A 269102-nucleotide genomic window follows, 5' to 3' on the forward strand; every position below is an offset into this window, starting at 1 on the left:
GTGCATGGTCCTCCCCACTAGCTACACCAGAGTGGTATGTTTGTTACAATCAATGAGCCTACACTGACACATCATTATCACCCAAAGTCCATAGTTTATACTAGGTTCAATCTGGGTGTGTTGCATTCTGTGGGTTTGGACAAACACACAATGGCATGTATCCATCATCATAGTATCACACAGAGTAGTTTCCATGCCCTAAAATTATCCTTTCTGTGTTCCACACAGATAAATTCTATTTTTCAAAAAAAAAAAAAAATCAAAGTATGAAGTATCTCCTATTTGATGTTTATATGCCACTCATCTATTGGGAAATTTCTTTTTTGTCAAATCTTTAACTTTGAAAGGTTTGAAGAAGGGCATTAGCTACCCTAGTTGCTAGAATAAGTGGTGGTGAGATACCCCCAATCAGAAGTTTGAAGTATGTTGCCAACATCACCAGGGGTGGAAATCTAGGTGCCAGTCATTAGTGGAAGCTCAGGCACCAAGGTCCTGCTGGTCTACCAGATCTGCTCAATTCTAAGAAAAATGGCCTGGAGCCCTCAGTGCCCCACCTGACACCTGACACTTGAAATTCTACCACTGGAGCTTCCTTCCAAGCAATGGGTGTCCCAGGCCCCACCTTCAGAAGCTTCTCTGGCAGCACATTTGACTGGTGGCTCTGAAGAGATGGAAGAGGAGGCAGCACCTGAGGGGGCAAAGGGATGGGGGCCAGCAACACACCCAGTACACCTTGGAGCAGTGTCCAGATTCAATTCTCCTTGGGCACAGGTGAAAATAGGCCAAGTAGAAGGTATGGCAATGGCAGATCACAATGTATTACCTAGTGGGCATATGTGACATTGGAAGGCAGAAAGTCTGAGCTCATATATTGGCTCCAATTCCACTGCCATTTAGCGACTAGATTTTCAGCAGGCTGCTCTACTTCTTTTTTTTTTTTTTTTTAATTTTTTTATTTTTTAATATATGAAATTTACTGTCAAATTGGTTTCCATACAACACCCAGTGCTCATCCCAAAAGGTGCCCTCCTCAATACCCATCACCCACCCTGCCCTCCCTCCCACCCCCCATCAACCCTCAGTTTGTTCTCAGTCAGGCTGCTCTACTTCTCCAAGCCTTGGTGCCTTAACTGCAAAAGGGAATAGTCAGAAGGCCATAGCTTGTTGTGGAAATGTACAAACCAGTGTGTATAAAGATCCTTTCACCATGATATGTGTTTTCTTTTAATGAATGTTAATAAAGCAACCCTATTTCCAGGTGTGTGAGATAAATGTAGATAAGCACCTTAGGACAGAGACATCAGATTTTAATTTTTTGATATAAAATAAGAAAGGAAGGAAATAAAATAAGGAAAGAAAGAAGAGAGGGAAGAAGAGAGGGAGGGAGAAGGGAAGGAAGAAAGAAATGAAGAAAAGAAAGGGGGGAAGAAAGGAGGGAAGTAGGAAATAAGACCCAAAGCAAAAGTGGTCATGTGTTTTTGACAGCACTGATGGGTTTTCAACTATTCCCTCAGTTTTTAGGTTGAGGCAATCCCAAGGAACATTATTTTCTAGTATCAAAACTCCACTACAGGCTATAGTTAAGAAGTAGAATAAAAAGAAAAAAATCTTCATCAAGGCTCATAAACTTGTTCACAGCAGAATTACATTATATCATGGCTTAGCAATTTCAGAATTTCCTAATATGTGGCCTCGCTTCAAAGGACATGGTGACACTTCATCAAAACATGAATTCATCATTTCCTCAATGTGGCCTCTTTTCATTGGTTGACAAAGAATTTTTTTCCAAGCAACAGTTTGTCAGGCACATTTTATGAGCCTTACCACACAAGAACAAAGCCACCAAAACCATGCCCAGCTGTGTTGTTCACCTGTCCACGTCCCATGCCTAGAACCATCGTTCTCCATCTTTAGGGTTGCTCCAGAGTCACCTGGAGGGCTTAAGAGGACACAGACACCGGGCCCCACTCCCAAAGCCTCTCTGCTCCTGCAGATCTTGGGGCCGGGGGGGGGGGGGGGGGGTCGGGGGGGCGGGGCCTGAGAGTTTGTGTTTCTCACAGGTTTCCCTGGGGATGCTGATGCTGTTCATCTGGAGGCTACATCTGACATCCACTGGCCGAAAGGAACACTCGGTACAAACCAGGTCCTCGATATGTGCTGTCTGCATGAAAAGGCAGTGTCTCAGACTGCGTTTCTGCCAGTGAAGGGTGAAGAAAGCTTCGTGTTTTGGGTTGCAGTGCAACATTTCTGAATGACTAAAAGAAGAACAATAGTAGCCAAAGACTTTCAATTCCTCCTGTCTTCCCCTCCCACAGTGTTAGGCCCTGTGTACTTACCCAGAATTGTCAGCCTATTGTTCTGTTTCTACTACCAAGGCCTAGTTCCACAAGAAGGTCTTATGGATCTTCTTGGCCAACTTTGCATTCAATTTGGATCTTAGGCAAGTTTCCAAGTTTTCTAAGGATGAAGAGACTGAGGCAGTCACCTGAGCTTTTCAGACTCACCCAAAAGCTACACTAAGAACTAGTGGCTCACAGCTTGTGATGGGATTATCTTCCCCCGGATAGAGAGTCGACTGCCCCACAGTGTCCTGCTGCCCATCGGTTACACACAAGTCTGGCTACCTGATGAGTCCAAGTAGGCCCCCTCCTTTTCTGATGAAACACAGGGCACCCCTTTTAGGTCTATGAGTGATAGAAATCCAACCATAATATTCCTCTGGTGATAAGATAGAGCCACCATGTCTCAACCTGACCAGGCAAGAAGAAAGCTGTTTCATCTCTCAAGATATGTTAATATGAAGCATATTGCCCCCAGTCACTGAGCCAGACCGCTTCCAGTGAGGAAACAGCATGGAACTATTGATTTTCCAAGCTCTTACAAGCAGCAAAGGGCACCAGGCAGATGCTGAATACAGGAGTGTTTTTTTGGTTGATTGCTATGTTTAAACGTCTCCTTTGAACCTGGGTTCAATCCTGTGGTGGCTTTCAAGGAGCAAATCTTTGACATTCTAAACAGAGCCTGAAAGCCTTTAATGATAAGGAGAAATAAGCGTAAGTTTGATAGTAAGTCAGAGAATTGATCCTACAAGCAGGCCAGGGGAAAATACTTGCAGGGGCTTAGGGAGATAAGAGGGAAGGAAGGAGAAAAAGAAATGCCTTATTGGAGTATGCCGTGTAAAATTACCATATTTGTGGGTAAAAAGTGGTGCAATATTGACAATTTCATGCGGTTCAACCAAACAGATAAGAGACGTGCTCTCCTATTTCCCATCCAGCACATACAATTTCCCTTCCCAGAGCCTGGCCAGTTCCACCTCCAGCTGCTTCCTTACAGCCGTGCAACTACTGCCTCAGGGGAGCAGAAACAGGAGGTGTAAAGGCCCTGGATCAACTAACTCAGGGCAAAAGGAAGGGGCAACATGTGTTAACTCCAAGCACCATTTGGTTTCTTCTTTGGTCTCTGAAAAAATGAACTGTTGTAAATACCTCTTTGGGTTAAGCTCAAGCAGCAAATGGCATTTTCTGAGATGAACTAACTCAAAACCAGTCATGAGTTGCATGAGAAAAAGTGTCCTTCACGGAAGAAAACCTAAAACTTTCATATTCAGTAAATAAGTACATTGCATCAGTGAAGTTAATATTCTACAACCGTAATGGCGTAACAAGGTAAAGAGACATAAAATGTGGGATGGGAATATTTAGAGCATTATTCTTCTTATGGAGATCAGGAGTTAGGATCCTACTCCATGACCAGCTTTGTGCCCTTTGAAATTCATTTCACTTCCCTGAGCCTCAGATCCCTCCCTCATCAAGTCAAAGGAGAAGACTGGATTCAGATAATCTAATACTACCCCTTAATCCCCTTCCCCCCACACCCAGCGGTTATAGTCTATGACCTCTTGGAGCTACGCCATGACTGTCCTGAAAGACAATAGTAAATAATGAGCAGGTGCATGTAGGGGTGGACAAGAAAGGTGTAAATGACCACAAAGCTCCCCATTTAATTCATATCATTCAAAATAATTAATTCCAACTTCAATGAAGGAAACTTGTAAACTTCCAGTTTGAGATGCAGGACTTATTTAAGAAGAACAAAGACAAAAGGCAGTCATCCCCATTAGGTTGACATATGTCCACCACATATGTCCAATGTTTGCCTGTCAGTTTGTTTTAAGGATAGTCGTTCTAACTTGGTACAGCAGAACATAATAGATAAAGAGCAGAGATCAGGGGCTTTAGCTGATGGAATGAACTGATACAAAGGATAAACTTATACATTATGAAAACTTTTCCTTTCAAGCTTTAATAACTTAGGTCTTGGATATGATGGAATTCATCTCTTATTGGCAATGGAAAGCAAATACATTACACTTCAAAGCTGTTTAGAAATTGAGGTCAGAATGTGATAGCAACAATGTCAAAGTTGTAGACTCAGTCCCTATATGACCACACACTGTTGATGGCACAAGGTGGGGTCTGGGCCTCCCTGTTGTGTTCACCACTGTATAGCTAGTACCCTCAACATACATTTGTTGAATTAATGTACAAGATTGTACACAAAACACATGAATCTCCAAAACTTTAGAAATAAGATAACTTGAGGGGCTAGCAGAGTTGAAGTCTTTCTGAACTATGACAAGAAAATTCAACTTAAATGGCATTTATAGATTGTTTCTATGCCATTTTCAAACTAAAGTTTTACAATTAAAAAAAATGTGCAATGGTTCAAACTAGATCCTATGTTTAAAATATGCTTGTGAGAAATTTTGAAAAAAAATGACTAGCCCATATTCATTTTTTACTGCCTTGTCCCAAAGTATGCAAATAATAAAATTAATGATTAATGTGAGAAGAAAACATGTAGTATCTGTACTGAATATCCTTTTAGTGTTTGTTTTGAACCTATTTTTAACACCAAGTACTGATAAGTTTGGGGCTTTTCTAATTCTAAGATCTTTGACCAAAAATAGAAACCAGCTGAGGACAGAAGGCTCTAAACTTGTCCTGCTTAGAAAAAGTACCGCAGAAGGTATTTTTGCCCTGCCTATGAAAGAAAAGGAACCCTGATAATTCTTAGAATTTAGAGACAACTAACCAATTGTTTTCTGTAATTAGCAGACAGCTGTTTGAGAAAGATTACCCCAGGACATTTGAATATCCCAAAGGAAATTTAAGAGCTGAAGAATTGCAAGCTTTACAAATCTATAGTACTGAAAGTCTAAAGATTCTTTGTTTAAAACACTGTAAGAAAATGAGGGAGAAAAACAGTATTTTTAATTTGAGATTTGCATCCAAGTGCATGTATTCTTTTAAATCCTGCTCTACATTGTACTTTAGAAGGAATTCAAATATTTTTTTACATGCCAATATGAGTAAACATTATGCTTTTAATGTTAGCAAGCAAATAAATTTCGATTAAGAAAAAAATTAACTAAATGGGAAAATGCTCTATATTCTATCACTTCAGTCAGCCACTACTATGGGAAGCCCCCTCTTTGGACCACAGAGCTTAGCATAGGAACCCCCATTCATAGGCATCAACACGCACAGGAAAATAAAGGTTTCCCTTGAGCGTGTTTCATAAAACCAGGAATGATGAGAAATGTCTCAAGTGCTGTCAACATGGCTTTGAAATTTCCCATCTAAATTTTTAGTCTTCTTGGCTAAGTAGACAAGCCACAATTCTCAAGGCAAGCATAAAATAGGATTCAAATAAACATCTACTGAGTTTCCAGTTTTAAAATTTACCTAATATTTGTTGAATGTTTATTATATACAAGGGACCTGCTGAACATTTGCAGGGCAACAAAGATGACCAAGACATAGATCTTGATTTTCAGGGAAGTTACAAACTACCAGAGAAGAAAAACATGTCTGCACAAATAATATCAAACACACAAGTATTTTCTTTAAGGGGAAATATGCAGGTGTTCAAAACCATCTTCTCAGTGTTCAGAAGATGGCTTTGACAAGAGTGAGGGATGAAACATGAAGAAGCTATCATTTAAGCTGGATCTTGACACATTGGAGGGCATTAATAGAAAGGATTAACAGAAAGGAGCAATGACACAAAGTAATGGAGTTTATTGGTTAAACGTGAAAATCACAGATCTGCAGCCCATGGCCAAATCCAGCCAACAGATGTGTTTTCTTTGGCTTGAGCAAGGTTTTTTTTGTTGTGTTTTTTTTTTTTTAACTGAACCAGTTGCCAACATTTTAAAATTGAGATTCCACATAAAAATCTGGATTTTGCAGCTTCTCTTGAAAAAATTAGAAGATGTTAACATTGGGTTCACATACTAACAGGAGTCAACCCAAGCTCTGTCACAGTTCGTCTGTGCACCATGAGCCCCACTCAGTCCTGTGAGCCCCCCATGGGAGATTGCCTGTGACTCCTGATTTAAAGTAAGAGTGTGGTCAGACCAGTGGTATGCTGGTGAGTGTTTAACGAGACTTTCTAAGGAAAAAAAAAGTCCTGAGTATAGCATTTGCCATCTTCTGTGGTATACTCTCACCATGGCCAATTTCAAGCTATCCACATTTTGTCACTGAACGTGGAACTGGGAAGAGATGTACCCAGTGAGCACTCACAAGCCAGTAAAAACCAGCCCCAGCATTTCGCAGTGTCACACAGACCTGAGTTCAAAGTCAGGGTCTCCTGGGGAAGTTTCTTACCTCTCCAAGCAACAGTTGCCTGGCTCGCAGGACTATTGTGAGGTTTAAATAGCTCCCCAGGCCTGTCTACCAATTCAGCAGCTCACAGTGTGGCCAGCCTCATGTGCAATCCCAGTCCTGAGTTGTTTATGTCACACTGGATCTTTTATTTCTGGAATTCATATTTTGCTCTTTTTCTAAAATTCTATTATTGTAAAACCATATCTTGTTTTTGCCTTATGTGAGGTCATTACTTCTGTCACCTCCTTGAGCAAGATGCTCCAGGTGGCCTGTTGTTTGTCCTGTTCAGGTGGGAGATCTCTCAGTGCTGCCTCTGCATACTCTGTTCCACTGAGGGCTTGTTTTCTCTGCAGTTGGAAGTTTCTCATGAGGGATCATCTTCAGGAGGAGTTTGCGGAAGAACTGTCACCTTGGCTACCACCAGCAATGTGGGTCTAGTGAACATTTGATATTAATTTATGGGCTTGGGGTCCCAAAGTGCATGAGTAAATGGGACCCCCAACGCTACATGGACAGCCTGGGGTTTGAATTTTAGCAGAAGATTCTCTTTCTTCCTCAACCTTGAATGGACAACCCTTCCTTGCAACAGCATTGAACTGGGGAGTAGAATTTTTCTCCTGTGGTGCATCTCTAAACTTAGAGATCCCTGGCTATGTGCAGAGGGCTCACTTCCAGCTCCTCACATGCCTGGACTGAAGGCCTTCACCTGTACATGGTGTTCTCAGTTCCAATCCTTTCTGACCCTGGATTTAGCTCCTGCTCGCCGCTCTGGCTTTGCTTCTGGCACCCAGGATTTCCCTTTCTGAATTTTGAGTTTACTTTGAATTTTTGTGTTAAATTTGTTATACTTGGGTAGCAGGAAGGGCCTGTTAACTACCTGTCTTTGAAGAGTAAAGGAGAGGGGCACCTGGGTGGCTCAGTTGGTTAAGTGTCTGACTTCAGGTCAGGTCATGATCTCATGGTTCATGAGTTTGAGCCCCGTGTCGGTCTCTATGCTGACAGCTCAGAGCCTCGAGCCTGCTTCAGATTCTGTGTCTCCCTCTCTTTCTGCCCATGCTCTGATAGCACTCTGTCTCTGTCTCTCAAAAAGTGAATAAACGTTAAAAATATATGTATATTTTGAAGACTGAAGGAGATAGTGCAAGCTGAGTAAGTACCTAGGACAGCTCCTGGCACACACTAGGTGCTCCACAAATGGCGATTACCCTCCGCGGAGACGGGAAAGTCTCCAGCAGCGTCTAGCTGTGGGAACACAGGGCCGTGAAGAAAGGTCCCAAGGATGAGACTGAAAAGTGGGTTTCATCCAGATCCTGAGAGTTGAGGGAGGCCAGGATCAGACTATAGCATGGCCTGTGTCTGAACTATGAATCCAGACTATAGCCTCAGACAAGAAGGCACAGTGAAGAATTTTGAACGGAGAAGATGAGAGTCCTGCTTTTAGAATTCAATTCTGGAAGCAGAACCAAGAATATTAATTAGGAGCAGATGAGATTCCTGCTTTTAGAATTCAATTCTGGAAGAAGAACCAAGATGATTAATTAGGAGTGTCTTGCCACAGTGAAAGGAAGGGGCCATGGGAATCTGAGTGGGAGGCTAGGTATGGGATGAAAATGAGGGACAAGATGTAGGAGATGTAGGATCAGTACGTTCTGAAGCCTGACTTAGCTGTGGACCGTTATCAGGAGCACGTACATGTAGGAGCACACAAGAGAGAGGACATTGAGGATTTGTTTAATCATATTTTGGCTAAAGTCCAATCAATAGATGAAAACAGGAGGCTGGTGAGGAAGCTAATGGCACCTTGTGCTCACTGTGGACTTAGCTTAAGGGGCAGGCCCACCAGGCAGGAGCCCTTCCATTGGCCTCTCTAGATCTATCCTCCACCCTTTTCCAACCTGTTGTGTGCCCTGCAGGCTGACCTGCTGCAACACCCTCAGATTACCTACCCTTATGGTTCCTGGTGCGTTTGGGTAGCAAGGAGCCCCAGCAGTATCTAGAGGGAGGAAGGACAGTGAGCCTTGGCATTTATTCACTCTTTCTCCCCATAAAGTCATTCAGTCTGTCTGTACCCCACAACTGGAGCCTCCTGTCAAGCAGGCCCTCTTGTTAGCCCTCTGCAGCTTCTGGTCCCAACTTCATCTATTCAGCTCTCTGTTGTTAGGCTCAGGTCCTGCACAGTCCCTTGTGGTTTCCCTACAAGGGGCCCAAATCTTTGTAAAGAGTCCCTTTTAAGTGTTTCAAGCTCGAAAGAGCCATGAAAATCATTTTGACCAGTTTCTGAACTTTACTGAAGAGGAAATTGGAGCCAACAATCATGATTAGCTCAAAGCAGGGCTGTGGCAAAGGAGGAACCAGGTAGAACACAGGATCCCCGAATCTCCATCCAGAGGTATCCTTCTGACCTGTAAGTCCTGGACTCCATGATGGTGGCATCATCCTCCCAAAGCCAGAGGTGAGCCCATCATATGTACACCTACACCCATGCAGACATGCACACAAATACACACACATAAAAGCAGACACACACACAGAGATAGATAAACACACACAGAGAATGGCACACATATACAGAGACACAGAGATACACACACACACACACACTCTCTCTCTCTCTCTCTCTCTCTCACATTGTTATGCAGGCACAATCAGGTTCAAGAGGTTATAAAAAGCCTTCTTGGGAAACTAAGATGGGAGCACCACAAGGAGTTTGTAGGAAAGGAGAGCAGAAGTTGTAAAGAAGACATCCAGATGGCCAACAGGCACATGAAAAGATGCTCAACGTTGCTCCTCATCAGGGAAATACCACAAAACCACACTCAGATATCACCTCACACCAATCAGAGTGGCCAAAATGAACAAATCAGGAGACTATAGATGCTGGAGAGGATGTGGAGAAACGGGAACCCTCTTGCACTGTTGGTGGGAATGCAAATTGGTGCAGCCACTCTGGAAAACAGTGTGGAGGTTCCTCAGAAAATTAAAAATAGACCTACCCTATGACCCAGCAATAGCACTGCTAGGAATTTGCCCAAGGGATACAGGAGTGCTGATGCATAGGGGCACTTGTACCCCAATGTTTATAGCAGCACTCTCAACAATAGTCAAATTATGGAAAGAGCCTAAATGTCCATCAACTGATGAATGGATAAAGAAATTGTGGTTTATATACACAATGGAGTACTACATGGCAATGAGAAAGAACGAAATATGGCCCTTTGTAGCAACATGGATGGAACTGGAGAGTGTGATGTTAAGTGAAATAAGCCATACAGAGAAAGACAGATACCATATGGTTTCACTCTTATGTGGATCCTGAGAAACTTAACAGAAACCCATGGAGGAGGGGAAGGAAAAAAAAAAGAGGTTAGAGTGGGAGAGAGCCAAAGCATAAGAGACTCTTAAAAACTGAGAACAAACTGAGGGTTGATGGGGGGGTGGGAGGGAGGGGAGGGTGGGTGATGGGTATTGAGGAGGGCACCTTTTGGGATGAGCACTGGGTGTTGTATGGAAACCAATTTGACAATAAACTTCATATATTGAAAAAAAAGAAATAATTGTTAACAGTAAGTGGTAAAAAAAATAAATGTATGTGGTACTGGAGTAGTAATCACTACTCCACACATTAAAAAAAAAAAAAAAAAAAAAGAAGTTGTACCATTTGCCACCCTGGTAGTGGAGATGGCTAGGGACCCACCACAGCCAGGCTCAGGCCTCTCTTTGCACCCACTGGTCACGTCACCTCCTCCATTTGCTTGCTTCCCACAGTCACTGGGAGTGAGCACAGGGCCCAGTGGATATGATAAACATGCTTTCCAAGTCCCAAATAAGGCCAGCGCAGACCCATGGAGCAGCTTCCAGACTCAAAAGGCAGCATAAGAGACATAGTTTGAGCACTGCTTTGCCAAGACTTCTGGCTATCTCAGTGGTTTATGGGGGAACAATAATAAAATATGGGATTCTAAGATTATACTAAAAAATTCAGGACCTGCTGGAGGCAGGGGCAGTTAGAAGAGGGAAAGGAGTCATGAAAACAAGGCTAGGAGAGTCCTACTCTTTCATTTTATAAATCTTTTTTTAGTTAACTTATTTATCTGAGAGAGAGAGAGAGATAGCACAAGCAGGGGAGGGGCAGAGAGAGAGGGGGAGAGAGAATCCCAAGGAAGCTGTCAGTCTCACAATCCCATACTGTCAGGGTTTGAACTCATGAACCATGAGATCATGACCTAAGCCGAAACCAAGAGTTGGACGCTTAACAAGTTGAGCCACCCAGGCGCCCCAGCCTACTTTTTAATCTTAGAGACAGTTGTGTGGATAACTGTGTTTTATTACACAACCTCCCCAGGGCTGACTGTCCAGAAAATGCTGCCATCAGAATTTGTGGTCGACCCACATTCCTTCCAGCATCCTGAGCATCCAAGATCTGACTGCACATGGGAAATCCTAGCCACCTAAACAGCATCCCAAGAATTTGTTGGTGGTGGTGTTGATTTCTTATCAGTATGCAAAGCACTTAATTCTTTTATTTTAAATTCCACTATAATTAACATACAGTGTTAAACTAGTTCAGGTGTACAGTACAGTGATTCAACAATTCTATACATTACTCAGTGCCCATCAAGGAATATCCCAGAACTTGATGGAAATTTTATTTTTGGAACTTAAAACATATACAAAGCAAGATTTATATTCTATGGCTAAAATCAAGAACACAAGAACCAATGGGTATTGGCGAGGGTGTGGAGAAAGGGGAACCTCCTTGCACTGTTGGTGGGAATGCAAACTGCTGCAGCCACTCTGGAAAACAGTGTGGGGTTTCCTCAGAAAGTTAAAAATAGAACTACCCTATACGACCCAGCAATTGCACTACTAGGTATCCACCCAAAGATACAAAAATATTAATTCAAAGGGATACACACACCCTAATGTTTATAGCAGCAGCATTATAAACAATAGCCAAATTACGGAAACAGCCCAAGTGTCAGACTGGCGAGTGAATAAAGGAGATGTGGTATGAATATAGGTATATTTATCCTTCTTCCCCTATATGTATATTACTCAGCCTTAAAGAAGAATGAAATCTTGCCATTTGCAGCGACATGGATGGAGCTAGAGAGTATAATGCTAAGCAAAATAAGTCTTTCAGAGAAAGACAAATACCATATAATTTCACTCATATATGGAACTTAAGAAACAAAACAAACAAGCAAAGAGAGAAACAAAGAGAAAGAGAGAGGCAAACCAAGAAACAGACTCTTAACTATAGAGGACAAACTGAAGGTTACCAGAGGGCAGGGGGTGAGGGATGGGTGAAATAGGTGATGGGAATTAAGGAGTGCTCTCGTGTGATGAGCCCTGGGTGATGTACGGAAGTGTTGAATCACTGTATTGTACATCTGAAACTAATACACTGTGTGTTAACTATCTGGAATTTAAATAAAGCCTTTTTTTTTTAAGATTTACATTCTATACACACTTGGATAGATGCCCTTCCTTGATGCCCAATATCCCTCACTGTTGTGACCAGCTATATCCAGGTGACTTCTTGATTTCCCTAGAAGCAGACCCAGAGACAGCACTCAAGCAGAGGCACTGGAACTCTGATAGGTACAGCAGGGACAAGGGAAGCCAGTAAAGGGTGTGCCATCAGGCCAGCTGCTAGAGTGGGTGACTGAAGGTTAAGCCTGCAGGCAGCCCTAAGACAGGGCAGCCCATGCCTTAGAGTCATCCTTGGAGGGGCAGGTATTTGTGGTATTTCTGCACTACTCCCTAGAGTCACTGCTGAGGGTCGGCCCCAGGGTGTATTCATTCTTCGGCACTTTTTGTGGGCCACAGGGAGGCTGCATGGCTTGATGTAACTAGGGGACAAGGGAAATGAGTTTCAGAGGGAGAGTGTCTAGTACACAGGATACTAGCAAATCCATACGTTGGCACATAGCCAGCAAAAAATCGCTGTTGAATGCTTCTTGAGGGCAAGAGCTGAATCTTTTACATCTTTGACCTCCCAGCTAAGAGAGACCACTGTACCTATGGTTTCCATATTGTCCAAGCAGGCATATTTTCACCCTTGCTGGAGGTCATGGGTCACCACAGGGAGAAAGGAAGGATGACACAAACCAAAGCCACCAGAAACTTCCTGCCAAAAGGGACTTATTCTTTTCAAGTTCTCATTACTGAAAACTTTCATTTCATGTCACTTCAAACCTTTCAGTTCATAGCAGTGTTCTGAAAATAAATAAATGAAATGAAAGTCAAACCATTTGAATAGATTGCAAATCATCTTCACATACATATTTTGGATGTGGATCACAGACAATACTCTCAAATAAAGTGCTAGACTTTAAACACAGCTTCAATCACAATACTGACAAATGTTTGGCTCAAAAGAAATGTCTTGATCAGTGGTTACAAAAATCATGTTTCCCCCAGCCTTCCTGAAGGAAAAGACAGAGCAAGAGAAGATGGCATTGATCAAATGGAAAGAAAACCATAAAAGATGGTGACACAGAGGGGACAGCAGAGCTCCCATTGGCCCTGACTGGTCTTGAGAGAGCACTGATGCTCTGATGGAAGTGCCCATTTGTGTTGAAAAGTTATTGTTCAATAGCATTTTATGACCTCACAGCTTTTTAACAAGAGGAACTTTACCAAGGAAGTTTCCTTCAAAGTTTCTTTATGAAGTGAGCAAGTGAGTTCACTATTTCTCCTCTAAGATGTTTTCTTGTCATCTTTCATATATTTAAAAGAAAAAAGAGTAAGAGCATAAACAGTTGAGTCAGTTTCCTAGAGAACAATTTTAAAGAGAGGAAGAGATGGAGAGAGAGAGAAATTACTTCTGAGGCCAGGAATCTTCCCTGAGGTTGGTCATCCCAGGACTAAGATCCTGTAACACCTCACAGTCCATGACAGGCGTCTCAGCTTTTCCACAGCTCTTGTTGTGGGAACTAATTATTATTTTCTCTCATTGAAGTTCTTTCTGGGAAGTTATTTGAAAACCAGTAGTGTTGTCTTAGAATTAAAGGAACTCCAACTCTTATATCAGGAAATTGAAGTCACTTTGATGTCACCACACAAAAAATCAGGCACAATGAAGCACTGTCATGTCAGGCGTGACCATTCTGGAAATGACTGGCCCTTCTGACTTGGTGCTTTCCTGAAATTCTGAATTGGAGACCATCTCTTAGCATTCACCTCACTTGAGAATCTGTAAGAAACAAATGGCCCATCCGTTGGCTGGTCCAATGATAAAAGCCATATTTTTTATCTTGGATCTATAGTTTCTACATGATCAAAACCAAGCCACTCCTTTATCTCTTAGCCTCAGGTTCTTCACTTACAAATGAGGTCATGGTTCTATAGGGTATCAGAATGGATAAAAAAAAAACAAGACCCATCTATTTGCTGTCTACAAGAGACTCATTTTAAACCTGAGGACACCTTCAGATTGAAAGTGAAGGGATGGAGAACTATCTATCATGCTACTGGAAGTCAAAAGAAAGCTGGAGTAGTCATACTTATATCAGAAAAACTAGACTTTAAATTAAAGGCTGTAACAAGAGATGAAGAAGGGCATTAAATGATAATTGCAGTGTCTATCCATCAGGAAGAGCTAACAATTATAAATGTCTATGCACCAAATTTGGAGGAACTCAAACATATAAAACAATTAATCACAAACATAAGCAACCTTATTGGTAAGAATGTGGTAATTGCAGAGGACTTTAATACTCCACTTGCAACAATGGATAGAACATTTAGACAGAGAATAAATAAAGAAACAAGGGCCCGGGATGATATATTGGATCAGATGTACTTGACAGATATATTTAGAACTCTGAATCCCAAAGTGACAGAATATACTTTATTCTAGAGTGCACATGGAACATTCTCCAACATAGATCACATACTGGGCCACAAAACAGCCCTTAATAAGTATAAAAGAATTGAGATCATATAATGCACACTTTCAGACCACAATGCTATGAAACTTGAAATCAACCACAGGGAAAAGTCTGGAAAACCTCCAAAAGCATGGAGATTAAAGAACACCCTACTAAAGAATGAATGGGTCAACCAGGAAATTAGAGAAGAAATTAAAAAATATATGGAAACAAATGAAAATGAAAATACAACAATCCAAATGCTTGGGGATGCAGCGAAGGCAGTCCTGAGAGGAAAATACACTGCAATCCAGGCCTATCTCAAGAAACAAGAAAAATCCCAAATACAAAATCTAAAGCACACCTAAAGGAACTAGAAGCAGAACAGCAAAGACACCCCAAGCCCAGCAGAAGGAGAGAAATGATAAAGATCAGAGCAGAAATAAACAATATAGAATCTAAAAAATCAATAGAGCAGATCAATGAAACCAAGAGTTGGTTTTTTGAAAAAATAAATAAAATTGATAAATCTTTAGCCAGGCTTCTCAAAAAGAAAAGGGAGAGGACCCAAATAGATAAAATCATGAACGCAAATGGAATTATTACAACCAATCCCTCAGAAATATAAGCAATTATCAGGGAATACTGTGAAAAATTATATGCCAACAAACTGGACAACCTGGAAGAAATGGATAAATTCCTAAGCACCCACACACTTCCAAAACTCAAACAGGAAGAAATAGAAAATTTGAACAGACCCATAACCAGTGAAGAAATTGAATCAGTTATCAAAAATCTCCCAACAAATAAGAGTCCAGGACCAGATGGCTTCCTTGGGGAATTCTACCACACATTTAAAGCAGAAATAATACCTATCCATCTCAAGCTGTTCCAAAACAGAGAAAGGGAAGGAAAACATCCAGACTCATTTTATGAAGCCAGCATTACTTTGATTCCCAAACCAGACAGATACCCAGCAAAAAGAGAGAACTACAGGCCAATATCCCTGATGAATATGGATGCAAAAATTCTCAACAACATACTAGCAAATTGAATTCAACAACTTATAAAAAGAATTATTCACCATAATCAAGTGAGATTCATTCCTGGGCTGCAGGGATGGTTCAATATTCACATATCAACCAATGTGATACATCACATTAATAAAAGAAAAGAACCATATTATCCTGTCAACCGATGCAGAAAAAGCATTTGACAAAATTCAGCATCGTTTCTTAATAAAAGCCCTCGAGAAAGTCGGGATAGAAGGAACATACTTAAACATCATAAAAGCCATTTATGAAAAGCCCACAACTAATATCATCCTCAATGGGGAAAAACTGAGAGCTTTCCCCCTGAGATCAGGACAGGATAGGGATGTCCACTCTCACCGCTGTTGTTTAACATAGTGTTGGAAGTTCTAGCATCAGCAATCAGACAACAAAAGGAAATCAAAGGCATCAAAACTGGCAAAGATGAAGTCAAGTTTTCACCCTTTGCAGATGACATGATACTATACATGGAAAATCTGATAGACTCCACCAAAATTCTGCTAGAACTGATACATGAATTCAGCAGTCGCAGGATAAAAAATTAATGTACAGAAATCAGTTGCATTCTTATACACTAATAATGAAGCAACAGAAAGACAAATAAAGAAACTGATCCCATTCACAATTGCACCAAGAATCACAAAATACCTGGGAATAAACCTAACCAAAGATGTAAAATATCTGTATGCTGAAAACTATAGAAAGCCTATGAAGGAAATTGAAGAAGATACAAAGAAATGGAAAAACATTCCATGCTCATGGATTGGAAGAATAAATATTGTCAAAATGTCAATACTACCAAAGTAATCTACACATTCAATGCAATCCCAGTCAAAATTGCACCAGCATTCTTCTTGAAGCTAGAACAAGCAATCCTAAAATTTGTATGGAACCACAAAAGACCCCGGATAGCCAAAGTAATATTGAAGAAGAAGACCAGAGCAGGAGGCATCACAATCCCAGACTTTAGCCTCTACTACAAAGCTGTAATCATCAAGACAGCATGGTATTGGCACAAAAACAGACACATAGACCAATGGAATAGAATAGAGACTCCAGAACTGGACCCACAAATGTATGGCCAACTAATCTTTGACAAAGCAGGAAAGAATATCCAATGGAAAAAAGTCTCTTTAACAAATGGTGCTGGGAGAACTGGACAGCAGCATGCAGAAGAATGAAACGAGACCACTTTCTTACACCATTCACAAAGATAAACTCAAAATGGATGAAGGACCTGAACGTGAGATGGGAAACAATCAAAACCCTAGAGGAGAAAGCAGGCAACAACCTTTTTGACCTCAGCTGCAGCAATTTCTTACTCAACACATCTCCAAAGGCAAGGGAATTAAAAGCAAAAATGAACTATTGGGACCTCATCAAGATAAAAAGCTTCTGCACTGCAAAGGAAACAATCAACAAAACTAAAAGGCAACTGACAGAATGGGAAAAGATATTTGCAAATGACATATTGGATAAAGGGCTAGTATCCAAAATCTATAAAGAACTCACCAAACTCCACACCCGAAAAACAAATAATCCAGTGAAGAAATGGGCAGAAGACACGAATAGACACTTTTCCAAAGAAGACTTCCAGATGGCCCACAGGCACATGAAAAGATGCTCAATGTCACTCCTCACCAGGGAAATACAAATCAAAATCACACTGAGATAATCACCTCACGCCAGTCAGAGTGGCTAAAATGAACAAATGAGGAGACTATAGATGCTGGTGAGGATGTGGAGAAATGGGAACCCTCTTGCACTGCTGGTGGGAATGCAAACTGGTGCAGTCACTCTGGAAAACAGTGTGGAGGTTCCTCAAAAAATTAAAAATAGATTTACCCTATGACCCAGCAATAGCACTGCTAGGAATTTACCCAAGGGATACAGGAGTGCTGATACATAGGGGCACTTGTCCCCCAATGTTTATAGCAGCATTTTCAACAATAGCCAAATTATGGAGAGAGCCTAAATGTCCATCAACTGATGAATGGATAAAGAAGATGTGGTTTATATATACAATGGAATACTACTTGGTAATGAAAAAGAGTGAAATCTGGCCATTTGTAGCAATGTGGATGGAACTGGAGAGTGTCATGTTAAATGAAATAGGTTAGGCAGAGAAAGACAGATACCATATGTTTTCACTCTTATGTGGATCCTGAGAAACTCAACAGAAGACCAGGGGGGAGGGAAAGGGGGAAAAGTTACAGAGAGGGAAGGAGGCACACCATAAGAGACTCTTAAATACTGAGAACAAACTGAGGGTTGATGGGGGGTGGGGGAGAAAGGAAAGTGGGTGATAGGCATTGATGAGGGCACTTGTTGGGATGAGCACTGGGTGTGGTATGGAAACCAATTTGACAATAAATTCATATAAAACAATAATTCTGCTTACGGGAACAATCAACGAAACTAAGAGTCAGTTTATGGAATGGGAAAAGATGACATACCTGATAAAGGGACAGTATCCAAAATCTGTAAAGAACTTATCAAACTCAACACCCAAAAAACAAATAAGCCAGTAAAAAAACCAAAAAACAAAAAAACAAATGAGGTCATGGTTCTGACTCCATCTCATTTTGCTATGGAAACAGGAGAAGAAGAAGGAAGGAGGAAGGGAAAATGTCTTAGGAGAGAAGAAGGAAAATCTCTTAGTAAAACTCCTTACCCAAGAAAGAAATGACAGCTACTCCTCTGGGGATGGTTTGCAGACTCAAGGTCAAGTCATGCCAGGTGAGAAATTGTCCTGTGTAAGGAAATCCTTCTTTCAAATCTTACCATTGGTCACCCAGTCTGTACAGTTATAGTGGGCTCCCCATGTGACATGCAGACCACCATGATAGTGCTGTAAGAAGTACAAAAGGAAGAAAGACACAAAGCTGTGAAGGCAATGTTTGCAGATCTATTTCACCATTGCCCCGCTCAGCACCCTCTTCACCCACTTGGGTGGGGACCCTTTGCCCACTCTTACCTACTCACTGTTCTCATTGTCTTTGCTCCCCTCTGCTTCCCTCCAACCCTACTTCTTGGTATCAAAACCTGCTCTCCACCAAAAAAAAAAAAAAGACCTTGGTGCTCATTCATACTAGGGTGCAAATGACTGATAGCTTAAAACCCCCCAGGGAGATTAAAGATTTTCCCAGGGCTCAAGGCCTTTAAGGATTGAGGCTCCTATGATGGGATCTCAGCCATCACTGTCCCATATAAGAGACATTTTTGGGCTGCAAGCTCCATTCAGCACTCAGAAGTCACCCCTTCAGTCAGAACTGAAGGTTCCACCAAGACCAGCACTGTCCGAAAGAAATAAAATGGGAGAAATAAAATTACACAGATGTAATTTAAAATTTTCTAGTAGCCACCTTAAAAAAATGAAACAACTGAAATTCATTTTAATAATATATTTTTTAAGCCAAATATATCCAAAATATTAGTTCAAGAGGTAATCAATATAAAAAGAAATATTAATAATATATTTTACATTCCCTTTTTCATACTAAGTCTCCCAAATCCCCTGTGTGTTTTACACTGGCAGCTCATGTCAGTTTGTATCAGCCAAGTTTCAGGTGCTCATAGCTACCTGTGACCGGTGGCCACACATTGGACAGCAGAAGTCTAATGAATGACTGTGTGCGTGAGACCCTCAACTCTGAAACATTGCATAGTAAGTAGCTGGTAAAACTGCCTGTTTCCCTTCTTCCTCTGCATTCACCTGTCCTGTTGCTCTTCATAACAGTTCACACTCAGTGAGCACCCACAGGGCACGGAATGGCCCCATTAAGCCCGGTCACCTTCAGGCCAATACTGGTGAGGAAGGGAAGCACAGAAGGGAGAAACTTGCCAGCGGTTCTCTAGCTAAGAAGTGGGAGAGCTGGATGAAGCACTCAAAAAGGATCATAAGGAAGCAGCAAAAAGGAAGACAGGGACAGACAGGCTGAGCTGGCTGGAGCCATTTGTGGACAGGAGTATCACCCGAATGTGTAGGTGCCTTGGCTGACAGAGAGGGACTTGCAAGTGTAGCATCACATAGTCTATGTCCCCACAACTGTCCTTTTCTCCCAGAGGCACGCAAAGCAGAACGCCCAGTCACACGGCTCTGTTCCTGTGACCCTGTGGCTTGTTCAGACCACATATATCTGTATGTACTGCACAGAATACAAAGAAACTAGAGCACAAGCCTGCCTGCCAGGTGCTGGCCAGCTGGAAGGTGTCACCAGTGCTGGGGCTTCCCTCCCAGTAGAAAGGAAAGTGTTTCTGATCTCTGACCCTTACTCCCACCCACCCTTAGGAGGAGAGCTTCTGTCCCAGTATTTACAGAAAATATCCAGACATTCCTTTTGCTTAGGTCACCCGCCCACTCCTCAGTGACGAGCTCCGCCCAGGGCTGTCCGCTGATGTCAGGGATGTCAGCTGATGTCGGCTCACTCAGAATGCCCTGGAGATCTGGATGCAGCTGTTACAAAGAGGGAGGAGAGAATGATACAAGCAAGGATAATGGAAAGGCAACCATCAGTCTTCCATGACACTGAGTCTCTTAGGTGTGCATATCTTGTCCTGGTTTATTTTCTGGTTTTCTTGTTGTTGTTTCTTTTATTTTGTTTTGATTTTTAGAGAGAGGGAGTGAGCAGGGGAGATGAGCAGAGGGAGAGAGAAAAAACCATAAGCAGGCTCCATGCTCAGCACAGATCCCTATGTGGATGGAACCTGAGATCATGTCCTGAGCCGAAATCAAGAGTTGGACACTCAACCAACTGAGCCACCCAGGTGCCCCATCTTGTCCAGGTTTTAAGGATAAAGTGTTGCGGGTTTGGTTTGTTTCCCGAAACATCTTTGTGCAAAAGGACCCAGGCCTATGTTGCTGTGAGTGATGATTTCAGGGAGCTCTTTCATCCTCCAGTTTTCTCCCTTTCTAATTATTCACAACAAAGCAAACCACTTTAAATCTTAATGTCACAAAATAGAAGCATCTACAGGAGGGTGTCTCCACCTCAACGCTATTGACAAGTTCAGCCAGGTCATTGAAGTGTAGGATGTTTCGTAGCATCCCTGGCCAGCTGCAAGTCGTGACAATCAAAAATATCTCCAGGCATTGCCAAATGTTCCTAAGGGGGCAAAACTGCTCTCGGTTAAGAGCCAGTGCTCTGTGAAAGTTCCTCTCTGGAGGCAGCCATGACACCCAGCCAAGAGAATCAAGTTCACAAACAAAATACTATAGGGGATCAGGGACATGAGCTCAGGGGTCAGTCCTGTCCTCTCCTCTGTAGCAAGGGGATACCGCGGCTCCTGCCTCACAGTGTGGTTGTGAACATCACAAGAGATCATGTATATGTAGCTCTCATCCAAAGGTAGTTACCAATACCAGTAGCTATTTTCCTGGCACTGCAGTGAAAACATGCATTTTTTAGATTGTGTGTTTCTGGAGAATATTTGCAGGGGACAAGGGGGATGTTTGCCTGTTTGTTTTTTTCTTTTTAAATTGGAGCCCTGCTATGGAAGAACAACAAAGAAAACTTCTCTGCCCACTGTGTTTGTGGTTAGGCCTCCTTGTGTCTCCCCTCTTCAAAGAGAGCCATTCTTTGTCTCTTAGAGGAGACAAAAGTCAGACAACCTGCTGGCTAGCTGAAGGCTCTGGGAGACACAGGCCCTGAAGTGTGCTCTAGGGGCAGCAGCCACAGGCCCTCCTGCTCGGTGGGTTCTCCCTGTGTGGTCCCTGCTGCAGGTTCCTGGGGCTGCCTGAGGCTGCCTGCCGCCTGCATGGTCCCCATGCAAGAGAAGGGCTGCCAAGATGGCGACTTTGCCTTAAATAACTATGCCCTTCTTCCATATGAGGCATATGCTTGCTCTAAAATGTCGACCATTGCTCTGCTTTGCTTCCCTGCCTCCACCACCTCTTTTTATTAAAAAACAATGCTCTGTCAATCTCTGAAACCCTTAACAAAGAAGGTTGAAAATGCACAGTGGCATGAATCACGAACTTTGGGGCTTCCCAACATGACATGGAAATCTGGGAAGCCGGACGTGGCGACCACACTCTAATTTTATGACCCCGACTTTATTGCCGGCATAGAGGCAATAAAGAGATATAATAAATGAAACAGCAGCCAGGCTGAATCTGCACAAGGCACTTAACCCTTCTACACAGCAGCTTCCCAGACCAGGGAAGGGAAGCCAGGGCTCCTACAGGCATGGCTTCCAGGTGGCTTCATTAAAAAAAATACATCAAATGCTGCGTTCCTGTGAAACCGTGCACAAGTTAGTGGCATGGCCATCAAGCATCAAAAATGGGAAAGCAAATGAGAAAGGGGTGGATTCTCAAAATCATGACCTGGTGAACCAGAATATTAAAATGGATGAAAATGAACATAAATTGCTTGGGATGTATGTTAAGTCATAGTACAACCGTTCTAAATGCATTATCATCAAATTCTTAGTTACCAGTATATTTCAGTTTAAAAATCTGTTTCACTAAGTTTTTATAGGTAAGAGAAAAGATCCATTATCTTCTCATAGAAGATCCTTTGAGAAGAGTAGTTTGTAAATTAGATTTCCAGCTCTGGGTTTTGGTTTCCTGATTTGTGGAATTATATGAATTAAAAAAAAAAAAAGATTAATAACAATTTAAGGTCTCAGGACAGAAGAACAGTTAGCAATTTGTTGATGTTTCTGTTTTTCAGGTGTCAGAACTTTTTTTTTTCAATTTTTATTTACTTTTGAGAGACAGAGAGACAGAGGATGAGCAGGGGAGGGGCAGAGAGAGAGAGAGAGGAAGACACAGAATCCGAAGCAGGCTCCAGGCTCTGAGCTGTCAGCACAGAGCCTCACGCAGGGCTCGAACTCATGACTCATGAACAGTAAGATCATGACCTGAGCCAAAGGCGGACACTTAACCAGTTGAACCACCCAGGCACCCCCAGAACTATTTATCTTAAGATGCTCTGCTTATATCAACACTCTTTACATCCATGTAACAGTAATAACAATGTGTGATCTCATTGGGGGTGTGATAAGTATAGACTAAAATAGGGAACCGTGTTACTGGTTTCGATTTTTTTTAAGTTTTATTTATTTATTTTAGAGAGAGAGAGAGAGAGAGCACAAGCAGAGGAGGGGCAGAGAAAGAGGAGGCAGAGGATCCGAAGCTGGCTTTACACAGACAGCAGAGAGCACAATGTGGAACTCAAACTCACAATCCATGAGATCATGACCTGAGCCAGAGGCAGATGCTTAACCAACTGAGCCACCCAGGCGCCCCTATTTTGATTTTTCTTTTAATTCCATGAAATCCTTATAGTATTGACATTTACTATTAAATAAATGATGCACTAAAAAAACAAAACAAAACGAAACAAAACCAAAAACCATAGGAAAAGGGATCAGATTTGTGGTTACCAGAGGCAAGGGGTAGAGGAGGGGACTGGAGAAAGGTGGTCAAAAGGCAGAAACTTCCAGTTACAAGAAAGTACCAGGGCTATAACGCACAGAGGGATGACTGCAGGTAACACTGCTGTATGATACATAGCAAAGCTGGTAAGAGAGTAAATGCTTAAAGTTCTCATCACAAGAAAAAAAAATTGTTTTTCTTCTGATTTCACTTTTTTATTGTGCCTGCATGAGATTGATGAGTGTCAACTAAACTTAGTGTGGTCATCATGTCACAATAAATGTAAGTCAGACCATTATGCTGCACACCTTAAACAGTGAGGTGTGTGGATTAGATCCCAATAAAATTGGAAAAAATATGTACATAAATGACTCCAACTTGGAATCAGGGAGCAACAGGAAATGGAGATGAAACTAATAGAAATACATGCCCAGATGTATATATATATGTGAATATTATTCAAAAGATAGTTTAATAAGCATATCTGAAATACGCTCCCCAAAGTATGTAATAGTAAATAATAAAGTATGAGGGAGATTAAAAGCAAAAGGACCAAAGTGTAGCCAATCAATCTGGAAAATGGAAATCGTGCTCTCCCTTTATTAGTCTCTAGCTGCTGGCAGTACCTTATGCTCGTCAGGGACACAACAGAGTGACCTACTGTGACTATGGGATTCAGGGTGGAAGTGTTTCCCGTGGTTCTTAACGAATTACCAGGCGGAAGAAGCTTGTGGACACAGCTCACCTCTGACTTTTGGTTGACTGTCCTGCCTTTGTCCTCAGCCAAATGAGGATAAGAGCCCGTGGCCAATTTAAGAACCACTTGTAAAACATAAATGCAATCAAGGGAGCGTAATTCCACTAGGAGTGGCAGCGTAGAGTCTTCATGAGAGGTTTGTCCCGGAGCAAGATAGCTCCGCTCCCGCTATCATTTTGCCAAAGAGGCTTTTCTCTTTTGTTTTGGAGTTTCCTTAAGCACTCATTTATAAACTCATTTTGTGACACGAAGAAAAGAGGCCAAACCAGAGGTCACCCTGCCAACCCAGAGGCCTGGGACCAACACAGCTTTTTCTTTTCACAAACTTTAATTATGAAGAAAGGCTATGAATTTTGACTTTTTTTTTTTTTTAATCTGGGGGCACAGCCCATATATTTGTCTCAGAATGGAATCAGTTCTCAAAATCAAGATGACCCAGAAGCCAGAACCAATTGGGATCTCATTGCGGCTCTAGAGTTAGTATTCTGCTGTTTTCATAGGAAGTCCCTGAGGAAATAATCCTAAGAAATATTTGTATGAGGGCCTTCCCAACTCACCACTGGCCACAGGGCATGCCTCTTTCCTCCTCTGGGATGTTGGTCATGACCCTCAGACCAGCCATGTTTGAAGGACCTGGCCTTCTGTGGATAGATGCCTGGGACCCCAAACTCTGTAGTACTGGAGTCTACAGCATGAAAACCATTGTGTCCCCATGTAGCCATCCTTTCTATTCCTCATGGCACCCCTATCAGATGCAACCTGAGGGGAAATATAGGCCACAGAGGTCTCCTCACCCCTTAACTTGCCACTCTGTCCCTATCCACAGTGTTTATTTGGGACACTGTGGGACCCAAAGATAGATCCCACCTGTCCTATCTAAAATGCAACCCCCTCCCCACCTTAGATTTACTTGCAAGGTGAGAACCACAGGGTAAAACTACCATTTTTAGGTCTTGTTGGCTAGCCCTCCCCTGCCCCCACCACACTGTGTTTCCAGGTAACTGGTGGGAGATTCTGTTTCCTTGGTGTTCAGTCTAACAAAGGCTTACATTCTCAGGGAGGTCTTCTCCCTCAAGCAAGGGGTGAGAAGAGGGATCAGGCCCATAGCAACAGAACCCATTCTGGTTACTATCACTTTTTAACTAGCTACCCCAAAACTTAGTGGCTTAACACAACAACCCATTTACTGTTTGAGGGTATGGTTTATGGATACGGTTTTATTGGCAGGAATTCAGGCAGGGCTCAGCAGAGTGATTCTGCTGCCACATGAGGCAGTCATGAAGGTCACTGGAAGGCATTCAGCTAACAGATGGCTTTACTGTGATGTCTTTCCCTGGGTCTATCACACCTGCAGGCTCTGTGGTCTGGCTGCCTCCAGGAGTGCCTGCTCTGGCCACATTGCTTGTTATGACCCTGCCACAGGACTCTCCTAGTGTCACTGCACCACACCCTGGGGGCCAGACAGTCACCAGTCTGTGCAGATTCAAGGGCTGGGGACATGGATTCTACCTCCCCAGTGAAGTGTGCCAAAAACTACAAAAGGCCTCATCTACCATTCCCAAGAACTGTTCCCTCAGAATCCTGATTCCTCTGGTCTTCTCAATGACAGAAGAGTGACTGGAGTCTACTGACCCTCTGTCCATCTTAAAGAGTTCCTCATGGGAGAGCCCTCACCTCCCACCCAACCGCTACCTATAGGTATATGTCACCAATGACTTGTACAGGCTCTTCTTCAGTAGAGTGGTTTGACAAACACATGAATGAAACACATTAAAGAAGGGAGACTTTTTTATTCCCTGTCCTTCACTGAGAACCCATCCACCATATTTGTCAGTGGATCCCTATCACCCAGAGGGCCACTTACATGACTTAATTCTAAAAAGGTCAATAGAGTGGAGCTGGCTGGGGCTCATACCCTGCTCCTCACACCCACTCCAATTTAGCTTCCCTCATTCTCCATTTCCACGCTACAAAATGATGCTGAGAAAACAACAATAATATGAGAACTAAAACACATGTTAAATGCTTAGAACATTGCATGGCACCTAGTCAATGATCAATAAGTACCAAATGATTATTAATCTGATTTTCAAAGCCTCCCACAAACTAGCCCCTACTTACATGGATAAAAATCTCTCCTTCACTCAGTTTAGCTGACCCTCTGCCCAAGCTAGACTGGTCTTCTCTCTGCCTAAGAAGGTCCCATGTGGGTTCCAACACCCATGTTTTTTCTCTTCTGGGAACATGCCTCCTCAATATCTCGGCTGACTCCTTTGGCCATTCTGCATTTTTAAATCCCACCTCCCTTTCTTCCTTGAACCAGTTCAAACTCCAACCCCTCCAGACTGGAAAGAGTTCTCTCCTTTGCATAATATGTACAAGTTATCAATTCATGTGGCACCATTGGTTTCAAATCACTTAAATCTTTTATTGCCACTTCAGAATTTTATGTGTTAAGGCTCTATCTCTTCAACTGGACTGAATCTCCTTGAGAATATCACAAGCAGGCCTTCCACAGAGTGGGCACTTGGGTCATCACTCTGGAATTGCCATAATGGCAACCTGGGATTTGCCCAGTGTTTTAGACATATCTGGATAAAGAGCCTTAGTAAAATTTAAGGTCCATTAAAACCTTCAAGTCCAATCAGAAGAGATTATTTTTAAATAACAGCTCCCTGTTGGCAGCTCCAAAACCCCAACAATCTATCTTTCAATAACCAGACTCACAGAATTCATCTTCAGAGTCGAGAGGAAAAATATCTATTACATTCCCACTCTATTGCTTGACTGGGGACTTGCACTTTTCTAATTTTGAAAATTAAAGGTAAAGAGGTTCATTGACTGGGTAAAGCAAAGATATCATACCACCCAACAGTCTGATCCAATAAAAAGAAATACTGATGATCCCCAAGTGGAGGATTCAATTCAATAGAAGGACTGATGGCTGACAGCTCAGGAAAGAAGCATCACTTGGTGAGGTGGAGTTGGGGGAGGCATAGTCAATGGGGAGTCACAGCCGTGCACAGGCTGCTCTGCTGAGGGAATAGCCCTCTCTCAAGACAAAGAGGTTTAATAGCTAACAGGAGTGTGGTTGGGCTGTTCTGAACAAATGTGGCTGGTAGAACTAGGGCAACTGCCTCAGCATATAACTGGTTTTATTTGGGGTTTTATTCAAAACTGCTTTTAAAATTTCAGAACTGTACTTAAACTCAGTGCCATTTTCCTTTGTGCATCGCCCAGAATCACAACAGCTTATTCCTAAGAAACCCCTGGAAATTCCTCAGAGATTTGCCTTTATGGTCTTGCTCTTCTCAAAATTAATTTTCTGTGGTCAAAATCTTACTATATGGCCATGATCACAAGCCAGGAGCCCTGTTGTATAGACTCCCTACAGCCTAGAATTCCTCAAATCTTTCTGAATACCCATGGCTGATTAGGACAGTCTTCTTTTTTAAATACTTTTTTTTTTAATGTTTATTTATTTTTGAGAAACAGAGAGACACAGAGTGTGAGAGGGGGGAGGGGCAGAGAGAGAGGGAGACACAGAATCTGAGGCAGGCTCCAGCCTCCAAGCTGTCAGGCAGAGCCCAACGCGGGGCTCAAACTCAGGAAACGCGACATCATGACCTGAACTGAAGCTGGATGCGTAACCAACAGAGCCACCCGGGGGGCCCCAGACAGTCTTCTGCTCTTGTACTTAAGTTATCTCTTGGGGCCTAGACTATGCTTCTTTTTCAATATCTTTAGGTAAGGATGAAACCCATTTTGAAGGTGAGTTGTAGCATATGTGCCACAGCCTCCATGATAAGCAAGCTTCTAACTCCATAATGGACACCCGTTCCTTTTGCCAATCCCAAAATACCTACGGGCACAGACAAAAACAATCTGTAAGAAAAGCCTTCTCTCTTTAGCCAAAGAACAAGGAAAGAGGCAGTCCATCAAGGCAGAAACTTTTAGACGACAGCAACTCTAGTCCAGCTAAATGCTGCAGAAAAAAACAAGATGCCCAAACTCTTCTGCCAGCAAAGGCTAGACAGCTTAGACTTCCATCTTCACCAGCCTGTAACAAGGCACCCAATCTCTCACCAGGGTGGTGTCAGAGATGTTTGAGTGGGGACCAGAACTTTCAACCCATTGGGCAGTGACAAGCTCCTCCCAATACACCCCATCCCTTCAGTGTCATTGGAGACCACGTGGAGAGCTTAGACTTCCACCCCAACCTGCAGTAACAAGGCACTCCTCCCCCTCCTTGCCAGGGTGGTGTCAGGAGGCCCAGAGGAGAGTCAAGGCTTTCACTACCACTCAGCAGCAACAAGGCCATGTCACCCATGGTTAGTAGAGGCCACATGGGGAGCAGTAATATGGCAACCTTCCCCCATCCCAACCAGAGTGGTATCAATTGAAGTCTAACGGGGAGCTTAAATTTTGAAATGTAAATATGGTTTATCCTGTGATGAGCACACAGTTCTGATGATGAAAGAGAGCAGGTGATGTACTTACCAGGGCATAGGATGATGTTTCTGTGTGAGAAGACCTCACTCGTGTGGCTGGAACAGCCCCATACATACCCCACAACTGCAAAAATAACTCCAATTGTAACCTAGGCTTTAGGATGTGTCCACTTTGGGGAGGCGATTGTCAGGGCCTCAGCTCCCAATTTCTCCAGCTGAGTCATCCATTTACCAAATCCAACATTTACCAAATCCAAAACCAATGCCGATTAATGTCCATGGGCTTGGGGTTTTATTTTAAGTATGATGGAAACCACTGGAGGGTCTTAAGTGGGGTTTGTTAAGTTTGATTTATGGATTTTAAATTTCTCTCCCTTTAGAGCACTGTGGATAATGGATTTGGAGAAAGGGGCAGAAGATCAGCAAGAGCAATAATCAGGTCACAGACGCGGGTGGCTTGAACAAGGGTGACGGAAACAGTGGGAAGGATCAGATGTGAGTCACATTTTCATGGCAGGGCCAGAAAGACTGCTGTTGGAATGGATATGGAGTGTGAGAGGAAGTGAGGAACCAAGTGTTTCTCATCAAAGCAGCTGGGTAGATGGTGAAACCATTAACTTAGCCAGGAAAGACCAAGGAAGGAAAAGGGATAGAGACCTTCCAGAAGCAGAAATGGGGAGTAAGGAGGCCATTGAGCTGCACCTCCCCCCTGAGGGGCCAGGGTGTAAGAGAATAAGCCGCCTCCACCACAGCAAGTGGAGTGCTCTGTGCTCAGAAGCAAGCTGGCCACCACAAAAGCTGGACGCCATGATGATGTCTGAGGGGACTGAGGATGTGAGGAATTAGCTCATCCCAGACCACAAGCTCCCGGAGCATGGGGGAAGGTGGGGGAGGGAAAAGGCCAGGAGCCATGGGGCTTTAAGGATGACTGAGGTGCCCAAGGTAAACAGGAATATGAGGCCCATAATGAGTTCAGAAGGAAGCACCAAATGCCTTCCTCTAAGGAATTCTGCTTTGAGGAAGGCTTTATCCCAAGGCCGCACAGGAGCAGAGGGCACAGTGGGTGTGATGGGTGAGGGCCACCCCTGAGGCTTCAGGCCTGCAACGAAAGCAGAAGTCCCCACTCCCTGCCCCTTTTGCTGTTCTTCCCTGAGAAGAGCCGTCTCTCCCTTCAGATGAGGAAAGCCCAGGCCTTGATGTCCATGGGGGCTGAGCTCTGGTGGGAGGTGGAGGAGAAAGCACAGGGGAATGATCAGCAGCTTCCACTGCAGCTGGTTTGCTCTGAAAACATCCAGAAGCCAACACACTGTGCTTCCATGAGGATTGGTTTCCGTCTAAAATGCTCATTTCTTACCTGTACTAGAGATTCATCTTCCTTCAACTAATGTGATGTTGGCCATATGTCTTAGGGAATAATAAGCTTAGCTTCATTTTGCTAAGGAAACATCTATGCCCTCCCTGCCCTGCTTGTATCACAAATGTCCTCATATTAGCTGCCCATTCATTCATTCATTCATTCCACAAGTGCTTACTGAGCACCTACTTTGTGATGGGCCCTGTCCTGAGTGCTGGGGTTACTGAAAGGAATAAAATGAAAAGAAAAAAAAAAAAAACCAGACTGAAATCTCTGCCCTGGAGTCTATATTCTAATGGGCAAGATAGAGAGCATTACAAAATAAGACAATTGAAAAGAAAATAGTAGCCACTGGGTGGCTCAGTCGGTTGAGCGGCCAACTCTTGATTTTGGCTCAGGTCATGATCTCATGGTTCATGAGTTCAAGCTCACAGCACAGAGCCTGCTTTGGATCACCTGTCTCCTCTCTCTGCCTCTCCTGCACTCACACAATCTCTCTCTCAAAAAATAAATAAATGTTAAAAAAAAAAGCAAAGAAAAGAAAAGAAAAGAAAAGAAAAGAAAAGAAAAGAAAAAAGAAAACAGCAAGGGAAGGGGCCTACTGTAGGCAGGGCACAAGTGCTAAGGCGAAAGCAATTCTGGGAAGGTGTGAGGAGTTGGTGTGGGGGTCAGGGTGGCTGGGGACGTTTCCGTGAGAAGGAGTTCTCTAAGCAAAGCCCGAAGGACATGCTCCATCCTGCCCAAACCACTTCCGAGGAACCCCTCAGTTTCCCTCCCGGCTACAGCCTGAGGGGAAGAATAAGTGTCCATCTCAACACCTTGTGCCTTCTGGACCACGTCCTGGCTGGAGCAGTAAATATAGTGCCCTGTTGTCTGTATTACAGTTTACTGCCTCAGACTCCTCTCCCTGCCCCAAGGTCCTGTTTCTCCCACCTCCTCCCCTTTCTACCAGCCAGCCCCTCCTCCACTTATCCACACTGCTCTTGTCCCCTGGGCCCACTTGGAACTGATGTCTGAATGCAGGGTTGGTGCAAGCACAGAGAGAGAGGAAATCCTTCCTCCTTAAGACTTAAATGTGCGCGGAGTTATCTCCATTTGCAGCGACACCCCTCTGGCTGCTGGACCTTCCTACAGAAGCTTCCTCTGTTACTAACAGATATTTTCCATGCTTATTCACTGTCCCTCATCTGCCCTTCCTTTTGCTCCTGTGACTATTTGCATCTCCCTTCTCTCCGTCTCTGTCTCTCATAGACAACTGTTTGCGGTTGGGCACAGGGGGACAGCCGATGACAAATCCTGACTTCACCTAATCCCGGAACCCGTTCTGACCTGCTGGACAAGTCTCTTCGACCTCCTTGTGTTCTATCCTCCTGGAAAGCCGGAATGAAGAGCATCACTTCCCTGCAGACCAGAAATAACATAATTTTAATGTATTTTACCAAAAAGCTAGACCTTCGGTTGCCAAAAAGAGCATCTTGTGTCAATCGCGGACATGAAGGGGCTGCCCCCTGCAAAGCTGGACTAAATCTTTAGGGAGAAGAAAAACTGCCAGAAAGAAATGAGAACATGTCAGAGGCAGAAAGAACAGCTCTTAGGGGGACAAGTTGAAATAGAGACAGTGTGCAAGAGAGAAAAGAGGGAGAGGCAAAATAGTAATGGGAGACAAAAGAGGGAAAGATGAGGGACACTGAATAAACATGAGAAAATGGAAGTTAATAACAGAAGGACGCTGAAGAGAAAAATAAGATTGTGTTATAAATACATCATGGTTATTTTCCTTCAGCAATTGAGGTATGTGCAATGCAGCACAAAGCAGGCTCCTACCAGCTGCTACGAGAACTCTCATTCCCAGAGGAGACTTTCCTATTTGGGATCGTGTATTTAACAGTTCAGTTTCAATCCCAAAGAAATATGTCTAGGTAAACAATGAAAGGTGCAGCTTGCTACCAGTTACATTCTTTAGCATATATATAGACACACACTCACACACACACACACACACACACACACACATTTGTGGGTGTGGGGCAGGGGGTGGATAAACTCTAATAAGAGAGAAAAGCAGTCGGGGGAGCCTGGGTGGCTCAGTTGGTTTAAACGTCCGACTTCGGTTCAGGTCGTGATTTCACAGTTCGTGAGTTCCAGCCCCCCATCGGGCTCTGTGCTGACGGCTCAGAGCCTGGAGCCTGCTTTGGATTCTGTTTCTCCCTCCTCTCTGCCCCTTTCCAGCCCATGCTCTACCTCTCTGTCTCACTCTCAAAAACAAACAAATGCAAAAAATTAAAAAATAAAAAAGAGAAAAGCAACTGATAACAGAGGTTGGTTGGAGAACAGCATAACTTACTGTTCATTAAAGACCCTTTTAAATATTGTATATGCTTTTCTTTTTTTTTAATTTTTTTAATGTTTTTATTTTATTTGAGAGGGAGACAGAGTGTGAGTGGGGGGAATGGCAGAAAGAGCAGGAGACACAGAATCCAAAGCAGGTTCCAGGTTCTGAGCTGTCAGCAGAGAGCTGGGTGCAGGGCTCATACTCGCGGAGGGTGAGATCATTACCTGAGCCGAAGTTGGACACCCAACCGACTGAGCCACCCAGGAGCCCTTTGTATATGCTTTTCAATTATTTTACATATTACCTGTTAAAAAGTGAGATGGAGGGAAAACACAGATAAAATATTTTCAGCCCCTGAAAATACTCAATGGATATTTTCTGAGCTTTATACAAGGCTAAACACTGGCAGTGGTGAGGTGGGTGGGGATTGGAATCTACAAAGCAAATTTCACTCAAAACCCTACATCCCCCATATTACTCTCAAATCTCAACAGAATGAGCCACAAGATAAGAGAGTACAATGCCACAAATGGGCCAATTCCAGCTTCCTCCCTTTGATTCTCTTGGGGGCACATTTTGGCTTATAGATGTATAATATAAAATAAAATGATCTGCTCAAATGCTGCTCAAACGTGAATTTACTCGGAGTTTGGGCATGTCACATGGAATAATAAATCATTCACTGTCTACAAAAAGTATCTGTAGAACAGAGTACCACTGTGCCTATTTTTTTCAAAGTATCTAATTGTGGTTTCTTCATGTCTCAGACATCATAAAAGTTAAAACGCTAAGTCCTGCATTTCTTTTTTTTATTATTTAAAGATTTTATTTCTTTATTTATTTATTTATTTATTTGGCCGGGGGGATGGCAGAGGGAGAGGGAGACAGAGAATTTCAAGCAGGCTCCAAGCCCAGCATGGAACCTGACATGGGGCTCCATTTCACGACTGTGAGATCATGATCTGAGACAAAATCAAGAGTTGGATGCTTAACCCACTGAGCCACCCAGGCACCCCCTAAGTCTTGTGTTTCTATAACCATGTGGATTGTGATCTAAACAGTGACCAGTGACTACTTGTCCACCCTATGACTCTTTCTTGCTAGAGGCCCCAGGGCTATTCCTCAAAATCAGCATTTTCATTCTCCACTAAACATGGCTTTGCATGTTCAATAGTGAATGAAGAATTATAAAATAGTGAAACTGTCTTTTCAATAGATAGATTCAAGCTAAGGGAGAAAATAAATAAGGCCTTTGCCTCTGCACTAACCTGAAGTAGCTTTTTACTCATCCAGATAGTAGACAAGCCAAGGACACAAAAGTAGGGTGATATATTGAGTCAAGACAAGCCTTTAAGTGAGGAAAATCACTATATGTAAAATTCAATACACAATGTGAAAACAAACTTTAAATACATGGTGTGAGAAAGTGCATGGAAGACTGCTTTGGGTTCCCCCCCACACACACACACACACAGCATTACTATTTTGGGTAAGCAGTGATTCACACCGTTTTCTGGAAGATTTTTATTTGGCTGTGGTGTTGGACAGATGGTCCCAGGATGTTTCCACTGAGGGTGCCCTGGGAGCAAAGATCCTTGAGTTACCCGGTGTCCCTCAGTGGGGTGCTCCCTCAGTGGGGTGCCCCAAACAACATTCGTGGGAATCTTATAGCTCTTCCTCTGAAGGAACTTGGCCACTTTCCGTCCTTGAAGATTCCTTTCCTTCAAGCACATGTGCAAGACACCAGAGTTGCTTAAGTTAAGCGATGGTAATTTATCCCAAATCCCAGGCTGGGCAAGCTGCACAGCCAACAGGAACCACAGACGTAAAATGATCCTTTAGAATCATTGAAACTGGAAATGCTAGCCCCTGGGGGTTCAGAAAGGAAAAGCAATTGGTACAAGAATTTTCCCCCGCCTCAGACACAGGTTCTCAGATGATAGTGTCAGCAAGCATAGGTGGACCAATGCCCACCACCTACCTGCTACCAGTCCCCTAGTACACTGCGGGAGTTAGGTCACCTCCCTGGACTCTCCTGGCCTTCTAACTCCTCATCTTTCTAACTTGTCTGCTTGCCTTCAGCAGGCTTACATGTCCATTAATGCCTTTCACGGCAGCTTCAGCCAATCCATCCCCAATATGCATGCACCCTTTTCCTAAATCCTTGCCTGGCCCTTGGCCAGAAACACCTCTACATCTCCCTCAAGGTACATACTTTGGGGCTAAGACCTAAATGACCAACAAAAGGTCAATCAAGTGGAGAGCTAGCAAGTGCATTCCAGGCAGTGGAGAAATCATGTGCCAAGCTCTTGAGGCTAGACAGATTTTGGGCAAGATGGAAGAACTGCGAGAGGCCAATGTTGCTGGAAGACAGTAAAAGAAGGGGGCATGGCAGCCAATATAGGCCAGGGCACGAATGAAAGCCAGGGACAGCTTGTGATAATCACAGAGAAGAGTTTGCCTCTTTAGTCATTGCAGGGCTCCCAACCTAATGCCAAAATAACCTAGTTTATGTTGGAAGTGGCTTCTGCCTGGAGAACAGATTAGGACAGGGTGAGGCTGGGACAACAGAAATGAGGGCTACTGGGACAGTCTGGGGTGAAGTGACAGAAGCTTGAGTAGGACTGGTGACCATGACGGCACAGAGAAGCCAACGGAGTCAAGACATACGTGGAGGGCAGACACGAAGGGATCTGCTGGTGGAGCAGATGTGTGAAGGGAAGGGTGGACTGAGGAGAGAGGAGGAGACCAAGGGTGGCTCCCAGGTTTCTGCCCTGAGCAGGGGACAGGGTGGCAGCCTCCAGAGACTGTGTGAAAACTTCTGCAAAAACGAGCTTCAGAAAAGAACTCGAGTTTGGTTCTGGATGTGGGAAGTCTGAGATGCTCGTGGGACCTCCAAACGGAGACACCTAGAAGCAGTTGGCTGTGTGACAGTAGAGCTGAGCTGGAGCTCACGGGAAGGCCTGGGCAGGTACCTGGGAGATGTCAGGGTGCGGATGGTCTTTCGGGCTGTGGCACGGAGCAAGAGCAGCTGTCATGCCGGGACACTCGGACCTCCACCGGATGCCCGGCCTGCAGCTGCACTCCCTGGTTTTCCCACCCCCGGTGTCCACGGGCTCACAAAAATCCCTCTCTGTCTTACCAAACACTGACAAGTTGTACAAGCTGTCTTTTCCAACATGCTCTAAGCTTCTTAAGGGGATGTGAAAAAAGATTGATTGTGAAATCCGAAGTACAAGAAAAGCCTAGTGATAATGGGAAGGGTCCAATCTTACAAACCCAAAATGGTTCCCAGTTGCTGGCAAGAATTTCCAGGCCCTTGTGCCCACACAGGAGCTGCTGGGGCAGCTAATCAGCAAAGGACCAGCCCTGCCAGGGGAAAATGTGATCATCTATCTAACAGCATCTGATAGCAGCACCCGAACTTCCCGCCCCTCCTCCGAAAAATCTCTCCACACCCCCAGCCCTCCGAAGAGACTCTGCATTGCAATCACGAGCTAAAGCTAGAAAGAGGCCTTGGCTTAAAGGATGTGCTGAAAGCCAGCAGAGAGAGATTGATGTACAGCGCTGGGCTGCCCGAGGCATGTGTTCGCCATCTGTCAGGCGGAGGGAGCCCTGCCAGCCCTACATGGTTATTCAGAATTAAAAGAATATTCTTGAGTTTGACTGACACCCTGCGCAGCCTCAGCCAAGACAGTTGGGCTCTGGGGTCCAGATGGGATGGAGGGGCCTCTGCTCTCCTGAGGGAGATGCCTCCGCAGGGCTGGGCCACCCAGGGTATGCAGGCGGGCTCTCCAGAGCCTGGGAGGAGAGTGTGGCTTGGCCCCACTCTGGGCAGGCCTGGGCCTGAACGGGGACTTTTCTGTGTGGCTGGGCTTCAAAGGCAAGGGTGGAACTGAGAGAAAATGTTCTTCACACACTACTCCTGCTCCATATGATCCTTCGGGAAAGAGTAATGCCAGGCTTGCGGGGTGGAAGGCTTCCCCGGGTGGAATAAACAACTCTAGGCCTTCTCTGAAAACCTGTACATATAGGTAAGTCTTGACTCTTAATTTCAATCCCAGAATTGTCAGAAAGCCTCTTTGTCAGAAAGAGTGCTAACCCGGCTGGCTCTATAAAATATCCCAGTTGCCCTGCGGACAGTGACCCTCTGCCAGGAAGGATTAGGTATTCCCTCCACATGGAACACAGGAATGGCCAAGTGACCTCTCTGGTCAATGAAAAGCAGGCAGAAGTGAAGTGTGCTGGCTCTAGGCAGAAGCATTCCATGCGGTCACGTGGTTGGCCATACCCCCTTCCATGTCACACGGGCAAGTTCCAGACAGAGGTACTCTTCAACCCTGGATCCTGAAGCATAGCCAACACGGAGTGGAGCGATGGCCAGCCGTAATGATGTGATTCTGTGAGAAGTAAGCCCTTCTTTGTAAACCACTGAGATTTGGGATTACCTTGACTGCTCTGCTCGCTCTCCAACCCACAGCACCACCAGGCCCTTCACACACCCTGTGAGGTGCCGGAAGTTGCCGCTGGTTTGCAGCAACAAAATTGACAGGACAAACTGGCAGAGGAGATTTAATTAAAACCTATTGCTCATTAGGTGTTCACAATGAAGAACAGCACCGGGCTTGGAGCCACAAGAAGGTTGCTTAGGGGAATTGGGCTCAGGGGTGCCTGTGTGGCTCAGTCAGTTAAGTGGCTGATGTCAGCTCCGGTTACCATCTCGCACTCTGTGAGTTCGAGCCCCATGTCCAGCTCTGTGCTGACAGCTCAGAGCCTGGAGCCTGCTTCTGATTCTGTGTCTTCCTCTCTCTCTGCCCCTCCCTGCCCTTTTTCTCTCTCTCTCTTAAAACTAATAAACATATAAAAAACTTTAAAAACAAAGAAAAAAAATTTTTTTTAAAGAAGCAATAGGTTTGTGACAGTAATAAATAAAAACTGGAGACTCAGACAAAAGAAAAACAGCCTCAAACCTCCCCACCAGTGATGCCATGGCAGAAGAATATAAGAGGTGATGATTTAGGGCCAGGAGAACAGGTGGGCAAAATGTACTGGTGAGTTATTTAAGCCTCTCTCTCTGCTTTACACATGTGTGGGCTCCTTTTTCTCATCAGACTATCTCTGACGCTTTCATCTTGGTGTCTGATCTAATCTCTCGGGAGGTGGATTGGTAAAAATCAAGCTTTAGCAACAGTGCCTATTTTGGTTAATGGAAAAAAAAAGAATTCCACTCCTTTGAATAAATTCCAAGTTTCTCAATGAGTGTCTCAGGTGTGACTATTACCTGCACATCTCAGAGCCCTCGCTGAGAACACTGGGAAATGCCTGCAGCCAGGAGGGTGCCCATGTGCTTACCAGGACATTTCCAGCTCCTCGGCTAAAAGCCCAGCATCTTTCTCGAAAGCTGTTCCCCTGAGATGCTCAAGTTGGCTCTCGGAACTGAACTTCACATTTTCCATTGTGTTGTCAGTTACCAGAAGAGTGGGCTTACCCCCTTTGAAAAGAGGCTCTGAGAAACCTGCATCTGATTTAGTGTGCAGCTAACAACTCGGCACTCCAAACAGGTTGAAGTCATATGAATTGGGGGCACACGTGCTGTTTACATGAACACACATGGCTACACGTGTCAAAAGGCAACACTCCTTCTGCCACAGGAGAGGGTTGTTCCAGTGTGTTTCAGGCACCAGCCCACTATACATGGGATGTCTCTCCACCCCAGAATGACAACATTCTGTGGCAAAGGATGGCCCACATGAGTGGCAAGTGGCTCGGGAATAAGATGTTTGTCTCACCACAAAACTATCATCCGGCAGTACAATTTTTTTTAATTTTCACTTTCTCCTTCCTTCCTTCCTCCCTTGTTTCTTTCCCTCCCTCCTTTCTTTCCTCCCTTCCACCCTCCCTTCCTTCCTTCTTTCCTTCCTTCCTTCTTTCCTTCCTTCCTCCCTTCCTTCCTTCCTTCTTTCCTTCCTTCCTCCCTTCCATCATTCCTTCCTTCCTCCCTTCCATCCTTCCTTCCTTCCTTCCTCCCTGCCTTCCTTCCTCCCTTCTTTCCTTCCTTCCTTCCTTCCTTCCTTCTTTCTTTTCCTTCCTTCCAGTATCAACGTGTGAGGCTATTGTGTGCCCCCCATCCTTTTCCTAGACATGCACCCCCACACACCCTCCTGCCTCAACTTGGAACTGTTAGAACCCATGGTTTTGTTATTTCTGCCCATAAATAAGCCTCAACTTCCTAGCAGAAAAAAGCACTTGTTTTAAAATCTAATGCTTTGAAAGTAGTTAATAGCAATATAAAAAGGAGCATAAAGAGAAGTGTGCTCTATCACCACACTTTGAAATAGCTTAGAATGAAGCACAAATAAAGGAAGAGGAGAGAAGAAAGTAACCTCGCAAATACTTAGAGCATGCGCAGTACCAGCCTGCAGACAGGTTTTAAAAAGTTATAGCCTCTCCTAAGGCTTGCTGTATCTCCCATTAAGATCCTGCAGCTGGGGCCTCCTTTGTACTTTTTATTGAAAGGGGTCTTGGCCTTAATTCTTTCCTCGTGCAAAGAGGAAAGCACCCTTGGGAGCTAAAGCAATGGGGCTTCATGAGTTTAAAGCTGGGAATCACTGTTTCTACCCCTATATCCCCTCTCCTCCCTCTGGGCCCTCAGTTGCTCTGCCAAGGGACAGAAGCATGAGTGGGGTCTGGCAGAAGGCACCCCTATAATGGGACCTGCTTTGAGGAGTCACTTGGATTAAGTACAACCTGTGGGTTGTGTCTTGAGCCCATGCCAGGGAAATCTTCACGTAAAATTGTCTAGACCTGCTAGTCTGACATTTCATCCTGGGAAGGGTCATTCCTTTGGGGCTTCTGGATTTTACTGTGCACTTAGTCCTTAGAATAGGAAAACTTGAGTCAAAAGTCAAATCAAAGGAATCATTCCCCACCCCCCAACTACCACCACCACTGCTGACACACACACATAGCCTACAGGCAGCAACAGAGCCCAATGGTTAGGGCAGAGGGTCTTGGAAACAGAAGGCCTAGCTGTGTGATCTTGGGCAAGCTACTTAGCTTTTCCTTCTCTTTTCTGTAAAATGGGCACAGGAGAACCCACCTCTTGAGTTTGGTGTGACAGAGAAACAATATAAAGGATGTCACATGTTCATTACCAGTGCCTGGGCCCCAGAAAGGGTGTTGTGAATTTTTTTATTCTCAGGTGTGGAGCTCTTAGTGAGGGAAGTAAACAAGCCAGGGGAGGGAGCCTCCACATTTCCTTCTCCTACAGCTGGTATGGTTAGATGGGGCTAGGTGGACCAGCAGGTGAGAGTTAGGAAAGTTCACAATATAATGTCCTAGAGTGTTTTCTCATTCCTAAGTGGGTGCTTAGTGGGTGCTCTCTGTCCAGAGCAGCACTGTCCCATAGAACTGGCTATAGTAATGAAAATGTTCTCTATCTGCGTGGCCCAGCATGGTGGTCACTAGCCACATGTGGCCATCAAGCTACTATAACAGAGGAACTGAAATATTAATTTTATTTCATTTCAACTAATTTTCTTTTTAATTTAGTGAGCGTTTGTGGCCAATGACTACCATATTAGAGAACAGCTCTAGAGATTCATCCATGAATTCTGATAAAATGTCTTTTTGTTTTTTATTCCTTCCCCTTTTTCTGGTTCCATTTTTTGGCTTCTTCATATGCGGACACCCTTGATTGATTCTCTCATGTTTTATATATATATATACACATACATATATATATATATATATATATGTGTGTGTGTGTGTGTGTGTGTATATATATATATATATATATATATATTCTACCTCTGCCTTTTCATTCTTCTTTTTGGGGCATTTATTTTACATTTCAATTTTTCTTTTTTTGTTGTTGTTTATTTATTTATTTATTTATTTTGAGGGAGAGAGAGCATGTGAGAGAGTGGGGGAGGGTCAGAGAGAAGAGGAAAGAGAGAATCCCAAACAGGCCCCACACTCAACATGGAGTCCAACCGACATGGTGTTCAGTCTCAAACCGTGAGATCATGAACTGAACCGAATTCAAGAGTTGGATGCTTAACCAACTGAGCCACCCAGGCGCCCCCCATTTCAACTTTGCTATTGATATTTTTTGCTTTTTTATTCAAGTTGAAGAAGATCTTTTTGTGTGATTAGTTTTTTGCTATTTATTTATAAAGGGTGTATCATATTAATTTATTTCTCAGTTTTCATGAGTTTTGTTTGTTTTTTACTTTTCTTGTGTTTTGGGCATTTTTTTCTCTTCCCTCCAGATTCTTTTATTTTGACTCTGTCTACATTAGTGATGTTCCTTAAATGTCTGATGATCCAGGACTATTATATTTAAGATGTAGGGGCTAAAGTCTGACTGAAAGCTTAGTGTGATGACCAGAGCTTCTCAATTTGTGGGAATCCTTTAAGCCATTAGGTGACAAGCCCTCCTTTTTTTTTAAGTGTTTATTTTTGAGAGAGAGAGAGAGAGAGTGCGAGCAGGGGAGGGGCAGAGAGAGAGGGAGACGCAGAATCTGAAACAGGCTCCAGGCTCTGAGCTGTCAGCACAGAGCCTGGTGTGGGGCTTGAACTCACAAGCAGTGAGATCATGACCTGAGCCAAAATTGAACGTTTAACCAACTGAGCCATCCAGGCTCGCCAACAAGCCCTCCTTTTTGATGGAGGTCCCTCATGCCTGTGTCAGGAGGTCTTTTCTCTGGGGCCATTTGGTTTCTTAAGACAAGGCTCCTTCAGTTTCTCACCTGTGATGGGGCTGGAGCAGGGCCAGCGGTGTGTCTGCCTTCTGATGTTCTGAGAGCAAAGAAGGTTCATCAAGAAGGCAGGAGCTTCCGCCATGCAATATTAAGACTTTCACCATATCTCCCCTTTTCAGCCCTGCATCTGAACCTCTACTCTGCTGTGCCTGCTGTCCCCTAGCCCAGAGCTGATCTGGCTCAATATCTCACAAGATAACCTCCAGCCTCCTTGGGGGAGGGGGCCGTGGTTGCTGGCCAAATGGGCCGCTTCATCCAGACCTTTATCAACCCTTGGCTTTTGGCTCCACCTTCCATGGTACCTGATGCCTTTGAGACATGACAGCTTCTGGGTGACAAGTAAACCCTCTTGTCACCTGTCTCCCTTCTGCCAACACTTGCAGTGGACACTGTGGGCCTTGCTCTGTCCATTAATACTTCACCTGCAGCTATCTTTCCAAGACTTCCTGAAATCTCTCTTCTACTGATATATTGGCTTTTGTGGGTTTTACCCCTGTATTTCTTTTACTGTCATCTTAGTTCTTTGCAGGGCATAGGAGATAAACACATGTGGCCAATCCACCATATCTAATAGGAAGCCTTCTTTTTTTTTTTAATCAAATTCAAATTTTCTATGCAGCTTTATCCATCAACTGGCCCCACTTACATATTTACTCTTGTCCCCCACTATGAATTCATGCAGGCCTTTAACTCTAAGAAAATGTCATGCCCATTCCTAACTTTATTCTTTTGTTCACATTGCTTTCTTCATTTAGTATCACTTCCATATTTAGTATGAATGAATTTGACCTCAAATATCACTGCCTCCATTAAGCATTCAATGACTGGTTCAACCCATAATAACATGTTTTTTCTCAAACTTTTTAACATATACAGCTTGTATTATATATTTTAGCCTTTTCTGTGTATTTCTTCATGCATTCATTCTTTTACGTATTAATTGGAAACTTGGTTCTAAGTCTTTTAAGTGGGTTATTAGAGAGCATAAAATATAATACTATAATGAACACACGTTAGAATGTGGGGGAAAAAGGGAAAAGCCAGAGTATAGATGTAGAAGGGGACCAATATAAGAGCACAATATAAGAGTGTATCGAGTTCTATGCTCTCAATAGGTACCCCTTAAATCAGCTTCCAGTGTTCTAGCAATAATATGAACAGGGAAATGTGATCATTTATTCAAAACTGAACACTCAACATAATAGACTCCACCTTGGAAGAGCTAGATTATCCAGCCTCTGCCTGCTGCTCAGGAGAATATAGACTGTTCATACGCTGAGTTTTCATGAAGGAGATCCAGGGCGTGCAAGGAACAGCTACCTCAGCTACGCCATCTTAGAATATCTGAAGAGGGTCCCCACAGGACTGTTGTAGAAGTGTCATTAAGCTCCCATAGCTAATATGGCAGAAGGAAACTACCACATTCTTTCATCAAAGAATACTTGATACCCTTGTTAGAAACAAGGCACTGGACCATCAGGCTAAACCATGATGGCATTTTCACTGGAACACCAGCAGTATCTCTTGGGAAGTGCTTAAGACTTGAGTTACAGGCCCAGGCAATCACTTTTCATACAAATACCTGGCTTTCTCTGAATTTCACTTTCCCTCCTGATAAAATGGAGTTATCCTGCCTGCCGCTTGGAACTAATATGAGAACCAACTGAGTTACTATCCAAACACTGAAAAAAATTTTAAATGTTGTACAAAGGCAATGTGTAATTGTATAATTATGCATACACTACAAAGGCTTACAAGATGTTGGGCTGACCTGTATCCTGAAATACAAAGCCATCCCCCACTCAGATCTGAATGCCTAGAGCTGAGGACAGTGAACCTCAAACAGCAGACACTCAGTACAGGCAGAAATGCAGTCAAAATGGCAATGAGGTTGGGTGGGTGGCTTCAGAGCCCTTCCACATATTCATGAGATGCCCACAACAACCCAGTGAGGTATGAGTTTTACTCTTGAAGTCCAAAGAAACACACACACACACACACACACACACACACACTATAAAGGACCCATTTGCAATCCAATGGCTCTAAGAATAATTGTAGGAGGCACAAAACAGTAATAATAAAATGAAATCCTCCCTCCTGGGCATGGGCTGGGCAAGTTGTTTAAATCTGGTTTAAAGCTAGATTGAGGGAAACATGCTTTATGGGATCTTTGTTTAAAGCCTTGGCATATAAAGTCCTTTGTTCAGAGTCTGTTTCATGCCCCAGGAAAAGAACATTTTCTTTCTTGAGCTTTGTCTCAAATCCCTAGAATAGAAGCCCCTCTGCTCCCAAAACAAGCCACTTGAAACATCTCAGGGTGGGGGGTGGAAGGAAAAGAAAGCTGTTTTCCCACCACTGCCAGCACTCTGGATACCAATAGCTCACTGCTTGCCCTAAACTACGAAGCACTTAGGAATCACCCCCCTCCCCGTAGGTCACCATGGCAGGCAGCAAGACATGGAAGGTAGGAGGCAAAATCCATTTGGAGGTGACATAATTTTGCTGAATACCATACACCCAACATGACTGACAGGGTGCAAGAGCCCGGGGGTAAAAGGTGACCAACATAAAGGTCTCAATGTAGAATTCTTTAGACTTCTGATGCGATGCCTGGATAGTTTTTAAACTAATCCTCCCACTGAAATCAACCAAAAATGCTGATTTTTTTTTCTTCCTTAAAGCATCAAATAATTGATCATTATCAAACTAAATCTAAATGAAATCAGAAACGCAAAGAGATAGCTGTGATTTGAAATTGTTTTGCTCTGGGGTGTTTGCTGCACTTGGCACATTTGAGCCCTAACTTTTACAGCCTCTTGGAGCATTGCGGAGGAGGATGACACTTAGGGACCACCCAAGGTGGGAAGTCTAGTATAAAAGTGTGACCACTGAGCTTGCCCCACCCTTCCCCCAGGGAACCGCAAAGAAAAATTGCCTGGTACTGAGCAGAGCAGGGAGAGGGTAAGCCATCCCTGAAACTTTGTACTGACAAACCCGCCCTCCCGGGTGTTTGCAGCCAAGTATACAAAACCTCAAGCTGTGAATTTAGTTAAAAGTGTTCCAGATGGACAGTGGCCTCAGGTGGCAGAGGAAAGCACAGATGCTCTCTGAAGACACTCCCTCATTCCAAGCCTCAAAGAATTCCCACAAATAACTTTCTAAGGGCATCAAGTGGCAGTGAAAGATAAGCACGCTAGGAAAAAGGCATCATGAGTGAAAAGCAGTAGAAACAAAGTCCAGGTGCTAGGCTTTTATTTAATGCCTATTCCACAGACCAGATCTGACCACACTGAGACCTGAGAAGACTTTAGCCAAAAAGACAACAGAGCATTAGATCAGGGGATTGTCCACAGCACACAGGTGCACACTGGCTGACTGGTAGTTTAGTTCACTGAAATTTAAAGTCGCTGGAAAATTAAAGATGTTCTTTGGGTGGCTCTCCTACTCCTTCTCTTGCATCACTGCCCCACCTCCCCCCCACCACCACTGTTTTCACTACCACCTAAATCATGAGAAGCTGCCCACTCTTACATCCAACTGCTGGGCCTCTGCTGCTCCCTGAATAATCGGCCCAGCTACCTTCATTAAGGAACCCACTGGGGCCTGCTTTTAGTGCCCCAAGACCTGGATGACTCCCCTAATTCAAGAGACATTCAAAATTGTGGTGCCTAAATGGGGTGTCTCTTGATCAGAAGGGGGTCCTCAAATGTGGGGTGACCATCGGATGAATGGTAGCTGGTGGTGCACAGGAGGTGAAAGAATTCACCCAGGGCAAAGCTGAATACACCCCAAGGGAGTGGCAGGCAGGACAGCAGAGGGGAGGCTGTCTGCAAGGAGGCACTGTGTGGGGCCTGATTTTATAGAGGGAAGATGAGGTGGTATGGAGACATGGAATTCTCCCTTTTTTCGTACCTGTGCCTGGTTGTAAGTAGCCCATTGGTCAATTAGGGCCTGTGGATATTTTGAGGTGGTCACCTGATGGGTCTGCCTGCATTCAGCCCAGTGGTCGCTATGGTCCCTTTGTACATCCCATTGCTGAGTCTGTTTGCCCAAAAACTGCCTCTACAAAAAGTAATCTGGCCAAAATTCACTCCATGGAGACTAATGAGCTTTTGGCTAATCTGACCAGTCTGACTCATGCTGATCAAAAACCATTTTTACCTGCCTCAAGATCTTTGCACTCTTTTCTGAATAACCATCTTCCATTCAGTATCAGTGTCCATGACCCCATGAGGCCCCCATGGGGCCCTTAGTGCCTCCATTTTCTTCTCTCCTACAACTTTCACAAGCACTTGGGCCAACCACTCACAGCACCACCTCACACGACCTCCCAGAACCAAACAGGGCTCCCCGGCCTCTCCTCCAGCCATCCCGCTGCAGACTGGCAAGCATCCTTCCACCTCCCCACCACCGAGCTGACTACGTCCTCCACACAGGTTTGAGCTTCCTGACCCTACTCCTTCACCTCTCTTTATACTATTTCTCTACCTGGCCTGAGTTCCTGACCCATCACTGTGACTCTGACCCCTCCTGAGGGGGGAAGCTCCGCTGGGTTTGCTAAACTCTGAGCTGAGACCTGAATGCGAAGCAGCAGCAGTGGGACCCAATCTGAACAGGAACGCTCCAGGCAGACTGGTAAGCAGATATAAAGGCCTTGAGGTGGGGATAAGCTTAGTAGGTCCCAGAAACATAAATACCCTGGATGGGGGCAAATGAAAGAGGTGTGGCAAGACAGCAAGATGAAATATTAAATAAACGCATGTGTGTGAAAATATAGCTCAGGGATTGCCACTCAGGGATAGCTCAGTAAAACTGTATTTCCTTTCCTTCTCGGACCAATGACATCCAAACATTCCCAAGCTTCTTGCGCTGAAACTACAGTCATATGCCGCCAGGTCATGCAAGGGCAAAAGAGTAGGGCAAAGCCTTGGAATTCACCCCAAACCCACGGAAAGCTGGTGGAGGGTGTCAAGCAAGGGAATGGCTGGTCTGAATCATAATTTTTGAAGATCATTTTGGTTACTGTGTGGAGAATGGATTGTAAGGGAGTAAGAGACTCCTGCCATAAGAAGGTGGGCAGGGGCAGTGGCTGGGCTAGGATAGTGGCCTTAGTAGCAACTGAACTAGAGAGAAGTGAATGGATGGGATATACATTGGATGTAGAACTCACTGGACTTGCCGATGGAGTATATCTTGGTGTCCCACATCTCCCAACTCTCTGGCTTCCCATTGACAGTATCTGCATTTCTGGCTGTAGACTTTTCCCCCAGAACCTGAAAAGTCACTCTGCCATGCGCCTGCAACAGGCAGGAAGGCTTGAGGAGTTAGTTAACACATTCCTGCCACCCCCACTAATAGCCCTGAGTTGGTTCCTCTCAAGTTTGGTGTGTCAATCCCCTCTCTGTGTCTTGGATTGGCTAATTCTGAGATGTGAGCGTCCCTGAATTTGCCCACGGGACTGCCCAGCCCTCCGCTGGCTGGCTGGCTGGCTTAGTGCTCACCTGTTATTGGCCACCTCTTCCTCTTGCCTCTCAGGTCCCCCCAGGTGCATAGACAGGAAGTACAGAGCTCCCTGGTAGCATCCAGGGTCCAATGCCCTTCTGTCGCCCTCAAGTGATGAGGACCCAGGTTTCTGAGTGGCTGCCTTCATTCTCCTCTTCCTTACCTGGAGAGAAGTTGCAGGGTGCCTAGTTTTAGAGGGGCTAAAAGGCTCCACCTACTTAAAACATCTCCCTTCTCCCTGTGCCAGACCTAAAAGTTCAATCAGAATCAACACTTCTGTCCACGGTGCCCCCAGAGGAATGTCGACGGAGGACATGAGCAAATCAGCCATAGGAACACACCATTTCCAGCTGGGTTTGAGGATCAGCAGCAAAAGAAAAGAGAGACTTCAGTGAAAGTAAGAAGAGTAACTACTCTACATGAAAACAGTGGTGATCTCTGGGTGGGGAGAAATGCATGAGTTTTTCCCTTCTCCTTGACTGTACTTTTTAAATTATCCAAAATGTACAATGCATATAAGAAATGGGATAGTCACAAGACACTGACTGTGAAGGGGGAAACTATAAGTTTACATTGGATAAACCTGGCAGGCACCACATAATCAAGTGATAAAAGTAATTTCCCCAGTAATGGCACAAAAGGACATCATCTGCCTCCTGACAGGATGTCCTGGGAAGAGCCCAGTGCCGCCTCTGTGGGATTCTGCCCTGTCTGGTCACGAGAGAACCTCAGACAAGCCCAAATTCAGGGACTTCCTACAAAACAACTGGCCTATACTCTTCAAAAGTGTCTAGGTCATAAAAGACAAAGCCAGACTGAGGAACTGTTCCAGATTAGAGGTGCAAAACCTAACCCAAAGTGTGATCCAGAAAAGGACATGAATGGGGCAATGGAGGAAATATGAATGGGGTCTGTAGATGAGATACTCATAGTGTATCAGTGGGCATTTCCTGGTTTGATTATTAGACTGTGGCCATGCTTTTAGGAAATACAGACTGAAGCACTGAGAGCCAAAGGGGCATCATGTCTGCAACTCATCCTCAGATGCTATTATCGAGGGGATTTGGGCAAAAGGTAAATGGGAACTCTTTGTAGGATTTTTCCACTTTTTTTATAAGCCCCAAATTATTCCAAAAATAATAAGTTAAAAAATAAGACGTGTAGTAACTCTATACTAAAAACTTTTCAGAAAGAAAATGTGTCCATATTCAAAGCTTGTGCTAGGAACCCGTGGCACAGATTTTTGCTGACGGCAAAGTTCCCGACAGCCGACAGCCGGGGAAGAACAAGTAACAAAAGCCCAGCCCTGCCCTCCCGGGCTGTCAGAGTGCCAGACACACACAGAGCTTGGCCTCTGAGGGCTTCACTGAAAGATAAGCGCTGATAAGGCCTGCAGGCCATCTTCATCAGCTTCAGGCCCCCCAGCTAGCTGAGAGGAGGCCAGCCCTGCCAGAGCTCCAGCCGACATAAGCCAGAGTAGAACAAGTTTCTTTTAAGTCAAAAGCTGTGGCTGGTTCTCCCTGGTGCGTATGAGCAGCCCCTCGGCGGGTGGCCGCCAGAGTGGGGACCCTGCTAGCACCCCTTGCCGGAGAGGCCAGGAGGTCACTGCCAAAGTCTTCTTCAGATTTATAGGCATGGTGTTCTGTTTGCATGGGGTTCAGGAAACGGAAGGAAATCCCAACATCACTCTTAGTAAAAAGATAAGCGACAAAAACCAACGAGTGGCCTAAGTCTGCATCTGTCTCCTCAAGCCCAGTGCTGAGCGGACCTGGGAAGATGTGTCCTTTGCCAGCCCTTGGGCAATGTCCGCTGGGCCAGCGGACACAGGATTCTATTCAGTGGCTGCCGACCTCTGACGCTGCTTCTTGTAGGGCAAAGGACCAGATTCTCCATAACAACCATGAAAGATTTCTCCCCCACAAGGCTGACCACACTGACTAGTTGTCCCAGGGAAGTGTTACTTTGAAACATCGTCCCGACAGCGTCTGAGCTGCATCCCCCTTTAAGCAGAGACGGGGCCAGGGGGCTCTGTGGGATCCTGGACAGACTGGCCACAGCTGGATCAGTAAGAGCAAATAGAGGCCATGATCACACGACGTAAGACGCAGCTCTCTCCCATTTATGGGGGAGTTCTCATCATCCAACCGCCCGTTTTTTCTAACTTCTGGAAGGTGTACCGTTGAATCCATTCCATTCCAATACTTGCCAACCATAGGGAGAACAAGGCAGCCTCTCTGAGGGGCGCCCCGTGCTGGAGCGCTAGCACGGAGACACACTGCCCTCGTGTGGTGGCTCTGGGCACAACCCGTGTGGCCCCTCACCGCCTCTGCCTCCTTCAAGGTGTGAAAGTTAAACTCGTAAGTACGGCTTGCCTGTACTACAACTAAAGCTTGCTATATGGAGCATCTGGTTGATGGATGCCGAGAAGGAGAACATTCCAAACAGGGCATTAAAGCCTCAGGTTTAAGGTCTGGCTCTGGAACTCTGATCAAGGTGCTGGAATTCTCTGTTCTCTTCTACAAAGGGAGAAAAACAATTTAAAGCTGCGTTGCTTACATCACAGTCACTGTAAAGATTATATGAGGTAATGTATGTCGTATAGACTGTACTACTCCACACACATACACACACACACACACACACACACACATGCAGGCCAAGATAGTCACTATCCAGTTTTAAAAGTATTTTAAAGAAATACTGCACCTTTTAACACTCTCCAACACAGCCCGCCCAGCTCTCTGGCTCACCTAGGATCTTTTGGTTTTGAGAAACAGACATCTCCCTTGTCAGTTGCCTGAGTCTCTACTTTTCCCATCCCCAGACTCCTGAAAGCGAAATCTGATTAGCCCTTGTAGAGCCAGGCCACTGAGGGCACTCACCAGCCTATGCATGGATCACACCCAGACCCAGGGAAATAGTGATTTTTGCATAAAATATGCTTGTGCCCTGAAGCAGGGCCATGAGCCAAATAGTGAGGTAATGTGGGCCAAACACCCAGGTGGGGAGGGTGAAGACCGCACCCCCTTCTTGGATGCTGATGTATAAGCTTTTTTCTTTTATATTTCTTGAGTTCATGGGCTACAAAGACACCCTGAAATAGGGAGCAAAGATTCATGACTATGAGTTCTTATTCTCAAAAAAATGGCCCGTTCCAACATAAGGTTCAACCTCGCACTACAGACAAATGCTTCCTATGAAAGGCTTTTCCAATTACCAAGAACTACTCAGAAGTGGGAATCAACACAGTAAATCATCACACCTAATTCATATTCAAAACAGAGACTTCTAGTTTCTAAACTTGGTAGATTGAGAAATGTGAAGACAACTTTGTGATCAAAATAAGCTTGCATCTTTTATTTGCTAAAAAAATTATTTTTTTAATAAATGACTTTTAAATTAAAACAAAAAAAAAGCGCTACATGACTATTAAAAGTAGGGCTCCACTGCACCTCGCCCTAGTTCTGTGAGCTTCTGGGAGGACAGGTGCTTTCCTAGGGGCACATGGGCTTAGCTTCAGTGGCTGGGGAGCAGGGCCGACCTGCCTTCCAGCGCCCCCTAGCGAGCAGCGGCTCTGAGGAGAGGGATGAGCGTGTTCTCAAACCTGCCAGAGGACGGACCACTCCTCAGCCTCCCGGACCCAGACAGACGGGAACCCTCGGCCCCACAGTTTGTACATCCTCACCCCAGATAAAAGATTCTAATTCATCAAGAACTGTTTTCCTAGAACCATTATTTTCATAACTTTTTTGCTCACAGAAAAAAATCAAGCTTTTCTGTGCTCAAACACTGGCTGCCCTGTATTTCCAACTAGATGTAACAAGAAGCACCTGGAGCTGGGGTCGCTAAGGCCACGAACTTGAGAGGGAGCACTCCCTAAATTCTGCCCCCTCGGTGCCTCCCTTGCCTTGCTCTAGTCCCAGCCCTGCTTCTCAGGGCTGGCTGGCTCGAATCTCCAGTAGGCTTTCATAGCGCTGGATGCCCCTTCTAGGCACTGCTTGTCACAGCTGTAATTCTACCTCTGCTTCTGTGGGGTTTGGTTGTCTGTCTCCTCCACTGAACCACAGCTCCAGGACAGCTTACACCAGATCTCCAGCGCCTTGCACACCACCAGGCATATATTAGACAAACAATAAATACTTGTTGATCGAATGGAGAAAAAAAAGAAAAAGAAAAACTCCGCAAAGCCTTTGAAGTAGGGTCAGAGTCACCAGACTGGCGATCCCGGGAGGGCAGAGCCACCACTCAATCACTGTAATGGCCCTAAAGGGATGTAACCCAAAGTGCCCTAGCGCAGAGAGAAGGATCCCACACGGTTTCCTGAGATATAGTCCAGGACCCAGTGCATGTTTGTCCAAGCACGTGCTGTGGGAACACAAAGTCCCGTGTGGGTTATAAAGTTGGGTAGGCTTGTTTCTTGCCCTTGAGGGGAGAGAAGCCAAGGGCATAAATGACTACAGAGCAGAATGCTAAGGGGAGAGAGATGGCATTTGTTGTGTGCTTGTCATGAGCCAGGTCCTGGAGCCTTCACCTGCCTGTGTTATTTCACAACACCCCAAGGGCTGCATTCTTTATCTTGTTTTGAAGATAAGAAAATAAATGTAAGATATTACATAATATTTAAAACCCACATGTACTTAACTCCAAACACCATATTCTTCTGGCTCCATCATATATAAGAACTGCCAAGTGATAAGTAGATTGTGAGAAAGAAGAAAGATCAAATTTCAGCTAAGCTTTGATGTTTTTTAACAGCAAGATTTCAGCTGGCATGTAGGGTCGTTTTAGGAGAAAATAGCAGGATCTTGGAGTAGCTCACAGCTCATGTATATGTGATGTCTCAGTACGCCTCAGCCAGAGGAGTTTCATTCCACGCCCAACCCTGCCTGTCCGCTCCCTCCACCCAGCTGATCAGGTCCTTGGAAGCATTGCCTGGATGCGTAGTGGCCAGAGAACAGTCTCAGCCTGGTACAGGGCCTGTAACTTCACAGTCAGGAAATTAGTTAAAAACTCATCCTTCAAGAATGTGAAGCAGCTGGGGCTGACACACTGTTGGGGTAGAATGTAAAATGGTATAACCACTTTGGGAAGTAATTTGGTAGTTTCTTTAAAACGGAAACATATACCTGTCATAGGACATTGCCCCTCTATTCCTAGGTATTTACCCAGGAGAATTGTAAATACATGTCCACACAGAGACTTGAACAAGAATGTTAGTAACAACTTCATCTGTAATAGCTCCAAACTGAAAACAACCCAAATGTCCATCAACAGGTGAGCAGATAAATTGTTGTACAGCCGATCCATGGAATACTACTCAGCGGTAAAGAGGAACGATCTATACACACAACAACATGAATGAATTTCAAAATAATTATGTTGAGTGGAAGAAGCCAGACCAAAAAAAGAGTACATACTGTATGATTCCATTTAGGTAAATTTTAGGATGCCTGGCTGTCTCAGTCAGTAGAGCATGTGACTCTTGATCTAAGGGCAGCAAGTTCAAGCCCCACGTTGGGCACAGAGATTACTTAAAAGAAAAAAAAAAAGTCTTCCAGGGGCGCTTTATCGCTCAGTAGGTTAAGTCTCTGACTTTGGCTCAGGTCATGGTCTCACGGTTCGTGAGTCTGAGCCCCGCTTTGAGCTCTGCACTGACAGCTCAGAGCCTGGAGCATGCTTCGGATTCTGTGTCTTCCTTTCTGTCTCTGCCCCTCCCCTGCTCATACTCTGTCTCTCTCTCTCTCCCAAAAATAAACATTTAAAAAAATGTTTTAAAGTCTTCCTTTTACATAAATTTCTAGGAAACACCAATTAATCTATAGTGACAGAAGGCGAATCACTGGTTTCCTGAGGTTGGGATGGGGCAAGAGGGAGGGACTATAAAGGGCACAAGGAAGTTTGGAGGGCCTAGTTTGCTAGAGCAGCCATAATGAAATACCACAGACTGGGTGGCCTAAACAACAGTTTAACAGGTAGCGATCAATATTGCTGTGATTGTGATGGATTGTGGTCATAGTTTCAACACTTATTAAATTATACACTTTCAATATGTACAAGGTTATTGTATGTCAATCTTACTCAATAAAATTATTTTTATTTTTTATTTATTTATTTTTTTGGAGAGAGTGCACACATGAACAAAGAGAGGGGCAGAGAGAGAAGGGGGGGGAGGGGAGAGAGAGAGAGAGAGAGAGGGAGAATCTTAAGCAGTCTCCACACCCATCACGGAGTCCAACATGGGGCCTGACCTCACAACTGTCAGATCATGATCTGAGCCGAAATCAAGAGTCAGACTCTTAACTCACTGAGCCACATAGGCACCCCAATAGAACAGTTTTTTAAAAAAACAACAAACATCAGATCCCTGGGTTATGCCCTTTGAGACAGGCTAATTCAGGTGGTCAGGAATAGAGCCTGCAAATCTCCATTTTCCAACCTGTCTTAATGACTTCAGTGCACAATCAGGTTTGGAAGCCAACAGTTTAGGTGGCACAAATCAGTGAGGGAGGCAGCCCAAAGTCCACACCCAGCACCATCCTCCACGCCAAGACATTCTCAGAAATATTTGGGGACAGTCAACTGCCACATGCCCCAACAAGCATCACCAAGTACAGGAGACACCAGGAGGCAGTTTGGGAAAGTGAGCCTTTCAAAAATATATGCCCCCACATTCTAAGTGACCCCAATAACACACGCTGTAAGTAAAATGGTATATTTGGCCCACCGTCTCGTCCAGATAACTGTCCCTAAAACTCCCTTAAATAGAAATTCTTAGCCATCAAGTTATTTCTCCTCTTATGGAATCAATTCATGCCTTGGTCAGTGACTGACACTCCCACCACTACTCACTACACAGTGGCTCATGACCGTAGTCTTCTGGAAAATAAAACATCCTTCCTCATCTAGTTCATGTTGGGACCCTACCTAAATTATCTCTTAGTCTTGTGGAACAAGCACCCATGGGCCACCAGGATCTCTGCATATCCCATCCAGCTACCAAACACTTCCCAGCATGCATGTGTTATCTTTTTGAGGGTGGTCAGTAAGGCATCTTCATATTCAAGACCATGTTGTAATGGTTCTGGCCTTGGTTCTAACACTTAGCATGGAACTTAGGTAGTCTGCTTAACTTCTCTGCACTTCAGTTTTCTTGTCTATAAATTTACTATAATGTGACCTGTGGGGCTGGCTTCCCTAAAGTGCTAAGACTGTTAGTGTAGCAGTTCCCTCTCCCTCAGCTACTCCTTCTACCTTCACACTCTTGACATCTTCTATTGACATCTCTTGATATGCATTAGCAGTTTTGTTTTATTACTGTGGGAGTAGGCAAATCAGGCCCATTCCAGATACTACCTACCCATCAGGCACTAGGCTTAAAATAAATGCCACACACCTCATATCATGGGCCAAGGAAAAGGCTTTATTGGTGTCTTAGTCTGTTCAGCTGCCATAACAAAATACCACAGACTGGGTGGCTTAAACAGCAGAAATGTATTTCTCATAGTTCTGGAGGCTAGAAGTCCAAGATCAAGGTGTCAGCATGTTTGGTTTCTTATGAGGCCTCTCTAGCTTGCAGATGGTCACCTCCCTGTGTCATCACATGGTTTTTCCTCTGTGATCATCCCTGGTATCTCTCTCTGTGTCCAAATTAAATTTGCTCTCCTTATAAAGACACTAGTCTAGTGGATTAAGACATCTACCCTAACAATATCATTTTAATTTAGTGACCTCTTTAAAGGTCTTATCTCCAAACATGGCCATATTCTGAGGTCCTAAGGAGTAGGACTTCCATATATAAAATGTGGTGAGACACAATTAAAGGTCATACCACTGGGGAAACTCAATAGGAAAGCTCAGCATTATCCCCATGAGGCAGGTTCCATGGCCAAGGCTGTCTGCTGGAGACATAGTACAGATTTGCATCCCAGGGGAATGTCTCCAACCCTCATTGCCCTATGTTATAGGGAAAGTAGAAAAGGAACCAAGTTAGTGATGGGATGTACAAACTACTTGGGCACCAATCTGGATTTGGGTGCCAGCAGTTCAAAAGAGTTATCTGGGAAAACCAACGGCCCAACACCTATGGATCTTGGGAAGTCATAGCTCATCTAACTAGTGGAGGGGAAGAAGCCAAGGATCCTGTGGGACTGAACCTGATGCAGCATCCCCTGTTGGGAGAGGTGAGATCCCAGAGAGCTCAATGTCCAGGCAAAGTAGCAGAGTTCCAGAGTCATTTCAAAAATTAATGCAATGTGTGCAAAGTGGAAGACAAGAGTGGAAGACCATGAAGATGTTTCAACTTTCTTTTATTTCCCTTAATCCTACAGTCAGGGAGGGACTGATACACTGCTTAAACATTGCAAACATCCTTATTCTCCTTATAGAAGAGCATCCTCTAGACCTAACTGGAATAAATTAGAATGAAAAGAGTAGGATTCATTACTATAAATAAATAAATACCTAAAAATCTTCTAAGCTAGTTGTCCATACTTTACATCACTATCCAACAAACAGGAAGAATTAGGCAAAAGATAAAGAAAAAAATGTCAATGAGTCAATAGTTATGGAACAAGCTGACTGTGTTAAGTAAGAATCATCTCCTGAAAACATGCTGACCCAGGCAGTTTTTGAAGCCAGTTCTTCCAAACCTTTAGGGAATTGAAAATGTCTTTGTTATTTAAACTGTTCTGTAGAATGGAAACACATTAAAAACTTCCAAGTTTAATTTACTAAACTAATACAATCCTGATGCCATGGCCCGTGGAAGGATGAATTAACAGGCTTGTTCTGGAACATCCAGTGAGCTAGGAGGAAACTAAAGTGTGATGTCATGAAGCCACATAGATGACAATCAAAATAACCAAAAACTGACCACTGAATTAGCAACATAAGGGTCATTGTTGACTTTGACAAGCATAGTCTCAGTGGAGAGAAGCTGAATTGGATCAGCTGAACACAGAATGTGAAGTGACAGTGACAAAGGGAAACTCTTTTAAGAATCCCATGAAAGGGCACAGAGGTAGGAGAGAGCAGCTGAAGGATGACAGAAAGATAAGTAAGGAGTATTTTTAATGGTACATACTACAGCTTATTTGTATGCTGACAAGAGTGATCAAGAAGTTGGAGAGAAACTGACAGTGAAGAAAGGAAAAGAGACAATTATAAGCAAGGTGGGATGAAAAACAAATGACAGTGGCCTTGGATGTGAGTAGGTATCCTTCATTCATAGTAAAAGGAGGAAAGTAAAGAATGTGGACATTTAGGGGTGTGCAATTATAATGTGCATAAAGCTTTTGCTATAAGAACATTTATTGAAACATTGTTTATAATAAAAATAAATAAGTAAATAAACCAAATGCCCAGTAGGGGCATTGGCTAAATATACCAAAATATTAAAAGCAATGTAATATAATTATATCTAACATTTTATTTAATGGTAAAGACTGAAAGGTTCCACTTAATTTCAGGAACAAAGTAAAGATTTCTTCTTTCATTACTCCTATTCAATGTAGTATTGGAAGTTGTAGCCACTGCAATAAAGCAAGAGAAGGAAATAAAAGCTACAGATTGGAAAAGAAGAAATAAAAATGTCCTTATTTGCAGATGACATGGCTATGTAGAAAATCCAAAAGAATGCACAAAAAGGTTCTTAGTACCAATAAGTGACCTTAGCAAAGCTACCAGATTTTAGGTCAGCATGCAAAAAATTAATTTCTATATACCAGTAATGGAAAGTGAAATGTAAAGCACAATACCACTTATAATTGCTGCTGAAGGGAGAGAAAGAATGAAAGAGTTAGGTATAAATCTAAAACAATATGTACAGGATCTGTGTGCTTAAAAGTACAAAACTTCAATGAAAGGAAGTGAAGATCTAAATAAATGGAGAGACATACAATGTTAATGGATTGTGAAAACTCAACATAGTGAAGATGTTAATTTTTCTCAAAGTGATCTATAGATTTAACAAAAGTTCTATCAAAAATCCTGGCATGATTTTTTGTAGATATTGACAAGCTAAATTTAAACTTTATACACAAAGGTAAAGTAGCTAAAATTAGTTTTTTAAGTATTACCTGATTTTAAGGTAATACACATGAATCAATGAAATAGAATAGAAGTTTCAGAAATAGGACAACACAAGGATGACAAACCGAATTTAGACAAAGATGCAATAGGAAATCAATGGAAAAGGGGTGGTCTTTTCAAAAAATGGTACTTGAACAATTAGACATTCATAAGCAAAAACATGAATTTCAACTAAAACTTCATACATTATATAACAACTTAAAATGGATCACAGATCTAAATGTAAAACTATAAAACTTTTAGAAGAAAACAGGAGAAAATGTTGTGACCTAGGATTACAAACAGAATTTTTGGATATGACATCAAAGGCACAATCCATAAAAGACTTTGATCAATTAGAATTCCTCCAAATTAAAAATGTTTTCTCTGTGGAAGACCCTATTTAGAGGATAAAAAGACAAGCCCACAGATTGGGGGTGGTGGGGAGCAGAGGATTCCAAATCACACCTGCAAAAATGAAAGGACTTGCATGCAGAATACATAGAAAACTCTCTGGACTCTACAGTAAGAAACAAAAAAAACCTGTTTCAAAAATGGGTAAAAGACTGGAACAGACACTTTACCAAGGAAGATATATGGATGGCAAAATAAGCCCATAAAAAATGTTCCAGTATAATCTATTTGAAATAAACAGAAATAACTCTACACTAGTTGAAAAATGCATATTCTACAATTTCACTGGAACACTCTCTGTTGAAGCTGAGTTGCCAAGTAAGAAGATCTCTATGCTATCAGGAAGCCCAAGCAGAGACGTTTCAACAGACAGCCCTAGCCGAGGTCCCTGCCAATAGCTCACGTCAATTGCTAGATGTGTAAATAAAGAGATCTCCATATGATTCCAGTACCCAGCCATTGTCACATCCATCTGTCAAACCTTCCCAGCTGAGACTCCCTGAACCCTGAAGCAGATACAAGTCTGTTCCACCATGCCCTATATGAATTCATAACCTGCAGAATCCATGAGCATAATAAAAGAGTTGCTTTAAGCTGCTAAGTTTTGGAGTAGTCATTACCCAGCAATAGTAACCAGAGCAAACTGGCCCTCTTTGTTCCCCCTATAAAACCTAACTGCAAGTCAGTGAGTATGCTTACTGACCATCTACCATCAAGTATAAAGCTCCTCTCAGCACTTGTACCCCATTGTTTATAGCAGCACTCTCAACAATAGCCAAATAGTGGAAAAAGCCTAAATGCCCATCAACTGATGAATGGATAAAGAAATTGTGGTTTATATACACAATGGAGTACTACGTGGCAATGAGAAAGAATGAAAGGTGGCCCTTTGTAGCAACGTGGATGGAACTGGAGAGTGTGATGCTAAGTGAAATAAGCCATACAGAGAAAGACAGATACCATATGGTTTCACTCTTAAGTGGATCCTGAGAAACTTAACAGAAACCCATGGGGGAGGGGGAGGAAAAAAAAAAAAGAGGTTAGAGTGGGAGAGAGCCAAAGCATAAGAGACTCTTAAAAACTGAGAACAAACTGAGGGTTGATGGGGGGTGGGAGGGAGGGGAGGGTGGGTGATGGGTATTGAGGAGGGCACCTTTTGGGATGAGCACTGGGTGTTGTATGGAAACCAATTTGACAATAAATTTCATATATTAAAAAAAAAACAAACAAAAAAAAAAACTGAGAACTAAGGGTTGATGGGGGGTGGGAGGGAGGGGAGGGTAGGTGATGGGCATTGAAGAGGGCATCTTTTGGGATGAGCACTGGGTGTTGTATGGAAACCAATTTGACAATAAATTTCATATATTAAAAAATAAATAAATAAATAAAATAAAGCTCCTCTCTACTATGCACCCTTTCATTTCTTCCTACCCATTGAATTCTGTGCTTATGAAGAGGCACCATGTTGTTCCCAAACCTGTTTATGTCAGTTGTATTTATTATAACTACTCAATTGAATTTAAAATTATATAAACCGGGGTGCCTGGGTGGAGTAGTTGGATAAGCAACCAACTCTTGATTTTGGCTCCCGTCATAATCTCATGGTTCATGAGACCCATGAAATTCATATTGGGCTCTGAGCTGACAGCACAGAACCTGTTTGGGATTCTCTCTCTCCCTCTTCTCTCTGTCCCTCCCACCACCAAAAAAATAAATAAACATTTTTTTTAAATTGTATAAACCAATAAAATCTTGGCATAAAAAAAGAATTATTATTATGAAAAGTAAAGTAAATGCTTCAGAAAGGCTCAATAAAGGCAAACTGACAAAAATTACTTCAGTTAAATTAAATATGGACAAGATGAGTGTAAAAGATTGTAGGAGGGATTTTGAAAATCCAGAGAGATTCAGACTTTTTAAAATTCTTTTAATATTTTATTTATTTTTGAGAGAAACAGAGAGAGAGAGAGAGAGATCACAAGCAGGAGAGGGGCAGAGAGAGAGGGAGACACAGAATCCAAAGCAGGCTCTAGCCTCTAAGCTGTCAGCACAGAGCCTCAGTGCGGGGCTTGAACTCATGAACTGTGAGATCATGACCTGAACCAAGCCGGACGCTGAACCAACTTAGCCACCCAGACACCCCAAGATTTTTTTTAAAGTTCTCATTCTCCTTTAAAGAAATAAACCTATGTATTGTAGTTGATGCATTGTATGCATGTGATTTATGTGAGAAAGACTAGTTGCAATTCTAATCAGTGGACCCATACTTAAAAGAAAGGACTTGGCCCTACATCAAAAGGTTGGCAAAAGAATATATTTTTATATGTTTTAAGTTAAAATAAAATGTTTAATACACTAACCCTTTGACCCAGGAAATTCATTCCTGGGTATAAACCTAAGAGAAATGGAAACATATGTCAAAAAAAAACCACATAGGCAAAAATGTTCATAGCAGTATTTGTCATGATAATCCAAACTGGAAAACCAAATGTCCATTAAGAAGAGAATGAATAAACAAATTGTGATATATTCCTACATGAAATAATACTCAATAGTAAAAGGAATGAATGCAACAACATGGGTGAATCTCTCAGACATGATACCAAGTAAAAGAAGCTAAATACAAAAGAATCGGTACTGTATGATTTCATTCATATAAAATTCTAGCACAGGCAAAACTAGTCTATAGTGACAGAACTCAGGAAACTTTCTGGAGTAATGGAAATCCTCAATATCTTGATAAAATTGTGGCTCATACACCTGTATCCATTTGTCAAAATTGTATAGCTAAGATCTGTGTATTTTAATGTAAGTAAATTTTATCTAAAGAAAATGAAATTTTAAAAATTAAGTGGAGCATGGGGAGAAATTAAATTATAAAGCAAGAATAGCAAAATGTTGGGGCACGTGGGTGACTCAGCTGGTTAAGCGACTGACTCTTGATTTAGGTTCAGGGCCATGGTCTCATGGTCGTGAGGTTGGGCTCCACCTGGGCGTGGAGCCTGCTTGAGATTCCCTCTTTCCTTCTCCCTCTGCCCCTCCCCCACCTGCATGTGTGCACAAGCTCTCTCTCTCTAAAAAAAAATAGCAAAATGTTGATGATTGTTGAATAGAATAATGAAGGTATGTTATACTATTCTAACTGCTTTGTGTATGTTTGAAATTTTCCATAATAATTTTTTAAGTTAAAATGTTTAAGGTATGTATTATCCTCTATGATCCCCAGATTCAACAAAACTTTTTGATGAGCTGCCCAGTTCCTGCCAGAGTCAGGGGCCTCTGCCATACAGATCCCTGTGTGCTTTCTCCAGAGGGCTAAGTCACAGCTCTGGTGTGAGGTCGGCACATGTGAGCTTTTAAAACCAAAACCTACTGCTGAAGGGGCATGACTGCTCTCTGCCACATATTCTAACTCCTAGCAAATATCTGCTTTGTTTATAATTGATTCATGTCTTGGTACCTCATTAAAATCTTAAGTGAAAGGTGATGTGATATACAAGGAAGAAAAAAAAACCATGAATTTCGTCATCACAGTAGGGGCAAATCTCGGTTCTGGCATTTTTAATCTATGTGGCTTATGACAACTTAATGTCCATGTCCTTATCTATAAAAGAGGGACAAAAATTGTGCACAGATTGCTATTGTCTCTGTTGCCCTTTTTTTCATAGTAATAGAAGTCTTGCGATGTGGGTATGGTGTCCGAAAGCCAGCCCTCCCTGAAGCTAGGTATGGCAGGATGACTAAATTCTGCCTATGAGAAAATGCATCATGGAATCTTCCTTAAAATGAAACTGGCACACACTGTATGCTCCCTTTGTATCATCCCTTTCGTCTGTCTTTCTGCCTGAATATGAATGTGGCCGCTGGACACTAGGAGTAAAATAGTGGCAAGCAAGCAGGAACCTGGGCACTCCAAAGCTTCATTCAGCAGAGCTGCCATTCCTGCCCTGGACTGCCTATCTACAAACTTTTATAGTGAAAAAAGGAATTAATGTCTTCCTTTTTCAAGCCACTGTTGGAGTCACTATTACACAATTATAAGTTCACAAGTAAACTTACACCTAACTAATATGATAACTGCTTCATAGTGTGCTGTGGTAAGTGGAAATGCATATGTCCACAACATATATCAGGTATTAAAAATAATACTAAATAATAGTTATTGCAACCTTTGAGTTAAAGTCTCATTGGTTTTCTGGAAACTACTCTGGATCTAGCATTGAGTAACAAATAATTGTGAGAGTAAATTGAATATATCACACTTCAGTTTCTACTGAAGGAAGACATACTGATCCAAAGGGGAATACTTAAAAAGTACAATGGTCTATCACTTGGCCAGGCATGATTAATATAATTCTAAAACCAAGAACTGATGGGTGAAATTATATATTGAAACAGACACCCTCATACCAAAGATCAAAGTTTCTCATCATCAGTGCTATTGACATTTGGAGCCAAATAATTCTGTCTTGGGAGGAGGGAGGGGAGCATTTTAAAATGTTTAGAAGTATCTATGGCCTCTACCCATAGGAGATACCAGTAGCATCCTTCTTCCCTGAGTTGTGACAGCCAAAAATGTCTCCAGACATTGCTAAATGTCCTCGAGGGGACAAAATCACACCCTTGGTTGAGAACCACTACTAAAGATGGAAGTATAAATTTATACAACTTTTCTATTAAAAACTTGATAATAAGTATTAGGAACTTTAATAATGATGGGACACCTGGGTGTCTGAGTCAGTTGAGTGTCGAACTCTTGATTTTGGCTCAGGTCATGATCCCAGAGTCATGGGATTGAGCCGCACCTTGGGCTCTGGGCTGAGCATGGAACCTGCTTAAGATTCTCTTTCTCTCTCTCCCTCTGCCCTTCTACCCCACTTGTGCACTCTCTCTCTCTCAAAATAGTAAAATAAAATAAAATAAAATAAAAGTAAAGTAAAGTAAAGTAAAGTAAAAATAGAAGTGTTTAGATATTTTCATCCAGAAATCCTACTTCCAGGAAGTCATCAGTAAGTAAAGATGCACACATGTCAGTTTAAAAAAACAACCTCGTTTAAAAATGGGTGAATGATCTGAGTATACATCCTTCCAAAGAAGATATACAAATGACCAAGAAGCACATGAAAAGGAGCTCAACATCTTTAGCCAACAGAGAAATAAAAATCAAAACCACAATGAAATATCACTTTATATGTGCTAGGATGGCTATAATAAAAAAAAAACAGCTAATAATAAGTGTTGGTGAGGATGTGGAGAAATTGGAACCCTTATACACTGCTGGTGGGAATGTAAAAATGGTACAGGCACTTTGGAAAACAGTCTAGCAGTTCCTTAAAAGGTTAACATGTAGTCAGAGGGGCCAAGATGGTGAAGTAGCATGGAAATTTTCTGCTTCTCTCATCCCTGAAATGCAGTTAGATCAGCACCAAAGCATTTTGCACACCTATAAAATTGATCTGAGGATTAACACAAAATCTGCATAACTTGAGCCACAGACCTCAGCAGGTATGCCGTGCAGAGAGGTGAACTGAGGGAGAGGGAAGCCATGAAGGGTAGGGAGATGTTTTTGCTTGCAGAGAGAAGATGGAGATGGGGGGATGCGGAGAGTATGGGAAAAGCACACCCCAAAAGCAGCTGGAGAGGAAGAGTGGAAACACCCTTAAGGGACTGAACAAGAAAGGGCAAAAGGAGAAAGGAGAGGATTTCAATATCATTAGGGCTCTATAAACAGGGGAGTGCAGAGTCAGAAACTCCAAGCTCAATACCTGGCAGAACACTGGTGGGAAGGGCAAATCCAAGTGGTCCTCGGGTCACACGAGGAAACATGGTTCCCCTGTTGAGAGGATATTTGGTAGAGGACGTGTAGCCTCTGCACAGGTAAAGGTCCCAGTGGACCCCGGAGAACAGCCACACTTGCTGATGTTGGAACAATGATATCAGGGGGCGGTGAAGCCAGGCACCAGATGTGTGTTGTAATTTACCATAATCCCTGAAACACTGCTGCAACACAATCACATGAAATTTTTCTGGAGTGGGCTGGCACCCAACCACAGTCTCTGGACCTCTGCAGTGGGACAGTCACCCTAGCATTCCCAGGGGTGGGCTGGCACTGGACCATTGCTCAGCAAGACCCTCCCCCAAGGTCAGAGTGGGTCAGAGCTGCAGGGCTCTCAGAAGTGAGGGGTTTGGAAACACAGCCCCATCTGAGATAAAATTCGGAAGGGAGGTGCTGCCTGGCAGGCTGACAGCTCGGTCACAGACAGTGTAGAAACAGGGAGTGGATGGAAGCCAGACGAAGGAGGGGGCTTGATTACTGGCTGTGAGAGCACAGAGTTTGATGCTAGAGACTGGGAAGGTGGCAGACTGACACCATTTTCACATCCTCCACACATACATATATAGGTGGACACGTACCACAACAATCCACCTCAGTAAGCTAAGCAGTGCCATCTAGTGGAGAACGAAGCCATTACACCAAGCCCCATCCAACTGCACCAACCAAGCTTTAGAGGGTACAGACTATAGAGTGCTTCATAGTTTGACTTCTATGGGAAACTGGATGTAATTTCATTCATATTTCATTCTGTTCACTGGTCAATCTATTCCATTTTTTTTTCTTTTCTTTTCTTATTCTTGAATACGGAAAGAGAAAAAAATTTATTTCTATTTTCCATTTTTATAAAAGATTTTTTAAAAATTTTTATATTTTAATTTTTTGTAATTTTTTAATTCTATTTTACTTTCTTAATTTCATATATTCTATTTTTTGTATTGATTATTTTTAATTTTCAAACATTTTCCTAACTTTTTTCTTTTCTTTTTTTTTTTAAATTTTCTTTCTTTTTTTTTTTTTTGCTATTCTATCAAGCTTCTTTCAACAACCATACCAAAACACACCTAGGATCTAGCTTCCTTTAGTTGATTTTTTTGTGTTTTTTTTTAATTTTAATTTTGTATTTCATTAATGATTCTTCCTCCAAAATGACAAAACAAAGGATTTCATCCCAAAAGAAAGAACAGGAAGAAATGACATCCAGGGACTTCATCAACACAGATATAAGCAAGATGTCTGAACCAGAATGTAGAATCACAGTAATAAGAATATTAGCTGGGGTTGAGAAAAGCATAGAATACCTTTATGCAGAGATAAAAGAAGTAAAACCTAATCAAGATGAAATTAAAAATGCTATCCTGAGATGCAAATTCTAATACATGCCACAGCATCAAGGATGGATGAAGCAGAGCAGCAAATCAGTGATACATAGGACAAACTTAGGGAGAATAATGAAGCAGGAAAAAAAAGAGGGAAACTAAAGCAAAAAAGCACAATTTAAGAAATAGAGAAATCAGTGACTTATTAAAAAGAAAGAACATCAGAATCATAGGGGTCCCAGAAGATGAAGAGAGAGAAAGGGGGAGAAGGTTTATGTGAGCAAATCATAGTGGAAAACTTTCCTAACCTGGGGAAAGATACAAACATCAAAATCCAGGAAGCACAGAGAACTCCCATTACATTGAACAAAAACCAAACATCAACAAGGCATATCATAGTCAAACTCACAAATACACAGACAAGGAAAGAATCATGAAAGCAGCAAGGGGTAAAAAAAGACCTTAACCTACAAGGGAAGACAGATCAGGTTCACAGCAGACTTATCCACAGAAACTTAACAGGTCAGAAAGGAGTAGCAGGATATATTCAATGTGCTAAATCGGAAAAATATGTGGCCAAAAATTCTTTATCCAGCAAGACTGTCATTCAAAATAGAAGGAGAGATAAAGAGTTTCCAGACAAACAAAAACTAAAGGAGTTCATGACCACTAAACCAGCCTTGCAAAAAATTTTAAGGGGGACTCTCTGAGGTGAGAAACAATGAAACAAAAGAAAAAAAGACCAAGAGCAACAAAGATTAGAAAGAAGCAGAGAACATCACCAGAAACTCCAACTCTGCAGGCAACACAATAGCAATAAACTCATATCTTTCAGTACTTGCTCTAAATGTCAATGGACTAAACACACCAGTCAAAAGACATAGGGTAACAGAATGAATAAGAAAACAAGATCCATCAATATCCTGTTTACAAGAGACCCATTTTAGACCTAAAGGAACCTTCAGATGGAAAGAAAGGAGATGGAGAATAAGCTATCATGCTAATGGTCACCAAAAGAAAGCTGGAGTAGCCATACTTACATCAGACAATCTAGACTTTAAAATAAAGTCTGTAACAAGAGATGAAGAAGGGCATTATATCATAAATAAGGGTTCTATCTATAAGGAAGACCCAACAATTTTAAACACTTATGCCCCCAGTGTGAAACACCCAAATATATAAATCAATTAATCACAAACATAAAGAAACTCATTGATTATAATACCATACTAGTAGGGGACTTCAACACCCCACTTACAACAATGGACAGATCATCTAAGCAGAAAATTAACAAGGAAACAATGGCTTTGAATGACACACTGGACCAGATGGACTTAACAGACATATTCAGAACATCTCATCCTACAGCAGTGGAATACACAATCTTCTTCAGTGCACATGGAACATTCTCCAGAATAGATCACATACTGGTACACAAATCAGCCCTCAACAACTACAAAAAGAATGAGGCCATACCATGTATATTTTTAGACCACAATGCTATGAAACTCGAAATCAACCACAAGAAAAAATTTGGAAAGACAACAAATACTTGGAGACTAAAGAACATCTTACTAAAGAATGAATGGGTTAACCAAGAAATTAAAGAGGAAATTAAAAAGTACATGGAAGCCAATGAAAATGATAACACCACAACCCAAAACCTCTGGGACGCAGCAAGGGCTGTCATAAGAAGAAGTATATAGCAATCCAGGACTTCCTATAGAAGGAAGAAAGGTCTCAGATACACATCCTAACCTTACACCTTAAAGAGATGGAAAAAGAACAGCAAATAAAACCCAAAAACAGCAGAAGACAGCAAATAATAGACTAGAGCAGAAATCAATGCAAATGAAAAAACAAAACAAAATAAACAAACAAAAAAACAGCAGAATAGATCAATGAAACCAGAAGCTGGTTCTTTGAAAGAATTAACAAAATTGATAAGCCCCTAGCCAGTTTGATCAAAAAGAAAAAGGAAAGGACCCACATAAATAAAATCAAGAATGAAAGGGGAGAGATCACAATCAACACAGCAGAAATACAAACAATAATAAGAGGATATTATGAGCAATTATACACCAATAAAATGGGCAATCTGGAAATGGAGATTCCAGTTCCATGGAATGGAAGAAATGGACAAATTGCTAGAAACATATACACTATCAAAACTGAAACAGAAAGAAATAGAAAATTTGAGCAGACCCATAACCAGTAAAGGAATCGAATTAGTAATCAAAAATCTTCCCAAAAAACAAGAGTCCAGGGCCAAATGGCTTACCAGGGGAATTCTACTAAACACATAAAGAAGAGTTAACACCTATTCTTTTGAAGGTGTTCCAAAAAGTAGAAATGGAAGGAAAACTTCCAAACTCATTCTATGAGGCTAGCATTACCTTGATTCCAAAACCCACTAAAAAGGAGAAATACAAACCAATTCCCCTGATGAACATGGATGCAAAAATTCTCAGCAAGATATGACCAACCGGATCCAACAATACATTAAAAAAATGATTCACCACGACCACATGGGATGCAGGGCTGGTTCAATATCTGTAAAAAAAACAATGTAATACATCACATCAATAAAAGAAAGGACAAGAATCACATGATCTTCTCAATAGATTCAGAGAAAGCATTAGACAAAGTACAGCCTCCTTTCTTGATAAAAACCCTCAAGAAAGTAAAGATAGATCATAAAAGCCATATATGAAAGACGAACCACTAATATCATCCTCAGTGGGGAAAAACTCAGTTTTCCCCCTAAGGTCAGCAATATGACAGGGATGCTCACTCTCACCACTGTTATTCATCATAGTATTGGAAGTTCTAGCCTCAGCAATCAGACAACACAAAGGAGTAAAAGGCATCCAAGTAGACAAGGAGGAAGTCAAACGTTCACTCTTCACAGACATGATACTCTATATGGAAAACCCAAAAGATTCCACCAAAAAACTGCTACAAGTGATCCATGAATTCAGCGGTCACAGGATATAAAATCAATGCACAGAAATCGGTTGCATTTCTATACCAATAATGAAGCAACAGAAAGAGAAATCAAGGAATCTATCCCATTTACAATTGTGCCAAAACCCATAAAATACCTAAGAATAAAAGTAACCAAAAAGGTGAAAAATCTATACAGTGAAAACTATAGAAGGTTTATGAAAGAAATTGAAGAAGACACAAAAAAAATGGAAAAATATTCCATGCTCATGGGATTGGAAGAAGAAATATTGTTAAAATGTCAATACTACCCAAAGAAATCTACATATTCAATGCAATTCCTATCAAAATAACACCAACATTCTTCAAAGAGCTAGAACAAACAATCCTAAAATTTGTATGGAACCAGAAAAGACCCTGTATAGCCAGAGCAATCCTAAAAGAAAACCAAAGCTGGAGGCATCACAATCCTTCAAGATGTATTACAAAGCTGTAATCATCAAGACAGTATAGTACTGGCACAAAAACAGACACTTAGATCAATGCTACAGAAAAGAGAACCCAGAAATGGACCCACCAACATATGGCCAACTAGTCTTCGACAAGGCAGGAAAGAATATCCAATGGAATAAAGACATTCTATTCAGCAAATGGTGTTGGGTGGACGGTGACATGCAGAAGAATGAACCTGGACCACTTTATTACACCATACACAAAAATAAACTCAAAATGGATGAAAGACCTAAACACAAGACAGAAAGCCATCAAAATCCTCAAGGAGAAAGCAGGCAAAAACCTCTTTGACCTTGGCCACAGTAACTTCTTGCTCAACATGTCTCTGGGGGCAAGGGAAACAAAAGCAAAAATGAACTATTGGGATCTCATCAAGATAAAAAGCTTCTGTACAGTGAAGGAAACAATCAGCAAAACTAAAAGGCAACCAATGGAACGGGAGAAGATATTTGCAAATGACATATCAGATAAAGGATTAATATCCAAAATCTATAAAGAACTTACCAAACTCAACACCCAACAAACAAATAATCCAGTGAAGAAACGGGCAAAAGACATGAATAGACACTTCTCCAAAGAAGGCATCCAGATGGCTAACAGACTCATGAAAATATGCTCAACATCACTCATCATCAGGGAAATACAACTCAAAACCACAATGAGATATCACCTCACACGAGTCAGAATGGCCAAAATTAACAACTCAGGCAACACCAGATATCGGTGAGGATGTGGAGAAAAGATCTCTTTTGCACTGCTTGTGAGAATGCAAACTGGTACAGCCACCCTGGAAAACAGTATGGATGTTCCTCAAAAAATTAAAAATAGAACTACCTTAAACCTAGCAATTGCACTACTAGGATTTATCCAAAGGATACAGGTATGCTGAAGAGGCATGTGCACCCCAATGTTTATAGCAATACTATCAACAATGGCCAAAGTATGGAAAGAGCCCAAATGTCCATTGACAGATGAAGGGATAAAGAAGATATGGTATATATATATATATATATATATATATATATATATATACCTACCATGGTATATATGGTGTGTGTGTGTGTGTGTGTGTATATACGTATATACATATATATATAATTGGGGTATTATTCAGCAATAAAAAAGAATGAAATCTTTCCATTTGCAACAACGTGGATGGAACCAGAGGGTATTATGCTAAGGGAAATTAGTCAGAGAAAGACAAATATAGTATGACTTCACTCATATGAGGACTTTAAGAGACAAAACAGATGAACATAAGGGAAGGGAAACAAAAATAATATAAAAACAGGGAGGAGGACAAAACATAAAAGACTCTTAAATATAGAGAACAAACTGAGGGTTGCTGGAGGGGTTGTGTGTGGGGGATGGGCTAAACGGGTAAGGGGCATTAAGAAAGACACTTGTTGGGAGGAGCACTGAATGTTATACGTACGGATGAATCACTAGAATCTACTCCTGCTAACTAACTTGGGTATAAATAAATAAATAAATAGTTACCATGTAACCCACAATTCCACTAGGTATATACCCAAAAAAATTGAAAACATATGCGCATATATAAACTTGTACACAAATGTTCATAGCACCATTATTCATAGTAGCCAAAAAGTTGAAACAACCCAAGTGTTCATCAACTGATGAACTGATAATTAAAATGTGATCTATCCACACACTAGAATACTATTTAACAATAAAAAGGAAACAAGTGCTACAACATGGATGAACCTTGAAAACATTATGCTAGGTGAGAAATAACAAAAAGTCACGTATTATATGATTCCAGTTATATTAAAAGTCCAGAACAGGCAAATCCATGGAGACAGAAAGTAAATTAGTGGCTGCTTGGGGGATGTGAAATGAGGAGTGACTGCTGATGGGTACAGGACTCCCCCTAGGGGGTGATGAAATGTTCTAAAATTATTCTTAAAATTTATGATGGCAATGGTTGCACAACTCTGTGAGTACACTGAAAACAATCTGAATGTAAACTTCAAACAGGAGAATTGTACAGTATGTGAATTAACAAGCCATCATAAAAACATATCAATATCAGCAAAACAAAAAGATGCACATACAAGGATATACATTTTTATAAGTTATTTATAAGATTTTAAAAGTTAAAAATACCTAAATGCAAAGCAAAAGGGGTCATAAAATAAATTATGTTTGGTCATAATGAATAAGTATTAAGTAACAACTGTAAATCACCTTTTGAATACTTATTAACACAAGGAAATCTCATGCTCTAATCTTGAGAAAGAGGAATAGAAAATCTGCATTTAGACATATATATGTGCACGTGCACACACATACACACACACATACACATACAGAAAATTTATTTTAAAAATCCACAATCAGTGAACAATGGTTAATATTGGGTGGTGGGGTAAATGGTGATTTTTGTTGTCTTCTCTTTCTTCTATAGTTTCTGTATTTCCTACACTACAAAAATGTTTATAATCAGGAATTTGTTTTTTAAAGATTGAGAAAGAAAAATTATTTCCAAAACTGACTTAAAATGTATAAACTATAAGAGCTGAATTATGGAACATGTAGCCAAGCCTTCTAATTTTACTGATGATGTAACCAGAGCCCCAAGAGGCTCATTGTCAGCCATTTGTCTGTGTATGAACCTGAAATAGTCCTTTTCTCTTCTCTGGTCCTTTTCTTTCTCTCTTCATGAACCCCCTACTCACCTACACACACACACACACACACACACACACACACACACAAAAACAGCACAAAAAAAATTGAGAGATAAACCTTAAGGGCATTATGTTAAGACAAATAAGTCAAACAGAGAAAGACAAATACCATATGATCTCACTCATACATAAGATCTAAAAAAAAAAAAAAAAGAAAGAAAAAAAAAAAACACCTGTGCTCATAGATACAGAGAACAGGGAGTGGGCAATATGTGTGAAGGTGGTCAAAAGTACAAACTTCCAGTTAGAAAATAAATAAGTCCTGAGGATGTAATATACAGCATGGTAACTGTAGTTAATGATACCATATCACACATTTGAAAGTTGCTAAGAGAGTAGATCTTACTACAAGAAAAAAAATTGTAAATATGTGTGATGATGGATGTTAACTAGATTTATTGTGATCATTTTGTAATATATACATATATCCAACCGTTATGCTGTACACCTGAAACCAATACAATGTTACATGTTAATTATATTTCAATTTTTTAAAAAACTAACAACAACAACAAAAAGATTTGAGGGATTTCTTTTCTCAAACTGGATCCTGTTCTAAAATTCCTACAGGATTAGATAGAAAGACCCACCAGTCTCCCTCCCAGCCCATTAGAGGGCAGTAGCAAGTCAGGCCAGGCTAAGACCTCAGCACAGTGGATAAATGACAGAGAGAATAAACATCATTTCTTGGCATCAGAAGCAGACAAACTTGATTAAAATCATGCTGACCCTGGGATGACCGTCTTCAACTTTCTTTGGCAAGCGTTAGCTTAAGGAGTCTTTTGAAGTGGGGCATTCTGGTTCCTATCCCACACGAGCAAGAAATGGATGATGCCCCAGGGAACTGCCCCAGTCACAGCTCCCAAGTTTTTTCAGAGCAGCAGCCCATAATCACCTCATTTTCCTGCTCCAAGTGTTGTCAGAGGGATTCTCCAGGCTTTGGCATCCTGGGAGGTAGCACAGATGGAAGGCTGGAAGAACACAGAGTGAATCCTTCCATCTAAATGACCAGCTGCCGATGCTGTTCTTTGGAGTTCCAAGCCCTCCAAACAAAAAGAAGAGAATCGGGCAAGAGACAAGAGCCTGGTACTGCTCAGCAGAAACAAAAGTTCAGAAAATTTGGCAAGCCTCCCTCTTCCCAAATGATTCCCAGGCAATGGTAAATTTGGAAAGTGGTCAGTGTTGAAATTGAGGCACATGGGCTTGGCTGCAAAGGCTGATGGCTCCTCTCTCTCCACAACGTGTGAAAGTGAAAAACACATTGTTGGAGGGAATAGTGTCCACCCCTTGCTCTTAAGCTCAGTTAAAGAACCTTATCCCAGGCAGGTAGGACTCTACTATAGTCTGGAAGATGACCCACATTCAAATCCCAGCCCTGCCACTCACTGGTCAGGTAAACCTGTGGGCATTTCTCAACTTTTTTTTTCTTCATTTCCCCACATGTAAAAGGAAAGTAATATTGATAGAAGATTATATTAATAGTTCCTACTTCCTAAGAATAAAGAGGATTTACATAGTCCTTGACTCATTATTAGTACTCAACAAATGACAGCTAGTTTCTAGTGTTAGTGGTTACAGGGATAAAATATAGAGCTTTTTCACTCCCATTTCAATCCAACATACTGAGGCCTTTGCTATGAAGAAATCTTCTCTTAAAGGCCCACAAAAAGCTTGTGAGACAATCAGTCATTCAAACCAACTCAGCACTAATACATTGGATAAACCCACATATTATAAAGCTAAAAACTATATCTAAAATCTGCCTCAGGTTGTATATACTGAAGTGCGTTTCTTTTCTCTTCTAAGCTGCCAGTTGTGGAAGTTCCTCCCCAAAGGCAAATTTGCTAGGATTTGATGTGAAGGCTTAGAAACAATGTCTATACTTTTAGAAGTTGCTGCATCAGTAGTTGAAATGCCAAGTAACTCCCCATCGTTGATACATGCTAGGACAAACACTTACTGTAAGATTAATTAGTAAGGCTCATTGTATTTTCTAAAATGGTGACAACAATAGTTCCTGTTACACATGGTACTTCTCCCATCAGGAGGTAGGTTTGTGTTCCCTCCCACTGAATCTGGAAAGGGTTGGAATAATGTCATGTGACTTCAAGGCTAAGTCATATAAGACAGTATGGCTTTCTCTTAGTTTTCTTTTGAATGCTCATTCTTGGAACCCAGTCACCGTGCTGTGAGTAAAACCAAGCAGAACATAGAGGAGACATGTGTAGGTTTCCATCTAGCAGCCCAGCTGTGGTCCCAGATAATAACTCCCATCAATTGCCAGACAAATAACTAAGCAATCATTCAGATGTTTCCAGCTTCAGAGGTTGACTCATTTCCAGCCTTTGAGTCTTCCCAGCTGAGCTCCTAGATGTCATGGAGCAAACCAAACTATCCCATTGTGCCCTTTCTGACCCACGAAATCTGTGGCACAAGAAAATGGTGGTCATCTTATGCCACTAGGTTGGGGGATCACTTGTTATATGGCAATAATACCTAGAATAGCTAACAAGCATGGTTGTCTCACATTTAAGCAAGTGAGACTTTAATGTCTGTAAGATATCACCTACTTTGCTGAAATCTTGAATTCCACAATGAGATATTTATTCTTTGAGCTTAAAGTATTATCCCTTTTGAAACATAGAGAATAGACAGTAGCCCCAATTCAGGAGCCACCAACTATTAATGGTATGACTTTGAGAAAATCACTTAATATGTGGGTCTTATGTTGCATCTCTTTCCTCCAAATCTAATCTCTGTTCTTCCTCCAACCCCTGATCTGGTATCCCAGATTAACCTCACAAAATACATCAGTGAACTAGCTTCCAGTTAGATGTGACCAATAGCAGGCACCAGCAGGAGACCCAGAGAACAGCAGGGAAGTGAAGTTGAGGTATTTATTCTTGCAAAGGAAAAACACTCCTGTTTCTCCTCTCAACACTCTACTCCCAGTAATTCTGGTCACCAAATATGTGGAGAGGTTCCCACCCCAAGCAATTCTCAGACACCCACTCGGTGTCCTGTAATTTAACTCAATTCTGACACTCTTTACCTGAAGGGAGCATCAGATCCCACGGGTTAAAGGCTGTCCTATAACATTGCCCCCATTTTAGATGCCAATTGCAAATCCAGGTTATCACCTAAGCTTCTGACCAATTTAGTGGCTATAAAATGAAAGTGCCCATGACCCCTCCTCAGGTTCACTCATTTGCTGGAATGGCTCACAGAACTGAGGAAAGTAGTTTACTTACTAGATTGCCAGTTTATTATAAAAGAATACAACTCAGGAACAGCTGGATATAAGAGATACAGAGGGCAAGGTATATGGGAAAAGGCATGGAGCTTCCCTGCCCTCTCCAGGCATGCCACCTTCTTAGCACCTCCACATGTTCATCAACCTTAGAAGCTCTCCAAAACCCATAGTTTATAAAGCCTTCATTATGTAGGCACGATTGATTAAATCATTGGTCATTAGTGATTGAACTCAACCTCCACCCTCTCTCCCCTCCCCAAAGATTGTGGAGTAGGAATGAAAGTTCCAACCTTCTAATCACATGGTCAGTTCCTCTGGCAACCAGCTCCATCCTTAGGGGCTTTCCAAAAGTCACCTCATTAATATAAACTCAAGCATGTTTGAAAAGCGGCTTGTTACGAATAAAAATGACACACTTATTGCTCTTATCACCTGGGAAATTCCAAGGAATAGAGATGAAGATAACATATATTTATTATTAGAAATCACAATACCACAATCCTCTCTCCCTCTCTATGGGGTGGCCACAACTTGTCAGCTTCTCTCAGCCAAGGGTCACAGCTCCTCTGAGACAGCGATCCTTACACTGTTCTTTCTCCAGCCCTCTCCTTCTTCCTCTCCCTTCCTCTGACCACCAGCCTCCTCTCTCTGTCTCTCTCATTGGGTCTGTAATTGCTCCCTTCCCAGCCCCTTCAGGCTTTGGGGTAATAAAAGCACCACTCTACTAACTCCGATGACTTCTCTATGGCCTCCCCACACATTTGCAAATAATTCCTCAAATTGATCGATCATGCCTTCAGTTTCAGAACTCTGAGTTTCTGATTCTTCATTGTCAAAAAAAGATTCAACCCACTCAGCTTCCTAGATCAGTCAAGATAATCAACTGAAAGTCTCAGCCAGGGCCAATAACAAAAAGAGAAAGCACACTGAGCATTTCAAACAGAAGGGATTGAGTAGAAGGAATTGGTAACACTAAATTCAGAAGGCTGAAAGGGCAAAAAGAGGATACTAGGTAACTCAGCTATTAGTGGCTGCAGGACTGGTAGAACCAGTGGAGGAGGTGGTGTTTCTAGGAACTGAGTGCTCCAAGGGGGAACCGCTGCCTGGTCAATGCCCAAACGGGGCATTGTGAAGGGTGGTAGTACATCCTTGCAGGCTGCTTCCTGGTTGGTGCTGAGTGTGGCTAACACTGTCCCCTCTGCAGAAGGATGGTAATAAGAGTGTGAATAGGAAGGAGTTTCCCTGGCCCTCCTACCTCCTTTTCTCTCCCAAATTGGCCTCCCATGGGCAGAATCTAATGCAAAACCAGCTGGCATAAGTGTCTTAAAACCAGAGTCTGAAACTTCCTAGCCCAGCATCATAGATCAGAGTATGAAAGGTGGGGCTTAGGACGGAAGACAACAAGTAAATAACCAATACATATGGGCACTGTAAAAACATTCTGTACTGTAGTTATTGTTACCCATAATTGAGAAAATTTAAGTAGGTATCTACACCTCAGAATGAATAACTTTTCCCAGTCTTTTCCCCAGAGCAGGCTTAATAAAAGCTATGATATTACAGCCCATGATTTCCAACCTTACCAAGGTTTTAAATGTTCTATCTACCCTGTGCTTCCCCCAGAATATCAAAATGTCCCATAAATTCCAACCAAATCTCCCAGACTCCTTTTATAAATAGAGCAGCAATACATAAATTCTTTTTTCACACTACTAATGCCAATGATGGTCTCAGAAAAGATGAGTGCCACCAAGTGTCAGCAGCACCTAGAGCACGGTGATGTCATGGGGGTAACACTCTTGACCAAGGCCAGCCAAAACAGGGTTGCCTGCTGCTGTGCTCCTCCTCCAACTCCCTCAAGAGCTGATGGATAATAGTTCCCCAAAACACCATCTCCATGTGTTGACAAGTAAAGCCCTCAGCCCAGCACCCTTAAAGCTGGAGACTTACAAAAATTTCATTTCTGCAGGTATCAACTCCTGCATTAGAGTAATGGTTTTTAAACTATTTTTATCAATATATGCTTTTCTGTTTTATTTTTGTGAGCACAGCCTGACATAGAACCCCAAATATAAATAAAATAGATAAAGCTGGTTATGCATTAGTTGAAATGGGAGGGTCCCAGAAACTGGCCTGATGCAGCTGTTGCCTGCACAACCTTCCCCTAGAGTTTTCTGGGTCTCTAAAGAGCTCAGGTTGAGTGCTCTAGGACTAGAGCAGTCTTGGTAAAGTTTAGTAACTTCAGGCATTCTTTTTTTTCCCTAAGTTTATTTAATTTGAGAGAGACAGAGAAAGTATGAGCAGAGGAGGGACAGAGAGAGAGGGAGAGAATCCAAGCAGACTCCACATGGTCAGGGCACAGAAGCTGACTTGGGGCTCAAACTCATAAAACTGAGAGATCATGACCTGAGCAGAAATCAAGAGTGGGACGTTTAACTGCCTGAGCCACCAAGGTGTCCCCTTCAGACTTTCTTTAACATAGCTATAAAGTAGCTTATAGGTATAATTGTTCTGAATATGCCAAGTATCAAAGGCTTTCTTCTCACATTTATGTTATAATCCCATGTAGAAATTCCTCTAGTTTCTCCTATAGACACTCCCATCTTCTCACACAGAAAGCCACAAAACCCCACTGCACAACACATTTTTACACTACAGCTTTTCCAAAGATCTCCAGACTCAAGTAAAATGGAAAAAAAAAGTTGTATTTTCAGTACTGTATTCATGACACAGCATCTCCAGCTTCAGAGGAGTGGCAGGTGCTGGTCTGCTCATAAGTTTTCTGCAGCCAACACGGAACTTGGAGAACAATGCTGGATGGAGCATCAGCCCACTTGGACTATATGGTGTTGGTATTGTGCTTGAGGTAGTCCATGTATTTCTTCTGGAATGTGCTGCTGTACAAAACCCAGGATGGGATCAGGTTCAGGAAGCTCCGCTTAAATAGACAAAAACATGAGTGTTTGGGGGGAAAAAAGAAGAGCAAACAAGTTACAACTAAACATCTCAGTTTATAGTCATTATCTTTAAAAATATTTTTCTTTTTTTTAAGTTTATTTATTTTGAGTGACAGAAAGCATGAGCAGGGAAGGGGTAGAGAGAGGGAGAGAGAAGATCCCAAGCAGGATCCAAGCAATCAGCATGGAGCCCAACACAGCACTCAAACTCACAAATCATGAGATCATGATCTGAGCCAAAATCAAGAGTCAGACACTTAACCGATTGGGCCACCCAGGCGCCCCTAAAAATATCTTTCTGACTACTGAACTTAAGTCTCAAAATCTTTTAAGCATTTGCTAAAATTTAAAAATTTTGTAGCACTTTCTCAGCAAGCAAGATTTTCTCAGAAACCAAAACAGTCACTTGTACAATCGGCCCAGAAGAAATTCTAAATTAAGAGAACTCTGTTCAGAACTCACCCCACACCCCTTTCTCCTTCTCTTAGTAAGCACTTCCTCTTCCTGGTGCCCAATCTCCCCAGTGTCTTCAGGTTCTTTTTACCAAGGTTCTACTAAAATGAGATTCCAGAAAACAGTCAGAAATGCTCTTATTACCTTACACAATGCCTGAGGCATAATAGGTGCTAAGCAAATACACAAATGCATAGATGAATTCACGAACAAAAGTCTGACACAGCAAGGTATAAATTACTAACACAGAGCATTTTCTTGGAAAAGGAGTAGGGTGTTTCAAGCCAAGGCATGAATGCTTAGTTGGCTGCATGTCAGGCATAGGCACAAGCATTGGAAGGCTTCTTGCCCTCAAATCATACCCATGTCCTATAAAACTGGTCCAGACCCCCATAAAAAATCATTTTGTCTACATTGTAATCTTGGGCATCCAACATTCCTGCTCCCCACTAAACAACAGGCTTTCAACCAGAGGAAGATGTGAGCTTTTCAGGGAGTGTTCATATTCTTCAGACAGCTCAGATTCTCAGACCATTGCATTAATTGAGATATTTCTAAGCAGGGGACCAAAGACAGCTTCTGGGAACCAAAGTAGAACTCTTCTTCCACCAACCAAGTCAATGAGTGAATGCAACTTCTTCCTCAAGGACTTCATCTTTCTCCCCTTTAGAGCTTTTTAATCTTACAGCAAAATCAAGCCCTTTCATTAGCTCTGCCTTAAACTAAATATTTTGGCTTAGTGAAGTCATCCATAAAGAAAATAAATGATTCCAGGTCCCTAGAAAATGTTCTAAAAGGTCCCTTCTTCCATCTCCATTGCTGTCTACCCCATACCAACCTAGAAGGATGGTATAGATGAAACCAGGAAAAGCATGACATTGAGCTAAAGTGGACTTAAACCCTAGCTTCACCATTACCAGTCAAGTGGCCTTAGGCATCTGATCTAGCTCTGAACTTAAGTTTCTTCAACTGTAAAACAAGATCCAAATGACCTACCTTACTAAATGATTAGGAGGATTAAGTGAGGTAACCTCAAGTACCACACAGACTCTACCTTAGAGATTCCATTCTAATGTCAGTTCCTGCCCTAAAACTCCTTGGGAGTAAAGAGCATGTTGTCTTTGCCTTGCCTTTTTGTAATGGAATGGTTTTTTGTTTACCAGTCGATTCTACTTGATTACTCATAACTTTAGATTCAACAATCTTTCTAAGTCCCGGCAAACACTAAATTGGCTTTAATGATTTGTGTGTTCTCCTTTGCTTTCTCTTTTACTTTGACAGGCACAAGGACTCTTTTGCCTAGTCTGTACTTGGCATCTGTTTGCCAGAAGAGATCTGATCTGTTACATAAGAAATCAAAAGAGAGGAGCTCCTGTGTGGCTTAGTCAGGTAAACATCCAACTCTTGATGTCAGCTCAGGTCATGATCTCAGTTTGTGAGATCAAGCCCTTCATTGAGCTCTATGCTGAGAGTGCAGAGCCTGCTTGAGATTCTCTCTCTACCTCTCTCTCTCTCTCTCTCTCTCTCTCTCTATCTCAAAACAAACAAACAAACAAGCAAACATTACCAAAAAAAGAAATCAAAAAAGAAAAGCCAAACATTTTTTTCAACTTTTGACATCTAGAATTGCATTATATAGCAAAACAACATCCCTGAAAGCCAGACTATTGGCTCAAGAAAACATTTTCTAAATGCTGATGGATTCCATTAAAGACATCAACATCCCAGAGGATGTGTGTCCTTTGATATGTGTGTCCTCTGGGCTTAGGCTGGGTAGAGGGCTGGGGATCCAGGGGATTCAGATAAAGAATACGAAACTGTGTTAAATAAGTAAGGGTGGCACTGAAGGCAAAGGGGGAGATATGGAACATTATCTCAGCATGGTGAGGGAGGTGCTGACATTCGTTTATCCAGCATGAGTCAAGTCCATGTTGATGGTGATGTGGAAGTGAGAGCCAGAGCATGTTTATGAACCAAAGCTGCAGAAGGACTGCAGGGCTATGGCTGGATGAGGGAAGTAGCAGAGATTCAGAGGTCTGCAGTTATCAGCTGGCAGTTCACTGGCCAAGCCAAATGGACAGAAAGGGTCACCAAGCACCAGGTAGATGTGGGACATCAGCCACACACACTTAAGGACCAGCAGGAAATAGTGGAGATTTTTCTTCCCAATATCATCTCAGTGAGAGAGTCAGGAGAAAGGGATGCTCCCAGAAAGACTGAAAACTTTAAATAATAGACAAAAGCACATTTTCTAAATATGTAGTTTAGATTACCAGATCAAACTAAATTTAAACTCATTGTACATTTGTTTATCCACCACGCAGCAAGTGGTAATCTGGAGAAAGACCAGATCAGCAATAGGCAAAATAAATATCTAACGGTCTTTCTGCATGTCCACTTTGTAAAAGTGTGTGTTAAATTGGTGATTCTGCACACTGTTGGGGTTCTACAGTAAAAGTAGCAAGTAGTTCTCTAAGTCAATTCAGTATCGCTTGTAGAGTCTCTGTAAGTCCCAAGAGGTAATTGAATGCTTTGGGAAGATTTAGTGTATTCACCCATGAATCCTTCTAGCACCTGAGAGAGAAAGAGACAGTGGGGAGAAACCGAATTCCCATGGTAGAAAAGCACATGAGGCAGAGGAGAAAGTTGAAATATGAAGGGAAAGTATAGATCTGTCTAAAATGTGTTGGTGATACCAGCAACAGAACTGCCCTGACACTGTGTGTGTTTGTTTTCAGTATCAGCATGCAACAGTCAAATCTACCTGTGTTTCATGTTTGTGGTTGCTTCTAAAAGCAGCCTAGGGACAGTAGGAACTCCTCATACCATATGCCACTGAATTTTATTCCCACATTTGGTGGAGTCCATGCTGTGCAAGAGCCAGCTTGTTCTTGCCCAAAAGAGCCAATCATGCACACTCTTAAATTCAAGTGCCATGACAACACAATGGTAGCTATAAACTCAGCCATGGGGGAGCTCTTAAACCATGGAAATCAGCAAACACTATAAATAAAGGTTTTGGGTTTTTTTTTCCTGGAAAGCCAGTTAGCTAAACATTTCCTAACACAGGGGGCCAGAGAAGACATTAGCAACCCCTTTCACCCCCACCCACGGAAGCTCCCTGTGTCTTGGTCTGCCCTTTCCAAGCACTCAGGAAGCCACCTTACTTTTTGAGGAAAGAAGTGAGGCAGCCAAGGGTGATATTTGCCAATTTTGGGATTATCTATGGTCTGAGCACCCAGGCCTCCAGCTTCTCCTCTTTGCCACATATGCTCTTTAACTGGCTATATTACTACTTAGTAGCATACCCTCTGGCAGCACTAAAGGAAACGGTTGACTGTTCCAATAGCAAGGAAGAGCTCTGCTGGGGTTGCCTGCACACCTGCCTCTCTTGCTTTGAGAAAGAATTTATCAGTTACCAAGATTTCATGGATGAGGCAGCCACAGGTTTCGTCTCCAATCATGACATAATTCAGTGATTCTTTAACAAACTCATCAGCAGTCTTGGTTACCATGTTGGTGTTTAGATACTTTGTCATTGGGGTTGAAACAGCATAGGGGGTCAGCACCTACAATGGGAAATAAAGGCCATAACACAGGAGCAATCTGTCCACACCTGAGCAATTAACACTTATTTTAACCACCTCTTCATTTTCCAATTCTGTTCTTCCTGTAAAAAGTCTCGGGATCTTAACTGATAATGGAGCACTGAAAAGGCATAAACTGGCACAGAGCTGTGAATCAGAAAGGCTGGTTTCTGGTTTAACTTTATCACTAACTCAAGCTGAGACCTTAGCCACAACCATGTCAGGTGGTTCAAATGTACATGGGGTGACTGAGGACATGAGTTATCTCTTAGACATGGTGGCCAGATTTCAACAATAAAAATGTAGGACACTCAGTAAAATTTGAAATCCAGACAAACAAGGAAAAAGATTAAAGTATAATATGTCCCAAGTATTACATGACCTACACCTATACCAAAAAAGAAATTACTATTATCTGAAATTCACACTAAACTGGATGTCCTATATTTTATCTGGCAACATTGCCTGAGAAGTTTATTTCTAACACATACAGCCAAAGCTGGAGCAATGCAAAGCTCTCTGGATTCACACTTTCACGCTTCAGTTAGGAGCCAGGAGTGGCACATACCTGATGATCTTTCCTATTGTGGTAAGAAAAATAAACAATCACACATTGTGCCTTGCAAATTCAACACCATGTTTCCACCTGGGATCTCACCACACTGTGTCCTAGCATGAGATTTCATAATGGGGTTTCTTACTTTATTCCCAGACAGAGACCTCGGCATCTTTAGAAAGAAAAAAAAGATCCATGCTTGTTTTCTTGGTTTTATTTTTCCTCACATCACATTTTCTTCACATTGATGAGGGAGCATAAGGCATGTTGAGGGCAAAATACAAGCTAGCGCATGCATGCACACACACACACACACACACACACACACCCTGTGGGATATGTGTGATATTCCTCAGGGATGCCAGCCTGCCCAAGAACAAAGGAAAGGAAAGAAAACAAATGGTTAACTGTAGAGATCACAGTTGTACAGGGCATGGGTCTCCATCAGTTTATAAATATCTTAGTAAAGTACAAGAAAAAGGCAATCTTATCAATAGCCTAATCTCCAGAAACCTATAGACTCAGTTTCCTGGAGCCCCAACATCATGCCTCCGTAGTGATGTGGGGAACAAAGGCAAGAAGGAAATGGCAAGTAAAATTAAATTTCCTTATAACCTGCAGCCAATTGACAAATACTTGAGACAAATACAGAGTATAACATTTCTCCAGAAACTCCCAACTGTCCTATGCTAATGCCTTACTACAGGAAAACAACCTTAATTTGACAATAGCCAGGCCTCCAGTATCTTTGAGTCCTCTTTAGCATATCAAAGTCCCTCTGGAGGCCTCCTTTTTGACTTTACCTCCCTCAACTCCATAGTATATAACCAGCTACTCTTCACAACCCCAGTGCAGCTCTTCCTGCCCATGGGTCCTGTCCCATGCTTTAATAAAATCACCTTTATGCACCAAAGACGTCTTCAAGAATTTTTTCTTGGCCATCGGCTCCAAACCCCCCACCCAAAAACTTAATCAATATCACACTTGAAATTGTGTTGTTTCATAACTGAATCTAATTATAAGTCGATCAATCCAACTGAATTTGTTCTCATGGAAATTAACAGTCATTAATTTGTATAACAGTTTTCTTCTAAAGATCTCAAAGTGTTACTCTTAGAGAAATATAAGAAGCATGCATTCTTAAACCCAGTTTCCAGATAGAGAAATAACTGGGTTTGAGAACGCATGCTTCTTATATTTTTTGACCCAGAGCCCTTAATTATCAAAGCAAGATCTTCAGGAACTCCTCCCACTTTTTCTCTGGCATTTCAACTGACAATATCCAAGATGGCAGCTGCTCCATCTGCCTGGGTCCCTGCATGGCTACAATGAGTTAATCCTCTCTGCCAGCTTATAGTGAATGAGAAATAAATCTTTGCAGTTTGAGGCCAATGAGATTTTATGAGTTATTTTTTACTGCAGGAAACTTAGCCTATATGGGGTAGCACTGTTGCAAAAAGAATCTATCTTCAGCTGGGAGTTGGAGAATGGATAGGAGGGAGAAGTATCTGATAGGTGACAATTAAGTCCATCAGGGCAGAGAACAGAACTGTGGTCTAGTGACAGGGTTGTTATAATCATTCACCATGAAAGACAGTCCTATTTGCAAAGTTTGTACCATTAACTCATATCTGCCTATTGAATATGGCATATTGATATGCCTTTATCCTATAAGTGATTAATTTATAGGAACAACCATCTGAGATGTTCTCACCTGGGTATTTTAATTGAAAATCAGTATGTACAGCAATGATTTTACAGATTTAACTGTAAGTGTACCTTTTCATTTCGAATAGTATGTCTTAAAGCTTCTTCCCAAACAATAACAAAAAACCTCTGTAAACTGTTTATTCCAAGTTCCAGAAAGCAGTTAACTCTATTTTGCTGAGCCAAGCACGTATATGTCACTGACACCTCAAGAATCATACTGCACAGTCTGCTGATGGCTGTGACAACCCTCCTCTGTTTAAGGTTGGGACAAGGTCATCTCCACGATGGTTCTGCTGTTGTAGGTGAAAGAGGAAGCCAAGCACTTCTACTCTAACCGCTCAAGAACCAGGGTGGGGATCTTTGTGGCCCATCACAGATGAACAGCTCCCAGAGTACCTGCCACCGCTGCTACTCCCTTACCGCCACTGCTCACCCCAACCGTTGCTACCCCCCCCCCACTGCCACTAGCCACCCTCCGACCGCGGCTACCTCCCACCACTACCCCCCCCCCACTGCCACTACCCACTCTCCGACCGCCACTACACCCCTCGATGGCCACTACCCCCCAACAAATACTACCCCCTTCATAAATGCTACTCACCGCCCAACCGCCGCTACCCCCCAACCACCGCCTCTTTTCAATACAGATCTCTTGCCCGGTTTTCTTTTGCTTCTTCTCCACAATTCCTCCTGCCTAAACCTATCTCCTGCACCTGAGTCAGAGAGTAAAGGCTGGTCAGACAAGACCAAGACACTGTCATGATGCAGTGCTCACTCACCCTGCCCCATTTCCTCCTCCAGCACCTAGGGCAACTACGGTGGCAGCTGCCACTGCGAGGGTCACAGGAACTCACGTGGTGTCATCCAGACCCTCCCACCTGGCCATGCATGTGCCACCTGCCCTGCAGGAAGCAGTACCCCAGCTCCATGGGAATCCACACTTCCTAGCCCCAGTCCCACAGACTCAGAGCTGTTGACCTCACCTGGATAATGATTCCTTTCCTTTTATATTCTGCTTGCAGGGCTTTGGAAAACGTACACACAAAAGCCTGGAGCAAAAAGGAGAAAACACTTAAGGGGAGAGCTTGCTTTGTCCTCAGAGCCAACTTATTCAGATCTTAAAGGGACTGTAGGGAGCTGACCTGCTTTACCTTAAAATGCAGCAGTTTGTCTGATGGGAGTTAGGACTTCTTGGCCTGGGAAGAACTCCCTCAGTGAGCAGGAACATACATTTTGGGATTAATACATGCCTAGGGCCACTGCATATAGATGACCTTACCCAGAGAAGGCTCTCCCTTGTCTCAGTGCCAGGGAACACCCCCTCCTCTGAGGGTTTGGTTTTATGACTAGGGCATGGGCCACCTGGCTAGGCCTCCAGGACAGAAGAAAGACACAGTGCTACTTGCTGGCAGCAAAGGAGCAGGGCTATCAAGCAAGAGGCTGAGTGGGGCCTGGAGTCCCATGGGGACTGCGCTTGTCCAGCTGTGCTGCCTCAGGGCTTCATCAACCCATGGGCATCTGCTGACATGGTTCCCAGATGCCTGCTGATGAGCCCTGTACACAGAAGCCCCCTGTACATTTGTTCTCCAGGCAAATCTGTCCATCAGCTTGCCAGATGATCCAAAGTCCAAAGGAAAATGCCAGCTTGGAGAAACAAGAGCAGAAGGAGAAGGAAACTTGGACTGCATGCTGCTGCTCACCTTGGAAGCTGAATACGTGGAGTAGAGTGGCCAGGGAAAGAGGGCCACCCCGGAAGAAATGTTCAAGATGAGCCCTTTCCTCCTAAAAATCAAAGAAGTAAAGTTCTGAATGTTTTGCTGCCTGATCACACACAGCTTGAGAAGAAAGAAAACAAAGGGGCTCCTGTGACCACTGGAAAAGTCCACCCTCTCTAGGCTGCTGTGTGCACTAAGTGTTCTCCCCAGAACCGTGAGTGGCCCTTTCCTATGGTGTAGACCCCAACACCATACAGTGATGTTACCCAACAGTCGTGACATCAAGGGCTTGTGACTCAAAACAGCGGCTCTGCTATGACAAACATCCCCCATCAAAATGCAGAGAACCAACTCCACTCAGACAAGACTCAGGAGAAAGGGGTCTTCTTTCTCAAATGTGACCACATAAGTTCAAGGCCCCTTCTGATTCATAGAGATGACCCAGGATAGGACAGATGTCAAATGCAGAATCCTTTCTTGGGTGGAATTTGACAGTCCATCATCTGTTCACACAGGAACCCATGCACAAGTCTCCAGGGTCCTTACTTAATCCTTTTGAAATTCAGTAACTTTAATCCTTCCCAGTTAGATGGATTCAATTCAGAAAAAAAAAGAAACTGCAAATTAGAATACAAGGCTAAGCCCCTTCTTCTAGGGAAGATAAAACTATCAACCATTTGTGTCTAATGAATACCACCTGAGAAAAGCCAGTTCCCAAAGGGGTGTTGTAATAGGGTAATAAAACCATGGACTAAGTAGAGACACCGATAGGTGGTGATTTTTACTACAAAATTTGAGAAATAACAAAAGATGGCTTTGATCTCAGGCCAACTTCTGAAGTTTCTTTTATGTTCAACATGAGTTAATCTTTTTAAAAATTTTTTTCAACATTATTTATTTTTGAGAGACAGAGTGTGAGCAGGGGAGGGGCAGAGAGAAAGGGAGAACACAGAATCCAAAGTAGGCTGTCAGCACAGAGCCCATCGTGGGGCTTGAACTCACAAACCATGAGATCATGACCTGAGCCGAAGTTGGAAGCTCAACCGACTGAGCCACCCAGGCACCCCAAGTTAATCTTTTTAATACAATGTGTGGGTGAAACCACTGTTCTCTTCCTCCCTCCAGTAGATGCCACATTTGACCTTCAAATAGGCTTATCTGTTTGCAAAGCTGGCCTGGTGCAGAATGCTACATTTCCTGCTGCAATCACCATGTCTTTTCATCACAGTTTTTCCGTTGGTTAAAGCTGCAGCCAGATGAACCCTATCCCCCCACCCTCCCTACCCTGTCCCTAGTCCCCAGGTCAGTTAACTGTCAGGCCAGGGAGGCCATGTTGTTCTGCACTTTTTCAAAAAAAGACTTTACCTTGATTCCATGTGTTTCAGAATTAGCTGTGTCATCTGTAAGAGGAAGGGTAGAATTAAGCCCTCTAACAAAGGAAGTTAGTAGCCAGTGGGTGGGGGCTTAGGGAAGCAGGTGCCAGAGGAAGTAGTAAAAAAGAGCTTTATCTCTCAGGTGGCCTTGAAAATCTGCTGACACTCATTGGAGATGATTCTGGCAACACTAGAGTCTGAATAAAACCCACAAGAGGCAACCTAGACTAACGGCAAACTGTTAGAGGCTTCTGGTTTCTTCCCCATAAAGCTAGTCTTCCTGAAAAATGAGGGCAGTGAAAAATTATGGAAATTGGCTTCCAGCCATGGGATCAACACTGAAGTTCCCCAGATACTTTTCATTCTGGGAGACAGGCATAAGTAGGTGGGCCATCACAAACTTCACCCATGAGTTAGAAGTAGGAAGGACGTCAGGAAATCTAACAAGTATCTGTGAACGTCTCACATAAAAGGAATGAGATAGAGAAGTACATCTCTTCAATCCCACAGCAGCCAAGTAAGCAGCTCACAGGCGGACTGTGAAATAGCTCCATATACAGATCATGTCTATCTGTCCATTGGAATTACAGCAGTGTGAAGGAATCTGTTCCCTGTCCCAACTTGCCTGGCCCTGGAAGGGGTTTTTCCTACCAGTTCTGCAGCTTAAATGCCCCATTAAAAGAGCTTTTCATATCATAATTATAAGGCACTCATTTTAAGAGTTAAGGAAGAGGCAGAGGCACCTGGGTGGCTCAGTTGAGTAGGTATCTAACTCTTTATTTCAGTTCAGGTCATAATCTCATCATTGTGAGAGCAAGCCAGCTTTCCACTGGTCATGGAGCCTACTTAAGATTCTCTCCCTCTCCCTCTGCTTCTCTCTCTCTCAGGAAAGAAAGAAAGAAAGAAAGAAAGAAAGAAAGAAAGAAAGAGGAAGGGAGAAAGGAAGGAAGGAAGGAAAGGGAGGGAGGGAGGGGCAAACCCACAGACTGAAATGTTCTCAAAAGTACAACTGAGTGGAATCAAGCATGTCTCTAGAAGAGGCTTGAGAAGAGAGGATCCAAACAGAAGGGGAGGGGCAGAGACATAAAGGAGACTGAAGACCAGAAGACAAATTTTGCCTATTTTTCTGTGTTGTCTGGGGCCCTACAGGAGCTTCTCAGTAGGCTCTATGCCTGCCACCATCCCTATATCATAGGTCAGGACTTTAATCCCAACCCTGAGGGCCTCCAGATAATGTTTTCACTGCTCTGGGGCAGCAGTGGGGGTGGAGTGGCAGTAGACTACTTCCTGAAAGTCTGGGTTTTGAGGGAGACAGGAGAAGCATGAGGACTAGATGATGCCCTCATCTTCCCCTTGGCTCTCTCTCCCCTCCCCCTAAAGGGCACTATGGGAGCGTGTTGGACAGCACCAGCATTTCTTCAAAGCCTCCCTACTGAAATCACTAGCCTTATTGGATGAATGATCCCAACAGAGAGATAACATTAGACTTTCTGTGTCTCTCTGTCTCAAAGCTCCTGATATTTACTCTCTTACCCCACCTTCCCTTCAGACTCATTCCCACATCCCTGCCCTTGACAGAGAACGCTACTATTTCCAGGTGGCTCCTTTGGGATGACTAAGTGATGCTAGTCATGCTTCCAACCAGTGTGACCAACTGAGGCATGGTGTTCTCAGAAAGCTAATCTGCAATTTGTTTTCTTTGCTATTTAAGGAAGTTAGTGTCTACCAATATATAAAAAATGTTTTAGCAAATCAAAGCATTTGTCTGCTAAAGGAGCCAGAAGGTTGTCAGATATATTTGGGAAACCCTGTGACCAAATGGACCAAGACTGCAAGATCAACGTATAAAATAACATGAAAGATTTTAGTGGTAAAGCTGCAGACAACAGTTGGACATTATAAAACTTACAATTACATCAGCTGGGGTTTTAAAACAACTATTGATTGCTCGGCTTACAAAGGATGTATGTACCAATAAAAACTGAGCACAACTACAAAACTTTTTACAGAAGAACCACCAATGGTGAACATAACTTTTTGTCCATTTTACATTGGTTTGCTCAGCCTCCATCTCCCTCCTTATACTGATAGCAACTTATTTTTCTTTGGGAAAGCAACCCTTCTCTGCCAGGCCATGTTATAAAAATGAGACTGGGCCCTCCTGTCCCTAATGCCGCTCCCCATGCCATGAAACCATGGATCGTACTGATTCACTGCTACAGTTCTACTGGACCTTCCAGAGCAGTCAGAAGGACTGTAATGTGCAGTTGTGAATGTTGTGTACTGGGCAAGGTGCCCAGCTGTGGGGGTGACTGTCAGCTGAAAGCCCAGGGTTCACTCACAAGCCATTAGGAGGGCTCTCCCCATTCAGAGTAAAGGGAAACATTGTGTTCACACAAAAGCATCATCTATCCATGCTTAAGCAGCACCTTTTCCCGAATCATCTGCTCTGAGGGGGTGCCTTTTTCTTATTCACACAAAGGCACAATATAGGACAGCTTTGTGATAGTCATGCCTGCAAATGCTTATGCAGTTGACTCTAATCAAAGAAAATGAGTGCTGAATGGCACCTGACACATCCCTTAGTCCAACATTCTTTCAAGAACAGATGAAGAATCTGAAGTTCAAGGGAGTTAAACCACATGGCCAACACTGTCCAACTAACTAGTAGCTGAGATAGGATCAGAATAAAGAAATCTTGAATTTCAATTCAACAAATATTTGTTGAATGTCAAAAGTCCAGAAAAATCCAAGCCAGGCCTGCTGTCATTTTTCAAACCAAGTGAGCTTTCCTCCATTAACAAAGATGAAAATTAGAGGAAGGCACCATTTTTTTTCAAGTTACTCTGGAATCCTGAGAAACTTTCAATGTCTAATATGTTGAAGCCTAATATATCCTGACATGTGACAAAACTTGATGAAAAATGAGATTCAGACACTCTGGAGAATAAATTCATTACTGTATTTTCCTGATGAAAAGAGAGACAATTAAAAAAAACACAGCCTGGTCTCTCAATCAAGTGCAGTTCAGCTTCACAGAATTCTGCTTCTGCAGAAGAAAGCAGTTCTCCTGAGTTGCCAGATTCCAACAGCTACTACATTTTAAGCATTTAGCACAGATATTGACTACATACCTTCACTACTGAGGTGATGTTACAGTGGATGAGACTCTGTAATAAATAATCACAACCATGAATTAGCTGGATGATTTGAGAAAATCTCTTGAGAGGCAGTCAGTGCTAAAGAACCATAAAATGGGCAAAAGGGTGGGTCTGAGCACTGCCCCTCACTCACTCGGCCTGGAAATGAGGTTCTTGATTGATGGTCACCAAGTATGCTCTAGAACTGGGGAGCACCTGACGTCTACTACGATTCTATAAGAATTGACCTTGAGTAAAAGTTAATTAAGAATTTCCTTCAAAATTTAGAGATTTTCCTTCAAAATACAGTTTTTCAAAGGAAGGTGGTTATTTTCCAGCTAAAGGAAGAGAGTTAGCATATGTGGGTTTAGAAGACAACAGCATAGCAAATAGAAAGGTTCTGGGCTACAGATGCTGGGTAAAGAAATTACTAGAATCACACAAGACAGACAGAAAGGAAAGGAGGGACATACAGAAGCAAGCACAAATGCAGACATAAGTAGAGAAACAAAAACAATAATGGATCATGGTTAATAGAGAGACACAGACTTATGCCAAAAATAGGGATTTAGATGGGGTTAGATATGTGGCTAAGAGGGGAATTTTGCAAGGACATGCAGCAAAGTCCAAGCAATCTGGCATTATTTTTCCATGCAGTAGACTTGGGGATTAAATAGGACCACAGGCACACAATGACAGCCTGTTCAGAACGGGTATAACTACATGATTTTGAAAGTCAGGACCTGGAGAAGAGTCAGCAAATCATGTCTTCAAGGACTATTAAATGCGTAACAAATTCACTGATGACGTGCAATGGCAGCCATGGGTCTGGGTCAAGGTTGCCGGATGTACAACACCCCCAACCACAGAGTTTTGTGTCACAGACTTTCCTCACGCTGAAAGTTGAAAAAAATCTTATTGCCTGGAAAGACAATGAAAGCCAAAAAGCTGGCCTTCTCCCACTTATAACCACAGCTGTAAATGTGTTAGCCAACACAAAGTCCTCAAAGATTATAAAGCAGAACACAGAGCCCCAAGAGAATGGGACAGTGGGCAGGTAAGTTTTGGTGTGCAGAGAAGGAGGAAGATGTCTATATCCTAGAGATGGTCATGGAAAGTGGTGCCCTTGCCTGTGTGGCAAGTACTTAGGTGAAGAGAAAGGGAGAGCTACAGACATCCACCTGGAATACAGAATTTTGGCCAGACAGTCTCCCTTGTACCCTTTTCCAGGCCCTAGTGACTACCGAGCCAGGAGGCCCAGTCCCCAGTGAGAGGAAACCATCCACAGAAAGAGACCAGACCTACCTGGATTTCATCTGGTGTATCAAGGAAGTGGCTCGGGAGAAAGTTTGGAAGCATTCCGACATTGTTGACTGACAAAGGCAAAACAAAATGATGTCAGAGGAGCTGGTAGCAAGTGTTTATTAAAAGCCTTAAAAATGCTTATATTCAACCCCAGAAGTTTCTTCTCTTGGGAAGTTTCCCTGAGGAAACACATACAGAAAAAAAATTATGTTCAAGGCTGTTCTTTGCAACATAATTTGATAACAGTGAGGAAATTGAAGGGGAAAACAATTGTCCAATAGTAGGAAGCACATCATATGGATCATGAGGCAGCCGTATGGCAGAATGCAATGCAGCCATTCAAAACTATGACTGCTTAGAAGTTTAAAGACATGGGGAAGCATTTGTGGTATATGGTTTTTAAAATTGTTACAAAAGAGTATGTAAATTTAATCCCAGCTTTGGAAATATGTGTGTATATGTCTGGAAGGACATGTACCAGAACATTATCTCAGGCTGTGGAGATATTAACCAATTTATGTGCTCATAGATTCTTTCTGGTTTTTCTGTAATAATGTGGTTTACATTTTTTATTAGTAAAAAATGTCTTTATTTTTAAAATTCAGCAGGAAGTTTAGAAATCAAATCTTCCTTCTGTGTACAATATAGAGACTGTGCTCTGTATCAGGTCATAAAATATCTTGTCTATAAGTCACCACAGAAAAAAAATAGTATCTTGTTTTCTGAATAAGAAAGTCAACTCTCAAATAAACATGCTCACTTGCTATTTCATGAATCAATCACAGCAATGTTTGTTTGCTAAACTAATTCTTTAGGCCAACGTTTGTTTGTTTGTTTGTTTGTTTGTTTGTTTGTTTGTTTTTGAGAGACAGAGAGAGTGAGAAAGAGACAGCATGAAGGGTGGGGGGAGGAGGGGCAGGGAGAAGGAAGAGAGAGAATACCAAGCAGGCTCCGAGCTGTCAGTGCAGAACCTGACACAGGGCTCAATCCCATGAACAGTGAGATCATGACCTGAAGAAATCAAGAGCTAACACTTAACCAACTGAGCCACCCAGGTGCCCCAAGGCCAATGTTTCTGAGATTCTGTCTTTCTTTCTAATATCAGTTATCAGTGGGGGAAAAAATCATTTTCATATTATAAAATATGGTTGGGAAGGTTGAAGTATCTTAGTTTCATACATTCCAAAGCCATACATAAATGTGTTAATCCAATATGCCTCTTGAAAAATTGAATTGTAATATTTTGTTTAATGCTACAACTTAAAAGACAGTCATGGGTTAAGTTCAAGTTTACCACAGAATAATCAAGCATCACTAAGATAATTGTTTTACTAATGTATTATAATATGCTTTGCATTTTGCAATTTACTTACCTAAAATTCCAATTTCTAAGCCTTCAAGTTTTTCTCTAATATGCTCGTAGATGTTGTCTTTGGTAAAATCTGCTTGTATAATCTTCACGCTACTCCCTGTGGTACACTCTGCATTAGAGACAACAGATATTCTTTAATGAACAGGAGTTCGAATCCCTCCCTTGCTCATGGACTTCTCCAATGCTCCTGGCACTACCTGAGCAGACCTTTAAGAGGATAAAACCATTATCCCAATTAGAAACACGAAAAAGTCCCCAATAAATGCTGGGACGTGCTAAAAGATTTGTGAGTGATGGTTTCTGGTGTTTCTGAGAGTTACTCTGATGACAAGTATATGCTCTAAAATAAATTTAATGCAATGGTTCTCAAAGTGGAGTTAGAAATTCTCAGGCTCCACCCTGCATGCCCTCCCAGTGACCCTGTTCATGCTCAAGGATGAGACCCCTGGTCTATAGGCCATAAGAGGATAGTGATATGTTGCCTCTCCTCAGTGTCAGGTCCCCGTGGCATAGACAGAGCAATCCTCTGCATTTGTCCAACATGGTAGTATTCATAAAGCATTTACACATATAATATCTTATTTTAAACCTCTCTACAACCTTGTAAAGTAGATATTACACCCATTGCTAAGAGGAGAAAACTAGGGCTCAGAGAAGCTAACTCGCCCCAAGACACCCACACTCTGCTCCCTCCAAGTCCATGCTCGCTCTGCTATTCCATGTGGACTTGGCTTTGTGCAGAAGCCTTCAGTGGATATAAAAGCAACAGGTAGAGTTCAGCAACTGCTTCCTGCTCAACTTTGGAGTTAAACCCAATATTTCTGGGACAAGTGATCTTGAGGCATAGTTTGGCAGGTGGGGGATGTTTTCAGGCCAAAGACACTTCTTGCTTTTCAAGGACAATAAAAAGCACATCTTAGCATTATGAGAGAAACACTGAAGGATATCCTAGTTTTGGTCAAAGTTACTTTTGATATCCAGACATGGAACAAAAGCAGAATTCATTGGTTGAAGGGCACTGAGCCTCCATAGTGTGATTGCCCAGCCCCACACTTCCCACCATCCCACACTATTCCAAATCTCCCCCAGAGACACAAGGCCATCCCCTGACAGCCTGTCACAGTCTTCACAAGTCTTCATAATTGAAGACTCATTCTTTTGAGGTAAGGATTTTACAAATTACTAAATTAATAATTATTAAAATAAAATACCTAAAAAGGGATATGATTACTATTAACTAACAACACCTTGCAGTGGATCATAATGATCAAATATTATAGTATAAATGCTGCCTCATAGAGTTGTACAGTGTACAACTTTTACAACCATACATGGCAGCCCTGGATCAAATATTTTTTAAAAATCTGATAACCACCAGCAAGGACTATCCCTCAACTCCCTGCAAGGAGCAGGGCACAGATACAGGGAAATGCCCAAACATAGATTCTGCTTTTGAAGGAAGTAGCAGAAGCAATAAAACAGCTGGGACCTCTGGATGAGCAGAACTAATTCGAGAGATGAAGACACTCCACCAAGGAGAGAGTAGACCTATGTGTGCATGTGTCTGTTCCTATTTCACCCAGCCCACAGAATCCCTGCTGAACTAATGCCACTTATGTCCTGCCCTTAACTTTGTAAAGTCAGCTCCCTGCAGAAGGACCAGTGCATCAGGCATCAGGAGCAGCCTTAGGAATGCTGACGGGGCCTCTACAGACAGAACCTACAGACTTGGTTGGTGGGCTCCACAAACATCTCCCTTATTTCTTTCGGTCACTCACCAATCTCCGCAGCAATGGCCTGTAGTTTTTTCAGTGTCCGGCTGATAAGCACAACATTGAGTCCTTGTCTTGCTAGCTGGGAATGGGGGTGGGAAAACTGAAAATGAGCAAGATGATAAGCAGATAGGGAAGTCGTGTTTTAAAGGTGAATTGGAACATCACCCACTTGGTCACAAGGTGATGTGCTTGCTTCTCCTGGGTTTAAATGTGCAGAATGTGACAAAGATTTCTGGATTATGAGCAAAACAGCCACATGGGGCCAAGCTATATGTGACATAATAATAGTTTATTTTTAGGTGTTTATTATGTGCCAAAAACTATTCTAAGAGCTTTTTTATTTAAAAAAATAAAAGACCCACAGACCCTTTTTTATTAAAAAAAAAAAAAAAAAAACCCTCTGAATGCGCTCTCATCAGAAATGCCTGGGGCCAAATGTGTTTTGGAATTCAGAATTTAGAAGATTTTATAGTATAATTTATATAACAAGTATAGGGCAGTACCCCCTGTTTAAAAACTGTATTTCTGCAGCAACTCTTGAGCTGATTCCTATTCATAAGGACATTTTTCTCGTGGTTCACTTCACTCGGGCAATCACTGCACTTGGGCATGGGCATGGCCTGAGCCCTCTCTCTTGGCTCCCAGCAGGACAAAAAATAGAATAAGGAACCAGGGGGTAAATAGACGCTTCTCTGAGATCAGGGAGGAACTCTTCTTCAGAGTGGATAGTGCCTCAACTCCAAGGCTGAGTGGCAGTGCACAGAAGAAGTCCACATTAACGTGGCACAGGGGACAGGCAAACTCAGTATGCTGGGCGGTCCCAGACAGGTCGAGACTCCTCACACCTAAAACTGCTACTGTGAGAAAAGCTAGAGCTTTCCCTGAAGACAAAGGGAAAAACTAACATTTGTTTAAACCGAGACTGATAACATTTGAGTTAGTGACAAAAGGGCCTGTTAGTTGAAATCTTTCTCTATGGTTTTAATTAAGTTATTTATACCTTTATCTTTTATCTTAATTGTGGTAAAATGCATATAACATAAAATTTATCATCTTAACAAATATATGGAATGTTTCATGAATTTATGTGTCACCCTTGTGCGGGGCTGTGCTAATCTTCTCTGTGTCGTTCTAGATTTAGTATATGTCTTGCAGAAGTAAGCACTGTGCCTTTATTTTCATAAGGAATTACAGATTATAGAAAATACATAAGCAGCTGAATTAAAGACTATAATATGTGATCTCCAATAGCCAACAACTCAATCTTCAAGCCAATGATCTCAAAATCACCCAGAGAGATGTCAAACACACACACACACACACACACACACACACACACACAATTCCCACCAAAACCATCCAAATAAAAATTTCAGTGTTTACATCTTTTTCTATTTTAATTTATTAAATTATCTATGCAATACACAAATACAATCTTATTGTAAAAGATGTCTCCAAAACCCCTATACACCCCTAGGCTCCTGCTGCTTACCTTTTTCTCTGCATCTACATACATATATAAGCACATACAGAAATAAACATTCATTTCACACTTTATAAATGGCATTATAAAGATTGTGTTTTTAAGCTGATGATGTGTCTTATTTCTAAGTATCCTATCTATCTCCACATCACTCCAGTTTCATAGTGTCCTGTAGTTCACTTTAGGGTGAGCACTGGAGTTATTTTTAAGTTTTCCCATTACCTATATTACCACAATGAATACCCTTCTATATAACTCTTCATATATACAAGTGAATCAATTCCTAGAGTAGATAGTCAAGAAGTGGAATTGTATCAAAGGGTGCATGCTTCTAAAATTTTAACAGTGTTGCCAAAATACGGTGCCTTAAAACCATACCACCAAAAATACAACTATAGCTATTTCTTCACACTCTGTCCAGTATTTTATATTAGCAACCTTTTCAACTTTTCCCAATCTAATGATCAAGAAATTATATCCTTATATTGTTTTAATTTGCATTTTTATAGTTATCAGTGGAGCTGAGCATTTTTTTTTTTTTGGACATTTGTATGAATTACTGGTGTGTACTCTTTTGCCCATTCTTCTACTGGGTTGTCAGTTTTAAATAAATTTTTAGGTGTTTTGTGGTTTTTTCCACATATTCTGAGTATTAATTATTTGCTTACTATATATTTAGTATTTTCTCCTTTATTTATGGCACCTTTACCATACATTATATATTAATTTTCATGTTATCGTTCGTAAATATTTTCTATGGCTTTTTAAAAACTTCCTTTATGAACTTCCATAACTCCAAGGATATATTTTCCTATAACCTTTTACACTATTTTTATATTTCCTGTTCATTTATTTTTGAGAATAACCTGAGCGTGAAATCACCTAACATTATTTTTTGCAAGATGGGTGGCAATTTTCTTTACAAAAGTTTTGTATTTCTCCATTCTTTATACTTTTTTAGAGAGAGAGAAAATGGGGGAGAGTGCAAAGGGAGAGAGAGATAGGTAGAGAGAGAGAATCTTAACCAGGCTCCACAGTCAACACGGAGCCCGACACAGGGCTCAATCCCATGACCCTAGTATTGTGACTTGAGCCAAAATCAACCGACTGAGCCAGCCCAGGCATCCCTCCATTCTTTCTTGATTTAAAATGCCAACTTAGGGGCGCCTGGGTGGCTCAGTCGGTTGAGCGTCCGACTTCAGCTCATGATCATGGTCATGGTCTCAGGTCATGATCTCGCAGTCTGTGAGTTCGAGCCCCGCATCGGGCTCTGTGCTGACAGCTCAGAGCCTGGAGGCTGCTTTGGATTCTGTGTCTCCCTCTCTCTCTGCCCCTCCCCCACTCATGCTCCATCTCTCACTCTCTGTCAAAAATAAATATTAAAAAAAATTTTTTTAAATGCCAAGTTAGTCATATGCCAAATTCTTACATGTCCGTGGGTCTATTCGTGATCTACCTGTTCTGTTTCACCAATTTGTTAGTCAATTTCTGTGCCAGTGCCATTTATGATTTAATCACAATCTTCTAATAGGCTTTGATATTTGATGTGTGAAAAAGCAAGTTCCTACCATTTATTGTTCTCTTTCAAAATGTTTTTATCTTCTTAGTTTAACTTTCCAAATAAATGATAAAATTGTCTAGTCAAGTATTATATTTAAATTAGAGAAATTTAGGGTAAATAATATTTTGAAATATTACGATATTTGCAGTAATCAGTTGTCTCATCCAGACATTTGGTATCCATTTGTCCTAATCCCATGTGTTCTTCTCAAAAATTTTAGAAGTGTCTTCACATAAATCTTGGACATTTTGTATTAGTTAACATAACATTAGCTCACATAACAGAGAACTCCAAAATTTCAGTGGTTTCACACAATGAAGTTTGGTTTTTGTCTTATAAACTCTTTTTCACATAGTCATTCAGGTCCCATGCTGAGAAAGTCTTTGCCATCTTCAACACTAGGTTTCTAAGATTGCCCTGGGTGTTGACACCCAGCCATGCAAGGATTAAGACAGAGAAGATACATCCCCTCCTTTAACCACATTGACCAAGAAGTGACACACATCATTCTGCCTGATTCCATTGGCCAAATTAGTCACATGGCCCCACTTTGGTGGAAAGGAGTCTGGGAAATGCCCTGGCTGGGCAGCCGCTTCTGGCTGTAAGTCTACACCATGGGGGAAAAAAGTAAGGATATGGGAGGACATTTAACTGTACCTGTCACCAATATCTTACATTTATTTGTTGCCATCATGAATTAAGTTATTATGGAAAGCAGAGGAAACTCTAGAATGAAATACCTAGGTTCAGTTCTTGTTTCTACCACTTAAACCTGTGCACACAAGTTACTCAGACCAAAGAGTTTCCGCATTGGCAAATCATGGACACCAATAGATATACTTCATTAAGTTGTTCTGAGAATCGAATAAAAAACCATACCACAAGTGCATGGTGCAGAGCCTGTCACATAGGAAAGCACCCAATAGTATCAGTTATTTTTCTATGTATTCTACTTTGTTACCCTTAGTGATTAGGAACTCTGCCCAGCCACCTCGCTGAATTCTTTTATTCACTGTAATAATTTCTTCATCAATGGTTGGCTTTTCATCATAGACAGTAATATTATCTACAGATTACAGTTTTGTCCCTTCCTCTCCAATGTTTGCATACTTTTGGCCTCGTTATCTTGGATAATATCTCCTGTGCTACGTCAAGCAAATATACTGTCTGTTCTCTCCCATACTGAGAACACTTTTATTTTTTTGTTTATTTGAGAGAGAGAGAGAACGCGCGCACACTCGTGCACACACAAGTGGGGGAGGAGCAGAGAGAGAGGGAGAGAGAGAATCCCAAGCAGGCTCCATGCTTGGTGTAGAGGCTGATTCAGGGATCAAACTCACAAACCGTGAGATCATGACCTGAGCCAAAATCAAGAGTCGGATGCATAACCGACTGAGCCACCCAGACGCCCCTAATGTTTTTCAGTACAAAACATGAGGTTTCCTGTTATTTCTGGAAGTTATTTTTTATCAATTTCAGAACACTTTCATCTATTCCTTTTTGCCAAATTACTTTATTTTTAAAAACAGCTGGATTCAGTTTGCTAATACTTAACTTGGATCCCAATTTTCTTCTTACCTTTGTCCCATTTTGATATCAGAGTCATGCCAATCTGTCTACACAATTCCTGAAACTTGTCCCAGGATTTTCTCAATTTTAAACCCAAAAGTCCCACACCGCAGGATCTGCCCCAGTCCCAAGCAAATCAAGTTGGTTGGTCATCCTAGAAATATTTTGGTTTTTTGGTATTTCTTTCTTATTCCTTGAAGATTTAGTAATATTTACTCACAAGTAACATCTGGGTGTTTTGTAGATATTCATAAATGCCTTTTCCATCTCATGCATGGGTTGAGCCAACTTTGATTATGTTTCCATAGGAAATGTCTTTCATCTAAGTTTTCACTTTATACAAAGATAGTCTTTTCTTGATACACTTGATACACTTCACTTGATACAAAGATAGTCTTTTCTTCCTTTCTTTTTCTTCTTCCTCTACTTTTTTTTAAATCTCCTTGTCTGTAGCTAGGTTCCCAACATTGTTCCTTCTCTTTCTTTTTCTTTTTTTTTTTTTTTTTTGAGGTTTTCAAAAATTTGTTCCCTTTTCTGTTTTTTTTTTTAAAGAATCAATCTTGAATGATCAGTTCAGTTTATTCCTATTGTCTCTGTCATCCATTTTTGTTCTTCTCTTTATTAATTTCCTCCTTCTATTTCTTTTGGATTTATTTTGTTCCCTTTCTAGAATTTCTTGAAAGCTAAGACTATCTACAATCTTCCTTATTTTCTAATAGATGCCTTTAAAGCCAAAAATCTTCACTTTGAAACGCATAGCATTTCGACCATAATTCACAGGAATGTCCATTTTTATTTTTTGGAGTTACACTGAGGTATAATTTTTCAATATAGATGACAGGGTGGATATAATTTTCTTTTTTCTTTTTTTTTCTTCTTTCTTTTTTATGTTTGTTTGTTTATTTTCAGAGAGAGAGGGCACAAACTGGGGATGGGCAGAGAGAAGGAGAAATAGAATTCCAAGCAGGCTTTGCACCATCAGCACAGAGCCCGATGCAGGGCTCAAACACATGAACCGCGAGATCATGACCTGAGCCAAGATCAAGAGTCTGACCCTCTAACAACTGAGCCACCCAGGTGTTCTGGATGTCATTTTCTAAGATTTGTTTTAATTTTATTGCATAGTAGTCAGTGAACATAATGGTATGTTTTTTGCCATTGGTAACTTATCACAATTTTCTTTCCAATAAGTGCACTCTTATGAATGTTCCATGTGTATCCTTAAGGAATGTGTATTAGCTCTTCATTGGCTAGGTTTTATAAATTTTTGTCTCTTAAATTAAAAGTGAGGTTTACCAAATGGCTTACCAAGTATTGGTTAAACCTGTATGAGAGGGTATTCAAATTCCTTATAAACTTAATTATTTGTATTTATGTAGTAAGATGTTAAATTAGAAGTTTCAACAGAAGTGCAAAGACCCAATAGAAATTGGATCACAAAATCATTTCAGAGAGCAAACCAAGAAAAAAAATTTACAAAATAATATCTAAGTAACCTGACAATGTGATTCTTGAGCCCATCCACAGGGCACCCTTCACTCATATAAAAAATATGTCAAGATAAGGAGCATAGCAAATCAGAGGGCTTTGTGAAGAGGATTTCTTTGGTTTTGTCTGCTACCAAGCTACGATTCCCATCCCCAAGGGCAGGGTGAGGGAGGAGCCTCAAGTCAAAAGGGGTGGGGGTACCATCCCATCTTATTTCATGTTTTCTATGCATCATGCTATCCAGCTTATCGCCCCCTACCCTCCCTGGTTTCTGCTGATTCAGTTAGTGGAGCATAGGCGATGCTGTGGTCACAAGTTACAGCAATTTAACATGACAAAGGATTATCTCTTACTCATTATGCTCAAACTGTAGACCCATCTGACCAACACTCCCCAAAATCTAAAGAGCAAGAATCATGGCTTATTGATGCTCTGACTTTGGAGCTTTCTGCTGCCATGAGCTAGGCCACCATTCAGACTTGCTTGACTGTTTCTCCTGGACCAGATGTGGGAAAGAATAGGTATGGGGTTAGAGTCTAGACAAAACATCCACCCCAAGGCAAAGAGACCTCAGCAGAAGCGGAGCTGGAGGAAGATTTCAAGGGCTAAGGAGGTCAGGATGCAAGATGAGAGCACATTCACCAAAGCCATGTGAGGTGTGGAGAACCCAGGAAAGTGCCCCATAAGTCACATAAATGTCAGTCACCAGGCCCAGACAGCCAGTCTCCTTCTTAGGACGGTACCAGGCCTATCCTATCCTTCCTTCTCTTCTCTGCCGACCATCTCCAAACTCCTGCTCCTCACCCCTGGCAGATTCAGACATCTCAGTTGGCAACTGGGAAAGAGAAGCAGACCACAGCACTATGTCATGTCCCCAGAGCATGGTCTCCAAAGCACATCCTAGCTGCAGTAGGGGAGATTTAATTTTATTTCATGTTCAATATTTTCATTATTGCAGGTGACTGGACACTGGGACTGTGGAGTTGAAACCTGTTTGCATCTGGAAGTGACCAGAGGGAATCAGTGAAGTAACGGGACCAGAGGTAGAGAAAGAACCAGAGCTATGGAACAGGTTAAAAAAGACAAAGAGAAACAGTCACAAGTGTGCCCAGTGAGTCCTGCAAAGCCCGTTTATCAGTTCTGTTTCTGAAAGAGTCATGGAAATCTCCTACAGTGGTTGCAAATTCATCAAACACTTCTTCTCTGGATCGGTTTCTACTTTCAATATTTCAAAGTTATATTGTCAGAAATAGAATTGGCTCAATATTAATCATATGAATCTTATAAATATGAACATTTCTATTATGCTTTTTTAATGTTTTATTTATTTTTGAGAGAGAGAGAGAGAGAGAGAGAGAGAGAGAGAGAGAGACAGCATGAGCAGGGGAGGGGCAGAGCGAGAGAGGGACACAGAATCTGAAGCAGGCTCCAGGCTCTGAGCTGTCTGCGCAGAGCCCGATGTAGGCTTGAACTCACAAACTATGAGAACATGACCTGAGCCGAAGTTGGACACTTAACCGACTGAGTGACCCAGGTGCCCCTTTTATAATCTTGAATTCATTTTGTCTAATACTGATATTGGGAGCAATATCCTTTCCTGTCTTTTTGCATTTTCCTAGGATATGCAAACTAGGATACTTTCAACTTTACTTTCCTGTATTTAACATTGGATTTTTTTTTTAGTTCTTTCTAGGTTATCTCATATCTATCAGGAAATATAACCAAGTCATATTTACTGCGATTGCAAATATACTGCACCAACTGTCTATCTTGTTTTAGTTTTCTATTCACTGTGTTTCCTTTGTTACTGTACTCAGTCTGTAGTAGGCAAGACAGGACAAAGTTACAGTAACAAAATAGCCCCAAATCTCAGTGGCATAATACAAGAGAAATTTGTTTTTCCTTACACAATGTCCTCTGCAGATAACCCAACAGTCCAGGCCATGCCTCCCTACCCATGCAACCACTCAGGGTCTAGGTTTTTTTCCCAGGGCTCAAATTGACATGAGGCAAGCAAATGACCTACGGTGCTCCATGGTCATTACACAGGGCCTCCATGGCTTTGCCTGGTATTGAGCAATGAGAACTGAACTTAATGATTCTATAGCAAAGACAAATTCATATCTTTTTGAAAAATAAGTTACAAAAACAAGAACACCCCTTTTTTTCCCCAAACTAAATACAGAAAGACCAGTTCTGTACCTGGATTAGTAAAATATTTTCATAGACGAAAAGATGTTCACAAAACAGTAAACATTTTATAAAAATACATATGAACAAAAGAATACAAATCAAACATATTAGCAAGGTTGCATGTGAGAGGAAGATAAATGGGGGATGGGAATGAAAGAAAAGAAATTGAGAGAGGGAAATGCAAATACATGTCCACACAGAGACTTGAACAAGAATTAGTAACAACTTCATCTGTAATAGCTCCAAACTGAAAACAACCCAAATGTCCATCAACAGGTGAACAGATAAATTATTGTACAGTCGATCCATGGAATACTACTCAGTGTAAAAAGGAATGATTTATATACACAGCAACATGAATGAATTTCAAAATAATTATGCTGAGTGGAAGAACCAAACCAAAAAAGAATACATACTATATGATTCCATTTATGTAAATTTGGGGGTGCCTGGCTGTCTCAGTCAGTAGAGCATGTGACTCTTGATCTTGCGGCTGCGAGTTCAAGCCCCACGTTGGGCATAGAGATTACTTTAAAAAAAAAAAAGTCTTCCAGGGGCGCCTTATGGCTCAGTAGGTTAAGTGTCTGACTTTGGCTCAGGTCATGATCTCACAATTGTGAGTTCAAGCCCGCATCGGGCTCTGCACTGACACCTCAGAGCCTGGAGCCTGCTTCAGATTCTGTGTCTCCCTCTCTCTCTGTCCCTCCCCCACTCACACTCTGTCTGTGTCTCAAAAATAAATAAACATTCAAAAAAAAAAAAACCCACTTCATCCCAAACTTAAATACAGGCACAATGATGATTGTTTGATTTTTTTTTTTAAATACCATCCCAGAATGTTTTCTAAGAAGCCTGCTTGACCTCATTGGAAATTTTGGGGCATGTAACTTTGTTGGGCTTTTGGGTTGTTTTTTTAAAATCTTTTTTAACATTTTATTTTATTTTTGAGACAGGGAGAGACAGAGCATGAACAGGGGAGGGTCAGAGAGAGGGAGACACAGAATCTGAAACAGGCTCCAGGCTCTGAGCTGGCAGCACAGAGCCCGACGTGGGGCTCGAACTCACGGACCGTGAGATCATGACCTGAGCCGAAGTCGGATGCTTAACCGACTGAGCCACCCAGGTGCCCCAGCTGGGTTTTTTTTAAGTTTAAGTTTATTTATTTATTTTGAGAGAGAGAGAGAGAACACTAGCAGAGAAGGGACAGAGAGAGAGGGAGAGAGAGAGAATCCCAAGCAGGTTCTTCACTGTCAACCCACGTGGGGCTCAAACTCAAAAACAGTGACATCATGACCTAAGCCGCAATCAAGAGTCAGACACTTAACCAACTGAGCCTCCCAGGCGCCCCTGCTGCTACAGAATTTTTAACAGTCCTCGGCCCTTGGAGGTATGGACAGCTCACAGCCAGCCAGGTGAGGGACGGAGGGTTGTCAGGACTTTATTATCTAGCAGAGAAGCTAACCCAGAGGCGACACGGTTATACCCCATAGAAAGTTGGCCCATCTGGTACGTAACTTGGCAATTATTATTGCACATTCCTTTCCAACTGACTATATAAATCCTTATTCCTCAGACACTCTCACACAATCAGCAATTTGGCTTCCTTCTGGATCCTTCCTTACTACATTGAATAAAATTTTAACAAATGCTAGCATGTATCTTCGTTTGAGAATTGTGTTTTTACAACCCTGAAGATAAAATATTGGTTAATCCTTTGAATTATTTGCCTAAATGGACACAACAGTTATACTGTAACCCTAATGTCTACAAGATTTTAGAAATGACTGTACTAGCATGTTCTAGTGAAGACAAAGAATATCAGAGAGGGATTTTTAATCTCCCTTTATGTTAGTTTCAAGAAGTACACACAGGAAGGTTGAAACTAAGAAGAGAAAAAAATTATACACAAGATGAATAACAACCAAAAGGAAAAAAATGCATGACTTTCTTAATATCAATCAAAACAGGCTCTAAAGCATGTAAGTATTCCTAGAACTACAGACCAGTAAAAAGTTCAGTTCCTCAAAGTTCAGGATTACCTAATAAAGTAGCTTTACATAAAACTGCAAGAAGAACTGAAAAATACATCACCAGAATAGAAGATTTTAATTTCCCACTTTGGTAATTGTTAGATGACACACACAAACATTTGGTTAGAATACTGACTACAGAATCCACAGATATAATACATTTGATCCAATGGGCACATACAAACACTACACAATTGCAGGTAACATTCTTTTGAAAGTCAAGTCTTTGCCCCAAATAGTCAAAGTAATATTGAAGAAGAAAACCAAGGCAGGAGGTATCACAATCCGAGACTTTAGCCTCTACTACAAAGCTGTAATCATCAAGACAGTATGGTATCAGCACAAAAACAGACACATAGACCAATGGAATAGAATAGAGAACCCAGAATTGGACCCACAAATGTATAGCCAACTAATCTTTGACAAAGCAGGAAAGAGTATCCAATGGAAAAAAGACATTCTGTTTAGCAAACGGTGCTGGGAGAATGGGACAGCAACATGCAGAAGAATGAAACTAGACCACTTCCTTACACCATACACAAAAATAAACTCAAAATGGATGAAAGACCTAAATGTGAGACAGGAAACCATCAAAACCCTAAAGGCGAAAGCAGGCAACAACCTTTTTGACCTCAGCTGCAGCAATTTTTTACTCAACACATCTCCAAAGGCAAAGGAATTAAAAGTAAAAGTGAACCTCACCAAGATAAAAAGCTTCTGCACTGCAAAGAAAACAATCAACAAAACTAAAAGGCAACTGACAGAATGGGAAAAGATATTTGCAAATGACATATAGGATAAAGGGTTAGTATCCAAACTCTATAAAGAACTTACCAAACTCAACACCTGAAAAACAAATAATCCAGTGAAGAAATGGGCAGAAGACATGAATAGACACTTTTCCAAAGAAGACCTCCATGTTGGGATGAGCACTGGGTATTGTATGGAAACTAATTTGACAATAAATTATATTTAATACAAAAAATAAAATAAAATAAAATTTTTAAAAGACCTCCAGATGGCCAACAGATACATGAAAAGATGCTCAATGTCACTCATCATCATAGAAGTACAATTCAGACCCCACTGAGATACCACCTCACACCAGTCAGAGTGGCTAAAATTAACAACTCAAGATACTATAGATGCTGGCAAGGATGTGGAGAAACAGGAACCCTCTTGCACTGTTGGTGGGAATGCAAACTTGTGCAGCCGCTCTGGAAAACAGTGTGGAGTTTCCTCAAAAAAACAGAACTACCCTATGACCCAGCAATAGCACTACTAGGAATTTATCCAACAGATACAGGAGTGCTGGGTCATAGGGGCACATGTACCCCAATGTTTATAGAAGCACTTTCAACAATAGCCAAATTATGGAAAGAGCCTAAATGTCCATCAACTGATGAATGGATAAAGAAGATGTGGTTTATATATACGATGGAATACTACTTGGCAATGAGAAAGAATGAAATCATGCCATTTGCAGCAATGTGGATGGAACTGGAAGATATTATGCTGAGTGAAATAAGTCAGTCAGAGAAAGACATATATCATATGTTTCCACTCATATGTGGATCTTGAGACACTTAACAGAAGACCATGGGGGAAGGGAAGGGGGGAAAAATAGTTACAAACAGAGAGGGAGGAAGGCAAATCCTAAGAGACTTTTAAATACAGGGAACAAACTGTAGGTGGAGGGGGGGTGGGGGAGAGGGTAAAATGAGTGATGGGCATTAAGGAGGGCGCTTGTTGGCATGAGCACTGGGTGTTGTACATAAGCGATGAACCATGGGAATCTACCCCAAAAACCAAGAGCACACTTTACACACTGTATGTTAGCCAATTTGACAATAAATTGTGTTAAAAAAAAAAAAAAAGAAAAGAAAGTTGAGTCTTTGAAAAAAACTGATAAAACTGACAAATCTCCAGCAACATTAATCAAGAAAAAAGAGAGAATGCACAAATAAACCATAAGTAATATTAGGAATGAAAATGTGGGCATAATTAGAGATCCAGCTTGGATTTAAAATATAGAAAAGGGTATGGCCACCTGGATGGCTCAATCAGTTGAGCATTGGACTCCTGATTTCAGCTCAGATCATGATCAAGCCGCGAGTTGAGCTCCACACTAAGCGGCTAAGCGGTGAGCCTGCTTGAGACAATCTCTCTCTCTCTCTCTCCCTCTCTCGTTCTCTCTCCCTCTGCCTTTCCCCCACTCATGCAGTGAACATGCACTCTCTCTCTCTAAAATAAAAAAAAATTTAAATACAGAAAAGGGGTTAAGAGGGGAAACTAAACACATGTAGTTAATTATGCTCCTCCTGAAATCCCATTAAATGGGAAGCATTTTTTTTTAAAAAAACCATAAATCCACAGAGATAGTACCAAAAGACAAGAGCAACCCCAAATTTTGGGTTCCTAGGAAGTAGATGGGCAGGATCCCAAGTCTTACACCAGCCATGGGATAAACTGAGAACTGACCAAATTTGTACCACTAAAATCCTCAAAATTCTCAGGCACTGCCAGCACCAAACCCGGAGTAAAGGGGGTGCCAAATGAGGGGGGATTGGGTAAGAGCTGTTGGAGAAGATGTAGTGCCCGAATGCCCACCTCCATTCCATGTTCCACACGTTGAAGACAGGAGTCCTCTCTGGGAGCAAGGAGTTGCACAAATTATGTCCATACCAGGTCTGACTCCAGAAAGATGGCAGTCAGGCCTTTGCTATATGGGCAGTAGGCTACCTCTTCTCTGGGGAGTCTCACCCACATCAAGACACTGGCCTGTGGGCTCCCCAAGCAGGAGCCAATCACCCTCAGCTCCAAGCTCCATCTGGCTCAGACACTCCAGGCAGAGTCCTCATTCCCCTAATCCAGCTCTCAGACATGGACAGACCAATGATTATCTGTGGAAAGCTGTTAACATGAAAGACAGAGAGCCAAACAGGAAAAAAAGCAACTTGGAAGGGGAACGCAATTTTTTTGAAAGAAGAAAAAAAAATCGATATATCCCCAAAGGGTAAGAGAGGCTGCTGCTCTATGCAAAGAACAGGCAAACAAAACACAAAAGATCTCTCAGAAATGCGAATGATTCTTAATTTATTTTAAAAGTTTTCATTCTTAATTTTTTAGAAACTTGAAATTAAAGAATTTTTTAATATTTATTTTTGAGAAAGAGGGAGAGAGAGAAACAGACAGAGCGCTAGCAGGGGAGGGGCAGAGAGAGAGGGAGACACAGACTCTGAGGCAGGCTCCAGGCTCCCAGCTGTCAACACAGAGTCTGACGCGGGGCCCAAACCCACAAAGGAAGAGATCATGACCTGAGCCGAAGCCGGACGCTTAACCAACTGAGCCACCCAGGTGCCCCCTAGAAATTTGAAATTTTTTAAAAAACAGCAAATAATGAAAAATTCAATAAAACAGAGGATAAAATTGATGAAATCTTTTTGCAGAGAAGAGAGCAGAGATAAAATGAAAATTATGAGAAAAAAGAGACAAATAGAGAGTGATTTCAAGATCTGAATAATAGGAGTTCCGGAAATAATACAAACAACATCTGAGTAACTGGAATTCCAGAAAGAAGAGAGAAAGTGGGAAGAGAGTAAACACCCTGGCGCAACTTATTTTATGGAGTGACCTGGCTGTGTCCCCCCACTGCCTAACCTCTCAATTTTTCTGCTCATTTTCTGAACATTCAGTTGTTTGGTTAACTAGATGACAGTCTTAGACTAAATTCATTTCCTGCTTTTGTTTTTTAAACTTAGTAAGAGAATGCTACCCAAAAAAAATGCCAATAAATTTTATTTATTTTTTTTGACAGAGAGAGAGGGGGCACAAGTGAGCAAGGGGCAGAGAGAGAGAATCCCACAAGGGGCAGAGAGAGAGAGACAGAGAGACAGAGAGAGAGAAGCAGGGCTCACCCAGTGCTCGTATTTTACCTGAAGTGGGGCCAATAAAGTTTAAAACTTAAGTGAAATTGGGGCACCTGGGTGGCTCAGTCAGTTAAGTGTCAACTTCAGCCTAGGTCAGATCTTGCCAGTGTCATGATCATGCCATTGTCATGATCTTGACAGCTCAGAGCCTGGAGCCTGTTTCAGATTCTGTGCCTCCATCTCTCTCTCTGTGCCTCCCCATTCACTCTCTCTCTCTCTCAAAAATAAATGAACATTAAAAAATTTTTATTTTAAAAACTTAGGTGAAATGGATATATATTTCTAGAAAAATTCAAATTTCCAAAACTTATTCAAGAAAAAATTAAAATCCAAATAGCTCTATAATCACTAAACATAATAAGGTGATGATGATATAAATGAATAGCTTAAATTGTCCCACGAAGAAAACTCCAGTGGCAGATGGTTTTACAGATAAGTTCTATCAAACATTCAAACAAAAAAGATCATGGCTAAATTGCACAATCGTTGTCAAATATTAAAAAGAGGTAAAATTCCCCTATTCGGTTTATAAGGTCAGTGTAACTTTGACACCAAAACTTTGGAAACTAGTTGGCATTACCTAGTAGTGTTGACAATGTATAACCTGTGAGCCAGCAATTCTGCTCCTGGGAGTGTTCTCAACTCTTGCATAAGACCTTCAGGAGGCCTGGACAAAGTGTTCATACCAGCAAAAGCAGAAACTACTGAAATGTCTCTCAACAAAGAAAAGGATAACTAAACTGGGATGTATTTATATCACAGAGTGATATATATATATATATATATATATATATATATATATATATATACTGATATATATACTGAAAATGTTGTACATGTTGTACATGGGTGAACTTCAAAAGCATAATACTGATCAATAAGAAGCAGGTTGCTGAAGACCTGAATCAATCCATGTTAGGTTCAAAACTAACAATGCAACCAATATATTGTTTAGGGATACATGCACATGTAATAGAACTTTTATTTTTTAGTGTTTTTTTTAATGTTTATTCATTTTTGAGAGACAGAGTGCGAGTGGGGGAGGGGCAGAGAGAGAGGGAGACAGAATCTGAAGCAGGCTCCAGGCTCTGAGCTGTCAGCACAGCCCCGACACAGGGCTAGAACTCATGACAAGAGATCATGACCTGAGCCGAAGTCGGATGCTTAACCGACTGAGCCACCCAAGCACCCCTAGAACTTTTTTTAAGTAAGGAAATTGTTTACACAATGTTCATGATCATGTTTATACATATGGGAGTGAGAGAGGGGAAAACACAAAGGCAGGATGTATGTGACTATGGTAAGTTTCAAGGACACTGGTGATGTTCTAATTCTTAAGCTGGGTGATAAGGGACACATTACTCATTTTATTACTTTTTGTAATCACATCTATGGATTATATACACTCTTGTTTGATGCATCTCTGTCTCTCTGTCTCTGTCTCTCTCTCAACACACACACATACACACACACACACACACACACACACACACACGCACATACAACCATGACATACTACAATGGACCTAGGATATTCAAAGCCTGCATCAGAAATTACAGGGTTGAAGTCAAGCCACACAGTAACAAGGCAATGAGTCCAGGGGAACATAAAAATAATTCAAAGCTGCTATTTTCACTTAAGGCAAGATGAAAGAGAACAAGCTGGGAGTGCCACTGAGGTACTTTAGATGAGAGTAATTTAGACATTGGGAAGAAATTTCCTTGCTGAAATGACAAAACATCACCATAAATTGCCAAGTAAATGTGTAATGATATTCAAAACAGGGCCAAGCAGTTATTTTTCTTGGGTTGGTCTGAGGCAGAGCTAGTCAAGCGATTTTAATCCAAGGGCCAACTCTGTGCCACTACCTGGAGCTGCCAGGAATACTGACGTGAGAAGAATTCCAACTGACCTGATCTGTCACGCTGGATCCAGGAACTGTGCCTGCACCCGTGTGGTCCCAGATGTTGGGGGGTGCCCAGAGGTGAAGGAATGAAACCACACAATCTTGAGTCTTACATTTTGCTTCTAGTATTCTCTGGGCATTAACGGTCAAGAATATGTGCATCAGAGAAACAAAAAGTAAAATTCATAATATTTAAATGTGTATTATATATTATATTAAATCTATACTTTGTATAAATATTAAACCTTATAATCGGGCACCTGGGTGGCTCAGTCCATTAAGCATCCAACTTTGGCTCAGGTCATGATCTCACAATTGTGAGTTCATGCCCGGCATCAGGCTCTGTGCTGACAGCTCAGAGCCTGGAGCCTGCTTCAGATACTGTGTCTCCCTCTCTCTCTGCCCCTCCCCTACTCACACTCTCTCTCTGTCTCTCAAAAAATGAATAAACATTAAAAAAAATTTTAAACCTTATAATAATATGAGATGGGTTATAATTGGTTCAGTCATTTGGATAACTATTTAGCAAGGGTATCCAACATTTTTTTATAATTTTAAGTTTTTTATTTTAATTCCAGTCTAGTTAACATACAGTGTTCTATTAGTTTCAGGTGTGAAGGGTATCCAACATTTAAATGCAAATCCCCATTGAGCCAGTAATCTCACTGATAGGGTTGTATACTTGCATGTGTGTAAGTATATATTCAAAAGTATGCCTTGAAACATTATTTGTGAAAACAAAAATAAAAACCAGCCTGAGTGTCTATCCCTCAGAAGCTGACATAAGACATGGTACACCACTGGGATAGGCTAACCCTGAAATCATTTACAAGAGTGCACGCCATCTATATGCCCTTGCTGCAGGAAGATCCCCATGCTGCTATCAAATGAACAAAGAAAAGTTCAGAACAGGATTTGTGCTTGTCCCATTTGTGCCTACATGGGCAAAAACTAAATATACAGGTGTAAATTCTGATGGAGACTGCTAGTGGGCCACTAAAACCTGTTACTCCTTCTTCCTGGGCATGTGACTAGACCACACTCCCAACCTCCCTTGCAGAGAGGTGGCTTGCAGGACACAAACATGCTGGTGACTCAGCTCCAACCTTGAAGATAGAAGGAACCTGGCAGAACCACCTGCCAATCAGGAAAACTCCCATTTTCTTTGCAGTCTCTAGATTACAGTTAGGTCTCTGTTCTGCAGCCAATCTTTACCATAGTATTGGCATGTAAGTATGAATACAGCTATGATTTGCCTATATTTTCTGGAAGGAATCTCAAGACATTTTAATTTTCTTTTAAACATTTATTTTTGAAAAACAGACACAGAGCACTACTTGGGGAGGGGCAGAGAGAGAGGGAGATACAGAATCTGAAGCAGGTTCCAAGCTCTGAGCTGTCAGCACAGATCTCAATGCAGGGCTCGAATTTGTGAACTGTGAGATCATGACCTGAGCCGAAGTTGGACACTTAACTGACTGAGACACCCAGGTGCCCCTCAAGACATTTTTAATACCGGTGACCTTCACAGAGCAGCATAAAGTAAGGGCAGGGCTGGGAAGAGGACATTATTTTGTGTGTGTGCCTTTCTGTACTGCTTGAGTTTTCTAATTTTATGCCTGCATTACTTTTATCTTTAACAGGAATTATCTGGACAAAGAAATGATGGACTTTTGCTGTTTTCTTCTTTATATCTCTTTAAATTGAAAAAATACACTTAAACAACATTAGCCATCAAAGAAATGCAAATTAAAACCAGAATGAGACATCGCCAACCAGCTATTAGAATAGCTATAATAAAAAATAGTGACTCCACCAAATGCTGGAGAGCATATGAAGAAAATGAATTTACTTCTCTATTGCTGGTGGGCAAGGTACAGTCACTGGGAAATAGTTCAGCAGTTTCTTAAAAACAAAACAAAACAAAACAGAACAGAACAAAACCAGAGGCTCCTGGGTGGCTCAGTTGGTTAAGTATCTGACTTTGGCTCAGATCATGATCTTGCTATTCATGAGTTCAAGCCCCATGTCAGGCTTTGTGTTGACAGCTCAGACCCTGCAGCCTGCTTCAGATTCTGTGTCTCCCTCTCTCTCTCTCTCTGCCCCTCCCCTGCACTCTCTCTGTCTCTCTCAAAAATAAATAAAAACATTTTTAAAACACTAAAAAAACTAATCATGCAACTACCATACCACCCAGTAACTGTACCCTGGAGCATTTATCGCAGAAAAATAGAAACTTCTATTCACACAAAAACTTATATACAAATATTTATAGCAACTTTATTCGTATTGCCAAAAACCGGAAACAACCTAACTTAGATGCCCCTTCAGTAGATGAACAGTTAGACAAACTGGTACATTCATACCATGGAATACTTCTCAGCCATAAAAAGGAACAAACTATTGATACCAGAACCCAGATGGATTTCTAGAGAACTGTGCTGAGTGGAGGGGGGAAAAGCAAAGCCAATCCAAAAAGGTTTCATAGCACATGATTCCATTTATATGAGATTTTTGAAATAACAAAATTATAGAAACAAGGGCAGATTAGTGATTGCCAGGGGTTAAGGATGAAGTGGGGCATTTGTGTGGAGTGGGTGGGTGCTGCGTGGTGCTTAGCTGGGTCCAAGGTCAACTGGGAAGTGATAGGGACTGGCCATGTTTGGGGCCAGGTGGGCAGCTTTTGGTCTGGCACAGCAGTCGCACATGCTCCTTTAGGGAGCCCCGCCTGTGACTGGGCAGTGCTTCCAGGAACCCTGAATGGCTGGAGCCCTGGGAGGCAGTAAATATGTTGCCTTTGATGTAAGCATATTTGGTTGTTTGTAATTATTGGGATTTTCTTGTAGCCTCCAGTAACTGGAGGTAGATGAAGACTACAGCTCTCCTCCCCCACAACCCAGCCAGCAGATGATGAGTTACAAAATGCAAGCAAGCCTCCAACCAAATTCCACCACACAGAAACATTTACTAGGAAGCCAGCATCAAAACAGTCATGAACCTGTTCTTATAGATCAGTGGATCCCAGCTCTCTGTTCCTTAGGCATTCTGTGAATGCCTTGCATGAAGTTCTTCCCAGGGGAACATGACAATGTGCTGGGACAGAATACAGTCAGCCTTCTAGTGGAGTCAGGAATCCTCCACTAAGTGGTAGGACAAGGGACCAAATCAGTTCAAGGCCTAGGGCCTACTCTGCCTCACTCACGGATACAACATCTCTGTTCCTACAAAAGTGGAAGTGCCTGTACAATATTTCTAGCCAATTCACCTATCTTCAACTGTATTTCTTCAGGAAGCTCTTTGTAACATCTGTTAGGCTAAGGGGAAAACCATCTAATGAAAGTCCTGTTAACTTAAGCATAGATGTAGATGAACTTTGATTTAGCATCTTTAAAAATTAACTAAAGACTGGATTTAGCTACAGTCCTGGCCAGAAACAGCACTGTCAAATTGGATAACTTTAAGAGAGTTTAATTAAAGAATGTTTTACAAAGTATAGGTATGGCATAGAGAAACCACAATACTCTGGGGCTAATAACAGCAGAGCCTCTTTCCCCTGTGTGCCCCAAAGAGTTAGGGAATGAAGAGTCACCAGAATGGGAGAAGACAGCTGTGTGGAACAGATCACCTGACAGAGCTACACCTGCAGCAGAGGGATATAGCTAGCCCTCTAGACCCACAGGGAGACAGCTGGAAAAGAACTCCACCTGACTCTCCTCTCCCTGTCTTATCTGTTGCCAGTGTCTCCCACTGGCCAAACCCACCTGAAACCAGAGGCCAACTGAGCCCGTTGGTGCTGGTCAGCCTCCTGGGGCACAGAACAGGGTGAGAAAAGGCAGAGGGTAGGTCTGGAGGGGCAGAAAGTAACCCAACACACACCACCTTTAGTTTTAACTGATAACCAACCACTGCAGAAATATGGACTAAAACTCACCTAACTTAAACATAAATTTACCATATGACCCAGCAATTCCACTCCTAGGTAATCTACCCAAGAAAAAGGGAAACTGTATTCACACAAAAACTTGCATATGAATACTCACAGCAGCATTATTATACAGACTGTCCCTGACTGTTCAACTTAGGATTTAACAACTTTATAATGGTGCAAGAGCAATACATACTTTGAATTTTGAATTTTGATCCTTTCCCAGGTGAGTGATATGTCATCCAATCCTCTCCCATGATGCTGGGCAGAGGCAGCTCCCAGTCAGCCAGAGATCATGAGGGTGAATGACCCCTACACTAACAACCACTCTGTATCCACACAACCATTCTGTTTTTCACTTTCAGTCCAGCACTCCATAAATTACATAAGATGGTCAATACTTTATCATAAAATACGCTTTGCTTTAGATGATTTTGCCCAACCACAGGCTAACGTAAATGTTCTGAGCTCATTTAAGGTAGCCTAGGCTAAGCTATGATGTTTAGTAGGTTAGGGTTATTAAATGCATTTACTACTTATTGTATTTTCAACTTACAATGGGTTTGTAGGGATTTAATCCCATTGTAAGTTAAGAAAGATCAATATAACCAAACAATGGGAATCCAAGCATTCATCAACTGGTAAGTGAGTAAACAAATGGTGGTATATCCATACAATAGAATATTATCCTGCAGTAAAAATGAAAACACCACCAACACATAACAACATTGATAAATCTCAAAAACATAACGCTAAGTGAAAGAAGCCAGTCATATTGTGTGGTAGCATTTATACAAAATGTTCAAAAAGCTCAGTAGCAGCCCACAGCTGGGATGGAAATAGGGGATTAAGTGTAACAAGGCAGGAGGGATCTTATTAGAATCTTACTAGGGTGATGGAAATGTTCTACAACTGGATGGTGATGATGGTGAACAACTTGGTTAATTCACTAAAAATCATTCAATTGTACACTTAAAACAGGTGGGTTTTATGGTGTGTGAATTAAATCTTAAGAAGCTGTTTAAAATAAAAAACTGACCCACATGCCTATCATATTATCAATTCTAAAGTATTTTATTTTTTAAATGTTTATTTATTAGTTTTGAGAGAGAGAGAGAATGAGAGGGGTAGGGGAGGAAAGGGCAGTGAGAGAGAGAGAGAGAGTGAGAGAATCCCAAGGCTCCACACTATCAGTGCAGAGCCCAACACAGGGCTCAAACCCATGAACTGTGACATCATGACTTGAGCCAAAACCAAGAGAGTCAGATGTTTAACTAACTGGGCCACCCAGGCACCCCTATGCTAAAGTACTTTAAAGTAAATTTACATTCACTTTAACCTATGATCTCAAGCCATAAAGTATCATCACAAGTCCTACCCCTGGCCTGGAATCTGTACAATGAGGAGTCACTTTATAAAAAGATAATCAAGATCCAGACATATAAAAAAAGATAATGAAGGGTGATCCTCTACATCTAGTGTTCACTTTAAATAGTCAATTTCTTTATACATTTACACATGACGTACAAAAAAAGTATATTTACTGATGGTTTGTCTGGAACACAGCTATTATTTAAAAGGAAAAGACACAGAAAATCTCTCAAAGACATTGATGTCAATTTTGGCTGACTCTAGATAAAGCTCCATTCTGGCCAGACTGAGCAAAGGAGGGGAAAGTGGAAATGAGGTTCTCTAAAACAAAACATCTTCAGCTGTGCATGTCTCATGCTTTCCTCAAAAAATAAGAAACGACCACCACAGAAAAAACAAGTTAAGAAGGTGACCCCTAAGGTAAACTATGGGCTCTGGGTGGTAATGAAGTCATCAGGGTGGGTTCGTCCATTGTAACAATGTCCCACTCTGGTGGAGTGTATGTCAACAGTGTGGTGGCTGCACATGTTTGGGGTTAGGAGATATATAGGAACTCTCTGTGCCTTCCACTCAATTTTGTGGTCAGCCTTAAACTGTCCTTAAAAAGTAAGTCTTTAAAATTTTTAAAATAAATGGAAAATAAAAAGATTGAAAAATAAAAACCAAGGACTGTCCCATTTCAAGACTGACTCTGCTAGAAAACAATAGATGTTGACAAGGAAGTAGAGACAGGGGAAGCCTCTTACCCTGTTGGTGAGAATACAAACTGGTGCAGCCACTCTGGAAAACAGTATGCAAGTTCCTCAAAAAAGTTAAAAATAGAACTACCTTATGATCCAGCAATTGCACTACTACTATTTACCCAAAGGATACAAAATGCATATTCAAAGGGATACATGCACCCCAATGTTTATAGCAGCACTATCAACAATAGCCAAACTATAGAAAGATCCCAAATCTCCATTGTCTGATGAATGGATAAAGAAGATGTATATATATATATATATATATATATATATATATATATATATATATATACAATGAACTCTTACCATTTGCAACAACGTAGATGGAACTAGAATGTATTATGCTAAGTGAAATAGGTCAGTCAGAGAAAGACAAATATCATATGACTTCACTCATATATGGAATTTAGGAAACAAAACAGGTGATTATATGGGAAGAGGGGAAGGAAAGAGAGAGGAAAGTAAACCATAAGAGACTCTTAAATATAGAGAACAAACTGAGGATGATGGAGGGAGGTGGGTGGGGGATGGGCCAAATGGGTGATGGGAATTAAGGAGGGCACTTGCTGCAATGAGCACTGGGTGTTATATGTAAGTGATGAACCACTGGGTTCTACTCCTGAAACCAATATTACACTGTATGTTAACTGACTGGAATTTGAATAAAAAATAGGGAGAAAAAAGAGAGAGAGAGAGAGAGAGAGAGAGAGAGAGAGAGAGAGGAGGGAGATTTCAAAGTGCTCAGGAAGAAAGAAAGAAAGAAAGAAAGGCCGGCTTTGTCAGTGATATCCCAGAGTTTTCTCTCTTCCTGTGGAAAACAACCCCCTCCCTCCCCACCTCCAACCCTCATTTTGAGCCTTGGAATCCATCAGAATGGTGGCCAAAGAATTAAGCACCTTTGTCTCACAATTCATTTCATCAGCCTCCTGAAGAGAAGATTGTCCATTAAATGGAAAACAATTTGCATTTTTTAGCACAAAGGATGCTTGCTTCCTGGTGGGCTTCCAGCCTCTCCAGAATTGTGCCATTTCTCTCAAGAGCCACAGACATTTTAAAGGTTCTATGTGAAGTGGTGTGGGCCAGGAGAGGGAGGGAGAGGGCAGAAAACACATATTTGTCTGGGACAGCATTGTTCCCTTTGTCCACTCGAGCAGGGCTCAATTTTATTTCCAGAATGTCCAGGCTGACAGGCTCCATATGTGGGTTTTGCCTCTTTCCCTTCAGGGAGGTAAGCCACAGAAGCCCTCCCTTTCCCAGAATGCACTGTGGCACCGTGCTAAAGAAGAAGGGCTGCTGCTGAGAAGAATGTGCCCCTTTCCTTCTTTATGTTAGGGCCTGCCTCAGGGAAGGTACTTGTTGCTGCTAATCTCTAACAGGTGGTGGGAACACAGAGAAAACAAGGCTTCCTCTGTATGGCAATGAATAAAAGAAATTCAGGTGCTTAAAGAGCAAAAATGGTGTGAAGACAGGGTGAAGCAGTGGCCTCAGAAGGGTGGAAGAGTAGACCCCTCTCCTGCTTCCTCCCCCTGCCCATCCTCACCACAATTGTTTTCCACCTTGTTCCAGTACTGCTCAAGATTCCTTTAGCAGGAGGCAAAGCTTCTCTTGCCACACTAAATATAAATACAGATTAGGTTAAAATGTAATATAGAATAGGCTTCCAGGAAAATGGAGAAGTACTTTTCCCCACTCCTACCATGATATGCAATTAAATTATGCCACCTGGACATAATACATAAAATAAACATAAAAAGATTCCAAAAGATAGGGAGATCAGCTAGGGGCCTCAAGACCCATGAAATAAAATAGTGGTGATTTCCTGGGTTTTCTTTTTGCCTCACATATTCCAAACTTATTGGTGGAAAAATTGGCAATTCAGAAACACCACAGGTGCAGACCTAAAAAGTCCCAACAAAAGCCTGCTGTCTCTAACCAAAGGACCAGAAAAGACACAACTTAGGCAGAAAACTTTAAAAAGAACAGCTTTACTCAAGGCAAACAGCTCAAAAAAAAAAAAATCTGTGGTCCCACCCCCACCCCCAAAGGCTGAGTCAGGAACTGAGACTTCCACCCTGTGAGACTGCTGGAACAAGTGTCCCTACCCCCTACCAGGCTGGCATCAGAGAAGGCTGAGTAGAGAGACAGGACATTCATCCCAGCCACCCCTTCCCATGTCAGCAGACCTGAACTCTACTTTCACCTGGCAGTGCCAAGGCCCTCCATCCCTTCTCTCCTCTCCCTTCCTGGGATAGTAAGAGAGGAAGCCTAGCAGAGGGCCAGGGCTTTCATTACCACCCCAATGGTATTGAAGCCATCTCCTCCAATTACCATTGGCAGCCTCTTGGGGAGCAGGAAGGAGGCATTCTTGCCTCTCCCACGCAGAGTGCCTAGCGGGGAGCCAGTACCCCCACCCCCACCCAGCAGTAACAAGGAGGCAGCACCCTCTAATGGAGGCCAAGTGCAAAGCCTGTGGGGCTTCTACCTTACCTGGTAGGAACATGTTGGCACCTCTCCTCCCCCTGCTGAAGCAGTGTTGGTATAGACCCCAAACAGATTTAAACAAGATTCAGAGTCTCATAACAAAATACCAAAAATGTCCACAATTCAAAAGTCAGTCATCATACCAAGAACCAGGAAGATCTCAACTTGATGAAATAAAAACAATCAACAGATACTCACATCATGATGACACAAACATTAGAATTCTGACTAGGATTTTAAAGCAGCTATCATAAGAATGCTTTAACAAGCAATTACAAATACTTTTAAAACAAATGAGAAAAGAGAAAGTTTTCATAAAGATATAGAGGATATAAAGAAAAGCCAAATGGAAATTTTAAGGCTGAAAAATAAAATAAATGAAATTAAGAACTTGATAGATGGGCTCAGTAGCTGAATGGAAGGAACCAAGGAAAGAATCATGAACTTAAAGATAAAATAATAGAAATTACCCACTCTAAGCAACAGAGAAAAAAGTACAGTGAAGAAAAATGAACAGCATCTCAGAAACCCATTGGACTATAAGAATCTAACATCCATGTGATGGAAGTCCCAGAAAAAGAGAAGAAACCTGGGCAGAAAAAAAATATTCAAAGAAATAGTGAGTGAATTCAAGAGTCTGAGAGAACCTCAAGCAAAATAAATGCAAAGAAATCCACTCCAAGAAACATCATAACTAAACTTCTGAAAACTAAAGACAAGGGAAAAAATCTTGAGAACAGTGAGTGAGCAAACCTTACTTATGGGGAAAAAACAATTCAAATTACATTCATTCACCAGAAACCAGATAGGCAAGAAGGAAGTGGCACAATATTTTTCGAGTGCTGAAAGCAAAGGACTATCAATCCTAAATCCTATACCCAGCAAAATTATCCTTCAGGAATGAAGGGGAAATCAAGACATTCTCTGATAAAGGAAAACAAAGAGACCTACCCTAAAAGAATAGCTAAACGTAGTTCTCTAAACAGAAAGGAAATGACCAAAGAAAGAATCTTGGAACACCAAGGGGAATGAAAGGACAATGGAAAGAGTAAAGCTATGGATAAGTACAAAAGAAAAAGTAATACATGGGAAAGGAGTAACAGTTTAAACATCTAATAATATAATGGCTAACATTAGAGAGCTTACTCTAGGCAAAGCATTTTGTTCACCTTATCCCATTAAACCTTTCCAAAAGCCCCAGTGGAATTACCACCACCTCCAGTTTATTAATGTGGAAATTCTGCAGTAAGCATATGGAGTAGCATTTGAACACACAAATGTCTTGGGCTCTTAACCCTTGTGGTCAGTCTGCAGCATCCTGGACTCTGAACTGCTTTCCTTGGAGAATTTTAGCAGGAAGACATGAACAGCCTCTCTGGAAGGCAAAAAGCCTGAATGAAGGAGAAGTAGGGATCCCAGAAAATTGTTTAACACAGACTTAGGAAAAGAACAAAAGGAAACAAAGAAAAAGACTCTACAAGAAAGAGAAAAGCAAGAATTAGTATGTAACAGAAACAATTTAGAACTTCAGAGGTATCTTTTGTGCTAGTAAAGACACAAAAGCCCAGAAAGGATGGGCAACTTGTCCAAAATCTCCAGTTAGTGCCACATTGAAGACAGGAACCCACAGCTCCTGACCTCCAGGCCATTGTTTTTGGAAACAGTAAAGAAACAAATGGCTAAGGAGGACATGGTCTCCTCTAAGTCGAAAGAAAGGTATCTGAGTCTTAAGACATCAAGGAGACCATTAGGTCAGCATGAATTTCAGGAAAGAATCTGGAAAATCATGAAGAAAGCACCTGGATTTCAAAGCAATCCAGAAAACTGAGAGGTAAGGCCATGGATCTTTTGGATGAGGGATTAGGCCCTTTCCAGAAACCTGGTCGAAGGTAGGCAGTAGTTATATAACAGGTGATATAGTTCTAATGCAAATAGCTAGAAAAGCTTTCCTTCTGATTTTTGGGTAAGGAAGACACAAGGCTTTGGAAAGTGGTGGCTGATCGGTCTCCCCAAACTCCACACTCAAATATGACCACCCACCTACTGAGTGTTGGGCACTACCGATCATCAGAAAGTTGCTATGTACAAATTAGGATAAGAGCAAAGAACCCTTTAGCTCAAAAAACAGAGTTGAAGCAGAATGTCAGTACCAAAGAGATGATCATTGGAGGATAGGGGACAGACCTGAAAGAGTGCTAGAAGCTTTTTCAACTGGCATGATTTAGGTTTGTTGACATTTTAAAAGTTTCTATCAAGTGCCTCTGATACACGTTGTGCTGTCCATTTCACACAAGATGGTTAGGCGTCTATCAGGACACAGGCCTTTGGGGACCAGAAGACACATGCGTACTGCACTGTTGTTGAATGTGGTTTTTGTAACTGAGTGCTTTTGTTATATTTTTAAGATGTTATTGGTTTTTTTCATCCTCATAATTTCCAGGATTCTTTCTGTTTCTTCCGTTGTATTTTACATGGTTCTAGGGGTCAGTGTAATAGTCATGACGAAGAAATAAAATAATAGGAATTCCAGAAAACAATATTTCATTAATAAAAATGTGGAATTTGTAAGAATAATAATCATAACAACAATGACAACATATGCTGTAAGTACATTTTTTAAAAGTATAACTACCCCTATATCTGTCTATCTGCAGGTAAACAAGAAGCCTGAAAGGAAATACTCAGAGACACTAATCATATTCCAGTGACTCTCAGCCCTAACGGATCCTCTCTTTGTATAATATTTTATAATGCCCATTAATCTTCTGGAAATGAAAGTTATAGATAATATGTCCTTCCTACACAAATAATTTTTTAAAAATCAATATATGCCCCAGCTACAACATAAGGATAAGTAATAGGAAAGTAGTTCATAGTTTTAATTGTATTTGGGTATATAAATTCTTATGGTACAATTACACTAGAAAACAACAATGCCCCCATGAATTCCTAAAACAACTCCTAAGGGGTGATACTGGTACCACTGAGTATCATAGTGTTTTTAAAAAAGGTATCCAGAGGGTGAGATTATGATTTTTAAATTTTCTTTTTTATCAAAAATATTTTCCTTCATAAATGAATGTCTATTGCTTTTGTAAGCAGAAAACTAGAGTTTGGGGTGAGGGGGTCACGTTATCATGATATGTTCAACTCAAGGGAAGGGGAAATTCTCCAGGAACACAACTTACCTCAAATGAATAAGCTTTCCCAATCCCATCTCCCGCTCCAGTGATCACTGCAAAAAGAAGAAATGGTCTTAAAGGGCAGAATTAATCTTTAAAATGCTCTCTCTCACTGGCTACTTTTTTTGCAGGCTTACTGCCTAAGCACAGTATTTCAAAGCAGCGCCCTTTCACTCTACAGCACTACTCCACTCAGCTCTGGAGCTTCCAGCCCCGACTCCCCTCACTAAACGTTCAAAATGAAGCTTTTTTTTCTTGGAGGGGTTGGTGAGGCTGTGGAAGACACCCTCCAAAACGAAACAAAGAACCTCAGCCAGGGAACATTTCGCTCAGACCCCGAACAGTGTGCCCTATTATCTCTCTACCCACACACCCAACTATCACTGTAAGACATTTCAAGGTTCTTCCTAAAAGTGGAGTTCTTCCCTCTTCCCATCCCACCCCCCACAGGAGAACAGTACTCAAAGCCCATGGGAGATAAGAAACTGAACAAAGAAAAACACAGAAATGCAAAAAGAGGATGTGATGACATAAAGAGACCTGAAGACTCTGCATTCCCTGTATCTATTGATTAACATATAACAATCAGATGGACCTTCTAGTCCTTTTATGTTCAACATTACACACTTACTTCATGACTAAGCTCTAGGGTAAACCTCAGTCGAGTGCATGTCACGATTTCAAACTGTTCAGTATATGCATATCTGCAATTCACCTTTGCACAACAATCGAAGGGTATGCTTTCCAAAAGTATGAAGAGAAGATACATTTAGTTTATTGAAAAGTAAGGACCAGCCAAGCTGTACAAGCTTCCAGAAACACATTGGCAGTGCATGCTCCTTTTCATAACTGCTAATGGTTTAATCTGCTCACTTGGGTACTTTAAGGTGAATCCATGCATATTACCTGCTCCTCTTGGTACAGGTGCTATGCTCAGGGTGAACTTCTGCTTCCCCTTCCTCACCGTTTTGGGAATCTTCAAAATCACCCAATACAAGGTCTGTACTATAGTTAAGATAATAACATCAATAAATGGCTGGTCTCTAGTGAGGGCTTACTTTCTGCCATGCACTGTTGCAAGTGCCATGCACTGTTGCAAGTGTTGCAAGTGTTTGCAAGTGTTTAGCTAAAACACTAAAACACTAAAACACTAAAACACTTAAATCATCTCATTTAATATTCAAAACAAACTCATAATGCAGGGACCATTATTTTCCTCAGTTGATAGAGGAGAAAGCTGAGAGAAAGTAACTCAGTCAAGGTCACGTTGCTAAAAATGATGACAACAGGGTGTGAAACCTGCCTATCTGAATTTGGGGCCACAAGTCTATAAAGATACACCAGTGACATAATTTTCTAATCAGTCACAGAGTTCTGAAGAGTTGAAATTTTTGGTCTTTAGTCATTGGATTTTCTTCTCATTCCCCTTCTTGCTCTTGTTCTGTCTTCTCTCCCAGATATCTGCCTATGCCCAAGGACATTTTACTCTTGCTAGTGATAACTCTATTCAATATTGACTCAAAGGACAGATTAAGATTATGAGTTTTTTAAGTTTATTTATTTTGAGAGAGACAGAGAGAGTGCAAGTGGCAGAGAGGCAGAGAGAGAGAGAGGGTCAGTGAGCAGAGGGTCACTGACAGGGTCAGTGAGCAGAGCCCGATGTGGGGCTCGAACTCACGAAATCATAAGACCATGACCTGAGGGACGCATAACTGACTGAGCCATCCAGGCACCCCAAGATTATGGTTTTTTTCAATGTGAACCAACAACTACTCTGGTCTCTGACCCCATGTGAACTTTTTTTGGAGTGTGTATTCTCAGAAGGGCTTGGCCCTGCATTGACGGGCAGCCATTGTGCAGAGTTCTAAGCACCACCCTACCCCCATCCACCTGCCAAGCGCGTGGGCATTGGGAATCTGTGTGAAGTAGGACGTTTGGATCCAGAACACTCAAGTTCAAGCTATTTAGCAAGTTCTCTGGAGATAGCATACTGCCCCAAGAGCGAAGGAGTGTTCACCAACACACACACAAACACACATTTCAAATATAACATGCAACAGTTAAAAACCCATTTTTAATTCCAAACAATTTTCATATGGTAATGTTTTTATCTGTGTTGCTTAGGTTGTATGGTTGTCAGCTTTAGCAAATAAAGATACAGCATGCCCAGCTAAATTTAAATTTCAGGTAAACAAAAAGTAATTTTTTAGTATATGTATGTCCCACATAATATTTGCGATGTCATATACTAAAAAATTATTCCTTGTTTATCTGAAATTCAAATTTAACTCAGTATCCTATATTTTATCTGGCAGCCCTATAAGGTTGTTTGTAATCTCTCCTATTTAGCCTAGCATGGTACTTTTAAAGCTGCTTAAATTCTTTTTTTTTTTTAAGTCACTAGATTTCTTGGATTTCTTCATGTAACCTTAGCACTTCATTCAAGGAGATGCTGAAACCATGCCTCCTGCTTTTCACCTTAAGCCCAGTCATGGGGCTGAAAGTCTGCGTGGTAGTCCCAGAAGGCAAATCCCATTAGTAGGCAGTGATTAATCTATTTGGGACACAAACCAGACCCAGATTCCATATCTAACCATCTCAAAAATGTGTCCCTATAGGGATCTTTGTTACTTTGATTTTGTAATACCTTCACTTCATGAAAAGGTTCAGAGAAATGTTTTTAAATAAAGTGAATTAAAATTATTTGTATTTCCGATTTTGAAACACCCTTCCACAAAGTGGCAGTACCCAAGGCCTTCAAAAATCTGTAGAAAAGGATGCAGAAATTTCTGTCAAATTTGTTATTTATATCACCAGAAACTCCAAAAAAGGAGCCAACCAACTAGTAAGGTTGAGAGGGCAAGCACAGAGGCAAGAATTGAGTGGCATTCTTCCAGCTAATTCTCCTCATGCCCCACATCTGGTTTTTTAAGGAATTCCAATTTCACTCCTGCTTTCCAGGCACCCAAATAAAAGTCACTCAAAGGCAGTATATCTTTGCTCTCAAAAGCAAAAGATGCAGTTTATGTTTTGAGACGTAGATAATAATAAGCAGGAACAACAAGAAACAAGAGATGGAAAGCTGTTTTTACCTGCCCATTGTCCCATTGACTTCAAGAAAGACCTTGGCAAAACTTTCCAGAAGTGCAGAAAAATACATTTGGAGAATCTCACACACTTCACCAGGTACGCCAGGCACGCCAGCAGCCCTACAAAAATGAAGAACTGCTCCAGAGCTACCCCCATGACTGCACTGGACCAGCTTCAGACCTGGCCTGGCCCCTCCACAGCCCTCCGAGGGCGTGGCTGCTCCGGAGGCGTGTCAGTCACCCTTTGGAGTTACCAGCTGCATTCCACTGTGTGGAGACACTTAGATTAGAGTAACTTCTTTACACAATCCTCTGATTCACAGGCTTTGGAATAAAGTATTCTTTCTAATATTTTTGACAGCATTGTTGGGCTTTTGTGACCATGGGGGAGCTGGTGAAAAAGCAAAAGGACATGAAGAAAGATAAAGCCCAAAGAAAAATGGCCGCCCAGGTTCTCTCCTGGAATTTGGAAGCTAAAAATGCATGCTAAGAAGGATACAGAATCCTGGAAGTCATGCATTTATTTATTCAACAAATATTTACTGACTGCCTACCAGGTAGCATTGCTGTTCAAGGTATTGGGAATACATAATAATAAACAAGACCATGTCACTGTCGTGGGGGAGCTGAGATTCTAGTAAGGGAGACAGACAATATGCAAATAAGTAAGATAATGTCAGATATCAGTGCCATGAATAAGCGCTATTGAGTGACCTGTTCAAGCAACTAGTGGACAATTACTTTAGAGAGTGTGTTCAGGAAGGGATCCTATGGAGAAGCAGCATTTAGAGCTGAAATTTGAATTAAGAGACAGAGCTAGCCCTATGAAGATGAGGTTCCCCATCCAGGCTGAAGGAACAGCTAGCACAAATGCCCCGAGAGAGATCCATGTATTTGAGGAATAAATAACACTACATAGCAGAAGGAATGGTCTGTAGAGAGCAGAGAAAGAGTTAAGTAAGGTGGAGGCCTGGGGAGGAGCCAGATCCTCTAGGTGAGGAGTTTGGACTTTAGTCTATAAGCAACAGGAAGCCAACTGAAGAGGCTCAGGCAATAGAGTCATATAACTTGAATCATGCTTTTGGAAGGTCAGTCTGGATGCTAACAGATCATGACCTTTTGAGGGTGGGAATGGAGGGTGAGAAAGACAACCAAAGCAGGGGGTGTGAGGAGACAATGGCAGCCATCCAAGAAGACTGTCCCAAAGCTCAGACCTTGACCCTCTTCTCTTTCCTATCCATGCTCACTCATTTGGTGACATTACCTGACTTTTAAGTCAGCACTTTAAGTCAATTGCTTGACTTTAAGGACTTTAAGAACTCTATGTTGAGGACCTCCAAACGTATAATTTCAATGGTAACCCAGGCTGGTCATCCAGACTTGCATATCTAACTGCCTACTTAACACCTTCATTTGAATGCCTAAAAGGCATCTCAAATTTAATGTATATAAAACTGGCTTCTAAGATTATCTCCAAATGTGAAAACTGCTCCTTTTTCAGACTTTCCTATCTCAGAGAATGGTAATTCTCATCTTCCAGCTATTCAGATTAGAAATCTTGGAGATATCCTTGACTCCTCTTTCTCTCACATACCGCAGCCAGTCTGTCTCCTATTGACGAAGACTGGATTTGTTTTCAGTTTTAGATTATGCTGAACAACACTGCTGTTGATATTCTTGTGTATCTACGTTATTATACATGTGGAAGTTCCTCCCTGTCTCTGTCTCTGTCTCTCTTTGTCATATGCACACACGCACACTCACACACATGATTTCTGGGTCCCACATGTTATATATATGTACAACTTCAATTCTACTAGTATATTGGTCAGATCCACTCAGAAGACACAAACCACACAGCAGTTTGAACAGGGACTATTAAATTATTAACTATTTATAGGGAATTAGCTACTAAAAGGTCACATAAAAGAACTCAAAGGAGTCTAGGGCTAAAGGAAAGTATCTAAGAAACAAACAAATGTGAACCCAAGGCTGGGTTTCAGACCTCACCAGAAAGAGTGTGATTGCAGCCAACTGGATGGTGAAGAAGTTCTCTGGGTTGCCTGAGACAGCCCTTCACAGTCAGGAGGATAAGACTGGTTGGCAGGGAATTGCTGCCTGAGACTGGAAATCCCCATGGAGATATTGACAAATGTGAGGGTGCTGTAGAACTCACTGAAGTGAGCCCTACTGTGACTCAATTTAGGAAGAATTGACATTTTTGCAATATTGAGTCTTTCAACTATAAACATGGTCTATGTCTCCTTTTAGGTCTTCTTATTGTCCTTCTTAATGTTGCTCAATAATTTTTTATAATTGCTCCTAAAATTCTTGCAATCGTAAAAGTTTATATTAAGACAAATATCAAAAACATACAAAAGTAGGAGACTAACTTAATGAACTCCCATTTACCCATACTTTATGAGTAACTATAATGTAACATAAGAAACTATAGCATATTAAATAAATGCCCTTAATTTACTGTGCTTTGTGTACCAGAAATTAACTGTCATTTCATTGGCCATTGTTAGTTTGTATATACCCACTTTCCTTACCCTCCTCACTCCATGACAGCAAGGACTCTTTAAAAGAATAACATAAAAGCTGGGGTGCCTGGGTGGCTCAGTCGGTTAAGCATCTGACTTCAGCTCAGGTCATGATCTTGTGGTTTGTGAGTTTGAGCCCTGCGTCAGGCTCTGTGCTGACAGCTCAGAGCCTGAAGCTTGCTTTGAATTCTGTGTCTCCCCCTGTCTCTGCCCCTCCCATGCTCATGCTCTGTCTCTCAATAATAAATAAACATTAAAAAAAATTTTTAAAAGAATAACATAAAAGCAATATTGTTGTTACAACTGAACAATTAATAGTAATTCTCTGGCACTATCAAATATTCAGTCAATACTTAGACATCTCTGATTGGTCATTCATATTTTTAAGTTGACTTTTGAATCAGGATTTTTCTTAAAGGCCTACACTTTACATTAAGTTGATGTGTTTCCTACAGGTACTCTCTCCCACTCTTCTTAAAAAATTCTTGGGGTGGGGCACCTGGGAGGCTCAGTTGGTTAAGCATCCGACTTTGGCTCAGGTCATGATCTCACGGTCTGTGGGCTCGAGCCCCGCGTCAGGCTCTGTGCTGACAGCTCAGAGCCTGGAGCCTGTTTCAGATTCTGTGTCTCCCTCTTTCTCTGACCCTCCCCTGTTCATGCTCTCTCTCTCTCTGTCTCAAAAATAAATTTTTTTGAGAAAATTATTTTTTGAAATTATTATTTGAGAAAATAAGAAAAATAAGAAAAAGAAAAATTATTATTTGAGAAAAAATTTAAAAAAATTTTTTTTAAATTCTTGGGGCACCTGGTGGCTCAGTTGGTTAAGGGTCTGACTTCGGCTCAGGTCATGTTTCCCCAGTTTGTGGGTTTGAGCCCCATGGCTCTGTGCTGACAGCTCAGAGCCTGGAGCCTGCTTCAGATTCTGTGTCTCCCTCTCTTTCTGCTCCTCCCCTCCTCACACTCTGACTCTGTCTCTGTCTCTGTCTCTCTCCCTCTCTCTCAAGAATAAACATTAACAACAATTTTTTAATTATTTTACTAGCATTTACTTGTTAAAGAAATTAATTTGTTTTATTTCATAGATTATTTCACATTTTGAATTTTGCTGATTACTCTCTATGGTGTCACTTAAACATGTTCCTCTGTCCCCTATATTTCCTCTAAACTATTAGAACTAGAGCAAGGACAGCAAACTGTTTCTTTAAGAGGATAGATAGTAAAGATTTTAGGGTTAGTGGGCTGAAGGGTCTCTGTTGCAAACAAAGACCCTGGCCATCGTGGTTCAAAAGCAGTCACAGGTATTTAGTCACAAATACAATAACTATATGAATGGGTGGATCTCAAGAGTATTATGCTAAATGAAATAAGTCAGAAAACAAAAGACAAATACTGTAATATCTCTCTTACATGTGTGAATATAAATACATGTTTATAATTTATATATAAATAATGTATTAATAATTGAATAATAATATGTGAAATATATACCTATATATACATACTAAGCCCATAGATGTAAAGAACAGATTGATGGCTGCCAGAAGTAGGGGTTGAGGGATGGAAGAGATGGATAAAGTGTTTTTGTTTTTGTTTAGTTTAAATAACTTAAACCTTTTTAAAAAGAAAGTAAGAAAGGGGTTGAGGAGAGAGATGTGCAAGAATCATGTATAATCAAAATGTTCCCACCTTCTCTGACCTTCAGAAGTTATAAATGCCTAAATAACATAGTCTAAGTCTCTATTCTACTGCCATCAAGGAGTTCAGTATTTTATTTTATTTTTTTTCAATATATGAAATTTATTGTCAAATTGGTTTCCATACAACACCCAGTGCTCATCCCAAAAGGTGCCCTCCTCTATACCCATCACCCCTCCCTCCCACCCCCCATCAACCCTCAGTTTGTTCTCAGTTTTTAAGAGTCTCTTATGCTTTGGCTCTAGGAGTTCAGTATTTTATTAGGTTTTTCCTCCTCAAGTAATATTTGGGTACCACTAAAGAAACTCTTCCCCAAATCATCTCCTTCCAGCCAGGCAATTCTATAGTCTCTGGGTCAGGACAATGCTCCTCTTCTGCTGGTCACTCCTTGCCATCCTGTTGCTTATCCAGGCTGTTGTCTCTCTGCTTCTTCCCAAGGGCAAATAAAAACATTTCATTATAAAACAGCTTAAATCTACATTTAAGGGGGAAAAAATAATGCTGTAGACCAATAATTCAGCTAGCTATATTCAATTTTTATTCCAAAACAGAATATTTAACATCTCAGTCTGAAGCATTTGCATATATATATATATATATATATATATATATATACACACATACATACATACATACATACATACATATATGAATTTAATGGGAGTCAGAAGTGGTAGATGCATTAGCATTACCAAAAGATTCATCAAAATGTTGCTTCTGGAATTAAAGAACAGTCTGCACCCTAAAATACAACCTTCAAATGACAGTTCATTGTAACCCTCCAAATGACAGTATTCCAACTTGAAAAAATTTAAGACCTTGTCTCTACCAGCTATAGAGGTGGAAATGTAGACTTTGTTAATCAAAGAGAAATTTGGTAATAAGTGATGTGATCCCTGGATTTTGTTTACATGTACAGAAACAGTTATCATCAGCTTGGCTAAGCTGGAGCCAAACATATACTGAAAGAGAAGTCTAAAAGGTCCTTGGCAGAGAAACTGTGTGCTAATCTGATGACTGAAACTTCCTACCTTGAGTTAAAATGTCCATACTACCCAAATTAATCTACTGATTAATACCTGCAGCATTTTTCACAGAACCAGAACAAATAAAACTAAAATTTGTGTGGAATCACAAAAGAACCTGAATAGCCAAGACAATCTTGAGAAAGAAGAACAAAACTGAAGTTATCACAATTTCAGACTCCAAACTATACTACAAAGCTGTAGTAATCGAAACAATGTGATACTGGAACATAGATCAATGGAAGAAAACAGAGAGGCCAGAAATAAACCAACGCTTATATGGTCAATTAGACTATGACAAAGGAGGCAAGAATATGCAATGGGGAAAGATAGTCTCTTCAATAAATGGTGTTGGTAAAACTGAATAGCTACATGCAAAAGAATGAGACTAGACTATTTTCTTACACCACATACAAAAATACCTAAATGTGACATCTAAATGTGAGACCTGAAACCATAAAACTCCTAGAAGGAAACATAGGCAGTCATCTTTTGGACAGCAGCTGTAGCAACATTTTCTGGATATGTTTACTCAGGTAGAGAAACAAAAGCAATAAACTATTTGGACTACACCAAAATAAAAAGCTTTTGCACACCAAAGGAAACCATCAACAAAATGAAAAGGCAGCCTAATGAATGAGAGAAGATATTTGAAAATGATATATCCAAAAGAGGTTAATATCCAAATAATATAAAGAACTTATATAACTCAACACCAAAAAAACAAATAATCCAATTTAAAAATGGGCAGAGGACCCGAATAAACATTTTTCCAAAGAAGACATACAAATGGCCAACAGACATGTGAAAAGATGCTCAACATCACTAATCATCAGGGAAATGCAAATCAAAACCACAATAAGATATCAGCTCACACCTGTCAGAATGGTTAAAATCAAACAGAGAGGAAATAACATATGTTGGCAAGGATGTGGAGAAAAAGGAATCCTCATGTTCCATTGGTGGGAATATAAATTGGTACAACCACTATGGAAGACAGTATGGAAGACCCTCAAAAAATTAAATATAGAATTACCATATGATCCAATAATTTCATTAGGTATTTACCCTCCCCCCAAAAAAAACACTAATTCAAAAAGATACATGCACCCTTATGTTTATTGCAGCCTTCTTTAAAATAGCCAAGATATGGAAGAAACCTGTGTTCATCAATAAATGAATGTATAAAGAAGATGCCACACACACACACACACACACACGGTGGAATAATACACAGCCATAAAAAAGAATGAGATCTGGGGCGCCTGGGTGGCTCAGTCGGTTAAGCGGCTGACTTCAGCTCAGGTCATGATCTCACGGTCCGTGAGTTCGAGCCCCGCGTCGGGCTCTGTGCTGACAGCTCAGAGCCTGGAGCCTGTTTCAGATTCTGTGTCTCCCTCTCTCTCTGCCCCTCCCCCGTTCATGCTCTGTCTCTCTCTGTCTCAAAAATAAATAGACATTAAAAAAAAATTAAAAAAAAAAAAAAAAAAAGAATGAGATCTTGTGCTACCTGGGTGGCTCAGTCAGTTAAGCAACTGACTTCAGCTCAGGTCATGATCTCGCAGTTCATGAGTTCGAGCCCCACATCAGGCTCTGTGCTGATAACTTGGAGCCTGGAGCCTGCTTCAGAGTCTCCCTCTCTCTCTGCCCCTCTCCCACTCACACTGTCTCTCTCTCTCAAAAATAAAATAAACATTAAATTTTTTTTTTAAAAAAGGATGAGATTTTGCCATTTGGGACAATATGGACTAGAGAGTATGCTAAGTGAAATAAATCAGACAGAGAAAGACAAATACTGTATTATTTCACTTATATGTGGAATCTAAAAAACAAAACAAATGAGTAAACCAACAAAAAGCAGAAACAGACCCATAAATACAGACAACAAACTGATGGCTGCCAGAGGGGAGAGGGGTGGGGGGATGGGCAAAATGGGTGAAGGGGAGTGGGAGACACAGGCTTCCAGTCACAGAATGAATAAATCATACGTATAAAAGGCACAACAGAGGGAACGTAGTCAATGGTACTATAATAGTTTTGTAGGGTGGCAGATGGTAGCTACTACACTTGTGAACATAGCATGCAGTATAGAGTTATAAAATCACTATGTTTTACACTTGAAACTAATGTAGCATGTGTGTCAACTATACTCAAATTAAAAAAACTTGTAGGAGCTATGAAGAAGCAAAGAGACTATAGATAGTTTCATATATATATATATATGAATATGAATATATATAATTTATATATAAATATTGGGAGATAGAATCTAAAAGGAAAGACCAGCATATAAATAGTGAGACCATCTTAGTTTGAGTTTTTCCTGATATAAAGGCCTTATGAAGGTAATTATTTTGGAAAGTGATTCCAATGAGCAAGACTTAGGTTGGGACCAGGAGATTAATAACAGGGAAAGATGGAAAGATGTGTCCCTTCAGCTGGTCACTGCTAAGTTTCCATCCTGGAAAGGCTCTGAGAAGCCATAGAATGCACTGCAGCCCCTTCTGCCCTAAGTACAGAAGCAAAGTGTGTTTATGTATTGGCCCTCATGCCCATTGATCAAGGTTGCCCTGTGGACTATTACCTCCCTCAATTCCAGGTTTGCCTGTGTGTCAGGTGACCAAATGAATTTCTGTGGGTAAAGAGAAGCCCCAGGGACAAAAGTGAGACATACCAGCTACTGTCAAGTTCAGCCTGCATTCCTTCCAAACTGTGCCATTTGTTGATCATATCACTTTCAGCTAAGATCTTTATCTGGAGCATCTTCTCAGTGCAAGGGTCAATTGCTCATAAAGCTACGAGATGCCTGAAGAAAGCACAAATAGTGTGAAGAGTGAGCTAAAAGTAGAGCAAAAGAGATGGACTTTGCCAATGGCAGCTCCCCTCTCCTTCCCATTTTTTCTGGCCACCCTGTATTTAGTATGCTTTTTGGTTTTTTTTGTTTTTGTTTTTTTTTTAATTTTTTTTCAACGTTTTTTATTTATTTTTGGGACAGAGAGAGACAGAGCATGAACGGGGGAGGGGCAGAGAGAGAGGGAGACACAGAATCGGAAACAGGCTCCAGGCTCCGAGCCATCAGCCCAGAGCCCGACGCGGGGCTCGAACTCACGGACCGCGCGAGATCGTGACCTGGCTGAAGTCGGACGCTTAACCGACTGCGCCACCCAGGCGCCCCTTAGTATGCTTTTTGTATCAGACACTGCATTAAGTACTTTACAAGGACTACATATCTTGTTTAATCTTCATGAGGTGAACATTATTACTCCTCCCACTTGAGGGTTGGTTGGCAAAAGCAGGTGTTGTTGATCAGTTATCTCAATACATCCACACCTGGGGATGTCTGGGTGGCTCAGTCAGCTAAGCATCCAACTTCAGCTCAGGTCATGATCTTGCAGTTTGTGAGTTCGAGTCCCCCCATTGGGCTCTGTGCTGACAGCTTGGAGCCTGGAGCCTGCTTCGGATTCTGTCTTCCTCTCTGCCCCTTCCCTGCTCGTGCTCTCTCAAAAATAAATAAACATTTTTTAAAAATTAAAAAAATTCAGTGCATCCACATCTGTTGCCAAAGGAGTAATAGACTTAGACATTTGATAAATATGAAGACAACAAGTAACTATTTTTGCTAAGGTTTGGTAACAGGCCAAGCCAAGCCCACCTCCCATCACTCTTTCCCATGACTCTGCTTCTTTTTCCTTCTGAGTATATTATTTATTGTTTTATTTATTTACTTATTCTTGGCCTCCTGCTGATGCTCCATTGGAATGAGACTTTATCTGTTTTGTCAGAACAGTGCCTGGAACATAGTAGGTAGTCAATAAATATTTACTATTGAATGAGAAAGGAAAAATGAACTTTCACTGGTGTGGGTGCCATGAAGAACTTTTTGACGAAGATGTGATATACACTTGTACAGGTAAAGGGAAAATCGCAAAGTCTCAGAGACCAAGTACAGACCTTAACTGGAAGCCCATGAAATGAGGAAATGAGAAAAACAGGATGAAAAAGGAAAAGATAGAAAGGTATTCATTCATAATCACCCCGCTATTCAAATGTTTATTTGGGTGTTTTATCTATCCCAATACATAATAGAGGACACAAGAGTTTGCCTACAATGTGATAAGGTATTTAGGAGAGAGCAAAGGGGAACCAGAAGCTGAGGCAATTTAGAGGAGGAAACAGGTGTGAAGAAGTTCCAAAGAAGGCTCTTTGTAGGATGTTTGTAAGGGCCTGGTCTTCTCTCCAAAACATCTGTGTAAGTGATCTGTGGTATGTGTTAGGGAAAAGGATTACAGGAAGTTTCGCACTAGAGAGACCTGAAGGGAATTTGACTTTGTGGCCAAGTTTTCAGAGTCGAAGAGGGCAAAGCTGATGTTTTCTACGGATGCAGATCATCCAGAAATGGAGAACAAGTTTTCCTGAAGAAACACAGAGAACAAACAATTATGTAAAAATTAGCTCCCTGAGGGTGAATTTCTTAAAAGTGATAAGGTTTAGAAAATCTGAGAGGAGAAAGGAACAAAACAAATTATCTCGGGCTTGGGGGTTGTGGATGGTGGAATTGGATGCTGTGTATCTAGTCAGTAATTGAACCGGAATCGTTTGACCAGTGAATCATTCTTTCCTTGGTCAAAGGTAAATTTGTCAGATAGACCCTCAAAGGGTTCAAGGATCCCAAGGGTCATAGCATATGTGTGTCCACTCCTCCTTCTTTGTTTTATAGAAAGAGACCAAGGGCAGGCTGCTCCAAGATGGTTCACTTTGGCATGTAAATTATTCTGAGCAGAAAATAATAAAGGCCCAAAAGTCTCAGAAAGAAACTTTGACCTCTCCCTCACAACTCTGCCTAGAGGAATTTAGAGAGAAGACCTGCTCCAGAAGGAGAGCTGTCACCACAGAGAACTATATCATGATATGAACTAGGTATGGTAGACAAGGAGGAACCTAGCAAGGCCTGTTCTTTAAAAGTTCTCTCTATGTCCCTTTGTTTCTCAGTGGCCCCAGCAAATATTTGGTTTTCCAAACATTTACTCTTCTTGTGAATTGCATTGCTTACCTTTGTAGTCCCAGACCTCTACCCCCTTCTTTTTAGTTCAGGATGGCATATACGGCTAATTTTGCCTGACAGTCTTTGGAATCTCATGTCTATATTTCCCCATACATACAGAGCTAAATTTGATTGTCTTTTGTTAATCTGTCTCTCATGTCCATTTTTTTACATTTATTTATTTATTTTGAGAGACAGCAAGTGTGAGCAGGAGAAGAGCAGAGGATCCCAAGCAGGCTCCACACTATCAGTGCAGAGCCCAATATGGGGCTCAAACACATGAGCCATGAGATCATGACCTGAGCTGAAATCAAGAGTTGGATGCTTAACCAAGTCACCCAGGTGCCTCATGTCTTCTTGGTCCAGCTAACAGAACTTTGAAGGGTAGAGGAAAACTTTTTCCTCCCCAACAGTATCAAAACCCCTCTCCCACTGTTGTCTGCAGGGCTACATTTCCTTGTTTGTGGGGCAGGGTATGGTTGGCTCTAGAGGCTGGAATCAGAAGAGACATTCCTGACTCCTACACACCCATGTTTCTTCCCCATCTTTCAGTGTTGGAAATCTAGGAACCAAATTCAAAATGGCATTTCTGGACTTTCCTGAAACTCTCTGTGCTGTTCTAACAAACAATATCACTGTTATATAGGTGATATAAGGCTGACACATACTGCCCAGGGAAGAAGTACATTTAATGTTTTGATTTCTTCCTTTCTTTTAACAAAAACTTGTTGTTCCCATCCATTTCTGCTAGGGCAGAAATAAAGTCCACTTGGGGAGGAGACCATTTTGTTTGCACTTTAGCCTGGTGCCTGGTCAGGATGTCCCATTGAGTACAGCATAGCCATGGTGGAAATGCACAGTGTGTGTAGGCCTAGGCTTGCACGAACAAGGTGCTCCAGCCTCCACATTGGCTCTCATAAGATTTTCAACCATGGCCAGGTCTTCTTAGTGCAGAATGATTGCAAATTTGATAAAACTTCACTGGATCACATGGTTAGTAGAGCCTTAAGTTAAGAGGTGAGTCTGAATTGAAGAAATACTTTTTGCCTAATAGAGATTACATTTATTATTAAACAGATTGTGAAATCAGTACCCTTTGTGGGATCAGCCTCCTTTCTCCCAGATACCCAGGCTGGAAAAATTAGAGTGCTTGGGAAATTTCTCTCTTTCCTTTATGCCCTAGATAGAAGCAGTCACCAAATCCAATCTTAGAACCAATCTCACCCAGTGATTCTTTCCTTTCCATGCCCTGCCATCTCCATGGTGCAGCTCATGGTCTACAAGGCAGCTGGGAGGAAGCCATAGGCTCTGAGAAAGACATTCTAGATGTGCATTTTGGCTCTGTCATGTGAGTTGGACAAGCTCAACTTTCTGCCTCTCAAGTCATTCTTATAAAATTGATTGATAATTCTTCTTACTTTGGAGAGTTATTGCGAAGTTTAAATGAAATAATAACATTATAGAAGTGCAGGTGACTAAACAGTGTAGTCCCAACTGTTCATTTAGACATGAAAATTAGTAGAAAAGAAATTATAAGGTTATATAACAAAATGTTAACAATGTTTTTCTAGTGAGATGGTGGATTTAAGGGCTTGTTTTTTCAACTTGCATCTTTGGGCTTTTTTATACTTTTTAAATCTCCACAATTAAATCTCCACAGAGAACATGTACTACTTTTATAACTAAAAATCATAAATTTGAAAAAATAAAATTCCACCAAACCTTTAAGAACTAGCTGAGTTGATACTTCCTTTATTAAAACTTTCCAGATCTTCCCATTGGGAGAGATCCTTCTCTGAGCAAGTTGCTGAATCACTATGAGACATAGCTTGCTCAGCCACAAAATAGGGACTAAAACCTTTAAATGAAAAAAATATATACACTATTATGTATATAAAATATACATATATATTATACATAAATATATATTTTATATATTATATATAGATTATATATTACATAGATTTTCAATATATATTTTCTCTCTATATATTTTTAAATGTCTGGGCTATAAGAAGTACTTAATAAATGCACTTTTCTTTTTCTGAAAACCAGAAACAAACAAGCAAACAAAAACAAAAAAAAAAACTATGTGAATGTGTTCCAGTAAAATGTAATTTACAAAAACAGTCAGTGGGCCAGATTTGGACTACAGGCCATAGTTTGCCAACTCCTGTCCTAAAGACTTGATAAGATTTGGGGTTCAATTTTTCAGTAAGACCTCTTCATATTCAGTGTTGTGTGTTTCTAGAGGAGATATGTGATGTCCAGTTGTCTCTTTTTCTGACACTAGCAGTCACTGATGATCAATGCCTAGATCCAGTCTTTTTCTTTTTTTTAAGTTTATTTATTTTGAGAGAGAGACAGCACAAGTTGGGGAGGGGCAGAGAGAGAGAGGGAGACAGAGAATCCCAAGCAGGTTCCACACTGTCAGCACAGAGACCTGTGTGGGGTTTGAACCCCTGAAACCATGAGATCATTACCTGAGCTGGAACCAAGAGTCAATGCTTAACTGACTGAGTCACCCAGGCACCCCTAGGACCAATCTTTAATTACGAATTGCAAAATGGTGATATTCTAATTCTATCATTTTTCTTCCATTGTTCTAAAAAAAAAAAAAAGAAACTGAGCTACAGGACTACACTGAACACTGAAGTATAGTTAACACAGAAAAGGTGAAGTAAATGCTTTATTCTTTCTCTTTATTTACTGATTTTAAAGTAATGAATTGGTTCCCTGGTATCCTCCAAGGTGGACCAAAGACCTGGTTGGTTATTTTTTGTGGTTTTTCTGTTTTTTGGGTTTTTTTAAATTTGTTTCAATTGTTTGTAGTTATTATTCTTATCAGTGCTCAAAGTGGCCCAACTTTGGCCAGGGGGTACTCTTCACATTCACTCCTAGATTCTTTAGGCAAGATTGACAAGACCCCAGCAGTCTTTGCTAGTGTCCATGTTTTTCTAGAATGACATCTTGTCTAGTTCCTGCTTCAGACAAGAAATGTGTTTTTTCTCAAAGAAGCCTGATCTTTTAGTGGAAAATGAGTATCCATCATTACTAAATTTGTCATTATTTCTAACCCTTCTAGGGCAAAACTGGGAACATTTTTTAAGCAAATATACTTCATGAGTCATTCAGAGTTAGGATTATATGAGTTTTACTTAATATCTTTGATGATTTTATATTTGGATTATTTTCATCTGACACTGAAAATCTTGATTCTTTATGTATTGGCTTTCTCCTCTTGGATGTAAATATACTTGTTTCTTTTGTTTTCATTTTTTCAGAGAGTGGATCTTTTTTAATTCTTTATGGTTTAACTTTATAAATGTGTAAAACATTTACATGGCTTCAAAGACAAATTTACAAAAGTAATTACATTTGGGAAAGTCTTGAGTCTATCCTTTTTTAAAATTGAAATATAGTTTACATACAATGTCATATTAATTTCAGGTGTACAATATAGTAATTTGACAATTTTATACATTATTCTTGCTCACCATGGTACGTGCAGTTACCATCTGTTGCCATATAAAGTTACACAATATTTTGGGGTGCCTTGGTGGCTCAGCCGGGTAAGTATCCACCTTTTGGTTTTGGTTCATGTCATGATCTCATGGTCCGTGGGATCGAGCCCCACCTCAGGCTCTGCACTTGCAGTGTGGAGCCTGCTTGCGATTCTCTGTCTCCTTCTCTTTCTGCCCCTCACCCACTCACACAGCCTCTGTCTCTCTCAAAATAAATAGACTTAAAAACATTTTTTAAATTTTTTTTCAAAAAGAAGTTATTACAATATTATTGACTATATACCCTATTCTTCTGGATCACACATATCCTGAGCAAGTAAATGCCTTTTGGGATCCCAGTTTTATGGAGAGATGTTCTTATACCAGACTCTTCTTGAGTCAGTTTTTGTCCCCACACAATCAAAACTGACACTCAAAGTCACTCCATTTAACTAATGTGGTTTCAGTGCTCAATATACTTCTCTAGACTGAAGCTTACTCCCACAGTGGAATATTTTGCTGTCTTGGTAGCTTTTGATGCTTTTAATAAGATTTTTAAGAATATATCTTCCTATACCCACAAAAAACAAGACTGAAAATCAGACATTTTGTTGAACAAAAGAAACCAGACATCAAAAAGTACTGCACTAGTTATCTATTTTGTAGGAAAATTAAGCCAAAACTTAGGCCCTTACAACATTACTTATTATCTCATGCTTTCTGTGGGTTAGGAATCCAAGCATGGGTTGGCTGGGTGTCTCTGGCTCAAGGTCTTTCACAGGCTGCAATCAAAGTACAGCCATGACTGCAGTCATATCAAGGCTCAGCTCAGAAAAAATGCATTCCAAGTTCACTCATTTTTGTTGCCTGGATTAAGTACACACACACACACACACACACACACACACACACACACACACACACACAGCTGTTCCTTGGCAGGTGGGCCTCTCCATAAAGCAGGTCACAAAATGGCAGTTTGCTTCACCAGGTCAGGCAAGTGAGTAGAGTCAGAGAGAGAAAGATAGAAGCCACACTCTTTTATGATCTAGTCTTGAAAGGAACATCACATCACTTTTGCTGTATTCTGTGCATGAGAAGCAAGCCCACATTCCAGCCACATTCAAAGGGAGATTATGCAAAGATGTAAATATAATGAGGTAGGGATCATTGAGATCCACTTTGGAAGCTATCTACCACATGTACATACTATAATTATGCCATTTATAAGAAGTTCAAGAACAGACAAATCTAATCTTCAGGAAATTATTTAGAACACTGCTTTCTTAGTAGAAGTGCAGGATTGACTGGTTAGGGTCATAAGGAACTTTTCTAGGTTGATGAAGATGTTCTATATTTTGTTAAGTGTATGTGTTTCATGGAGTATGCTATTATTAAAACTCATTGTACTGTACACTTAAGGACTGTGTAATTACTGCATGTAAATTATACTTCAATTTTAAACAAATGTTATCCTACAATTAATGGGCAGAGGAAAGATGGGGGTGGATAACTTAGCCTTCCATATTACCAGATATGGAAGCTGCAGCTCACTTCTGTACTTGATTTTGAACCAAAGTTCTCACCTTTACTTCACAATATTAAAAAATATATTCCAAGGAGCCTGGATGGCTCAGTCAGTTAAGTGTCCAACTTCGGCTCAGGTCATGATCTAGTTGTTTGTGAGTTTGAGCCCATGTTGGGCTCTGTGCATCCCATGATTTATTTATTTTATAGCTGGAACTTTGTACCTTTTGACCTCCTTCACCCACCGCCACCCCACCCCTCTAGCAACCACCAATCTGTTCTCTATAAATAAATTATTTTTTAATATTTATTTATTTATTTTTGAGAGAGCGAGAGAGAGAGAGAGTGGCGGAGGGGCAGAGAGAGAGGGAGACAGAGAATCTGAAGGAGGTTCTGCACTGTCAGCACAGAGCCCAATGCTGGGCTTGAACTTACAAACTCCACAAACCTCACAAACAGTGAAATCATGACCTGAGCCAAAGTCAGATGCTTAACTGACTGAGCCACACAGGTGCACCTATAAATAAATTATTTTTTAATGTTTATTTATTTATTTTTAGAGAGAGAGAGAGAGAGAGAGAGAGAGAGCACATGCACAAGATGGGGAAGGGAAGAGAGAGGGAGAGAGAGAATCCCAAGCAGGCTCCACGCACAGCACAGAGCCCAGTGTGGGGCCCAGGTCCCACGACTGCAAGATCTTGCATGACCTGAGCTAAAATCATGAGTCTGACACCCAACTGAGCCAATAAATACATTGTTTTTAAAGCACAATAATTAGTAACAAAAAAATTTCCCTACCATACATATCTAGCAACTCTGCCTGGGTTAGACACAGATAGTTTGAAAATGGGCCTCTGCAACTAGGATCAAAAACTCAAATGCCTAAGGCCTGCCCCAGATAGAAGCCCAAAGGAGGCTCCAGGTTCAGGACATAATGTCGAGGGCAAAAGCCAAAGAACACCTTGAGGTAAAAGACGTAAACAGAAAATTAAATACAGAGGAAATACAATGAGTGTGCAATTGTGTGGGGTAATATTTAACCTCCTACATCATTAGAAATGCAAATTAAGTGAATAAAATACTACATTTATGTAAATTATTAAGTAGAACTTGAAGCTGTGGCTCAGAATTCATGAGGATTCAGTAAAACTGAACTTTTCCCTCATGTCCTAGTGGTAGTAGATTAACTGGCAAATGTTTTTGACATGTACTATAAACAAAGCAGGTCTGGGGCACCTGGGTGGCTATAGGTTAAGCGTCTGACTTCAGCTCAGGTCATGATCTTGCGGTTCCTGGGTTTGAGCCCTGCGGTGGATTCTGTGCTTCAGATTCGGCATCTACCTCTCTCTCTGCCCCTCCCCTGCTTGCACTCTGTCTCTCTCTCTCTCAAAAATAAATAAACATTAAAAATATATTTTTTAAAATAAACAAAGCAGCTTAGTGGTTGTCTAGGGCTAGGGCTATGATTAGAAATTGACTGGAAATGGGATGAAGGCTCTTTCTGGGGTGATGATGGATACATTCTCAAATTATTTGGTGATGGGTGCACAACTCTATATATTTACCAACAAATCAGTAAACACTTGCAATTGGTAAATTTTATGGTATTTAAATAACACCTCAATAAATCTGTGTTTTAACATTGACAGAGCTAGGATGTAAACCCAGGCCATCTGATTCCAGAAGCCACCCTCACACAGCTAGTGCCTTCCTATACAACCATAACAAGAGAATAATATCGCAGTTGGAAAATGCAAGTCATCTAGATGTCAGCAATTTCCTCAATTGGTTTCCTAAATAAAACGCACAGTACTGGACCATTCCATTCAAAATTACATACATGGTAACACTATCCGCTCCCTGCTCTTCAAGCCAATACCATGCCAATACCTCAAGTCTGAAACAGGAATGCATGAACAACTCAGTCTAGAAGAGTTGCCCAAAAGGGAAGTCCCCAACCCCCTGGGGAGTTCTGAAAAAAGAAATTACCACCCTCAAGCAATTTTCAGTATCCCTAAAAAGTCAATTGCTCAATAACATCCCATCACAAAGCTGTAAGGGCTAAGAGAGAGCATAGAGTAGAGTCTACCAAATGTGGAACTTCCATTATTCTCTCCATGGAGTCAGGACACATGACTTTCCTAGCATCAGTGTGCGATAATATGCATGGAGTATTGCCAAACCAAACCTCAATGTTCAGAGTTTTACTGGGGCTTCATTACATAGACATGATTGATTGCCCATATGGCTGATGTCAGTCTCCAGCTTCCCCAGGCCTCACCCAGGGTCCCCACCCTAAACCACATTGTTGGTCTTCCTGGTGTGGCCAGCCCCCATCCTAAATCATACTGTCAGACTATCCAGTATGACCCAGAGACACGAGGCAAACAATAACATTTCTATCAGGCATAATATTCCAAGGGCATAGAATTACCTAGAATCCAAGGGCAAAGGCCAGACATCTTTTTGTGTAAGGTCAAATTCTTCACTGCACAGACTGCCTCTTCTGGGCACACTGTCTGAGCCACTACTCTGAATGCTGGGCAAGGTGGTAGCCTCTGGTCTTGTCTGCTTGCCTCTCCCTACATCACACCTCTGCCCTATGATCAAGTTGGGGCAGGGTGATTGGGAACCCAATATTCTTGGCTTCCACACCTGGGTCGACCCTCCATCCTATGGGTGAGGGGTAGTAAATGGAGGCCCTTTCCATCTGCTGAACTCACCAGGAATTGCACCTCTTCTACTTGGAGAAGAGGAGAAACAATGGCGGCCTCCCCTCCTTGTCAGATATAGTAACCCTTGATTGGGAGCAGAGAAGAGAGGGAGCCCCATCTTCTTAGCCACACCTTAGCCCATCTTCTTGATGGATGGAGCTTCCATCAAGCTGAGCTGAGGAAAGGGAAAGGGAGAAAGTGTCAAGGCTCAAATGCCACATTCTCAGTGTTCTTGCCAAGTTTATTAGGCTTTCTTGAATCAATGTTTCCTCATTTGCTACATGCCCTTAGGATAGTTTCCAGAGACCTTAAATGGTTGTTTTTTACAGTTTTCTCTAGTTTTGTGTGTTTCACTGAAGAGTGGGTCCACAAAGCTCCTCACACGGCTGCTCCACCTTTGCATAGACCTTCAACATTATACTCCAGGTGAGCAGTCACGGGATTTGAAGAACAAGGTTCTGTACTGTGACACAACTGAGGATCCGCATTTCTGTTCTGATGTTCGAATGAGGAGGATATGGCAGTGAAGCCTAGCTGCCCTATTCCCATTGTCGGTCCCTCTCTGCTTCTCTCTCCTGCTCTCACGCTGGCCCTCCAGTTGCAGACAACTGACCACCACTGGCTGAAGGATGACCCCCCCCCACCAGCTGGCAGATACAAGATACCTCTCCTAGGTACCTCTACACCCATTTGGACAACAAACCTCCACTGGTAGAAAGGCCAACAATGTAACAATTTCCTGAGAAAACATAATCTGGAAATTTCTCTTTCCCTCTTTGGCAGGGAATCCTTCCTTTTTCTCAGTGCCATGGACCACAGCAGTAGCTTAGGGATGGTTACAGCCTCCTCCCCTAAATAATGGCTTTAAATGCCTAGAATAAAATACATAAAATTATAAAGGAAACCAATTTCCAAAAAAAAGTTAAATTTTCTAAATATGATGTACTAAAAATATGCTTCTTTATGAACGTATTAAACATCAAGAATGAGTGGAAGGTCTGATAACTTAGAATCCTCAGCAGGGCATAAATGATTTTTCTGCAGAAAGTGTAAGGTGATCTGAAAATATCTCCACTTCCACTGGTAACAAAATCAGAAATACAGCTAATACTACATTGTTTTGTCTACATTTTCAAATGAAAAATGCTAAATTTTGGTTAGGGAGCATCAGGATGTATTCTTTCCCTATCCACATTCACCAGCCCCCTAAATCCTGTGAATCCCTGTCTGAGAACCACCAGTACTAAAAGTATGGCCTGGACCAATAGCCTGGGATGGTGCTTCTCAAATCACCTGGGTCAAAATGCAGATTGTTTGTGTGCACCCCGACATTCCGAATTTCTGACAAGTCCCCAGGTAACGCTGATGTTCTGGTCCAGGCTGTGGAGAAAAGGCTCGGAGGCTTATCACAGGGGGAGTGGAGGTAAGAGTCAGAAGGCACACAGACAGTATTTCCTGACCCTGACCATCTGCAAGGGTGCCTTGGGGTTTCCTGGCTTCATCCCAAGGGGCATGCTTTCTTTTTTCCATGTATTTCAGTATCTTATGACAGAAAAGAAACAGAGATTCTGAACTGCTGGGCACTCTCAGCTTCATGAAAGGTGCCACGGAGCAGCAAGTACTGGTCACCTAGGCTGTTAACCCTCACCAAGTCCCAGCACCCAAAATGGATGCACGAGCACACGCATCCATTCACAGAAAGCAACAATGATTCACAAGTCCAAGTCACCAAGACTTTCAAGTTGAAGTGGTCTTCCACCTTCGTCCTCATCTGATAAATTCCTAGCCATCCTCCCAATACACCTTCTCTGTAGAGCAACACTCTCTCCAGAGTTCTTCCCCACCACAAATAGAAATAAGAATGGTAACAATAATAATCACAACAGTAACAAATTTTATTGGTCACTAGGGGCCAAGTAATGCCAAAACATTCTACAGGTGTTATCTCATTGAATTCTAGAATAACCCTTAGAGGAAGTGCTGTCTTTATCTGGTGGATCGGAATGGCTGTGGGTTGAGGGGAAACAAAGGCCTGTGGCCTCTAGCTCGGTGCCTTGCATACCTGCTCTGTGCTGGCACTGACTGCACCCAGCTGGTCACCACCCATGCGCTTCTGTCCTGCATAAGCTTTTGCACACTGGCAAACTGAGAAGTTATCTTCTGGAACACAGGACAGATTACATTAATGCTTATAGCCACATCACGTCTGGGTGTGAGAGGATGACACATATCAGATAGACCAGGGTGCTCAGACATTCGTGAGGATCTGCTCAGAAGCAACTCAGCAACTTAAGACACAAGCCCACAAGGAGATACGTTTCCAGCAAGCACAGGACTGCTGTTTCAGTGTGTTGCACCACGGAGCCTGCTTGGGATTCTCTTTCTCTCTCTGCCCCTCCCCAACTGCTCTCACATTCTCTCTCAAAAATAAATAAACTTAAAAAAAAAAAAAAGACTATGTAAACTTTACTCAGAACAAAGAGCCACTAGAGTTAAACGAGCAGTGATGAGAAAAGATCATGCAAGTTGGAACCAGAACCAAATACAAAGACAAGAGAATTTATGTCTTCTGAGAAAGTTTCACAGAATCCTTCAAAAGACTATGAAAAAAAAAAAACCTGTCACTGAGGAATACCCAAAATAGACTCCAAACAAAGCACAACCTGAATTGAGCATGTGGGGAGATGGCAAAGGGGAAGATGAATTATCCCCAGAAGAAATACAAATGTTTGAACAAGAAAATCAATGCCTCATTGGTGAAGAGAACAGCCTGTTTGATGAACTGGGGTAAATCAAAGGAATAGTGGTTGAAATTTCCAGTCTCTAAGAGATAGTCACAGACAAGGGTTTACAACAAGAAGCTGAAACTGAAGGCATTCACCAATGGGTTACAGAAGTAACTGAGGATATCAAGGAAAGCGATGAAGAGCAGCCCTTAAGAAAAATGCTGGCTTCCAAGTGTGGGTGCTCTTCTTCTGGTGATGTGCTCCTTCTCCTTGCTCTAACTTGATATGCACCCACCATAGTCTAGGCAACTGCTATGGTGGGTGCTGCCCCATTACTCCTGGCACACGGTATGCTGTCCTGGGTCTCCAACATCAGAGTGTGGTTTGTGACCACATGTTATCCCAGAGCCACTGGGGGGAGGGAGGCTGAGATAAATATGTACTCTCACAGAAGGTACACCAAAACCTGTGGTTTTAAGCTTATTTTGTAGCTGAAAAACAATGAACACAAATTGAAAAGAAAGGAGAAAATTAAGTGCAAATGATTGTGCAAAATAAAAGTAACTAAAGACTATGAAATTATGGACATTTGTACCTTCACTATTTTCCTGAGGGCACAGAAAAATATATATAGAACACTTCTCTAAACTAGGTTCTATTCCCTAAGAAAACTCAGCTGTCCAAAACTCTAGTGCCTCTGTATTTGAGATACATTTAATACGCAGGCAAAATATTAAAAGAGCAGGAAAAAGTCTAAGTTAACAAATGGTGTCACTGTTATTTGCAGTACAACAGCTAGGAGTAAGCAAAATATCAAAGATATTAGTTTATTTTCTTTGTCCCACCCAGAGTGGCTTTTACAACTTCTTCAGTAAGAAAAGAGAAGTCTGAAGATCTGGGGCATTAGGCTGCATTTCCCCTTTAACCTCCTTGAGGCTAATGAATCCCTTTTGCACCACCTCTCTGCCACCCAGCTTCCTCAGCTAATCTTAATTCCAAAGCCAGACCGAGCTCCCACCAACCCCACAGCTGGAGAATCTGGGTCTTTAAAGGTACTGTGGAAATTGCTAATTTCAACCCAGCTACGAGGGCTGCTGAGCTGCTCTTAGGGTGCCCTCTGCTGGCCATGCATGGAAGCAGGAGAAGACGCCTCCATAGGAAGGTAAAAAAAAGGGTCATATAAAAAAAGGCCAAGAAAAGTACTCAGGGTGATTACAGAAGAAAAAAAAAAGTAAATAAGAACACCCAGGAGGCATCCCAACTATGAAAACAAAGGATTAATCATTTTAAGAACAGAAAAACACAAAATCCTCTTCCTTTAAGAATTCTGAGAATGAAAATCAGAAAAAACATTTTGAAAGAAAGCAAAAACTTGCTACTTTTGGTTTTGTCACTGAAAACATGAGTTGATGTTTATAGTTGATGTTTTCAAATCTTAGCATTTTTGGCCTCTGGGTTTCAGAACTGGTGTTCATGACACAAGAAAGTGTTACAACAGCTTGGGAGCCCCAAAGGTCAGACTCTAGGAGCCTTTTAAAAGGAAAAGGGAAACAATAAAGGACTCTTGCAACTGAACAACAACAAAACAAACAACCCAATTCAAAAATGGGCAAAGGGTTTAAATAGATTTTTTTTAGAGAGAGAGAGAGAGTGCCAGTGGGAAAGGGGAAGTGGGAGAGAGAATTCCAAGCAGAGTCTGATGCAGGGCTCGATCCCAAAACCCTGGGATCATGACCTGAGCCAAAGTCAAGAGTTGGAAACTCATTTGACTGAGCCACCCAGGTGCCTCAAATAGACATTTCTCCAAAGATACAAATGGCCAACAACAGCAACAGAAAAAAACGTTCAATATCACTAAAAATTAGAGAAATACAAATCAAAACTCTTAGGTAGGAGATAACTACCTCACACCCATCAGAATGGCTACTACAAAATAAACAATAATAACAACTGTTAGACAAGACATGGAGAAATTGGAACTTCTGTGTGAATGTAAAATGTTGCAGCAGCTGTAGGAAACAGTAAGGGCACCTAAGCCATGGGGTTTGGAGAGCTCCAGGTTGGTAAACACATCGATGTGTGGGAGGGTAGTGCACCCAGAGAGGGGATGGATGCACCAAGCCCCTTCCCACACACCTTTTCCTACGTATCTCTTCTTTCTGGCTATTCCATGGCTGTATCCTTTATAATAAACCCTTAAGAGAGAGTAAGGCACTTCCTCTGGGTTCTGTGAGCCATTCTAGAAAACTGTGAAACCCACGGAAGAGGGTATGGAAACTCCTGATTCATGGCCAGTTGGTCAGAAGCACAACCTGGGACTTGGGATCAGCATCTGAAGTGGGTGGGGGCAACCTTGTGGGACTGAGCCCTTAACCTGCGGGGTCTGCGCTAGCTCCAGGTAGTTAATGTCAGAATTGAATTGTAGGACACCCAGTTGGTGTCCAGAGAATGGGAGAATTCCTTAATATGAGGTCAACACCCCACACATTTGATGTCAGGAGTGTTATGTGTACAAAGGAAATAAATTTTAATATCCCAAAGAATGGAAATCAGGGTCTCAAAGACACATCTGTACTCCCATATTCATAGCAAAATGATTCATAAATAGCCAAACGTCCATTGACAGACAAATGGATAAGCAAAATGTGGTATACCCATCCATATGAAGGAATATAATTCAGCCTTAGAAAGGAATTCTAACACATGCTACAACATGGGTGAACTTTGGGGACATTAGTTAGCCTAACTAAGGTAAGCCAGGCACAAAAAGACAAGTACTGTGCAATTCCACTTATATACTTAGAGTAGTCATATTCAACAGACAGAAAGAATGGTGGTTGCCAGGGGCTATGGGGACCTATTGTTTCATGGGTACAGAGTTTCAGTTTTGCGAGATGAAAATGTTCTAGAGATTGGTTGCACAACATGATAAATATACTTAACACTACTGAATGTATACATTTAGAAATAGTTAAGATAACAAATTTTTTTTTTTTTATTTTTTTTTCAACGTTTTTTTTTATTTATTTTTGGGACAGAGAGAGACAGAGCATGAACGGGGGAGGGGCAGAGAGAGAGGGAGACACAGAATCGGAAACAGGCTCCAGGCTCCGAGCCATCAGCCCAGAGCCTGACGCGGGGCTCGAACTCACAGACCGCGAGATCGTGACCTGGCTGAAGTCGGACGCTTAACCGACTGCGCCACCCAGGCGCCCCAGGATAACAAATTTTATGTTGTGTGTTTTACAATTAAAACTAAATTTTTTAAATTTTTTTTTATGTTTATTCATTTTCTTTGAGAGAGAGAGAGACAGAGAGTGAGTGGAGGAGGGGCAGAGAGGGAGACAGAGAATCCGAAGCAGACTCCAGGCTCTGAGCTGTCTCAGCACAGGGCCCGATGCAAGGTTCAAACCCAGGAACTGCGAGATCATGACCTAGGCTGAAGTCAGATGTTTAACCGACTGAGCCACCCAGGTGCCCCATCCCAGCTCATTTTTTGATGGAGATAAAAATAACACTCATCCATTCAGGGCTCCTTCCCACACACCACACATCTGGGAGGTTAGACGAGCCTGTGAAGAAATGTACCTTTGGTTAAAGTCCAAGTGATCTGAATGTCAAAGCTCCCTGAACTTAGAGAGATGGGAGAGAAATAAGAGGTACTTAAATGTTAACAGGACACATGGAGTTTTTTTTTTTTTTTTTTCCTGTTGAGTTATTTTACAAGTTTTTTCCAGCATGAGCCTTAAAAGGAAGATCACCCTTGAAGGCACAGTGAATAATTGACTATCTTTCTGCCTATCTCCAATAATGGAACAGTATGAGACATGAGTATAAATTATTTTTTATTTTACTTTGATGACTGGGAAAAGATACCAATATATAAAATGAAATCAGAGCTAACAAATAACTTGGAGCTAACTGGCTAACTTTATTAAAATAAAGACAAGTCTGCTTAAACTGAAAAAAAAAAATGCTCTCACTGGCACTTTGCTTTGGCTGGGACCTTTGAAATTAAGGCCAACGTGCTGATAATAATCACACCATCGACCTTTCCCCTCCTCTTAGCACACATGGTACTGGCAAACAGCAGCACAGATATTTGGATGGGTCACCAACTGTTCAGTGCTCTGCCTGTGCAAGACCTTTGGAAATAATACCTTTAACCAATGGTTACTGTGAAAGATTCACTTTCAGATGGTAAAGCTCTGCCCAAATACATTTCTCAGGGCTGATGAGGGCTCACCGTGCAGCAGCACGTGAGGTAGATTCTCTCTGCATTTTGCAGACGTTCCTGTGGTGCTTTAAGCAGGGGGGTGAGTGTTGCCCATGACCAGAACATCGGGATCCACATTCCTACATGTGGGAATGCCGCTGCATGTTCCCAGTTTGTAAGCCAGGCTGCGATTCTGCCCCAGATCCTAACTCTTTAAATCCAGAGGGATGCTTTCTTCGTCCACAGATTGTTTAGGGTTTAACTGGCTGCTCAGAGTTAAAAACGAGTATCTCAAGCCCCCTGCCATGCTGAAAGGAGAAAAAAAAAGTGAGAATAAATAAATCTCATAGGTGGTACCACCAGCAATTCCTGACATCTTTATAAGTATAGCCCGCTTAATGTGAAGGGAATTTTTCTCCTCAAGTTTGTGGATTACTTGATGAGAATCACTCCTCTAGAAATCTTTTGGGGAAGAAAAAAAGTAGATCAAATCTAATACAAAACTTTGGAGAGAAACAAATACTTTATTATTGAATAAACTATGCTATTATCTTAAAACAGCACTCCATGTGTAGGACCCCAAAATGCCTTTCAAAAGTATCTCAGCCACTCCTCCCAATATCCTTAGCGGATGATGCTCTGACACAGCAGGACATCAGTGAGGCCCACTTCACAAGAGGAAGAAACATAATTTAGGAGACTTTTTTTGTGAGAAAGACACATGAATTAAATTTAGATCTCAGCCCCTTGAATTTTCATTATACACGTCCCCATGATCCACGTGAAGGAGCATGTCATTCAAACAGATGAACTGAGTGATTTAAGTAAAATTATCTTAGAAACTGAAATGTCAAAACATCTTGCATTCTTTCACTTATAAATCAGGCTTTTTAAAACTCATATTTTACTAAAATGAGTTCATTTAGAAATCCCACTTACCAAATATTTAACCCTACAAAGTTTAACACAGAGAAAATGTAGTCTCCACCAACTAACATCCCAATGTAGGCAATGGATACATTCTGTAGAAAGAGAGAGAGGATTAGTCATTTTATTTTACTTTATTAAAGTTTATTTATTTATTTACTTACTTACTTACTTTCTTATTTAGAGGGAGAGAGAGAGAGAGAATGTGAGCAGGGGAGGGGCAGAGAGAGGGAGGGAGAGAATCCCAAGCAGGCTCCATGCTGTCAGCACAGAGCCCAACTTGGGGCTTGATCTCATGAACCACAAGATCATGACCTAAGCCAAAAATCAAGAGTTGGACACTTAACTGACCGAGCCACTCAGGTGCCCCGGATCAGTCATTTTAAAAGTGAAGAATTTAAGGGGGAAATACATGTATATGGTAAAATCTGAAACTAAATATTTTAGCTTTGCTCAGAGACTTTAACTTTGCTCAGAGACTTGTAAGTACAAGTGTTCACATAGGTGTTCACAGAGTGTTGAATGAATAAGTAAAAAACCATTACACATGGCTTTATAAAGAAATAAGGTAAACGATGGCATAATTACAGAACACTGCATCACACACAAAAAAAGATGTATAAGAGTTGACTTGTCATCAGCTTTTCAGATCCCATCTCTTTACCATCATTGGGTAGTGAATTTTAATCATACTGACCCTAAACTCACACAGATCAGACATCCAGCAAATTCCAAGTAGTGCCCTGCCCTGGGTATTCTAGGAGGGTCTGGGCAGCCAACAGACAAGTCAACTGTTAAAGCAGGCAGTCTTTCTCACTCATTTTATTCATGTGAATAGAGAAACAAAGCAACTGTATGAGAGAACACAGAAAACCCATCCTCTTCTTCAGGACTGTGTGGATTCAAACACACACACGTAAAACACACCTACGCACAATCCATGAGTTTAGAACCTTTTAAGTGAGCATATACCTAGATTGAAAAACAGTTCTTCACGGGGCTTCCCTTTCTTACACATTTTTTAATGCTTATTTATTTGCTTAATTTTTGTTTGAGAGACAGAGAGAGACAGAGCATGAGAAGAGGAGGGGCAGAGAGAAAGGGAGACACAGAATCTGAAGCAGGCTCCAAGCTGTCAGCAGAGAGCCCAACATGGGACTCGAACTCACAAACCACGAGATCATGACCTGAGCCAAAGTCAGTTGCTTAACTGACTGAGCCACCCAGGCGCCTCACCTGGGCTTCTCTTTCCTAGTCAGCAGGCTCTCCCAGAAAACCAAACCGTACTAACAAGGTACCAAACAAGGTATCTTGCTGAGAGCAGAAATTTGGAATTTTTCTCAGTTTTACGTCATATTCCCAGACCATCCCCTCTCACCACCCCTAACCTTAAAGTGATAATTTGTCTCTCCTTTTTAAATCAACAAGCCCTCCCTCTGTTTTACAGATTGGGGGATGAGAAGACCTAAGAAAGGATCACCCAGGTGCAGCTGAAAATGCCACAAGCCTCCATGCTCACTATCCCACCCGTTAACAACAATAAAATCAAACTCTGCTTCTATCATGAAGACTGGATTCATGGCTGATTTCCCAATTCCCAAGGTGTCACCCCCTTACCTTGATGGCTCCAACCACTGCCGTAGTGAGGGCTGAATTGTAATAGCTGCACAAAACTGTGGAGTACATCAACAGAAACCTGGGGCAAGGAAGGAAACGCTTGGATGTGTGCCTTACTGTGCTGGGTATAATAACAGATTAAGAAGAGTCCCCATGTGACCCACCCACAAATGCTTTAAACAAATAAAAAAGAAAAACGTACGATAAAGATTTTATAACCTACATCTAAAAACATCCCCTTTGTAACTCCAAATTGTTACAGGAAAATCATCCAGTGGTGAATCAGCCAAACTTTCACCCTTAGGTATGCTTTTCATTCTATCTGTGCACTTCCCATTATATTTCCATGTAAAGGGGGGTAAGGATTGGGAAAGTTTTTGTAATGGTCTGAAATCTTTTGTTTAACAACTATGTCACAACAGTGCTCTCTAACCTTCTGTGCATCGGAATCAGCTGGCACACTTTTAACACACAATGATGCCTGACAGAAGTTCTCCTTCCGTTGATTTGAGGTGGGGCCCTTGGCTGCATGCAATATCAAAGCTCCATAGATAATTCTAATGTGCAGCAGCTGAGAACCACTGGTGTTAGAAGGGAAAATCAGGGAAGAGTCACTGGCTTTGGATGAAAAAGAATGAAATTAATGGATCCCACAGCAATGAGACAACAAAAAGAAACAAAAGACATCCAAATTGGTAAGGAAGAAGTAAAATTTTCACTATTTGCAGATGACATGATAATATATACATTAAACCCAAAAGACTCCACCAAAAAACTGCTAGGACTGATCAACAAATTTAGTAGTATACAGGATACAAAATCAAAATGTATACAAAATGTATAGAAATCTGTTGCTATTCTATACACTAATGAAGCAGCAGAAAGAGAAATTACAACAACAATTCCATTTACAATCGCACCAAAAATAATAAGATACCTAGGAATAAACTTAACCGAAGAGTGAAAGACCTGTCCTCTGAAAACTATAAAACACTGATGAAAGAAACTGAAGATGACACAAAGAAATGGGAAGATACTCCATGCTCCTGGATTGGAAGAACAAATATTGTTAAAATGTCTATACTACCCAAAGCAATCTACAGATTTAATGCAATCCCTATAAAAACACCAACAGCATTTTTCACAGAACTAGAACAAACAATCCTAAAATTTGTATGGAACTGGAAGAGACCCTGACTAGCCAAAGTAATCCTGAAAAAGAAAACCAAAGCTGGAGGTATCATAATTCCAGATTTTAAGTTATATTACAAAGATGTAGTCATCAAAACAGTATGGTACTGGCACAAAAACAGACACATAGATCAACAGTACAGAACAGAAAACCCAGAAATAAACCCACAATTACATGGTCAAGTAATATTCCACAAAGGAGGCAAGAATATACAATGGGAAAGACAGTCTCTTCAACTAATGAAAACTGGATGACAATGTACAAAAGAATGAAACTGAACCACTTTCTTTCACTGTACACAAAAATAAACTCAAAGTGGATTAAGGACCTAAATGTGAGACCTAAAACCATAAAAATCCTAGAAGAGAGCACAGGCAGTAATTTCTTTGACACTGGTCATAGCAACATCTTTCTAATTAGGTCTCCTGAGACAAAGGAAATAAAAGCAAAAGTAAACTACTGGGATTACATCAAAATCAAAAGCTGCATGGCAAAAGATACAATCAATAAAACTAAAAGGCAATGTACTGAATGGGAGAAGATATTTTCAAATGATAGATCTGATAAAGAGTCGGCATCCAAAAGCTATAAAGAATTTATTAAACTCAACACCCCCAAAATAAGTAATCCAGTAAAAAATGGGCAGAACACATAAGCAAATATTTCTCCAAAGAAGACATTGAGATGGGCAACAGACAGATTAAAAGATGCTCAACATCATTGATCATCAGGGAAATGCAAATCAAAACCACAATGAGGTATCATCTCACACCTGTCAGAATGCCTAAAATCCAAAACACAGGAAACAACAACTGTTGGTAAGGATGTGGAGAAAAGGGAATACTTGTGCACTGTTGGTGGGAATGTAGGCTGGTGTGGCCACTGTGGAAAATGTGGAGGTTCTTCATAAAGTAAAAACAGAACCACCCTATGATCTAGTAATCACACTACTATGTATTTACCCCCAAAATACAAAAGCACTAATTCAAAGGGATACATGCACCCTTATGTTTATTGCAGCATTATTTACAATAGCCGAATTATGGAAGCAGACCAAGTGTCCATCAAGAGATGAATGGATAATGGCAGTTGTAGAATGGGAGGGATGTCTAGCATATCAGGTATGATTGGTGAAAGGGAAATAGCATTGATTCTGGTCACTCTTGGTCAGCTTCTTTCTTTTCTTTCTCTTTCCTTCCTTCCTTTCCTCCCTCCCTTCCTTCCTTCTTCCCTTCCTTTCTTTTCTTTCTTTTCTTTCTTTCCTTCCTTCCTTCCTTCCTTCCTTCCTTCCTTCCTTCCTTCCTTCCTTCCTTCCTTCCTTCCTTCTTTCTTTCTTTCTTTCTTTCTTTCTTTCTTTCTTTCTTTCTTTCTTTCTTTCTTTCTTTCTTTCTTTCTTTCTTTCTTTCTTTCTTTCTTTCTTTCTTTCTTTCTTTCTTTCTTTCTACAAAAGTTAGGGGCACCTATGTGGCTCAGTCAATTAAGCTTCCGACTCTTGATCTCAGTGTTGCAAATTCAAACCCTGCACTGGGCTCCACACTGGGTGTGAAGCCTACTTTAAAAAAATTAAATTTAGGGGCAGCTGAGTGGCTCAGTCGGTTAAGTGTCTGACTTTGGCTCACAGTTCGTGGGTTTGAGCCCACAATGGGCTGACAGCTCAGAGCCTGAAGCCTGCTTCAGATTCTCTGTCTCCCTCTCTCTCTGCCCCTCCCCTGCTTGCTCTCTGTGTGTCTCTCCCTCAAAAATAAAAAACATTTTAAAAAATTTTTTTAATTAAAAATAAAAAAAATTACATTTAACAGTTTTGCATTACAGGCTCGTGATTCATGCTTGCTCTAACGTGAAGGTTAAGGTTGTTGTAGAACTTCAAGCTCAGGGATGCCTGAGTGGCCCAGTTGGTTAGGCGTCCGACTTTGGTTCAGGTCATGATCTAACAGTTCATGAGTTCGAGCCCCACATTGGGCTCTGTGCTGACAGCTCAGAGTCTGGAGCCTGCTTTGGATTCTGTGTCTCCCTCTCTATCTGCCCCTTCCCTGCTCACACTCTGTCTCTGTCTCTCAAAAATGAATAAACATTAAAAAAAAAAAAAGAACTTCAAGCTCAGTAATTTTGAACACTGAAATGTTCATCTGGGATGTAATAGCAATATTCAGTACTGACCATCACTGTTAAAACAATTTTTAGTTTTCCTCAAGTTAGTTATATTGTAGGAGTGTGCCTAAGCAGCAAGTGTGTGTAGGTTAAAACAGTTACACTTATGTTAAATGATGTTTTTTTTTTCTTTCTACACCTTTATTTACTTTTCAGTTAGTTTAAATCCTTGAGGGATACAGCATTACATGGATTCTGTGGCCAATGGCTTTAGCAGGAAGGTTGCTTTGGAATTTGGCACGAACCATGCCACTGTTTCCATGAGCACGAGTTACCTTTCCCCAGATTACTCTGGTTTTATTTGGTTTGCCTTCAGGAGTCACTGTGTTGTTCTTTGCTTTGTACACATAAGCATATCTCTTGCCTAAAGAGAATTCAGTTTCATCTCAAGCATGAAGACCGTCAATTTGAAGAAGAGCTGTGTGCTCCCTCTGGTTCCGGAGACCCTGCTTACAGCCAGCAAAAATGGCTTTGGACCACAGCCTTCCAGATATATTTGTCATTTCAGGAGTCCTGTTCCCAGAAGGCCTCCACAGGTTCCAAGATGGCAGAAAGAGCGAAATGTTGCTCTTATAGCACAATATTCTGAAAGCTTTGGATACATGTTGAGAAATACACTTTTCTGCCAAACTGAAATGTAGGAGCTGTGTCTATGATTCAGAGTGAAAACACCTGGCATGTTTGTTAATTCTGTTTGGTTTAATATCCTATAAAGCATGTAAGTGTACACTTGTATTTTTTTTTAAGATCTGGGACAATTTTGAAATTTAATACCAATACTGTAGGAGTTTGGTCATGTTGTTTGTATGAGATGCTGAGGCTTTGATTTAAAACTTTCCTTGTATTGTGATTTCCATTAGATGTACTGTACTAAGTGAAATTTATTAAATAAATCTTTCTTTTAAAAACTGGGGGAAAAAAATGAATGGATAAAGAAGATGTGCTATATACACACATAAATGGAATATTATTCCCCCATAAAAAAGAAAAAGAATGAAATCTTACCATTTGGAATGACATAGATGGAGCTAGAGAGTATTATGCTAAGAGAAATAAGTCAGTCACAGAAAAATAAATACCATATGATTTCACTCGTATGTGGAATTTAAAGAAAACAAGTGAGCACAGGAAAAAGAGAGAGAGACCAAGAAACAGACATTTAACTACAGAGACCAAACTGATGGTTGCCACAGGGAAGGTGGGTGGGGGGATGTGTGAAATAGGTGATGGGGACTCAAGAGTGCATGCGAAAAAGAGAGAGAGAGAGAGAAATTAGTGAATTCCATATGTCAGTGATAATCCTGTACCCTATGACCAAAGTTAATTCACCAGACATTCAACGTTGAGTACTATATTGAAAAGAAAATGACTACAGAACTGTGATCAAGAACCACACAAAAAGCATATATGTACAGGAAAGAATCCAATCAGAAGAAATATGTTCATTTCACTCAAGAAGTGAAGACAATTAGCTGAGGCGTAAGTGGGGTGCAAATTCCATCCACCCAAAAAGAGGGATCATAAGATGTGTTTGATTTTAAAGCTAAACCCCAGTTAGGAGGCATAAGCCTGGACTCCCAGTGACAGAGCAGAGGGAATCAGACTCTTCAGAAAGGGCTCAGCCTGTGTTCCTGTGTCTTAGGGAGTATCTTCCTGCCAGAATTTAGTGCCCAGCCCAGGGTCCAGGTGAGAATCTCCAAACTGTTAATAACAGAATCCGGATCACAAATCTTCAACACAGTAACTGCTTTTGGCCTGAGTATGTTTCTTTTTTTTTTTTTTTTTTTTTTTTGGTTCAACGTTTATTTATTTTTGGGACAGAGAAAGACAGAGCATGAACAGGGGAGGGACAGAGAGAGAGGGAGACACAGAATCGGAAACAGGCTCCAGGCTCTGAGCCATCAGCCCAGAGCCTGACGCGGGGCTCAAACTCACAGACCGTGAGATCGTGACCTGGCTGAAGTCGGACGCCTAACCGACTGCGCCACCCAGGCGCCCCCTGAGTATGTTTCTTAATAGGGATAGTAGAGAAAAATATTAGAGATAAAGTACACCAGGCTTTCATGTTAAGAAATAAACTCTATTACAAACTTAAATTCTGTAATCTTCAGAATACCATGTCTCTGTTATTAAGATAATTACCACAATTTGACAAGTTAGAGGACCCAACATCTTGGCCTCTGTGGTTTGAAACTGAAATTTGCAATTGGGATTACACTTGCAATTTTCATTTGAAAGAAGTAAGAAAATCTGAGTCCATCTGAACACAGTATCTGATGTTTAAAAGAAGCTGATCTACCACATTTCTAAGTTTGGCTTATTAGATTTCAAAGAGTTGCTTAGGTGTGTTAAGCAACCTGACTCATAAGCTTTGCTAGGGCTTTATTAGGGCTTAGAATAGCTGGAGAAAAATCAGGTGAATTGTATTTGTAAATGCAGTTTAAAATGCTTAATTTTTTTTGGTAAATGAGACCAACGTACAGTAAATTGCTTAGGAGGTTTTAATCAGCTAAACTTGAGTTAATAAACCATTAATAAATAATGAAAGTAAATGCTATGTTAATACAAAAATTAGTAACTTTATAAAGAGAGCAACAGTATTCATAAACTGAATTTAAAGGCTTAAAAAAATCTAAGTTTTTTATGTTTATAATTTTCATAAATTCAACATTAATTCACAGCCCCAGGAACTATAAATAATCCTATTCATGCGTAAAATAAAAAGATTAAAAAACTCAATATGATGTTACTGAGTGCCTACTCTGCTAGGTCCAGATAGTAAGAGTACATAACCCACAGCATCTGCCCTGGAGGAGGTGAGTCTAATAAAATACCAGAGATTATAGCACAGAGAAGGGGTCTCACCCAACTTAGCGGATACAGAAAAGTTTCCTGCAGGCTTCCTAAATTAGTACAGACTTAAACCCAAAGCAGTCATAGTTTTTACTTTTATTTTTATTTAAAAATTCCTACCCCAGGGTTCTAATCATGCAACGTTTTCTCCATCCTAATTTTAGTGAAAACACCTCCACTTACATTCAGAATTGGAGAATACCTTGGATATAAGATCTCAGTATCCATGAGTGTGGACAACTAGGGCACAAACTCATCAGCTGGGCAGGGCACAGGAGGAGCTCCCCTCTCCAAGGTCTGGAGGAGTCTGAATTAGCCAATGTCCTAAGTAAAAGATGGCCTCTAGACCAAAAGGCTGCACTTCTCAGTATCACCACCAGGTGTCCCCAGAGGGAAGATAAATAGATACACATAGATATATAGACATAGATGTATAGATATATATAGATATATATCCACAAGGATCAAAGTAGTGTATTACAATTTTCTTTCTAAGAAACAATCCTTTCTATATGCAAATATGCACCCTATATAGTCCTTTGGCTAAGAACAAGGTTCTAAACTAAAAGAACTTCTATTAACTCAGTAAGGAAACCATACCACTTTTAACATTAAAAATGTCAACCTCCACTTGACAGTAGTTTTGCTTTTAGCATCCGTGGATTAACAAAATGCAGATATTTAAAGGCATTGCTGAATTAGCAGCTTCTTGCCATTCTGTATTTTTTAGATCAGATATCATCTATGTACATTTGAAAAATAATAGCACATATATATGATACACATTCAGACGACAGATGCCAACAGTATATTTGAGCTTATAGGTCTCCAAGAGATGGAGGTGCTCACATGGAAACACTGGAGCAGAACTCCTGCTCCAAGGTTCTTACCATTTCTGAAAATGACACAAAAAAATAACTGATTTACCCAAAATTGTATGGCAAACCGGCGGCAGTCACAAATAGAACACAAATGACCTCGTTTACAACTTGTGCTGGTTATCATTCCATGAATGAGCATATACATAAATTCAACACAAATGTTCAAATAATAATGAGCCACTTTTACAGTCCTTTCACAAACCATAGTGGTACCCTAGCACATTACTCTAATTCCAGATTTCAAAGAATTTCAAGTAATCTCATCTCACCCACCTCTAGTAAGAACACACTCCTATCCAAGCTCTCAGTGGTGTGCCAGGGATGCCAAAATCATGGGATAACTATGGTCCATCCTCCCAAAGCACCAATCTTACACTAAGATTTGATTTGTTGAGAATGTGGGAATATCTGCAGTCTTTAAAGTGCCGTCGCTCCTATGCCCCAGCTATCTGCAGGGTCCTGTTTTCTCTTATCTGTTACATCTTGGTGGGAGAAGTGAAGGTTCAAAGAATAAAACATTTTTTTATCCTGTGATTAGAAAATATTTGATACTTCTGTGTTTTCATTAAGGAATATATTACTGCTTCAGTGGGATCAAAAGATCTGCTACTGGGGCAGAAAGAGACTAGAATAATCACCTCCAAGGCCCAAGGGCTGGGCCAGCCACTGGTATGAAGGAACTGGAGCCTGTAATTTTTCAGCAATATTAAAAAGACTTGCAGAGCGAGCTTTTTAAAATCTAGTTTGTCAACTTAAATTTCAGCCTATATTTTACTTTTGCCTGCATTAAATTATCTTAGGTCCCACAATCCAGTTTACCTTCCTGATATAATTAAACTCAATCATATGTTTTATTTACAAACTCCTGATTACAAACAGCATTTTCAAGAGCTGAATCTTTCTACCATAATTCGAAAAAAAATTAAAATCCTCCCCTTTTCACCATTCCATTCATTTAACATATATTTTTTAAGTGTTATAATTCTGTAATTATATTTCAACAGGGTACAGAGGTTTGGTGGTTAGAAAAAGCAAGTTTGAAATGCAAACTTGAAAGAGTGAAAATAAGTAAGAAGCTGAGCATCATAATTCTCTGGAATCAAGGGTTGGGATGCATATGTATGAGCCCTAAGTCATTCCTTGAGCAGGGGCTAAAGAAAAGGGACAGATGAGCCCAGTACCAATTGTTCTGAAAACCAAGAATGTGCTCAGAAGCTTATAATGGCTTCTCTTACTGTGAAAAAATAAGTGATCCAATGCTTTGAGTGAGAAACTTCAAGAAAGGATTTTGAAAAATACACTATGCCAAAATTGGACTTTCCTTCAAGAGCAGTTTCAGAATTAAAATTTGACCCCTGAAGGTAAAGTAGAGCTGATCCCTGAACAACACAGAAGCTAGGGGTGCCAACCCCACCCCCCAGTCAAAAATCTAGGTATAACTTTTGACTTCCCAAAAACTTAACTGCTAATAGCCTACTGTAGACCAGAAACCTTACTGACAACATAGTCAATTAACACATATTTTGTATATTATATGCATTGAATACTGCATTCTTACAATAAAGTAAGCTAGAGAAAAGAAAATATTATTAAGAAAATCATGAGTTATTGGGACCTCATCAAGATAAAAAACTTCTGCACAGTGAAGGAAACAATCAACAAAACTAAAAGGCAACCAATGGAATGGGAAAAAATATTTACAAATGATATATCAGATAAAGGCTTAGTATCCAAAATCTATAAAGAACTGATCAAACTCAGGGAGAAGCCAAGATGGTAGAACAGCATGAAAGTTTTTTGTGTGTCTCACGTCCATGAAATGCAGCCAGATCAACACTAAACCATCCTGCACACCTAGAAAACGGATTTGAGGATTAACACAACAATCTGCACAACCTGAACCACAGAACTCAGCAGGTACATGGCATGAAGAAGTGAACTGGGGGAGAGAGAAGCCACAGAGGGAAGGGAGCGTTTTTGCTTGTGGAGAGAGGACACAGATAGGGAGAGAGTTCGGGAAAAGTACCTCCCCTCCAAAAGCAGCTGGAAAGTGGAAAACTGGAAACAGCCACAGGGACTGAACTAAAAAGGGAGAAAGGAGAAAGGAGAGGGTTTAAATTCCATTAAGACTCTATAAACAGGGGGAGCACAGAGTCTGAAACTCCACAGCTCAATACTTGGCGGTGCTCTGGTGGGAAGGGCAAATCCCCAGAAGCAGAGTGGAGTCCGGGAGGTTCTCAGGCCACACGGGGAGAAACGGTTCCACTGCTGGAAGGGCATTTGGTAGAGGCTATGCAGCCACCCAGTCCCAGCAGACCCCAGAGAACAACCACATTCACTGGTGCTGGAGCAAGGTCATTAAGGGTGAAGCCTGGTGCCAGATGTGTGTTGTGATTTTCCATAATCCCTGAAACACTGCTGCTACACGATCACGTGAACTTTTTCTGGGGCAGGTTGCCACCCAGCCACAGTCTCTGGGAATCAGCAGCAACACGGTCCCGCGAACATTCCTGGGTGCAGCCGACACTCAGCCATTGCTTGGTGAGACCCTCCCCCAGAGGATCTGAGTGGGTGAAAGCCACAGCCCCTCAGAAGTGAGGGGCTGGGAAACACAGCCACATGTGAGATAAAACTCAGGAAGGAGGTGCGGCCTGACAACCTGATGGCTTGGTCACAGACAGTGTAAAAGCAGGGAGTAGACAGAAGCCGGAGAAAAAGTACAGGTGTGCAGTTGCTCATTGGGGAGAGCACAGAGTTCCAATACTAGAGATTGGGTAGCTGGGTGATGCCATTTTCACCCCTCCTGCACATGCTCATACATATCTACAAGCACCACAACAATCACCCCAGTAATCTAAGCAGCACCATTTAGTGGAGAATGGAATTGTTGCACTAAGCCCCACCCAACTGGGCCAACCTCGCTCTTCAGGAACATCACAAATCTCTCCACCTGCCTAGTTTGTGGACTATAAAGTGCTTCATAGTTTGACTTCTAGGGGAAACCAATGTAATTTCAATCATATTTCAGTCTGTTCACGGGTCCATCTATTCAATTTTCTTTTTTTTTCTTTTTCATTTCTTTTCTTGAATACAGAGAGAAAAAGTTATTTTTATTTTCAATTTTTATTAAAAATATTTTTATTTTTTTAACTATATTTTTTTACTTTTTTTGTAAATTTTTCAAATTCTATTTTACTTCCATTTCATTTTATTCTATTTCACTGTATTCATTTTCTCAAATTTTTAAACTTTTTTTCTTTTTTTTTCCTTTTTATTCTATCAAGCTCCTTTCAATAACCAGACCAAAACACACCTAGAATCTAGCATCATACATTTGATTTGCGTGTGTTGTTTTTAATTTTTTAATTTTCTTTTTTTTTTTACCTTATCAATTCCTTTTCTTCCTTCAAAATGATGAAATGAAGGAACTCACCACAAAGAAAGAGCTGGAAGAAATGACAGCCAGGGGCTTAAGCAACACACATACAAGCAAGATGTCTGAACCAGAATTTAGAATCACAATAACAAGAATACTAGCTAGGGTCGAAAACAGATTAGAATCCCTCTCTGTGGAGATAAGAAGTAAAAGCTAGTCAGGATGAAATAAAACATGCTATAACTGAGCTCTTATCATGAATGGATGCCACGGCAGCAAGGATGGATGAGGCAGAATAGCGAATCAGCGATATAGAAGACAAACTTATGGAGAATAATGAAGCAGAAAAAAAAGAGGGAGACTAAGGCAAAAGAGTACAAGAATTAGAGAAATTGGTGACTCATTAATAAGGAACAACATTAGAATCATAGGGGTCCCAGAAGATGAAGAAAGAGAAAAAGGGGTAGAAGGGTTATGTGAGCAAATCATAGCAGAAAACTTCCCTAACCCAGGGAAAGACACAGACATCAAAATCCAGGAAACACAAAGGACTCCCATTAGATTCAACAAAAACTGACCATCAATAAGGCATATCACAGTCAAATTCACAAAACACTCAGGCAAGGAGAGAATCGTGAGAGCAGCAAGGGGAAAAAGGTCCTTAAACTACAAGGGAAGATAGATCAGGTTTGCAGCAGACCTATCCACAGAAACTTGGCAGGCCAGAAAGGAGTGGCAGGACATATTCAATGTGCTGAATCAGAAAAATATGCAGCCAAGAATTCTTTATCCAGCAAGACTGTCATTCAAAATAGAAGGAGAGATTAAAAGTTTCCCAGACAAACAAAAATTAAAGGATTTCATGACCACTAAACCACCCCTGCAAGAAATTTTAATGGGGGCTCTCTGAAGGGAGAAAAGACGGAAAAAAGAAAAGAAAAAAAAAAAGACCAAAAGCAACAAAGACTAGAAAGGACCAGAGAACACCACCAGAAACTCCAATTCTACAAGAAACATAATGGCAATAAATTCATATCTTTCAGTACTCACTCAACGTCAATGGACTAAATGCTCCAATCAAAAGACACAGGGTAACAGAATGGATAAGAAAACAAGATCCATCTAAATGCTGTTTACAAGAGACCCATTTTAGACCTAAAGACACCTTCAGATTGAAAGCAAGGGGATGGAGAACCATCTTTCATGGTAACAGTCGACAAAACAAAACTGAAGTAGCCATATTTATATCAGATTATATCTAGGTTAAAATCTAGACTTTAAAATAAAGACTGTAACAAGAGATGAAGAAAAGCATTATATCATAATTAAGGGGTCTATCCACCAAGAAGATCTAACAATTGTAAACATTTATGCTCCAAATGTGAGAGTACCCAAATATATACATCAATTAATCATAAACATAAACTCACTGATTATAAATACCATAATAGTAGGGGACTTCAACATCCCACTTACAACAATGGACAGATCATCTAAGAAGAAAATCAAGAAGGAAACAATGGCTTTGAATGACACACTGGACCAGATGGACTTAACAGATTGTTTCAGAACATTTCATCCTAAAGCAGCAGAATATACATTCTTCTCCAGTGCACATGGAACATTCTCCAGAATAGATTACATACTGGGACACAAATCAGCCCTCAACAAGCACAAAAAGATTGAGATTATACTGTGCATAGTTTCAGACCACAACGCTATGAAACTCGAAATCAACCACAAGAAAAAATTTGGAAAGATAACAAATACTTGGAGCCTAAAGAACATCCTACTAAAGAATGAATGCGTTAACCAAGAAGTTAAAGAGGTAATTAAAAAGTACATGGAAGCCAATGAAAATGATAACACCACCACCCAAAACCTCTGGGATGCAAAGGCAGTCAGAAGAGGGAAGTATATAGCAATCCAGGTCTTCCTAAAGAAGGAAGAAAGGTCTTAGGTACACAATCTAACCTTACATCTTAACGAGCTGGAAAAAGAACAGCAAATAAAACCCAAAGCCAGCAGAAGAAAGAAATAATAATGATTAGAGCAGGAATCAATGCTATCGAAAACAAAAACAAAAACAAACAAACAAACAAACAAAAAACAGCAGAACAGATCAATAAAACCAGAAGCTGGTTCTTTGAAAGAATTAACAAAATTGATAAACCACTATCCAATTTGGTCAAAAAGAAAAAGGAAAGGACCGAAATAAATAAAATCAAGAATGAAAGAGGAGAGATCACAACCAACACAGCAGAAATAAAAATACTAAGAAAATATTATGAGCAATTATATGCCAATAAAATGGGCAATCTGGAAGAAATGGACAAATTCCTAGAAACATATAAACTACCAAAACTGAAACAGGAAGAAATAGAAAATTTTAACAGACCCATAACCAGGAAAGAAATTGAATTAGTAATCAAAAATCTCCTTAAAAAAACCAGAGTCCAGGGCTGGATGGCTTTCCAGGGGAATTCTACCAAACATTTAAGGAAGAGTTAACACCTATTCTTTTGAAGCTGTTCCAAAAATTAGAAATGGAAGGAAAACTTCCAAACTCTTTCTATGAAGCCAGCATTACCTTGATTCCAAAACCAGACAAAGACCCCACTAAAAAGGAGAACTACAGACCAATTTCTCTGATGAACACGGATGCAAAATCCTCAACAAGATATTAGCCAACCAGATCCAACAATACATTAAAAAAATTATTCACCACGACCAAGTGGGATTTACATCTGGGATGCAGGGCTGGTTCAATATTTGCAAAACAATCAATGTGATGCATCACATCAATAAAAGAAAGGAGAAGAACCACATGATCCTCTCAATAGATGCAAAGAAAGCTTTTGACAAAATACAGCATCCTCTATTGCTAAAAACCCTTAAGAAAGTAGGGATAGAAGAATCATACCTCAAGATCACAAAAGACATATATGAAAGACCTACCACTGATATCATCCTCAATGGAGAAAAATTGAGAGCTTTCCCCCTAAGATCAGGAACAAGACAGGGATGTCCACTCTCGCCAATGTTATTCAACATAGTATTGGAAGTCTTAGCCTCAGCAATCAGACAATACAAAGAAATAAAAGGCATCCAAACGGAAGCCAAACTTTCACTCTTCACAGATGACATGATACTCTATATGGAAAACCCAAAAGATTCCACCAAAAAACTGCTAGAACTGATCCATGAATTCAGCAAAGTTGCAGGATATAAAATCAATGCACAGAAATCGGTTGCATTCCTATACACCAACAATGAAGCAACAGAAAGAGAAATCAAGGAATTGATTCCATTTACAACTGCACCAAAAACCATAAAATACCTAGGAATAAATCTAACCAAAAGAGGTGAAAAATCTATATACTGAAAACTATAGAAAGCTTATGAAAGAAATTGAAGAAGACACACATAAAAAAAGAAAAATATTCCATGTTCCTGGACTGGCAGAACAAACATCGTTAAAATGTTGATACTACCCAAAGCAATCTACACATTCAATTCAATCCCTATCAAAATAACACCAGCATCTTCACAGAGCTAGAACAAACAATCCTAAAATTTGTATGGAACCAGAAAAGACCCCAAATAGCCAAAGCAATCTTGAAAAAGAAAACCAAAGCAGGAGGCATCACAGTCCTGGACTTCAAACTGTACTACAAAGCTGTAATCATCAAGACAGTATGATACTGGCACAAGAACAGACACTCAGGTCAATGGAACAGAATAGAGAATCTAGAAATGGACCCACAAACGTATGGCCAACTAATCTTTGACAAAGCAGGAAAGAATATCCAATGGAATAAAGACAGTCTCTTCAGCAAGTGGTGCTGGGAAAACTGGATAGCGATATGCAAAAAAATGAACCTGGACCACTTCTAAGAAAAAAAAAATTTTTATTTATTTACAAAAATAAACTCAAAATGGACAACAGACCTAAATGTAAGACAGAAAGCCATCAAAATCCTAGAGGAGAAAGCAGGCAAAAACCTCTTTGACCTCGGCCACAGCAACTTCTTACTCAACATGTCTCCAGAGGCAAGGGAAACAAAAGCAAAAATGAACTATTGGGACCTCATAAAAATAAAAAACTTCTGCACAGCAAAGGAAACCATCAGCAAAACTAAAAGGCAACCAACAGAATGGGAGAAGATATTTGCAAATGACATATCAGATAAAGGGTTAGTATCCAAAATCTATAAAGAATTTAGCAAACTCAGCACGCAAAAAATAAATAATCCAGTGAAGAAATGGGCAAAAGACATGAATAGACACTTCTCCAAAGAAGACATCCAGATGGCCAACTGACACATGAAAAAATGCTCAACATCACTCATCAACAGGGAAATACAAATCAAAACCACAATGAGATACCACCTCACACCTGTCCGAATGGCTAACATTAACAACTCAAGCAACAAGAGATGCTGGCAAGGATCAGAAGAGGACCTCTTTTGCACTGCTGGTGGGAATGCAAACTGGGGCAGCCAATCTGGAAAACAGTGTGGAGGTTCCTCAAAAAATTAAAACTAGAACTACCCTATGACCCAGCAATTGCACTACTAAGTATTTATCCAAGGGATACAGGGATGCTGTTTCAAAGGGACACATGCACCCCAATGTTTATAGAAGCCCTATCAACAGTAGCCAAAGTATGGAAAGAGCCCAAATGTCCAACCATGGATGAATGGATAAAGAAAATGTGGTATATATATATACAGTGGAGTATTACTCAGCAATCAAATAGAATGGAATCTTGCCATTTGCAACTACATGGACGGAACTGGAGGGTATTATGCTAAGCAAAATTAGTCAAAGAAAGATAAATATCATATGACTTCACTCACATGAGGACTTTAAGATACAAAACAGATGAACATAGGGAAGGGAAGCAAAAATAGTAAAAAACAGGGAGGGGGACAAAAACATAAGAGACTCTTAAATATGGAGAAGAAACAGAGGGTTACTGGAGAGATTGCAGGGGAAGGGGTGGGCTAAAAGGGTAAGGGGCATTAAGGAATCTACTCCTGAACAATGAAATCATTGTTGCATTATATGTTAACTAACTTGTATGTAAACTTAAAAAATAAATTAAACAAAAATTTTAAAAAAAGAATTTATCAAACTCAACACCCAAAAAACAAATAATCCAATAAAGAAGTAGTCAGAAGACATGAAGAGACACTTTTCCAAAGATGACATCCAGATAGCTAACAGACATATGAAAAGATGCTCCACATCACTCATCATCAGGGAAATACAAATCAAAATCAAAATAAGATACCACCTCACACCTGTTAGGATGGCTAAAATTAACAACTCAGGAAACAATAGATGTTGGCAAGGATACAGAGAAACGGGAACCCTCTTGAACTATTGATGAGAATGCAAACTGGGGTAGCCCCTCTGGAAAATAGTATGGTGGGCCCTCAAAAAATTAAAAATAGAACTACCCTATGACCCAGCAATTGCACTACTAGGTATTTATCCAAAGGATACAAAAATGCTGATTCTGAAGGGGCACATGCACCCCAGTGTTTTAGCAGCACTATCAACAATAGCCAAATCATGGAAAGAGCCAAATGGACATCAACTGATGACTGCATAAAGAAGATGTGGTGTATATATATACAATGGAATATTACTCAGTGATCACAAAGAATGAAATCTTGCCATTTGCAACAATGTGGATGGAGCTAGAATGTATTATGCTAAATGAAATAAGTCAGTCAGAGAAAGACAAGTATTGTGGAATTTAATTAACAAAACAGATGATCACTGGGGAAGGGAAGGAAAAGTAAGACAAAAACAGAGAGGGAAGCAAACCATAAAAGACTCTTAAACACAGTGAAGAAACTGAGGGTTGGTGTTGGGATGGGCTACGTGGGTGATGGGCATTAAGGAGGGCACTTGTTGGATAAGCACTGGGTCTTATATGGAAGTGATGAACCACTGGTTTCTCCTGTATGTTATGTTACTGTATGTTAACAAACTTCAATTTAAATAAATTATGTACTCTAAGAAAAAAAGAAAAGAAAAACCCTAAGTAACAAAGACAAGTCACATGCTGGAATGAGATATTTAAGTATATAAGGCTAATAAAGAGTCAATATCTATAATAAAAATAGAAAATAATAAGGAAGAGAAAATATACTTACAGTACTGTATGTATTTATTGAGAAAATTCACACATAAATGAACCCACACAGTTCATTTACGTGTCGTTCAAGGGTCAACTGTATATGTAACAGAAAAAAAAACTATTGAAGCCATGCACTATAGGAAGAACCAATTCTGTCTGGGGTGAAAAGAGGTCAGCTCAAAAACAGGCTGACCTCAAGAAATAGAAATATTTAACAACAGTTAACATTACTGGGCATTTTCCGTGTCCAGCATTGTTCTAAGTGCTCATCTCTATTATCTCATTCAATCCACATCCTATGAATCAGATACTTTATCTCATTGTCCACATTTTAAAGATAAGGAAATTGAGGCTCAGAGTGGTTAAATAACTTGTCCAAGGACCCAGAGTTAGTAAGTGGCAAAGCCATGATTCAAACCCAGGCCATCTGATTCCAGAGTTCAGACACTTAGCTGCTGGAATAGTGCCATGATTTTAGTGTCCTCAAAAGACCCACTTAAAAAACAGACCTACCTAGTTTTCATCCTTAAAGTTGGGTAAAACCTGAAATCTTGATGATTTCATCATTTACTGATTTATTTATAATTGATATGCCTTTATGGCATTTTCATTTGCAAAGTGACTACTGGTGACAAAAACCTTTATAAAGTATTTATTTTCTAAGAAACACATTATTAAAAAGGAAAAAATGCATGGAGTTATACACAGATAGGGCCAGGCCTATGGCAGGCAAGTCCCAGAGAGTGGCAGCTCACATCCAGACCCCCCCAGCGCATCATTCACTGAGGACAGCTGACATTGAAGGGTTTACTTCTTGATTTCCTTCAAGGAATGACTAAGTGGTATAATGCAAGTAAAAAAAACCAAAAATTAAAAAACAAAATAGAAACAGTATCTCATTGAGTTTATAGTGAAATGAGAAAAATTTTGAAATTTAGCTCTGTTGTTCATAGGTGAATCTGGGATTAGCCAGGGAAAAGTGCTAGTCTGAGTTTGTGTGATATGGGTTGAATTTTTTTTAACCAGAGAGAAAAGATGGTTTGACAAAGGGTGATTCACAAGCATGGCTTAGATTTTGTTTTCAAAGTTAAATGTCAGCCAACAACTGGGAAAACTACAAATATTTCACTTATGTTTCTGACAATGGCTACCTAAGTGCCCTAAGGGACCCTCCCATTGCAAAGCAACCTATGCCTGGAAAGGACACACTACTTGAGAGATCACTGGTCTTGAAAGAGGCACAAGAAGTCACCCAAACCCTCCTCCTTTAAAAAAGGAGGAACTGGAATGAAATAAGTCAGTCAGAGAAAGACAAGTATTGTGTTAACAACAGTTAACAGTTAACATCAGTCTGTGGACTGATAAAGTATTAGGGCCAGGCAGGAGTCGGAGCAGAACACAACTGAAACAGAATAGGGGTGCCTTGGGGCAGAGACCTTAGCAGAACAGCACTGTCTGGAAACAGCCTTGAGCCAGACTCCACGTTGGGAGGGACACTTTAGCTCACTGAGCCTAGACCCTCAGAAATGCACACAGCGGTCCAGGTCAGGGGCAATGCCTGGCTGTCAGCAGGACCAGAAACAATTTGTCCCCACAGGAAGGTTTCTCAAATTTGCATTTTGTTATGAGCGTTCAGCCCATAACACTGATTAAGCACTGTGCTCACAATGACAAGTCACCAACCACACACAGTTTGACAGTCACAACCTATATATAACATTTAGATTCTTAAAAACTGCAGATAATTGGAATCATTAAATGAAGAATACAGAACAGCTATGTGTATAACATTTAAAGAAATGAAAGTTACTACAGTCACAAAGATCACCAATGAGAGAATGTTAGGAATGAATAAGTTTGTAAAAAAAAAAAACAAAAAAAAACAAAAAAAACAAAAAAAACACATGAAACTCACAAATAAAAAATTGTTAAAATCAAAAAGTCAATCAAGAGGCTCAACATTAAATCAGACACAGCTAAAAAGAGAATTAGTGAAATGGAAGTTATACATAAATGTTTTCATCGTGTGAGACTACATCACTGCAATTAAAATCAAGTTTGAGAATTTTTAAGTGTTGATCAAAGAGACTGAGGTGTTCTTAGCCAATTTAAACATAATGAAAACTGTACTATTGGTGGTAAAAAAAAAAAAAAGGGGGGGGGGGGAATTCACAGAATTACTTTTGATAAGTAATTCCCTGATATAGTCATTCAAAGCACCTTTCAGTATGGGATAAGATAGGTGTTCGTCTATGCATGTAGCCCCACTCAGGAAAGATATGCCAAAAACTTCAAACAGGGGTCACCTCTGAAGAAGAAAACTGCAGTGCTGGGGGACAGGGAAAAATAGAGTAGCTTTTGTTCCCTGTGAATTCTGTTGCAGTTCTTGGATTATTTAGTTGCGTGTATTACCTATTCATGAAAGGGAATTTTCAAGTTTTCAGAAGATAAAAGACACAGGCTGCATGGCTTCTCAACAGGAAGACAGACGTAAAGAAAATTTTAAGACAAAAGCCTAAAATTGTTGGACAATACAATGGCTTGGACAATGCTCCTCAGAAATTTCCCTGAATACAGCAGGTACGGCACTAGAGTAAATGGTTGTCATTTCCACATATTTATGTGGGTGGAAGATCTTGAAAACTGAGGGACATTGTAGCAAAGACAACAAATAGCACTGAATGTAATACATCAGCGGACCTCATGCAGACTAACTTTCAGAAATCAATAGACAACATCATATTTTGGAGAAATGTGATGTTAACATGACTCTCAAAAATAACAGTGTTTCATGCTTGCTCCTGGTCTTTTGGGCTGTGTTCCCAGGGATCCTGGGTCTCACTCCACTCCTCTGCTACAGGGGTACTTTCCAGAGAAAGCTGGAGAAGCATAGACAAAGGGATTTTAACAGAGCATACAGAACGTATATTTCGATTTGACTTGTCAAGAGATGTCATAGACCGAGCTTCTACTTGTCTATGGTTTCTTACCCCAAAAAACAGGAAAGAAGAAACTGTATGATAAATAGAACATTCTTCCATTCATTGAATTCAGTAGCCTATTACAAAAAAGAAAGAAAACTAATGGTTAGACTCATAATACTGCAGTTTAAATTTATGGATTTTACCAAATCGTGTTTTATTACAGGAACCACTTTCCCAAACAAAATACAACTTAAAAAATCCTAGCCAATACCAGCTGTGGGATGTTGGGCATATCACTTTTACTCCCTAAATCTCAGATTCCTTTCACAAAACAGGGATTTTTTTTTAAAACTTCCTCAAAAAGTCCATGTGAGGATTTAATGAAACTATTGAGAACCTGGCGGGAGCCAAGGATCCAGTATCACTATTGTTGCTGTGACTTTATTAATCTGTAATTAACTCTTTATTAATCTGTAGTCACAAAATCAAGATTGGGTTTACTTTTTATAAATAATCTTAGAAGAAGGGTGCCCAGAGGGCTCAGTCAGTTGAGCATCCAACTTCGGCTCAGGTCATGATCTCACCAGTTTGTGAGTTCGAGCCCCACATTGGGCTCACGCTGTTAGCAAGAGCCCGCTTTGGATCCTCTGTCCCCTTCTCTCTGCCCCACCCCCACTCATGCTTTCTCGCTCTCTCTCAAAAATAAACATTAAAATTTTTTTTTGGTAATAAATAATCTTAGAAGAAAGCTTATTAGAAAATTAATAATAATGGCTAAGTCCATGAAATATTTTCAAGAATTTACAAATGCTCAGTAAGTATTATGAACAAATAAACTAAATTATTTGCTTTTTGCAAAGCAAGGAAGTAATTGGGGTGGTGGAGTTAAGACAGAAGTTGGGTGCAGGAGTTTCAACTCTCAAGAACTTAGCTGAGAAGATGAAATTAACCCCCTTGAAATGACAGGTAACAATAAAAAGGAGCATTTTATTCATGATTTGCCCTTTGTCTACATCCAAAAATGATTTTAAAGTGACTCAAGACAATAAGCATGTGCTGCACATAAGCATGTGCTGAATAACACAGTTGAACATAAGCTCTATTCACTTCCTACTAGGCAAAACTTGGTTAATCAAGTTTTATAAGTTTAAAGATTTAAAACTATTTAAATTCTTGTTAAGTTTAGAATTCAAAAATTTTAAGCCAATTAGAATGGAATTCTCCCCCAATTAATACAATCTTGCCACACTTGTTATTTTTTCATTAGTAAGACTCTGCCCACATCTCTTATCAAAAAGATACACGTTAAATATTGATGATAACTGTTGAAGCTGGTTGGTGGGTACGTGGGGTCTGTTATACTATTTGTTCTCCTTCTGTATAGGTTTGAAAGTTTCCAGCATAAAATTATTTTTTTAATGCTTACTTGTGAAAGGAAAATATAAATATAAAGCTGTCTTACTGTCAAAGGGGCAGAAAACATCCAAGGTAGTCAAAGATCAAAACCAAACAAAAACTATAGAAAACACTCTGTATCTAAAGTTAAAATAAAACTGGAAATAAGAGAAAACCATATGCTCCAAACTCCAAGCCACAGATAGAAAAACATTTATTTGCTCAACAAACTGGAAGTATTTACTCAACAAGCTGAAACTATTTCTGCAAACAGTAAATAAAAACTGTTCTGATACCATATAAACCACTGAGGGCTATGTAGTAATCTTCACAAAAATATCTGGATTCTTTGCCAATCTATATTTTAATAGATTTTAGTTTTATTTTGTTCCTTTAATAATGATGAGGCTGTGCTGGTGGCATTTTTAAAAATAATGTAAAAAATAATGTAGTATGACATTTATTTTAAAACAAAATAATTAAAGGTGAAGAACGATGAAGTGCTGCTTCCTTTAGACTTGCTATTGCTGTGCTCGCTTCGGCAGCACATATACTAGACTTGCTATTTCTCTAGCAGTATGGTGGAGCATGCATCTTTTTTATTTTGCATTTATGCGTTTTTTTAATCAGAAAAATAAATCCTACTATTTACCCTATTCATCAAATGCAATATACCCCATGTACTTTGAGCCTGGTGCAGCAATTCAAATGACTAAAAAAAGGTCACCCAAACAGTATTATCCAGGGGCCCAAACTGTTGACAAGAGGAGCTGGCATCATGGACCTGGACAATCAGAGACAGAGCCAAGGTGCTGTTACCAGGTTTGTTGACCGTGTAAGTCCAAGGTCCCAGAGTGAGTGAATCTCCATGCAGTAAGTCATACACATGAGTCTTAACCACAACCTCTGATCCTCTCCAGCCAACCAGGAAAAATGCTTCACCTAAGTACTTTTTCTATTAACAAGTTAATATTTTGCCCTAATTTATCAATCAATTTCTGCTATAATCAAACCAAACTTGGCAAACAAAATGCAATTTTATAGGCTAACACATCTAATTATATAAGTTCTCTTCTTTATTACATTCGGTTCACAATCTAAAACGGATTCACACATGGTTAAAAGTAACCAGTTGGAAGAAGCTTACAATTTAATGGAACGAACACACAGCAGAACAATCTTACTAGTGAAAAATACATTATTTTTTTCCACAGGGTTTTAAAAATCACTGATTATAGTGAGTGTCCCATATCTTCTGGATCTCCTATCATACAATACTTTTAAATTAAAATAGAGTCAAATTTTTAACTTCGTGATTTTGTATCTTATCATTTTTACAGAAGGCCCTTTTAACAGTTATAAACACATTCTATTTTTTCCAATTATAAGTTTCTTATAGATTTTTAAATAAATCTATATATTTAGCTCTAATCCATCTGGAATTTCTGTGGAGAGTAATCACAGCTGGGGCTCTAAGGTACCTAGAGAAACTGTAGATTAGAAGCCTGGTCAAAAAAGAGACTAGATAGGGTACATATTTAGATAGTTCAGCACCAAAAACCAGGATAGGAGCATAACATTCTCCTAGAACACCACTACTTAATAAGTTAAAGTATACGTTAGGCCTTTTGTACTTTCTAAGATATAAGATATGGTTTTTCATGCATGAAGGCAAGAAACACTTTTCATGTACAATAAGGTAACTAAGATTACAGTGGAGAATGGGTTCCAGAGCAAGACTGCCTGGATCGATCACCTGCTGTCCTTGGATGGTATTTAAACACCGTGCTCTAGATTCCTCATCTACAAGATGAATAGCAAACAGTCCCTTCTCCTCAGAAGGCTGCTGTGGAAAGCAGTGAAATCGTTCATGTACAGTGCTTTAAACAATGTCTGATACAATAAGTCCTCAATAAATATCAGCTGCTATTATTTTTATTATTACCTGAGAAAGTATAATAATTCTGCAGGGATAATCGTTACAAGGAAGAGAAACTTCTGAGAGCCCATGTTACAAGTTATAAAGCAATGGTTTGGGTGTGGGAACATATATTCCTATCAAAACAATGTTATCAATTATTAACATAATACATCTAGTCAATTTAATTCATAAGGTACCTAAACTTCAGTTTCTGGTCTGTTTCCTCTTCTGAACAGGAACTGTACAAATGAAAAGTATAGCTTTGAGAAAGAATATGAAACCCTGACATCCACCCAGGAGCCCACAAGAGCCTGCAGCCTTCTGGAAGTACTCAACCCCCTAAAAGGCGGGGGTTGGATGGGGGGAGATGGAATCAACTCAAACTGTTTGCACCACAGAAACATGCTGATTAGTAAACACAGAAATAACAGTCATGTGGCAGGATCGGGTTACTGCACAAGGCCTCTCTGAACACCCCCTCTCACCCCCACCCCTGTCAGTCCAGCAACAAAAGGGTTGCTGAGGGTTGGTTCTGTGGGTGGAGGCCAGACTGGACCACAATTTTGCCTAGCAAATCTTCTCATGCGAACTTAAACATCTCCCTTAAGATACAGGCAAAATTCTTAGAAGGGGTGTAGCTGGCAACTTTCTGAAAAAGTAGGGCCTGGCAGCGGCTGACACACCTCAAGGTGGCTACTGTGGATGCTACTGGGTGAACATCACCCTTCCTGAATGACTGGTCTTCACTCCCTCCAGCTGGGCCCCCTCTGTTTCTACTCATCTACCATCTTATTTGTCTCTCATGTATGTGCAGCAGACAGGTGAGCAGGGCAGATACCAAAAGAGCAACACATTCTCAAAATTCAAATGTACATCCTGGAATATTTAGAGACAAAATCCCATGATATCTGGAATTTGCTTTAAAATATTCCAGAGGGGGGAAAAAATGAAAGCAGATGGGGACAGATGAAATAAGAATGACAAAACGCCGAAAAGTATTGACCCTGGGCGGTGGGTACAGGAGAGTTCATTTAATTATTCTCTGTACTTTGCATATGTTTCAAAATGTGCATTATAAAGGTAATAGATAAATAAATCCATTTTTAAAACTATCAAAATCCCCTTCTAAGTTAGTTTTCCTAGGATCCCCACATCAGCAAACAGGGATACGAAGGCTCAAACTCAGATTTTTACTGTTGTAGTTTTCCAAAATCTTCAAGTCCAGAATTCTTGTGACTACTTCTGCTGCTTCCCAGGTGTCTAAAGATAAACACCAAGGGGCGCCTGGGTGGCTCGGTCGGTTAAGCGTCCGACTTCGGCTCAGGTCATGATCTCACGGTCCGTGGGTTCGAGCCCTGCGTCGGGCTCTGAGCTGACAGCTCAGAGCCTGGAGCCTGTTTCAGATTCTGTGTCTCCCTCTCTCTGTGACCCTCCCCCGTTAATGCTCTGTCTCTCTCTGTCTCAAAAATAAATAAACGTTAAAAAAAAATTTAAAAAAAAAAAAAAAAAGATAAACACCAAAGGAAGGATAGCATCAGAGGTATTACTGGTGATGTCACACATCTCGATTCCATGTACCCTCCTGGTAATCCGACTTACCTTTACGCTTTACACTGCAGTACAAAAAGTTAACTATTAAGACTCTCAGAGGCTGCTCGGCAGGAATGTAATGACTGTCACCAGCTCACCTGCTGAAGGTCTCCAGTAGAGACACTGATGATAAGAGTTGGTATAATCATGAAGCAGGCATTGTAGAAAAGCACTCCATATTTGCCTAACTCCTACAAAAACAAAGAAAACACTGAATTTTAGAAACACAAAGCATCAAATTTCGAAGGCATTTATATAACTATGTATTTATGCAGAGTTAAAAATCTATTCTGACCAACTCTGTATTGGAATATTTTCAGTAAATTCCTAATGTAAAATGCTTCACCTCAAGCATATCATGATAGCAAAACATTTCTTTTAAACAAAAATGGCAGATAAAATGGATGAATATGGATGGACTCTGAGGCCCACCCATCTCTCACATTCTAATTGTTTTTTTTTTATCATTTTGTCTGCAAAATGAGAAATCTGGAACAAAATTAAGAACATTTAAAATGTTAATATAAACAGAACTCCTTAAAAACATCTGCTCTTTCTGGTAAGGAACAGCAGTGTTAAAATACAAGGTATCTCATTTTCTAATCTTGCATAAATTTACTTTTCATTAAAGTGGCTTCACTACTTCTCTACCATTTTTCATAAAGGGTGACATACTGTGACCCTCAAAAGGCAAAAAACCTGTTTTTGTAAAACTGCCACCAGTAAAAAAACAAAGGGCCCTGCAGAAAAAAACAGTGCAGATAAAAAGCAGCTCACAGAAATGAGTCTGTCCATCAAAGCAAACTCCCTCACTCAACACAAAGAACTTGGAACAAAGCAACATATGCCTGGCTCATCCTCCAGAGCTTCCGGAACAGCTGGGGTGGGGTAAGCACTGTCCCCCCACCCCCACAGACGTGGAGGCGGCCACATGCAAGAAACGCCCATCTGCCCACCAGTCTCTGGGGAGACCGCTCAGTTACTGACCAGGAGAGGCAGTTCCTGCTGGGCAAGACTTTACAAATGATCCATTCCACAGATGATGAAACTGAGGTTTGGAGAAGTTTAAGGGTCCAAGTCACAACAACCAGTAAGCAGCGTAACTTTTATATGTAACCCATACCTTCAGACTCTCAAACTGGAGTGGCTCTCAGAATACCCCTGACTTTGCCTTGGTCACTGATGAGGATAGCAAAAAAACACCTTTTAATTTTAATCTGCCTCTCAAAATAATCTCTTTATATATTCTGACTTTGCATCTAAAATAGTGTCTTATTTTCAACCAAAACTTTGTAAGGTAAGGGATAACAAGAACCCATACAAACAAGATAACTGAAAAGAAATTAGTGACTTATAAAGCATATCATGTAAATTAAATTATGTGCCAACTTTACAAATCCATTTTATTTTTTCATGTAATTTTAGGGGCCAGAGGACAAAGCCTAAAAATCAAAGGAGTGAAGATCTGGTACCTTTGGGTCCATTTTCTGTTTGGTATAAACTCCATTTGCTGCTGTGAAGATATCATTCAGGAATACAAAAATATAGCCTTCCAAGTTAAAGGCAAGGTCAGAACTGGGAGGGAGAACACAAAAGGATGATTATTCAGAAACTCACAACTTGGCCTTCAAGCCTGCCTGTTTTATCTTGCCCTAATCAAATCCACTTGTGATGCTAGTAACCACCTTCTTTTCCTCTGGCATATTTCCCCCCTGTGGTTAATTCCTCTGCTTTGCCTCCAGACAAAACAAAACCAGGCCATCAGGTGGCTTCAATTTAATCATGAATGGCTTAAAACCAGAGCAACATTAACCACCTTCCTTTAACTGCAAAGCCCTTTCTTTCGCCAACTGATCAAATGGCGTAATAATCGGTGAGCTCTGCTTTTCTGAGGGGAATGATTTGTCCAACCCACCCAGTGGCTTTGCTTATTGTAATAAACAGGGCCATCTCCAGGGGAGATGCCCTGTGGGGACAGCTGGGCAGTGACTGGGGCAAGAGAGGTCGAAAGAGGAACTGACACCTCCATCTGGTGTCCCGCCGGTCACATCATCCACCAGCACGCCCCCACCCTGTTTGTCAAAAAGGCAAGGCAGTGATCCATTCCTTCTCTGCAATTCCTCTAAGGCTACCTTCTCCTCATTCTTTTGAACATCTTCTTTTCTACTTCCATTTTATATAAATAATACTGGTATAAAAATGTTCGGGGGCACACGGCACAGGGAGAGAAAGAACAGCTGAGCCATATGAGTCACCTACTACGCTTGATCCTACAGACAGTGCCAGACCCATGTCATAATTCATAAATACATATCATCAAGGAGGTTTCTTCTACCCTCTTAGGTTCAGTGACTGGAGCCTGCAAATTTAACTGACAGTAGCTTAACAAGAAAAAAGGAATACAACTTTTATAAAACATTTCACATGTATAGGAGTTCACAAAAAAGAAATGAATCTCAAATAAGTGGTTAGACTCTGCGGCTTATATATCATTTTAACAAAAAAAGACATTTGGATTCCAAGGAACAAATAAATTATGGAGAAAGGACTAGGAAATGCATGGGGGAAACCAATGGAAGATAAGTGTTACTGTAGTAAGGTTTATCTACACAGACTCATCTCGGTGCAGGTCCTCTGTCTCCAGTGAGACCTGCTCTCCTACTCCTGGTGCAGGAGAAGGGGGGCACATTCACAAAGGGAAATTTATGGTCTGCTTTTAGGCAGGAAAGGGGAAGATCGAGAACTCTTCCTACATCTGTTGGTTCTCAATTGCCTTCAGCTCAAAATAATGTTTGTGCCCAAGTGGCATATTTTAGAATGGCATATCCTGATCTCCTGCAACATAAAAATTTGTTTTAAAGAAAGATCATTTCTAACCAAAGAAAAAGAAATAGAGAGGCAAAAGTTGTGTCAAAATCTGAATGCAAACTAAACCAGATTTGCTTGAGGCTTCTGCTGGCATTATTAACTACAAATATATTTGTGAGAATGTAAATTAACTTTAGATCATCATAAATCAGAATTCTCTGGCTCAATCACACAAAAAATAAAATCTCTTAAAATAAGGGTCTTCCAAATCTCATCCCTACCCACATTTGGCTCCATGTTAAGAAGCGTCTGCTGTTCCGCAAAATGGCAAAGAGTCCAATGGATAAAAGAGCCAGGTTTCTAGGGGAGTGGAAAGGTGTTGCTCACTTCCTAGGAGAGCCCGAGGGAAATTCCCAGAGTTCTCAGATCTGCTCCGGGGGCCTCAAGTTTCCTAGCACCACTTGTTTAGGCCACTGGTAAAAGCACAGAAATTTGAAAAGAATTCATTTGCTTTAATAAATGAGAGCAAATTCATGGTTAACCCTTTAGTTGTCCTTTATGGCTGTTTACAGACATGATATTTTAACTTTATCTGACCATGTAACTTGCTTCAGCAAACAAAATGTAAGAGGAAGTAATGCATGGCATTTCCAAGAAAAAGCTTGAAGAGCTGGGGCACGATTCCCCACATGCCCTTTTCCCTCCCTTTGAGGCAGGGGTTCCATCAGCTTGGGTCCCTGAGTAGCTACAATGAGCTGAGCACCCTCAGAGCGTTAACTAATGTTGGTCTGAGTAAGTAGTGTGAGCAGAATATACTTGGTATGTTAATGTGGGAGCTGTTTGTTACAGCAGCATAAACTGGCTCATCTGAGTAAATCAGCTCTACAGTTATTTGCATTTAGACGAGGTGATTTGAATGAGCAGAGAGAAGGTTGGGGGTCACAGCTAGCCTGCAGCTAAGAACTGTGCTTGTCACCCACCTAGATAGTATCCATTCTGTGGGTGCTGAGGATGGGAAAGGTTGAGAAGTACTGTTCCAAGCTGGCTCTTGGGGGAAAGTTAGATGTTTTGGGAACACTACCCTTTGAGCTCATTAGAATATCACATGTGCTAATTATGAGCTGAATTTCTATTCACTGGGTCTGGAAATACGCCTCCGTATACACAGCATCTGAAGCACCATTCCTCACGAAAGCCTTACAGACATTTTTATAAACCATTTTTGTAAAAGTATACAATTGACTCTGAGTAGTTTCCAAATCAAGCTCTAAGAAACTTACAAAAAAGAGGCTGCCCAGGGGACACCTCAAAGCGCTGTGGGAGGAGGGCACTTTCAACAGAGCACCTCCCTCTTTTAGCTACTTTGCTCCTATGATTATCTTGGAACAAAATCTTCATGACTACAACAGGCTCTAAGTTCTGCTGTTTAAAGTCCACATACCAGAGACCTAAAACAGTGCTGAAAGTAGAAGCCAGCTTGTAGAGGGGCTGAACTCAGCCACAGATACGACTGGGGACAGGGATGTTACAGATGAAAATGTAAATAATAAACTTTGGTTAGGCAAGGGACTAAACACATTTATAATAATAAAAAAACAAAACAAATAAATTGTTAATATCTGTCACCATCTGGCATGATATATTTTCTAATCTGTTTCTTTTACTTATTGTCTGTCTCCACCAACTAGAATGGAAGCTCCGTACAGGCAAGGTTTCTTGTCTGTTTTGTTAACAGCTGGACTCCCCAGCACCTAGAATGATGCCTCGTGTATAGTACACACTCAACACGTATTTGGTGAACTTGGCCACATGCTAGAGTAAACCCCAGTTTTCTATCTCATTTCATTCTCACAAAGACACTACTAGGTGGGTCTGTTCTAACCTCCATTGCATAGTCGAAATAACTGGGGTGCGGGCAGGCTAAATCACTTGTCCTGGTTGTACAGCTAGTAAGCAAGGAGACTAGAATAAGAGAATATCCATGCCCTTATTTAATTTGCAATTAATGATCCAGAACTCTTCTTTCTCAATCAGTTAAGGAAACTAATTTAACTGAAATTCATCCAGTCTGCATTCTTCCCTTCACTCAGGTAGGGTTTTTTTTTTTTTTTCTATTCTTTACTGTACACATGAGTAAAACTGAGGCACAGAGAGGCTGAGAAACGGCTGACAAGGGGCTGGGCTAAGTTTTGGACCCAGGGAATATAACTGCACATATGCTTTAAGCACCAGGCTATAAAAGCCAGGAGTCTAGGGCGCCTGGGTGGCTCAGTCAGTTAAGCATCGGACTTCGGCACAGGTCATGATCTCACAGTGAATTCGAGCCCTGCGTCGGGCTTCGTGCTGACAGCTCAGAGCCTGCAGCCTGCTTCAGATTCTGTGTCCCCCTTTCTCTCAGCCCCTCCCCTGCTTGCACTCTGTCTCTCTCTGTCTCTCAAAAATAAATAAACATTTTTAAAAAATCTATTTAAAAGCCAGGAGTCTGAGTGTCTGCTTTCAAATGCAAACTTGGAGTCCGAATTCCTGGTCTTACATATTAACAAAAATGATACTATAATTGACCCTGAACAACACAGGTTTGAACTGTGCTGGTCCATTTATCCATGGATTTTTTTTTTTTCAATAAATACAGTACAATATTGTATTTGTATTTTGTATTTGTATTTGTAAATGTAAATGTATTTTCTCTTCCTTATGATTTTCTTAACATTTTTCTTTAGTTTGCTTTACTTTAGGAATACGGTATATGATACATATAACATACAAAATATGTGTTAATTGACTATGTTATCAGTAAGACTTCCAGTCAACAATAGGCTATTAGTAGTGAAGTTTTTAGGGAGTTGAAAGTTATACTTGGATTTTCCACGGAGGGAGGGGGAGTGGGAGGGAGTGCAGTTGGCACCCTTAATCCCCGTGTTGTTCAAGGGTCAACTTAGTCATGCACTGGTATTGGCTCCTGTCCCAGATATACAAATACATTTAATTAGAGTACCCCACCTGGGAAACAGACTGCTAAGGCATCACAGGTGATAAAACAAATCAGCATACAAGGGCTTTATAAAGCTGTTAATCTTGACCAAATGCCCAAGAACTTTTCAAGTAAATTTTTTGTACTGAAGACAAACATTCAGTAATAAAAGCAAGTAGTTTACTCCTTTTTATGAAAAAAAGCTGTATTCATATCTTCTAATGTTCCCTTTATACATTCTCAGAAATGTTCCGGCCAAGTTAGAACCCAGTCTGACTTTCACAGGAACACATGGGGAACCCACTAACATCAACAGACTTGTCTCCTAGCTGCTCAATTCAACTGCAGCCAGATGGAAAATGGAAAATGAGGGCGGGGTGGGGCCTATTGTCAAAGGCACAAAGAAGTTACTGAACAGAAACAGTCCAGAGTCTTACCCAGCTGCTATGAAAGCGCCAAGTATGATGGTAAAAACACTGACGATGATGTTCAAGGAATAGTGTTTCCTGGGATAAATAGATGGATAGATGATAGAGAAAGAAAGAAAAAGGAAAAAATATGGATTACAATTCTTAAACTGAAAATACACATTGCTCACAGTTTTATAGCTAAAATCTAACGGACATCGCTTTACAGAGAGAAAGCACTGTAAGTATCTGTAAGAGGATTAATAAATCAGACCAAATGTCTTTCTTAAACAGTTGTCTAATTTAATTGTAAGTGTATTTCTCTGTTCTCATTAGAAAGATGCTATGACAGAATGCAGAAGGGCTCCTGCCGACAGTTCTAGATGGTCTTATATCAAGCATCCAAAGACTAAGATAAAATTCAACATAGGACTTAGAACATTGGGCCATCATCAAAATTCCATTGCTAAATAATCTTCCTAAGCAAAATCAGGAACCACCTTTTCTGATACTGGCCTGAGTATCTTTATGAGAAATTTTTAAACTAACATTATAAAAATTAATTTATTCCTATGTTCTATTGTAATCACTACATCAGAATGGATTTTCATGACTTCCTGCATTCCTATTCTATATGTACACATGGAGAATTTTTCCTCTGTATTCCTGTCAGGGTATATTCCAGCTGGCTCAGGAAACATACTTACATCTGTTTGGGGATTGTTGGTTTTTATTTTTTTTTTATAATTTTCTATTATAAACACATATTATTAGTCTACTATAAAATCACAAGCAAAAAAAAATCACTCATGTTCTTATGGAATCATGGAAACAGGAGACTGCTTTTAAATGAATAAACCATTTGTCCTTAAGTTATTGCTACTAGCAATTCAAATTGACTATTTGGAAAAAAAATTAGATATTGAGAACTTGCTAAGCAAAAATAATATGGGATGAGGGGAAAGGACATGAGAGGAACAGAGGAAACAGAAAAATCACCCAAGTATGATGGTTTCCAGGAGTAAAGTAAGTGGAATGGTAAATTTCCTGAGCACGGTGAACATCGGCAAACTGTCGGGAAAAGATTCAAGTATAGTAACATCAGATACCAAGTATTTTTTTCACATGCTTTACATTTTTAATTAAGCCCACTAACTTTCCAAATTAAATATAAGAAATTAACCTTAATTCTCACATATAACACCAACAAATCACATTAAATAATAGAAATGGAGATTTAGTAGTTTCATGCCACTTTTGCTTATTAGCAATTTTTTTCACTTGCTAGCAATTTTTAAAAATCATGTTATCCAACTACTGCAAAGATTGTGCTAAAACTACAAAGACTATGCTAAAATACCGTATGCAGTATACACCAACACACCCTTTGGCAAATTAAGTTGGAATTATGTATCAACAGTCATTAAGTGCTAACCTTGGACCTAATGATTTCTTTTTGGGAAATTCAGCCCAAGGTAATAATACAAAAGAAAGAAAAAAACCAGGTGTGCAAATGTGTTCATTACAACAGTGTCTTTGGAGAAAACATCAGAAACAACCTAAAAGTCATACAATAAGGGGCGCCTGGGTGGCTCAGTACATTAAGCATCTGACTTCGGCTCAGGTCATGATACTGTGTTTGCGGGTTTGAGCCCTGCAGCAGGCTCTGTGCTGACAGCTCAGAGCCTGGAGCCTGCTTTGGATTCTGTGTCTCCCTTTCTCTCTGCCCCTCCCCTGCTCACTCTCTCTCTCTCTCGGTCTCTTAAAATATAAAATAAAACATTAAAAAACAGTCACACAATAAGACAGTGATAAAATATATGATAAATCTATTTGAGGGAACATTACACATTAACTCTAGAATGTAAAACTTTATACCACTATTGTAAAATAAATATTAAATAAAACAAGGAGAATACATAACTATGTAGAAGCTACAACTGTAACATGACACATTGTACATATGGGGAAACACTGAAATCAATATTTAAAATAGTATGTTAGAAGATAAAGTTATGAGTTATTTTTTCCTCAAAACTTTATGTAATGAGGCTATATTCATTGCCTTTTAAAAATACTTAAGAACTTTCAGTGGGGCCTCAAAACTCAGAGATTCCAAAACACAGCTCAATGCACACCCAAAAAAACTGACTAGGCTGGAACAGCCAACCTCCACCTGCTTCCAGATGTCACCCTGAGAAGATGGTGACCTGGAGAAAGAAAGTCAGAACCACAGCCAGGACAGCAGTGACCATCTCCTCTGGACCAGACCTGTGGAGGGGTTCCATGTGATCAATGATGCCACAACCAGAGAACAAGTACAGAAAGAATTTTCAGGAACTTTATACCCACACTTAAAGATATCTTATGAGGGGTGCCTGGGTGGCTCAGTTGGTTAAGCGGCCGACTTCGGCTCAGGTCACAATTTCATGGTCCGTGAGTTTGAGCCCCGCGTTGGGCTCTGTGCTGACAGCTCAGAGCCTGGAGCCCGTTTCAGATTCTGTGTCTCCCTCTCTCTGACCCTCCCCCGTTCATGATCTGTCTCTCTCTGTCTCAAAAATAAATAAATGTTAAAAAAAAAAAAAAAAGATCTCTTATGAGACTGATTAGAACTGCCTTTTTCAAAGCACCCAAAAAGTCAATTAATTCCAAAAAGTATTTTTAATGATGCCTTTTAAAAGCAAGTAAGTTATACTTAATGATGAAAAGCTGACTGTTTTCCCCTTAAGATCAGCAATAAGACCAGAATGTTTGCTCTCAACACTACATCAATTCAACATATACTTGGGATTCTAGAAGAGGCAATTAAACTGAAAAAAAAAAAAAAAAAAGGATACTGTTTAGAAAGCAAGAAATAAAGTTATCCCTATTTGCAAATGACACATAAAGAAAATCCTAAGGAATCCACTAAAGAGTTATCATAATGAATAGTTAAGTAAGAGTGCAGGAAAAAAATTGCATATACAAAAATCAATTACATTTCTATATATATTGCAATGAGCAATCCAAAAAGGAAATTAAAACAATTCCATTAATGATAGCATCAAAAGAAAAAAATTCTTAGGAATAAATTTAAGAAAATAAGTGTAAGACTTGTACACTAAAAACTACAAAATATTGTTAGAGGATTAAAGAAGCGTTAAGTGGAAAGATACTCCATGTTTCTGGATCAATAGGCTTAAAATTGTTAAAGTATTGGAAATACTCCCAAATAGATCTATAGTTTCAACACAATCCTATCAAAATCTCAGTTGGCTTTTTTTTCCCCCCAGAAATTAACAAGCTGATGTTAAAACTGATATGGTGAGGCACCTGGCTGGCTCAGACAGTACAGCATGAGACTCTTGATCTCAGGGTCGTGAGTTCAAGCCCCATACTGGGTATGGAGCCTACTTAAAATAAAGATTGGGGCACCTGAGTGGCTCACTCGGTTGAGTATCTGACTCTTGTTTTCAGTTCAGGTCATGATCCCAGGGTCGTGGGATTGAGCCCCACATTGGGCTCTGAGCTGAGCATGGAGCCTACTTAAGATTCTCTCCCTGTCCCTGTCCCTGTCCCTCTCCCTCTCTCTCCCCCACCCACCCCATGCCCCTTTCCCCAGCTTGCACTTTTTCTCTATCTAAAATTTAAAAAATCTATAAAAAATAAAGATTAAAAAAATCAAAATATGGCCATGCAAGAAAGCTAAAACAAGAAAGCTAAACCAGAAAGCTAGAACAATCTTGAAAAAGAATAAAGTTGGTGGACCCAATGTGAAAACTTATTACAAAGGTACAGTAATTAGCACTATCTAGTTATTGATTATAGACATGTAATCAAAGGAATAGGATTAAGAATCTAGAAATAAATCCATACAATTATGGTCAATTCATTTTCAACAAGGGTTCCAAGACAATACAATGGGGAAAGAAAAGTCTTTTCAACAAATGGTGCTGGGACAACTGAATATGCATCCACAAGCAAAAGAATGAATTTGAACCCCTTTCTCACACCATATACAAGAATTTATCACATATCAAAGACCTAAATATGGGAGCTAAAATTATTAAAATTTTTGAAGAAAGCATAGGGATAAATCTTCATGACCTTGGATTAGGCAGTCTTCTTAGATATAATACCAAAAGTACAAGCAGCAAAAGAAAGACTTGATAAATAAGACTTCATCAAAATTTTCAACTTTTATAAATGGATAATCAGAAGGTGATATATACAAACAATAGAATATTATTTAGCCTTAAAAAAGTAATAGGGGTGCCTGGCTGGCACACTTGGCAGAGCATGTGACTCATGATTTTGGGGTTGTGAGTTCAAGCCCCAGGGTGGATGTAGAGATCACTTTAAAAATAAAATCTTTTAAAAAGAGAATAAAATTCTTATACATGCTACAACATGAGTGAACCTTGAAAACATTATACTGAAATAAGCCGTAACTTAAAAAAAAAAAAAAGACTGTATCATTTCACTTGTATGAAATATCTGGAGTAGGCAAGTTAATTGAGACAGAATGTAATATAAAGGTTACCTGTGGCTGGAAGCATGAGAAAATTGGCAGTTATTTTTTAATGGGTACAGAGCTTCAGTTTAAGATGATGTTAAAGTTCAAGGAATAGATACTGAAGATGGTTGCTCAACATGTGAATATACTGAATGCCAATGAACCATATACTTAAAAATGGTTAAAATGGTAAATTTTATGTTACATATATTTTACCTTAATTGTTAATTAAATTTTTAAAAACCTAAAACTTTTGTGTTTCAAAGTATACCATTAAGAGAGTAAAAAGACAACCTACAAAATAAGAGAAAACTTTGCAATCTTGTGTGTTAAGTGTTAAGGGACTTGTATATAAAATATATAAAGAGGACTTACAGCTTAAAAATAAAAAGATGAATAACCATATTAAAAATATGCAGAAGATCTGAATAGATATTTCTCTAAAATATATCTATAGCTATATCTATATAGATAGATGGCCAATAAGCACATGAAAAGATGCTCAATACCATTAGTTATCAGAGAAATGGAATCAAAACCATGAGATACTACTTCACAACTACTAGAACAGCCATAATCAGAACAACAGACAATAACAAATTTGGCAAGAATGTAGAGAAGTTGTAGCCCTGTAAACTGGTATAGCTACTTTGAGAAATAGTTTGACGTTCCACAAAATGTTAAACAGAACTGCCATATGACCAGCAATCCTACTCCTAGACATAAATCCAATCAATGGCAATCCCATTCTTCAATGAAGTCATCCTTGTCTCCTTTCTTTCTCCCACACATGTTATTTATCAGGAAATTGTGTTGGCTGGTCCTTCACAATATATCCAGAACCTAGATTGTGGCCTGAACATAACCTTTACCATTAAAAACAACCAGGGGAGGGGTGCCTGGGTGGCTCAGATAGTTGAGCGTCCAACTTTTGATTTTTGCTCAGGTCATAATCCCAGGGTCATGGGATGGAGCCCTACATCAGACCTGCTTAAGATTCTCTCTCTCTCCCCTGCCCCTCTCCCCTGCTCATGTGCTCTCTCTCTCCCTCCAAAATAAAATAAAATAAAATAAAATAAAATAAAATAAAATAAAATAAAATAAAATAAAATAAAATAAAATAAAATAAAATAAAATAAAAATAAACAGGGGATCCTTGGAGAATGGCAGGAAAAGTTCAAGACAAGCCTGGGACATCATGTGCCAGAAAGCAAGGAACTAACCAGAGCACTGGGGCACTAGAACATAAAAGCCAACTCATAGGGGCTCCCATTGGCCTGAGATGGGATAATGTGAGCCTCAAAAGAATTATTTATATAATTAACTAAAAACATCAAGTAAATGAAATAGATCAATAGAATATACTAGAGCACCCAGAAATAAACCCACACAAATATAGTCAACTGACCTTTGACAAAGGAGCAACCATAATTTAATGGAGAATGGATGGTCTTTTCAACAAACCATGCTAAAACAACTAGACATCTACATGCAAAAAACGGAATCTAGACAGACCCTACACCTTTCACAAATAAACTCAAAATAGACCATATGCTTAAATGTAAAATGCAACCTATCAAATTCCTGGAAGATAGCACAGGACAAAATGTAGGTGATGGGGTACAGCAATGAGTTGTTTTTTTTTTTATCTTTAAAGAAATTTTTTAATGTTTTATTTTATTTTTGAGAGTGGGGGGAGAGAGGGAGAGTGGGGGAGGAACAGAGACAGAGGGAGACAGAATCCCAAGCAGGCTCCAGACTGCAAGCTGTCAGCACAAAGCCCAACACGGGGCTCTAACCCACGTACCATGAGATCATGACCTGAGCCAAAGTTGGACACTTAACCAACTCAGGCACCCCTAAGATTTTATTAAGTAATCTCTACACCCAACATGGGATTCAAACTTACAACCCCAAGATCAAAAGTCATATGCTCCACCAACTGAGCCAGCCAGACACCCCTCAACAATGAGTTTTTAAATACAACACCAAAAGCATGAACCACGAGAGAAAAAAATGATATGGAACTTCATTAAAATTTAAAACTTCTCTGAAAGACAACACTAAGAGAACAAAAAGACAAAACTACAGACTGAAAGAAAATACTTGCAAAACACAGATCTGACAAAAGACTTCTATCAAGTAAATGGAAATTCATGAGTTTATAATGATTATAGTAAAAAAACCAAACAAGCAAAAACTCTCACTGGTCACCACTGAAGGTGACAGGACACTAATTTATTATACTGAACATGTATAAATAAAGCTTACGCCCTGCCTTTCTTGTGTGAAATGGTGGAAGTTTGTATTTATTAAAGAAGTTTACATAATACATGAAGACAGGGTGATCTGCAACTTGTAATGAAATAATGGATCTAGAAAGTCATCATCAATGAATCTAAAACCATTAGGTGAAAGACTGATGGGAGTGCCTGGGTGGCTCAGTCAGTTAGGCATCTGACTTCAGCTCAGGTCATGATCTCACGGTTTATGACTCTGAGCCCCATGTCGGGCTCTGTGCTGACAGTCAGAGCCAGGAGCCGTCTTTGGATCTGTGTCTCCCTCTCTCTCTGCCCCTCCCTCACTCATTCTCATTCTGTCTCTCTCTCTCTCTCAAAAATGAATAAAACATTAAAAAAGGAAGGAAGGAAGGAAGGAAGGAAGAAAGAAAAAGAGAAAGAAAGAAAAAGAAAGAGAAAGAAAGAGAAGAAAGAAAGAAAGAAAGAAAGAAAGAAAGAAAGAAAGAAAGAAAAGACTGGCTGACTGACTGACTGATGGGGCACTTTCTAATGAAGGGACCAGACTGACCCCTTAAAATCATTAAAAGGGGAATCGATCAATGTAATATCATTATAAGTAGGTCACTTGAGGAAATCTTTATGGGTGTTAGATACTGCAGTGATAGATTTCACAGACTTATACACAGGCCAAAACTTATCATTTGTGCATTATAATTATGTACAGTTTATTTTATACCAATTATACCTCAAAAAGGGGTTTTTTAAAAAAGTGGGCTAGGGGTACCTGGGTGGCTCAGTCGGTTAACAGTCCAAAGCTATGATCTCACAGTTCATGGGATCAAGCCCCATGTGCTTGGTATTCTCTCTCTCCCTCTCCCTCTGTCCCTCCTCTGCTCGTGCTCTCTCTCAAAATAAAGAAAATAAACATTTTTTTAAGAAGTGGGCTAAAACATTATGTGCCCCATGATGCAATAGAAAGAACCCAACATCACCAATAAACTGATCTTGTCTGAAAAACTGAACCTAATATGATCAAAGCAGTAGAACCAGCTACCAGTTTACAGAAAATATGAGGCACAGCAGAACACATTACATGACACCACGTGAACAATCTTTCTTCCTCCTTACTCTCATTTTCTGGTTAACTCTCTTCTCCTAGAAACCCCACGGCACTTGAGAAGCCATCTTCTCCAAATGCATGTAGGGAAGTGTTTAAGAACACTTGTAATAAAGATGTTTCTAACATTGCTACCTTGAGAACAGTGTTGTATCAATGAATGGAAGTTATACTCATTCCTCAATGCATGTAGAGCCTTTCAGAACACCTATAATAAGTATGCTTCTAAAATCACTTTAAAAAAAAAAGAAGAGGGGCACCTGGGTGGCTCAGTCGGTTAAGCGTTCAACTCCTGATCTCAGCTCAGGTCTTGAGTTCAAGCCCCTCATTGGGCTCTACACTGGGGGTGAAGCCTACATTTAAAAAAGAAGAGGACGAAGAAGGTGGGGAGGGGAGGAGGGGGAGGGAGAAGGGAGGAGGGGGAGGGAGAAGGGAGGAGGGGGAGGGAGAAGGGAGGAGGGGGAGGGAGAAGGGAGGAGGGGGAGGGAGAAGGGAGGAGGGGGAGGGAGAAGGGAGGAGGGGGAGGGAGAAGGGAGGAGGGGGAGGGGGGAGAAAGAGGGGTGGGGGAAGGAAGAGGAAGAAGAAGGAAACAAAGCCTTCATCTGTGAAGCGGAGACCCCTGATGCAAGGAGTGAGCAGCTGTCAGTGTTAACCGAAACCATTCCCCACAGCTGCAGGTGAACTCACTCAGAGACAAGCCAATAAGATCCATGGTAACACAGAATAGCACCTAACTCCGGAAGCTTTAATACAAATTTGATACAATTAAGGAAAACCGTCCCAATCCCAGAAAGAAACAAAACAAAACAAAAAAACTAAAATGTAGAACTAAAACCAGTATTTCACATTTTATTTTCTACAACTACAATCTGTCCTTTCCAAATAAGAGGAAAGAGGAGAGGTCTACTTTCTGTTGTCAGTTTTATATGTCCTTCTTCTGGTCTACCTTCCACCTGCCCCCTTTTTACTCTCACTATACAAATAGGGCTTTCCTCAATCTCATGTAATATTTTGAAAAAATCAAACTTGGTCTTTGTATTGTACCATTAGAAACAAACGAGTGAAGAACCTCCCATCAACCATTCCCCTGCACCATACCTTAATTTACTTGTGCTTGATAATCCACTTATGTGGTTTCCAACATAGAGGAGAGGCAGAGGAAACAACTTCCATGAAAAAAAAAAGAATATTTGATTAGAACTCCAATAATGATTTTCCTTCATATATATAGATGGTGACACTCACTCCCCATCAGTAAGCAAATCATTTCCCTGTAACAACTGTGAATTTTCCACAATCTAAAACACACCACAGGGTGCCTGGGTGGCTTAGTCAGTTAAGCGTCTGCGTTCAGCTCAGGTCATGATCTCACAGTTCGTGAATTCGAGCCCCACGAGCCCCACATCAGGCTCTCTGCTATCCGAGCAGAGCCCGCTTCATACCCTCTGTCCCCGTCTCTTTCTGCCCCTCCCCTGCTTGCTCACACACACACACTCTCTCTCTCTCAAAAATAAATAAAATAAAAACTTTAAATAAATAAAACACACCACTGGAATGTCACAAGGTTGGTGACCCTTTCAAAAAGTTGTGTCTACCACCCACATTACTTTGGAGTTACTTTATTTGTTTTCAAGGTCTAGAATGATTACATATCTACCAAGGTTAAACAACATACCAGTAGTACTTGAATTAGGTTTACTGAGCTCTGACCTCCTGAATTATTTTGTCAAGAGAAATACTGTTCAGAACATACTGAAGAAACATACAAAAGACCTACTCTTCCATAAATGAAAAAAATATATATCCTTTCATAAGGTCACACACTAACTGAGAACTTTTTGACTGATATACAATCCACAGCTATCAAGGGGAGTCCAACATTTTTTTCCCACTAAAAAGACATTAAGTGTGCAATTCAGATAAGACATCCTTTGAAGGATTTTGAAATACTAAGTGTCATTTACCCCCCAAAAATTAGAAAACGTTATTATCAGGAGATTTGTTCAAGAAAGAAAGAGAGGGCCTCGCATCCAAGACCTTCCCCTTCATTCACAACATTCTGGTTGACAGCCTACAACTGGCTAAACAATAAAACTTCTGGGATATTACAACTTTAGAGGTTCTTAGGTATTGAAAAGAATCAGTTGCCCTCCTTTCCATGTATAATTCAAAATAAAAACAATACTGACTTCTAGTTCCTGGTAACGGTGAGCTAGATTATCTGTGTTAATCTCCCTGCTAAAAACAATTAAAAATGCTAGGTAAAATAACTTAAAACCTTTATAAAAGCATGAAATATGTGGGAGATAGTGAGTCTCCAAGCCAAAAACTAAAGCAAGAACAGAAACCCAGAAACAATGGAAGGCAGAGGGCAGCAGAACTGCATCATCTTCAAGGGTCTGTCAGATTAGAATGCTACCCCCCAACAAGAATGTCTTTTGAAAGCAAAGGAAAAATATGCAGTCTTTTTCAGACAAAAAAAAAAAAAAAAAAAAAAAAAACTAAGGGAATTTAAGCAGACTATTAGTAAAGGAAATTCTAAAGGAGGTAATTTAATCAGGAGGAAAGTAGAAAGTGTGGGATGCAAAAAGGAGAGAAAAGCAAAGGGAGCAGTAAATACGTGGGTAAATATAAATAAACATTGATGGGTTTTTTTTTAAAGAAAATAAAAATATATTGTGAGATCTACATAAAGTTATTCAAGTACCTGTTGAAAACAGCACATTAAATTGGGAGGAGGGGTAAATGTGTAAAAGTCCTTACACTGTTGAAGGGGAAGATACACTTATTTTTTTTTAAGTTTCTTTCTTGTGAGAGAAAGAGAGAGAGAGCATGAGCAAGGGAGGGGCAGAGAGAAAGAGCGAGAGAGAATCCCAAGCAGGCTTCGTGCTGTCAGGAAAGAGCCCAAAGTGGGCTCAATTTCACAAACCATGAGATCATGACCTGAGCTGAAGTCAAGATTTGGACGCTTACTGACTGAGCCACCCAGGAGCATGAGGGGGAAGGTACACTTATTAATTAACTTTACAGTTTGATAAGTTAGATATGCCTGCTGTAGTTTCCAGGTACACTAAAAGAACTGAAACAGAAGTCCACCTCATATATAGTTGATCCTTGGATAATGTGAAGCTTAGGGATGCCAACACCCTACACAGTCAAAAATCCATGTATAGCTTTTGATTTCCCCAAAACCTAACTGCTAATAGCCTACTGTTGACTGGCAGTCTTAGTAATAACATAAACAGGCACTCATATTTTGTATGTTACATGTGTTATATACTACATTCTTACATAAAGTAAGCTAGAAAAAAGAAAATGTTAAAATCATAAGAAAAAACACATTTACAACCCTGTACTGTATTCATCCAAAATAAAAAAAAAATCCACATATGATGAACCTATGCAGTTGAAATCCATGTTGTTTCAGGGTGAGCTGTGATTAAACACTTTACCTGGAAGATTTAGCTAAAGTTTTAGGCACCTAACGATATGGCCTCAAAATAAATTAAACAAAACAAAAAACCTGACATCAATACCAAGAGAAATAGACAAATCCATAATCAGAGATGATGGCTACAATAATATTTTCTATTTCACATGCTCTTAAAATGTGACTTTAACACTTTCTTCCATCCAGAGGTATGATCTAGGTCCCTTCCTCTTAAAACTGCATGGGATTGTTTCAATTAATAATGTACAGATGAAATGCTGCTATGTGACCTTTGAGGCTAGGTCATAAAAAGCAAGGCAGTTTTGCCCTGCTTGCTGGAACACTCACCCTTGAAGAATTCAGCACCATGTGACCACTTTGACTCCCCTGAGCCTGCCATTTTGTAAGGAAGCCCAAATTAGCCTATAGGAGTGACCACACAGAGAGGCCTAAGATTATAGGAAGAGAGGTTTGTGACCAGCTCCCAGCTGCACTAACCAGCAACCCCATCATTGTTTCTACTCTGCTACTGTCTGTCCGAAACTATATAGAAGCCTTAAGCCAGAACTACCCAGTTGACACTGTCCTGAATTCCTGAACCACAGTTACTGTGAGAAATAACACAGTGATTATTATTTTGAGTCACAAGTTATGTAGCAAATGATAACTGGAATAGGCATATAAGGTATCAACAAAAAGCCTACAACAAACAACACACTAAACGGTAAAATGCCAAAAGCTTCCCCTTGAAGATCAGCCAGTATTACCACTTCTACCAAATTGTACTGAGGGTCCTATACGATACAGTAACCAAAGTAAAAGAATAAAAGTTAGAATGTTGGAAAGAATGAAGCAAAACTGTCATTTGTTGTAGAAGATGACCTGATCGTGAATGTAGAAAAATCTAAAGGAAACCACAAATAAATTATGATTAATATTCTATAATTTTGCAAATATAAAAACAATATATAAATGCAATATAAAAACATACCCATCTAATTTTCCAAATTATATATACATATATAAATATAGTCATTTATAATATATAAATGAGTAAACATCAAATATATATAAAAAGTATATTATTAAATATATATATAAATAAGTAAAGATTAAATTATTAAATATATATTTATACATAAATATATAAATAAGTAAACATTAAATATATATATACATTTTGAGAGTGAGCAGGGGAGGGTGAGAGAGAGAGAGAGAGAGAGAGAGAGAGAGAGAGACAGAGAATCCCAAGCAGGCTCCATGCCCAACATGGAGCCCCCACATGGGGCTTGATCTCATGAACCATGAGATCACGACCTGAGCCGAAATCAAGAGTTGGATGCTTAACTGACTGAGCCATCCAGGTGCCCCCAAATAATATATTTTTTAAAGATATATGCAATAGCAAAAACTCAAAAAAAAATGTTCACAACAGTATTCTCTTTACAGAACACTCAAGAATAGTATGAGTTCAGCAAAACATAATTCAGGGACACATATTAGAATAATTACAAAGAAAGTAAGAAAATTATTATTACGAAAGTCAAAATAGTGGGTAAGGAGGATTCTGTGATCCCATCTCATGATCTAGGTAATGATTACATGCGTTATTATTCATTCAAGTATACATTCATGTATGATGCCTTTTCCCTACATATAGATCATATTTCACAGTGCTTAAAGTGTTTTAAAACTATAGCATATCATAAACTAAGTGTAGCAAGGCCAACGATGTTCTGATTGTTCCTATGATGATTGGGTTAATAGCCTTCGTTATACTTCAATATTTTGTTTTTCTCTTTTTGTGGATGTCCCTGATGCTTAGTCAGACTGATGATTAATCTAGTGACAGATGCCAGCATCTTTCCAGGGCTTAGAGACATGGTAGTGAACAAGCCAGGAGAGGTTCTCACTCTCAAGGAACTGACAGCCTGATTTAACTTCCCTAAATCCAAAAATGTCATCAAAATACAGTTAATACTACCTGTTGTATAGGACTGTTCTAAGAATTAAATGGTTGACTTAAAGCAACTGTTTATTGAGCCAGCAACTGTTTAAAAAAGGTAGCTCTGTTCCTCATTCCCAGGAAGGTAAGGCAGGTTTTATGTTTCTAGTTCCACCACAGAAAAACCCATGTATTTCTATGTGCATCAAATTATATTTTTCATTCTACTCACAGCTTTTATCAATCCAGGCAAAAAATGAAAACTTAAAATAGGATCAGAAAAGAAGGCCCTATGAGCCAAATCTGGCCCATCTTTTGTCTATGTAAATAAAGTTTCATTAGAAGACGATGACAGCAATTTATTTATCTATCATGGTACAGTGGCAGAGCTGAATAATTGCAACAGAGATGGTCTGGCCCACAAAGCCTAAATATTTACTATCTGCTTTTTTACCAAAAAAGCCTACCAAATCCTAATACTATAGGGCTTTGCCATTTCAGAAGACACATAGTATTATTTAGTGTCAGTTGCTAAGCACACACTTTGACTATTATTACATTATGTTAATGAACAACTGAATGAATGATATAAAATCTCTGTTAAGAAGTTTCTACCCAGTGTAGGCAGGAAGCACAGTGTGTATGGAAACCGACATGCATTCTAAGATCAATTTGTAATTCTATAGTATTTTCATATCTTTCACCATAGTTATTTGTACTCGTCATCACATACCTTCACGGGAATTTTCTTGTCAAAATCAGGGAAGTGAATTATTTTATTTAGTTTGGACACATACAGTATCATTATGGTAGCTGCCATCTAAAAAAAAGGGAAGGAGAAACTTCAGCAAAATATCTGGAAAGACTGAGGTACAAAGACACCTTCAGAAGAAAATACATTCATCAAAAAGAATATATTATCCAAAAAAAATCCATTTTCTAGGTTCCAAAAAATAACTATTTCTTGGAATATCAAAATTGTTTTTCTTGCCAATGTATGAATTCTATCAGAACTATAGGCAAAAAGTGTTAAGATCAAATAGACTCACACACATATATGCATATTATCTCAAGGGGTTCAGAGAAAGAAATGGTGTCCCCAAAACTATCCAGAGTAACCACAGTTGGTGAGGCCAGTCCTTGATCCTGGACCATACTTCCCATGTACTGAACATACGGACACCTTTCCACATAAAGTGAGTCTAGGGGTACTGCAAGGGGGCAAACTCCACACTAACACACTTTTTGTAAAGTCTAATATTCCTATAACACAGAAGACAAATTAAGAGAAAAACAATTTTAAAAGGGATCTAGTTTTCTCTTCAATCTTAGCCGGTACTGCAAAAATGTCTCATTCAAATCCTACTCATCTAGAGTACAAGTATATTAGAAATACTCCAGATTATTATGAAATAAAAAATTTTAATATCATCTTCCTATGCAAATTTTAGAACTTACTCAATTGTTTCCATATTATTATGAAAAAATTTAAGGCATCCTTCAACATGATTATCCCTAAACCCTGAGCCTAATGAATTTACAAATGTAATACTTATGATAGATCGTAACATAAGGCCATCTTGAATTATAATTATAGTTTGTATTTATAACTGACCTTATAATTCTTACAGAAATATACTAACATTTATTTAAAATATTCTGTAACTCAGACTTTTAAATGAGGTCTGCTGCCCTCTTCCCCCACAAATTGTGTATCAGAAAGGCTTTATTTTGAGCACAAGCCAGTGAATTTTTATTTGCCTTGGGGATTACTAAGGGCACATTATCACATATTCACTGATCTTTTAGAGTACTTTTTTCTACATTTTTCACACTGAAACATTAAGATGATGTATTTTTGGCATTAAGGAAATATATTATTATATTTTTTATTCCTAAAATGATATTGCAAAGAGTACCTTATCAGCAAAACATTTAACCAGAATAATGTTTAATCATATAAATGACATCCTTCTCAAGATTCACAATTAAAAAATTAATTAACAGACACAATTTTCACAATTTTATGTTTTTCTCCCTATAAATTAAAGCAAAACCAACCAAACAAAAAAAAAAAAAGGTGCCTTTGGTGCCTGTTACCACTTGCCTACTGGAAATCACCAGCATATGATCAAGATAGTAAACAAGCCACAAATTAATATTAATGGGAAATTTCAGAAGCAGCTAAATGGGGTTAGTCTGAAAGTTTATCCAATCTTGTCTTTATACTTGAGAACAAAAATCACAGACTGCAGGAAACAAAATGCAAACATGTTTAGTTAGGCCCACAGAGAGTTTTGTAAAAATCTGAATGTGTTGCTGGCATTTACAAATTTGATGTAAAAATTCAAAATCCCTGCTTCTCTTGGAAAACGTCCAGAGGTGTTAAAATAAGGGCATAGTGAACCCAATCTCATCTCCTGAGTCCTTTCCTCTCAGCACAGTGGCTTAAACTGAGTCCCAAATGCACACTTCAACTTTGGCAACTATATCCTTGTCCCACTCCAGCCTCCAATTTATTCATTTGTTCCCCACCAGGCCTTGAGGCTTTCAGTCTTCTGGCCCCTTGCTTTAAAGGGTAATTAAATTCAATTAAGAAAGCTGAAACAAGTAATTGCTTTTTCCTACAAATACAACTGTTCCTAAATTATAGAAAGACTTAAAATGTGTGTCAATATTTCATGCTGTTTCACCAAAAGTACCATGATCCTCTGGCCCTCCGTCAGCTGAATAAATTTGTAAACCGCAGTCTTAAACAAAAGCACTTAAAATTTCTTTGTGTATAATGACAACTAATTAAGTGGTTAATTTTTCATTTTCACTTACCTGTCCAATTCCAAGAAAAATCGGTGATGGGAAACTATAAAAAACACAGAATAACAATTTTAGCAACTGATAAAAATTTGCAGTCTATAATATGTAATGGCAGGAGTTATTTAAAAATCTTAGACTTTTTTTTCATTCTTAGACCATTAAAACTTAACATAAAATTCATTGACTTTTCATTTGTTCATTTCTTTTCATTTTTAAACTGATTGTTGCTAAACTTGGCAATTTTCTATTGCCCCTTGTCTGTCATCATATTAACAGATAACATGACTATGTATATAGAAAGCCAAAATAATCTGGGGATAAATTATTAGAACAAATAATTTTTAGCAAGGTCACTGGCTACAAGATGAATATATGAAAAAACATCATTTCTATATCTACATGCCAGAAGAAACAAAGTGAAAATTTTAAAGAGATCATTTATAATAACACTAAAAGCACATCAAATAATACTAACTGTATATTTTATGATATTAGGAATTACCTTTAGTTTTTTAGGTATGAAAGGTATTGGGGTGGTGTTTTTTTTAAATGAAAGAGCCCTTCTTATAATTTAGAAATACATCTTGAAATGCATATGATGATATGTTTTTAATTTGCCTCAAAATAACTCGGCGGGCGGGAGGGCACCTGGGTGGCTCAGTCGACTGAGCGTCCAACTTCGGCTCAGGTCATGATTTTGCGGCCTGTGAGTTCAAGCCCCACGTCAGGCTCTGTGCTGACAGCTCAGAGCCTGGAGCCTGCTTCGGATTCTGTGTCTCCCTTGTCTCTGACCCTCCCCCGCTCATGCTCTGTCTCTCTCTCTCTCTGTGTCAAAAATAAATAAACATTAAAAAAAAATTTTTTTTAAACTCTGGGGGGAAATGGTAGGATTGAGTGCAAGGGGGGATACAAATGTAATGAGTTGTTGACACTGGATGACGGCTACTGGGTGATTCATTAGACAGATATATCTCATTTTATCACTCTTCACTTTATTATGCTTTGCAGACACTGCATTTCTTACAAAGTGAGGGTTTGTGGTAACCCTGCCTTGAGCAAGTTTATCGGCACCATTTTTCCAGCAGCATTTGCTCACTTTGTGTCTCTGTGTCACATTTCGATAATGCTCGTGATATTTCACACTTTTTCATTATTATTATTATACTTGTGATGGTGATCTGTGACTAGTGATTATGACTCCCTGAAAACTCAGATGATGGTTAGCATTTTTTTAGCAATAAAGTATTTTTTTAATTAAGGTATGTACATTGTTTTTCAGACATAATGCTATTGCACACTTAACAGACTACAGTATAGTATAAACATAACTTTTATATGCCCTGGAAAACCACAAAATTCAATTGACTCACTTTACTGCAATACTTACTGTATTGTGGTGGTCTAGAACCAAACCCACAACATCTCTGAAGTATGCCTATGCTATTTTTTTTTAAATAATATATCCAGGAACAAACCTAACAAAAGATTAATTAAAGATTACAATAAATGCATTCCATTACAACTGGTGAGAGAAAAAATTCTTTAAAGGCCTGGGATATAAGAGAAGCCATTTTGGATTTCTTTCTAAGTCAGCATAACTACACGTACGCTTTGTTGAAACCAAAAGCCTGATTCATGGCCCACCAAGCATACAATGTACCCCTGCTTTGTGAATGAGTAGCCTAAAAGAAGACCATGTTGTTCTTAAGATAGCAATCAATGCTCCTACTCCCTGTTCCTTGACATTAAAACTTGTGATTCTTGCCTATATGCTAATATATAATCTGAGCTTTTACGAGATGTGAAAACTGTAAAAACCCTGTAAAGCCTGTTCATTCTCTGGAGCTCTTTCTTCTTTGTAAAGAATATGTTTCCTGGGCAGCTGTCCTAACTTAGGCTCGAATAAAGCTCTTACTTTTAGAGACTCCAAAAGGTTTGTTCATTTTGCATCCACACAATGGAAAAGAACAAAGATGAGGACAGATACACACATACATGACACAGATGACAGTGCACAGCAGTGAGGGAAAGATGGTCTTTCAACAAACGGCATTGGGTAAGTTAGATGATACACTTCACACCACATTTAACAAGGCAGCACATCACCTCACCCTGCTCACCACCCAAACCTGCACTGGCTCCCAGTCATTCTCTCAGAGACTCTCCCACACACACACCCCTAGCTCAGCCCTCAATCTGCATGTCAGAGGAAAACACACCTATTTCAGATAGGGCAAGAAGAGAGTAAAGAGCTGACTCGCCTGATCAAAGAAAACAGAATGAATGTCTGGACAGTAACACCATGAGAATGAAATCCATTCTAGTGGATGGATACCAGTTGTGCCACCCAGATACCCCCTTCTACGCTGAGGTATTCATTCCCCAGTTGCCCAAGAACATCCTCAGCTGAAGAAAGCTACCTTGCCAATGGCAAACACCCTCCCTGTGAGCACCCTGCATTCCAAGCCCCACCCCAACTCAGAATTCTGTTGAGTCCTCTCAGCTCCAGAGCCCCTGGGATCAGGCTTTTAACATTTATTCGTTTTTGAAAGACAGAATGTGAGCAGGAGAGGGGCAGAGAGATAGAGGGAGACAGAGAATAGGAAGCAGGCTCTAGGCTCTGAGCTGTCAGCACAGGGCCCAAGGCTGGACTGAAACTCACGAACCACCACGAGATCATGACCTGAGCGGAAGTCGGAAGCTTAAGGGACTGAGCCACCCAGGAGCCCCCAACCCCACAAAATAATTTTAATTTTTTTTAATGTTTACTTTTGAGACAGACAGTGTTAGTGGGGGAGGAGCAGCCAAAAAAAATTAACAGATATTGATTCTAGGTAGGGGGAATATAGATAATTATTTTCTTTGTACTTTTCTGTATTTAAATAATCCCCAATTTTTTAAATGAATTCTTGTAGGAGTGAACGCGAGGAAGTGAAGACAATAAGTGTGTACACAACTGGTAAGACTCAGACTCTGAGAGGAACAGAGAAACGAGGGTCCACGAGGGATCAAAAATGGGTTGTTGTTGCTTAAGAAACCTGAACACGTTTTCAGGGCTAGAGCTGCTGAGGCAGAATGAGGAGGGGGTAGAAGGAGTGGAGCATTGCACCCACAGAGAGGAGAGGGGGACCTTAGGTGGATAAAAGGCTCCCTACATATTAGCATAAGGGCACCGTGGGGGCCTCAAATGACACCTTCCACTTTCTCAATAAAGTATCGGAGAAGGGGAGTGGAGGGCGGGGGGAGAGGGGGCGGGTGGGATTCCAGGAGGCAGGAGAAAGCAGAAAGGAGTCAAAGCAAAACCCCAGAAGAAACGAGTGGGCAGGAAGGAGAGTCAGCTGAGCTTTGCGATCACCACTCTAAAGCTCAGAAGTGGTTTCCCTCCCACAACAGTCTGACTTGCTCAGTGAAGGAAGGAGGCATGCGGCAGGCTGTGCCAGACCAGGGCCAGGCCCAGTGGGCCCCAGAAAGGACTCCAAGGTTGGATGTGGACACCAGCAGGAGACAGCACTGGGCGTGAAAAGCTGGTGGGTCACAGCCAAGCATGCACCCCCCGGGGAGTGTCTGCAGGAAGCAAGGCCACATCGACTGCCAGGGTTCCCCGCAAGGAGTCCCTGAGTCCCCAAGGTTGACACCAGTCCAGATGGAGATCAGGCCTCTTCCTTCTGTGAGTGACAGGAGCTCAGAAGCCACCACAAAAGACCATAAGGAGTGGTACGTCTGGAGCACACAGAGTCTGGGCAGTGGGGAGCCACGAGGACCCCACCCCACCTCCTGGCCACACCTGCGGTGAAACCAACATCCAGCTGCGTCCAGGGGCCAAGGAAGCCAAGGAAGCGGTGTCTTCAGGAGAGAGCAGGTTTTCACCAAAGAAAGAGAAAATTACAAGTTGTTTTTGTTTTTAGTATGGATTTCCAGTTCCCACTGCCCGAGACTCGATACAATATATTTTATAAAAACCTCTCCAAGTAATTCACAGTCCCAGGCAGGTTTGAAAACCACTGTGCTAAATGATCCCAATACCCTAGGATACATAAAGAACTAGACATACAGGAAATACTCATTGAACTGAATACAACTAAGGTCTATATTTTTATTAAGCACCATTAGTAAATTCTTGCATGTCCTAGAGAACAGTGTATTTCAGTGGCAACAAAAAAGCAACTCCAGACCACCCCACCACCCTCATGAATCTGATTCCAAAGACCCACTAGTGTAACCAACTAGCCACAGATTCTTAGGTGACCTTGCTTTTCCCTCCCACCCTAACAGATTCTGAGAGTTCATATCCTTCAAAGATTTCTCTGTCCAACTAGATAAATCTAGCATTACAATGAACCAGATAAGTCTAGCGTAAGAAATAAGGAACACCACTCATCAGACCTGAACCCCAACCAGAAACAATCTGTTCAAAATGCAGGAGAAAAAAAATATTCCTTGAGCTACATTCCCATGACCCTGTGGATTAGGTAATTATCAAAATGCCCTTCTTTCTACTCTACAACACAATATTCTATCTTCAAACATCTAATGTTTGGATCAGATTTTTGTGGTTTATTGTTGTAACCAAATCAACCCAACCCTCCTCCCCTCAAAGATGTGCTCCTAAAGCATTTTGAGATGAGAGAATGAATAATGTTATTTGAACAGGGTTCTCCAACTGCATATTACATTACGGAAATGTGAAATGTTTACTTCTAAGGATTGAAAGAGTTTTGTCTTACAGAGAAAAAAAAACTCCATTTCCTCCTTTAATCATGGACCTCAACATTTTAAAGATGGAAAGGCTAGAGTGTAAGATATCTCATATAATCCTTCCTGGTTGGAGACTTCCCCTTCATCTTCAAAGCACTTAACCACTGTTTACTGGTCCCTGCTTCCAACAAGAAGACACCTGTTTTTGGAGGCAGTGACTGCCATGGCCAGAGAGCACACGGCTCATTCAAGTGCAGAAAATAGAGACCAACCTTCAAACTTCATCCAACATAACTGCCAACCACTCCCAAACAAGCCTATTAGTAGCATTCTCTTATTATTTTTGGTCAAAAATGTTTAGTTTTCTTTTTTGTTCATTAGCAGTGTTGGTGTTTCCCATGGACACCAGCAAGCATGCTTGCAACACACTGGGAGAGACTTGTAAAGAACATCAACAGCTGTAAGATCACCAAAAAATATCCCAGATCTCTCTCTTCCCTCCATATCTGTCTGCTGCTGCCCCTCCCCACAGTCTAAGACATCTTTTAGAATTATCTAGAATACTAGATAATTCCCTGTGCTTCCACCCTGGTCCTCAAGATCATGTTACTCCTCTGCTCAACACTGGCTGGTGGCTCCCATCTCCTGAGAGCCTCCATGGCAGCTTCATAGGCCCTCCAGGATCTAACAATCCATCACCCTCACCTAGTACCATTTCTACCCAAACACCCTTCTCTTTCACGCTTGGAATGTTCTTTCCTCATTTCCTTCGTGTCACTCATCTCTTGGCTCAACTGTCACCTCCTCAGTGAAGCTTCACTGATCACACTGAGATGGCAAACTCCTTCCCATGCCACACTCCCTAACTCCCTTCCCTGCCTTATTTTTCTCTCCTGACCACACAACTGCATCTGACATAATATAAATTCTATCAGTTTATTTACTGATTCAGTAGAAAGCTCCATGTAAGCTTTAGGAGGATAGATATTTGCTCCATGACATTTAGGTTTCTGATCTGCTTTATTCACTCCTATATCTCAAGTGCCTAGAATAGTGCCTGGCACATAATAGGTGCTTAAGAAATATTATTGAGTGAATGAAGGGTCTGATCCTGCCTTTCCTGCCTCCCTCCCCCCATCATCTCTCCTACCTTCTTCCATTTGCTCATTCAGTTCCTCCAACAGAGCAAACTCATGCCCACTTCATCAGACTGCCTGTCTGGAATGCTCTAGCACCAACCGCTCCATCCCAGGCACTCTCATAACATACCTGAAATCACCCTGCTTATTCTTGAACCCACTTCCTTTCTGTCTCTACCAATGGTATGGAATCTCCAGAGCAGTGGCTCTGTGTTGATCACACCTGCTTCTCTGGTGCCTGCAATGGGCTTGGCACACAGTAGGTGCTCAGTAAATATCTGTGGGAGATGTAACCGGCCAAGCACCTGTGGGTCGCAGCTTTCTCAGGTATAACATAAGAAACCTGAAGATACTCTCTGAGGTCTCTTTAGGCTCTTTATAAAATTCTGATTTTACACTCTTGTAGCACAGACAGTATAGTTTACAAAGAGCAGCTTTACTTAAACGGCAGCTCCTGTGAAGCTTTGGAAGGTAATTAACAGGTAATTAACAGGACTGTAATTATCCGGCTTTTGCATTTGAGAAAACTGCTGACTTTGGGTCTGGCCCAACAGGCACAGCCATTAGATGGTGGAACTGGATCTAAATCCACAGTGCTCTCAGTGCTGCTATAAGGATAGCAGAATTAAACAGGATTTTCTAGTCCTTACAAATAGGCTCAAGGAACCAGGAATCTGGTTTACTGCACACTAATCCAAGAAAGTACGTCATGAGAACTTTTTTTCCTCGTCATGTGAACTCCTAATGGTTTTCCCCAGTCTTCTATGAATACACTGGTAATTTGACAATGAATGATCAAACGATAAACATAAACTTATCCGCTTAGGACTCATCTGATTGTTGAACATCTCCACTTGTGTAAACTGTTCGCCTTTAAAGTTCACATTCAGATCACTTGTTTCAGCGCACCGGGGCACTTGAACGCTTTGGGTGTAGCTCTACAAGCGCGCTACGCAGGGTCTCTGTCTCGCAGTAGTAGTAAGCGGTGGAGAGGCGTATCCGCGATTACTGAGAGTAAAACGACTTTGTTAGCTTGTGGCTTGGGTTGTGGAAGGTCCCGGCTCGGTAAAAACGCGGTCAGTGTGTCGAGCCCACAGCCACCCACGTTGGCACCGGAGTCGGCAGTGAGACCCCACGCGCTCCGTTCCTGCCAGCCCGCGGACCCCCGCGCGGCCAACGTGCTGGGAGCGCAGGGGCAGCCCCGTCGCGCCCCGAACCCCGGGACCTCACGCGGCGCCGCGAACGGACGGTCCCGGGACCCGGCGCCCCGCGGACCCCGCCCGACCCCCTGGCGCTCTCCTCACCGGTAGGTGGTCAGCAGCGCCTTGTTGACCAGCACGATGAGGAAGGAGCAGGCCCCGTAAAAGAGCGCCGACAGCAGTTTGGCCACCCGGGAAGGCCCCCGCGCGGACGCGGAATCCGCGTCCGCGCCCTCGGCCTGGCGGCCGGCAGTCATGTCCCGCGGCCGCGCGCCGCCCGCCGGCCTCCGCCACTCTCCGGCCCGCTCCGCCCCAGTTCCGTCCCCGCCCGCGGCCGGCCCGCGAGAGGGCGCGGCCGAAACAGGAAGGGCCGCGGCCGCCCCGAGCGCGCCCCGCCGCTGCGGCGTCGAGGGGCTGGAGCCCGCGTGCCGCAGTGCCCGGGTCTGAGCTCGGCAGAAACGGGGTCCCGAGAGGTGAAAAGTCCTCGCTCCTTCCCAGCGCCCCTCCCGGGGAGACGCTTCAGTTTGGTCTGAACGTTTGTTTTGCCTTTTTTTTTTTTCATACATTTTAAACATATAATTAACGTACAACGAAATGCAGGCTTTACGACCCACAGTTCGTTGTTTGGACAAATGCGTACACCCTTGTAACCACCCAATCAACACATTAACATCACCTCAAAAAGTGCCCTTTGTGCCCCCACTGAAACCAACCCCATCTCATTCTGACTTCTATTGCCGAGTTAGAGGTCCCTTTTTCTAGAATTTCATAAATAAATTTCATGTATGTACTCTTTCAAGGCTTTTTTGTACTCTTCTTTATTGCTTTTGCTTCCCACCCTTGTTTCTTTAACTTGCTGAAGAGGACCACAGTTTGCCTATTCACCAGTTGATGGGCATGTTGGTTGTTCCTCGTTTAGGACTATAACCCAAAATGCTTCCATGACCATTCGTGTACAGGTTCTTCCGTGAACCATTTCCATTTCTCTCCGGTAAACACGAAGGAGGAAAGGTTAAGATGGGTGCAAAGTCTCGAGTCTTTTCTTGCCTCTATGTGCTTTATGGCAAGTTGTCTCCTTACACACGGGCCCATTTCTTTTCTAGGCAAAGGGCAACTAGCTCCATTGTCTGTTGTTCATAGGAATTGAAGAGTCTCCCACAACGGTCTACTTTGACCACACTCTACCTGCTGTAACATTTTGCAGGTAAGTGTCCCCTATTTTCATTCTATACTGAACTTATAAAAATCTTAAAGTCTAAGGGTGCCTGGGTGGCTGAGTCGGTCAGCCATCCGACTTTGGCTCAGGTCATGATCTTGCAGTTCCTTGAGTTTGAGACCCTCATCTGGTTCTGTGCGGATAGCTCAGCCTGGAGCCTGCTCCGGATTCTGTGTCTCCCTCTCTGCCCCTCCCCTGCTGACACTCTGACTCACTCTCTCTCTCAAAAATAAATAAACATTAAAAAAAAATTAAATTAAAAAAATCTGAAACTTTGGCTTTTTAGAAAAGCTGAAGATTTCAAATGAAAGAAACATTTGAGTGTAACTGTATTCATGCCATGCAATTGTTTGCCATGCAATCTGTAGGCATTGAACAACCAGGAACATTTTCAGCAGTGATAAGAACCAAAGTAGAACTCTTAATGAATAACTAGCTCTTAAAAAGCCATAAAGAGTCCACATTACCCAAAATAAGAAAGCAAACACACATTAAGACCATTTTAAAATAGAAAATGAAGTCAGATTCCAGTTGAACCAAAAACTCAGAACTTGAAGTCATTTTGGATTATTTCCTTTTAAAAAGATCAGTTTAGTTCCCGTGAGTCTCCAAATAGTTTTGACTGCAAAACAGTGAAGTCATTTTTAATATTTAATCATATTTGCACTTAATTTGCTTCTACATACATACTTCCAGGACCTTCAGTCACTGTTGAAATCTCATCCTGTTTAAATCACAACTCACACTGAAGAGTTGCATGTGAAATTCTCTTGCTCAAAGCCTGGACAGGCTGAACCTTGCCAATTGAAAGTATACGACTAAAGATAAATAATGAAAAAATTAAACCAATTTGCTTGGTTCTTTAAACAGTAAACAGGCCCCGGGGTGCCTGGGTGGCTCAGTCGGTTGAGCTTCTGACTTCGGCTCAGGCCATGGTGAGTTCCAGCCCCGCGTCAGGCTCTGTGCTGACAGCTTAGAGCCTGGAGCCTGCTTCAGATTCTGTGTCTCCCTCTCTCTCTGACCCTCCCCCATCCATGCTCTGTCTCTCTCTGTCTCGAAAATAAAATAAAACATTAAAAAAAATTTAAAACAAAACAGTAAACAGGCCCTGAGCGTCTCCTCAGGGAGGTGACCCCAGATTCAACACATCCTGAATATACGATCTTCAGTCTAATGCTCTCCCAGCTGCGCTATTTCGGCTGCTCAACACATCCTGAATATAAATGAAATGAAATCCCAGGTCCTGATCACCCATCAGGCCTAATATACAGCTGGCAATATTATCCACACCAGTGTATTTTTAACACTGTAATAATGAACCAGATGAGGAAGTTAAATTTACATCTATAATCTAAAAGGCCATAATTTTAAAGTAAAAAAAGCAATCTACACTATGGTGTCTACTATGCTGAAAAGATACCTGAGATGAGCTCATACTGGAATGAAGTAGAAAATGCACCAAATAATAATGATAGGAGAACGCAGGGCCATAGGTGACATTTCTACCTTTTCAATTTTTTATATTATGGTTATTGTTGACAGGAAAACAAATTATAAAGGGTTCAAGAATGAACATGTACTTTAAACTGTAAATTAAAATAAATTTTTATTCAAAGCATCTTTTAAAATTACAGCATGTTTATTCTTATGCTGTTATCTCTGCCAAACTACATCTTAGCCATATGAAGCATAAAACACTTCAAAAATTTGAATGTAAACCACATTTTTAAAACAAAAAGCAGTCTTAACATACCTCAAATTTTAGATGCCAATGTATTTTTTCCAAGCATATAGCTTATATCAAAAAAGAACATTTTAAATATTTCTATAGTATGTAGTTGTAATAATTTCTTAAACTTCCAATTATACAAATAAAAAATGTTTGCGAATATAACTATTATAGTTGACAAAAGCTGACCAAGAAACAAACAAAAACCCTTACTTTTGAAGGCTGTAAATTTTATTATCTGTGAATTGACAAGTATTTGTATTTTTAAAATTCCTATTGCCCTTCCTTCTTTAGGTAAGTTCATCAAATTTTAAATTTCCCAAGACTGATGAGTGTTGCTTTTCATAGTTCATTTAAGTCATATTTGAGAGCAAAAAATCTAGAGAAAATGTTGAAACCTAAACCAAGAAAATTCAGATGCTACAGTCTCTCTCCCTGTGCTTATAAGTGCTCCAAGTTAAAATTCTATATACCAGATTACAAACAAAATTCTCAGACCATTACAAATATAAATTCTCTTATTACAAAAAAAAAATCCCTCAAGATTTGTAATTTACTGTACAGAGGAATTACATTTTTAAAGTATGTCCTCATTCATACACATTATTTGTTACTATCATCTCTCACACTTTTGCTTCCTTCCAAGACATTTACATACCTCCCCTTCCCCATGGCTAGTATTTTAAACTATCTGTGTACTGCAACACACTGGGATTTTTGGATAAAGAAGCCTATATTTTAGATAATGTTTAAACTACATTTGTAGGCTACTACTTCAAAAAAAAAAAAAAAAAAAAAAGGCGCTGAAGAGCCCATATTGCCCTCTATTACTCTTGAGGTCTACTCCAATTAAGCAATCTATCAAATTACCATGCTATGCATGTTATTTAGTTTCTGCTTAAAACAAAAGCATAAATGATGGAGGTTTATGCCTACATAAAGGAGGTGAACTGCTCTGGTCTTGATTTTTCTGTTCATGCCTCAGTACATAAAGTGGTATTTAAAAACTTCATCTATTTGGAAAAATGGCTTAAAACCACCACACAAGTTAACACACTTGCAGCTGAAACTATTCCAGAAACCTACTTATTTGAGTAGCTAATATTTTCTGCAGTGTTTACCTGATAACTAAATTTAGTGAACACAAAATAGCTTGGCATGTTATTCTGAAGAAAAGCAAGAAGGTGGCTTTATGCACTGAAAATATAAATAGGAGGCTTCCATTTGCTAGTAATTCTAAACAAGCAATACAATTAAAATTTAGTGTTTGCTAACAAAAGATCTAAAACAGTTCACTACAAAACAACCCTGTAGGTGTCCCTTTTATTAATAAAAATCCAAGTGCCAAATCTCTTACAGGGCCCATAATATATATATAAAAAAATACCAATTACCAAGTTACCTAGACTTTGCAAGATTAATCACTCAATTTCAGCAAATGAGAAATATGCAACGTGCAAAAGCTCCCAAGTTAACCTAACAGGGATGCCAAGTGCTTTTCAAACCTGAACATCAGAGTGAGCTGTTAAGCCTCGGAAAGACAGAATAAGACTGATATTATCCAATTCTGAAAATTCTCAACTATTGTGCATCTTGCCAAGATCCTCAAATATCTCTTTTCTTCCAAAGTCCATAACTTAGAACATCTTCCAAAATAGTCAGTTTTCCACTTTTCATTAGGCACACTATTTTGCAATTTAAAAATCTATATCTTACACACATATCTTCTACTTTCTGGCTTGCCTCAGTGTTTACAGTATTGTTAAACATACTAATATACATTGTTAAAAAATGATCTTATAAATAATCTATTTCAACGTTCTTTGGCTACATGTACCATTCTGTTTTTTCATACAAGTGTCTTATTCAGAAAGTGCTTCCTGTGAGAACTGCTTCCAATGAATGCATTAAACTTGCAAAATCTAGCTTCCCACAATATGTCCTTTTCTACCCTGTACTAGAAGTCCCATATTTACAAAATATTTTAAACTTTACAACAAATCCATTACCATATAAAAAAAGTGCAATTCTCTCTCACCCCATATTCTGGGGCAATGACATTCTTCATAAGTTTCTACAGAATAGCAGCCTATGATAAGCAAATAAGGTGCTTAGCTTATGCCCAAGGATCTACTTTTTAAGTACGCTGGGCAGTACTTTTTGTACAGTGGCAGAGTCTGTCGAGGCTACTGGCGGAGCGGCGCCCCGGTCAGGTTGGCGAGCTCTATGAGAGCCAGGGCTCCGTGCAGACGCTCCCGCTGCTCTTGCAGCCGGCGCTGGGCACCGCGCTTCTCGTCGTCCTCCTCGTCAGACTGAAGGTACTCCAGAGGGTCCTGCTGCTCCTGATCAGCTTTCTGCACGAGCTTCCCTTTCAAGGTGGGGGCACGCTGCTCTCTTGTCTCCCAATACCTACATGGAACGCAGGCACATTAGCTATTTGTATACACGACCTCCTCAAACCTTTACTTTTCTTTAGCAAACAGGTTCTTTACCACAGTATTGTTTTCTGTGTCTTAGGTTATAAAGTTCTAAAGTGATTCATATACTTTACATATATTTCCCATTATAGAGGGAAAGTTGAGGGACACACTCAGATTTCCAAAATCAAAAACTGGCAGTTCTGGGTCTTATACTCAACTCTCTAATCATAGGTTTTCACCAATTAACTGCCTTTAAGATCATATGTGAAATGGACTACAGTAAAATACACAAACAGTAGAACAAATATTGTCTGTCAATTACACCTCAATAAAAAATTAAACAGAGTAGAACAAATAATCATTAGAAAACTATTTATCCTATTCTTCTGACAGAGTTAACTGTAAGAAATTTTAAACCCACAAAATGTGACAGATTAGTGTCTACAACACACAGAGCTTATTCAAAAATCTAAGAGGTACCATGATTATTCTATTACAAAACCAACTGATAATTCATAAGAGAAAATATTCTACCTTTTGGTAACTAAAGAAAGGCATATTTAAAGAACAGTACCACTATATACAAAAATGTCCCATACAAAGACCTGCATATCAATGCTCATATTAGCTTTATTTGTAATGGCCAAAAACAACCCAAAAGCCCAGCAATAGGCAAATGAATAAACAAGCTGAGGTGTATCCATACAATGGTGTACTACTCAACAGTAAGAAGGAATGAGCCTAGGGTTATACGGTGACAGATGGTAGCTACACTTGTGAGCCAGCATAATGCATAGACTTGGAGAATCGCTATGTTGTACACCTGAAACTAATGTAACATTGTGTACGAATTATACTTCAATTAAAAAAATAAACTAAAAAAAGAAAAAGAAATAAACCATTGATAACAGTCAACAACATGGATGAATCCCCAAATAATTACACTGAATAAAAGAAGCCAGACAACAGAAGTGTATACTGTATGACTCCATTTGTATAAAACTGTAGAAAATGCAAACTAGTTTATAATAACAGAAATCAGATCAGTCTGGGGAGCAGGGGAGCAGGAAAGCAGGGAGGGACAAGAGTGATGACTTACAAAGGGGCATGAGGAAACTTTTGAAAGTGACAGATATGTTCACCATCTTAACTTGGATGATGGTTTCACAGGTGTATACATATGTCAAAATGTATCAAATTGTACACTTTATTGTGTGCTGATTACACCTCAGTAAAGCTGTTTTTAAAATTATACAAAAATAACACAACTATTAGATTTCAGGAAATCCAGACATCTCAAACCTGGAAAAACTTGGGCAATACTCAGAGATACAAAAAAAGAACTGCAAACAGTTCAGTATGACTTGAAGGACAACTTGGAACGGAGAATGGCAAAGAAGTTTAACAAGGTCAGCAGGGACCACCAGGCAATGAAGGACTTCGAATCACATGATACCGGGTTTAGACTTTATACTGAGTAGTATCCATTAGTCTGTCATTGAGTAGATGGGAGAATGAGAGGAAAACACAAAGATGACCAACAAGTTTCTGACTTGAGCAAAGTTAGAGCTCATGGGGTGGCAGAGGCCAGCCAGGAGCAAGAGGGAGGGAGGAAGTGACGCAGTAATCCAGACAAACAACGCCTGTCTAAGTGGAGCTTCTGGTCTAACAGGGATGACAGACACTAAACGAATAAATAAATGTGTGATGAAGGTTTTGAAAAAGAAAACACACTGTGTTATAAAAGGATCTATTAAGTCGGTCTAACCTTGTTTGTTCTGGAGGTTAGTGAGCAGGTTAGGGAAGAACTTCCTGACGCAATGTTTGACCTCAGTAAGAAATGAAGAATGAGTAGTGGCTAAACGAAGAGGAAAGCAGCATTCCGGGCAGAGGGAGCAGGGGGCACAGAGGCCTGCAAGCCACAGTGAGGGTGGTGCTGACAAACAGGAAGGCCGGGTAGCTGGAGACAGGTGCGAGGCCAGAGGGAGGCAGAGCTAAACAGCACAATGAGGGATTCCAGACTTTTCCTTAGTGCAGAGGAATCTGATGAAGGAGGGGGTGCCCCGAACAGCCAGTGCTGGTTTGTACACAACAGATGACCAGATGACTCCTTAAATCAGAATACCTTTAGAGATACTTTTTCATGCTGGCCCCCTTGTTGCCATTAAAAAAATTCAACCAGGTGCTTTTCAGAACTTTACTTTAGAAGAATCTCTAGCCTATATCCCAGGAATAATCAGCACCTAACTGATATGAAGAAAACAAAGACAGGCTGCACGGTAGAGTACAATTCATATAAAACAATCTTTAAGAATGAGGAAAATTCTTGCTTTTAAAATAAATTGTGGTCTGGGCACTCAGACTAATTAATATCGTGTACTTGTTTTCTATGGCACAAAGATCCTCACACCACTCCTAACAATTCTGTGGTTTAAAGAAATAAAGCACCATTTCAAGTTATTTTATAAAATATGTATAAAAGCAACTTATTTAAAAGGAGAGAACTGTCAAAGCTCCCAGTGCCAGCCCATGTGCAGGGCAGTACTGTGCAGTGGAGTGCAGGGAGAGCCTTACTTCGCCAACCACTCGGCAGCAGCCTGGTTGTCCACAGCCTGGTGCTTACTGAGAGCGTCTGTGGGCTCCTCCCGTTTCAGCCTGGCATAAGGGTGCTTCGGACAGTGGCGGTTTGCATGGGTGAATCTGCTTAGGCAGCCTTCAAAACACAGAGGGAAACACTTATCAGAATCTGGACATCCAGCAGACGTGGAAAATGTTCATTTTCACTGGTATCCAAGAAAAGTGAATTAAGACCATGGGATTTAGCATTCTGTAACTTGGAGGAGAAAAAAAACCCTAAGGAGAAGCAAGCAGTGCCTTCACCTTTTGGTCATGGCAATATAAATGCATCAACCCCACCAGAAAGTGATTTATTAGCAAAAATGATCAAAACCTCTGACCCAGGAATCCCATTCTTGGAATCCATCATAAGGAAACATCCCATAAGATGAACAAAGCTTTAAGGAGGAAGCCGTGTCCCTCAGCTTTGTTGGCAACAAACAAATTTTAAAAACAAATATTCAATATCCAACATTGAGACAATCATAGTGTATATGCTTACGCAAATGAAAAAGCATATAGACATTCATAACAGCTGACAACAATCAAGAGAACCACACAACAGCAGCACAAAACTATACTGAATTTCAGGTATAACTATGTAAAAAGGTGCATAAGGAAAACATCTCAAGAAATGTGATAAGAGATTTAGAAAATCACTTATGAAAAGTGGTAAGAAATTACTAACAGTGGCAGTAGCAAGATGGTAAAATCTCCCCCTTTGTTGAAAATTAAGACAATGATGTATTTCTTTCCATTTAATAGTTGAAAAGTTTAAAATCAATTAAAAGCCTACTATAAAGGCTGCTTTTACTTCTATAGATCTTTCCACCACCTCTACCTAAATCTACTATTTTTTTTTCTTTTTTTAAGTAATCTCTCCACCCATTGTAGAGCTCAAACTCACAACCCCAAGATCAAGAGTTGCATGCTCTGCCAACTGAGCCAGCCAGGTGCTCCCTGAATATACTACTACTTTTAATTACCTTTTAATATTTTCACCTAGAAGGAATATTTTATTTAAAAATCAATTATTCCCAGAAAATGAGCATGGATTTCAATTTAGAAAGAGAACTTATGATGTTTTATAAAATTTACATCGAAATCTCTCCTCCCAAAAATCTTAAGTAAAAGATATTTTAGCTTTTAACTCACAACCAGTTCTTACATAAACTTAACTCTTAACACCATACCATTTTCTGAACAAACAAAAGGTTTCTCTCCGGTGTGAAGACGCTGATGTGTTTTGAGCTGTCCGCTTTGAACAAAGGCTTTTCCACAGTCTGGATAGTCACACAGATAGGGCCTCTCACCTAAGTAGACAAATAGTATATATTATTTCTGAGACAATAATGTAAGAAGAGAAAGGGACAGAGAGAACTGACCTCCATATAGGTCATGACTCCAAACAACAATAAAACATGTCATAGCCTCTACAAAGCTGCAAGTGTTAATGCTAACAACAGCTATCCATGCTACCAAGTAGCTATCCACTTGAAAGCAAAATAATATTTTCGTTAGGCCTTGAGCTTTTAGGCTCCCAGGTTCAAATCCTTGAAGTTATCTTCGGCTTATCCTGTCATTTTTCTCCCCATAATCCAAATCACTAGCTCTTGCTAATTCTTTTTTTTTTTTTTTAATGTTTATTTATTTTTGAGAGAGAGACAGACAGACAGCACAAGCAGGGGAGGGGCAGAGAGAGAGGGAGACACAGAATCCGAAGCAGGCTCCAGGCTCTGAGCTGTCAGCACAGAGCCCGACACGGGACCCAAACCCACGAACCGAGAGATCATGACCTGAGCCGAAGTCAGACGCTGAGCACCCAGGTGCCCCTCTAGTTAATTCTTTAAAATGTCTCCCACTCCTGATTTCCCATTGCAACTTCCCCACCCCTCCCACCCAGCAGGAACCCTAGCTGGCCTCTATTCTCCACCCCTGCACAGTACTTCTGGAGTGAATGACATAGAACATTTGCTTTTGTCATACAAACTACCTCCTAAATCACTCCAAACCCTACTACACCCCTTGAACAGCTGAAAATTATCTGCTGACTTTTCAGTGGTCCCCTAATATCTGCACTATAGCTACTGCATAAGAGGGCAGGGTTTAACTTTACTTCATTCCATGAGATTCATTCCATCCACAAGGCAATTAGTTCCTCATGTTGTTGTACTCCTTGAAAATCCAATTTTCTCTGCCCATTCAAATGTTCCCAGTCCTGTAGGCTCTCTCAGTGAATCTCCTTATACCTCCCTGCTACCTCCAAATAATTGAACTATGTATCCCTTCACTACCTCATAATCCACTGTTATTTATGTATCCTGGTACTCTCCTGACACAAAGATGTATAATACTTTGTATTCCATTGCAATTCATATATACAACACAGTGCTAGGCTTGAGAAAGTGCTCAAAAATATTGTTTAACCATAATTAAAATCATTTTTTGAAAAGTCATTCTGTGATCAACAAGTATGCACTGGTACTTCCAATATGACTCAATTAACAGTAACAAGTACTCCCTTAATTTCTCATTATTTAGAAATGTACCAAATGATTGTGATAGACACGTGTTAATAAAACAGGGGTATGGGGGTATTTAAAATAGTAAGAGATGGGGCGCCTGGGTGGCTCAGTCAGTTAAGCATCCAACTTCATCTCAGGTCATAATCTCACGGTTGTTTGTGAGTTCTACCCCTAAGTCGGGCTCTGGGCTGACAGCTTAGAGCCTGGAGCCTGCTTCAGCATCTGTGACTCCCTCTCTCTCTCTCTCTCTGCCCCTCCCCCACTCATGCTCTGTCTCTGTCTCAAAAAATAAATGTTTAAAAAAATTTTTTAAGTTAATAAATAATAAAATAGTAAGAGAAAGTTTTTTGCAAACCATATACATACTACTAGAGCTTAACCATACCATGGAGATCTTGGGCTCAGCCCTCTGGCATACAGCATAGTAGGCCAAGGCCTGAAAATACAGGGTGACACATGGTGGACTGGTGGTAGATCAGGCCTGAGACTCAGGGATCTTATCATTACACCACATGGTCCCGAATCTTATCTACACTGGCAATATGTACTCTGTGGCTTGTGAACCAGTTATCTGGGGATATTTCAGACCAATTAGATTGAAAATAAATCTGAAAATTCTCAAAATCATGTATTTCGTTTTGTAATGGTTTTACTGAATGGTTCCTAAAGTCAAAAACCTCTTGGCCACCTTAGTTTGTAATAATTCAAAATTAAAACTTTTACCCTTTTTCAGGGATTTAGCTAAGAAAACTATATTCTAGCATATTATTAAAATGTATCTTGGGGCGCCTGGGTGGCGCAGTCGGTTAAGCGTCCGACTTCAGCCAGGTCACGATCTCGCGGTCCGTGAGTTCGAGCCCCGCGTCAGGCTCTGGGCTGATGGCTCGGAGCCTGGAGCCTGTTTCCGATTCTGTGTCTCCCTCTCTCTCTGCCCCTCCCCTGTTCATGCTCTGTCTCTCTCTGTCCCAAAAATAAATAAAAAACGTTGAAAAAAAAATTAAAAAAAAAAAATAAAATAAAATGTATCTTTTCAAAAACAAACCAAAAAACCAAACAGGTGGTGCCATAAACACTGCAAAAAAAATAGGGAACTAAGCCTTAACAGCCCAAGTTCTAACTGGTACTGCCCAATGGAAAGAGAATAGGAACCACTTCTAGGAACCACATTAAAAAAGCAAAAATAAACAGGTGGAATTAATTTTGATAATATATTTTATTTAACCCAATATATCTAAAATATAATTTCAACATATAATCAATATCAAAAGTAATTAAGGACATTGTTTACTCTCTTTTATTCATACTCAGCATAGTTTACACATATTGCCCATCTCAATTTAGACTAGCCAAATTTCAACTGCTCAAGAGCAGCATGTGCTACGATATCTGCCAGCACAGCCCTAGACTTAAAGGTATGGGAGGCTGTAAGGCAGTGGTCTTTGCTTTTCTTGATGCCTCAGTTTTATCATCTGTAAATTATTAAATACCATTATTATAACCATAAAGCTCCTTCTTCTGGGGCCAACTTTCTCTATGGAAAGAACAAGGGCTCTTTCTATGTTATTTCTTTGCTCTCTATATGGTATTTAAAATTTAAGTATAATTTCTCTACACAAATAGAGATATGTGATAGTCCTGGGATAGCTACCTATAATACATTTAATTCTGAAAAATTATACTTCACCTTAGATTAAATAGCTAGGTGAAACATTCTGATGGCACACTGGGGATTCTAGTAATTCTGCTAAAAACTGGACACTGTTTTAGTATTTGGCCTACAAATCAGTCTTATCAATTACACAGACAACGGAAGGGCATATCAAATATTGACATTTAAGTAGGCAGAATGATAGAATTCAATTTAGCAATAATATTCCTATGACAACTAGATTAATTACCATGATACTTTTAGAAGTCACATGGTACCAATGCTGAGAAAACCAGTCTTTCCTACCAAAAAAGAAACCGACTATACAGTGCCTGTCTTAAAAAACTTCACAGTAAGGAAATATAAAGCAACTAAAATATTAATTTATGGGCCCAAACATCAAATCAGCTTTTAGTAATACTTCTGCTCAACTTACCTGTATGAGTCCTTTTGTGAGCCTGGAGTGATTTCTCCCGTGGAAACACCCTATTACAGATGTTACAACGGATTCTGCTGGATGAATGCTCTCCTTCATTTATTAAATCCCGGACAGTATCTGCTCTAGGTCTACCACGTCGGATTCCATCCTATTAACAATTTGTATAAATGTTAATGTAATTTCTTAGATCCTCTCATTAAAGTAAAATATCACAATAAATCATTTTTTAAATCTTTCTTGAGTGACATCAGTGAATATAGTAGAATAGGTAGTTCCAAAGGCCCATCCCTCCACAGATCACTGAATAATTGAGAAAAAACTGTCAAAATCACCTTTATCACAACTCCAGAAAATAGATTTACAGCAACACAGGGAACACTGAATCAAAATACAGGCAACCTAAAACAATAGGAAAGCTTTGCAGTATTTTTATTCCCTGCCCTTGCCTCTCCCTGACCCCCACCAGTGATCTTGAAGAGCCTTCATTCTCACTCAGTCCCTGGCTCCACAAAGAGCAAAGCAGATTTAATTCTAAAAGAATTGTGTTGGTCTGTTTTGATCTGTCAGGGTGCTACTTGAAGAACTAACACAAGGTGTTTGTCTTTGTTTGACCTAACTCAGAACTCTCTCAGGGCAGTAAAGTGGCTAAACAGAGCCGCTCAAAACCTTGTAAGGCTAGGAGCACCTGGGTGGCTCAGTCGGTTAAGCGTCTGACTCTTGATTTCAGCTCAAGTCATGATCCAGCTGACTCTTTGGTCCAATTCTTTGGCAGCTCTGTGTTGGCATTGCAGAGCCTACTTGGGATTCTCTCTTTCTTTCTCTCTCAGTCTCTCTGCTACTCATGTGCGCATACTTTCTCTCTCTCAAAAATAAACAAACATAGAAAGAAAGAAAGAAAGAAGTCACCATCTTTAAAAGAGAGAGAGAAAAAAAAAAAAACCTTGTAAGGTTTCAATAATAACTTGCTGCCACCAGGGGCAAAACGTTTCAACTGAGACAAAAGGACACATCAAAAGCCTGGGAGGAAAAGCTGGAGGGAGAGTTTCTTTGGGTAATTAGGGCATTGAAAATTGCCCTGGTATCCTAAAGATAAAAATTTAGAAAGCCACCGACTTGCCCAGGGCAGGAAGCATGCTCAGAAAAGACCTGAAAAGACCCTGAACTGTCACACCTCTGATCCTCAGCTAGGCACAAGCAGGAAATGAAGGCTAAGACAGAGTTATAATGAGTGTAAGCATTGAGAGAAAGCTACAACACAGAGCCATCTCTGCAAAGTCAGGTATTTGTTCCCTTTCAGTTTTTGGCTACAGGCATTCAAGGCAATCTCTAGCAATCTCTAGCTGAGAACAAACACAACAAATAGAGTTTACAAAAATAGTTTAGAAAATTTGCAAACCAGGAGAACCTGGGTGGTTCAGTCAGTTAAGCTTCTGACTTTGGCTCAGTTCATGATCTCACAGTTCATGGGTTGAAGCCCTGCATCCAGGCCCTGTGCTGATAGCTCAGAGCCTGGCACCTGCTTCGTATTCTGTATCTCCCTCTCTCTCTGACCCTTCCCTACTCACTCTCTCTCTCTCTCAAAAAATAAATAAATAAACATTAAAAAAATAATAATAAAAAAAAAAAGAAAAGAAAAAGCAAATTTACAAAACAAGTAACTACAACCCCCAGCACACAACCAAACCAAACTCTGGGGAAACAGAAGAATCTGATTTCCAGAATCACCACAGTAGAATATTCAAAACATCCCATTCTCAACAAAATATTACTAAACATGTAAAGACACAAAGTATGGTCCATACACAAGAGATATTCATAGAAACAGACCAAGAGGAAGTAGATGCAGGTCTAACTAGACAAAGACTTTAAATAAATGGTCTTAAATATGCTGAATGAGGTCATGGAATCCATGGACAAAGGACAAAAGGAAAAACGGAAGAACATTGTTGCAACAAACAGAAAATATCAATAAAGAAACAAATTATAGGGATGCCTGGGTGGCTCAGTCTGTTAAGCATCCAACTCTTGGTTTTAGCTCAGGTCATGATCTCACAGTTTGTGGGTTTGAGCTCCACGTTGGGCTCTGTGCTGACAGTGCAGAATCTGCTTCAGCTCTTCTGTCTCTCTCTCTGCCCTTCCCCTTCTCACACACTCTCTCTCAAAAATAAATAAACATTTTTAAAAAGGTGGGGAAGACACTTGGGTGGCTCAGTTGGTTAAACATCCAACTTCAGCTCAAGTCATGGTCTCACAGTTCGTGAGTTTGAGTCCAATGTCGCAGGCTCTGTGCTGAAAGCTCAGAGCCTAGAGCCTGCTTCAGATTCTGTGTCTTCCTCTCTCTCTGCCCCTCCCCCACTTGCACTCTGTCTCTCTCTCTCTCTCACTCTCAAGAATAAATAACCATTAATTTTTTAAAAAATTATAAAAAGAAACCAAATAGAAATTCTGGAGCTAAAAAAAAAAAGTATGATGACTAAAATGGAAAAATTCACTAGAGAATTTGAATGGCAGATTTGAACTGGCAGGAAGAAAGAATCAGCAAATTTGAAGACTAGTCAATTGAAATTATCCAGTCTGAGGAACTGAAAGAGAAAAGAATGGACAGAGCCCAAGATACCTGTAGGACATCAAGTGTCTTAGTCCATTTGGGCTGCTATAACAAAATACCACAGACTGGGTAACTTACAAACAACAGAAATGTGTTTCTCACAGTCCTGGAGGCTGGAAAGTCCAAGATCAAGGCACCAGTATAGTCAAGTGAGGGCCCTCTTCCTGGCTCATAGATGGTACCCTCTAGCTATGTCTTCACATGGGAGTTCTCTAGAGCCTTTTTCAGAAAGGCATTAATCCCCCGTCAAGAGGGCACCACCCTCATGATACCACCTCCCAATGGCCCCACCTCCTAACAGCATCATCTTTTGGCAGTCAGGATCTCACCACACAAACTTTGGGGTGCATAAACACTCAAACTATAGCATCAAGCATACCAACATACACATAATTGGAGACCCAGAGGCAAGAAAGAAATGGGCAGAGAGAATATTTGAAGAAATAAGGGATGAAAACTTCTCAATTTTGATAAGACATAAGTGTAAACATCTAAGAAGCTCAAAGAACTTCAAGAAGGATAAAAGCAAAGAAAGATCACTCTGAGACACATTAGATCAAACTGTCAAGAGACAAAAGGCAGAGAATCACGAAAACAGGAGAAGCAATTCATCAGTTACAAGGAGTCCTCAAGAAGATTAAAAACTGACTTCTCAGGAGAAACTACAGAAAGCAGTAGGATGACATGTCTGAAGTGCTGAAAAGAAAAAAAAGTCAACCAACAATCTTATATCCAACATGATTATCCTTCAAAAATGAAGAAGAAATTAAGACATTTCCAGAGAAACAAAAGTTGAGTTCATGGCTAGTAGACCTGCCCTACAATAAATCTAAAGGAAGTTCTTCAGGCAGAAATGAAAGGACACCTGACAAAGTCAAAGCCATACAAAGAAATAAAGAACCCCAGTAAAGGTATTTACATAAGTAAATACAAATGCCAAAAGTATTGTATTCAGGGCTTGTAACTCTTCTTTTTCTCCTATATAATTTAAAAGACAATTGCCAGGGGCACCTGGCTGGCTCAATCAGAGGAACATGCGACTCTTAGATATTGGGGTCATGAGTTTGGGCACCACATTGGGTGTAGATTGCTTAAATAAATAAACAAACAAACTTTAAAAAAAAAAAAGGCAAATGCCAAATGTATTTTAAAAATTATAAATCCAGGGGCACCTGAGTGGCTCAGTCAAACATCTGACTCTTGATTTGGGCTCAGGTCATAATCTCAGTCAAGGGTTCAAGACCCATGTCAGGCTCTGAGCTGACAGCATGGAGCTTGCTTGGGATTTTCTCTCTCCCTGTCTCTCTGCCCCTTCCCTGCTTGCACTTTCTCTCTCAAAATAAATAAATAAACTTAAAAAAAATTATAAATCCGGGGCACCTGGGTGGCTCAGTTGGTTAAGCATCGACTTCAGCTCAGGTCATGATATTAAAGTTCTCAAGGTCAAGCCTGCCTTGGGCTCTGTGCTGACAGCTCAGATCCTGGAGCCTGCATCGGATTCTGTGTCTCCCTCTCTCTCTTCCCCTCTCCTGTTCATGCTCTGTTTCTCTCAAACATAAATGAGCAATAAAAAGAAATTATAAATCCATGTTAGTGGGAACATAATGTAAGAATATGTAATTTGTGACTATAGCAGAGGTTTTGTACACTATTGTAGCTAAGGTGGTTATTAATTCAAAATATATTGTTTTAAGTCTAAGAGATTAATTGAAATTCCCAGGGCAGCCAGTTGAAAAAACAAAAAACAAACAAACAAAAACCCTAAAAATCAAGAAGAAAACAAGAAAGATATGAAAATAGTAAACTAAAAGAAGGCAGTGAGAGGAACTGAGAAATGAAACAGGTAGAAGACATACAGAAAACAGATAACAAAATACCAAAAGTTCTTCCTTAACAGTAACCACTTTAAATATAAATAGATTAAAATCACCAATTAAAAGGCAGAGATGGGCAGAATGGATTTTTCAAAAAACGGTCCAACTATATGCTGCCTCCAACAGACTTCTTTAGATCCAAAAACACAAATAAGTTAGAAGAGTTAGAAGAGAATAGCATGGAAAGGAGGGGCTCCTGGCTGGCTCAGTTGGTAAACCATGTAACTCTTGATCTCAGTGTGGTGAGTTCAAGCACCACCTTAGGCCTAAAGCTTACTTAGAAAAAAAAGAACGGAAAAAGGGATAACAATTATAGACACTCACCTAACAACAGAACCCCCAAAATGCATGAAGCAAAAATTGACAGAATTGAAAGGAGAAAGAATTCAAAATAGTTGGGGTCTGACTTTTAATAATAGATAGAACTAGACAGGTCAACAAAGATATAGAACACTTGAACACTCTAAACCAACTAGACCTAACAGACATATATAGATCACTCAAAATACACAGCAAAATATACATTTTTCTCAAGTGCACATGGAATATTCCCCAGGAAAGACCATGTGTTAGGCCACAAAGCAAGTAACAATAAATTTTAAAAGACTGAGAAAATCATCCAAAGTATCTTCTGTGACAAACATGGAATGAACCTATAAACCAAAAACAAAAACAAAACTGGAAAATTCACAAATATGTGAAATTAAACAATGCAGTCTTAAACAGCAATGGGTCAAAGAAGAAATCACAAAGGAAATTAGAAAATACTTTGACACAAATGTAAACTAAAACACAACATGTCAAAACTTATGGGATACAGTTCTTGGATTTGAAGGCTTCATAGAAGATAACAATGCTACCTAGACTGATGTGCAGATTTGGTGCAATCCCTATTAAAATTACAAAGGCCCAGAAATGGAAAGTGATCCTCCAACTCATGTAAAACTGCAAGAGGCTCCAAATAACAATATTTAAAAAGAACAAAGCAGGACACATATGTCCCTATTTCAAAACTTACTACAAAGCAGCAACAATCAAGACAGTGTGGTATGAGCCTAAGTAAAGACACACTGAGACAGAATTGAGAGTCAAGAGATAAACCCTTATTGGGTTGCCTGGGTGGCTCAGTTGGTTAAATGTCCAGCTCTTGATATAGGCTCAGGTCATGATCTCCCGTTTGTGAGTTCAAGCCCCACATCAGACTCCATTCCAACAGTGTGGAGCCTACTTGGGATTCTCTCTCTCTCTCTCTCTCTCTCTCTCTCTCTCTCAATAAGTAAATTAAAAAAAAAAAGAATAAATAAGCTGGACTTAAAATGAAAAAACATTTAAGTATCAAAGGACAGTCTCAAGAAAATGAAAAGACAACCTTACAGAACAGGAAATTAATATTTGCAAATTATATCTAGTAAGTGTCTAGTATCCAGAATATGTAAAGAACTTTTACAACTCAACAAAAAGACAAAGAACCCAATTTAATGTGTAAAGATCTTAAAAACACATTTCTCCAAAGTAGTTATACAAATGGCCAGCAAGTTCATGAAAAGATGCCCAACATCATTAGCAAAATGCAAATCAAAACAATTATAAGGTAAATTACATCTCGATAAAATTAATTTTTCAAAAAGCACAATAAGATACTACTTCACACCAACTAGATTATACTCAAAAAAAGAAAAAGAAAAAAATAGGAAATAAAAGTGGTTTTTGGCAAAGAGGTAGAGAAATTGGAGCCCTCAAAATCACTGCTGGTGGGAAAACAATTTCAGAGTATGGTACAATGTCATAAACATACACAATGGAATATTTTCAGCAATAGAAAGGATACATGCTACAAGGTAGACAAACCTCAAAAACAGTAGCTAAATGAAAGAAGGCAGACTCAAAAGGCCAAATATGTAGGATTCCGTGTAATGAAACTTCCAGAATAGTTGAGTGTACAGAAACAGAACTCAGATTGGTTTCCAGAAATTGCATGTAGTGGAGAATAGGAAGTAACTACTGAGGACAGGGCTTTCTTTTGGGGTAATAAAAATGTTCTGAAACTTGATATAGGTGGTAGTTGCACAACATTGTGAATTATTAAATGTTACTGAATTACATTTTAAAATGGTTAATTTTGGGGTGGCTCAGTCAGTTGAGTGTCCGACTTTGGCTCAGGTCATGATCTCGCCATTCCTGAGTTTGAGCTTCACGATGGGCTCTGTGCTGACAGCTCACAGCCTGGAGGCTGCTTTAGATTCTGTGTCTCCCTCTCTGTCTCTGCCCCTCCCCTGCTCATGCTCTCTCTGTCTCTCTGTGTGTGTGTCTCTCTGTCAAAAATAAATAAACATTAAAAAAAATTTTAATGGTTAGTTTTATGTTATGTGAATTTCACTTCAATTTAAAAAAAAAAACTAAGGAAATCTGAATACACTATGGATGTTAGTTAATAACAATTTATCAAGCTGGTTCATTAATCGTAACACACATACCATGCTAATTTAAGATGTTAGCAATGGGAAAACTGGGTATGTGATTTATGGGAACACCCGGTACTATCTTAACTTTTCCATACATCTAGAACTAATCTAAAATAAACATTCACTTGAAAAAAAAAAAAACTTTCTCATTTCCCAGGTAAGTTAAATTTTATACATACAAGTTACATGAAAAAAAATCATAAAAGGATTATATACAACTACAAACAAAATGAAGATGTTTTTACTGCCTACAATATAAAAACGTAAAGCCTTCCAAATCCTTAAAAACATCAGGCCAAAGCCTTGATGGATAACAATAAGCTCCAGCAAAATTCCATTCCATCAATTTTCACTTTGAAAGAAAAGCTCAATCTCCACATGGGTGAGTTATCTTAAGGATAAGTCATGTTTAAAAAATTCATAGATATTAAAATCCATTTCCTTAACAGTCAACAGGTGGAAGCAATCTAAATGTCCATTGACGGATTAAAAAGAAAAAAAAAGGTGGTATTTACAATACAATGGAAAATTATTCGGTCTTAAAAAAAGAGAATCCTGCCATGTGCTGTAATGTGGATGAACTTTAAAAGGGCTACGCTAAGTGAAATAAACCAGTCACACACACACACCACAAACTCTACAGGATTCCACTATGTGAGGTATCGAAACTAGTCAAACTCTTAGAAAGTAGAATGGTGGTTGCTAGGGACTATGGGGAGAGAGAAAAGAAGAGTTCAATGGGTACAGAGTTTCAGTTTTGCAAGATCAATAAGTTCCTGAGATCTGTTATACAACAATGTGCATATAGTTAACACCAAAAAACAATTAAGATGATAAATTTTGTTGTTTTTTTGCCATACACACACCCCAAAAAGGAATGTGGAAAGGCAGTATGGCAGATAATAATACTGTAAAAATATTCACTGCCCCTCTTCTCACTGTGGGTACCAATGAGGCAAACTTGACCATATGATTTGCTTTGGCCAATAAAATGTGAGTGGAAATTATATGTATGACCTCTAAGCAAAAGCTTTAGAAGCCATCACATGACTCTTTCATCTCTCATTTCTCTCTGCCTTGAGACCCAAATGTCCCCAGGTAGGAGATGTTCCTTCGGGGTCCCAGAATGATCAAGACAAGGTGCATACCAGCACAGGACAGAACAACCCTCACAGGACAGAACAACATGAGTCATGATCAGGCTGAAACTGGGATTTCCAAAGTTGCATTCTGCACCATGCTCCAGCCTAAGCTGGAGGCACTTTGTTAATAAATATTTGCTGATGGGATAAAGGTCTCATCAATTCTTTTTGATATCAAAATTAACAAAAGAGGCACATAATTGATGTATTTCCTTAACCTTATATAACTCTTTTAGAAGTTTCCATTTATAATGAAGCTAGGAATTGGGAAGGTCCTACCTGGACCCTGACTTAGTGCAAATTAGCAAATCAACTTGTAGCAATTACTGGTCATTACCAAATACTTTCACCTTCACCTTTACTCCTTGGCTGGGACTCTTACTAGCTACACTTTGCTCTAGTCTTGCTTACTGAAACTGTTAATCCAGAGTCAGCAAAGATCTAACCAGGAGTAAAACTAGAGAATCCATTACCATCATTTATTGAGTTACAATAATTGGATTGTTGCTGGCAATGTTTATATGATGAATAATTGGTTTAAATCTTGTTTTAAAAATGTAAAATGCAAAATAAATAAATAAATAATCAATCTATGATCCATAAAAATAGCAGGTGATTTTGTTAAGAAATGGAACATGAAATTAGGTTAATTAAAAACCTTAGTAATATAACTCCTCTGCCATGAAAGGATCTTTTCCTAATATTTTTTTAAATACATAAAAATAATGCAAATGCAAAAACAAAATGATACTAGACCACTTCCTTACACCATACACAAAAATAAACTCAAAATGGACTAAAGACCTAAAAGTGAGATGTGAAACCATAAAATTCTTAGAAGAAAACATAGGTAGTAATTTCTTTGACATTAGCTATAGAAACATTTTTCTAGATGTGTCTCCTAAGGCAAGGGTAACAAAAGCAAAATTAAACTATTGGGATTATATCGAAATATAAAATTTTGCCCAATGAAGGAAACCATCAACAAAATGAAAAGGCAACCCACTGAATGGGAGAAGATATTTGCAAATGATATATCCAAAATATACAAAGAACTTATACAACAACACCCCAAAAAAACAAATAATCTGATTAAAAACAGGCAGAGGACTGACCAGGGCGCCCAGTTGGCTCAGTCAGGTATGCATCCAATTCTTGATTTTGGCACAGGTCATGATCTCACGGTTCATGAGTTCAAGCCCCACATTGGTCTCCAGTCTGGCAGTGTGGAGCCTGCTTGGGATTCTCTCTGCCTCCTCTCTCTTTCAAAAATAAATAAATAAACTTAAAATAAAATGGGAAGAGGACCTGAATAGACATTTTTCCAAAGACATAGATGGCCAACAGAAAAATGAAAAGATGCTCAACATCAACTATTCATCAGGGAAATACAAATTAAAACTGCAATAAAATACACTTTACCCCTATCAGAATGGCTAAAGTCAAAAAGAAGTAACAGGTGTTGACACGGATGTGGAGAAAAAGGAACACTTTTGGTGGGAATGCAGATTGGTACAGCCACTTTGGAAAACAGTATGGAGGTTCCTCAAAAAATTAAAAATGGAACTACCCTATGATCCAAGAATTCCACTACTAAGTATTTACCTAAAGAAAACAAAAATACTAATTCAAATAGATGCACCAAATATGCACCTCTATGTTTATGGCAGCACTATTTACAACAGCCAAGATATGGAAGCAAACCAAGTATCTATCCATAGATGAATGGATAAAGAAGATATGGTATACATATACACACATACACACAATGGAACGTTACTCAGCCATTAAAAAGAATGAGGTCTTGCCATTTGCTACAACATGGATGGACCTAGAGGCCATAATGCTAAGTAAATACATTACAGAAAGACAAAAACCATATGATTTCACTCATGTGAAATTTATGAAACAAAGGAAAAAAGAGACCAACACAAAACAGATTCTTAAATACAGACAGCAGGGTGCCTGGATGGCTCAGTCGGTTAAGCGTCCGACTTCAGCTAAGGTCATGATCTCATAGTCTGTGAGTTCGAGCCCCACATCAGGCTCTGTGCTGACAGCTCCAAGCCTGGAGCCTGCTTCGGATTCTGTGTCTCCCTCTCTCTCTGTCTCAAAAATAAATAAGAACATTTAAAAAATTAAAAAAACAAATACAGAGAGCAAACTAGTGGTTGCCACAGGGGAGGTAGGTAAGAGGATGAGTGAAATAGATAAAGGGGATTAAGATTACACTTATCTTGATAAGCAATAAGAAATGTATAGACTTGTCAAATCATCATGTTGTACACCTGAAACTAATAATACTGTATGTGTTTAATTTTTAAAAAGCCTTAGTGACACAATTACTCCATGATGAAAGAATCTTTTCGCAGTATTTTTATTTTTTTTTTTTTTAAATTTTTGAGAGAGTGCACACACACATGAGCAGGGGAGGCTCAGAGGGAGAGAGAGAATCTTGAGCAGGATCCACACCCAGTGTGGGCCCAACTCAGGCTGGATCTCAGGACTCTGGGATCCTGACCTGAGCCAAAATCAAGAGCTGGACATCTAACCAACTGAACAACCCACATGCCCCTTCCCAGTATTTTTAAATACATAAAAGCATACTGTTGCCTCTATTATAATTTGAAATAACTCACTAGTTAATATCAAAATTTTTTGATTATCCATTACTATCTTCTGTTTCCATTAAAAAAACAAAAATAATACAAAACAAAAAATTGTTTTCAATCATGTCTAACGGGGGTTTGAGTATTTTTAAAGTTAACAATTTGTTGCTTCCCCGCCTAAATCATATATTTGCAATTTCCAAATGAGAAATAGAGAGCTAAAAAAATAAATAAAATATAATACAACATCCTAGCCATATACAGGTTAAGGCTTCACTAAGTATATCATTTCAACTGTGAAAATTAAGCAAGGTAAGTAATCATCTTATGCCCTAAATAAATAAAGAGCATCTTTTTTTAACCATACATACAAAAATGAGCTGCATTACTTAAAGGTCCTTTCCATTTTGGCCTTAGCAATAAGAAAACTATGCATCTAGGTACATTCTGACAATAACAGAGTGTTAACTAACTCCTCAGCAATCCAGTATGCCTGGAGTCTAAGAGACAAATCTTGTCAGGATTGCTTGATGGCTCACAAGAGAAAGTTAAGTTAAAAAGAAATTCAACAGGCACCTGGGTGGCTCAGTCAGTTAAGTGCCCAACTTCAGTTCAAGTCATGATCTCACAGTCAGTGAGTTTGAGCCCTGTGTCAGGCTTTGTGCTGACACCTCAGAGCCTGGAGCCTGCAATGGATTCTGTGTCTCCCTGTCTCTCCGCCCCCGTCCTTCTCACACTCTGTCTGTCACACAGAAATAAACATTTTTAAAAAAAAGAAGTTTTTAGTTCTATAAAATATTTTTTAAAAATTTTAAAAACAAATCCAACACATTATTTTGTGGCATCTCCTGCAAAATAAGCTACTAAAAAGAAGCAAAATGATTAAATTACAAAAAAACACTTGCAAACTTTGGTAATTTATTTAAAGAGAGCACAAGATCATGCATGCAAGGTGGGAAGAGGGGCAGAGAGAGACAATCATCAGCAGGCTCCACACTCAGCACAGAGCCCAATGCGGAACCCGAAGCAGAGCTCGGTCCCACGACTCTGGGATTATGACCTGAGCTGAAATCAAGAGTCCAAAGCTCAGCAGAAGGAGCCACCCAGGCATCCCTAAATTTCATTTTTAAGACAGACTTTCAGTACCACCAGATGGTAGATTAGCAATTTTCAAAGTGTTTTCTGAAATATATATGATAAATGTTTTGAGTTTTCAATGTCAATAACTATCTTTAAAAAGTTATTTAAGGGGCCCCTGAGTGGCTCAGTCGGTTAAGCATCCAACTCTTGATTTCGGCTCAGGTCATGATCTCACAGTTTGTCAGTTCAAGCCCCACATCGGGCTCTATGCTGACTGCACAGAGCGTGTTTGAGATTCTCTGTCTCCCTCTCTCTCTGCCCCTCTCCTGTTCTTGCTCTCTCTCTTTCAAAAATAAATAAACATTTTTTTTAAAGTTACTTAATAGGGGCACCTGGGTGGCTCAGTTGGTTAAGCATCCAACTTTGGCTCAGGTCATGATCTCGTGGTTGGTGAGTTCAAGCCCCGCGCCGGGCTCTGGGCTGACAGCTCAGAGCCTGGAGCCTGCTTCGGATTCTGTGTTTCCCTCTCTCTCTGCCCCTCCCCTGCTCATGCTCTGTCTCTCTCGTCTCAAAAATAAATAAAACATTAAAAAAAAAAAAAAAGAAAATCTTTACGAAAAAAAGTTATTTAATAAAATTTGGGTTATTTCTCAAGCCACTTAGAATAATGGACACATTTACCTAGATTTTACAGAAAGTTATACTCAAACTGGGTGATGACAAACCTAAAAGTCCTTGGCACATTTTTATACAAAGTAAAATTCAAATAAAGTGCACAAATATAACCTAGAAGGAAAAGAAAAATAGGTCTCAGAGGAAGGCATGTGGACCTTGACAAGAAAATGAGAAAAATGTAATTGATCATATTTCCCTTTTTAAATTCAGATTTAGATCCAAATTTTCTTTGGCTATCATATCTGCTTCCTCATTCTATCCCCCACCTTGCCTTACCTGCATAACTTTCCAAGTCTTAATTTGCATTTGTCAATTGTATTGTGTGTACCCTCATAAAGCAGGTCAGTTGAGAAACATACATGTGTAAACAATGTGTATTTCATATGTCTACCATCATCAGCTTACTACTAAAAAAATAATAAACCCCTAAAGTCAATTCATACATGATATATACAGAAGCAATACCACATAGGGATTAAGAACACGGGCTCTTGAAAGTGCCAATCAGTTCTGCCACTTACCATACTATGTTAACTAAACAATCTTGGAGACTCTTTTCTCAAATTCCTCCTTGTTCGTTGGATAAACAAGGTTAATTTAATTAAGGAATTCAAAAGCCCAGCAGTTTGCTGTGCTAGGCAATAAACTGTGGCCACTACATTAACAGGTTATGTTTAACATCGTGGTGATCAAAATTATATGTACTAATCTGCTATCTGTAAGACTCTGTGCAGTGTTCAGGTGACAGAAAGGCAAAGTGGAATAGGCAGCTGGCAGGTCCTGAAGAGTGAATGGTATCTGAGGCTATGCACAGAGAAGCCAAACACAGGTCCAACAGTGAAGAGTAACCTCATGAACATAGTCTGAGTAGATAGGACACAAGGTGCTGAAGCTTGGAAATAACCTAAGGGCAGAGAGAAATTAGACCTGCACCCTCCCCTCCACTCCCCTCTCAGAATTCACAAACTGAGAGAAGATAATGCTAATATATAATTATACCCCAACAGTGCGAAGCAATCTTGTGATGATGGGCCAAAATAAGTTGGTGGATGGTGGATGTTCTCCCCACAGGCAGAAAAGGAAGTGTAGGGCAGGAACAAACAAGAAAGCTGGCAAGAGCTGACACTTAGTGTGAAGGTCTCAGATGTTAACATCTGCCCTTGGGGAGGGGGGGCAATGGCAACAAACAGACAATAAACGAACACAAATGTTTTTCTCAAACTCACAACTGTTATTGCCTCTAACCTATATACTGAGAGAAGGGACTAGGGGGAAACATGTTACTGGTGTCCTATCTTTCCGTAAAGTAAACAGATTCAGTCAGCATGATTCACCCGTGTAGAGATAAAGAACTACAAGTACTTTAGAGAAACAAAACAAAGTAAAGGGGACTGGAATTCCCTACCTTTAGTCTAGAACTGATTACAAACAAAACTAGTTACCATCCTTAAATAAAGGTATATTCCAGACCTTTCCCCTCAAGATGGAAAAGCTAAAATGAATGAATTTTTGCAGCTGTAGCTGATTGCTTCACTGATTAAAGGACAAATTAAAATCAAGTCATCTAGTAATTCTGAAATATGACTGTGTGAGAAAAAAAGTGAAATATAAAACAGCCTTTTTGCTTACATATTCTTCAAAATTTCTGGTATATTTTACCTCTAAAAAGAGGTGGAGAAAGAGGACCTAAAATTCAAACCCACGCACTGTGGGCAACTTTTATATAAGGTTTGTTAAGGTAAGTCTATTTTAGGCCAAAATGAACATACCTATAAATTTCATTTATCTATTATAACACTAATCTTCTTGGATAATCCAAAATTAGATTAGTAAAATAATAAATGCAAAATATTTTACGAGTACCTGTGCACTGTATGCCTTTATGGTTCCAACTATATAACCTAACTTTTTTTTGTTTGCTTTTTTAAAGACTAGGTATGTTAACACAGGAAAGTATCTAGGCTACCCAGCCATCTCACTAAGGGCTACCTAGAGACAGCAACAGGGATTGTTCCCTTCACAAACTCACTCAGCACTATTATGAGTATTTTCACTGCTTGTCCTCTCAAATTTGTTTTAAATTTCTACTGAAGCGCAGCTTCAAGAATTACAAGGGTGTCAAACACAGAGTTTTATAATTCTGTAGTTCTTTAATAACAATGCCATTAGTAACAAAGTATATCAATTTCCTCTGGGCTCAAAACACATGGAGTTTCAACATCTTTGTTACTGCATGTAAAATCATGACCAAGTTAAACTTGTTTCAATTTGTAGATACAGTATTTGCCAATATCCAGGCACTTATCCACTAATTTACGGTTTTTTCTTCAGTAAACTGCTTATCTGACATAGCCACTTAACAAATAGAACCTGAATATTAACCTTGTATTAGCACAATTCATTCATTACACAAATATTTACCGAGCACTTTTATTCAGCATTTGGAGTGTGAGGAATTAAAGTTGAACAGTCTTCCAGAGAAAAATTATCCCGGCTCTCTAGCAGCTTACAGTCTATAGAGATAAGTATGTCAGCAGAGAGGCACCCGTGAATACAAGCTTCAGGACTGCGAGCCACAAAAACTACCATAGTCCCAGTGTTCCCACTACCTAGCTGTGGGACCTTGAGGAGGTCCCTTCACCAATCCCTCTAAGGCTTAGTTGCCTGATCCATAGTAAGCTTGAACCAGGTAGTCCTATCTTTCCCAGCTCTCAACAGTCTGAGCGTAAGCAATTCAAGGTTAACAGCCTCCCATTCCACTGCTTGCTCTCAGCCAACTAGCAAGGTGGTACGCTGGATGCATGAGGGGCAGTGAGGGCCCACTTCCGCTATGGAAGATTGCCCTAAAATCCCTTCTCGCTCTTCGGCTATCTCTGCTGGACATCTTTAGTAGGGCCGGGTTATCTGCATTGATGGAGGGAATCTGAGCAATCCCTCCCGTCCAGCACCCAGAGGAACAGCTGAAGGCCCGCATCCCTTCGCTCCCTCTCCGGCCAGAGAGGACTCAGCGGTCGGCCCAGCGTCTGCACCGCGAGTGGGCCTCCTCCGCGACCCCAGGCTGCGCTCACTGCACCTGCTGCTGGGTGGCCTCGGGTCTGCCCGCCACCCCTCCGCTAGCCTCACGTGACCGTCGCCCCGCCTCCCCCCCCGCGAGGACCCGTTTTTTGGCGCGCGGCAGTGACGTCAGCGTCCTGTCACCCGCCACCGCCCCCGCCGCGGCCAGAGGCGACCTCGCGTTTTAAACTCGGCCCCGCCCCGCCCGCCGCATCCGCGGGCACTGCCGGCTCCCTGGCCGCGCCGTTAACGGGCCTTGGCTGCCCCGCGCTCCTCCCATCCGCCCGCGCCGCTCACCTTGAGGTGGCCGCTGTCCGGGCTGCTCGCTTCCTCCTCGTCCTCACCTCCCGAGGCGGCGGCGGCGGAGGCGGCGGGCGGGGGCGCGCTCCGGCCTCGAAGCCCCGGGTGCTCGGCGGCGGCGGCGGCGGCAGGCAAGGCGGCCGAGGCGGCGCCCCCCGCGGCCCCAGGGCTGAGTGTCACGTTGTGCGCGTTCTCGCCCCAGCGCCACGGGTACACCATGAAGTCGCTGAAGCCGGGGCTGGTGGGGATGAGTGGCGGCGGCGGCTCCGGCTCCCCCCCGCCGCCGCACGTGGGCTTGATCGGGGTCGTCCTGATGACCGACACCAGCACCCGCTTTGGGGAGTCGTGGCAGAAGATGACGGGCGGCGGCTGCGGCGGGTTGTCCGCCATCGGCGCCTCCATACCCCGGATCATCGCCCGGCCCCGATCCGCAGCTCCGGCAGCCGCACTCCCTAAGCCCCGGCCTGGCCCTTCGCTCCGCTCGCCCGCGCTGCTGCCCAGTCGCCGGCGCTCAGTCCCGCCGGCTCATGGCCGGCGGACGTTTCCCGGAAACCTCTTGCGCGGCGGCCAGCGAGGCAGCGGAGCGGCTCGGCTGGCACCGGGCGGCCAGCGCCAGACCCCCAACCCTGAGTCAGGCCCGCCCTCCGCTCTTTGTACTCCCCAACGCAGGCTGCACCGGCGGGAAGCTGCGGGCGGCCTGCCTCTCGGTGACAGGAAAGCAGGACGTGCTGCGCCGAGCCCCCGAAAATAACAACCTGCCGCCTGGGTCACTGCTCCGGCTTTTCCCGCGTTACATTTCGCGCCTGGGCGGAACCAATCACTGCGAGGCCCCTGCCCGCTGGCCGCAGCGGCGAGTGACAGGTCGCGCGAGCCAATGGCCGGGCCTGGACTTCTTTCTAGCCGAGGGGGGCGGAGCCGGGCCTGCGCGCGGGTCCTTTCTGCCACGCCATTGGCCGCCGTTCTCGTATTTTTTTCTGCCTCGAGGGCCAACTGCGTTCGAAACTCCGGGGGAGCGCGCGACAACGGCACTCGCCCAGACACACCCGCCAGGAGCCCCGGCCCCCGTCATCCCTCTGCGCGGGTTGTCAGGGTCGGAGGCGCGCGGGGCGGGAGGCCAGAGAGGTACGCATTGGAGAGGCTTCGGCGAGGGGATGAGGCCGGGACGGGGGGCGGTCGTTGGCCAGCGGGGGCGCGCGCCCGCCGGCCCCGCCCGTCAGCCCCACCCGCCTAAGGCTGTTGGGCCGCGGTTCCCGCGCGCAGGGAGTTTAAAGGGCTTGGTCCGCGGCCGCCCGCCCCGCCCCCGGCTCCCGCCACCCGCTCTGCGGGACCCAGGCCTTCCTACTGCAGGTCTCTAGTAGACGTCCAGAGGTGCCTAGTTTCTTAACCGGCTCTGCCTGTCCATTTGCTGGATTCGCTGACCCTGTCTGCACCCCCTAACTCCCCGCCCTCAGGCTGAGGTGGGCATCAGCCCTGGCCTTCGCCTTCCCGGGCCTCCGTTTCCCCTCTATAACTGGGGTAGTTAAGACGGTGGTCTTCGAAGTCCCTATGTGCTCTCAGTGCAGAGGGGACAGGAACGCAGGCCTGTGTTCTCACACCCGGGACCGAGGCCCCGAGGACCCCCGCCCCCTTGCCCTGCTTCCCCCCCCTTCCCGGGGCCTACCTCCATTCCCGCGTCTGGATGGGCGTGGAGCTCCGGGCTCTCGGGAGTTTTCCGGTCATTCCTGACTCTGTCTGCCCGCTCTTGCTCAGGGATCCCACCCTGCACCAGAGGGATGCAGGACGACCGGGTTAATCTGACACCCATGAGCGCCAGTGGGGGCTCAAAAGCACCATGCAGCAAAGGATGGGGCAAAAATGGAATGTCCAGCCTCATATTATTAACTAGAATGTGAAAGAAGTGACTGTGTGTCTGTTTTGTTCTTTGATGCATTGCCGGGGCCCAGCGTGACTCATGCTAGGCCTTCACTATTTGTTGAATGAATGAATGAATATCCAGTAGTTAGGGTTAGAATTGGTAATTAAATTGGAGCACGCCTATATAATAGATGTGTGTATAAGACATGCACGCATACACACACACAAATACAAACAGCTATGCCTAAATTAATTTAGCCACAACTGTTTAAAAAGAAATTTAACCTATATGAACAACTTCTAAGATACATTTTAAGTGATAAGAAAACTATTCTATGAATAGAAAACTATTCATAGAAAACTATTCTATGGGTTCTATTTCATTCTAGCAAAAAATAAAAAGGTGAGGAAAGTATAAATTTTTGCTATATATTTTGCTATAAATTTTAGATATACAAAATAATCTCTAGCAAGATACACCAGAAATTGATATATTTGACTCCAACCAGGGGAATTATGTGGCTGAGAAAAAGAAGTGAAAATTTTTCAAAAGATGTAACTCTGTATCTTTTGCACTTTGAATCAAGTAACAGTATCTTCTCAATAAATAAAATTGTATATAGCTACCATTTCCTGGAGGCCTACTACAATAATATCATATGTCTACTGATATACAACAATATGGATAGATGATTTACTTACATTCTACTACAGTCAACAATTCTGTAAGGTAGATATTACTATAACCATTTTACAGATGAGGAAATATGTCCACGGTCACATACCTCAATAACTAAAAGAGGCCGGGTTTTCTGGACCTAAAAACTGCCTATGAGGGTGCCTGGGTGGCTCAGTCAGTTAAGCATCCAACTTTGGCTCAGGTCATGATCTTGTAGTTGGTGGGTGGGTTTGAGCCCCCAAGCGGGCTCTGTCCTGACAGCTCAGAGCCTGGAACTTGCTAAGGATTCTGTTGTCTCCCTCTCTCTCTGCCCCTTCCCCACTCATGCTCTCTTTCTATCTCAAAAATAACACATTAAAAAAAAAAAAAAACTGCATATGGATTATACTTGAGTCTGCTGAACCAAAAGAAGAAGGCACTGAAAAATGGGGCTCCCACATTTCTAAGAACTCTTTCTCATATTTAAAACCTTCAGGTTTTAGGGGTTAAAACTAATTTGATATTTTAATAAATAGTTGATGTGGAAAGCTGGAAGTCCACTTCTCATTTCACGTAATAAACATTTTGTTTTCACAATTTAATGCCAAATGACTGCACCGTATGCTTCTGGAAGGGAAATCTAACACAACCATTTTATACTTGAAAGATAATAAAAAGAAAAAGTGATATGTCCATCATGGACACTCAAATTATGGATTGAGTAAGATCCAAAAGATTAAGCACCAACTAATAGTTACTGTTTAACATGCCCCAGGGTGCAAGATGAATTATTCAGAACCAGGACACTGACTTTCTGTTTCTAAAAACTACTCTTCATCAACAGTAAATGGGCAACTCCACTTGCTCTCTGCCACAAGAGAATGAAAGACATGCCAGGAATGTGTGAAGTGAACCAGAGGGTGATTCCAGGAACAGAGCTGAGGTCATGCAAGATCTGCTTGTTTGGCTCCCTTTTCATGCAACTAGGAAGCTGAAGTGCGTGGATTGCATTCCTGATGTCTTGTTCTACCACAGACATCATCAACATCCCACAGTGGATATTAACTCTGAAGAATACTAAAACCGATCTCAGGATACTGTATTATTACAGTAATCTTTACAACTGTTAAAAATGTAGGCCTCTTCTGATAGTGTTTTTAAAAATTCATCTGGGTAAACTTTAAAAGATCTTATTGATTTTATTCAGTGATTCATGAGTCAGGCAGCATCCCATCTAGCAGAAAGGAATTCTGAAGAGCTGTAGAAAATGAAAGACTTTTATAGGTAAAAGGGAAAGTTAGTAGCCAAGAGGGGATTGTTTGTGTCAAGTCACCTTCTGTAGGGGGCTGTAGAAGTCTATGAGGAGGGTTACCTCACTAGAGTTGACCAAATAATTCTAGGTTGACTGGTTTAAGACTTAGGACCAGTTGAAACTGTGTATTTAAGTCTTGGTTTGGTAAAATAGGCTTAGCACAACTGACTCCATTGGGAGCCTTTGTCTCTTTTCTTAACAATACCCCCTTTTGATCAGGCTCTCAGCTTAATTGAGAGATGTGATCAAAATTTAAGGTATTAGTGCCGCTTCCAGCTACCACTCTGAAGTTGTTGCAGTTTTTGCCAGTCCTCTGTGTGGTATTTACAGGTCATGATGTCTTTTTGCTGAATCATTGTGATATTCACACATTACAGCCTCAAGTTCACATTGGTTAAGTTGGTCATTCTCTTTATTCCATTCTTTTTCTGAAGTTCCAGTCTCAAGATTACTTGCTTGGTGGTCTGCAGCTGTGAACGTTCATTTAAAGTTTTTAAGAGAATATAGCACACAAGGAGAATATTCTGATCATTATAAACAAAATAATTCCCAATATATGGAGTGCACTCCAAAGCCATGGTCTCTAAGACTCAAATCAATCAATCAAATAAGTCAAAGAAGTGGGGTGCCTGGGTGGCTCAGTCGGTTGAGCATCTGACTTCAGATCTCATGGTCTGTGGGTTCGAGTCCCGCGTCGGGCTCTGTGCTGACAGCTCAGATCCTGGAGCCTGTTTCGGATTCTGTGTCTCCTCTCTCTCTGCCCCTCCCCCACTCTCACTTTGTCTCACTGTGTCTCTCAAAAATAAATAAATGTAAAAATAAGTCAAAGAAGGACCCCCATTGAAGGAGTCATTTTCTTAAGCCAAGTGGCCTACCTATTTAGTGATCTTATGCAGCTGAATTTCAACTTCCCTAGAGATGTCAATCCAAGTGCAGCAAGTGGTGTTACCAGAACACAGATACCTCCTGGTGTAGATAAAAGATAATCAAGAGCTATTTTATTATCAACAACAACATTGGCCAGAGACTATAAGGTTGGTGGGGTGCGGGGTGGCAGGCAGCTATTGCTTTAAGGTAGATCCTAAAGTATTTTTAAGACTTAAAGAGAGGTTCCTGATCATGACCTCATTTGCACTCACTCCTAGCCCTAGAAGTAAGTGAAATCCTGCCAATGTAAGCAAATCCTGAATATCTCCTGGCAGGTCCTTTCTAATTTGACAGTGTAAATTCAGGGGAATTGACCAATGAGATTTCCCAGTTTGTGAACATTTGGAGGAAGAGTTAAACAACCTAAGAGGCATTGCCTAGTTGTACACCTGCCATGGAGGCATTCACGGGCCCCAGGAGAACAATAACCACCACAGACAAAGACCAAAGACAAACCCTGTCAGGACAAAAACCACTCCTCTTAAGGTGGCAATGTTAACACAATCAGTCATGGGGATTGTTGTGTTTGCCCAGGAGGTCAGTTAGGTTTTCAGTGCACTCAGGAGGTAAATCTCCTAGCCTGAAATTTAAAAAAAAAAAAAAAAAAAAAAAAAGTTGTTCTAAATGCCTTGCCAAGATGGGTGCTGCTGGTAAGATCTTTTCACAATTGGGGGCAGATCTGATTTAGATAATCACAAGAACATGGGGGTGCAAATGTACTACAATTTACAAAGGTATTTGTGTCTAATTGTGCAAGTACAGTTATAATCAGAGAAACTTAAAATCAAGGCACTGTATATTCTGGCCATAAAAGTCAGACTCTGTAAGTGATTTCTAAGAGGGATTGGTTGTAGTTTATGGTGAGATTGGGAATAGAAGAAAAATTGGTCACAGGGAGGACCAAGGGGTCTCTAGCATCCTGGACAGATTGGAGTTTTTGATGATATATCCAATAGTCAGAAAGGTTGCTCCCATTGGCAATGGACTAATACAGATGATAGTGTTATCTTTCCATGCCAATGCCAGAGTAAAGGTAAAAAAGAGAATAAGAAAAAATTTCATTTTAGGTAAAGTATGAAGTCTTGATCCAGGGTCTTGGATAGAAGTAGTCTACCTCAATTCAGCTACTTCTCTTCTTTGTCAAATTGATTTGGTGGTCTCCAGTATTTTCATGAGACCAGAAAGTCAGGTGGAGCCTTCTTCAGTTGTGAAATATGCACTCAAAGTTTAATACCTTGTAATTTAGCAGCAATGTCCATGATCAAGAGTTCTTGGGGAGACTGGGTGGCTCAGTCAGTAAGCATCTGACTTCGGCTCAGGTCATGATCTCATAGTTTGTGGGTTGGAGCCCTGTGTCCAGCTCTGTGCTGACAGCCCAGAGCCCCGAGCCTGCTTTAGATTCTGTGTCTCCCTTTATCCATTTTGAGTTTATTTTTGTGAATGGTGTGAGAAAGTGGTCTAGTTTCAACCTGCAATAGCACTGCTAGGAATTTATCCAAGGGATACAGGAGTACTGATGCATAGGGGCACCTGTACCCCAATGTTTATAGCGGCACTCTCAACAATAGCCAAATTATGGAAAGAGCCTAAATGTCCATCAACTGATGAATGGATAAAGAAATTGTGGTTTATATACACAATGGAATACTACGTGGCAATGAGAAAAAATGAAATATGGCCTTTTGTAGCAACATGGATGGAACTGGAGAGTGTGATGCTAAGTGAAATAAGCCATACAGAGAAAGACAGATACCATATGGTTTCACTCTTATGTGGATCCTGAGAAACATAACAGAAACCCATGGGGGAGGGGAAGGAAAAAAAAAAAAAAAAAAAAAAAGAGGTTAGAGTGGGAGAGAGCCAAAGCATTAGAGACTGTTAAAAACTGAGAACAAACTGAGGGTTGATGGGGGGTGGGAGGGAGGGCAGGGTGGGTGATGGGTATTGAGGAGGGCACCTTTTGGGATGAGAACTGGGTGTTGTATGGAAACCAATTTGACAGTAAATTTCATATATTAAAAAATAAAAAAAAATTTAAAAAAAAAAAAAGAAAAATACAAATAGATTCTGTGTCTCCCTCTCTCTCTGTCCCTCCCCCACTCATGCTCTGTCTCTTAAAAATAAATAAACATAGAGTTCTTAGTAGGGTCCTTTCCATGAGTCTCACTTTTGCAAAAGCATCACAGTAAAACAGTAACTGTCCGTAAATGACAAAAGACTTTAAAATGGCCATGATTAGGGGTCTGATGAAAGTTCATCATAATGGAACTGAGAGGGAAATTTCATTATTTCTGTAATATACAGCATATTAAGATAATAACTGTTATGATTGATAGCATTATACCAGGACATATCAGATTTCTAGGAATTTTGTACAATTTCTGGAGCACTTATGATATATACCTATACAAATAATACCTATACAAATACAAGATAAAGAAGGCTTAGTATTACTACTTATTTGACAATGCTTTCCATGGAATTTAGCATATCAAATAAGCCTAATTAGTTTAACATCTCTCTTTTTATAAGGAAAGAGAACAGATTTTTTGAGATATCCCAGGGACACTCTGGAAAATCCCAAAGTTTCATTCAATGTAAAAAAAAAAAATTAGAATTTTAATTTGGGGAAGTTTGTCAAAAATATCAAGAAGGTTTAAAACACTTGATTAGATATGATTATAAGTCACTGTGGAACAATACTTAGTTATACATTTAAAAAAATTTTTTTAAATATTTATTTAGTTTTGAGAGAGAGAGACAGAGCGTGGGTGGGGGAGGGGCAGAGACAGCAGGAGACACAGAATCTGAAGCAGGCTCCAGTCTCTGAGCTGTCAGAGCTGAGCCTGATGTGGTACTCAAACTCCAGAGCTGCAAGATCATGACCTGAGCTGGAGTTCAGAGGTTTAACCGACTGAGCCACCCAGGGGCTGAATTACTTAGTTACCCATTTAACCTAAGTGGCAACAAAAGATGTTAAAGGAAGATTAGGCCTACTTAAGTAAATCAAAGACTTGATGATAAGGAAAACATGAACACAGTAAATTATTGTGGTAAGACACAAAACCTCTGCTTTCCAGGCATATTACTTTTAAGGTAAAGAAAAACCTTTCACAATATCTTATCAAGAACAGACCAATAGTTTGAGAAAACTTTGTTCTTTAAACAGTGAGAAAACCAAATTCTAATTTTGTACTATTTTATATTTGATACTAAAATTCATTCCCTTCATTCCAACCTTAGCCAACTTGACCACACGTAAAATTCCTTTCTGAAGATTCCTTTTTCACAAACCTTCTACAACTTTTTAAATATCCCTTCAAATTTTGTCCTATGTTTTTCTTCTTTCTCATCATGGAACAATTAATCATTTTACTTTCCTTACTTACTTTTTATACATAGTTGTTTTCTTTTACCCTTGTAATTTCTAAGTGGTTTTAGTTGTATATATTGATTAGAATTCTCAACCCTTAAAATCCTTAATTCCCAGTAAACACTAAAAAGTAAGTAACTGTGTACTGCACTTACATTAGCATTCTGTGGATTGGCAAATTTATAAATTCATAATTTCTAGAAGTATATTCTTCCTCATAGTAATGTTTCCAATGTGGCACAAAACATGTTTACTAATAGACCTAAATATCTTTAGTTCTTTTGTAAAAGGAAACCAAAAATAGATAAGACTGTTCAGTGATCAATGTTTCAATATTTTATTTTATTTTATTATTTTATTTTATTTTATTTTATTTTATTTTATTTTATTTTATTTTATTTTATTTTATTTTATTTTATTTGAAAATGACCTAGATATTTAATGAATATCCATCCATCATTTAACTTATTTCAGGATAACTTTAAGTTTTCGAGTAACCAAAGCAATTTTGGAAACTATTTAAGTAGACATACCATAAAGCATAATTATTGATAAAAAGTTGACCTAGAAACACTTATCCCACTTACATCTATTGAATACTTTGTGCTTAACACTTATGTTTAAGTCACATATGAAAATTGAGAGACATTACACAAAGTCAGCCATCACCCCAAGCTATTTTTCTTGCTGACAAAATTTTAAAGGGATAACATGAACTTAATTGACCTTTACTAAACTTAGGCAGAATAAAAGAATTATATCTAATATGATAACTCTAAAGACATGCCTGTTTTAATCAAACCAACAAAGTTAAACCACTTTTACTTACTAATAATTAAACCTAGACCACATCAAGTTAAAAACATTTGGGTTAGTTTCTATATTTATGAGAGTTCAGAGAATATTTCATTCATATAAGGAATTTTTCAATTTTCTATAAGTCAATTAAATAGAGCTGTTTTACAAATTAATTTTGGCTATACTATCTGGAAGTAGAAAAATACCCCACATCTACAACACATGCATAGAGAGACACACATAAACATACAGAGAGACACAAACTAAGACTTTTCTAAATAGCTACTGTTGTAAAATTTTACCTGTGAATCAGCTACACTGATACAAAACTCACTACTTACAAAAAAAAGTTGGATCCAAATTGTTTTGGGCAGGTGGAATAAATTAAGATTACCTGCTAAGATGGCTAAAGTTTTTAACTAATATTTGTGGAGAAGAAACCTAAGATTTTCTATTTGCCTAAGTTTACAATAACGTTTCTCCCTTTTGTTTTTCTTCTGATAAGAATTACCTCCTTAAAGTTTTATTTCTAAGAGATGACCTAAAAGGGTGCCTGGAGAAGACCAGGGAGAACATTTACATCTCAAAGCTACAGGGGAAAAGAAAGCAAGTTTCTCCAAGAAGAACTTTTGTTTCCTAAGGCCAGAATTTTTACAATACTTACAAGTTTTTTGTTTGGAGTTTGTTTGTTTGTTTGTTTGTTTGTTTTTGAAATAAATAGGGAAGCTTTGGGATTGGTTAAAAGGGATAGGTAGACTTTGAACTGCTCCTAGAACTTGCATTTCTAGTTTTGCCAAGATTTTTAAAGATAAAGATATTAGCTTTTAATTTCTCAAGAAATTGGGTAGCAATTTAAATTATATCATAGGTTAATCTACCCATCCAACTACATTATCCTCAGTTTACTTCTTTATATCAGGGAGAAGATTTTTATCTAAGATAGAAAGCAAAAGGATTCCTAGATTTAGAGCTGTGTGTCTTTGGAATGTTTTAATAAATCCTTTCAGAAAAGCTTCAGAAGTTTTTTGTTTTCTCCTCTTTTCTCTGTGTACATTTAGTGTAGTGAAAACCTAAAAATAAGTTCCTGTCGGGATCTGAATATCAGCTTCCAATTCAGCCAATTTCTGGCCACAAAGCTACTTTTAAAAAAAATATCCTTCCAAATATCTTGTCAGTTTTCAGTTTGGTCAAGCAGTAAAGAAAGGGACAATGTAAAAATTTATTTTCCTCTCTTGATTGGGCAGTGCACACAGAGGTTCAGAGGAGCTGAGTCTGCTAAGAATTTTTTGTTTGTTTTTATTTAAATTACAGTTAGTTACTATACAGTGTAATATTAGTTTCAGGTGTACAGTGTAATTATTCAACAACTCCGTATATCACCCAGTGCTCATCACAAGGGCACTACCATCACCTATTTCACCCATCCCTCCACCCACCTCCCCCTGGGAGCCATCAGTTTGTTCTCTATACTTAAGAGCCTCTTTCTTGGTTTGCCTCTCTTTTTTTCCCCTGCACTCATTTGTTTTGTTTCTTAAATTCCACATATGAATGAAATCATATGATGTTTGGCTATCTCTAACTGACTTATTTCGCTTAGCATAATACTCTCTAGCTCCATCCATGCCATTGCAAATGGAAAGGGATCATTCTTTCTCTTCTTTTCTTTCTTTTCTTTTTTGGCAATAATATTACTATGCATATATATATATATATATATATATATTGCTATATATATATTGCTATATATATATATATTACTATATATATATCACATCTTTATCTACTCATCAGTCAATGGACACTGGGCTGTGTCCATAATTTGGCTATTATAAATAATGTTGCTATAAACATCAGGGTGCCTGTATTCCTTTGAATTAGTATCTTTGTATTCTTTGAGTAAATACCTAGCAATATGATTGCTGGATCATAGGGTAGTTGTATTTTTAACTGTTTGAAGAAACTCCATACTGTTTTCCAGAATGACTGCACCAGTTTGCATTCCCACCAACAGTGCAAGAGAGTTTCCCCTTTCTCCACATCCTCTCCAACATCTGTTATTTCTTGTGTTCTTGATTTTAGCCATTCTGACAGGTGTGAAGTGATATGACATTGTAGTTTTGATTTATATTTCCTTGATAATGAGTGATGTTGAGCATCTTTTCATGTGTCTGTTATCTTTTCATGTGTCTGTTTCATGTACCATCTGGATATCTTCTTTAGAAAAGAGTCTATTCATGTCTTCTGCCCATTTTTCAATTGAATTATTCATTTTTTTGTGTGTTGAGTTTGCTAAGTTCTTTATGGATTTTAGATACTAACCCTTTATCAGATATGCCATTTACAAATATCTTCTCCCATTCCATAGGCTGCCTTTTAGTTTTGTTGATTGTTTGCCTCACTGTGCAGAAGCTTTTTATTTTGATGTAGTCCCAATAGTTTATTTTTGCTTTAGTTTCCCTTGCTTCAGGAGACATATCTAGAAAAATGTTTCTCTGGCTGATGTCAAAGAAAGTATGGCCTGTGCTTTCTTTTAGGATTTTTATGATTTCAGGTCTCACATTTAGAGTTTATTTTTGTGTTTGGTGAAAGAGAATGGTCTGATTTCTTTTGCATAATGTCGTCCAATTTTCCCAACAACATTTGTTGAAGATATTTTCTTTTTCCATTGGATATTCTTTCCTGCTTTGTCGAAGATTAATTGACCATATAATTGTGGGTTCACTTCTGGGTTTTGTACTCTGTTCTATTGTTATATGTGTCTTTTTTTGTGCCACTACATACTGTTTTGATTACTATAGTTTTGTAATATAACTTGAAGTCTGGAATTCTGATGCCTCCAGCCTTGCTTTTCTTTATCAAGCTTGCTCTGGCTGTTTGGAATCTTTTGTGGGTCCATACAAATTTTAGGATTATTCGTTCTAGCTCTGTGAAATATACTATTGGTATTTTGATAGGGATTGCATTGAATATGTAGATTGCTTTGGATAGTATAGACATTTTAACAATACATCTTCCAATCCATGAGCATGGAATGTCTTTCCTTTTTTGTGTGTCATCTTCAATTTCTTCATCAGTGTGTTCTACTTTTCAGACTACAGGAATTTCACCTCTTTGGTTAGGTTGATTCCTAGGTATCTTACTGTTTTGGGCGCAATTATAAATGGTACTGACTCCTTAACTTCTCTTTCTGCTGTTTTGTTATTAGTGTATAGAAATGTAACAGATTTCAGGGGTGCCTGGGTGGCTCAGTCAATTGAGCATCCAACTCTTGATTTCAGTTCAGGTCATGATCCCAGTGTCGTGGGATCAAGTGCCATGTCAGGCCCTGTGCTGAACATGGAGCCTGCTTGGGATTCTCTCTTTCTCTCTCTCTGCCCCCCTCCCTGATAACAATCTCTCTCTCCTTCTCTTTCTGTCTCAAATAAATAATTAATCTAAAAAAAAAAAAAAGAAATGTAACTGATTTCAGTACATTGATTTTGTATCTGGTGACTTTACTGAATTCATTTATCAGTTATAGCAGTTTTTTAGTGGAGTTTTTCAGGTTTTCTATTTGTACTTTCATGGCAACAGCAAATAGTGAAAGTTTTACTTCTTCCTTGGTGATTTGAATATCTTTTATTTCTTTTTCTTTCTGATTGCTGTGGCTATGTAGTACTTCTAATACTATGTTGAATAAAAGTGGTGAGAGTAGATATCCCTGTCTTGTTCCCAACCAGGAGGAAAAGCTTTGAGTTTTTCCCATTTAGGATAATGTTCACTGTGGGTTTTTTATATATGGCCTTTATTGTGTTGAGGTATGTTACCTCTACACCTACTTTGTTGAGGGTTTTTATCATGAAAGTATGTTGTACTTTGTCAAATGCTTTTTCTGCATCTATTGAAATGATTGTGTGATTCTTATCCTTTCTCCTATTAATGTGATGTATCACTTTGATTGGTTTGTGAATATTGAACCACCCTTGCAACCCAGGAATAAATCATGGTGAACTTGATCATGGTGAATGTTTTTTTAATGTGTTCTTGGATTCTGTTTGCTAAGTATTTTGTTGAGGATTTTTGCATCTATGTTCATCAAAGACATTGACCTGTCATTCTCCTTTTTTGTGGTGTCTTTATCTGGTTTTGTTATCAGGGTAATGCTGGCCTCATAGAATGAATTTGGAAATTTTCCTTCCTTTTCTATTTTTTGGAATAGTTTGAGAAGAATGTTTAAATGTTTGGCAGAATTCACCTGAGAAACCATCTGGTCCTGGTCTTTTGTTTATTGAGAGCTTTTTGATTACTGAACCAATTTCTTTGCTGGTTATCACCCTGTTCAAATTTTCCATTTATCCATGTTTCAGTTTTGGTAATTTATATGTTTCTAGGAATGTATCCATTTCTTCTAGGTTGTCCAATATGTTGGCATATAGTTTTTCATAATAATCTCTTATAATTGTTTGTATTTTTATGGTGTTTATTGTTATTTCTCCTCTTTCATTTGTGATTTTATTTATTTGGGTCCTTTCCCTTTTCTTTTTGATAAGTCTGGCAGGGGTTTTTCAATTTTATTAATTTTTTCAAAGAACCAGCTCCTGTTTTCATTGATCTTTTCTTTATTTGTTTTTGGTTTCTATATTGTTTATTTCTGCTCTGATCTTCATTAGTCACTTCCTTCTGCTGGCTTTATGCTTTGTTGTTCTTTTTCTAGCTTCTTTAGGAGCAAGGTTAGGTTGTTTATTTGAGATTTTTGTTGCTTTTTGAGGTAGACCTATACTGCTGTATACTTCCCTCTTAGAATTGATTTTGCTGCCTCCCAAAGGTTTTGGACCATTTTGTTTTCATTTTCACTTGTTTCTATGTACTTTTTAATTTCTTCTTTTATTTCTGGGTTGACCTATTCATTGTTTAGTAGTATGTTTTTTAGCCTCCATGTCAGATTTTTTTTTTTGTGGTTGACTTCTAGTTTCATAGAGTTATGGTTGGAAAAGGTGAATGGTATGGCTTTGATTTTCTTGAATTTGTTAAGGCCTGTGCTGTGACCTAATATGTGATCTATTCTGAAGAATGTTTTCTGTGCACTTGAAAAGAATATGTATTCTGCTGATTTTAGATGGAATATTCTAAATATATCTGTTAGGTCCATCTGGTCTAGTGTGTCATTAAAAGCCATTGTTTCGCTGTTGATTTTCTGTTTAGATGATCTGTACATTGATGTAACTGGGGTGTTAAAGTCCCCCACTAATTTATATTATAATCCATTGGTTCCTTTATGTTTGCTATTGACTGTTTTATGTATTTGGGTGCTTTCATATTGGGTGCATAAATATTTACAATTGTTATATCTTTTTGTTGGATAGTACCTTCTATTATTATATAGTCTCTTGTTTCCATCTTTGTTTTATTTATTTATTTTTAATTTTTTTTAATGTTTATTTATTTTTGAGAGAAAGACAGAGTGAGAACGGGGAAGGAGCAGAGACAGTGGGAGACACACAATCCGAAGCAGGCTCCAGGCTCTGAGCTGTCAGCACAGAACTCCACGTGGGGCTCGAACCCACAAACCATAAGATCATGACCTGAGCCCAAAGCTGGATGCTCAACCAACTGAGCAAACCAAGTGCCCCACCATCTTTGTTTTAAATTCTAGTTTGTCTGATATAAGTATTGCTACTTCAGCTTTCTTTTGACATCCATTAGCATGATAAATGGTTCTCCATCCCCTCGCTTTCAATCTGTCTTTAGGTCTAAAATAGGTCTCTTGTAGGCAGCATACAGATGGGTCTTTTTAAAATTCCTTCTGATACCCTATGTCTTTTGATTGGAGCATTTAGTCCATTTCCATTCAAAGTAATTATTGCCATTTCATTACTCTTTTTGCGGTTTTTTTTTTTCCTGTAGGATTTCTCTGTTCCATTCTTATCTCTCTTTCATGGTTTGCTGATTTTCTTTAAAGATACATTTGTATTTCTTTCTCTTTATTCTTTGCATATATATTAGTGGCTTTTGATTTGTGGTTACCATTAGGTTTGTATATAACAGCTGCAAATAACAGTCTATATTCAGCTAATAGTTGTTTAAGTTTGAGCCCATTCTTTACTCCTCCCTCCCCTTGGTTTAGGTATATGGTGTCATATTTTATATCCTTTTATTTTGTGAGTTCCTTGACTGGTTTTCTTATAGAAATGTTCATTTTTACTGCTTTTGTGTTTCCTACCTTCATATTGTAACTTCTGGTCTTTTTTTTTTTTTTTTCATTCACAGAGTACCCTTTAATATTTCTTGTAGGACTGGTTTCAGGGTGATGAACCCCTTAGTTTTTGTTTGTCTGTGAAATTCCTTACTTCTCTTTCAATTCTGAATGACGACCTTGCTGGATAGAGTATTGTTGGCTGCAGATTTTTCCATTCAGTACTTTGAATAGTTCATGTCATTCCCTTCTGGCTTGGAGAGTTTTTGCTGAAAAATCTGCTGATAGCTTTATGGGTTTTCCCTTATGAGTAACTGTCTTCTTTTGTCTTGCTGCTTTTAAGATATTTTTTCTTATCACTGTATTTTGTCAGTTTAATTATAGTATATCTTGATGTGGATCTGTTTTTGTTGATTTTGCTCATCATTCTCTGTACCTCTTGGATCTGGATATCTGTTTCCTTTCCCAGATGAGGGAAGTTTTCAGCTATTATTTCTTCAAATAAATTTTCTACCCCCTTTTCTCTCTTCCTCTGGGACTCCTATAATATGAATGTTATTATGTTTGATGGAGTCACTGAGATCCCTAAGTCTATTCTCATTTTGCATAATTCTTTCTCTATTTTTTTCAGTTTCATTGCTTTCCATTACTTTGTCTTCTAGGCCATTAATTTGTTCCTCTGCTTCTTCTAGTCTGCCATTCTTTGCATCAAGTCTGTTTCTAATCTAGTTTATTGCACTCTTTATCTCTGATTCTTTTTTAACTCTTTTATCTCTGTGGTAGGGGTCTCACTGATATCTTCTATTCTTTTCTTGAACCCAGTGAGTATCCTTATGATAGTTGCTTTAAATTCTCCACCAGATGTGTTATTTATATCTGTTTTGCTTAGATCTCTGGCTGTGGCCTTATCATGTTCTTTGATTTGGAATATATTCTTCATTCTTCTCATTTTGTCTAAGTCTCTGCCTGCTTCTCTGTGTTAGAAAAGCCAGTTATGTCTCCTGCTCCTGAAAGTAATGGCCTTACAAAAGAGAGGTCAGGTAGTTCCCAGGGCCTGGTGCACAGGGCGTGTCTCCAGTGTGTGCTGCATGCACTCTGCTGTTGTATTCTGGCTCTTCTATTCTTCAGGCTAGTCGTGTGTAGAGGTTCTCCTTGCCTTCTGTGGGCAGTGTTTTAGTCCCTGGCCCATATGTGGCAAGTTTTAACTAGGTGTGGTGTTCTCTAGTCCCCTTGTGAAATGAGACCTGTCACCACCTCCACTGGAACCAAGGCCATGCAAAACTGTTTGGTCACTTCCCCAATCAAATGGGGAACCACAGATGTAACCAAGGGCTAGAGACTCAGGTTCCAGGTAGAACCATCTGCCAGGTAGAACCATTTGTGAGCCTAACACAAAAATAGTGGAACTTATAATGGAGAGGAACTTGCCCATCACCCTCAGAAATGATGAGAAAGACAGAGAGCTCAAAGGGTTTGTGTTTCTCATTGTCTCTGAAGCCATCAGAAGTTTCCCTCAGATCGCACCATTGCCACCAATATTGTTTAAAAAAAAAAACAAACAGATAAACAAACAAAACTCATCTGAGTAAGTTTTAAAGACTTTATTGGCTTTATTCAGTGATTCATGAGTCAAGCAGCATCATGTCTAGGGGACACAAAGGAGCTCCAAGGAGTTGTACCAAATGAAAGACTTTTTAGGGAGAAGGAGGGAAGGACAAGAAAGTTAGTAGACATGAATGGATTGTTTCTGACAAGGTCACCTTCCTTTAGAAGATAGCAGGGGTCTATCAGGAAGATTACCACACTAGTGCTGACCAGGTAATTCCAGATTGACTGGTTTAAGATTCCACTCCTGGGAGAAGTTGAAACTATAATTAAGTTAATTATTAAGTCTTGGTTTGGTGATGTGAGAATTAGCACAAGTGACTCCATTTGGGGCTTATTGTCTCTTTTTTTAACGATGTGTACCACAAAACTGACTTTTTAAAAAATGCATTTTAAAGTTTCAAAATAAATGAAAACCTGAGTGAAACAAAGCAAGATTTTTTTCACCTTGAAAACATACCAATAAGAGCATTTCAAGCTGCTTGATTGTTACAAAATCTTCTATTCTACTTATTGTGGGAGACTGAGCATAACATAAATCCTTTTAAATGATGTCCTTACAGATAAAATTGAAAATAAAATAGCTTTGCAAATAAATGTAGATGAAAAAAGATGAAAGTGCCTGATCACTTGTTTTGAGAATAATAGGAAGATATTTTATCATAAAAATTCTCCTAAATAATTTTCTCAATGTTCTATTTGGCAACAGACTCAAACTTGAGTTCCAAAAGTCCTCTTACAAAGACAAATCTAGGGGGGAGATGGCTTCCCAAAATATTTCAAAGGGATTTTTAAACTCTAACAACAGGAAAGTATCTGCACAAACCAAGTACATTTTTCATCCAAAAGAGCCTTCCCCAAAATATTTTTCAAGAACCTTGCCCGTGACTGTTTCCTCAAGTCAAGAGAATAGGGGAACAATTTTTAGCATCAATTTGCCATATATACTATCCCAAATGTCCAAATATTTCCTTATAAGCGATGATAGTATTGCTAATATTCTTAGCAATAACTCTCAAATAGGAACTCTGACTTGGGTTGTAAGTAATGGTAAGACTGTCAGACCAGCTTAGAGAACAAAGACAGAGTTATTAAAAGGAAACAAGGGTGTCTATTGGACTCCAAAGACAGGGTTAAGACCTGGAATTGGCCATCAGAGCCTACTGGGGACACATGGTTTCTGGCCTCAGTTCCTCTCACTATAGATGTGCTTCATTCTTTTCTCTCTGTAGACACATTTCTTTGCTTCTGCATGTGTATGGCTAAATGTCCATCACTATAAACCAGCACCTGAGTTATTTATGCTGTATTCAGGCCACCAGCAGAAAGAGATTGGCATTTGCAAATTTCAATTTCAAATCACTAAAAGGCAGAATTTGATTGCTCAGCTTGGTTCAGGTGAGCCAATCAGCAGACACAAGTCACTGGTAAAAAGGTGGACTGGGGTCTCTATGGTCTAAGAGACAGTGCCCAGAGAAGAGGGAAATAGCTTATAGACAATACTTACCATGCAAAAAGTAAATATTTGTCAGTAAGATGTATGGTTTCCACCTAACAATAAATCATGAGTGTGTATTACATGTTGTAAGTATTCTTTCACAGATCTAGGTGTCATTGTATGTAGCTGCATGAGAGCACTCTAACGTCTTGAGCAATGACCTATTATTGAAATTGAAGTTTTTTAGTTTGCTGTTTTCATAATCAACGCTTTAATGACCGTTCATATAGTTAATTCTTTGCACATGTTCATAATTTCCTCATTGTATTTTTCGGAGTAGAATTGATAGATCTGAAAGTTTGCAAAACTTTAAGTCTTTTGATATGTATTAGGATGTTATTTGAGGGGCACCTGGGTGGCTCAGTCGGTTGAGCATACAACAACTCAGGTCATGATCTTGTGGTCCATGAGTTCAAGCCCTGCATTGGGCTCTGTGCTGACAGCTCAGAGCCTGGAGCCTGCTTCAGATTCTGTGTCTCCTTCTCTCTCTGCCCCTCCACCACTCACACTCTTTGTCACTCTCTGTCTCTCAAACATAAATAAATATCAAAAAATTTTTAAAAAAGAGTATTGTTTGATCTTATGTATTCAATTTGATAGTCCCTGAATTCAAGGTATTTGTGTCCTATGCCTTTTTTTCCATCTTCTCCATCAGTTTTCAAGTTGGAGAGCATATTGCAGGGGTTAAATTAACATTTGTTAATTAACTGACTAGCTTCACAAGTAAATATGTGTGATGTGGTTGGGGAAGCACTAGATTAAAATATATGAAATATGCTTAACACACCAATAGGGATGATGATTGTTAATAATTTAGACTGATTATAAGTTGGAATTTGACTCTTAGAAAAAAGACAGACACTAAAAATTTTGTAGTTTTTGCACTTACCCAACTCATTTGATTAACCAGAGGGAATAAAGTACCCAATATGCCATAATGAGCCATTATTACCCTAATATGTAGCAAGAAGCTACATGTTACTCCTTTCTAATTTATAGTGACACTATGGCGCTATCCAACTACCCAAATATCTATTCTTCCCTTCTTTCTTCATATTAAAATCCCTATATTCTAGGTGCATCATTGATTCTACCTAAATCCTGTATCTACCATCCTTCCCTGAAACTAGATATGATGTTCACTGTCAATGAGATATCAGCCAATGCTGTTAAATGGAGTTTCAGAAAGCTTCTTTAAAACATAGACATTTTTGTGTTTTCACCCTTCTTCCCTCTTCAAACCTGAAATGTGAATATATTATCCAGAGATCTAGCAGCCATTTTGAAAAACAGAAGCTAAGAGTTAAGGATGGTAAAGCAGAAAGGTAGAAGGTATCTGAGTTTTTGATGACTTCATGGAACAGCCGTATCTGACGAGACTGCCCAGTTCTGCATATGTTTTATGTGAGAAAGGAATACACTTTGGTCTGGTTTAAGTCACTCTTATTTCTTAAATATATTCCTAGTAGTCCAAAGCCATTCCTAACTGGTAGAATAACTATATCCAAGTTGGATTTTGACTGGATGTCTCTAATGACAGGGTTTGCTGGTGTGGCACACTAGATGTTCACCAAAAATTTGTGTTTCCCTTCTATAGTCTAGAGTTTTGCCACAAAAGGATTACTCAGGTAAAGACTACTGTTTTTTTCATCCCTTACATCTAGATATGGCCATGTGACTTGTTTTGCATAATAAAATGTGAGCAGAAGCGATATGTGTTGTTTTCAGACCAGCAATATTAAGAAGAGGATATACCTAACCCACAGGTCTCTTCTTCTGTCTGTAAGCTAGATGCAGAGAATCAAACCAAGGACACTGAGGCCTTAGGAGATAACAGGCTACAATCCAGCTCTATCACTACAAAGATGGAAGCTGCTAGCCATTAAGAACCTCGTGGAGGGGTGTCTGGGTAACTCAATATGTTAAGCGTCCAACTCTTGATCTGAGTTGAGGTCTTGATCTCACAGTCTTGAGTTTGTGGCCCATATTGGGCTCCACACTGGGCATGAAGCCTACTTAAAAAAAAAAAAAACAGAAACAAAAACAAAAAAACAAAACAAGGACATCTGGGTGGCTCAGTAAGGTAAGCATCTTACTTCAGCTCAGGTCATGATCTCATGGTTTGTGAGTGTGAGCCCTACATCAGGCTCCATGCTGACAGTATGGAGCCTGCTTGGGATTCTCTCTCTCTCTCTCTCTCTCTCTCTCTCTCTCTCTCTCTCTCTCTTTCTCTCTCTCTTTCCCTCTGTCTCTCCCTTTCTGTCTCTGCCCCTCTCCACTTGTGTGCATGTGTGCACTCCCTCTCTCTCTCTCTCTCTCTCAAAATAAATAAATAAACTTGAAAAACAAACAAACCTTGCAGAACTTAGTGAGAAATAAGCATCTATAACAACTAAGCTGTTATATTTTTTGGTTCATTTGTTATGGCAACCAGATTTACCTTAGCTAATACAGAAATTAGTATCAAAAATAAGATATTAATGTGACAAAAATCTAAAATATGTGAAGCTGTGTTAGTGATCAGGGAAAGCAGTAAAGAAGCTAATACCAAAAGCTGAATAAATACATATTCAGGTCATGTAGCCACAAGACATTTGGCAAAATTGTCTAACTATTGGAAAGAAGACCAGAGTCTACTGAGTCAGTAGCTTTAGCAGAAGTGGTTGGTAAGAGTTGGTGTGATAGTGTATGCTGACATTTACTTTCTGCTTTTAGCAAGTTATTATAAGAAAGAGATGGACTTCTGGAAAGAATTGGCCAGCGTGCAAGCAGAAATGAAAGGTAATAGAGAAAATCCAAACATTTGGCACTTCTAAGGGTTGCAGAAGTGGACTGCTATGGATACATTTCTATGACTGCTGTGTTTATCCATTATTCTTGCCTGAATGGGTATTTTATCATGTCCCTGATCCACCATTATATATTGTAGAGCAGATAACTTTTGGGTTAATAGGGTGTAAACCATGACAAGCCACTTTTGGGTTTTGTAAAGAGGACCGTGTACCTCTTAGATATAGTCAATTGGATGGGTCTCTAGAGGAACTGAGTATGTACTATATGTGGAAAGACGGGTGCTCTTGGAGTTTTGTTGGATACATGATAGGCTAAGGAGAAGTGGATAGCTGTCCACTAAAATGTTCTACAAAAATTCTTTTTCAATCAAAAGGATAAGATTTCCTAGACCTCTGTGTATCTAGGTGAGGTCATGTGACAAGAAACTTTAGGGATGAGACCCAAAAATCTGTGGCTTATCAAAACCTCCAGGTGATTCTGGTGACTACTCTAATGGTGGGGGTCATTGCCTTACGAGAAAATGGAGCTCAGTTTCTAAAAAGCCAGTGTTTTTCTGTCCCCAAGAAGGAAAACCATCCATTAATCAGGAACACTTATTTTGGACTTTACCTGAGTGAAAAGTAAAGTTCTTCCATATTTGAGCTATCATACATTTGGGTATTTATCTGTTTCAACAGCTAGAATTACTTTAATTTGCTTGGAGAGATTGGAAAGGGGCCAAGAACCAAAATCATCTACACCTCACTCATCCTGGACACTGAGAACAGAAATTACTTCACTTACCTTATTCCCTACATTAACATATTTTTGTTTTCCTGCCTTCAGGAATAAATTTTTTTTTATTCCTTACTTCTCTGGGAATTTCTTTCCGTAGCAAGGTTTGAGAGTTCATCACAGGAACTTTCCAAAAGAAAATCTCCAATGGAAGACATCAACAGTTTGTGCCCTACAATTCTTCAAAGCCCTAGCCTCAAAACTATTCCTCGTTGTTTCCACCAATCCTGACTGTTTTATCTGATCCTTATCTAATTCTAATCAAGTTCCTGCATTGAAAGACCTACCTTAATACAACTTTCAAATTCTCAGTAAATTCTGACCTGACATTGCCCTCTTTGAGACACTGCCAAAGCTCTGAGGAAGTGTGGTTCTTACTAGTCCAAGCAATAAACTTAGCTTTATCTTATTAACAAATTGTGTTGGTGATATTTGGGGACCATCACTAGACAGGGCTAACAAAGTCCCGCTATATCCATGAGTTGCTTAGTAAATGGGGCAAGTAGAATTCATGTAGATTAAGAGCATATAATTATGTGCTTATAACTAGAATGAAATCATGACCTCTCATCCTCCTTAGACAGAGTATGATCTTGGCCAAGAATTTACTCAAGAACTTATAAGGACTGATTTTACAGCCTCAGCTAGGCCTAATATAGTTAAGGGAGCAGCCAATAAAAGGTTTAGTTTATGAGCTAACAATAGGATTTCTTTGTCTTCCTAGAAGACCTAAGAGGTCATAATTTGAGAGCAGAGAGTGGAGAAGAGGGAACAAGGGAAAAGAACCAATACTGCTTATATTATAATGTGCAGTAGATAATGTACAGGACAGATTTTATTGATTGAGAAGTGGCTTGTAAATTATGAGTCAGCAGGAAAATACTTCTCTTCCTCCTCATGGGTTTACTGCACTACTTCTGAGAATTAAAATTTGTCCTTGGGAGATGGTATGACATACATGATAATATATTTGTGTATCTTACTCAGTAGTTAGCCTGGACAGTCCAGAGAATGAAAGATAAGTTCAACTTCCACTGGAAGAGAGACATTAAGAGAATTCAATTTTAAGTTACCCACAGCAACGTTGACATGCTTCCAGCGATCTAAACACCAAAGTCTTCCCTGACACCCATGTGCACCTGTTCTGACACTTGGAGAACCACCACCAACACTGGTTCTCAGGCCCTCTTTCCTGGGGTGTAATTCCAATCTAGAAGAAGTAACTCATACTTGAGCAATTATACTGCTGAAAGAGAGGTGTAGATCTTCGGTAAGACCAATTCTTATGGGCTGGGTCTAGGGTTTCTCAGAGTGGCAGGGATGAGGTACATCTATGTATGACAAGGTTTAGAGAGAGGTACTTTCATAGGAAAAACGTGGTCTAATGACAGAGAAGCAAGAGATTCAAACAGGAACAAGGAGTCTATGGAGGGTTTAATCTCTTCGGTTAAATATACACCTAGGACTTCAGGAATACTTTTTAGTGTATACTTTTGGGTTTTTTCCTCTCCTGTGTGATAATCCCAAACGTTTGTAAGCCTGGTGCGTTCTCAAAGCATGGGTAATAGTCATATGAGCAATAAGGGACAAGGCAGAAAGGAACATCTGGCTGGCCCCTCACTTATGCTCCCTGCCTGTGTGGACAAAGCAGCATCCCAGCCAGAGCTCATGAGCTCCAGGTGTGACAGGCAGAAAAAATGACAGAACTGATAGGGGCAGGAAGCGACAGCTAATGGGGGACAATTCAGGAGGACTTAAAAAAGAGAGAATTCCCAGGGCACCTGGGTGGCTCACTTGGTTAAGCATGTGGTTAAGCGTCTGACTCTTGATCTGGATTTAGGTCATGATCTCACAGTTCATGTTCAAGCCCCGCATCAGGCTTTGTGCTCACAGTGTGGAGCCAGCTTAGGATTCTGTCTCTCCCTCTTCCTCTGCCCCTTCCCTGCTTGCACTCTCTCTCTCACAACATAAATAAATAAACTTAAGAAATAGAAGATCACTCCCTATAAATACATACTACATTAGCTATTTGCATGTATAACTGTTACTTATTTATTTTTTGAGAGAGAGAGAGAGAGAGCATGAGCACACAAGAAGGGGAGGGGCAGAGGGAGAGGGAGAGAGAGAATCTCAAGCAGTCTCCATGCCCAGTGCAATGCCAGAAGTGGGGGCAGTTATATTTCACAACGATGAGCTGAGCTGGACACTTAACCAACTGCACCACCCAGGCACCCCTGCATATATAACTTTGAATATATAGCTGAAAAACCAGGCTAGTTGGGGTGCCTAGTGTCGCAGTCAGTTAAGTGTCCAACTTTGGCTCAGGTCATGATCTCACAGTTCGTGAGTTTGAGCCCCGCATCCAGCTCTGTGCTGATAGCTCAGAGCCTGGAGCCTGCTTCAGATTCTATGTCTCCCTCTCTCTCTACCCCTTGCCCACTCACACTGTGTGTGTGTCTCTCTCTCTCAAAAATAAAACATTAAAAAAAATTTTTTAATAAATAAATAAAAGAAAAAACAGGCTAGTGAATGAATTACATATTTTGATGAAGATCATTAAGAAATTTTTAACCCTCACCCATTACATTGGACATTAATTGTATATGATGATATTGTGAGGTCTCCACAAAGTCTATAAAAATTTTGTTGTATACAATTGCCCTTTTTACAAATCCATGGAGACCAAAAATAAGTTAGTGTTTGACTTGGGCTAAAGGTGGAAATGGGATTAACGGCAGTTAGGCAGAGGGGTGTCCTGGGGGTGAAGCGGAAGCTCTGCAATGAGATTGTAGTAGTGGATGCACCACTTTGTAAACTTTTTAAACTGAATTGTACACTTACAACAGGAGGATTTTGTGGAATGTACATTATTTTTCAATGAAACTGTTTTTACAAAACCCCAAATTACCCTTTTCAGTTAAAAAGAATATTTATTCAAAATCCTCATATTACCAAAGAAAGTCTCCTATGAACATGCATCCTAAGTGCTGCCTGGCCTTCAATCAGAGAAGAATTTAAGAAAAAATAATTCCAGAGCAAATTTGAAGTGCCAAATCGATGACTTCACTGAAAATACAGTACATGTCAACTTTTAAGTAAATAAATAAAAGCACACCTACCTTCGCAATCAGTTGTGAAACATCTACTAATGTAGAGCATTGTTTTCAACTATATACGTACAATATGTTGTTAAAGTTCCTCTAGAATAAACTACTATTATCATTATAATTTTTACATACCTTGGAAAACAGCTAAAGCTGATGATATCTTGCTGTCTCAAAAGTTTTCAAAGCAAATGATCTGAATTAGTTCGTGTTTATATTGTGTGACCTGAATCCTACTGGCTAAAGCTGACCAAAACATGAGCAGAATTTAGAATTGGGTCTGAGAGAGCCAGGCAGTTTGCAGGTAGCTGGCATGTCAGCAGACACGTTGAGGGGCTGTGGGGCAGCAATCTGCCATGTGGATAGAGAAGTGAAGAAAGATAATCTAAGAGACGAAATCTGACCTACAGAGCCCATGGAGAAGAGATCAGAACGGGGCACACTGCCTGACCTCTCAATGACCCCTCAGCTCCCAGAGTCCTTGGCCCTTTTCTGAGGTCCAGCTACATTGCTCCATATGGTTTCCAGAAGACACCGGGTTTTCTGTTTTCCATTACTTGCAACAAAAAAGTCTTAACTAAGACAGAAATGAAATTACGTGCATAGGAACACATCTGGGAAAGCAGTCACCAAAATGGCAACACCAGCTCCATCTGGGTGGTGGGATTGCTGGTAATGTTCATCTCCTTCCTGTGCTTGTATGAATGTTCTATAATTCAAAAGTTCTATAATTCACCCTGGGGCACCTGGGTGGCTTATGTGGTTAACGTGTCTGACTCTTGATTTCGACTCAAGTCTTCAGCTCAAGTTATGATCTCATGGTTCATAAGTTCGAGTCCTACATTGGGCTCTGTGCTGGCAGTGTGGAGTCGGCTTGAGCTTCTCTCTCTCTTCCTCTCTCTCTCTCTGCCCCTCCCCTGTTCACACTGTCTCTCAAAACACAAACAAATAAATAAAATTAACATTTTGTAATAAGGTTATTTTTTATTGTAGTAAAATACATATAACACAAAACTATCTGTAATCATGTGACAGTGAGAATTCAGTGGCATACAGTACATTCACAATGTGGTGCAACCATCACCACTATCTAGCTCCAGAACTTTTTCCTCATTCCAGAAGGAAACCTTGTCCTCATGGAGCAGCTGCTCCTCATTCTCCTTTCTCTTCCCAGGCCCAGGCAAAAGCTTCTGTCTCTACACATTTGCCCATTCTAGAAGGTTACATTCATTTTTTTTAAGTTTAACATGCATAAAACAATAGCAGATCCCCTGAAGATTTGTGGCTCCCTTGCTAACCCACACTGAAATGCCTCCAGCATTCACAAGTACTGCTATGGAAATATCTGATCTCTTATAACATTACATTTGTATTAGGCAATAAATTTCAAATTTCTCTAATTAAAAAGCATAAAGTGAATGAATGTTACAGATAAGTTAGTTCAACCACTGATGTTTTCAAATGTATACATACCAAAATAAGAAAAATTATTTCCTAAACATAACGTTCCTGACTCTTTTTGGTATTTTTTAAATGTTTATTTATTTAATTTTGAGTGAGACAGAGTGCAAATGGGGGAAGGGCAGAGAGAGGGAGACACAGAATCCAAAGCAGGATCCAGGCACAGAGCCCAACTGCGGAGCTTGAACCCATGAACCATGAGATCATCACCTGAGCCGAAGTCCGATGCTCAACCAACTGAGCCATTCAGACACCCTCCTGACTTTTTGAATGATCTTTGTCCTTACTACCAATATTTATGTGGCTTTCATGGAGTGGAAGTGTGATGATTGATAGGCTTAATGGTATTGTCTTTTTTTCTGTATCTGGAGTTAAAAACTCTATGACAACATTTTTACTATTATTTAGAGATTCTAAGAATTTTCTCAGGTGTAGTAGATTAAGTGAAAGGACTATATAGGGCAATATATAAATTTCAATGGTAAAAATAAAGCTATTTCACAAAATTTACAATAAGAGACAAAATAAAAGAATAAAAGTATTTGACAAAATTTATAAGAAGTAAAACAAACCAAAACTTTAAAATAAAAATTAAACAGGCATGCCTGGGTAGCTCAGTTGGCTGAGTGTCCAACTTTGGCTCAGGTCATGATCTCGCGATTGGAGTTTGAGCCCCGCATGGGGCTCAGTACTGACAGCTCAGAGCCTGGAGTCTGCTTCGGATTCTGTGCCTCCCTCTCTCTCTGCCCTTCCCCTGCTTGTGCTCTCTCTCTGTCTCTCAAAAATAAATTTTAAAAACTTTTAAAAAAATTTTAATAAAAAATAAAACAAAATAAAAATTACACCAAAGAACTTCATAAAGGGACCTGTCAATGATCAGACTTATTATATGACACTAATTCTTCTACTTCTACTAAGAGAATTTATAGATGTGAGTAGACACTACCACTAATTTAACTTTGAATGATGGTCTTCAAACTAGAAACTCTCAAAACTCTGATTAGCTACATACAGATGCAGTAGACAATTACTGGTTTTGAAAAAGATTCAGCAGCTATGCACTTCAACTTACAATGGCAAATCAGAAAATGTTAATTTATTTAAAAACAATCCAATGTTAAGAAACATTTATAAATGAAACTAGTACCTCCCTCGTGATTGACTCCATTTCCATAACTTTCTCATCAAACCAGACAGGAACTGGGAACTCCATTCCCTCCTCCCCCAGCCTCTGGTAACCTTCCTGTCTTTAAGAGTTTACCTATTCTATGTATATATTCTCATATAAGCATAATCAACCTTTTATTTGCTTATAACCAGAGTGGGGGTGGGGGGCGGAAACACTGTCTTCAACTTTGACTCCACTTTCCTTGATACCCAATGAATTTCCAAATCCTGTAGATCCAATCTCCAGCATGTCTTCTGAATTTATTCCCGCCTTTTATTCCTGCTGCCAACTGCCCTAGTTCAAACCTTTCTTGTTTCCTCTCTCGCTATTATAAAACCCTTCTTCCCTGGCCCCCCTTCTTTAGCCTCCCTCTCTCAATCCTTTCTAAATTCCTAGAAGAAAGCTTCCTTTAAGTATGAAACCAAGAGCTAAGGATATATGTATCTTTGAGTCTGTAGCATTTGGCATTGTGCCCAATACGTGGTAGGTTCTCAATCAATGTTTATTAAATCAAATGAAGTCGAGTAAACTAATTGCCCTTGAGGAGATGACAGTCTAATGGGAAGACCAAAACATAAATAACTTAAATCCAATGTGATTATCTAAAATTGAAGTGTGGTGCAAACTGTGCTAGAACAGATAAGGGATTGATTAATTCTGCTTATAAAGATGGACATCCAGAAAGCCTCAAAGAAGAAAGGATATATTTGCTGGTACTAGAAGGATATTATAGAACACACTTGTAGGGGCGCCTGGGTGGCTCAGTCAGTTAAGCCTCCGACTTTAGCTCATGTCATGATCTCTCCATTCGTGGGTTCAAGCACTACGTCAGGCTGTGTGCTGATAACTCAGAGCCTGTAGCTTGCTTCTGATTCTGTGTCTCCCTCTCTCTCTTTGCCCCTCCCTGCTCATGCTCTGTCTCTCTTTCTCTCTCAAAAATAAATAAACATTAAAAACATTTAAAAAAAAAAAAAGAACACAGTTGTATATTTAGGGTGATTCCCACCCTACTCCACTCTCAGTAGATTGCAAACTCTTTGAGGATTTTATCCATCTTTGTCAATTACAAATGTAATCACTTATAACTTTAATTGACAAAACTGTGGGGATTTTTGTTTACTGTCTTCCTCCTAGATGGTAAACTCCATAAATATGAGGAACATGTCTTAGGCACTGTTGTCATCCCAGCGCCTGGCACATAGTAAGTGCTTAGTCAATATTTATTGAATAAATAAATGAATTTTGCTAACCCTGCAGAAACTAGGAAGTGCTTTTTGTAATCTCATCTTCAGTTGGAGTCCTTTCTGATGCTTGAGAGGTAAATTAAATTGCTTTGATTCTCCAATTTCACAAGTTGTAGGAGGTCATAATTTTCCCTGAGTTCTTGAGACTGAGACTGGGCTGGGACTACTCCTTCTCTTGGCTGTCTGTCTCCCACATTCTGCCTTCCTCATGTGCAACACCCTGGCCTGGGCTAACGTACACCTCTACCTCTTTTTCAGTTATCACAACTCAAAAATGGAGTTTTTGAGCAATGGATACTAGGAGCTGGGGGAAGAGAGAATGGGAGGTTATTGTTGAATGGGTACAGAGATTCCCAGTGGGATAATGGGATATCCAGTGAGATAATGGAAGAGTTCAGCAGACGGATAGTGGTGAGGGTTGTACAATGTCCCAATATTAGCTGTCTCCCCAGAGGGGATTCTAGAGCCACATGGTAAAGTAATGACATTTTTTCTTTAAAAAAGTATTATTGAAGTACAGTTCACATATAATGTTATACTACTTTCAGGTATATAACACAGTATTTAATACATGGTTCTATATATTACTCCATGTTCACTATCTGTTACCATATGAGTAATAACATTTTCTTCACTTGGTCACATTGTATGTACTACTTTGAATTTTTAAAATATTTTTATTGATATTTTACTTGTTATTTTGTTCCCTCTGTTGCTATTGCTTTATTATTACAGGTAATATTTTATTTTATTTTATTTTAAAATCAACTTTAATGAGATATAATTGCACACTAAAAAATTCAGATTTGTGATTTTTGACAACATCTGCCTAACTACCCTCCCAATGAACAGAGCACATTTCCATCCTCCCAGAAACTTCTCTTGTGCCCCTTAGCTAGTTTCTAAATTGAAAGTAGTATAAGAGCAAAAGGTATACTACTTTGAATTTAGAGACTCTTTAGCTAAAGAGAAAATGTCCTAAAGATTTCTTACCAATAGATTTTGCCTTATCTTCAGCAATTCCCAAGTTTTCAATCTCCAGAGGACATCCTGCCTGGAAGATTTGGAGAGGGTTTGAGCAGCTGTCTTCGTGCCACATGGCTGGCCTGGAGCAACAGGTGGGAAAATGATCTAACATACTCCCGTGGCAAAAAAAAAAAAAAAAAAAAAAAAAAAAAGTTCGGGGGAGAAGGAGGGAGGGAGATAAGAGAGTAGAAAAAAACAAACAAACATGGTTTAGAAAGGACAACGCAAATTGGCTATTGGTAACACACCCAGATACTTCTAAAGCCTAATCCAATGAAGCATCACAAATTCTGCAATTATCACCATCTTAACATTGAGATTTTTGCTTTCTTTAAGCAAGGATATATATGTCTGAGAAACGATACCATCAGAATAATGTAATGTAAAATGTTGCCCGTAACTTCATGTAATATTCATGAATTCATGAATGTAATATTCATATTCATTTTGTATAGTGAGAATTTAAACTAATTTAGCATTATCATGATAGCCAAGGAATTTCATGATTAGAATTACAGAAAACTCAATGCCATTCTTGAAGTGTCCAATTGTGACCAGCCTTTTAATAAAGTAAAAATGCTTTTAGCCATAAAGGACTAATCTATACATCCAAACTGACCCTTTGAGTGGAAATATTTCAGATAAATATGGATGGAGATCTAAATACAACTCTATCTATATTGATCTATCAATCTGTATCTTACATATGCACAATACATGGAGTATATGTTCTCAGTGCCCTGCCCATTTCCCCTCGTACTTATCATTTCAGCACACACCCCTTACTGAACTTTCATCTGCTACAACCTGCAGCTCTTAGCCTGAGAATTTACTCTCCTCCCTGAAATTCCCTTTTTATGCCAGGCTAGTATGTCAGAAGTGCTGGGGAATTGAATACTACTGTCTCCTCCTAGCACCTCTCCAACAATGAAGATATTTGGTATATACATATTCAGCTCCTCTCTGGTGAGATGACTCAGGAGTATGATCTACACTGGTTCCCAGTATTTCCCCAGTGAGATTCAGTTTCATTTGCTCACAGTGTTAATTTGCTTCCCTGAAAAGGCAGACTTTACTGACTGCCTTCCCTTCCTTGTTTCACTTCCCCACTCTCCAGCCAGTGGTTTCTTCTCTTCCCAAATAAACTTGTACTCAGATCCGTCTCAGGATCTACTCTGGCAAACCAAAGATGGCAAGCTATGAAGTCCTTTATGCAGATGTATATGTATGCATAGAAGATAATATGAAATATTGAGCATTGGGGAGATGGAATTAGGATATTGCTTTTCTTCTTTTTGCTTATCTCTATTTACTAATTTTCCTTTAGTGATCACATTATTCATATCATTTATTTTTTTATTGAGCTAAAATACACATGATATTAAGTTTATAATTTTTACCATTTGAAAGTATACAATTCAGGAATTTATAATAAATTCATAATGTTGTGCAACCAGTGCTACTATCAATGTCCAGAACATTTCCATCCCCTCAAAGGAAACCCCACAGTTTCCAATTCTTCTCTTCTCCAGTCTCTTGGGAACCACTAATCTACTTTCTCTGTGGATTTGCCTATTCTGGGCTTTTCAAATAAATGGATTAATACTACATGTGACTTATTGTGTCTGGCTTCTTTCACTTAGTATCTTGTTTTCAAGTCTCACCCATTTATCAGTTGATGAATATTTGGGTTATTTCCACCTTTGGGCTATTATTAATAATGCTGCTATGAACATTCATGTATGTTTTTGTGTCTATATGTGTTTTCAGTTCTCTTGGGCATATACCTAACAGGGAATTGTTGGGTCATATGGTAACTCTATATTTAACTTTTTGGGAACTGCCAAATGGTTACCCTCAGTGGCTATACCATTTTACATTCCCACTAACAGTGTATGAGGGTTCCAATTTCTTCACATCCTCCAATGTTATTTTCCTTTAAAAATTATAGCCATTGTGTCTCATTATAGCCACGGTATTTCACTGTGGCTTTCATTCATACTCCCTTAATGATTAATGATATTACTATCTTTTTATGTGCGTATTGCCCATTTGTGTCTTGTCTTGAGGGAAATGCCTATTGAAATACTTTGCCTAGTTTTAATTGAACTTTGTATCTTTTTATTGGTGAGTTGTAACAGTTCCTTATAAATTCTGAATGTCCTTCAGCTACATGATTGGAAAATATTTTCTCCCATTCTGTGCATCCTTTCAGTCTCTGTATAGTGTCTTTTGATACACAAAAGTTTGTAATTTTGATGAAGTCAATTGGCTTGTTCCTTTGGTGTTGTAGTCAAGAAGTTACTCACTAACCATAGCTTTTTATATCATTTTTTAAAAGTATTTTACACACCTAGTTCTTATATCTTGGCTTCTAATATAAATCTTCAATATTAAGAACCATGCTTCCTTGGAGAAATGGTTGATACTGATAAGACTGGTGCAAGACTAAGATGAGCCTGAAGCATCTTGTAGTGCCAGAAAGTTAGAAAAGTGCTAAAAAAAGATAAATAAAAAAATGAAAACCAAAAAAATCCCTACATTGATATGTGTATGTCAAAGGGACAGAAGAGTAAGTGGAAGAGTTTTCAGTTGTCAAAACTGGAGTGATTTGAGCAACAAAATAAGTTGTATAGTATTATATAGTATAAGAGTATACATATAGTATAAAATAAATATCTATGAGTCCATATTATGTAAAAAAAACTGATTAAATTAATAATGGGGGAGAAGAGACAAATCTTCTATGCAGAACACTTCCAAATAAGAGTGCAGTGTGGAAATGGGAGATCAAAGAGTAACTCAAGAAACACAACAAAGCCTACTTCAGCAGGGGACAAAGTTCAGTATCAACAGTAATAAATCATGTTGATAGTATGTATCCTGATGATGTAATGAAAATGGCACTTTGCCTCTGTGATCTTCCTCCTACAAATCCATATCCTACTCTAGCCATGGGGAAAATATCAGAAAAATTCCACTAGAAGGACATCCTATAATATATCTCCAGAATGCCTCAAAAATGTCACAGTCATAAAACACACACACACACACACACACACACACACACAATCTGAGAAACTGTCACAGCCAAGAAAAGCCAAGTTTCCTTGACATAACAATTAAATGTAATGTAGTATCCTGGGTAGATTCATGCATAGAAAAGGACATTAGATAAAAACTAAGGAGATCTGAATAAACTATAGGCTTTAGTTAACAATAATGTATATAATATAATGTATATATAATGTACCCTATATTATAATATTATATATTATATTGTAACATATCTAATATATTTCCCTGATGATGAGTGATGTTGAGCATTTTCTCATCTGTTTGTTAGCCATCTGGATGTCTTCTTTGGAAAAGTGTCTATTCATGTCTTTTGCCTATTTCTTCACTGGATTATCTGTGTTTTGGGTGTTGAGTTTGATAAGTTCTTTATAGGTTTTAGATACCAACCCTTTATTTGATATGTCATTTGCAAATATCTTCTCCCATTCTGTTGGTTGCCTTTTAGTTTTGTTGATTATTTCCTTCTCCGTGCAGAAGCTTTATATCTTGATGAGGTCCCAATAGTTCATTTTTGAAGAAATGTTGAGTAAGAAGTTTCTGTGGCCAAGGTCGAAGACGTTTTTGCCTGCTTTCTCCTCTAGGATTTTGATGGCTTCCTGTCTTACATTGAGGTCTTTCATCCATTTTGAGTTTATTTTTGTGTATGGTGTAAGAAAGTGGTCCAGGTTAATTATTTTGCATGTTGTTGTCCGGTTCTCCCAATACCATTTGTTGAAGAGACTGTCTTTATTCCATTGGATATTCTTTCCTGCTTTGTCAAAGATTAGTTGGCCATACATTTGTGGGTCAATTTCTGGGTTCTCTATTTTGTTCCAATGATCTGTGTGTCTGTTTTTGTGCCAGTTACCATACTGTCTGGATGATTATAGCTTTGTAATACAGCTTGAAGTCCAGAATTATGATGCCTCCAACCTTGGTTTTCTTTTTTCAGGATTGCTTTGGCTATTCAGGATCTTTTCTGGTTCCATACAAATTTTAAGATTGTATGTTCTAGCTCTGTGAAGAATGTTGGTGTTATTTTGATAGGGATTGCATTGAATATGTAGATTGCTTTGGGTAGTATTGACATTTTAACAATATTTGTTCTTCCTATCCAGGAGCATGGAATGTTTTTCCATTTTTTTGTGTCTTCTTCAATTTCTTTCATAGGTTTTCTATAATCTTCAGTGTTTAGATTTTTCACCTGTTTGGTTAGGTTTATTCCTAGGTATTTTATGGTTTTTGGTGTAATTGTAAATGAGATTGATTCCTTTATTTCTCTTTCTGTTGCTTCATTATTGGTGTATAGGAATGCAACCAATTTCTGTGCAATGATTTTATATCCTGCTGAATTCATGGGTCAGTTTAGCAGGGTTTTTTGGTGGAATCTTTTGGGTTTTCCACATAGAATATCATGTCATCTGTGAAGAGTGAAAGTTTGACTTCCTTCTTCTTGATTTAGATGACTTTTATCTCTTTGTGTTGCCTGATTGCTGAAGCTAGGACTTCCAGCATTAAGTTGAGTAACAGTGGTGAAAGTAGACATCCTTGTCATGTTCCTGACCTTAGGGGGAAGCTCTCAGTTTTTCTCCATTGAGGATGATACTACCAGTGGATCCTTCAGATATCTTGAGGTATGATCCTTATATCCCTACTTTCTTGGGGGTTTTTATCAAGAAAGGGTTTTATCAAGAAAGGCAGCATATGGATGGGTCTTATTTTTTTTTAATCCATTCTGATACCCTTGTCTTTTTATTGCAGCATTTAATCCATTTACATTCACAGTGATTACTGAAGGATATGAATTTAGTGCCATTGTGTTACCTATAGAGTTGGTGTTTCTAATGAAAACTGGAAGTTCAACAAAACTAAGAGCTGGTTCTTTGAAAGAATTAATAAAATTGATAAACTCCTAGCAGGGACTTTTCAAAAAGATATGAGAAAAGACCCAAGTAGATAAAATCAGGAAATAAAGAGGAGAGATCACAACCAACACCACAGAACTACAAACAATTGGGGCGCCTGGGTGGCTCAGTCGGTTAAGCGTCAGACTTCAGCTCAGGTCATGATCTCACAGTCTGTGAGTTCGAGCCCCATGTCAGGCTCTGTGTTGACAGCTCAGAACCTGGAGCCTGCTTCAGATTCTGTGTCTCCCTCTCTCTCTGCCCCTCCCGTGCTCATGCTCTGTCTCTCTCTGTCTCAAAAATAAATAAAAACATTAAAAAAAAAAAGAAATGCAAACAATTGTAAGAGAATACTGTGAAAAAATTATATGCCAAAAAAACTGAGGAATCTGGAACAAATGGACAAATTTCAAGAAACTTAAAACCTACCAAAACCGAAGCAGGAAGAAATAGAAAATTGGAACAGACCCATAACCAGCAAAGAAACTGAATCAGTAATCAAAAATCTCCCAACAAACAAAAGTCCTGGTCCAGATGGCTTCCCAGGGGAATTCTGACCATATTGTTTTTAATTTAAATTTTAGTTAGTTAGCATGCAGTGCAATATTGGTTTTAGGAGTAGAATTGAATGA

General features: G+C 40.2%; 3 protein-coding genes, 1 non-coding gene and 2 pseudogenes across 9 annotated transcripts; 1 reads left to right on the plus strand and 5 right to left on the minus strand.

Annotated features, from left to right (window-relative positions):
• Positions 1–75898: 75898 nt before the first annotated feature.
• HSD17B3 (hydroxysteroid 17-beta dehydrogenase 3) lies at positions 75899–124500 on the minus strand. 3 transcript variants are annotated; one of them, XM_007089011.2, is made up of 11 exons: positions 124115–124500; positions 121029–121075; positions 93161–93236; positions 91384–91491; positions 90011–90078; positions 88700–88735; positions 85558–85592; positions 84178–84259; positions 83461–83526; positions 80044–80193; positions 75899–76152 (listed from the first exon to the last, which is right to left on the minus strand). In XM_007089011.2, the coding sequence occupies exons 1-11, from the start codon at positions 124266–124268 to the stop codon at positions 76054–76056; spliced, it is 921 nt and encodes a 306-aa protein (XP_007089073.2). In that variant the 5' UTR covers positions 124269–124500; the 3' UTR covers positions 75899–76053. The 3 variants fall into 3 exon arrangements, with proteins under 3 accessions (XP_007089073.2, XP_042820746.1, XP_042820747.1); XM_042964812.1 differs by lacking the exons at positions 84178–84259; positions 85558–85592; XM_042964813.1 differs by lacking the exons at positions 83461–83526; positions 84178–84259; positions 85558–85592.
• LOC122233385 lies at positions 94217–94320 on the minus strand. Its single transcript, XR_006210933.1, has one exon. It is a non-coding gene; the product is annotated as a U6 spliceosomal RNA (small nuclear RNA).
• An 18936-nt stretch (positions 124501–143436) lies between the features above and the next one.
• Positions 143437–145188, plus strand: LOC102953720 (annotated as a pseudogene).
• A 3230-nt stretch (positions 145189–148418) lies between these two features.
• SLC35D2 (solute carrier family 35 member D2) lies at positions 148419–205621 on the minus strand. Of its 4 annotated transcripts, XM_042964633.1 has the most exons (13): positions 205451–205534; positions 205056–205154; positions 198325–198358; positions 196232–196318; positions 191222–191289; positions 183271–183342; positions 182302–182370; positions 177558–177660; positions 176184–176276; positions 171246–171313; positions 151649–151727; positions 150044–150126; positions 148424–149412 (listed from the first exon to the last, which is right to left on the minus strand). In XM_042964633.1, exons 4-13 carry the CDS (start codon positions 196316–196318, stop codon positions 149310–149312), a joined length of 825 nt encoding a protein of 274 aa, XP_042820567.1. In that variant the 5' UTR covers positions 198325–198358; positions 205056–205154; positions 205451–205534; the 3' UTR covers positions 148424–149309. The 4 variants fall into 4 exon arrangements, with proteins under 4 accessions (XP_042820566.1, XP_042820565.1, XP_042820568.1 ...); XM_042964631.1 differs by lacking the exon at positions 205056–205154 and having other exon boundaries at positions 148420–149412; positions 205451–205621; XM_042964634.1 differs by lacking the exons at positions 205056–205154; positions 205451–205534 and adding an exon at positions 204277–204972 and having other exon boundaries at positions 148423–149412.
• On the minus strand, positions 154913–155491 carry LOC107180250 (annotated as a pseudogene).
• Positions 205622–208141: 2520 nt separating the features above from the next.
• ZNF367 (zinc finger protein 367) lies at positions 208142–234561 on the minus strand. The gene is made up of 5 exons (XM_042964964.1): positions 233740–234561; positions 217936–218086; positions 214520–214639; positions 213285–213423; positions 208142–210699 (listed from the first exon to the last, which is right to left on the minus strand). The coding sequence occupies exons 1-5, from the start codon at positions 234154–234156 to the stop codon at positions 210477–210479; spliced, it is 1050 nt and encodes a 349-aa protein (XP_042820898.1). The 5' UTR covers positions 234157–234561; the 3' UTR covers positions 208142–210476.
• Positions 234562–269102: the final 34541 nt, after the last annotated feature.

Source organism: Panthera tigris, chromosome D4 (genome assembly GCF_018350195.1).
Source record: "Panthera tigris isolate Pti1 chromosome D4, P.tigris_Pti1_mat1.1, whole genome shotgun sequence".
NCBI classification, from domain to species: domain Eukaryota; kingdom Metazoa; phylum Chordata; class Mammalia; order Carnivora; family Felidae; genus Panthera; species Panthera tigris.

Excerpts from the sequence above, each read along its gene's own strand:
- HSD17B3 (XM_007089011.2), bottom strand. The coding sequence starts at position 124,268 with ATGGGGGTAGCTCTGGAGCAGTTCTTCATTTTTGTAGGGCTGCTGGCG. Across the intron at positions 84,260-85,557 it reads CTGAAACACATGGAATCAAG|GAGGAAAGGGCTCATCTTGA; the intron begins GTAAAGTCTTTT and ends TTTGATTTTTAG. Across the intron at positions 76,153-80,043 it reads GCCTCATCCATGAAATCTTG|CGGAGCTTCCTGAACCTGAT; the intron begins GTAACTGATAAA and ends TGTCTATTTAAG.
- SLC35D2 (XM_042964631.1), bottom strand. The coding sequence starts at position 205,602 with ATGACTGCCGGCCGCCAGGCCGAGGGCGCGGACGCGGATTCCGCGTCC. Across the intron at positions 150,127-151,648 it reads CAGTGGTTGGAGCCATCAAG|AATGTATCCATTGCCTACAT; the intron begins GTAAGGGGGTGA and ends CTCTTTCTACAG. Across the intron at positions 149,413-150,043 it reads TTTGTAGGGTTAAATATTTG|CATGGCAGGGGGCTTGAGAT; the intron begins GTAAGTGGGATT and ends TTCTCCTTTCAG.
- ZNF367 (XM_042964964.1), bottom strand. The coding sequence starts at position 234,156 with ATGATCCGGGGTATGGAGGCGCCGATGGCGGACAACCCGCCGCAGCCG. Across the intron at positions 218,087-233,739 it reads CGGACAGCGGCCACCTCAAG|GATGGAATCCGACGTGGTAG; the intron begins GTGAGCGGCGCG and ends AATTGTTAATAG. Across the intron at positions 210,700-213,284 it reads GCTGCCGAGTGGTTGGCGAA|GTATTGGGAGACAAGAGAGC; the intron begins GTAAGGCTCTCC and ends CGTTCCATGTAG.